Source organism: Talpa occidentalis, unplaced genomic scaffold, assembly GCF_014898055.3.
Source record: "Talpa occidentalis isolate TD23 unplaced genomic scaffold, MPIMG_talOcc4v2.1 talOcc4.4, whole genome shotgun sequence".
Lineage (NCBI taxonomy): Eukaryota > Metazoa > Chordata > Mammalia > Eulipotyphla > Talpidae > Talpa > Talpa occidentalis.
Window position 1 is genome coordinate 88,085,680 of NW_023604295.1, and position 251,680 is coordinate 88,337,359.

The 251,680-nt window shown below is 37.9% G+C and overlaps 4 protein-coding genes and 1 long non-coding RNA gene across 11 annotated transcripts; 3 read left to right on the forward strand and 2 right to left on the reverse strand.

The window, feature by feature from the left end:
- The first annotated feature begins 7,643 nt into the window (after positions 1–7,643).
- On the forward strand, positions 7,644–38,357 carry TM4SF18 (transmembrane 4 L six family member 18). Its single transcript, XM_037524650.2, has 6 exons — positions 7,644–7,964; positions 8,066–8,259; positions 10,901–10,990; positions 29,872–30,014; positions 34,934–35,114; positions 35,848–38,357. The coding sequence occupies exons 2-6, from the start codon at positions 8,083–8,085 to the stop codon at positions 35,860–35,862; spliced, it is 606 nt and encodes a 201-aa protein (XP_037380547.1). The 5' UTR covers positions 7,644–7,964; positions 8,066–8,082; the 3' UTR covers positions 35,863–38,357.
- Positions 38,358–51,761: 13,404 nt separating this feature from the next.
- LOC119256906 (ceruloplasmin-like) lies at positions 51,762–82,259 on the forward strand. The gene is made up of 18 exons (XM_037524651.1): positions 51,762–51,916; positions 52,722–52,972; positions 54,072–54,284; positions 54,784–54,954; positions 55,624–55,866; positions 57,895–58,060; positions 59,740–59,870; positions 60,391–60,531; positions 60,812–61,023; positions 62,600–62,750; positions 65,580–65,792; positions 68,065–68,272; positions 69,062–69,201; positions 71,299–71,427; positions 74,247–74,353; positions 75,761–75,962; positions 79,397–79,536; positions 82,101–82,259. The coding sequence occupies exons 1-18, from the start codon at positions 51,762–51,764 to the stop codon at positions 82,257–82,259; spliced, it is 3,132 nt and encodes a 1,043-aa protein (XP_037380548.1).
- A 13,045-nt stretch (positions 82,260–95,304) lies between these two features.
- Positions 95,305–167,585, forward strand: LOC119257685 (ceruloplasmin). 4 transcript variants are annotated; one of them, XM_037525817.2, is made up of 20 exons: positions 95,305–95,718; positions 107,795–108,042; positions 111,612–111,824; positions 112,497–112,670; positions 115,331–115,585; positions 116,570–116,741; positions 123,200–123,339; positions 126,389–126,541; positions 128,317–128,528; positions 137,798–137,948; positions 139,250–139,462; positions 140,458–140,665; positions 142,234–142,373; positions 143,353–143,481; positions 145,738–145,844; positions 147,243–147,459; positions 147,941–148,080; positions 149,206–149,368; positions 160,568–160,672; positions 166,883–167,585. In XM_037525817.2, exons 1-19 carry the CDS (start codon positions 95,573–95,575, stop codon positions 160,657–160,659), a joined length of 3,273 nt encoding a protein of 1,090 aa, XP_037381714.1. In that variant the 5' UTR covers positions 95,305–95,572; the 3' UTR covers positions 160,660–160,672; positions 166,883–167,585. The 4 variants fall into 4 exon arrangements, with proteins under 4 accessions (XP_037381714.1, XP_037381715.1, XP_054556714.1 ...); XM_037525818.2 differs by lacking the exon at positions 166,883–167,585 and adding an exon at positions 161,426–162,426; XM_054700739.1 differs by lacking the exon at positions 166,883–167,585 and having other exon boundaries at positions 160,568–162,429.
- Positions 153,067–208,353, reverse strand: HPS3 (HPS3 biogenesis of lysosomal organelles complex 2 subunit 1). Of its 4 annotated transcripts, none has more exons than XM_054700740.1 (18): positions 208,095–208,353; positions 199,070–199,561; positions 198,126–198,297; positions 197,933–198,018; positions 194,236–194,428; positions 182,019–182,100; positions 179,381–179,535; positions 172,978–173,086; positions 170,750–170,931; positions 169,717–169,897; positions 168,625–168,858; positions 167,424–167,609; positions 166,880–167,068; positions 165,805–165,912; positions 158,701–158,907; positions 157,988–158,078; positions 155,060–155,132; positions 153,067–154,184 (listed from the first exon to the last, which is right to left on the reverse strand). In XM_054700740.1, exons 1-18 carry the CDS (start codon positions 208,309–208,311, stop codon positions 154,004–154,006), a joined length of 3,138 nt encoding a protein of 1,045 aa, XP_054556715.1. In that variant the 5' UTR covers positions 208,312–208,353; the 3' UTR covers positions 153,067–154,003. The 4 variants fall into 4 exon arrangements, with proteins under 4 accessions (XP_054556715.1, XP_037381717.1, XP_054556717.1 ...); XM_054700741.1 differs by lacking the exon at positions 153,067–154,184 and adding an exon at positions 154,373–154,415; XM_037525820.1 differs by lacking the exon at positions 155,060–155,132 and having other exon boundaries at positions 154,018–154,184.
- Positions 208,354–230,280: 21,927 nt separating this feature from the next.
- Positions 230,281–236,347, reverse strand: LOC129146760 (uncharacterized). The gene is made up of 3 exons (XR_008553935.1): positions 236,314–236,347; positions 233,312–233,458; positions 230,281–230,318 (listed from the first exon to the last, which is right to left on the reverse strand). It is a non-coding gene; the product is annotated as an uncharacterized LOC129146760 (long non-coding RNA).
- Positions 236,348–251,680: the final 15,333 nt, after the last annotated feature.

Here is a 251,680-nt window from a genome sequence, read left to right on the forward strand (position 1 = left end):
TGAGTATTTTGCTGAAATTCTTTCTTCTGCTTTTTGATTTTACTTAAAGCACTCTTTACATTTGTCTGCATTTCATCAGAATATCTTTGTGATCTTTTTATATGTTCAGTCTCTTTAGTGAAGAACTCTCTTTGTTCCTAGATCTCTTTCTGAGATCCTATGTCTGCCTATCTGTCTTTGACCTTCCAGTATCTAATTTAACATTTTTAATCTGGTTTTGAAGTCATTATCAGATAGTTTCTCTATTTTGGTTCCTTTATATTTGTCCTGGGATGTCTGTCCTTCTCATTTTGTGTTTCCATCTTGTGCTGAGATGTTCCCTGCTTTATTTAGTGTGTGTGTTATTATATACATAGTTGGGGGGGGGGACAAGGGGGATTTATCTTTGTTCTCTTAACTTTCCTTGGTGTGTAATGGATGTAGCAAAAGCTAGAGTTTGGAGGGCTCTAATTCTCAATCTTGGTTTCAGAAGTGATGTTAGTCACCTCTACCTCTTCTATTGTTCCACTAAGCTGTATTCTGTGTTTTGGTTGTCTTTACTTCCCTCCCTACCTCCTGTTGTTCCTGTCTTCTGGGATCATGATCTGTGAAGCTTAGGCCTCCCAGTAGAAAGGGCAATATCCAGATCTCCAGACTCATGGTCTGCTAGTAATTTGCACTTGTTTCAAAGATGGCACTGTGTGTGTAGCTGGCACATGTGTGCCTACTTAACATGGGTGTCCACAATGGCTATCACCCCTCCACCCTAGCCTCAGTTACCACTTCTGCAGGGCTGGGAAGTATATGGACTGTTGGTTTGCCTTCCTGGAGGATTTGTAAGTTCACTCTAAAGTCCTTTTTTATGCTATAGGACTTTTTATCTTTGTAGTTCAGTCTGGCTGCACTGGGCTTTTCTTTGATCTCTTCTGCAGCGGGGAGGGAATTGAGCTTTCACTGGGCTTGCCGCCTCAATTGTAGGATTCTCACTTTCCCAGATTGGAGTATGCTGACCTCTCATTGCCCCAGTTTGGGTCCAGATCCACCCAGGCATCAGGAAAATTCCTCCACGGAATTTCATAATGTCCTGGGTTTCCCTCAGCATGGCTTGGGAAATCAACCCCCAGGTATATTGATAATATGGTGAAGTTTGAATTTTATAGGTATACAGACATGCTCTTCCTTGCCCCCTATTTTTTCCCCTCAGCAACCACCAACCTTAGTTCTTGAACTCCCTGGAGAATTGCTGGAGTGGTATAACTGGTTCAAGGCTTCTGGATTAATGGTAAGAGCTCATATCACTCTTACGTGTGTAGTTGTTTTCAGAAGAGAGTGTCATTTCAGTCTCTCTATTCTGCCATGTTCTCCTAGATGTAGCTTGATTCAGCATTTCATTATTGCAGCAGTTAATGGCTGTATTGAGTGGTATCCTGACATCTCCACTTTTTTTTTTTATTAATGTGTCAGATCAGAAAATCAGGATTCATTCACTCTGAATTTTCAAGATGAAATTTCTCACTGAATATTAGCCATTTCTGAAGTAAAATTTTTGTTTCTGTGGCAAACTTTTTTTTTGGTAACTTATCTCAAGATACTTCCTTTTTTCCTCTTCCCATCACTTACAGGATCAATTTCAGGATCATACATTAACTCTTATTTCAAAGTGACTCAGAGACTATTTTAGATGGAGTGTTTCCTCCTGAGTCACCTTGTCCCCTGGTAACAGGCATCCTGCGGATTTCCTCAGTTCTGCTATTGACAACAGGAAGCTGAGTCCAGAAGCATCCAATGAGCAAAGCAATCCAGTGACTCTTCCCAGTTCCTGGAGCCCAGCAAAAAATCCTGAGACAGTTAAAAGTCCTTGGCAAGAAAATCAGGAGTTTAGTGAAGACAAATGTTTTCAGGAATATTTTTTATGAGTACACATTTTTTTCCAGCAGATATGTTAAAAATAATATTTTTTGAGGAATTAAATTAAATTAATTATTTAATTGTCTGGGAGACTTCTTTAGGTGTTTTCATTAATGGGATAAGCAAAGAAAAGAAAATTGCTTAACTCCTCCCCTTTTCCCAATTTTGTTCAATTTTTCAGGTAACCATATCCTCTTTGTTCACTCTGTCACCCTCACTACACAATCTTCCAAATAACAAATCATCACCCAAGTCTGCATAACTCCTGGTGACATGGAATCATCCCTAGAGATGTCTCTTTGGACTTGTCCAGAACTGGGAATTACTAACCATGCATAGCAGCCTTCCCTGATCCCACAATATTCTTCAATGATCTAGCTAGCTAATCTGGCTGGTTGGTTTATCTCTTCCACTAAAACCAGTGTGTCTTCAAAATAGCACTATAGGGAACCACTGCCAAGAAATCAGATTGTCCAAATTTGACACCTATTTGTAATGAAGAGAGGTTTAAAGCATAGAAGTGTATCTGAAAATTGTATCTGAAAAGTGTATCTGAACAGAACTAAAAAACATTTTAAAGACTATGAAAATCTTGAACCTATTTTTCTAGTTCTTGGGCAAGTAAAACATTTTTTTCTTAAAAAAATTAATAAAGTAAAAATCAAAATCAACAGGCAACCAAAGACCAGAGACATTCTGTATGGGAAGAGGAAGGAGAGGGATCAGGACAGGGAAGGGAAGAGCACAGGGACTATGGTGATGATGCGTGGGTGAATTGGTGGTAGGAATTTCATGGGAAATCATACCTTTTACAAAAATGTAGGATGATGTAATAAATACATAAAAATCTTTTTTCTTAAGACCTAGTTATTTTTCACGTATAAAATGAGGTTAATAATGACTTTATTTAGTGTCATTTTCAGAATTCATTTTTTGTTTGTTTTTAATATACGTAAAAACTTCTAGCACAATGGCTGGCATTAAGAAGACAATAGATGCCAAAATATGAATATTTTGAGAGAGGATCCAATTGGAAGTGATTGTTTACCTCACTGACACTGAAAATTCTTGGAAACTAGAGTGTTGATATAAAGTGGAAAATCCTCAATGACTCTACTCTCCAGAAACTTTAACAAAAGGTATACATAGTTATTTCCCACAAAGTACAAAATATCATAAAATCTTTCATAAAAATCTCTTAGAACACTTTTACCAGATAATTTCTTGTCACCAGTTATCTTTGTAGCCAATTATCCTGTTCTCTCCTTTCTCCTCATTTTAGCACCTGTTAGGATTTCTATGACAGGAGGTTTTTAGTATGAGAAAAACTACAAGCTTGATCAAACATTTTTTGATTTTTTTAAAACATCTCCATTTAAAAGTTAGTGGGAAAAGTGGTAGATAAATATTGAGTGAAGAGATTATAAATTTCATTTTTGGGTAATATTGTATCTTCTCCTACCTTCAATTCACTCCATCTCCAGATTACCTTGCTAAAGAAGTTTAGCAACTGGTTTCTAAGTGAATCATTTTCTTCAAAACTATCTTGTCATAATTGTTGATTTTAATATTCATTGCAAGTGATCATTCCAATATTTAGGTTTCTCAATTCCTTTCTTCTAATTTTCTTACCTTTCACTTTGCCTTGGTTACTTATTCCCATGGCCACACCATGTGTTAGTCTGTGAGGGCTGACATTAAAAAGATACTGCAGAGTAGATAGCTTAAATAACAGAAAATTGTTTTCTCAGAGTAATAGGAGCTTAAATTCCAAGATCAAGATATTTCCAGGTATGGTTTCTTCTGAGACCTCTCCTGGGTTTGCATCCACTTTCTTGCTGTATACTATTAATGGACTTTCCTCTGTGTCCAGGAACCCATTACATCTCTTTGTGTTCTGAAAATTCCTCTTCTTGTAAGGATAACAGATAGGCTGGATTAAGGTCCAAACTACCAGCTTCATTTTAACTAATTCATCTCTGTAAAGGTTCTATTTTAAATATGGTTACATTCTGAGTTTCTAAGGATTAAGGGCTCATCATATGAGGTGACACAATTCAGCCATAGCACAGCTCTGGACTATATCTTACGTCAATTCCTGTAATAGCTGAATCTCAAATTCTTGCATATCATTTCACAATCACTACCTCCCTTCCTAACTCTTTTTCTGCTACCCCAAAGCAATATTTTTTTATAATTAAAAAAAATATTTATGCATACAAGAACTGGGTTACAGGCCAGAGGTATTGGGGGTGAGAAGATTCACCAGAGATAGTGGGGAACAGAACTGGGAGACTGGCTGAAATACACTGGTGAGGGGAGCAGCGCGTGAGTCAGAGAGGTCTGCTGTGCTATGTGGGTAGCACCCTGGCCAGGGTTGAACTTGTGCTTCAGTGGCTGTGGATAGCTTCATAGATTACATCTGAACCCCTCGCGCCACCAGGGAAGCCCCAATATTTTTTTTAAAAATTCATTTATTTATTTTAGGTAACATTGATTCACATCAGTTTATGTAACTCAGAAGAATAGATTCATACCTCCTGAGATGAGCATTAGCACACCGCACCCATGCCAGAGCACTCATAGCCCTTTATGATATACCATTGGGCCCCTCACCTGTTAGTTCCCATACTCCTCCTGCCCTCTAAAGGCCTTGATTTTGCAGTCATTTGTAGACTTTGTTTGGGTTTAGTCCCTTGCATTGTTTCTCTATATTCCATATGAGTGAATTCATTTGGTATTTGTCTTTCTCGGTCTGACTTATTTCACGTAGCAAAATTTCCTCCAATTCCATCCATGGTGTCACAAATGGCAAGAGTTCATCTTGTATGTATGTATACTACATGTATGTATGTATGTATACTACAACTTCTTAATCTACTCATGTATTTGGGCACTTTGGTTGTTCCCATGACTTGGCTATTGTATATAGCGCTATAGTGAACATAAGAGTGCATAAATTAAAAAAAAAAAAAAAGAGTGCATAAATTGGGCCTCCCCTGTTGGCGCCACACGGTGAAGCTGTCCACAGCCTCTGCAACGTGGGTTTGATCCCGGCCAGCTGGTGAGGGTCCCATATGGCGCAGTGGACCTCTCCTGTTGCACCCGCTGCTCCCCTTGGCAGTGTATTTCGTCCATCTGCCTGTTCTGCTCCCCGCTCTGTCTCTGGTGAATCCTCTCACCCTCCCGCACATCTGGCCTGTACCCCAGTTCTTGTATAAATAAATAAATAAATAAATGATTAAATAAATAAATCTTTTTAAAAAAGACTACCTAAATCCCTTTCAATTAGTGTTTGCAATTTTTGGATAAAGGCCAAGGAGAACTACTGAGTCATATGGTATATCTATTTTTAATATTGTGAGAAATCTTCATACTGTTTTCCAAAGAGCTAGAAAAGTCTGCATTCCAACCAACAATGTATGAGGATTACTTTTTCTCCACACCCTTGACAACTTTAATTCTTTTGGGTTTTGTAGGGTTTTTTTGTTTTTGTTTTTGTTTTGTTTGGTTTGGTTTTGTTTTAATATATGGACCATTCTCACTGGAATGAGGTGGCATCTTATTGTGGTTTTGATTTTTATTTCCCTAATGATAAATGATGTTGAATTATTTTTCATTTGCCTGTAGGTCATTTGTATATCTTCTTTAGACAGTGTCTATTTAGCTCTTGTGCCCCTTTTTTTATTGTGTTCTTTGTTCTCTTTTTATTAAGTTGTTCGAGCTCTTTGTAGATTTTGGATATTAGCCCATTGCTAGATATATTATATACAATTATATTCTCTCTCTCTCCCTCTCCCTCCACTCTTGTTTTTTCTTAAAATTATATAGAACCCAGCCCCTACTCACCATCTCTACTACTACTATTATGGTCTGAATCACTGTCTTACCTGAATTGTTGAAATGACTTCAGGATTCCTCTAATTTCCTCCACCGTTACCCTTTACAACATATTTTCAACACAGTAGCTAGGATGAGCTTTTTAACATAGTAAGTCATTTTTCTATTCAAAACTGTGCTGAGATATCATTACTCTTCTCTCTCCCTTGGCTCCAGCCACAGTGGTCTCACCATCACTGTTCACATCTGTCTTAAAGCTTCTGCACACTTGCTGTTCTCTGTGTCTATAATGCTTTCTCCAAGTTCTCTCCATGACTTACATCCTCCACTCCCTTCAGATCTTTGCTCAACTGTCACCTTCTCAGTAAGGTCTTCTCTGATCACCCTGTTTAAAATGGCATCCCACCCTCATTCTCCAGCAGTCCTAGTTGTCCCTTTTCTTAACTTATATCCACAGTCAACACTACCTCATCAGCTGTATGTTTAATAGTCGGTCTCTCTTATTACCTCCATGAGGGCAGGGATTTTGGACTATCTTGTTCATTCATCTCCCCCTACCTCTTAGAATGACACCTGGCACATAGAAGTTGCTCAATAAAGAGTAAACAAAAATGTTATTGCTCTTATTTTTCATCCATAACCACAAGATCATTAATAAATGTGAATTTATCTTACTTCTACATTCCTGAAAAAAAATATAATGCCCAAATTTTGTTGGTCCACTTTGATCAAAATGCAAGAGAAAAAACATCCTCTAGAAGATGCCAAGAAATCTCTTTGAAACCCATCATAGTACATTAGACTGCTAGTTTCTAAGTTTTTGTTTGATCCAAAAATGATTCCAAGCATCTCAATTTTTTAAACAGTATACGTTGCAGCATATAAATGTGGGAAAGTAACATGATATTCACCTTAAACTTACAGATTAATATAGGTCAGATTTCTTCTAAAAAGATACAAAAAAGAATGCAAGCCCCGTAACAGCAAAAAAAGCATAACATAATTAAAATTATTTATATAAAATTTTTTTTTATTCTCTTGAATTAAAAGTATACGTTATAGAGTATTAACACTTCTTGAAAGGAAATAAATATAAATACATTGGGATTTTAAGATTTTAAGAGTGTGATACAGAACTCTTTGGATACTGAGAGTGTAAATAAGTTAAGTATAAATAACTTAACCTCCATTATCTGTATTATTTTGACAATTGTGTTCCTGTAACTCCTGTTCCTGTAACTCCTGTAGCCCCTGTTTACTACCTACTTCTATTTGCACTGGATTCATCATTGCACATGTAATCTCATTATCCTTCTGAGTAAGGTATTATTTTTATGTTTTCATTTCACAGCTGAAGAAATTGAAATTTAAAAAAGTTAAGCAAGTTCTGAGATAACCAGACCAAGCATTCCATGAATTATTTCCACCATTGCCTACACTCTTTTTAACATATTAATTCTTTCCCATAATCCTCTTCTCATGTCATCAAAATTAGTGGGAATCTGTCTGTGGCTCTTTAAATTTAGGGCAATAATCTGGAAGGGAGAATGCTTAAATCCTTCTTTGAAACTTTTTACTTATTAAACCATAATCAAATTACCAATCTCTCTTACCAGTTTTTCTTAGCAGTAAGAAAGGTACAAATTTATTCCTGTTACTGTTTTTCAAAAGAAGAGGTAATAGTTATGAACTCTTGGAACAAAGTTGTACTGCTCTTGTAACAATAAACTCACCCATGTCTTGTTTTCTGACCATTAGTCTGACTCTGTTTTTGTCCTTTCCATGTTTCCTGCGACTTGAACAATGCTTGGAGAATAGTGAGCAAACAATAAAAAAAAAAATTCACAAAAGACAGAGACATAAGTCAGGGTATTTGAAAAAACACACCATCACCTATTATCAACTCCCTTGGTAGTTTCTTTTTGAACCCCCTATTCACCATTAGAAGAAATTTGCCAGTCATATTTCCAATACCCTGCACCAGTTTTCTTCTTAAAACAGGTTCAGGGTTAAGTGTCCAGGGCTCTATTCCAGAGGAAAATGACTTATTTTAAAAACAGTGAAAACACCACATTCCTCTGGCACAGGATGAAGACCAGCTCAGCTCTTCAGTCGTCGAATCATTGTCTATTGTTCTCCAAACAGTAAGCTTCTCTTTCACAGATTGTGGACTGCTGTTATATCCAAGTCCTAGGCTCCTCATGAATATGAAGTAAAAGGCTCTGAAATAAAAAGAGGTAGGTAATCTCAAAAAAGAAGAGAGAAATAAAAAAAAAAAAAAACAGGTAATAAGATAAACAGACCTCATGTAATTCTACGCTCTTGAAATTTCCTGCAGTTGCCGAACAGGGTGAAATGGGGGCTCGACAATGCGAAGGCTGCCTAAGTGGTCTACTGATTCCTCTGGCACTTTGGAGTATAATTGTGAATATATTATTATATTTCCCAAATGGACAAACTTCCTATGCATCCAGCAATAAACTCACCAACTACGTGTGGTATTTCGAAGGAATCTGTTTCTCAGGTGTCATGGTAAGTGTGACTTTGGAGATGTTTTACTAAGAATTTCCTTGCTCTAGTAAAATAATGAATAATGGAAAAATTATTCTACTAATCCTGGGCTTGGGACTTTGAATATCGGTGGGGGTTGAAGGGCCACTAGGCCCTTAGGCCTTGGGAAGTATCTTTGTTTGCAGGAAGCTGTTTGTTTATGTAGGCTCGCAATGCAGGAAATCAGTCCTAATGAAAGTAAGAGATTCACTGACATGTAGAAATATATGTTCTCATGAAACTTGTGTACCAATTGAAGCTATTTTATCCCCAGTGGCATCTCTCTTTTCCAAAAAGATTTTCTGTCTCTATAATTTCTCTAGCTTGGAGGGTTATTAAGACAGAATATGAAAAACAGAGACTAAGCTCTATCATTTGTTCCATGAGATATTGAGCAAGTTGCTGAAGGTCTTTGGTCCTCAGTGTCCTCATTTGTAAAATGCAAATAATTACAACTACTTTTCAGGGTAATTGTGGGGATTAAATCAAATGTCATGTATGAAGTATCCAAGCCTGACATGTAGTAGGTAGCCAGTGACCATTGTTAAAGGGCGGGTCATGGCATCGTTAAATCCTTTGATGTTATACTCCCAATAATAGAGCTTTGAAAAACTAAATCAAATGATTCACAGTATGAATCTATGAATGTTTTTCTGATGACTTTGTGCCTTTAAAAATAAACTGAGAGTTTGTTTTTATGATGGCAACTCAGAGGAAAACACACTTTTCCTGATTCTATTATTTCTAAAACAATACCTTGTGCACTGTCTGCTCACTATACCACGTATAATATACAATAATATAAAAGAAGATAAATCTGTTTCTCCATTTTGTGGATATTTAGCTGTATTTGAATAGGTATGTTGGAAAAAGTTTTCATTTTACTCTTTGCACATTGGTAAATTTTAAGACATTAAAATTATCACTATGTGATAGGTACATAGTGAATGTGGTGGTGGTACTACGCATACATGCAAATCCTGTGAAGATTTTGTTATGATGTTTAAGATCCATGAAACCGCTTTTGTCTTTTGACTTGGCAGTCTTAAATCTGAGAATTCATTCTGAGAATATAATGCAAAATATGGACAGAGATGTATACACAAATGTTTATGGCAGCATTATTCATAATAATAAATTAGAAGTATCCAAACATAGAAGAGACCAAGTGATTTACTTCATATGGCAATAAAAAATTTAATTATGAAGATGTAACAACATGGAAAATACAAGTCATTTTGTATTAAGTGGAAAAAAAGAAAAATTGTGAATAAATTATGATTGCAACTATAGAAAATGTGCATGTGTGGGAAAACACTGGGAGTAAATATGGAAAAAAAATATGACAGTGGTGGAATTTTGGTCAATTTTCCTCCATTCTTGAGCACTCTGTACATTTACATTTTACAACAGCAACATTACACTGTTTTCTCTTTTTAGATGGGACTCTAGGGTCTCAGTCAAATTATTTCTACCAATATTGTAATAAAGTTGACTACTCTATTTGGTTTACAATACTTTATCTTGTCATTGTTTCCCTCAACATGCAATAAATGGAAGGGTTGCAAGGAATTGATACAGTTAAACCAGAAATTACTAAAGTCTGTGATTATGAGTGGTGTTAAAAAAAAGAGGAATATTGGACTCTTGCTTATATTCCATTAATGAAATTTAAATCTGGAAAAAGAAACTGTTCTCTGTATTTCATTGTCTAGGAATTCTTTAAAAATAGTATTATATTGAATCCTTTAGGAGACAGGAGAGAAATATTTATAAATAAATAAATGAATAGATAAGTAAATGAAGTCTGGAAGAATTTGGAAATTGGAAATAGTGACCAAAAACTCTAAAATAAACATGAACTCAGTTTAAGATTCAGTAGCAATAATGGGAGTAAAGGCAAGGTGGAGAATTTCCCAGGTGCAATTCACAGTGTACATATGCCCAAACCAGAAACTATACTAGTAAAAAGAAATTACATTTGTTCCGCAATTTGAAAACTTTCTCTGGAAAAGGGAAGTTAGATACATTGTATTCTCCCAGTTTGTTGGCTTGGTATAGACAAAATACACTGGAAAATTTGAGCCTGGCATGGCTTGAATGCAGAGGGAGATTGAGCTTGCTTTAATTTGAATTAAAAGATGTAGTTTTAGATTAACCAAGCTTCCCACCTACATTCCTAGAAAGCAGTAAAAGGAGAGACGTAGGCTAGGGACTAAGTCTGACAAATGATTTTCCTTTGTCCTCCATAGATGAGCCAGTAAAAAACGCAGGTTTGCTACCCTGGGTGGTATTTCTATGTTTGTATTATTTACTCTTTAATTGTTAGCTTTCAATGATTCATGACCATGATTATAATAGTTGACCTTTATCAGGCACCCACTATGACTAAACTCTATGTTTCAAATTTTAAGCACATTACCTCACAACAACCCAGAGAGGTTAAGTATCAACATTTTATGAGAAGGACTAAGGTTCACACAGCTAAAGCGTGGCGAAACTGGGGTTCGAACCAGATTTACCAGACCCCAGAATCTTTGATGTGAATCACTGTGCTCTTATTTCAAATATGAATGTAACCCAACATTCTGTTTCTCATTTTGTTTTCTCCTCCCTACTATAGATGCTCATAGTAGCAACAGTCCTTCTTGTACTGGACAGTGGAAACAACTATAAATGTTGCCAGAGTGAAAACTGCAGCAAAAAGTATATGGTAAGAATAATGGTATTTTGAGGATGGTTGAGTGGGGTCTAGCTTTCTTTCCCTCAGAAACCCCCAGATATTGCCACTTTTATACCCTCTCCATGATCCTTTCAGCTCAGAGCCCAGAGATTTATTACAAGAATTATCTCCCATTTTATTTATTTATTCCACCTTTGTTCTGCTGAGTTTTTTTCTAAAATTCAGGATTCAAAAATATATAAAAGTAAAAAATAATACTACTGAACTGGATTTCTGTTGGTTTGATTTTTTCTTTATCAAATTTATTAAGGACTAATTCGCGTGCAATAAATGGCATCCATTAAAACTATAAAATTCCATGAGTTTTGACAGTTGAATATACTCATGAAACTACCATCAAAACAAGATACAGAACAAGAGATCATTTACATCACCTCTCAAAAGATTAGTTGTTGATCTACTTTTTGTCAGTATAGATTAGTTTGTAATCCACACAAATAGAATTGTATAGTATTTGTTTTTGGTATCTGGCTTCAACATAATGATTAGACTTATCCAAGTGTTGGGTGAATGAAATGTACATTTTTTAAATTATAACTTTAAAAACAATTAAAATGGAATCAAGAGAGAATAATACAACCAAATTTTCTTTTTTAATTGATTTATTTATATGTTTTTAATGGAAGTGAAATTGGGATAACTCTATGAGATTTTACCATCCATCATAGTCGTAGAGCACCCGCACCAGTTCACCCATATTCCACCATCATAAACCATTGTGCTTCCTTCCCTCTTTTTCTCACCCCTCCCCCATTCCCACCTCTCACCTCAAATCCAGTGCTTCAGTTCTGTATTCAGCTATTAACCGTTAGCTTTTAAGTTTGTTTTTTTTTTTTAATATTAAATTTTATTTTTATATTCCCCCATACAATTGCAAACGCCCCATTCTGACACAATCCTTCCCCTCCCGCCCCCCACCCCCCAAAAAGTGTCTCTGGTTCATAGTTTTTTGTTGATTTTGATTTTCACTTTCTTATATTCATTTTCTTGGTCCCTTATTTAAGTTTTCTAGATTCCTGCTATGAGTGAGACCATCCGGTATTTTTCTTTTTCTTTTTGGCTTATTTCGCTGAGCATGATCCCTTCCAGTGCCATCCATGTTGCTGCAAATTGCATGTGTTTATCTTTTTTGAATGCTGAGTAATATTCCATGGAATATATGTACCACATCTTCTTGATCCAGTCATCTATTTTTGGGCGTTTGGGTTGTTTCCAAAGCTTAGCTATTGTAAACAGTGCTGCTATAAACATAGGAGTGCAGGTGTTCTTTGGAATTGATGTTTCTGTGTCCTTTGGGTAAATACCTAGGAGTGGAATTGCTGGATCATATGGAAGCTCTATGTTTAGTAGGTCCAGAAATCTCCACACAGCTCTCCATAGTGGTTGGACCAGTTTGCACTCCCACCAACAGTGCAGGAGAGTTCCTTTTTCTCCACACCCTCGCCAACATTTGTTGTTGCTAGTTTTTTTAATATGTGCCATTCTCACTGGTGTGAGATGGTATCTCATGGTAGTTTTGATTTGCATTTCCCTGATTACAAGTGATGTTGAACATTTTTTCATATGTCTGTTGGCCATTTGCATTTCCTCTTCAGAGAAGTTTCTTTTTAGCTCTTCTGCCCATTTTTTGACTGGATTATTTTCTTTGTTGTTGCTGAGTCTCATCAGCTCTTTGCAGATTTTTGTGATCAGTCCTTTATCATTAGTGTTGGGTGCAAAAATGTTCTCCCAGTTGGTGGGGTTTCTCTTTGTTTTTGTTATTGTCTCTTTTGCTGTGCAGAAGCTCTTTAATTTGATGTAGTCCCAGCTGTTTATCTTTGTCTTCACTATCACTGCTTTGGGTGATGTGTCTGTAAAGATGTCTTTGATGTGCAAATCCCGTAGTGTTTCGCCTATATTTCCTTCTATGTATTTTATGGTTTCAGGTCTTATGTCTAGTTATTTAATCCATTTTGAGTTGATTTTTGTGTATGGTGTGAGGTAGTGGTCAAGCTTCATTCTTTTGCATGTAGCGACCCAGTTTTCCCAGCACCATTTATTGAACAAACTTTCTTTGCTCAATGCATATTCTTTGCTCCTTTGTCAAAGATTAGTTGACCATAAATCTGTGGGTTTATTCTGGATTTTCTATTCGATTCCATTGGTCTGTATGTCTGTTCTTGTGCAATACCATGCAGTTTTGATGATTATGGCTTTGTAGTATAGTTTGAAGTCTGGGAGTTTGATGCCTCCATTTCCTTCTTTTTTTTCAGGAGAGCTTTGGCTATTCGGGGTTTTTGGTGATTCCATATGAATTTCATCAATAATTGTTCTATTTCTTTGAAGAATGCCATTGAGATTTTGATTGGAATAGCATTGAATCTGTATATTGCTTTTGGTAGGATGGCCATTTTAATAATGTTTATTCTTCCAATCCATGAGCAGGGGATGTCTTTCCATTTCTTTGTGTCTTCTTCTATTTCTTTTAACAGTGTTTTATAGTTTTCTTTGTATAGGTCCTTTACCTCTTTTGTTAGATTTATTCCCAAATATTTGATTTTTTTTGTTTCGATAATAAAAGGGGTGGTTTTTTTTATTTCTTCTTCTTCAGATTTATTGTTTGTGTATAGGAAGCTACTGACTTTTGCGTGTTGATTTTGTATCCTGCCACTTTACTGAATTGATTGATGAGTTGAATTAGTTTTTTCTGTGGAGATTTTGGGGTTCTCTATGTATATTATCATATCATCTGCAAATAGTGATAGTTTGACTTCTTCTTTTCCTATTTGGATTCCTTGGATGTCTTTCTCTTGTCTTATTGCTCTGGCTAGGACTTCCAGTATTATATTGAAAAGCAGTGGTGAGAGTGGACATCCTTGTCTTGTTCCAGATCTTAATGGAATTGCTTTCAGCTTTTCACCATTGAGAATAATACTGGCTGTTGGCTTGTCATAGATGGCCTTTATGATGTTGAGGTATGTTCCTTGTATCCCAAGAATTTCAAGGACTTTTATCTTGAATGGGTGTTGCACTTTGTCGAAAGCTTTCTCAGCATCTATTGATATTATCATATGGTTTTTATATTTCTTTTTGTTGATGTGTTGGATAACGTTGATTGATTTTCGGATGTTAAACCATCCTTGTGCCCCTGGAATGAATCCAACTTGGTTGTGGTGAATTATCTTATGGATACATTGTTGGATTCTGATAGCTAAAATTTTACTGAGGATTTTTGCATCAGTGTTCATTAGGGAGATTGGCCTATAGTTTTCCTTTTTTGTGTTGTCCTTATTCGGTTTTGGTATTAGTGTAATATTGGCTTCATAGAACGTGTTTGGTATTGTCCCTTCCTTCTCAATTTTTTGGAAGAGTTTGTGAAGGATAGGCACTAATTCGTCTCTGAATGTTTGGTAGAATTCATTTGTAAATCCATCAGGTCCTGGGCTTTTTGTTTTTGGGAGGTTTTTAATTACCATTTCAATTTCGCTGCTTGTAATTGGTCTGTTTAGGTGTTCTATTTCTTCTTTATCTAGCTTTGGGTGATTGTAGAGTTGTAGGAATTTGTCCATCTCCTCTAGATTGTTGAACTCGTTTCCATATAACTGTTCATAGTAGTTACTGATTATTCTTTTGATTTCTGCTGTGTCCGTTGTGATTTCTCCTCTTTCATTTATGATCCTGTGTATTTGTGCTTTCTCCCTTTTTTCCTTTGTGAGCCTGGCTAGGGGTTTGTCTATTTTATTTATTTTTTCAAAGAACCAGCTCTTGGTTTCATTGATCTTTGGATTGTTTTTTTAGTTTCAATTTCATTTATTTCTGCTTTGGTTTTATTATTTCTTTTCTTCTACTGGTTTTGGGGTTTTTTGTTGTTATTTTTCTAGATCTTTGAGCTTCGAGATTAGGTTGTTTCTTTGAGTTCTTTCTTGTTTTTTGATGTGAGCTTCTATTGCTATATATTTTCCTCTTATTACTGCTTTTGCTGCATCCCATACATTTAGGATATTGGTGTCCTCCTTGTCATTCAATTCAAAGAATTTTTTAATTTCTTCTTTGATCTCCTCGTTAGTCCAGTGGTCTTCCAGTAGTGTGGCTTTTAATCTCCATGAGGTAGGATAGTTCCTTGCCTTCTTTTTATGATTTATTTCTAGTTTGATGCCTTCGTGGTCAGAAAAGATGGTTGGTATGATTTCAATCTTGGTGTATCTGTTGATGTTTGTCTTGTGCCCCAGTATGTGATCGATCCTGGAGAATGATCCGTGTGCGCTTGAGAAAAATGTGTACTCCGTTTTTTTGGGTTTAGTGTTCTATAGATGTCTGTTAAGCCAAATGCTCTAGGTCCTTATTTAGAGCTTTAGTTTCTTTACTTATTTTTTGTCTTGTTGATCTATCCATTGTTGATAGTGGTGTGTTGAAGTCTCCCACTACGTATGTGTTTTCTCTGATGTCTGTTTTCAGAGAGGATAACAGTTGTCTGATATATTTTGGTGCTCTTTCGTTGGGTGAGTATATGTTAATGAGTGTTATTTCTTCTTGAAGTATTGTCCCCTTAATCATAATGTAGTGACCATTGGGGTCTCTTTTTATTTTTTTGAGTTTGAAGTCTGTTTTATCTGATATAAGTATAGTTGTTCCTGCTTTCTTTTTTGGCCCATTTGCTTGTAGGATTGTTTTTCATCCTTTGACTTTGAGCCTATTTTATTTTTGTAGCTAAATGTGTTTCCTGGAGACAGCAAAAGGTTGGGTTTTGTTTCTTAATCCAGGCTGCAACTCTGTGTCTTTTTATTGAAGAGTTTATCCATTTACATTTAGAGTTAATATTGATATGTTAGCATCTGTATTTGCCATTATGTTTTCTTTCTTTGATTTTATTTATTTATTCTTTTAATAACTTTTTTTTTTTTTTGGTCTTCTTTCGTTGTTATTCGTCCCTCTGAGGTTCTGGCTTTAGGATTCCTTGTAGTATTTTTTGGAGTGGGGGTTTAGTCGCAATGAAATTCCGGAGTTTCTCTTTGTCTGGGAAGGTCCATATTCTTTCTTCATGGAGGAAAGAGAGCTTTGCGGGATAGAGTATTCTTGGTTGGCATCTGTTTTCTTGGAGTCTGTTGACTATGTCCCTCCACTCTCTCCTTGCCCGTAGTGTTTCTTCAGAGAAGTCTGATGTCAGCCTGATTGGTTTCCTTTGAATGTTATCTGTTTCTTCCCTTTGTCAGCTTCATTATTTTTCCTTGTCCTGGATTCTTGGGAGCTTTACTATTATGTGTCTTGCTGTGTTTTTCCTTTCGTCGTGGAAGTTTGGTGTTCTTCTTGCTTCTTGTATATCAATTTTCAGCTCCTTCTTCTCATTTGGGAAGTTCTCTTCAATTATATCCATGAATATTTTCTCTGTTCCTACATCTCTCTCCTCTCCTTCTGGAATTCCTATAACTCTTATATTTCCTTTCCTCATGGAGTCAGATAGTTCCCGAAGTCTTTCTTCATTCTTTTTCCTTCGTACTTCTCTTTCCTTTTCTGTTTTGGTTCTTTTTATTTCTGTGTCTTCAAGAGTACTTATTCGTTCTTCCATTTCATCTATTCTGCTTTCATTGCTTTTCCCAGAGTTCTTTAGTTCCTCCATTAATTCTTTGATCTCCTGCATTTCTCTTACTTCCCTCTTTAGGGACTCAATTTCCTTCTTCTGATCTATCACTTTTTTAATCATGGCAATTTTTAAATTCTCTTTCTGGAAGGCTCAGAAGTTCTTCCAAGTTGCTGTCGTTGCAATCTGGGGAGTGGTTTTCTTTTTGTGGTGTGCTTCTTTCCTGAGGAGTTGTTAGGTGCGTGTGGTTCTTCTACTCCCTACTGTCTGTTTTCTAATTTGTCGTATGCGTTGGGACACTGTGTTGCTCGGACTGACTGACATCTTGGGTGAACTTCTCCGCTCCCCTCTGGCTCTTCCAGGAGCCATCTCTGTCTTCTGGGGGAGCTTTCTGCTGGTTTTAGGCAGTTTTTACTGAAGAAATGTCCCTGTTCTCAAATGGCGAAGCGGGATGCAGTCCCTGCGCCTCCGGTTTCAGGCACACTCTCTGCGCACCCGGTCTCCCCGGACGTGGGTGCCTGCTCCCTCTGTGGGCTCAGACTGCTGGTCGGAAGGGCCTGGCGTGGAATAACTTCCCGGTGGCCACTGGTCCTCCAGAAGCCTTCTGCCCTTTTCAAGCAGTCTTAAGAAATTTCCTGTTTTATGGGGTGTTAGTGACTTTTTTTTTCCTGGTCGCTAGGTGGCGCCAGAGTTGGGGGGCTGTTTTTCGCCTCCCCCCACCCGTGGGACAGGGAACAGAGCGGGAATGGTAGGGTACACCTCAACAGCTTTGGGGTGCTGTGTCTGCCTTGTGCCCCACCGTCGTGGAGAACCCACGCCCCGAATTTTCGTGCCCCGGGTCTCAGTTCAAAGCCCTCAGGTCCAGGACGCGGGCTGTAGCCAGTTCAGTGGCGCGGGAATGGCGCCTTTTGCACAGCTCCCGTGCCTGGGCGCCTGGTTCCTGCTTACTCAGGGAGGGACCTTCACCTCAGTGAGGACCTCCGCGCGTCTCCCCACAAGCCTAGGTCGTCTCCCCGCAAGCCTAGGTCGCAGGCACGGGGACCTGGGCAGCCGCGATCCAGGTCTGCACTTGCTTTTCAAGCGCGCCGAGCGCACCGCTTTCCGCGCGAGCTTACTGGCAGCCAGGGCTGTGTGCGCGTCTCCCGGGGTCTTTGTTCTTCTCTAATGGCGCCCAGAGCTGTTCGCTCACCGCAGCGGCGAATCCTGCAGGGTTCGCCTCAGCTCCCGTTCACGGGGTGTGGTGGCTTCAATAGTTCCTTTCCACTCACAGTCCCGCTTCCTGCGTCGTTTGTTCTTGTTGGCCGTTTTGGTTTGTTGTTTCCCTCCTCTCTGCCGGTGGGAGAGTGCCGCCTCTGTAGGCGGGGGAGGGGAGCAGGGTTCTGCGCTTTCCTCCCTTCTAGTCCTCTTTTATGGCCAGTTTCTTCTTCGGGTAGTTTGCTGGAGTCACCCGTTTATCTTCCGTGTCCCAGTTCTCACTGGGACCTGCCGCTTTTCCTCCCTATTAACTTTTTTTAATGGGAGATCTTACTCGCAGCTTCTCCTCGCCGCCATGTTGCTCCGCCCCCCCCAAGTTTGTTTTTATTTGACTCTTAGTTTAGTTACTTTATATCCCACACAACCAGTATTTCTCCTTCTGCTTTATTTCATCTAGGATTATCCCTTCAAGCTTCATCCATGTTGCTGCAAATGGCATGAATTTACCTTTTTAAATCTCTGAGTAGTATTCCACTGTGTATGTGTGTGTGTGTGTGCGCGTGTGCCATATCTTCTTGATCCATTCATCTGTTCTGGGGCACTAGGTTGTTTCCCTAGTTCAGCTGTAGTAAATAATGCTGCAGTAAACATGGGAGTGCAAGTTTCCTTTTGAATTAGTGTTTTGTTTTTGTACTTTTGAGGTAGATGCCTAGGAGTGGAATTACTAAAAGGAATGGGAAATCCATATTTAATGTTTTGAGACCCCTCCATACTGCTTTCCATAAGGGTTGGAAGAATTTGCATTCCCACCAGCAGTGTAGGAGAGTTCCCTTTTCTCCACATCTTCACCAGCACTTGTTGTTTCTTGTCTTTTCAATAGTGAGCATTCTCACAGGTGTGAGATGGTATCTCATTGTGGTCTTGATTTGCATTTCTCTAATAATAAATGATTGTAAACTTTTTTTTATTTTACTGCTTGCTGTTTTAAGGTATTCTTTGGAGAAGTATCTGTTAAGTTATTTTGCCCATTTTTTGATTGGGTTGCTTGTTTTGGTTTTGTAGAGTACTGTGCGTTCTTTGTATACCTTTGTATCAGTCCTTTGTCAGATGTGTAGTGTGCAAATATTTTCTCCCATTCCGTGGGGTTCCTTTTCATTTTAGTTCTGGTTTATTTCACTGTACAGAAGCTTTTTGGTTTGATGTTGTCCCAGTTGTTTATGTTCTCTTTTGTTTCCTGGTTGTTGGGGATGAATCCCTAAAGGCATCACTAAAACTTAATTATGAAATGTTTTGCCTGTGTTTTCTTTTGTGTATTTTATGGTTTCATGTTTTACATCCAAGTCTTTGATCCATTTTGAATTGACTTTTGTATATTGTGTGAAATAATGATGTAGTTTTAGCTTTCCCAACACAATGTGTTGAAGAGGCTATCCTTCTTCCAGTGTATGTTCATGTCTCTTTTGTCATAGATTAACTGTCCATTTTTATGTGGGTTTATTTCTGGGCTCTCAATTCTAATCCATTGGTCTGTGTGACTATTTTTATTCCAGCACCAGCTCTTTTAATTATTGTGGCTTTATTATATAGCTTGAGGTATAGAAGGGCAGTGCCTCCATTCTCTTTCTTCTTTGTCAAGATTACTTTTGCTATTCAGGTCTTTTGGATTCCACGTGAATTTCAGTAGTGTTTGCTCCATTTCTTTGAAATATCCCATTGATATTTTTATTGGGTTTGCATTAAATCTTTACATTGCCTTGGGTAGAATGGCCATTTTGACAATGTTGATTCTTCCAATCCATGAGCAGAAAATATTTTTCCATATCTTTGTATCTTCTTCTAGTTCCTTCAGCAATGTTTTATTGTTTTCTTTGTATAGATCTTTTACCTCCTGTTAGGCTTACCCCTAAGCATTAAGCTTTTTATGGTACAATTGTAAATGGGATCACCTTGATTTCTTCCTTTTCTCTCTCATTGTTTGTATGTAGGAAATCGAATGATTTATGTGTGTTAATTGCTAAACTGATTGCTTCAATTGTTTTTCCAAAGAATGAAGGTTCTCTATGTACATTTTCATGACATCTGCAAATAATGATAGCTTTACTTCTCTATCCCAATTTATATTTTTCTCTTGTCTAATCGCGCTACCTACAATTTCCATTATTATGTGGAATTGCAATGGTAAGAATGGACATCTTTGTCTTGCACCAGATCTCAGAAAGCTTTCAGTTTTTCAACATGGAGAATGAGGGCCTCCCCGGTGGTGCAGTGGTTGAGTGCTGGGCTGCGAAGCTGCATGCGGCCTCTGCAGCACCGGTTCGATCCCCGGCTGCTCCCTGACCACTGGAAGCGGGTCCCACATGGCGCGCAGACCTCTCCTGCCGCCTGCTGATCCCCTCAGCAGTATACTTCGGTCCTTCTGCCTGCTCTGCTCCCCGCTCTGGCTCTAGTGAATTCTCTCACCCCCCTGCGCTTCTGACTGTGCCCAGTGCTTGTATAAATAAATAAATAAATCTTTAAAAAAAAATTTTTACTTAAAAAAAAAAAACATGGAGAATGAACAAACCTATGAGTTTCTTGTAAATGGCTTTACAATGTTAAGGTATGTTCCCTTAATCCCTAGTTCGAGGGTTTTCATCTAATTTATTTTGAATCTTATCAAATGTTTTCTCAGCATCTATTGATGTATGGGTTTTATCTTTCTTTTTGTTGATGTGATGAATTACATTGATTTTCAGATGTTGAACTATCATCCTGTGTTCCTGGTATGAGTCCCACTTGGTCTTGATGTATGATACTATAATGCATTGTTGGATTCAGTTTGCTAGTATATCATTAAAGAAAGATATATGCATTTTGTTCAATGGAGAGATTGGTCTGAATTTTCTTTTTCTCTTTGTATGGTTTTGGTATTATAGTAATATTACTCTCATGGAAAGTGTTGGATATAGTCCTTTTTTCAATTTTTTAATTTTCTTTGTCATTGCAATTCTTAACTGTGTATCTGATAGTAGAAAATAGCTTCCTTGTTTATGAATTTGAGTTCTGAGGATTTTTTCTCTCTCTGTGTTTTACTATTCCCTTGAGGACGCATGTTGCCATTGGTGGGTTTTTCTTTCTAACCCAGCTGCAGTGTGTGTGGCTTCCTCTGAGTGTGGAACCCCTCACTGGTCAGGCATCTTATCCATCTGGGCAAGCAGCTGGCTAGGGTCTCATGCATGGTCATGAGGTCTCAGCCCCAGTCTGGCTCACTCCCCAGTGTGGGCCTGGGGTCTAACCAGTCTGTGAAAGTGCTTTTAGGATCTTGCAGGAGGTCTGAGACCTTTGCAAATCTAAGTAGGGACTGGTGGGGTCTTGCAAGCAATTGCAAGGCCTCTGGCCACTTTAGTGCCCTCCTCGATGCAGGTCTGGTGTCTCACAAGTCTGGGTGGTAGGGTAAGGTGGAATCTAATGAAAGGTTGCAAGACATCTGGCTCTTCTGGCACCAGGGTCTTACCAGTATGTTCAGGTGCTGGTGGCATCTAATGGAAGATTGTGAGACTTCTAGCCATTCTGGCACCTTCCATGATACGGATCTGGGATCTTACTGGTTTGGACAGTCACTGGTGGTGTCTCACAGTAGGTTATATAGCCTCTGCCTGTCTGGGCAGGGACTAGCATGGTCTTCCTAGAGGTCATAAGGCCTCTGATTACCCTGGGACCTTTTCTGACTCGGGTCTAGAGTCTCACTGGTCTTACAACTAAATTTTCTAGCCTATGCTCAACAGGCAACTACTGGGCTCCTGCATTTACACTACTGCCCATCTCCCTCCTCGTGATCATTTATTCATATATGGATAGCACTTTACAGTTTTTTCACATTTATCCAGGAAATTAAGCCATAGTTTATTCATTTTATAGATGAGTCACCTGTGACCCAATGAAAACATTTGATTTATTAAGTTGGAGAAACTTTGCTAGGGGTCTGATTGGCATTCTTTGTACCCATGCAATCTTTCACTGCAGTGTGCAATTATCTGGGCTGTTGGAGTTGAGATGCCACCTTTAGTTACCCTGAATTAGTTGGTCTGAGTTCAACTAGATTTTAATGTGCAACCAAGATAGTATAGTCAGGTTTCTTCAATGCCTTTGGAATATTAAATTACTTGTTTAATTAGCACTGTGCCCCTAGTGGAGAATTGAAAAATTAAAACTGATTCCTTGGGTATATGAATATTTTCTGAAACAATTGAGTCAGACATCCCTAGATAACTGCTGGTATTGTACTTACAGAAAAAGTTTTCAAATTTGCCTAGGTGAAGCAATGGATTTAGGTACATTTTAACCTATGACACTCATGAAATTTCTAGAAAGCAAATGTGCCAGTAAATAATAAAAATCAATGTGTTCAGTTTACCTTAGCTCACTATTGTCATCTCCAGGACAAATGGATGCTAGAAATACATGGGATTATTGTCAACACCAAATGAAATGACTGACATCACAAAGGGACAATTAGGGAAAAAGGAGGAAAGATTTCCTGGATTCTCTGCTTCACTCTTTTAAAGTAGGTTCTAGAATAGAGTTCTCAACTTTTATTCCCCAGGAGCCAAATACCTGATGAAAATGAAAAAAGTGATCCTGGTAGACATTAGAACATATTTCTATTTAAGAAAGACAAAGAGCTGCTTCACAAGTACATGCAATTAATTGTTACCACAGCAAATCTAAGCATTAGTTCTTAGTTGTAAATAGAAAGTAGAAGTATGGAGGTTTATGTAAATCTTCTCAATTATAAAACTTTAGCAATTAATTTTCTTTTAAACTAAATAAAACACATCTTACAGGCCTACTGTTAGTGTGTACCAGTTTATAACTTCTCTGAATTTCCAGAAGAGGTCACCCAAGATTCACTTTATAAAAGAGAAAGTTTTTCTTTACCCTGTTAGGGTTCCTATGTTGACCTAAATATTAAGATGACAAAGACAAATTAACAAGAAGAAAACATGCCAATGTAATTGAATTTGTACATATGGGAACCTTCCACATGAGAATGAAGACCCAAAGAAGTGACCAAAGGGAAAAACTTCTCTATCTTTTAGACAAAGAAGGAGCAATAAGTTTGTAAAGGATTGACAAGACTGAAAGTTTTGTGTTAGGGGCAGTCAATAGTGAAGAAAGTAGAAAAATAAGGTTTTATTTATTTAGATTAAACTATTTTATTTTCTACATTGTTGTTCATTTTTGTACAATATTTAATTTCTCCACTTAGGTACAGTCCCCATAAGTCTTCCACCACCCTATCACCTGTGAACCATCACCATAGTCCCTGGTGCTCTTCCCTCCCCCATTTTGACCCGTCTCCTTCCCACTCCCTGGAAGATCTATAGTTTGCCTGCTAGTTTTGTCTTTTTTATTTTCCCTGGCCCCTTGTTCAGTTTCCCTATATTCCTCCTAGAAATGAAACCATCCAATATTTTTCTTTTTCCTTTTGACTTATTTCACTGAGCATAATCCCTTACAGCTCCATCCATGTTGCTACAAATGGCATGAATTTATCTTTTTTGATTGCTGAGTAGTATTTCATTATATATATATATATATATATATATACACACACACACACACACACACACACACACACACACAACATCTTCTTGATCCAGTCATCTGTTTTTGGGCATTTAATTTGTTTCCATATCTTAGCTATTGTAAATAGTGCTGCAATAAACATAGGCATGCAAGTTTCCTTTCCAAGTAATGTTTTCATGTCCTTTGGATAGATTCCTAGGAGTGGAATTGCTGGATCATAGGGTAGATCCATTTTTAGTAATTTTTTAGGAACCTCCACAAAGCTTTTCATAGTGGCTGGACCAATTTGTATTCCCACCAGCAGTGTAAGAAGGTTCCTTTTTCTCCACATCCTCACCAGCATTTGTTGTTGCCAGGTTTTTTTTTTTTTTTTTTAAATATGGGTCATTCTCATAGGTGTGACTTGGTATGTCATTGTGTTTTTGATTTGCATTTCCCTGATTATAAGTGTTGTTGAGCACTTTTGGCCATTTGCATTTCCTCTTTGGAGAAATGTCTTTTTGATTCTGCACATTTTTTGACTTGGTCCTTTGCTTTCTTTTTGTAAGTTGTGTATACTCTTTGTAAATCTTTGATATCAGTCCCTTGTGTGGAGTACAAATGTTTTCTCCCAATTTGTAGTTTATCTCTTTATTTGGGTTATTGTCTCTTTTGCTGTACAGAAGTTTTTTTTAGTTTGCTGTAGTCCCAGCTGTTTATCTTTTCCTTCATGGAACATAAGGTTTAATTTTAAAGGGCAATTTAACAAATAGATATTTTGATTATACTATACACTTTTCAAATGGTTTTTGTGTCCACTGTGCTCTTTAATTTTTGAAACCACCCTTTTTATAGGCGTTGTAATCACCTACATCATTTATGTCTCACCAAAAAGTGAATCCCCCAAAGAGATTTATATTTCCACTTTATTTTGAGGCTTATCTTGATTGTGTAATAGTATTTTCATATATATTATGTATAGTTCCCAATTTCCCCACTTACCTTCCCAGTGAACTGCTTTAAGGCAACATTGGTAAACAAGGAACTAATCTTTTCAAACATCCTTCTTCCTTTTTCAAAGATGGCATTGCTAAATAGGTAATTTTCCTTATAAAATGAAATAAGTAAACTACGTTAAACAAGTAGCTCTGTTTATCTTACCCTGTAATAGAACAAAACTATTAAATATCAATATGACAAATATAATTTGAAAAAGATTTTAAGCATATGCAAATATGTCAATGAAATGGTTAGTATCAAATAAGAAAAAAGCAGTTATTTGTATTTTTGATGTTGTTATTAAAGGATATGCTTTTTATTGAGGTAACATTGATTTACAGCACTATACAAGTTTCAGGAGTACAATTTTACACCTTGTAGATACCACACTATAACTACCACTAAAAGTCTGGTTACCATTAACCTCTGGTAACCATTATTCTATTGTCAGTCTATTGTTTGATTTGTTTTGCTTTTTCATTTTTTTTTTCTTCGTTAGAGTCCACACTAATGAAATCAAGTGGTATTTGTCTTTCTCATTCTGACTTATGTCATTCTCCTTAATCCATCCTTTCAAAGTCAATACATGTTGTTACAAGTGACAAGATGTCGTATTTCTTTCATGGAGAATTAGTATTCTATGGGACTTGGGTAGTTTCCATATCCTGGCTAATTATATAGTGCTGCAATGAACATAATGTTGCATATAGCTTTCAAATTACTGTTTTTATTTTCTTCAGATAGATACCTGTAAGTGAAATTACTGGATCATGGTATTTAAATTTTCAAAGAACCCCCATACTGCTTTCCATGGTAGTTGCACCAATTTACATATCTACCTACAGTGTACAAAGTTTCCTTTATCTTCACATCCTCACAACACTTCCTTGTATTTTTGATGTGAGGCATTCCCACAGTATGAGATAATATCTCATTGTTAGTTTTGATTTGAATTTTTTTTAATAATAAATGATGATGAGCATTTTTCATTGGCTTCTAGATCATCTGTGGTCCTCTGCTTTTTTTTTTTTTTAAAAAAAAAGGTTATTTGTTTTCTTATTGTTGAATTTATGAAATTTTAACGTGATCTAGTAAAATGGTCTGGTTTTATTCTTTCACATAAGACTATCTAGTTTTCCCCAGCATCATTCCTCATTTACCTATACAGATTCTGTCATTTTCTTCCTCATCTTTAATGCATTTTGTTGTCTCATGTTATTCCTTTTTATCCTGTCAAATTAGAGCAGCTGTAGCTGTTTTAAATGTTTATTTCCCTTTAATTTTTCTGCTGTACTTAAATATTTTGCACCTTATTCCAGATATAGTTACAAACTTCTGATTCTATTTAGCAACTTACTAAAGGTTTTGTGTACTTCTTTTCTTTGCATATAGAAAAACTCCTTTCAACATTTCTTGTGACACACATCTGGTGTGATGAACTCTATCAGATTTGGTTTGTCTGGCAATGTCTGTATCTCTATCATGTTTGAGTAATAATGATGATTAGAGTGTTCTTAGTTGGTAGTTTTTATCTTTTGGTATTTTGAATATATTGTTCCACTCTTTCTTGGCCTATACAGTTTTTGCTGAGAAATCTAATGATAGCCTGGTGGCGGTGACTGTATAGCACATAATTTTTTTCCTATGGCAGCCTTTAATATTTTTCCTTATTAACTTTTGATAATTTTACAATGATAAGCCTTGTGTAGGTATTTTGTAGTCAGATAGATAGATGTTCTCTTGACCTAATGGACTTATATAATTAGTTCTTTCCTTAGGCTTGGGATATTCTTGGCTACTTTCTCTTTAAATAAGTTTTTGTTCCCTTCTCCCTCACTTTAATTTCTGGGATACCCATTATCCTTATATTTCCATTCCTAATATAGTCTATTATTTCTGAGAGTTTCTTCATTTTTCCTAAAACATATTTATCTCATCTTTTCCACTTGAGTCATTTCTCTATTTCTATCTTAAATTCCACGAGTTATTTTCTCTATAAAAAAACTATATTGCTTTCTATGCTTTTCATTGTAGTCTTCATTTGTTGAATTCTTCATATCCAGAATATTTTTTAATGCATTCAATCTCTTCGATGAAGAAATCCTTGTGATAATTAATTTCCTTTCTAAGTTGTTTGTTTTTTGTGTTTCATGTAGTTTTTTTAATTTCTTCATGGTAACTAATTTGAATTCTTTGCCCATTAGATCACAAAATTCACTGTCTTAAATTTGTTTTCTGACTTTTTTTGTTCTCTTTCTGCCATATAGTGTTGCTGTAATTTCTAATCCTGTTGGATGTGGGCTTTTCTATCTGGGCAGTCAACATTGCTGGATCTTTGAGTATATCCTTTTTTCTTTGCTTTTGAGTTCACTGAGGGGCGAGACATAGGCTTTCACATTGTCTCTGTGCTATACCTTCTTGTCTTCAGACAGAGTTAGTGATTCTCCTATCATTCTTGTCCCAGCTCTAACACCTTGACAAGCCCCAATCTACTAACCTTCAGATATATAAACATGTATGGGTCACTGAAATGATGAACATGATGAGTAGAATTACATTTGCATTTTAAGGATTCTCTGGTTGTGGTTTAAAGAGGAAGTTTGATGGTGATTGCTTATTTTGCCATGTTAATAGCATTGCTTTCCTCTTCTTTGTGCTTTTAAAATATTTTTTTCTGGGGCCTCCCCGGTGGCGCAGCGGTTGAGCACTGGGTTGCAAAACTGCCCGCAGCCTCTGCAGCTCTGGTTTGATCCCCGGCTGCCAGGCAAGTGTCCCACATGCAACGTAGACCTCTCCTGCCGCCCGCAGCTCCCCTCAGCAGTGTACTCCTTCAGTCTGCCTATTCTGCTCCCCACTCTGGCTCTGGTGAATTCTCTCACCCTCCCGCGCTTCTGGCTGTACCCAGTGCTTGTATAAACAAACAAACAAACAAACAAACAAACAAATAAATAAATAAATCTAAAAAAAAATTTTCTGATTTTTCATAATGAGTATGTAGTAATATTATACCCAGTAAAATAATTTTAAGCAAAGTATAATTTGAAATAAATTTTGCCCTTAAATCACAAATTTGTTTTGCTTTTTTCAGTTCAGCCTCTGAAATTCTCAGTAGGCTACATGTTTCTGTTTGGCTGTTCTACTCTCACTTAAAATCAACAATTATAAAACTAAAATAAAATTTTTCCCAAACCAAACTACATATTCCTGTTTCTTTTTATTCCAAATCTCTAAATCCAGATTTTTTTTTCAGTCCATCTCCAGGTATTCATTTCCTCACTGTCTTTTCCTCCAACGAATAGCTTTGTCATGTCAACTTGAAGTAGACTCCACATGGTATTCTTATTTGGGGGTTTCTCTTTTGCCAGAGCAATCTTCCAAAACATCATATATTGCTTCACATTTTGTACTTTTTCAAAAACCAATTCATGGTTTCTTGGAAAAAAGAACAACTCCAGATCTATGGCAGCATATATACAAATGAGTTTAAGATATCTTATGCCAGGAAGCAAATAAGTATTCAAATGATAACAGAAATATGTCAAAAAAAGCTCATGAACTGACCTGGAGGAAGATTATTACTGGCCATATTTGAACCAGCTGAGCTTCTAAATAATAGTAACTGTTATGAATTTTAACACATTGAGTTCGAAAAATCTGTGAGTCTACAATAATACAGAGAGAAGCGGAGGAGACATGCATTAGAAATGGAGGTTCTGTGCAGAAAAATGATAACATCAATGTTACTAAAATCATAGCACTTTAAAACTAGCACATGGCAAGCAACTATTGACAATAGCTCTTGAAAAGACATGAGAATCATGAGTGGGCGCCAAATCCCTCGGTTGAAATGTCTTCACATAATAGGGTATGTCCATTTTAAAATATCACCCTTCAAAAAATTTGCAAATTGTAAAATGGAGAATGTATGTTATGAAGGATACCACCTTAACCAAGAGAGCAAGTGTAGCATCACATATACCAATGAGAGCCCTATGATGTATCCCCACCAATCAAATGTTCATGCCAAAATGTTTAACCCAAGTCCCGTAGTGAGGAAACAATTAGGGAAACCCCAAATGTGGAATATTCTACAGACAAGTGGCTGAGAGTCTTCAAAAATAATTCAATATTCTGAAAATAGAAAAGCAACAAGACAAGTATAGATTAGAGGAGACTAAAGATATATATATACCTGTGTCTAAACTTTCACTGGATTCTGTATGAAAAATTAAAAAATAGTTGGATAATAATAGAATGTGTTTATTCTAAGACAGTAAGTATTGTTTTTAGGGATGAAATATCACAATATCTGCAAACTACTTTTAAGTGGTTTGGCTACAAAAGTGTGTAAATGAAGACATATGCATATATACATCTGCATATAGAGTGAAAGGGAAAAAGAAAGAGCAAGCAAAAATTGTAAAATATCAGAAGACATGTCTAGGTAAAGGGTGTACAGTAGTTCATTGTGCTATACTTTCAACTTTTTTGACATTTGAAATTTTCTTAATAAAAGAGTGTAGGTGGTAGAGCCTTTCCCTGAAGGTTAAAAACTGTTCCCCTTATGCAGCTTTAAAGGCCATCAAGAGGTAGATTGTATGCTATCAACCCTACCAACCCTGTTTCCCCCATACCATATTAATTTGGCCTTCAGAAACTTTCCCCTCTACTCCTCAGCAGGAATCTCCTCTTAAATCAGACCAATCTACATACTTTCACAATTCTGCTTATACTGATGTGCTAATGAGCATTGCTCACTGTCTCTATTCAAATGCAAACATCCCCTTCCGATCAATCCCATCCTTCTTTGACTATACATGACACCTGATACTTGCCCTCATATGCCTGTATGTGACAATATTCAAATATCATCTTCATAAGAGAAAAACAGAACTCACAGCTTGTGATTCTTTAAAAAAAAAAAACAACTCATAGTTTGTGAAAAATACCATGTCTTCAATAAATAAGTTAATTGATCATAGCCCTTCACTGTGTTTATGAAGTGACCTATATTTTAATATAAAAATTACTGAAAACAAGGAAAGAAATTTAGTAAATTAAGTATTTTCTCATGGAAAGACAAATAAAACCATCATTTAAAACTCACTTTTAGGGCCCCCCCTGGTGGCGCAGGCAATTGAGCGCCGTGCTATGCAGCCGTCCACAGTCTCTGGAGTGCTGTTTCTATGCCCACCGGCTTCGGAGCAACCCACATGGTCGCCAGACCTCTCCTGTCTCACCCGCTGCTCCCCTCAGCAGTGTATTTCATCAGTCTGCCTGTTCTATTCCCTGCTCTGGCTCTCGTGAATCCTCTCACCCTCCTGCGCATCTGGCCTGTACCCTGGCTCTTGTATAAAATAAATAACTTTAAAAAAATAAAATTCACTTTTAATATCAAGTAAATATGGATTAAGTATTTGTTTTTATGTGAACATTTTGTAATACATAGATTGCAATAAACTTGGATGAGTAGGGGAAAGTACCTATCAGATCATTTACCTGCGATATCTATTTATCTCATCCTATGGTACTAACCTTTCTTCTATGTTTAATTTAGACACTACTGTCAATTATTTTTTCTGCCCTTGGAATCGCCTTCTCTGGATATTGCTTGGTCATATCTGTGCTGGGCCTTGTTCAGGGGCCATATTGCCGTACCCTCAATGGCTGGGAGTATGCCTTTGAAGACACTGCAGGACGGTAAGGAATAATTTCCCAAATCAAGGTTTGAAAGTCAGAAACACCTGGTCTCAGGCTGATACTCATTTTCCATGATCACTTTTGGATTTTGTGTGGGTACTTTAGTAAAGAATATCCCTATTAGTTTACTAAAATCCAAACCAATTTGTCCTTATGCAGATCCTCCACATCTAAACAATTCAGATGTTTTCCTCCATTCTTTTAATGCAATGTACATTTACTATTTTGAAACTGCCATGAAGATATCCAAATGAAAGAAAATTTTCTTTGCACTTCAAAATAGGAATTTGTGGTTATTGTGTTCTGACAACTTTGGACCTGGGTCTTGATTCTAGCAATTCAGTCTTGCTTTATGGCTAAGTTAGAGCTGTGATCTGTTAAAGATACAAAAAGGCTTGGCTGAGAGAGAATCACAGGTATGAAAAGGCTTTGTTGAGAGAGAATCACAGATATATATCACATCAGTGGCTACATATTGATAGAAGCAGGTGAAGGGAGCAGCCCAGTACAGCCTGAGATCCAGGGACATGGCAAGGAACAATAGTTTGTAGAAGTTACCATAACCTTATCTAGCATGTACTGAAGAATATTGTAAGAAGGTAGCCTTCTTCAATAGAAGGGTGGTTCAGAAATGTTGGGGGACCCAATTCTAGAAATCAGAATGCTTCACACTGGCATTGTGCTGGGCATATTGACTACCAGCACCTGCAGAAGCAGCTCAGGAGATGGCAGGGTCCAGTAGATATAGTGGAAAGGTTCACTGAATCTTTCTTGCACTGTGATAAGAAATCTAATGGAATAAAATGGGAGAGTATCTGTACATTCCCTAGGAAAGTTACAATTTCTTTGTTTTTTATAGCCTAAAAATTTATTTTTAAGTTCATCTCTTTTTTTTTTCTGATATACCATGAATGAGTGAAATACTATGGTATTTGTCTTTATCCATTGACTCATTTCACTAGCATAATCATTCTAGGTCCATCCACATTGCAAATAACAAGATTTAATCTTTTTTATGCCTGAATAGTATTCTATTATGTAAATATACATCTTTTTGGGCCTCCCCGGTGGCACAGGCAGTTGAGCACAGCACTGTGAAGCTATCCACAGCCTCTGCAGTGCCAGTTCGATCCCCGGAAGGCCATGGAGAGTCCCACATGGCAAGCAGATCCCCTCAGCAGTGCTTTTGGTCCATCTGCCTGTTCTGTTCCCGGCTCTGTTTCTGGTGAATCCTCTCACCCTCCTGCACATCTGGCCTGTATAAATAAATAAACTTTGTATAAATAAATACATCTTTTAAAAAATATATACATCTTTTTAAAATCCATGTATCAGTTCTTGGTATATTTTGGAGATCAACACCTAGTCGGTTGAATATTATACAAATAATCTTCAGTAAGCTATCTGTTTTAATATATGTTTCTTTTGTATTACAAAAGCATCCTAGTTTCATATAATCCTATTTGTTTATTTTTGCTTTTGTTTCCCTTGCTGTTGGAGTTGAGCCCCCAAACACACCTGTAAAGCTGATGTCAAAAAGCATACTGTCTATAATTTTTATATATATTTTGGTTTCAGGTCTTACATTCAAATATTTAATTCATATCTAACTACTTTTTGTGGATGGTGTTAGTTGTTTTATACTATTTGTCTTGGTGTAGGCCTCTTTTCATTTTGATATTCAAGTGTTAGCTCTTAACTATATATATTATATAGTTCTTATAGATTTTATGTATAGATCTTATAGATCTTCTTATATAGAGATCTTTTAATAGATCTTATATATTCACTTCTTTTCCCAGGTTTGGAAAGTTTTCCATTGTTATTTCTCTGGATATGTTCTCTGTTCCCCACTTCAGGGATATCCTTTATCCTTATGTTGCCTTTCCTAATGGAACTGAATTGTTTTCATAATGTTTCTATTTATAGCTTTTTTATTCTTATTTTTATTTTTTAAATTTTTTATATATTTTACATCATTGTTCTTTTTTTAATATTTTTTTTATTTTTTACATCATTGTTCATTTTTAAACAATATTTGTTCCCCCCTCACCTTTCAGGTATTGTCCCCATAGAATTTCCTTTTACAGCTTATTTCTCTCTCTTCTTTGAACTGTATCATTTGTATGTCACTATCTTTGACCTGATTTATTCCTCCATTTGGTCTATTCTGCTATCATAAATTTCTCTGGCATTCTTGATCTCATTTATTAAATTCTTCACATCCTGAGTCTCTGTTCTTTTCTTATTAAAGCTTCATTTTTTTTTACCTTCTGTTAATTAATTTCATTTTTGTGTTCAAAGTTTTTCTAAGTTTTGTCATATTTCTTTCATTACTGAGGTATCTTGTATTCACTTTGACATGCTTTTCTGAGTTTTCTTCCATCTCTTTGAGTTTATTTGTTATAGCCATTTTGAACTCTCTACCTGATAGGGAGATAAAGTCTTCCATATCTTTGAGGTTGGATTCTGGAGAATTGTTCTCTCCTTGTAATATGATAATCCCTTGTGGTCTCAAGTTGCCAAGTGCTACATTTGTTTTGGTATACATATTTTGCTATTTTAAATTTCTCTGTTTTGGGTTCTTTTAAATATATGGGTCACTATCTAGAGAGTTGAACCTCTTTTGCTTTTCCAGTTTGCAGAACTGTGGATTTATTTTACTATTTTATTATTTTATTTGGACTCCGCTGGCTTCCATAGGTCCTGGTGCCTACATTTTCTGTTGCTGTGTCAATGGGGTGGGGTGATAAGAAAGGAGGGGTCCAGCTGCTATTTTAAATGTGTATTTTAAATGATGGGAGGGTGGCTGGTTTTTGTTTGTGACACTACTGTTATCCCTCCTCTCTAATTTCCCAGATCGCTGGGCATTTCGTAGTGAGGAACTCTGTGTTCCTACCTCTCCTTTTAATATTTTGCACCTGCCTATCTGTCTCTGACTGACCTTCCAGTACCCAATTTAGCATTTATAATATCATTGTTTTATATAGTCTTTGTCTGATATGTCCTCTATTTCTGTGCCCTTTATATATTTCCCAAAATTTCTGTTCTTCTCTCTTTTCTTTTCAATCTTATGTTCAAATGTCCCTTGCTTCTGAGGCAAGTGTATTGCCTTATTTGCTTTTTGTTTGGGACTGCAAATTAGTTCTGTTTCTCTTCTTTGTTTACCTTGGTGTGAGGTGAGGGCAGAAGAGGAGGCTTGGGCTTAAATATTTAGCCTCAATCTTTCTGAGGCGTGAGGGTGGTCACCTCTGCCTTCTCTCTTCACCTCTCCAGGGCGAGCTCTATTCAGTGCTACAGTTGTCTTCACTTCCCTCCCTGGCTCCCTGCTGCACCATCCTGCCACTTGTCATGTTCCACCAAACTTTTGTCTCCTGGCAAGGGGGCGGGGGCTAGGAATGATCCACAGGGCTGAAGTGCTGGGACTCAGTTTGGGGACACACGAGAAAGCTGTTTCTTCTTGCCCAGCAATGGCTGGAGGCAATGGCTGCCACTATGACACCACTGCCATTCTTCCACCTGAGGGACATGGGCTACGAGTACTGAGTGCCCACTTTATTCTTTTCAAGGGAATGAGATTTCTCACTAGTCCTTCCCTCAGCTATTGGGCTCATAATCCGTCCAAGTAAGGCTCCATTTGAAGACTCTGTTTTCTTACCTCCAGACAGGGGTTGGGGAGGTTTCCTTGATGACACTGGCATGGAACCCCCATGACCTAGGCTGGACCCGTGCCCATGTATAACTGCATTGCCTTTCTGAAGTCTCTCCAGTGAAATTAAAAGTGTCCAAGCTGGCCCTGTTTGTCTAGGACCAGTTCTACCACCCAGGGTACTTATTTTCTTGCCCATACTCCCCTTTGCCTTGTCTCTCTCCTCCCCTGTAGTAAGTCACCAACCTTAGTTTAAGTCCCTCATGGAAAAGTCCTGGGATGCTGTCAGAGAACTTGAGTAATTATTTTTTATAGTTGTTTGTTAGGGAAGAAGGTGATCCCAACCTCTCTATTCCTCCATGATGTGAGTAGCTCTGTTTGGGGACATTTTAGGGGAGACCAATTTACCATTTTGATTTAGTTGAACAGAGCAACTGTTTAATTGAACAGCCTAGTGTGCAAGTAATGGCATGGATGTGAACACAAATCGGTTAGGTAAATTCAGTATAGTTTTTAAGATTATCTTGGGAATGGTTTAAATTTCATAATCCTATGCCAAATTAAACAGCTCAAATCTTTCAATTTGTTTGCATTCCCACCTCATAATCTAAATCTTCTTAAATAGCTACAGAACAGCAATGTTCCCAAGCAGATTTTCTTACACTGTGGACCTTAGCCCAGCAGCAGCAACATCACCTGGGAATTTTGAAATGCAGTCTTGAGGAACATTCAGAACTTCAGGGTCAGCTATCCTGGGAAGGTCCCAGTCAACTGCAGTTTCACAAACCTCCCAGATAACTCTGAATTATGCTCAACTTTGAGAACTGTTGTTCTAAAGGAATTTGGGACAGAGTCTAGGAATTTATAGTATCATTTGTCTTTACTATTTTGCCAAGTATGTGATTTTATATAAACTCAACCCTTAACTTCTGGATTCTTAGATTAAGAGGTAATCTTTACCTCTTGGTATTGCCATGTGCTATCTTTCATTGCTATTGAGTCTTCATTATATACCTTACCTCCTATAATTAAATAATTGCTCTGAGGCAGTCACCATGTTTATAATAAATATAGCTTAGTTCTATACACACTATGTACTCAACATATGTATCCGAATGAATTTTTAAAAATACTAATTCATATTTAATAATGGTATGTATTTTAATCATATGTTAATTTCCCAAACATATAAATACCTGTAACCTTGTTCCTTGAGCCAAATACCTAGGCTTGGCCATGGGTTTTGTTGACCATTTCCTTTCTTTTCTAGTTTCCTTACAGATTCCAGCACATGGGCTCAGTGTCTGGAACCTGCACATGTAGTAGAATGGAACATCATTTTATTTTCCATCCTCATAACTCTCAGTGGGCTTCAAGTGATTGTTTGCCTCATCAGATTAATTATTCAGTTAATCAAGATACTGTGTGGAACCTATTCAGTCATCATTCAGGTAACAGTCCCCCACTAGTGCCTGTACTTCCTCACTGCTCAAGATTCAGTGAGTCTTTTAAAAAGATTTCCATCATGTTCTTTCCATCCCTATTGCCTTCATCTTTTCTGAAGCTCTAATATCTCAATTTTTTTCTGATATTCCAATGTGTCTGTTGGCTTGTCCATATGGATTAAATCAATGAAATAATTGTAAAATCTGCCTTCCATGTTAAATGGTGAAAACAGCACATGTGTTTTGAATAAACACCGTTTCAGTATTCTAAGGAAAAAAAAACCAAAACACAAAAAAATCTTAACATTTATTGAGAATTACCCTTTCATAAGATAAATGTAGACTCACAGCCTTCCATTGACATATTCTCTCTTTTGAATGCTGCCGCATTCAAGTAATAATCTTTCTTTATACTGAGTCATTAGTGAATGGTTTTGAGAAGAAATATGTCTTTATTTTGTCATAACTGTGTTTGCTTCACTTGCTAAAATACTAATGTTAATTTGGTTATGTTTGAAACTGCTATCCTATCCAGCAAATACAGAATGAAGAGAAATCATGAATGTAGTAGCTTGTATCTATCTAAAAACATATAATATATGCCTTTCCTAGTAGTTTTAAATAGATATTTTTCTATTCCAGCATGTTTTAAATATGAACTCTAAATTAAGGTTGTTACCTGGATTATGGATTAAATGAAAAAAAAATCACTACTTTACTGTTTTTCCTTTTCTTATAGCCTGGAGTCATTTGAATAAGATCAAGAAAGTTTTTCATGATGAAGAAATGACTATCATATCTACTTGAGGACAATATTCAAATGATGATGTTTTCTCCATGTGGTATTTATTTTGCTGTTTGTGAAGTTTGCAGTCTTCATTGCAGATGCCACTCTTCAATTTAGAATTTTTTCTAAGCAATGTGTGTCAATATCTTTAGAAATGTTTGTACCCTTTGATCAAACAAATCCATTTCTAATAAAATATATTATGAAAAATAAGAATATAAGATAAAACTTTATGCAAATGTACATATGGCAGCATTATGTAATATTCTGGCAAATTAGAAATACCCAAAAAGCCTAATGTTAGGAGAAGGATTAAATGAAGTATGGTATATTAGTCATACTACGCAGTTGTTACAAATGATGTTATGTAGTCATTACAAATGATAGTTTAAAAATTATGAATACTGCTATGTGAAACTGCATATTTAAAATTATGTTTAATGAGTAACTACCTAAAACAAACAAAACATCGAATACTCTAAACTTAACATAAAACTAAATCTGGAAGAGATTTAGTCATCTGTGGTTGATTTTGGTTATAGGTGACACTTCTTGCCTTTTGATATTTTCCAAGTTTTCTTTATTATGTTTCATAATTAAAAGACTTATAAAAACCTCATTTTTGCTATTTTTTATTTTTCCAATATTTATAATACATTTTTCCAACCTTGAGTCACAGAATCACATTTCAAGCAATGTACAATGAAGAACAAAGCTAGACAAGCCAAAAAACGTTCAATATAAATTTATAAAATATGAGCTGTTGTCCTTAATTTCTCATTCCTAGTAATGAGGGTAGTGAGATACAAGTAGTAACCTTGAAATAAGTGAGCACATGAGGGCATGCTCAATGGGTTAGAAAAAGTGACCACCTGCCAGTTGATAACTATGATATGGGGAATTACCATAAGTCATATTTATTTTTTTAATTTAAGTAAAACTATCTACTATACTTACCATGTCCTGAGGACAGCAGTCATGTCTTATATTTTCACATCATCCAGAAGATGTAGCACAAGTGGGCATAGTAGACACTCAATGTTGGATATTCATGCCAGGTCCTTCTGTTTTCTGCTGAACACATGTCTCCATCACAAGTCTACAGGACTGTGATACTTCTGACACTTCCCCATCTCTCTCCTTCATGGACATTGTCCACAGATTCTGTGATACCCACTCTATTCCAAAGCTGAGAAGTTGTCTAGGAAGGATAATGTCTTTCCTTGGTCCTGCTCTGCCTACAGTCTCCTTTAAGAGACAATGCCCTGTCTGTCCACTGACTTTGCTGAAGTAAACATCTTGGAAAATAAGCTATACTGTTACCATTCCACCCCTATGCCTGGAACCACTGAAAGTACTGGGATTGGTGCCAAAACACAGACAGCCTATTCTCACCCTACTGGCTCTAATGTATTCTAAAGTGAAACTCCGCTTAAGAATCTGAACTAGGAATCCAAGAATGCAGCAACACAGGCCTTGCAGTTAGGAAAATAATGGACAAGGAAGGACACTAACATAATGAATATCTGTTTGAGCTATCAAGTTCATAGGCTTGTCATATCTAGCACCCTCAATTTTTCAACTCCCTCAAATACCCCTCAATCCTCTTGTAAACAAATTTCTGGCACTGACCAGTTTGTCAGACACAATCAGACAATTTTTGTCTTGTTAAATTCATTATGGAACCACACATTGAATGGACCACAAATAGATGTCAGCTGAGTGATTTCACCGCAGAATTGGGAACATGGCTAACAATGAGCACAATCAGATGCAGTACAATCTACCTATCAGTAAATTAAATATTAACACAGTCACCTGAATTTTGTTTTGCTCGTTGGTAGCATATAGAGAAATAAATCAGGGACAGACAAAACTAAACTAAAACAAACCCTAGAAACCTAACTTCAGAGGTAAGACTATAAGAGGAGAAAGGTAGAGATGGGAACAAAGTGGAGAAGTCCCAGTGGACTATCCTCAAGGAGAATGGTGGTGGATGTGGTGCTGATTCACATCTGAAGAGGCATGAACCAGTGCCTCTGAATCACACATGCTGTAAGTCAACATTATGTCAATAAAAAAATACAATGAAAATAAATAAATCTCTTCTAAAGAGCAAGTATCAAATTCTTTCTGTAAAATCTGTTTAAGGAGCTTACCTGCACTAGGAAAGAACTAGACACGAAAGTAATGGATGAGGACCCTTTCTTCTTACTCTTTTTAAAAGGTAAATCTTTCCATTTGCTAATTCTCAGGGAGTCTGGGTATTGTCAGCTAATCCTCATTGAGAATTTATTCTATTTTATGCATTTATATGTGTTTACTTATTATTGCTCTTGTTATTTTCATAGATTCTACCTCATTGTACTTTGCTTCTTAGATTAAATTAATTTTCAATCTTTCCTCTTTTCTTAAACATTTAGGATGATGTATTTTTTTCTTTACCACTTTGGCTACATGTCATGAACTTTGAAATGTTGTATTTTCCTTAATATTCAGTTTTGTGTTTTTTATGTGCTTTATTTTTCTATCTATGAGTTCTAAATCTGCTCTAAAACTCCCAAATATATGAGTTTGAGTTTTGTGGTTGATTTCCAATTTAATTATACTGTGATCATAGAATGTGGTCTTGATGATTCTGATACTTTCAACATTTTAAGACTTATTTATCGTTAATATTTGTAACTATACTATGTACTTAAAATGTATATGTTTTCTCTAAATACTTTGTGTAAGATTCTATATATGTCCATTAACTCAAGTTGTCAACTTTGTTGTTCAGAACTTCAATGTCCTTTTTGATCATTTGCTTGATCTAGTGTTTTTATGAGGATTAAATGGATGAGTACATGTATACTAATTGTTCCAACTATATATATATATAATATACATAAATGTATAATATATATGTGTATGAGTGTGTGTGTGTATGCCAATAATGGCTTGCACACCAGGATACAATTTATAAATCACATAAAACAAGGTGGCTTAAAGATGCACCTGGGGTCAGATTGCTTAGACTCAGATACAGACACCGAATAATTAGTAAACTAATTAATTTACTTAATCTCTCTGTGCATCATTCTCTGAATCTGTAAGATAAGTTAAATAAGAGTGTTGTGAAGATGAAGTGGGTTAGTATTTTTAATTTTTTTGTGTGTGTGTGTATTTTTTTGTTTGTTTGTTTTGTTTTTATTTATTTATTTGTTTGTTTTGTTTATACAAGCACTGGGTACAGTCAGAAGCGCGGGAGGGTGAGAGAATTCACCAGAGCCAGAGTGGAGAGCAGAGCAGGCAGAAGGACTGAAGCACACTGCTGAGGGGAGCAGCGGGCGGCAGGAGAGGTCTGCGCACCTTGTGGGACCCTCCTCCAGTGGCCGGGGAGCAGCCGGGGATCGAACCGGCGCCGCAGAGGCCGCGGGCAGCTTCGCAACCCAGCGCTCAACCGCTGCGCCACTGGGGAGGCCCTGGGTTAGTATTTTTAAAGCTCTTAAATGATGGTGACTTAAATCAGAAGCCAGGTGCAATTGATGCAGATTTGGATACCTAAGGCCTGCAAATGCCATAAAATAAAGGGGGGAGAAATAGAGGAAGCTCATAGACTCATAGGAATATAAGGTCAGATGTTTGGGGAAAGGAAGATGGCAAAGGTAAGAGGCAGGCATTGCAAGGCTAAACAAAGTGCAAGAGAGCCCAGTATTTCCTTCTGTCACATATTCAGAGATGGAATATTATAGGCATTATTCTGAAGTTCTTAAAACTTCCTAATAGTTCTTCCTGAAGTTCCAAATAACTTCAGTAGCCTCTGGCCTAAATACACTACTATCTACTGAAAAGCCACATGGATAGCTCAGACTGCAGCTTTGTAAGGACAATACTAGAGGAAAGGCTAACTAACTGTGGTAGGCTGAATAATAACCCCATCACCACAACCAAATGCCATGTACTAATCCCTGGAGCCTATGAATATGTTGTGTTGAAATGGGCTTGGCAAGTGGGATCAAATTAAGAACCTTAGAGTGGGAGATTATCCTGGATTATCCAGGCGAGTCCAACATAATCACATGAGCAATTATAGGAGGGAGGTAAGAGTACCAGATTCAGAGAAAAAATATGTAAGTGCACAAGAATCAGGAGAGAAATTTCCATATTCCTGGCCTTAAAGATGGAGGGAGATCTGCCATCAAAGTGAACTACAGGCACCAGGAGAGAACGCAGGCCCTGCACAATTGTTGGAAAACCAGGACATCATGATCTCCCTATGGAACTGAGAGAGAATGGGCTCCACAAACAAAGGTGAGCAAGGAAGCATGCACGTAGCAAGGCTGCTGCAGGCCCTGCACCTGCTCATGTTTTGGAACTGAGAGCTGGGGCAGGATCCGCCATCAAAGTGAACGGCAGGAACTGGGAGAGTGCAGTTGCTGAGCCATTGTTGGAAGTCAAGGACCTCATGATCCCCTTTGGGAATTGAGAGAGGGAAAGCTCCATAAACAATGCCAGGGACCCATGATCCCCTTCTGGAACTGAGTAAATACAGAGGGAGGGGATCTTCAGGGACAGTGATCACAAACATCCATAGCATCACTGCACTTGTGGAGTTTTGGCATATCAGTGCTGAGTTGGTCTGGACACCAGTTCCTGACAAACCAGAAGAAGCACCCCAAAGAGATGCCTGCCAGTACCAACAGCACAGTGTCCCAATGCACAGAACAAATTAGGAAACAAACAACAGGGGGAAGGAAAAATACAACTAATCAAAAAGCCCACAGGACACTACACAAAAAGAAAATCAGCCACCAGAACTCAACAACAATGACATGAAAGAACTTCTCTGCTTTCCAGATAGAGAATTTAAAATCACCGTGATGAAAAAACAAAGACAAAAGGAAAAGATGATATGAGAAAAATAATTAATGAACTAAAGAATGAAATTGAGTCCCTAACAAAGGAAATGAAAGAAACGCAGGAGGTTAAAAGATTGACAGAGGAGCTAAAGAACTAAGGGAAAAGCAACAAAAACAGAACTGATAAAATGGAAGAACAAATCAGTACTCTCAAAGATACAGCAATAAAAAGAACCAAAAAAGAAAAGGAAAGAGAAGCACGAAGGAAAAAGAATGAAGAAAGACTTCAAGAACTATCTGACACCATGAAGAAAGGAAATGTAAGAGCTATAGGAATTCCAGAAAATGAGGAGAGAGACTGAGAAACTATTCAAGGAGATAATCAAAGAGAACTTCCCAAGCATGAAGAAGGAGATGAAAATAGATGCACAAGAAGTGCGAAGAACATCAAATTACCACAATGAAAGAAAAACTAGCAAGACACATAATAGTAAAGTTTGAAGGAGTCCAAGACAAGGAAAAAATAATGAAGCTGACAAGGGGGAAGAAACAGATAACTTATAAAGGAAAACCAATCAGGCTGACATCAGACTTCTCCGAAGAAACACTATGGGCAAGAAGAGAATGGAGTGACATATTCAACAAACTCCAAGACAACAAATAACAACCAAGAATACTTTACCCTCTATGAAGAAAAAATAAGGACCTTCTCAGACAAACAGAATCTATACAGAAATTCATTAAGGCTAAACCTCCACTCCAAAAAATGCTATAAGAAGTCCCAAAGTCAAAACCAACAGAGGATTGAATAACAGTATAAGGCAAGGAAATAAATCACAAAAAGACATACAAAATGGCAAATACACATGCCAACATATCAATATTAACTCTAAATGTAAATGAACTAAACTCATCAATAAAAAGACACAGAGTAGCAACCTGGATTAAAAAAACAAATTCTAACCTTCTGCCTTCTCCAGGAAACACATTTAACTACAAAAGATAAATGTAGACTGAAAGTAAAAGGATAGAAAAGTATCCTATAGGCAAATGGACCAAAAAAGAAGGCAGGAACAGCTATATTTATATCCAATGAAATAAACTTTGAACTAAAAAAGGTGAAAAGAGACATAGATGGACACTACATTATGATTAAGGGGACAATATATCAGGAAGATATAACAATCATTAACATATACTCACCAGATGAAGGACCAGCAAAATATGTAAGACAATTATAATCAGCTCTGAAAACAGAAAATAGAGAAAATAAATTTATAGTAGGAGACTACAACATCCCACTTTCACCAATGGACAGATCAATGAGACAAAAAATAAACAAAGACACTAGAGGCCTAAATAAAGACCTAGACCTCATGGGCTTAGCAGACACTGTATAGGACACTGTACCCCAAAAAATCTGAGTACACATTTTTCTCAAGAGTGCATGAATCATTCTCCAGAATAAATCACATATTGAGCCCCAAGACAAACATCAACAGATACATTAAGATCATAATCATTCCAACTATCTTTTCTGATCATAAAGGCATCAAACCAGAAATAAATCATGGAAAGAAAGCAAGGAACCCTCCCACTTCATGGAGATTGAAATCAACACTACTGGAAGACCATTGTATTAAAGAGAAGACCAAAGAAGAAATTAAAAAAATGCTTTGAGGAAGCCACTTTCCAGAATGTACGGGACACAGCAAAACAGTAATAACAGGAAAGTATATAGCAATGCAGGCTCACATCAAGAAACAAGAAAGAACTCAAAGAAAAACCTACTCTCAACTCAAAGAACCAGAAAAAGAAAAATAACAACAACAACAACAACAACAACAACAAAAACAAAACCAGTAGAAGAAAGGAAAGTATAAAAATCAAAGCAGAAATAAATGAAATAGTAATTTTTAAAAATCCAAAATAGCAACAAAACCAAAAGTTGATACTTTAAAAAATAAACAAAGTAGACAAACCACTACCAAGATCACAAAGAAAATACTGGAGAAAACATAAATAAATAAATATGATCATAAACAAAAGAGGAAATCATAAACACAGCAGAAATCAAAAGAATGATCAAAGATTACTATGAACAGTTATATGCAAACAAATTGAACAATCTAGAATAGATGGACAAATTCCTAGAATGACATAATAATCCAAAGCTAAAGAAAAAATAAAACACCTGAACAGACCAATTACCAAACAATGAAATTGAAACAGTAATCAAAACTCTCCCCAGAAACAAAAGCCCAGGACCAGATGGCTACACAAATAAATTCTACCAAACATTCAGAAATGAATTAGCACCTATCCTACACAAACTTTAAAAATTTGAGAAAGAATGCTACCAAATATGTACTATGAAGCTAACATTACACTAATACCAAAAGCAAACAAAGACAACACAAGAAAAGAAAACTACAGGCCAATCTCCCTAATGAAAACTGATGCAAAAATCCTCAATAAAATCCTAGCCAACAGATTCCAACAATGCATCTAAAGGAAAATATACCACGATTAAGTGTGATTTATTCCAAGGGCACTAGGATAGTTCAACATCTGAAAATCAATTAATGTAACCCAACATATCAACAAAAAGAGAAATAAAAACCATATGATCATATCAATAGATGTGGAGAAATCATTCAACAAAGGCCAATATTCATTTATGATGAAGGCCCTTGAAATTTTCAGGATAGAAGGAACATACCTTCACATGATGAAACCATATATGACAAACCCAAAGCCAATATTATTCTCAATAGTGAAAAACTAAAAGCCTTTCCTTTAAGATCAGGAACAAGACAAGGATGTCCACTCTTGCCACTGCTTTTCAATATAATACTGGAGGTCCTAGCCAGAGCAGTAAGACAAGTGAAAGACATACAAGGAATCCAAATAGGGAAAGAAGAAGTAAAACTATCACTATTTTCAACAATATGATAATACACATAGAGAACCCTAAAAATTCCACAGAAAAACTAAATAATCAACCAGTTTAGTAAAGTAGCAGGATAAAAAATCAGTATCCTTTCTATATACAATCAAGCTGAAGAAGAAATAAAAAAAAACCATAACTTTTATAATTGAAACAAACAAACAAAAAAAAAAACCAAATGCTTGGGAATAAGCCTAAGAAAAGAGGTGAAGGACCTCTACAAATGGACCAAAAAAGAAGGCAGGAACAGCTATATTTATATCCAATGAAATAAACTTTGAACTAAAAAAGGTGAAAAGAGACATAGATGGACACTATGACACTACGAAAAGAGACATAGATGGACACTTTGTGAAGACACAAAGAAATGGAAAGATATCCCCTACTCATGGATTGGAAGAATTCACAATATCAAAATGGCCATTCTACCAAAAGCAATTCACAGATTCACTGCTATTCGAATAAAAATCTCAATGACATTCATCAAAGAAATAGAACAAATATTGATGAAAATCATATGGAGCCACAAAAAACCTTGACTAACCAAAACTCCCCTGATAAAACAAAGGAGAATGGAGGTATCACACTCCCAGACTTCAAACTATACTACAAAGCCATAATTATTAAAACTGCATGGTACTGGAACAAAAACAGACACAGAGACCAATGGAACTAAATAGAAAGCCCAGAAATAATCCACACATATATGGACAATTAATCTTTGATGAAGGAGCAAAGAATATGCAATGGAACAAAGACAGTTTGTTCAATAAATGGTCCTGGGAAAACTGGACCACCATAAGCAAAAGAATGAAACTAGACCATAAGACCTGAAAAACATAAAATATATAGAAGAAAATATAGGTACAACACTATATGACATCTCAGTTACATCTTTAAAGCCTCATCCCCCAAAGCAAAGACAGGAAGGAAAAACTGAAAACCTTCTGTACAGCAAAAGAAACATTAACCAAAACAAAATGACACCTTACTGATTGGGAGAAAATTTTTGCACACCATACAACTAATAAAGGACTGATCACAAAGATCTACAAAAATCTCACACGATTCAACAAAAAAAAAGTAAACAACCCAGTCAAATAATGGGCAGAAGAACGTAAGAGACACTTCTCCAAAGAGGAAATGAAAATGGACAACAGGCATGTGAAAATATGTTTAACTTCCCTCATGATCAGAGAAATGCAAATCAAAACCACAGTGAGATATTACCTTACACCAGTAAGATTGGCACATATCAAAAAACTAGAAACAACGAATACTGGTGAGAATGTGGTGAAAAAGTAACTCTCCAACACTGCTGGTTGGAATGCAAATTGGTCCAACCACTATGGAAAGCTGTGTGGTGGTTCCTCAGACTACTAAAAATGGAGCTACCATATGACCCAGCAATTCTACTCCTAAGGATCTACCCAAAGGATACAAAAACATTAATTCAAAAGAATACCTGTACCCCTATGTTTATTGCAGAGTATTTATAATACGTAAGACTTGGAAACAACCCAAATGTCCAAAAATAGATGACTTGTTATCAAGATATGGTCTATATACACAATGGAATACTACTTAGCAATCAAAAAAGATAAACTAATGCCATTTGCAGCAACATGCATGGAGCTAGAAGGACTTATGCTCAGTGAAATAAATCAGGAGGAAAAAGAAAAATATCAGATGGTTTCACGTGTAGGAAGAATATAGGGGAACGAAACAAAGGATCCAGGGAAAAAATAATAACAATAGACAACACAACAAAACCAAACAAAAATAAACAGGCAACCATAAATCAGACATTCTGCAGGGGATGGGGAGGGAGAGGGATCAAAATGAGGGTGGGAAGAGCACCAGGGAGTATGGTGATGGTGCATGCGTGAACTGATGGTGGAAATTCTATGAGGATTACACCTGAGAAAAGAAAGCAAACATTGTACAAAAATGAACAATGGTGTGAAATATATAGAAATAAATAAACACAAAGAAGAAAATTTTAAAAAATAATAAAGATGGAGGGAAGGAATCAATGAAAGAATTCAGGCTTCCTCTAGAAACTGAAGAAATATTCTTACCTAGAATGCCTAGGAAGAACTCAGTCCTGCCATTTGATTTTAGTCCAGAGAAATGATTGTAGGATTCCACTCTCCAGAACTGTAAGACAATAAATTTGCATTGTTTTATGTCACTAAGTTTGTGATTATTTGTCATCATAGCAATAGGAAACTAATATAGTGACATACAGGATTCCGCAATAAGCACTTCCCATTGTTTACCCAACAGCAAAATTCAGAGTCAGTAAGCCCTGCACACTGTCAGTTTCCATTAGCACTCCCACTGTTCTTAATTATGAGCAGATGAGGATATTAAGCATATGAGAAAAGTTTCTTACAGAAATTATAGAAACCAAAATAAATTTAAATAAAAACTACTTTGGGCCTCCCCTGTGGCACAGCGGGTTGAGTATAGTGCTGTGAAGCCTTCCACAGCCTCTGCAGTGTGGGTTCGATTCCCGGCTGGCCAGGGAGATACCCACATGGCGCAGCAGACCTCTTCTGTTTTGCCTGCTGCTCCCCTCAGCAGTGTATCTTAGTCAATCTCAGTCAATCTGCTTGTTCTGTTACCCCTTTGTCTCTGGTGAATCCTCTCACCCTCCAGAGCCTCTGGCCTGTACCCCAGTTCTTGTATAAATAAATAAATCTTAATAAATATATATATATATATACACACACACACACATACACACACACACAAACTACTTTGGAGAAAACAAAACAAAAGGGAGGCCAGAACAATTTTAAACAACCAGAGTAACCAAAACTAGCACACCCCAATTCCTGCTGTTCGGAGTAGACTGGCACTCTTGTGGGAGAGAGATTGAGGGGGTTTTGTACAGCTTAGACATACTCAATTGCCAGAAATACTGGAATATTAAATGGTAGGATCCATAACATTCAGGAGGAGCACGGGTTTTGCCATCTTCTCCCCTTCCATGTATGAACTATTTCTACTTCACTGTGCATGTAAATGAGACAAAGATTTATGTCTTTATTCATGTATTCAACATTCAGCAAATGCTTTATGAGAATTTTTATGTGCCTAGTCTTATGCCAACTGTCAAGGTGATAATGACATAAAACTGAATAAAGAAGGCTGTGGGCAATGGTATAGCTACAAATAAAATCTTACAAGAACATAAACCTCATTTTTGTCATCAAAAGTCTCTTTTAAACTTTGAACACACTTCACAGTGGTGATTATTTCAGTTGACCAATTTTTTTTAAAAAATCTTATTTTAACTTATAATAGTTTAAATCTTACTCTTTTCTACTTATAAAAACTGAGTTCAACATGGTTCAGCCTATTATTTAGCACAATTTTTATTAGGCTCATTAGTCTGTTAAATTTCTTAGAATAAAACAAAAACAAATCATGTCATTTGAATTTGAATATTATTTTTGTTGATAAATCTTTGAGAGTAGAATATGGAATCCTTCATTTCACTTTGGTATTTAGAGCACCTTCATAAACAGGGTCATTTTTCATAAATATTAGAGGTCATCCTAAGGCTATTTCTTAATTTATAATATATGCATAATTCTTTTTAGACACATAACCTGTTATCATCTTGTTGACTTTGTTTTCTTCAAATATTTACTAACCTAACTCTCTCAGATCCTTGTTTGTCAAACTTTGTGCATAATTTAAGTAGTTCCCCATTATTTTCAAGGACTTTACAATCCTGCAATATTTACATTTCATTGGCTTTGAGAAGTGAGACTAGGAAGGAGAAAAATAAAAAGTGATTTAGTTAATGCTGGGGGTAACTGAAGAGTCTTTTAAAATGTGAATAATACCTCTCTGAGAATTATCCTACTGAGGGACAAGGAAGTTATGAAATTTATATACTAACTCACTGATTGAAGGTCACTATTGATGTCATAATTCCCAGGTATTTCTTCCTTGCCTCGTGCATTATGTGGGCACACTCCTCTACACTAAGAGGACATCTTCAGGCAGAGAAATAAGACAGTCATCTCCTTGTATGGGAACTATCTGCAGAAACCCTACAGGCTGAACCAAGGGAAAATGCAGGAGGCACTGACATTTCTACTGCACTCAATTTGGAGAAAATAGTATCTGCCAGTTCTCTCCATTATAAAGATATTTTACCTTTTGTAATTAAGTTAACTCAAAAGTGATGCTTTGAGATGAAGAAATCAAACCCTATTTCTGATTACTGAAACTTATAATTAATGAAGGTTAATCTCACCTGGGCTCTTGAGTTCTGAGTCAGCCTCATACATTCCCTCTGGCTATCATCTTAGAGCTTCCAGAACAAAGGAACTCACCTGTGGGATTTGTATGGTATTATAAAAACTGACCCAAGACACCAGGAACTGCCCACAGGATTCTTGCAATCTCCCTTCGGCTGGGTACTACTGCCTCTGTTAGAGTGGGTGTGGATGAGGCTTAGGGCTCAGAGACAGAGACACTTGCTCTATCTCATCCAAGAACACAATAGTTTTGGTTACTCTGGCAGCTTGAAATTGTTCTATTTCATTTGATGAATACTTATTTACAAAACACAGTTTGCTCAAACTTAAAAATAGGGAGACCGGGCCTCCCCTGGTGGCACAGTTGTTGAGCACTGGCCTGCGAAGCTGCCCGCAGCCTCTGCAGCTCCGGTTTGATCCCCGGCTGCCGGTGAGGGTCCCAAATGGCGCATATACCTCTCGTGCTGCACCCGCTGCTCCCCTCAGCAGTGTATTTCCTCGGTCTGCCTGTTCTGTTCCCCGCTCTGGCTCTGGTGAATTCTCTCACCCTCCCACGCTTCTGACTGTACCCAGTGCTTGTTTAAATAAATAAAATAAATCTTTAAAAAAAAAAAAAAAAAAGCCTGAGAGCTTACTATTAAAAAAAAAAAAAAAAGTAGGGAGACCCTGGGTTGACTGTAATAGCTAACATCATAATATTATGGCAAAATAATATTTTTCCCTCCTCCACAATTGTGCCATATTTGCATCTGAAGGTGAGATATGGGAATATTATGAAGGCTCTGCTATGTGATATCCACAGTCACTAAATCCCAGTTTTTGATCAAGTACTTAACCTGAAAGCCACAAAAAATGGTGAAGTGGAGTAACATATAATATTGTGAACATGGAAGGACCTTAAAAAATCATCTAGTACAACATTTGAAAAAAAAAGAAAATGCCAGAGCAACACATTGCTTAACAGCTTGGATTCTGGAGCCCAAATGCCTTGGGTGTTTGGGTGTCGAATACTGTTTCTGCCTCTAACTAGCTGTGCAACCTGGTGCAAGTCTTGCCTTCCTTCTATGTTAGTTGCCTAACTCTTGAGGCAACTAGAGAGTAAATGAGTTGAACCATAAAGCACATAACACAAAGAAAACACCTCCAAAATGATTGCTGTTGTCATCATTGTTGCTGCTGTTGTTTTCTCAAGTCACATAGCCAGTTTCAGGGTATTCTACAATGTTCATTCAACAAATATTTATTAATCACATGCTATATGCTAACCACTATTCTAGTGTCTGGGGTTACAGCAACAAAATTTCTGCCTTTTTGAATCTTATATTTTGGTGAGAAAAGATAGGCAATAAATTATAAACCTGATAAATGAGATTTTCTAGTAAATTAGAAGGTGCTAAGGGCTATGGACAAAAAAACAAACAAACAAACAAACAAACAAACAAAAAGCACCTAGGAGGAATTCTGAGTGTTAGGAAGCCAGGTGGAATTGGTGGCAATATTAAATCAGGTCATCAGTGTTGAACTCATTGAGAGTATGACATTTAAGACTTGAAGATAGCAAAGAAGGGAGCATGTCGATAACTGAGGAAAGTACATTTAGGCAGAAGGAACAGTTAGTACAAGATCTTGTGTTCTAAGTGTGGCTGATGTGTTCAACAGCGAGGAGACAAGCCTAACTCAGAGTGAATAAATGAGGAAAGAGTAGAGATGAGAGAAAAAAGATAAAAAGATCATTAAGGAGTTTTTAAAGCCACAGAAAAGACAATTGCTTCAGTCTGCAAGAAATAGGAAGCCATTACAAAACTTTAATAGAAGAATAACCTGATGGGAATTATATTTTTGAAGGGTAACCCAGGCCGCTCTATTAAGAATAGACTGAAGAATACACCCTAAGAAAAATTCAGTATTTGTTGATAATATGCAAGAATTCACACAAACTACTGAAGAAAACTTCAGTACTTTCACACAAACTACTGAAGTAAAACTTTCAGTACTTTCAATACTGAAATTTATGCAGTCACATGGAAAGAACATTTGAATTGGAATGCAATCACTTATATCTGATTTCTGGCACTATGACATGGAATTGTGTGCCTTGCAGCAAATGACTTAATGTTCTGAGCTTCAGAGGCTTCATCTATTAGACATCAAGGGTGGGGTCAGGAAAGGGTGTTTGGGAGATGACATTTTGAAGAAAAACTTTCAGGAGGTAATAATATTGTATAGCTTTTCACAAACAAGGTGCTATTATCATCCTTACGCATATTTTCATGTTTGTATTCCTTAAACTTATTTTCAGTTGTGAAATGGAAGAAATCAGGAAAGAAAGCAAATTTTCCTCCAAGGCAATTTTTTATGCTCTTAACTTTGGGCCAAATTCAACATAGCTTAGCTAAATAATTTGCCTGTTTTCTTGGCATATTCCTGAGACTATAGACTATAACAAATAATGGTGAACAAATTCAAATATTGCAGTACCAAAAGATTGACCCACTGAAGGCAATGTAGGAAGGGGAGGAGAGGATTGCAAAAAATTTTTTCATCTTGACAAGTACTTTACCTAAGAAAAAGTGCTTCCCCACTCCATCATCATGCACATAGAAGCCAATCTTCCCAGTCATTTGCTGAAAGGAAAACAAGTAATCTTTACCAACATTATTGCCAATGTCTGGGTGGAGGGTATTTCCTTTTTTGAGTCCCTACTGTGCATCACACTGGAAGCTGGGTTGCTCTGAGCTTTAAGTATTATTATCCTTGTGTTAAAGCTCAGAGTACTTGAATTCAGAATGATTACGTTACTTGTCTCAAATCACACCACTAGATAATGATAGAGTGGGAACTAGGACTAGACCTGTTTGGTCTAAATATAACAAACTTCTTTGTACTTTCTGAGGGTGAAAAATGCCAGCTCAATGGATCTCCAATCACCCACATTCCAGAGAAAATTTAATGTTTCTGGGAAGGCAGGGAAGGAAGTCATAATATCTCAAAATAAAGTGACATCTGAAGGCCCACTTAAGGCTATTCCTCCCTCCCCCATGTTTGAGGGGTGAATATTTTCTACAGCAGCTGATCTACACCATAGTGATAGAGAAGGTTATAAGGTTTCCCCAAGTGACCAAGATACTCTGTGTTAAAAAACAAATAACAACCAAAAAAAAAAAAAACAAAACAAAAAACACAAAACTCCACTATCAATTCTTTCTTGATATCTCTGGAAGATATACATAATAAAAATGAGTAATCCCTAATCTATCTGAGTTATTATCTTTTAGGGTAGGTAATATCACATGATAGATATCACATAAAAATTTGGACAGGAATATGTAGCAGTGTATAGTTAAATGCAGGCCTGGTATCAAAGTGATAAGAAATTAAATTATTATGTAGGGGAACAATTTACTAAAAGTAATATGTAAAAAAGAATCTGGGAATGGTACACAGGATGGACTGGGATAGTGAGAAAATGGAGACTGTGAGTAGGCTGGAGATAACTCCTCTAAATTAGATATAGATTAGTAATTGTCAGTGGCTGATAGATGATCTGGCCGTCTACCCAATAATTCAAGCAAGCTTTAGATTGGCAGTGTACACTGGGTCAAAACCAATGTACTTTATGGGTTTCACAATGTTTCACTTGGCCCAACAAATGAAAATTAAACGCATTTGAAATGGAAATGACATCTATATAGATGTAGCACGTAACGCATGGATACAAACAAAGGAAGAAAGCCTCCATTATAAAAAGGAGTAAACATCACTCAGGCTATCCAGGCTCAGGTTTTGAAAATGAAAACCTTTCTACCACTAACTTTTCTGGTTTTTATTCATTCTCTAGGTGAGGCAAGAGATAGACACTACAATATAGGCATTAGAGAAACTGCTTGGAACTATGCTCCTACTGGCAAAAACGTGCTCAATGGGAAGCCTTTTTCAGATGATCAGTAAGTAACTCCTTTGCTTGGAAATAGTTATTTATTTACAGAAGCAAAAATTGGTAATTGTTACTCATGAATAAAATGTTTACAAACGATGCTTATTATTGACCTTATAAGGGCACATTTTCTTTGTTTTTGTTTTGTTTTGTATGAGCATAGTATGGAAGACAAACATTAATACAAATCAGAAATTATTCCTACCTGGGATTATCACCTCTTTTGTCCTGGTGATACAGATCCTCTCTAATTCTCTATCATCCATTTTCTTGGAGTGGTGCTCAAGATGTAAAACAGTACTTTTCCCTCTGATATGGATATAGCAGAGATAATAAAATTTTAGTTATTTTCAAGATTTCTCTCTTCTGGTAATTGGGAGGGGGAAATCTAGAGTTTATGTTTGGGGTTCTGATTTACCATGTTGTCCAAAATGTTCCCAATTCTACCAACAAATTCACAAATTCATTTAAATATGTAAACTATCTTAAATCACAGGAATTGATCTAATATTTGAGATCTAAAATAACCTCAGAGTGTAGTTAGAAGTATTTTTGTAGTTCAGTACAAAGAATCTAGTATATTCTTAAAAGTAAAAAATGCTACATTTGTATTTGATCTCTTCAACGGACACTCCAGTGTTCTCCTTGCCTATGCCCCCTTTTTTTGACTCCCCTCACATTTTCTCCAGTGTCTGAGTTTTATGTATCAAAATTAGGCTATAAAGATTCTTACTTCTTTTCAGCTGATGTAACATTTTTATCCTTTCTAGTCAAAATTTGTTAAAGTTCCTTCTTTTTTTGTTTATTTTTTACAGAGAATTTCAGTCCCAAAAGTATCTCCAACAAGGCCAAGAAAGGATAGGATCTGTTTATAAAAAGGCTTTGTATTTCCAGTATGCTGATGATACATTTCAAACAATTATTGAAAAACCAACTTGGTTGGGATTTTTAGGTCCAATAATTAAGGCAGAGACTGGAGACTTCATTTATGTGCATGCAAAAAATTTTGCTTCAAGAACCTATAGTTTACACCCTCATGGACTCACTTACAAAAAGGAAGATGAAGGTATGCAATTGTCTTTCCTTGTATTGCAGAACCAAATACCTCAGAGAAGGAAAGGTAGTCATTATGAACCCGAAGTTGCCTAAGGTGAATACAGATGCTTACTTCTGATGTCTATAATGTTTGAATCCAAGATGGGCCTTTATAAGTTTCTCATCTTGAATGAATAACTACCTTTGTGCAACTCCTGAAAGACTTTTCACATGAAATTAATCTTAAACTAATACATAAATATAAACATTCTGTAGGAGACACTCATGAGCTAAATGTTTCATTGGTAGAAATATTGTTCTGCCCTCACCTCACTTCATTTCCTGGTGGATGGGATTAGCTTCTTGGAAAACTTGAGTGTTAACAGAAATCATTACTGCTTTCCAGAGAATATTTTCTCTCCTACACAGCTACATTCGCAGCTTCCTAAAAGTGTTGCACAGGGAGGAAGGAGGAAGAGAAAAACAAGTAGGGTTTTGTGTTCAAACACAAAGCAAGGGTAAAGGAAGAAAAGTCAGACTAGAGGTCTTCTTTTGAATTTAGTATTTTTCCATAGTAATCCATGTTTTAGCCTCAAATGATAGAAATTGGAGGTGAAATTCCTACAGAAGAAGGAATGTAGGAGAAGTAGGACCCAGATTCAAAACTGGGTAATAGTTTTGGGTATGGTCAGCTATTCAGAGGGCCACTTTCCAGCTCCTGTGGATTGTGGAGATAAAATGGAAACCCCTTGAAGCCATGTTATCTTGACTTGAATCAAAGAAGATATGCAGGAAAATGAAAGAATCTAGATCTCTGTATATGAAATCTAGGCACATAGAAATTGCACAATAAATACTTGTAAAATTCACCATAAAGGTGATGACAGTCTGTTAATATACTGCCTGCCTCCTTCCAATTTTGGAAACTGACCAAAGTTTAGATGGAACCAACTATGGGGTTTACAAGGAGACAAAAGGCTGGAGAGAAGTGGGAAGACATGAAAATACTTTATTCTAAAACAGAATTTAACATACAACTATGGCTTAATGGAGGAAGCTGTATCACATTTAAAATAGTGTTATCTAATTGTCGTTGTCATTATGAACACAGTGAAGATTGCATTTTCTAGGTGCTCTCTATCCTGATAATACTACGGGCTTGCAAAAAAAAGCAGACTATCTGGAGCCAGGAACACAGTATACTTACAAGTGGTATGTAGAAGAAAAGCAGGGGCCAGGTCCAGATGACAGTGATTGTGTGATAAGGATTTACCACTCTCACATAGAATCTACAAGAGATTTGGCTTCAGGACTTATTGGACCAATTCTGACTTGTAAAAGAGGTAATATATCTAAAAATATTCATCATAGCAATAGAAGCAGCACATGTGGGCTCTCCTTTTTCCTAGTTGAATTTTGCTGTCAAATGAGCTCCCTTTTCCTGTCTTGACCTTGATTGTCTCATCAGGAAAGTAAAATTGTTGTCTTGGGCTCTGAGTACTAGATGGTAAACTTGAGTTCAACTACTCAGCTCAAGTGGAATAATGCAGGTGGTTCACTGGGTGTTGGTCAAACCCAGGAAAGTTCACTTTAGATGCTTTGACACGAAATTGCTGCCACAGCTCTATCTCCTACACAGAAGTGTTAAATCAATGGGTGGGAGTTAATAGGAAGATAAGAGGCTGTCTGCCTACTTCCTGCAGACTTGGTTCCATAGAGTTCTGACTATTGGAGGTGCAAGATTTTACTTCTATATTTTAAGTTGAATCAATTAAAATCTCAAGTTTATAGCAAAAATAATTAATGCAGAGAGGACCATTTACTGTTCCTTTTTTTTTTCAGGCACATTAAATGGAGACATCGAAAAATATATCAACAAGTCTTATATTATGATATTTACTAAAGTTGATGAAAACAAGAGCTGGTATATTGATGACAATATTAATACATATACTGAAAATGGCCAAGTTAATACTAGTGATTCTAGCTTCCAGGAGAGCAACATCATGCCCTGTAAGACTAAAAAGAACTTTCTCATTCATAATAGCCTATCATTCTAACTTCTGTGATTCTATTTAGGGATTTCCCTTTATTCACATTTGTTTGAGTTGGGTTTATTTATTTCAGTTTTTCACTTAGGGTATGCTGATTGATATGCAAGGCATCTAGTAAATCTTGCTGGCTTCCTAAGTTCATAACAAATAAAGTTAGGTTGTTGTATTTACTCTCTAAAATCTGATATTGAGCAAAACTAGATGGTAAATCATTGGAAAGAACTAATTTTAAGGTAATGAAATATTATGGAAGAGCAAAGATATAACTGACTGGATATTTTATAAAAATGTATACCTATGCAGAATTTTTGAAAAAAATGGTCTCCTTTTCTCACTCACCATTATTATTATATTCTCCGTTCACATCCTTTTTTCTTTCTGTTCTTTCCCTTTACAATTGTGTCCTGCTTTTTTTGCTTTTTTTCCCCTCTGCTTATCTCTAAATCTTTGTGCTCCTATCACTTCCAAACATATATAGTGTCTTTGGCCTCCTTTTATGTGAAACAAATCAAATCCTGTCACATATTATGCCTGAGAACAATGGTCACAAGCAAGGAGTATGTACTGAGGAAATGTCATGTGGCCCGGATCTACCAAGCATGACAGATTCATACACATTTGTTTTCAGCAATAAATGGATATATGTATGGAAATCTACCCCCTCTCATCATGTGTGCAGAAGACAGGATTAACTGGTACTTTGTTGGTCTGGGTGGTGTGTCCGACACACACAGTGTCTATCTCCATGGACAAACTCTGATCTCTCGACGTCATAGAAAAGACACCATTACCATTTTCCCTTCCTCACTGGAAAGTGCCTCTATGGTAGCCAAGAGCCCTGGAGAGTGGATGCTGGGCTGTCAGATACATGGTAAGAATTTATTACTTGTGCATAACACAGTCAGAGAACTTCCAGGATTATAACCCATTATATATGCCTTTTCTTCCATTAGAATTGGACTTTCAGTAATGAACTTAATGTAGTATATACAGACACTGATTTATAATGATGTACACCTGAAGCTTACATCATATTATAATGCAATGTTTCTTTAATAAAAAATAATTTAAAATTTGAAAACAACAGACCACTACAACTACCTTCATGATCTTATATGCTAAAAATTATTAAATAATTAATACCTATAACATATCAAGTGGGTGTCAGGGTGAGACAGACTTCCCTACTAACAGAATACTATTTTACTTGAGAAAACAGTGTATCCACATTGTGAAAGAATCTTAAATGAACAAGAAAGAATATCAGGTGAACTCTCTAGCATTCCTTTAGTGTCTTCTCCATCTTTCATCGTCTTTGAACTATTTTACCATTTTGTGATCACGTATCTTCTCTGCCAGGTACTTTACCATTTTGTAAAATGAAGAAAATGGAAAGTAATGCAGTTGGTTCTTGTCCATAGAAATGCAAATGAATTGTGTTTGGTGGAGCTACAATTGAGTATTACTCTATTGATTACTTTTCCATCTGTTTGTGAAGTCATTTCTTTTTTTTTAAGATTTATTTATTTATGCATGCAAGAACCAGGGTACAGGCCAGAGGTGTGAAGGTGAGAGGATTCACTAGAGACAGAGTGGGGAACAGAACAGGCAGATTGAAACACAGTGCTGAGGGGAGCAGCAGGCAAATCAGGACAGGACTGCTGTGCCATGCAGGCAGCTCCCTGGCTGGGGATTGAACCCACACTACGGAGGCTGTGGATATCTTCATAGGTTGCATCTTAACCCCTTGCACCACCAGGGAGGCCCCTGTGAATTCATTTCTGATTGTGTGTGTATGTATATATCATTGCCTATTTGTGTGCGTGTTTTAAATTCTCCTTTGAGTTGGTTTTAACTTCTTTTTTTAAAAGATTTATTTTATTTATTTTTGCATACAAGAACTGTGGCGTCAGCCAGAGGAGGTGGGGATAAGAGGATTCATAAGAGAGAGAGTGGGGAGCAGAACAGGCGGATCTACTGAAATACACTTCTGAGGGGGGGCAGCAGGTGAGACAGGAGAGGTCTGCTGTGCCATGTGGGTCAGCTCCCTGGCCGGGGATCGAACTTGTGCTGCAGTGGCTGGTGATAGATTGATAGTGCTGAGACTTAACCCCTTGAACCACGAGGGAGGCCCTGGTTTTAATTTTTGAACGATTAACAAAAAAAAGAAAAACTTTGGCACATGTTTATTTAAAATAAAAATACAAATAACACACAGACAAAAATAAAAGCCTTACCTTCCAGATGGAGACACTGACATTTAGTGAGGTGACAGGTTTGCTTTTCAGGAAGCTAGTGACAAAGTCAGGTCTAGAATCGAGGTCTCTGACACTTTCAACTCTATGATAGTAACACTTTCAGGAGAACTACACACACCAGTCGTAATTCAAGTCCAAATTTAACGATAGAAAGGCTCTCATTTAGAAAGGAATATCAGATTGAAAAATAAACTCAATCCCAACCCTCTTAGTCGTCTCCTTTGCAGATGCTGCCCTCAAGCACATCTGGCTTTCCTCCCTACTCTGAGGAAATAATAGGACCAGTCCTAGGTCACAACCTAGAAAGTTTCTGAAAGTTCCTTGACTAATAGAACCACAGCTCTCTCCTCTTTGTGTGTCCCTCTTATGTGTCCATTTACAGTTTTTTGATTACTTGATTTTAATAATAACAAGAATACATGAATGGACTTTTGCTAGAAAGAAAAGGAGGAAGAAGAGAGAAAGAGTGAAGGAAGGGAGGGAGGAACAAAGAATGGAGGGAAGGAGGAGGATGTACTGACAAATTAATAACAATTGAAGAAAAAAAATGGTACGACATTGTTGGCTAAAATTAAAAATATATATTGACAAATAAAAATGTTTTAATATTTTAAAGGTATTCTTTCATTGCTGTTTTTCAGAGAGCATGAAAGCCTTTTTCAATGTAAAGAATTGTGAAAAACCTTCAACAGGTAACACTGGGACAAATGTTATACATTACTATATTGCTGCTGAAGAAATTTTCTGGAACTATGCACCATCTGGCATAGATTTCTTCACTAAAAAAAATTTAACAGCAGCTGGAAGGTAATGATTTTGTGATTAAAATATTTATGGTTAAATAAAGATAATTTAACTTTTTCATAACCCAGATATGCGTAAAAAGATTTATACATCTCATAATAAAAAGATACTGATAAAATAAAGATAGGGAAATAATTATATAAATAATTGGAAAGTACTGAGCCTGAGGTTATCTACTATGCAAAATTCTTTGTCAGCCAACGGAAATGAAAATATACTGCTCATCTTTTCCCAATCACTAAACTTTTAAATGTATTTATTTTATAAGTAAGAAAAATGATGTCACATCATAGTACACAATGTTAACAATAGCAAGTTTACAGAAATTCAAAACCATTTCTCATGTATAATTTTTCCCTTCCAACTAAAATCTGAAAATATAATCAATTTCTTACAAAATCCTTAAATTGTATAAATACTTTTATCAATAACAACTAACACCACATTACCAATTGTTACTTTAATGACCAATAACTAGGGCTACAATATATTATCATATCATCAGCATTTAGAAGTGCACAAAAACTTTTTCTGATAGTTTGACTACAATATATGTTAACACTTTGAAGATTAAAGGAGTTTTGGCCCCTTTGATCAATTGAATAAAAGTTATATTTCAGAAAATACCACGTTTTATTTTTATTTTTTTTAAACATTTTTTAAAGAATTATTTATTTATTTATACAAGCACTGGGTACAGTCAGAAGCGTGGGAGGGTGAGAGAATTCACCAGAGCCAGAGCGGGGAGCACAGCAGGCAGAAGGACCGAAGTACACTGCTGAGGGGAGCAGCGGGCGGCAGGAGAGGTCTGTGCGCTATGTGGGACCCTCGCCGGCAGCCGGGGATTGAACCAGCGCTGCAGCCCAGCGTTCAACCACTGTGCCATCAGGGGAGGCTCCAGAAAATATCAAGTTTTAAACCACCAAAAACTAATGTTTCCTTCAGAATTTTTTTTTCTGATTCCTTCGCAGGAAATTTCAGAAAATTAGCAATGCTATAGCAAGTAAATATTTCTATTCTTACATTTTAAACTCATCAACAAATTATTCAATCTGCATGATATAAACTATGTGTTAAATATAAAAAGAGTATCTAGGCTTAGAAAAATTAGATTCAGTTAGGTCCAACTTTGATTTTATATTGATGAAAATAAGAACAAATTAAAAGATTTTTTTTTCAGCTTGCTTTATTCTCCTGGCAATGAAGTTAATGTCTTAGTACCACTTTGCTGTAGGGAACACTTTTTCTCAGGATATTCTAATTTATTATAATAGAATAAAAAACAAGTATGACATCTTAGTATTATATCATTTTTGCACACAATTGTTTTAAAATCAATGTTTGTTGCTACCTGTCTGAAAAAAAATCAGACATATCTTTTTAATGTTTATTACAAAAGATAATTTGTAAATAGAATACTAAGTGGAAAGACATAGTTCCTTGTATACCCAATCATAGACAAAAGAAAGAAAATGCTGACAGTAGCTATATACAGAGGGTGGGATTGTGATCATTTTAGTTTTCTTTGTTATATTTCCCAACCTTAATAGAACAATGAGAATGCATTGTTTTATAATCAAATATATGACAAGCACTTTAAAATACATTTGTAGATTCTTGCTTTCTTTTCATATGACAATAGTAAACTAAAGTTCTTTGTGTTATCTGCTTTCTTTGCAAAGTGAATCCCAACGATATTTTGAACAAAGCCCAACCAGAATTGGAGGAACTTACAAAAAACTAGTTTACCGGGAATACACAGATGCTTCCTTCCAAATACAGAAGGGAAGAGAAGAGCATCTTGGAATCCTTGGTAAAATTCTATTCATAACTCATGGGGTTATAAAAACCATTTAAATGTAATCTGTGCAATCAAAATAGTATTCACCAACTCAGTTTTAGAGACTTTATCTGTCAACTCATAGTCTTATAAAAGTAATGCTTTCTGATTCACCCATTTATTTATTTTTAGTGAGGTAAATTGGTTTATAACACTGTATATTATTCAGAAGCATAGGATGAAATCTCTACAGTTATATGTTACCACACTACACCCACCACCAAGGCATCCATAGTCTTTCACCATAGGCCATTGTGAGTCACCCAATATTTAACTCCCTTATTTGTCCCTCGCAATGCAATGAGTAACTCATTCATGTGATCCAAAGAAACTTTCCAAGACCCCAAATTACTGAAGCTTTCTGGAGCTGTTCGAGTTTCCTATTCATAGACTAATCCCTTTAATTTGTTTTTAGAAGAATTTTACCCAAATAGCACAGCCTGATAATTATGCTTATGAAAACAGAGGACAACTACTGTCTGTTTGTTTCTAGGCCCTGTTCTTAAGGCAGAAGTGGGACAGACCATCCAGGTTACTTTCTATAACAATGCTCCAGTGCCACTCAGCATTCAGCCTCATGGACTGCGTTATGACAAGAGCAATGAAGGCTCATTCTACAAAACACCTAGAGGAAGTAAGTATAATTCAAAGGAGGAGGAAGGCCCAAGTAAGACATACAGACATACTGCTATATACTATCAGTAAGAAAATAAAACTCCTAAAGGCAGTCTACAGCCCACTTTTCACAGCCCATAACTTCTCAGTGTACCTATGGTAGAATGATTATTTCAGTTCCTTTCAACTGTCACCCACGGTGAGCAGGATATAATGATTGCTCTCAGATCTCAATAGACTAGTGTACTTTTGGCCCTAGGCCTTTTTATTTCTTTAAACAAATGTTTACTTCTTACTAGGCACTCCTCCATGCTCCTCACATGTAAATCCTGGAACAACATTTGTTTATACATGGGAAGTTCCAAGAGATGTGGGCCCTACCCCCACAGATCCCCACTGCCTAACTTGGTTCTACTACTCCTCAGTAAATGAGGCAAGAGACATTAACAGTGGCCTTATAGGGCCTCTCCTTGTGTGCAGAAATGGAAGTCTTGGAGAGGATGGCAAACAGGTGAGTCGTGGGGTCCAGGTTCAAGTATGTTTGGTGAATGTTTGTCTGAGACAGACCTACAAAGGAAAGACAACGTGGAAGTAATCAGCTTCAGGTTCCGTGTGTCCTTATCTCTCAATTCTGTTCTTTCCTGATCTCCAGATCCGTGTAATCTTAGCATGTTCCACAGATACCCAACACCTCTGATTACTTCAACTCTTCATCTTGTTCTGGACAGTTACTACTCATCCCTTCCTCCTTCCTCTATTCTATCTCCTAGTTAATGACAACCCAAAGCCTGGGACTTCCATCAACAACCCTTTTCTCACTGCTTAGTCATCAAATATCCAATATGACCATTATCACTTTCTGAATTTCTGTAACCTCTTATCGCCTGTTGCACTCATCATACCTCCACATACATACTTTTCAAATCTGACAATAGCACATCTACACCCAAAGCCACCCCCCCAATTTGTTGGCTCACAAACCAATACATCAGAGCTTGTTGTCCCATCAAATTTTTTAAACTTTCCCTGCCACTCTGCACACATGGATTCTACCTTACTAGCAGAATTAACTTGTTAATCTTTAAATAGGGAAGCCTAATTCATGTTGCTTTGATTTTTGTCCTTCTCTCTGTCTCGAATGACCTTTCCTCATTGTTTGATCTGTTAACAAAGGAGACATTTTCTCATACTGAATATTTTACCTTCCCTTCAGACAGTATTCCCTACCTAAAGTTGGTTGTTCCTGCAGATTACCATAGTTCCTCATGTATGTTCCATTAATGTCTTTATCCATACAATTATTTTTAGTTGCCTGTCACTCCAACTATGCTGTTACTTTCTTGAAAGCATACACGAGGTTTTATTAATTTTTTTTGTAACAATCACAGCTTCCTCTCTGGCATGAAAAATGTGCTCAATAAATGTTTGATAAGTGACTTTTCCTTATTCCTCACTGACAAGTAAACTAGTAGCCAAGTTCTTTTCTACTTTTAAAATTCATATATAATAAAACCTTATAAATCCTCAAATATAATGTGTATAATTGAATGCATATTTTCTCAAAAATATGGCTATATATCTATAATAATATATATGATGAAAATCACAAAATATTCTTGTAATTCCTATAGTACATATATTTTTATATTTTATCCAAAAATAGTAATATGAATATAGATTTAATTTCTTCATAAACCCTCAAAATGCAGACTTTTGTAGAATTGGAAACATAGTATTTAACTTCTTTTCCACAATAAGTTATATCTAAAAAGTTAATATAAACATCTATAACTACGCAATTGAGTTTTATGGAGTTCAGATATAGGGGTTCCTGGAGAAAGAGCTTTTAATGAAATGATCTGTAGAGATTTCTTCCAGCTTCTTTTTTTTCTGTGATGAACATATTCACTGGGACTTATGTCTTTGTATATAAAGTCCATGAGGACAAATCAATTGATCAGACTTCCCCATAGTGTACAAATCCTCCTGTATGGGAAATTCTATAAATGGATCAACCATTTAACTAAATTTTAAATATGAAACATGTATACTTCAAGTATAATTCCATTTTTTATTCTTATCCACAGAAAGGAATAGACAAAGAGTTTTACATGCTTGTTACAATATTTGATGAAAATGAAAGTTATCTCTTGGATGAAAATATCAGAACATTTACCACACAGCCTGAAAATGTGGATAAGCAGGATCCAGATTTCCAAATCTCTAACAAGATGTACTGTAAGGGAATATTTATTTTATAAGAAATTCATTAAGCAGTTGTTTAATTTTGTTATGTCTAAATAACTACATATTGTCTTAAAGGATACATATTTTTTCAGCAATGGTTGAGTAATATGTTTTAGATTTCCTTTAAAAATAATTTCCTAATGAAAATATTATCTACTCACTTGGTTGATGCATTGTGTTAGCTATTGCCAAATGTTAGACAGAAAAATCAGGTGTTTCTCTGTGACTAGATTAGTAGATGAGTGGAGTGTTTGTTAATTTGCTTTGATTGGTTGGTCAGTTTTCAAATCTGTGAGGTATAACAGTAAAAGAATTGGTCTATATTCTGGAGACTCAGATCTGGTCTTAAGAGTTCCATTCATTAGCTTAATGACACTGTACAAGATACTGTCTCTCTGGCATTAGTTTTTTTCAAATCTAAAAGGAAAGGGTTGATGTGGGTAATCTTGTACTTATTCTTGTATAAATGAACTGCTTTATGATTAATCCTCTGTTGAGTTTCAAGAGATGTGTTAACAGTAAATTAAATTTTTTATTCTATTTTTCCCCTCCATGAAGCCACCTTTGTCCATACCCCATCTGCCCTCCTCTGGTAACTATTACCTTCTTTTGGCCAAGTTCAAATTTTTATTTTTCTATTGTTTGCATGGAATTATGTTGGGGGTGTTTATATTCTATGGATAAGTGAGACCATCCAAAATCTCTTTCACTTTTTGGTTGATTTCACTCAATATAATCACCTCAAGCTCTATCCATTTTGTCCCAAATGCCACAGTTTCATCTTTTTTTCACAGCTGTGTAATATTCCATTGACTATATGCTCCACAGTTTCTCTATCCATTCATCTGTTGAAGGGCACTGTATTGGTTCCATGATTTGATAATTGGAAACAGTGCTGCTATGTACATAGTTATAGACAGACATTTTTGTATTAGGTTTTTCACATTATTTAGATAAATAACAAATAACAATATTATGGTATCAAACTGAATTAATATTTTTATTTTCTTAAGAAATCTCCATACCATTTTCCACAGGGCTATGTTAGCTTGCATTCCTACCAACAGTGAGAGTTCCTTTTTCCCCACAAACTTGCCAATGTTTCTTAATTCCATTCATTTTTTTATATGGGCCATTCACACAGGGGTAGGTGGTATCTTAGTGTGGTTTTTATTTGCATTTCTCTTATAAATGATATTGAACATATTTTTCATATGTCAATAGACCATCTGAGTGTCCTCTTTAGAGAAAGGTTTATTTAAGACCTTTGCCAATTTTTTAATTGGGTCATTTGTTTCTTTGTTTTTGGATTGTGTAAGTACTTTATAAATTTCGAAGATTAACCCCTTATCAGATGTATGGTATGCAAATATTTTTCCCACTCTATAGGGGTCTTTTTGGTTTGTTTTTACAATGGTTTCTTTTGATACAGTCCCACTTGTTTATTTTTGCTTTTGTTCCCCTCGCTGTTGGGATTGTATTCCAAATATAACTCTGTGTTAGTTAGATGTGCTCTAATATGTCCACTGTGTTTTCTTTCAGATACTTTATAGTTTGGTTCTTATGTCCAAATCTTTAATATATTTTGAATGATTTTTTGTATATGGTGTTAAATATGTATCTAGCTTTTTTTTTTTTTTTTTTTTTTTTTTGGCATGTGGCTATCCATATTCCCCATTGCCATTTATTTCAAAGACTGTCTTTTCTCCAGTGCATGGATCATGCATGGGTCATAATTTCTTTGTCAAAAATTAGCTGTCTGTATTTGTATGAATTTATCTCAGGGCTTTTCTGTTCTATTGGTCTGAGTTTCTAATTTTGTTCTAATATCATAATGTTTTGATTACTGTTGTGTATAATATTGTTTAAGTCAGGAAATGTGATGCCTCCATTTTTTCTTCTTTTCTCTAAAGATAGCTTGGCTACTTGGGGCTTTTTGTGGTTCCATATAAATTTGATAATTGTTTGTTCTATTTCCCTAAAAAAAATTGGTATTTTAATAGATATTGTATTAAATCTGTAAACTGGTTTGGATAATAATGGCCATTTTAATGATATTAATTCTTCCTATCCATGATAAGTATCTTTTTATTTTCTTTAACAGAGTTTTATATTTGTGCAGTTTTCATTGTGCAGGTCTTTCACCTCCTTTATTAAGTTTATTCCAAGTATTTCAATTTTTTGGCATGATTGTAATTAAAACTGTATTCCTTATTTCCCTTTCTTCAGATACATTTTTTGCAGATAGAAATGCCACTGATTTTTGTGTATTGATTTTGTATCCTGCCATCTTACTGTATCCATTTATTATTTCTAGAAGTTTTGTAGAATCTTTTGGTATCTGAGTATATCTGCATGTCATCTGTGAATAGTGACAATTTCACTTCTTTTCCAATTTGGATTCCTTTTATGTCTTTTTCTTGTCTGACTGCTTCAGCTAGGACTTCAAAGATTATGTTCAATAATAGTAGTAATAGTAGACATCCCTGTCCTGTTCCTGATCTTAGTGGAAATGTTTTCAGCTTTTCACCATTAAATATGATGTTGAATGTGGATTTGTCATATATAGCTTTTATAATATTTAGGTAGGTTCCATTTATTCCCATTTTTAAGGATTTTAATCATAAATAGATATTGAAATTTATCAAGTGATTTTTTGCCATCTATTGAGATCATCATGTGATTTTTATCTTCTTTTTGTTGATATTATGAATGATATTGATTTACATATGTCGAGCCAGACTTGAATCCCTCATATGAACCCCACATGATGGCTATAATAAATTAAATTCTTTTGTATTTTTCACAACTGTTTCACAGCAATAAATGGATACATGTATGGAAATCTGCCTGGACTGGATATGTGCTTAGGAGATGATGTTTTATGGCACATCCTTAGTGTGGGATCAGAGAAAGACTTACATGGGATATATTTTTCAGGAAACACTTTCATCTCCTTAGGATCAAGGAAAGACACTGTAGCTATGTTTCCCCACAACTCCCAGACACTTTCTATGACAGTTGATTCCACAGGTAAGTAGTGAATCTCCTCCTTCATCTGACAAATGCCCAAAATATGAAAAATTAGTGTCATTATATGCATTTTTCCTGTTCATACAGAAAAATAATGGAACTTATATAAGCAGTGCTTGGAAAACTGTTGTCCTAATCTATTTAATTATAGGAGCATTAATAGAGTATGGTATACATAGTATGGTATAGCATAGTGTAGTGTAATGTAATATAATATAATAGTATATATTAGTACACAGAATTCACCTCATTCTCTCCTGGTTTCCTCTCCCTGGCCTCCAAACTCTAAATCAACCCTCAGTCCTCAAAAGCAGGAAAGATGCTTTGAAATATTTTAATTTTTTTCATTCTATTTTTGCCTGAGTTTCTTACTCTTCTGTCCATTTGTTTCCTAGGTCTTCCTATTGCTGTTATTTTGCCTTACTCCTTTCTGTTTTCCTTTCTCTAGTCTTTGCTCCCCAGGTCAATGTCTTAACTTCAATGAGGTTGATTTCTGCTGGCAAATTTTTTTTTCGAAAGCATCCCATAGCAGAGAATTGTTGTGAGGGTCAGAAGTTTCCTCTCCCCTCTGAACCTAATTACTTCATTTTTCAAATGGGGAGTGTAATAATTTATAATCCACAAAAAGGAATAGACAATGATGAGATGAGGTAAATGTTAGTTTTTTTTTCTTGTCCTGAAGATTCACCTTCACCAAAAAAGAAAAAGTCCACCCTATCTTGACAAAAAACTACTGATGTTGATCAAATGCTGACCACACAATAAACTAGCTAATCTATAAATATCGTAGATTGGTATCTTAACTCTTTGTGATAACACAGAATCACTTGATTATGTTATCTATATTTCAAAATTTTTAATCTTACTTTTCAAACAAAATTTGTGATGAAGAGAAATTGGAGGAAAGAAGACAGAGCTTTTCTGTCACTTTTTCTTCTTTTCCATATGTACCCACTCAGTGGCAAGTTATTCCTTGTCCCTGCTACCTTCTTTCTTTTCTGATGTTTCCTTGGACTTTAAAAACTTTTGCCTGTTTTGTATGCTTTTTCCTAAACAATGTCAGCTCTAATAAACATGTGAAGGTACCTACTATGTGTCCAGCACTGTGCTACACAGATAGTTCATTTTATACAGATTCTGTTTTCCAAATCCTCTAAGTCTGAAGACTTTGCTTCCTCGTCAGCCTTTTTGGATCTTACCTCCACAGAAAGTAAAGGCAGATACAGAAATATGTACAGAGCTAAAAGAATACTAGTGTTGATGAAGGTAATGTTAGGAGCAGTGTCAGAACGTCATGGGCATAAAATCACCAAATTAAAGATAGAACCAGAATTTAGGAGGAATTCAGATGGTCTGAACCAGGCAGGAGTTGGCTCTTTTTTTTTTTTTTTTTTTTTTTTTTTTGCAGGGTGGGGTTGTATGTTTTGTTATTGTTATGGTGATTTGGTGATTTGTTTTTGTTGTGGACATTGTTTGGGTTAGTAACATATTAATCCGATTTCCTTCAATTTCTTTCACTACCCATGTTGCTACCACTCTAACCCAGGCCAGCCTCATCTCTCATGTATTACTTTAATAGTGTCCTGACAGGTCCCCTTCTTTCCACCTTTGCCCACTACAGTGTATTCTCAGCATAGTTGCTGGGTTTCCTGACAGCACTCATTGACTCAAAATCTCACAATGGATCTCCATGTCACTGATAAGAGCTACAGACTTTTCACTGGTCTACAGGAGTCCATAGGATCAGCCCTTTATCTCCCACATTTCTTGTGTCCCAGTCCTCTTGTCCATGCTCACTCTATAGCAAATCTAACATCTAGATCCATATCCACCTCTTGTGAGTTTTTGCCCAAATGTCACCATCCCATCAAGGCCTAACCCTGATCATCCTATAAAGTATTGCTCGTTGTTGCCTTAAGTGCCCCCCATACCCCTCCCCAAGAATTCTTAATCCTTCTTACACTGTTCTAACTTTTTTTCTTAATCCATAGCATTTTTCATCTATATAAAAGTTACCTACTATATTTGTTGTCTGTCTCTATAACACTCTGCAAATTTGAAGGGTGAAGATTTATAACAGTTTTGTTCTTTGATGTTTCCTAAAAATATGCTGGACATAAAGAAGATACCTAATAAATAACTGTCAAATTAATTAAAGAATTAATGGACTACCCTACCCTGTTTCCTTTGGGTAATTACATCATGTAGATACTTCACAGAGAAATAAAATCTGAAAGCAAAGCTTTAAACATTGTTTTCCTATTATTTCTAGGTGTTTTTGATGTGGTTTGTGTGACAACAGAGCATTATCAAAGAGGCATGAAGCATAAATACCAAGTAAGGCAGTGTATGGAGCCAAACCTTGATCAAACACAGTACCATGAAGAGAAAATTATTTATATTGCAGCTGAAGAAATTATGTGGGATTATTCTCCTAGTAGAAAGTGGGAAAAAGAACTGAAACATTTGCAAGGAAAGAAGTATGGCAATAACTTCCATCTCTAATTGGGAAGGGTTAATTCTGTAGTCTTCCACCCTTTCCTTTCAGTCTATAGTGTGTAGGGGCAAGAGGGAGTTATTCATTTGTGTTTGGTATGATACAGGTGTATGGTGTGCACGTGTGTGATGTATTTATGTGTGTGGTATGGATGTATACGTATGTGTATGGTGTATATTTATCTATGATAGGTGTATGTTATGCATGTGTGTGATGGGTGTGTGTATGGTGTGTATTTTGAACACATTCAATTAAAAATAACTTCAAAATGTGTGTGATATTTTAAATCACTCACAACTTCAAATTATTCAAGTATCAACATAAGTTCTGTTTCTTCCTGTAGCCTAACTTTTTGGATCCTATCTTCTTTATGTGTGGCAGCATATAATCTTAGCACTTGTACATATAATAAATATAACTCAACCACATTTGACATGTGCTATCAGTCAGATTTTCCTGTTGTCTTTGTTTCTGTCTATTCTTGTGGGAATCTCAAACTGAGGACACTGCTTTTTTCATTTTTTGTAGTCTCAAGTTTCCCTAAGCTATTTTAATTAATCATCATAGCTAAAATTTCACTCTAAAAACATGTTTCAAAGTACAAGTGAATATCAAATAATCTTACCAAAATTAATAGTACTTGCCAAGAAACTATTTTACAAGGTAATAGCCTCTAGATAAAATAAATTGTATTAATTCATTAAGTTTTTCATATGAGAAGTTTTCTAATGATTAAATGAATGTGTGTGTTTTTGTTTTTGTTTTCTTAAAGTGAAACAAACATATATGTGGATAGAATTGGAACATATCTTGGGTCCAAATACAAGAAAGTTGTATATCGCCAGTATGATGATATCACATTCACGAATCAAACAAAAAGAAAGGAAGATGAAAAACATCTGGATATATTAGGTATTGATATTTTATCTGACTGGTTTTGAGGGTTTTCTTGTCCTTAATCACAGAAATTTCTACATATATAGGGATATTGTCAACCTCCACCTTGACAGAGCAAAGTGCCTATGATTCTAAATCTAATTTGTTTGCTGATAGATGCCTTTTTTTTTAAGATTTATTTATTTATTTATAAAAGCACTGGGTACAGTCAGAAACGCGGGAGGGTGAGAGAATTCACCAGAGCCACAGTGGGGAACAGAACAGGGAAACTGACAAAATACACTGCTAAGGGGAGCAGCGGGCACGGCATGAGAGGTCTGCATGCCATGTGAGACCCTCGCCGGCCCGCTGGGAATCAAACCGGCATTGCAGAGGCTGCGGGCAGCCTCTCAGCCCAGCGCTGAACCACTGTGCCACCAGGGAGGCCATGATAGATGCTTTTAGTAGGAAAAAAATTAATTCAAGTGTTTTCTCATGAACAGTAAAGGAACCACTGAAGATTAATGTGGTCAGTTTCATATTGCCTCATTTCTTACCCTCAGAATCCAGGAATTATAGAAGGGCCTTAGATGTAGCACTTAGAGATGATTTCACTGAAGTTAAAAAGATGCTCAGAAACCATACTATAGTGAGGAGGGAGAATTCTTTGCTTAAGTGTAAGTAGTTAATTCAAAACAGTGTTAAGATTTAATTTCATCTTCTAAGCAAAAGTGAGGATAATTAAAGTCCTTTCTTCCACCCTTGATAGATCAGTTAGGAAACCCAGAATTACCCAAACACCAACATGTATTACTCCATAAGTCACAAAGCATTTTGCCAGTCACATAACATTTTTATAGGCTCAGTTTTTCTTTGGGTCCTCCTATCTGTTTGTCTGTTGGAGGTCATTTTCTGATGGGGAACACTGGCCAGATGGATGTACATGGTAATGAGAAAGAAGTTTTACTTTTCATGGCTCTTCTAAGCTTGTCCCTTTGTGATCTCCACAGGGAAGACTGTGCTTTCCAAATCTCACTGTCACTGGGAGGCCCCTTGTCTTTAGTAACAGCAGGCTGTTTGTTTTCTCTGGGATTCTGCCCAAATATACTAAAATAAATAAGCTAAGATAACAGTCTAGATTCTATTATTATTCCTATCTAAACAAAAAACACTTTATGCTAAAGAACAGATTTTGAGAAGGTAGATAGCCAAGGGAGCAGGAGGTGCTGTTCTTTAGCTAGTACATAGCGTCTGCCAGGTATCTTCAAGGCCCTGATTTTAGTAATTACCCAGCACAACTTGGAGGAAAATATTTGCTTAATTTGAGAATTTTTAGAGCCACTGGCAGAATTTTTAGAGCCACTGAACCAATAGGGCATTTAAGGGCCTCCCCTGGTGGCGAAGGCGGTTGAGCGCCTCACTGTGAAGCTGTCCGCAGCCTCTGCAGTGCCGGTTCAATCCCAGCCGGCCAGCGAGGGTACCACATGGCGCAGCACACCTCTCCCGTCTCGCCCGCTGCTCCCCTCAGCAGTGTATTTCGTCAGTCTGTCTGTTCTGTTCCCCTCTCTGTCTCTGGTGAATCCTCTCACCCTCCTGCACATCTGGCCTGTACCCCGGCTCTTGTATAAATAAATAAATAAATCTTTAAAAAAAAATAGGGCATTTAAAATAAAATTTATCCCAATTTTTGGTCTGGGACAGAAAGAGAGAGAGAATAACATAAAAGAGTCGTCATTTTGTGAGAGAGAAAATCACTCTGGGGCAATAAAAAGGGTCTGCAGCTCTATTACTCCTCCACTAAGGTGGAGGGGTAAGATAAAAGGCAGAAATGATGACATTGGTCAAGAAAGAAAATGAAGCTTTCAATTTCTAGGGTGTGTTTTCATAGACATTCACTGATGCTCATCACTGTGCACTAAATATGGAGCTTATAAACACTCTAGATTGCTGAAAATTTCCAAGCAAAACCATGTTTCATAAATTATCAATGGCCCACTTGTTAAACTGCTTGTGTTTCTTTTGGCTGCGTGCTCAGGAAAAGGGTAAGTCAGTGAATAAATATTTAAGAAGACAGATGACTCAGAATTTAAAATAAATAACAATTATTCACACATTTTCCTTTTTTTCCCCTAGGTCCTTTAATATTTCTCAGCCCTGGTCAAAAACTTCAAATTATCTTTAAAAATAAAGCCTCACGGCCATATTCTATTCATGCTCATGGAGTGAAAACGAACTATTCAACTGTTACTCCAACACAACCAGGTAACTGCATTTGGAAGGGGAAAAAAAATCCAAAGATTTTATGCAGGATTATAGGGTTAATGTTCTTTTTTAAGTACAGGAGTAATTCCACATGAGCAAGATAAGTGCACTATAGTTAAGAACCACCTGGGGCCTCCCCTATAGTTAAGAACCACCTGGGGCCTCCCCGGTGGCGCAGCTGTTGAACTGCAAAGCTGCCCGCAGCCTCTGCAGTGCCAGATCAATCCCCGGCCACCCGGAGAGGGTCCCACATGGCGCGCAGGCCTCTCCTGTTGAGCTCGCTGCTCCCCCTCAGCAGTCTGTTTCCTCAGCTGCCTGTTCTGCTTTCCGCTCTGGCTCTGGTGAATTTTTTCACTCACCCACGCTTCTAACTGTACCCAGTCCTTGTATAAGTAAATAAATAAATCTTAAAAAAAAAAAAAAAAAGAACCACCTGCAAGAATAGTTCGGCAGAGGAGTTCCTTTTGCAAGTACGTGTTTGCTTCCAAGTGGGACACCATGGGCAAAACTCCCCCATATGCACAATTTCTCTTCTAGGGTAACCACGCTGTCTCTTCGACTGCCAGATATTTTTATGCTATAGCTAATCTCTCCAATTCAAGTGCTAAAGTAGGAATTGAGTACAAGATGCAGTGTATGAGGGAGAGGGCAGGGAGCGAGTTGAGCCACTAAGTAGTAGTGATAAATCTCAAAAATTGACATTTCTATGTCATTGCCTCTATATACATGCCATTCAGCATATCAACCCAGAAAAAATAAGTACATTTTAATATAAATTTATAAATCCACAGGAAGCAGAATTTGAGATGAAGATTTGTGTGCAGATACTGCTCTTGGCCTCTCAACTATGGAAAGGGAGAAAGAAGAAGAATTCGGTAGAGGGGAAAGTTTAACAAAGATGCAGTCTCAATAGACAGCACAGCCAACTCTAGAAGTATTTCTGAAGATATAGTGACCCTTAGCTGTCCTGAGTTAGGGTTAGAAAGCTGAACATTTATGTCCCTGCATTGGTCATTGGATGCAGGCATGGGTAATGTGACTCTAAAGGGAGTTGAATCCCAGGAAATTGAATAACTATAAGAAAGTGAAAATCAACAAAAATTATGAACCAGAGACACTTTTTGTGGGGTGGGGGGAGGGAGGGGAGGGATTGGGGTCAGAATGGAGGGGTTGAAATTGTATGGGGAATATAAAAATAAAATTTATTATTAAAAAAAAATCAGAAAAAAAAATAAATAAAGGGAGTTGAAGCCTAGCAGAGAAACATATTTTTCATTTTTAAAGGGGTTTTGAGAGGACTTCCAGAATGTTCATCATAGATCTCACCAAACAAGTTGTTCTTGTTAAAGCTACCAAAGAAAGCCAAATTAAAGCTACCAAAGAAAGCCAAATTCAGGTCTGTGGGGCAGAGATAGTAAAGATAGACCTTGCAGGTGGATGAAATACTACTTCTTTTTGATTCTAAAAATAGGTAGTCCTAAGGTGGTACCAACATGAAACTCCAGTCAAGAAAATTAGTTTGCAAGTGAGCACCCTTGTTCTGATTAGTCAAGAAAGGAGCACTTACAATCATTTCTCATACACTTGTGAGTACAGTAAGTCTACACTAATATCTTTGATAGGTTCTTGAAACTGACTTTAAGTAAACTGATATATATTGAAATTTATTTTACCAGAAGCTAACTGATATCAACAAGAATTATGTACCCATAGCATATGTCAGGTCACAAAAATAGCACCAAACTTCTAATTAGAAACCCAAACACTTGTAATATTAAACAATAATTTGTATTCATTCTTGTATTCAAACATGTTCTGGCAGCTTAGGGCAAGGTGGAATCCATCCTGGATGCCCTTCCATGGCACGGGGTGCCACACACACCTACACTCACTGGGACAGTTGAGATACACAGTGGACTTCACGTGCATGTCTTTGGGGTATAGTGGGAAAATCCAGAGAAAATCCACACGTGGGGAGAAAACATAACTCCATATGTACAGTGGCCCTGGCTTGGAATCTTCCTTTTTCCTCATCAGTGTTGTAAGGAAAGGATGTTATTTGAAGATTGCTGGATCTGTTGTGCCTTAGGCACTGTATGATATGCTGAGGAAGGTTTTCACTAAGTAGATTGTTAAAGATTTGGAAGCAAGGAGATTGGGGATGGAGTTGGTTAGTCAGGTTCTTAGAAAAATTAAATGAAGCCTGTGGAAGTGGGCAATATATGGATATGCAGCAGTCATGTAGGGTAGGAGGGGTCATATGCCAAAAGAATTTTCCTACAACAAGAAAACATAGGATTCAGATTCAGTAAGGATAATACAAACAACTTTGGGGACAGGGAGGAGTCATATGTGGCTTACAATTCGGAAGGTTCGGAACTGGAATTAAAAACATATGTCACTTTTCGAAGTCAATAAATATTTGTTGAACAAAAGAATTAAATAGCTAATGGTTGACATTTTTTCTATGGCAGATTCACTATCAGGTTTTGATCCAGTAACCCTAAGAACATAATAGCCAGTGTTGATAGTGACATCATCCTTGCTTTGTGGCTTGGGTGATGCAACAGGAAGACCTTCATTCACACCATCTCATCTAATCCCTAACTCCTCATTTTATGTGCATGAAAATAAAATTTCAGAAAATGTAAACACATTGACTAAGATGACAATGTTATGAGTAGTAGAGCCAGAAGTGAAAGTTATGATATACTGTCTAGTATTTGTATAGACTTAGGATTTGCTCAATATCTGTTTCTCCATAAACATGTTTGGTTTTAAACTTTCTATTTTAAATATACTGTAATTTCCAATTTTAGGAGAGATACAAACATACATTTGGCAGATTCCTGAAAGAACTGGTCCTACCTCAAAAGACTTTGAGTGTATCCCTTGGTTTTACTATTCAACTGTGGATGTGGTTAAGGTAAACTTTCAAACAAATCAATTCTTCTCTTAATGCCTACTAGAAATTATAATAGAAAAATTTATTTTTTAAGTAATCTTAGTACTCAGTGCTATGATTTTTATTAATAACCTAAATTGTGGCGCAGCGGTTGAGCGCTGGTATGGGAGGTGCCCGCAGCCTCTGCAGCACTAGTTCGATCCCCGGCCACCGGAGAAGGTCCCACCAAAAAAAAAAAAAAACTAAATTGTGCTTAGTTTTTATTCCTTCACTTGTTTGCATTTTTTGTGAGCAAAATAAATTACTACATTATGATACTAAGATTTATGATATTTTCCAATATGCCACTGTGAATTCGAAAACATACAGAATTATATGATGACAGCCTTATCTTTATTGCATTGAATAGGATTTGAATTGCAGAAAACCAAATGAAGACATGTATTGCTTAATGACATTTCCATCAATAATGGTGTCCCCAATAGGTATTACCCAATAGGTATTACCATATAACCAAGATGTATAGAAGGCTATACCCTCTTAGTTTCTGTTATTATAGTCTAAGATGTTCACATGATGATGAAAACACCTAGCAGCACACTTCTCAGAGTTGTTATTGACCAGCACATGATTAACCAATACACATCCTCCCATATAACTTAAATCACTTCTAGATTACTTACAATACCTAATATTATGCAAATATTTGTCCTATTGGACAAGGACAAGTCTGTAAAAGTTCAGTATAGAGATAAACATCTTAACCTCACTACAAAGTACATATTTTCAGGCAGAACCTTCAAATATGTACAACTGACTGCACAGAGTTTAAAAATTCCATGATAAACAACAAATTTATGCTAACATATTTCATATTACACATATTTTTTTAACTGTTAACTCTAAGGTTCCAACATTCAACAACATCAACAAAAAGTTCCCTCTTTGAACTTTTAGTTATTTTGGCCCACTCTGCCTGGAACAAGAATCTATACAGACGTTCAATTCCCAAGCAAATTGAGTGTAAACAAATCAAGGTTCCCAGCTAAAAGTGGCTGTGAGGGCAGAGGTATCTCAGGGGAAATGATCTGAGGCCTTTAGAGTTCTCTGCCAACAACTCCAAGGAATTCTAATTATAAGCAAAGTTATGTTTTTTTATTTAAAAAACAGAACTTCCTTCACTGAGGAAAGTATATAAAATCCATTTCAAGAGTTTATTGTTCTCTTTAGACTTCATCTCAAAAGAATGAGATGACATTTTTTCCTCAGTCAAGGATGTAGCATGTAAAGCAATTTGTGGCTTACTCTCAGACTTCGAATCCTAATAACTAAAACCTCAGGATTTGACAAGACTTGATTCCACCCATTTTATTGATTCGGAAAAATGTTCAGTAGTGGCACAGGTAGTAACCTGCTTTGCTTCCTCAGGACCTTAACAGTGGACTGGTAGGCACCTTGGTTGTGTGTCACAAAAACACCAAAGCCAGCATAGTTCACCGTGTTCTTCTGTTCATGATTTTTAATGAGAATGAATCCTGGTACTTGGAGGAAAACATCAAAACGTATTCTCTAGAACCAGAACAAGTGGACAAGAATGATGATAATTTTGAGCAGAGCAACCAAATGCACGGTAATATCCACTAACTAATTCACCAACTGTAATCTGTGGGACGTTTCACACAAAGGGAGCAGATGAAGGTTCATGTTTGTTAAGTTCAGTACAAGATACAGAGCACTCTCACGAAGAGCTGTGGTGTAGATAGCGTGTGCCAGGGGTTAGCATGTGCCAGGCCTGATAATGAAGAATTTAGTGTTGTAAATCATATGATCTCTGCCATAAGCTATAATTGATTATCCCACGGTGGTACAAAAGAACACAGTGATAAAATATAAACAAATGGAAGTGAGTGTGAGATAATAAAACTTCATTTATGGACCCTGAAATGTTTATTTCATATATATACATATATATGTATGTGAAATATACTTCTCTGGTGTCAACTTTGGGTTGGTCTGCTATAGTTGGAAGTGTTGTTATATGTGAGTCCTTCCCACTGCTCTGGGTATTTACTTGATGGTGACACAACTACTGAGGTTTTGAAGGATTTGAGATAGTAGTAGTACCTCCCCTGAAACACTTTCAGGCCTGGTTCTGGTGGCTGGAAGTTTACTGAAGATCCCTGATATAGCATGAGGCCCTATGGGGCAAGGGCTGGGAACATGTCTGCTCCCAAAGCACTGTTGGCTGAACTTTGAATGGGATGTACTTCCCAGGTGTAGTTGTGGGTGCTCAGTGAATGGTAGGTACTGAACAGCCAGGATTGTGTTGTATGTCTGTGGTTTGTATATATTGATGATGATGTCTTTCTTATTTATCGATTCCTCAATCATTGATAGAATCCATCTCTATATCCTCTTAACCTTTTTTAGCTGGAAGTCCAGTTTATCAGATATAAGCGTGGTTTTCCCTGCTTTTTGTTGGGTCCTATTTTTTGTAGGAATTTTTTCCCCCAACCTTTTACTTTGAGTCTATGTTTATTTTTAGAGTTCATGTGGGTACCTGGAGACAAACTCAGTGAAAATTGGGTTTTGGTTTTTGATCCAACAGCCACTCTGTGCCATTTGATTGATAAACTTTACCACTTCCACTTGGGGTGTCTATTGCTATATAAGAATTTGTTTTGCCGTTTTTTCTTTAGTTTTCTGGTTCAACCTATTTCCTTGTTCAGTTTTTGTGGATTTTCTTCTCTTTGATTTATATAGGAGAACCCCTTTCTATGTTTCTTTTGCCCAGCTTTCATTCGTCCTTTATTTCTCTCTCATATCTGAAGGACACTCTTACAGGATATGTATTTTTGGCTGACAATTTTCATCCCTAATTTTTTTGAATATGTCTTTCCATTCTTCCTTTACCTATAGTATTTCCTCTAAGCCTAATGTCAACCTAAAAGGATTCTTTTATAGGCTACCTGTTTCTTTTCCCTAGATACTTTCATTTTCTTTCTTTGTCTTGAACTACTGATTGTTTCCTGACTATGTGTCTTGGTATAGGTCTCTACATTTAGATCACCAGGTATTCTTTTAACTCCATGCTCTTGTGTATTTATTTTGTTCCCCAGGTTTGGAAACTTTCCTCTATTATTTTTTTGAGTAAGTTCTCTGTTTCCATCTCTCACTTTCCCCTTCTGGAATACTCATTATCCTTATGCTGCCTTCCATAATGAAGTCAGGTAGGACAGAGTGTTTTGCTTCAGATTTCGTTTTCTTTTACCACCTGTGTCTCTTTGCATTATGATCCTCAAGGTCACTAATTTGGTCCTCTATTTGGTCCAATCTGCTCCCTTAGCTTTCTGCAGAATTTTTCATCTCCTCTATTTGTCTTCCTACATCCCACAACTCCTTTATTTTCTTGTTTAAATTGTCACTTTCTAATTTTGTTTCATTAAATATATTTCAGTGTCATTTGTTTTTCCTGAATTTTTTCTATTTTCTTCCATTTATTTGTTTTTCTATATTAAGGCAATTTTGAACTCTAACAGGAAGATAAGATCTTCCATATCTTTGTGGTTGAACTCTGGAGAATTGATGACATACTCCTTTAAGGTCTCAAGTTAGTGTGTGTTTGGCGGTTTTGTACTCCCATTTTGCTGTATTCTATTTTTTCCACAGGAGTTCAATTTCTCCTGCAGTAGCAAATTGGAAGCTTCAGGGTAAATCCAATTCTGATTCCACACACTGACCACCAGCAATCATGATTCCCTTTGTTCTCAAACTCCATGCACTGTACTTTCTCATAGTCTCCAACTATATACTTTGGGTGTGTACCTAAGCATTATAAAGCCCTTATTTATCAGGAATTTCCTGATAAAAAGGTTATACATGATAAGCCCAGAATCACTGTACTCTTCCACTATTCAGCAAAAAAGACACCAGTTCCAGGCATGTATTTTATTGCCTTCCCAAGGTAGGCACATAAAAACTATACTGAGTAAGTTGAGTGTACTGTGGCCATTTTCTGTTTCTTTCTATTCATTTTAGGTGTGGACTGGAGGTCACATGTTATAGAGGTTGGGGAAAAGCAGTTGTTTACTCAGTTTTTCCAAAGCCCTTGGTCTAGAAGTCTCCTGGCAAAAATGCTACTCTCAATATGTCAGAAGAAGCTTCACTCTCCCTCCGCTGTCTAGCAAAGCAGGTGCCAGAAATAGCATCAGTTCCAGATCTGTGCATTTTTTGACACCCCAAGGTGAACATAAAAAAAAAATGCTGGGCAGACTAACTTCACTGTGGACATTCGCAGTTTCTTTCTATACACTCTCACTGAGAAGTTTGCACTTTCCTTTTCAGGCCAGGGCCAAGACAGAGCCTGGGGGAAGTGGTAGGGAAAGGGTAGGTTTCCCTGGTGAACTGGCACCATTCTTGACTTAAATTGTTTCTGGCTCTCCTTGCTAAAATTCTAGTCCTCAAATCTCCAGCTCCATTCCTCTAATCTCCATGCTCTCTCCAGATTCTTATTCTCAATATCCTTGAAGGAAGTGATGACTCAAGGATACCGTTTTCATCCACCATCTTCCTGAATTTTTTCTTCCAATTGGCTTTTGGAAACTACACCTTTAGAGGATTTGTGGAAAGGAGAGATAAGAGATCTGGGCCACAGGCAAATGGCCATCCCATTCATACCAGTGATAGATCATGAAAGAATGACTTAGGCAGTTCATTGGAAACACATACTCTTAATATTTTAAGCATCTTGTGGTAATATCAAATATATACATATTATGTATCCACCAAAGTAAGTGTCCTGAATTGTAAAATTGTGTAGTGCAATTCAATTATGTTAAAGCAAAATCATTGCCTTACTTCCTTAGGCAAGAAAAACTCTAGAATTAGACACCTCCATGAATGATGGCTTGGTCTATTTTAACAGCTTCCTTAGACTGGCTTTTAAATCCTTATGAGATCTGAAAACATCCATGGTACTTTCTATAAGGTGCTTTAAAAAAAAAAACACATTATTTCAAACTATTGTTGAATTTAATAAACGGTTCCCTCCACCTTACCCCACAGCAATTAATGGAAGAATGTTTGGAAATAACCAAGGTCTGATGGTGCATGTTGGCGATGAAGTGAATTGGTATCTTATGAGCATGGGGAGTGAAATTGACTTGCATACAGTTCATTTTCATGGCCACAGCTTTGAATACATGGTAAGACCCCTGAGAATCTCTGTTTAATGTGGTAGACTGTAAACAAGTTACTGGAGCAATACAGTAAGATAACAGGACTGTAAAAGAAATGACCAAGCCAGACCTGAAGTTCAATACATACTATCTATAATCTATCAGGTACTAGTAAGTAATTATACTTTTAATCTCTTGTATCCTATGGGCATTCAACAAATGTTTGTGAGTGCATGAAATACATTTCTTACTCTAACCTGATGTTACTAAATAAATAATTAAGACTTCTTTAGTTTCACACTTTCTTTTTAAGGTAAAAATTTGTTTTATTTTGTAGTGTTTATTGAGGTAATATTGAATTACAACATTATATGTATTTTAGGATCTGGGTTCATACCTCTACAAAAATAAATTATATCACCTTGCCCACCACCACATCAATAACCATATCTTCTTTATCCACTCATCTGTCTCTGGGTGCTTAGGTTGTTTCCACAGTTTTGTTATTAAAAAAGGTACTGCCTAGGATTCATATATATCCCTTTGAATTTGTATTTTTGTATTCTTCGGGGAGACACCTAGGAAAAGGACTGCTTGATCATACAGTAGATCTATTTTTATGTTTTAAAAAATCTTCATACTACTTCCTATAGAAACTATACCAGTATATTGATACATTCCCACCAACTATGCACAAGGGTTTCTTTTTCTCCAAACCCTTGGCAGCATATGTTGTTTCTGATCTTATTGATAATCGGCTATTCTCACAGGTGTGTGAGGTGGTATCTCATGTGGTTTTGATTTGCATTTTGCAGATAATAAGTGATGATGAGTATTTTTTTCATGTGCCTGTTGACCAGCTGTATGTCTTTTTTGGAGAAATGTCAATATTGCTATTCTACCCATTATATCCATAGCTTCCTTAATGCTCAGAGCCCATCTCAGAAATAAGTTAGTGTGCACAATTTGATTAATACTAGAAGAATGCCTCCTCTGTAAACCACTTTGATTTTGAAAGATGAAACCCTAGGGTCTGGCTGGAACAAATTAGAAAGAGTAAAGAGAGATAAATTGTTCTACCTAATAAAAGAGGAGTTGTTTGGAGGGGTAGGATTGGAGAGTACAGCTCAAGATGGGTCCAGAAATATTTGAAGAGAGAAGAGATGTCAAGAAAATCTGGAGAGAATTCTTTCTTATGCTTTAATGAACCATTATATTCCTCCTAAATCTTCCTATATAAAAGACTATTTCATTTTACAGAATCTTACATAATAAAGTTGACAAAATTGTATCATGAACTTCACCAACCAGTCCCATTTGCTGTTCAGCCTCCTGTCTTCAATTATCTCTCTACCAGGAATCACTGAGAACCTCTAACTCTCCTGCCTTTTACTCTCACCCTCAGGAAGGCTTTCTTTTCATTCTTCCTCTCCAGATTTTGACAGGTCTTCTCTCCTCAAATATTTCTGGACCCCACTTGAGCTATACTTTTCAATCCTACCCCTCCAAACACCTCTCATTCTATTAGGTAGAGCAATTTATCTCCCTTTACTCTTCCTAATTCATCCCAGCCAGATCCTAGGGTTTCATCTTCAAAATCAATACTGAAGAGGTATTTTAGACCGTAGGTTCTCTGCTAAAGAGAGAACTGAGCCACTGAGGGATTCAGTTCTAAGCCCCCACCCCCAAAAAAGCAGATAGATGTAGCTCATGAGCCAATAATCCTTCTCCTTCCTGTAACCAGCAGTCTTCTTGATTAGTTACATCACAAGAAGTCACAACACCAGGAACTCTAGTGAGAAATATTTTAGTTAAAGCCTTTGGGATTTTTGAAAACTGAAATTAGTGCTCTAACCCTCAGGTTCTTCTACATGAGATTCTGATAGGGTATCCAACACCAATCTTGACACAAGTACCCCCTTTTAAAGTGAAATGTTTCAAACATGGATGGAGCTGGAAGGGGTCGTTATGCTCTGTGAAATAAGTCAGAAGGAAAAAGGAAAATATCAGATGGTTTCACTTATACGAGGAATATAGGGGAACCAAACAAGAGATCGGGGGAAAAAAAGACAGAACTAGCAGGCAAACTAGAAAGTGTAGACATTCAACAGGAGAGGGGGAGGGAGAGGGATTAAAACAGGGGCGGGAAGAGCACAAGAGACTATGGTGATATTTCACAGGTGACTCGGTGGTGGGAATTTTATGGGGACTATACCTCAGAGGAGAAATCAAACATAGTATAAAAAAAATGATGTAATATATATACTATGTATATACTATATATACTATATATATACTATATATAGTATATACTATACTATATATATACTGTATATACTATATATACATTATATTTAAAAAATTTAAAAATAAAGTGAAATGTTTCCCTGTGGCCTATCATTGTGAAGGTCTGGGACTTGCTTCTCTATGAAACTCAATTCTGTTCACATAAAGGCTCAAGGGCACCTAAATTTTTCTAATTGTCATCCAGCAAAGCATATTAGAATTGCAGAGTTATAACAAATGGTAAGATGTGTAAGTGACTGATGCCCTTTATAAGCCAATTAATGGTGTTTTGTCTCCTTTTTAAGGCTTCAGGACTGTATCGCTCTGATGTTTATGACCTTCCTCCTGGGGTCTATCAAACTGTAAAAATGTATCCAAGAGATGTTGGAACCTGGTTATTTCATTGTCATGTTGATGATCACATTGATGCTGGAATGGAAAGCACATACTGTGTAACTGAATGAAAGGGTAAGAGCCATTAAACCAACTAATTTTTTAATAGATCAATGTTTATGTAAGGTTATATTGACCCCTGAACACTTACATGACATCACACACTACTCATTCATTCCAAGATGATTGTTTTGAGTTGAAGAAACTCTAGTTTTACTTTTATTATCAAATTTAGGCAATAGTTTCTGCTCTGATAAATGATACTCTAGAATTTCCAGATTCATATAATATATGCAAAGGATACTTGAACAACAATTCATTGAAAGTGAAATACAAATGACAGTTGAACCTAAAAAGATGCATAACATTGTTAATCATCAAATCACATAAATTTATGCCTTAAAAACAGTAAGATAACTTTTTAGTGAAGAAGTTATCAAGTTATCAAAAAATAGCTTTTTTTTTGAAGAGTTTAAATAACAAATGTGGTGAGATAGGTACTTGCATATGCTTTGGTAGAAGCATAAACTGATTCTGTAGCTCTTGATAGAAATTAAATAATAAACCTTATATTTTAGCACCATAAGTCTACCTGATAGTTGATCTTAGAAAATTATCAACAATGCCTGACAATATTTATCACTATATAATTTTAATTTTATGCTAGTGGAAAACTGAAAAAAAGCAAATTATCTACTATAAGTTTTGCTACAATTATTATCTAAGTATTATCCTACTTTAAATATAATACCTTAAAATTTTAATGAGAAATAGTTACATAATATAATAGTAAATGGTAAAAATAAGTCTATAGTTGACCATTGAATAAGAGGTGTTTTAAATGTGAGGATCTACCTTTATAGGTATTTTCTCATAAACAGTCAACATAAACTTATGGTTTGGATATAGTACAGAACTATAAATAATATGGAACTGTAAATGTATTTTTTTCTTATAATTTTCTTAATAAAATTTTCCATTTTCTATCTTATTTTTTATAAGGAGACAAAAATCCTCTCTGAATATAAAAAATGTATTTCTTACAAAATTAAAAATGTATTAGTCTAAATATAATTTTACCTACAACATCCCATTGATATGAATAATGATCTATTTTATTGCTAATACAATTTTAATGATTATTACTTTTATTATTATAATTGAGAGTTGTTCATTTTCATTTCTAAATGAAATTCATGCTGTCCATGAAATAAATCTCCTATGTTTCTCTGAGAAACTATTGATAGATTTTGTATTGTAAATAATATAAAATCAAACTTGGTTGAGTCCACAAACTTCTGTCCACATGGTAGGAGTGACAGCAAAGCTGCTATCCAATTAATAAGTAAGCTTTTTTTTTTTTTCAAACAGCAATGATCATTAAAGGTGCGCTTAAGGCTTGTATAGATTTTGTATTTTTACTTACAGATATATAAATTCAGTTTAACTTTCAATTTAAAACTTTATGAAACTTTCTTTTCTACAGCATAAATGTCTCTCTGACATGAATGTTTGCAAACCCATGGGTAGAACTAATGCCACTGAAGAACAAAAACTCCAAGGATGAAGGAGCCTAGAAGGTGCTTGTTAAAGACTATGTACTGGGAAGACTAACTTGACTATATACTAGGAAGTCAAACTTGTACTATGTACTTGGAAGACTAGCTTGAAATAAAGTTTTTTGGTAAATTGTGTGCGAGAGATGTTTCCTTTTCCCATAAACTGTCACCTGGAATAGAGTCTGTAAGAGTGGAATAATACTTTTAACAAGTGACCGTGGCGCTAGGTAAAAGGAACAAAGAAAAGGTACCAACTGAAGTCTAGCTAATACACAATTCAAGACTTTATTTTAAACTGTAACATTTGCAAATATTTTTAAAAAGAAATGCCCATAGTTTAGGTGGCATTTGTATTACTCTTTAAAGTACAAATACATACACTGTAATGTGCCTTAGTCTTGAAAGACTACAGGTCACAAAATGGGTAAATGCCAGTTTTCCATAACCAAAATAAAGAATGCTATGATCTCATATCTAATAAAGTGTATTTTCCCTAGTATGGTGTAGAAGCAAGAGGGAATAAGATTAGGGCTGGCATGGAAGGAAAACGTTTCCAGAAAGTCACAAATTGAAGTTCTATGGAATCAAACCTTATGAATAAGTCATTCTAATTTTTTATGAAAATAATTCTAGTGTTGTAGTTCTCATTCATCACTAGTAAATTGTATGTTTTGATATTTATTTGTTTGTTTGTTTGTTTGTTTATACAAGCACTGGGTACAGTCAGAAGCGCGGGAGGGTGAGAGAATTCACCAGAGCCAGAGCAGGGAGCAGAGCAGGCAGAAGGACCGAAGTACACTGCTGAGGGGAGCAGCAGACTGCAGGAGAGGTCTGCGCACCATGTGGGATCCTCGCCTGGCGGCCTGGGATCGAACTGGTACTGCAGAGGCTGTGGGCAGCTTCGCAACCCAGCGCTCAACCGCTGCGCCACCGGGGAGACACCTGCTTTGATTTATATATCATTCAAGGAAGTAAAGGAACAAGCATGAAGGGATAATTTAAATTCTATGCCATTAAAAATAGCTCTTTTCCCATAATACTGTAGACATCAACACCATCAAGGATTTTTCTCGATTAGAGTCTTGGCTTTCTCTCTTCCCCTGCCTGTGATCCCTCTACATGCTCGGAAATGATGCACAGGACCTTGCCCAACACAAGGGCAGCCAAAGTAGATGAAGCAATCAAAGACTCACCTGGGTGACTGTTCCCTAAACAGTCATGAACTGATCAATAGAGGATAAGAGGATCATCCATGATCACCTGTGTTAGGTTAAATAAGTGGACTCATTATCCAATTTCAGTTCCTGACCACATTCATGGGAAAATCCCAGAGTTACACAATTTCCTATAAAAATGATAGCATCATGGTGGTGATAGAATGACGTACTTTACAGCTCCTGCTGCCACAAAAAGCAGTTATTTGTTTCTTACTAATGGATACAGATTAAGAGTTTATCAAAACTTCTTATGCATCAATGAAACAGAATAAAGGGCATAAACAGGAGTAGTAGAAAATAAAATAAAAGGCTACTTCCTCAATGTTAGCCATTATAAACCCACAAATCTCAATTGCTAAATGCATTTAAGACACAGACAGATATCTCTCACAAAAAGCAAGAAAGAGCATGGGAAATGATGAAAATGTGTGCTGTGTAACTCAACTGAGGTTATTAAACAGTTAAGTAGGTACATAGTAATTCTTTATTACAAAGGCACTCCCTGTGGTTCTATGGTAAAAGATATTTCGACAGATACAACTAAGAGGATAGGCAATTTAGTTGAGTCTATAATTTCCTTCTTTCTCTTACTATGTTCTAATTTGCAAAGCCTCTCCTGGTCTCTGTCTTCTCACTCCAGTTTATACTGTTTTTATTCATTTCTTGAGTATAGAAATTCGCTATTAAAACTTTATTCAAGGTTCACTTTTAAGTATCAGCTTTGGAGGAGGTTTGCATTGATCCTGTTGATGGATGATGCTTATTAACCCCCAGTGGTGCCTCCTAATCTAGTTTTCTTCTTCTAAGCCACAGAGCATTGTCCCTACTTCCTGCCACACCATCTTCTAATGAGAAGGGTTGTTGTGGCAGAATTCCATGGGAAGCAGGCATCACTCAGAGAGGAAGAGGAAGGTTATTTACACCAGCAGACTTCACACCAGTGGGCCCAGAGGAGAGTGCTCTCCAAAGTCTGAGTCTTGAGCAACTAGGTTACAGAGTATTTATTGTCTAAAGCAAGGGGGTACAGTCATCTGGGAATGCATGAATAAGGGTGTGTGCAGCCTTAAGGGCGCTTATCAGTCATTCCGTAAAACTTTCAGTCTACAGGCTATGTCCCAACTTCAGCTCATCAACAGGTCAGCCTGACATTTCCACTTCATTTCCTCCTTTTAATTTTTATCCCACCATATCTATGGTGGCACAGATCTCAGAGTGCAGCCTTCGAAGACAGTTTTTTGGGGTGGGGGGTTTTCAGTATGTGCAAGAGAAATGAGTCAGTCACCAGGAATCGTCCAGTGTACTGTTCTTGTTCAGTCCTCCCAAACTTTTTGACCTGTCTCTGGAGTATGTTTTGGTTAGTGCTTCTTAGAATTTACTGCCCTTATCTCAGAAGCCTGCAAAGCCCCTGCCTGTACAGTCCTTGAAGCTGCCTAGTTAACCCCAACTTGCCCTAGGACTCATTACCCTCCCTTCAGATGGAGCCCCTAAAATGTTGTTAGGACAAAGGGTGTTGATCTGATCAGTAACTGTTTTCTGTTGAAAATGGGTGACATGGGAAAGCAGTCAGGGCTCCTCAGCAGGGTGGCGATCTAAGGGACCTTGGAAGAAGGATGATGGAAGCATCATATTCAGCTTTATCTGAAGAACCACTTGAAGTCTGCTGGCCTTCAGGCGAGAGATGATTTTGATGAGGGTATTGAGGATGTAAGGCCTGAACAAGAGAACAATAAAGAAAATTAGTGAGTTAACAAGGAAGGAGAGCAACCAGGACAAAAGTTGGTTTTTTATAAAGGCAAAGATTGATTGTGGCCAACTAGGCCCTTGTCCAGTCTGTCTTTTAAGGCCATCTACAATAAAGATTTTTTTTTAATGCCTTTAGGGTTTTTTTTTCCTATCTCACTAGAAGTGTTAATCAAAAAAACAACTGTTTTATTTAAGAGGGCACAAACTTCCCCAGCCTTGGCTGTGAACAAGGTAGCAGTGTTGTAAAGTGTCCTGGCTCAGTCTAGTCATTAGTACTAGTGAGGAGATAGTTGACTAATAGGCCAGTCTAATTGGAGCAAGGTGGAGTACGTGGCCCTTTATTCATCAAGAAGATGATTTTTTTTTTTTTTTGTCTGCTACTTCTAGGGTCACCCGAGACTTGTCTCACCTCTGGGCTGCTTCAGAAAACATCTTCTTTTCTGTACCTGGTTTATTATAGTCAGAGGCAACTGATGATCAAGTCTGTTCTCCCATCCTAGCCTGTGGTTTGGGCTAACCCCCCCCACAGCCCCCCAGAGAGTGGAACAGTCCCTTTTCCAGTGCCCTGTGCAATGGCACTGAGGGTATGGCCCTGGAGGTGTCTCCTTCAGACACTCATGGCAGAGGTGTCCCGGTTGCTGGCAGTGAAAGCAGGCTGGCTGCCCAGGAACAGGTTGAGGTCCTGAATGCCTGGGATGCACAAGGCCTTGGATGAGTCTGAGTTGGCACAGTACTGGCCATGGCAACAGCCATATACTGGGGTCTTCTCTTGTCCTTTTCCCTTTCTTTTTTTTAGCCTGACTGTTCTCCTCCCTGTCAGTGGAGTCCTTCAAGGCCATAACTCTGGAGCTAATGAAATAAACTGCTAGAATGGCTTGTCGTTTTACAGTTTGTAATAAGTCATTGAAGCAACAAGCACATAAATTTTTTTCTTTTTTTTTTAAGGTCCCTCTTTCAGACTTTTAACCCTATTTTTGCTTTTTAATTTTTCTCCTTTTTTTTTTTTTACTCTTTTTTTCTTTTTAAGACATTTAACACTTGTTTTTACCTTTTTTAAAAGATTTATTTATTTGTGCATACAAGAACTGGGGTCTTACTATTTTTATGATCTCTCAGACCTTGAAAATATCCATATTTAATCCTTTTTTTTAAACACACATTTCACTTTACTTTTATTTAGGATTATTACCTTTTTTTGCTGTTAGTAAGACTGTGTAATAGCTTTTATTATTTTTTTGGACTAGATGACTTAGATGTAAACAGATGTTTTAAAAAGTAAATTCTTATTTTTACAATAAGAAGCAAAAAGTAAGCCTGAAAATTTCAGATGTAGCTTCAGTTTTTTTTAAGACTGGAATTTTAAACTGTAGGGTTGTTAATGGAACAATTTTACACAACCAAGGTTTTTTTTAGGCAGGCAAATAATCAAACAAGCATTAGACAGATTGTTAAAAGCAAGAAAAATCAGAGAAACATCTTAATACCATGTACATATTCTGTATACATGTGATTCAGAATGACTGAGTAACTTGTCCACTTGGCTTTAGATAACATTTTGAATTTTTTTAGGACCGGGGGAAGAAATCTAGAAATTTATTAGGAAAGACAAAATTTCTTTTTAAAGAGACGCATGATTTTATGTTTTTGGAAGAAAAGTCAATTACAAAGCAAATTTATCTTTGTTGACATAGACCAGGTAAATTATCTTTTTTTTAATACCATGAGCTGTTTTTTTTAAGTAAAAACATTTAAACAGAGTACTAGTATTAGTACCCAACATTGTAACTTTAAGGCATGTATGCTTTGAATTATATCATTAGATTTGAACTAGTTTTTGTTTACCAAAAATCCTGAATTGTGATTTCAAAATTTGTTTTGTTAGAATTTCTGGAGGTAAAAGGCAAGGACAGACACAGAGACCTCTTGATTTTCATTTAAAATTTTGGCCATGTGTACTAATTTTGAGACAGCTATTTTACCAATATTTGTGAAGACACTGAGCAACCTGTTAATTGATTTAAGTTTAGTTCTTTAGCAATTCCTTTAGATGAAACACACCTTAAATTGGAATTTTTTAATTACTCTTTGGCTTTAAAGAAATTATGCACAGGGCCTCCCTGGTGTCACAAGGGGTTAAGACGCAACCTGTGAAGCTGTCCAAAGCCTCTGCAGCAGGAGTTAGATCCCCTGACAACCCCCACCCCCTCTGCTGGCCAGGGAGCAACCCACATGGCACAGCAGATTCACATGTTGCTTCCCTCAGCAGTGTACTTCAGTCAATCTGCTTTTTCTGTTCCCCACTCTGTCTCTGGTGAATCCTCTCACCACCCACACCTCTGGCCTGTGCCCCAGCTCTTGTATGCATAAATAAATAAATGTTTTGTTTTGTTTTGTTTTTAAAAAAAAAGAAGAAATTATGCACAGAGAATTTATATTCAAGGAGGTTTCTGACCAGATAAAAGTCAAAATTTATGTATATAGAATAAGTGTCCAATTTTAGCCATCACCAAAAATCTAGGGCCCAAGACCAAAACAATTTTAAGGACAAGCAGTTTTACTGAAATTTTTAGATAAGAAAACATTTTTTAGTTTGTATTTCTAAAAATAGATCACTTGGCTTTTCATTGCTTTTGTACTATCTTACTGAGGCCCAGCACATTTTAAGACAAAGACACTTTTTCCCCCTCAGGGAATAAGAAACTAAACTTTTACAAGTCCAATAAGCAATTTAGAAGTTTTTACTTCACCAATAAGCATCTTGTGTAGCTGGTTAGCAAATCCAAAGTAATTCAGCAGTTTTTACTTTTTTTTTTTTTTTTTGCCAAATAAATTATGGTTTATTTGTTCAAAAGACTTTTAGTCACACATTTTTATGTTTTAAATTAATAGATAACTGACATAAAAAATCTTCTAGATACAGTGATATTTTGATAGTTTGCAATCTCAGCAGTTTTTATCTGAAACAGTATAGACTTTTATGGAATGGATCAGAATGGTATCCCAAGGTGGACAAAAGGAGAGTACAGTTTTCCCACAGCTGGAAGGCAGCAGAGACATTCCAGTAATCTTAGCAATGGCTCAAAGGTCCAGGGAGTTGCTTGTTGATACCAGAGGCAGGCCCCCCCCCCCCCGCCGCTCCCTGACCCTGCACACACACACACACACACACCAGCCAGCTGGTGCAGTGGGTCCCTCACTTTAGTTCCCAGCATTTTAACCTTTGCCTTGGCAGTGGGAAAAGAGGTTTAGCTGGAGAAGGGTGTTATAGCTGAGGATGCCATTTATGGGGCATTTTTTGTGGTCAAGGGCTGTCGGTTTACTCTGAATTCCTCCCATTTTGTTCAGTGTCACAAAAAGGGAAAGGGAGGCACAAAGGGGTTTGTCTGGCCACATCACTCGTGAGACTTTAGGTGCGTCTTAGCTTAAGGTGAGCCAGTATAAACCTTAGGCCAGGCTGTCCCACAGTGGGCCAGTCATTGTTATGCTGTATGATGTTCGCCATGGAACTGCAGTTTCAAGCCCACTCAGTCACCGTAGCCACAACTGTGGAGATTTTGCACACACACCAATCAAAACAGTCATTCCGAGGTTATTACATTTCCCTCCCACAGGAGTTTCTAACTGGTCCCAAAACTGGGCTCTGGTCCTAATTGGTCCCAAAAACTGGGCTCTGGGAGGTGATCAGCCTCCCCTTCTGTCTGTTGGGACAGGACTGTCTCAGGTTGGCCCCCAAAGATCTTATGGTATCCCAAAGTCTTTTGCACTTCCGTCCAACTTTCCCCGGAGTCTAGTAGGGGTGCGTCAGCAGTGGCCAGCTGACTCCTACCATAAGAAGGAGGACCAGTCAAACAAAGATGGGAGAAGCCACCTCAATCTCTTCAAGGAGAGTCACCAATCACTGCACTGACTCCAGGCCTGTGGCACAATGGGCCAGCACAGCCAGTTTCCCAGTCTGAGAACCAAAATGTTATGGCAGAATTCCATCAGGGAAGCAGGCATCACTCAGAGAGGAGGGAAGTTCTTTATTTACACCATGGGCTTCACACTGGCGGGCCCAGAGGAGAGCTCTCTCCAAAGCCTGAGTCCCGAGCAACTAGGTTACAGAGTATTTATTGACTAAAGCAAGGGGTGCAGCCATCAAAATGCATGAATCAGGGTGTGTGTGGCCTTGAGGGTGCTTATCAGTTGTTCCCTAAAACTTTCAGTCTACAGGTTATGTTCCAGCTTCAGCTCATCAACAGGTCAGCCTGAAATTTTCCACTTCAGGGTAACTATCCACAAAACGGAACAGAAATGGACTTCATACCTATAAAGAAAATGGAGTTACTCAGGCTCTTTCTCATCGCCCACTAGCCTCTATGGCTGAAACCTGTGGTGCTGTTTTCCTCCTAGGTTTCCACCTAGGTTTCATTGAATTAACATGTGATAATGTATTAATGCAAAAAGCACTTGGGAGTGTGAGCATGGGCATGCACACCTATCAAGGCCAAGAAGTCAGAAAGCATGGGATGAGCATATTTTTAAAAGCAGACACCAGGTCAAAGTGGGAAATTTAGGGAGGAGAAATTGAAAGGATATTGAGCAAGAGACTGAGAGAGACCGAGAGTGAGAGAAGAGAAGCCAGAGAGAAAGCACAGAGATTGCAGGGGCTGGGATGTTCGATGCTGCCTGCCTCCTGGACACCCCTGCCTTCCTGCCTGACTGCCTCCCAACCTGCTGGTCTGCCTGTATACCTGGTCCCCTCTTTCAGCATTAAAGACCTGTCAAATTTATCAAGGACTCCAAGACTCTTTTCTGTTTACCCCAATCAACAATGAACCTGCCCAGCCTGGGATGGTTGCACAAGTGGCATAGTCAGCAGGACTGGAGACAGACAGAGGACACACAAAGTGATGTAAGTCAGCAAAAAATTGACACAGATGGGTATGGAGCTCTCCGAAGTCTTCAGGAAGGACTGAGGGATAGTAGACGGTGAGCATGTAGTACTCAGTGGCCAGCCTCCTCTCTTTGTGGCAAGAGGTAGACATGGATCCCCAGTGCAAGTGAAGAGGACTCAGTAAACAGTAGGGGAAACATTAAATAGACTTGGTGCCTGCTTGGAAACAGGGACTGGAAGATGAGTTTTCCCTCACAGCTCTGCAAATAGTCAAAGGAAACAGTGGGTGCACCATGGGAGCATAGATTATGGCCAAAGTCCAGGAGTTGTGGGAAGAGCTAAAGATGCTGTGGGAGCGCAGGAGGTGCCATGGTTTGGGAGCTGCAGGACAAGGTGACAGGAACCCCTGAGAGCTTGTGTGGAGGAGGAGATGGCCTGGGAGGACCAGCCCACTATCCTGAGGCAGCAGACTCATCAGGGAAAAAAGGCCTGCTCTCCATCATTTGGAGCTAACCCAGTGGTAACAAAAAGATAAAACTGAGATTTGAACAGTTCTGCCAGAAGGCAGAGAACTTTGATAGATTTTTATGTCTATGTGATCAGGGGGAGGATGGTGTCATTTGCCTACTCCAGGAAACAAAAATAAAGGGGTGGCCAGTGAGCCTCAGTGGCCTAAAGCAGCCTTGTATGCTTCCTGGCATACCCAGGGTCACAGCGGATGGCTCAGCCAACCAGTGAGCTCCAGTGGACAAAGCGCAGGTTGCGAAGGCCCCTGTGGACAGGTGAGAGTAGGGGCAGGGAAATGTTTGAGAGAAGCCCAAGACTGGTTGAGGGAGGAAGCCCTTACCAGGGCCCCTGCAGCCATGCAGAGAATGTATCAAAAGGCCAAAAGCTGGTGTCAAGGTCAGGAAGTCCTGAGCAGTTGTTAAGCAACTGAAAAGGATGCCAAAGAAGGCAAGCAAGCCTCTTAAAGGAACATGTGCCCAAATGTGGGTGGGTCTACTGAGAGCAGATGTAGATTGTGCCAAATTAGATGCATGTCCCAATGCATACTTGCTAGAGTTACAGAGACAATTGCTAGAGGACTAGCAGTTCACTCCCATGAGAGGAGGGGCTACTGCAAAGGGTTTTGATCTTAGTAGAGGGACCAGAGGCCACATGTAGAGCTTGGTCCCCAAGCCATGTAGAAAAGGTTGGCCTTAGTTCAGGGGTCTGCTTGTTACATTGACAGCTACGGAGCCTGGAGTATCAGAGTTACAGCAGTGAGACTGCTCCTGGGGATTGGGTGAGTAGCCCCAATGGAGTATGAAATGTGTGTTTTGCCAATCTCAGAGTACATCCTGGGGTGGGTGTACTACATAGCTTGTGGCTGCAAACCACAGCTGGAGTGGGAATCAGAAGCCACATGTGGAGTTTGCTATCCACAGATCCCCAACCCATGTGCAAAGGGTTCAACCTTAAGTTTTAGTTGCATTCTGTTATAGTTTGTATTGCTTTTCTGGGTTATTGATAGTGCTCCACAATCCTTGCCAAGGGAAACTTGCGGAAGAATGATGCATAGATTATACTGCAAAAAAGGACCCGGAGGGGGTGGAGTATAAGGAAAATGGAGTCATACAGGCTATTTTTTGCCTCCCACTGCTAGTCTATATGGCTGCCACCTGCATCCTTGTTTTCCTCCTAGGTTTGTTGCCTACACCTGATAATGTGTTAATACAAAAAGTGCTTAGGAGCACAAGTACAGGGCATGCACACCTACCAGGGCTGAGAAACCAGAGATCATGCGGTATGCGCCTACATAAATGTAGAACACCTGGCCGAAGTGGGCGCTTGAGTGAGGAGAAAATAGTAAGGGTACTGAGAGACTGAAAGACTGACAGAGAAAAGAGAAGCCAGAAAAAAAGCATGGAGATCACAGCAGCCAGGAGGCTTGGTTACTGCCTGCCTCCTGAACCCCATGACTGTCTGCCTTCCTACCTGATTGCCTCCCTATCTACCTGGTGCCCTGTTTCAGCATTTACGGCCTCTCAAATGTACCAAGGGCTCCACGACTCTTTCCCGCTTGCCCGAATAATGAACCTGCCTGATCTGGATGGTTGCACAACAATACCCTTCCCTCATTACACCATAAACGTTCACAATTGGGAATTTTACTTTTTAACCATTTCAGTTACCATGAGAGGTAGTATGAGGGCTGTATATTCTGGAGCCCTCAATAACTAAGCAGTTTTGTGGGGTAAAATTTGCTCGAAGAAGTGACTTCAGAAATTGTTGTGCTCTGGTTACAATCTTTCCATCCCCAGGGCAGAGCTGGAGTATGGAATAGAAATGAGAAAAAAAAGGAAATGTCTGGAAAGTTGCTTAACTCACAGTGACTTTGTGCCCATTAAATCAAAGGTGCCCCCTCCGAAGATGACTGTCTAAAAGAGGCATCTTCTTGTGTGGACCATTTGGATAAAGGAATCCCTCTAGGCACTCATTTTTAAAAAGAAACAGCATCTCATAAGGCACAGGGCTTGATCAGTGGGGTCTGGGCAAGAGTTTAGCCTCACTCACGTCCCCTCAACGGAAATGAGGACACAGTTTTCTAAGGTGGTTCTAGAAGGAAGTTTGGAATGCCCCAGGCTCTGTGATTCACTTTTCTCTGTAGGGACAGTTAGTTAAGATTATTGGCAGCTGATGAGAGGTGCTTCTCCTCTTTGTGCCTTAATTTTAATTACTCTGGACAATAACCCTCTGAGACTGAGACTTTATAGATGAAGAAACTGAGGCTGGAGATTAGTGCCTTGTCTGAGATCATATGGTACCACCAGATTTTGATTTTCATTGTGCTATATTCCCCAGCATTCATTATTATCCTTCTCAGTTTTATTTATCTGCATAGGGCACTGTTAGTGTTCTGTATTTCACTCTTCATTTGCCTATTGTTGGTCTCTCCCAAGTAGTTGCTGAGGGCAGGATTCGCATCTGCTTTATTCACTGTGGTCTCCTTGCTGCTTAGAACAGTACAGGCACACAGTGCACCCTCTCAAGTAATGTCTATTAAATGAATGAATTGCTCAAACATCAGGGTGCCTTGTCCTAGACCAAACTGTTTGTATAAACAACTTTTGGCAAAGACTTACATAACTCTTTGAGATATTTTAGAAAAAACTTATGTTAGCATAAAATGTGCACCATTATGATTAGGATTTTCTTCAACTTATAAAAGATACATCATGACTAAAGATAATGCTTAAATAAAAATCTTTTACCCTGAAATTCATGTCCACATCAAAGAGAGAAATCCTAGGTTAATAAACTTTCTATTTACTGAGATCAACCTTTGCCTTTGAAGTCAGGTTTATGGATGATTTGGAGGATTAAAAGCAATATTAGCATTCCTGGTATGCTTTACTGGTTATTTACAGATAGTGATACAGAATAAATTGCTAAACTTTCTATGCAAAAGTGTTCAGTGCTTTCAAAAGATAAATCCTTCAAAATAAAGTTATTTGTGAGTACTTAAATTGGTCATAGTAAATATGATGATTTGTATCTTAAACTTGCAGTGACATGTTGAAAGATATTGCAAGTGCCACATAATTTCATTCATTTTGCAAAGTTTTCATACTGATTTATTAAAATTATACTGTGTGTAGGGCGCTGTCCCTCACAGGCTCAAAGGAATATTTAGAGATGATCCTTGCCCTCCTGGAAATTACACAATGAATGGAAGAAAGTACAGAGTTATGCAGACTCTAGGGCCTCCAATAACAACTGCTGACGTTTTATCTGTAATCAGAGAAGCCTGGCGACATAAAACTTTTTTTTCTGGATTTACGAGAACTGAACTGAAGTGGAAAATGTTATTTACTTTAACGAAACAATTTGTTCTTGTGCAATATTAAATTGTGTCAATCAAGCAAATAAAGGAAGAAAGCCTTATTTATAAATTTGCCTGCTTCTGATTTCATTTCAGTGCTTCTCAAGCTCCAAGAAGATAAAAAATGAAGATTTTGCTGTTTGGCACTTTTCTACTTCTATATAATAATTTAGCCTGGGCAAAAGAGAAGCATTATTACATTGGAATTATTGAAACAAATTGGAACTATGCTTCTGACAGTGGGGAAAAGAAACTTATTTCAGTTGACAGGTAAGTCCCTATTTTCACTGTTTTTCTTTGTTATGTAAGTCCCTTTTTTCACTGTTTTTCTTTGTTATGGATGCGTAAACTCAGTTTTTTAAAAAAAAGTCAATAAGATGAAATATTTCTTTAACTTGTTATATACACAAACTGCAAAATCTGGACTTGAAACCCAAGACATTTTAATAAACGTCCTCTAAATTACCGGTTTTTGTTTTTGTTTTTGTTTTTCTTTTAAGTGGTTATCCTGCTGCCTTTTGCTGGCCACTGGAACTGTGGAGGCTTCTTATCCTCTCCAGAGTTTCTGCCTCTACCACCAAAGCTCAGTCTTTTTGTCTGTTTACAGAATTCCTTTAATTTAACGAATGTATAAAATGTGAAAAAGCTATAACATTTCCTGACTTTTTTAGTGGTAATGATAAAATGTTTTTTAATCTTTCAAAACATCATTTTTGAAATCAATTACAATTTTAACAAATAAGACTTTGCCTAATACTTGTTGGATAACTCTGAACAGGATTCATTTCTTGCAGCTGCAGCAGCCTAATCTCTAAAATGGAGTAATAGAAATATCAGTAGGATTGTTTGAAGAGCAGGGATATGAAGCTTTTAGTACACTGCATGGAATATCATTTGCTGTTTGTAATCTCCCGCTCAATTTTGACTCTAGTTTAACATGAAGTTCTTACAAACTTTGTTACTTAGTTTTCCAGCCCATTTTCAACTTAAGAAATAAGTCAGAAATGGCATAGTAAAATGTCATTAGAAGTCAAAACAATAACCAAGAAGAAATAACTCAAATTCTGATTAAAGAAATAGAAAACAAACTAACAATGTCCACCCTACATATATATATAATCATAAGTATTTTAACTATGATAATGAGTGATCAGAATACCATAAGTATCAATAAATGTTAGTATTTACTATTATTATTCAAAAATGTTGAACATGTTTGCATTACCTCCTGTTTAAGAAAGTAGAGAAGCAAACAAAACATTTTTTTTAAAGATTTATTTATTCATACAAGAATTGGGGTAAAGGCCAGCGGCGTAGGGGGTGAGAAGATACACCAGAGACAGAGTGGAGAGCAGAACAGGCAGATTGACCAAAATACACTGCTGAGGGGAGCAGCGGGCGAGGCAGGAGAGGTCTACTGCGTCATATGGGGAGCTCCCTGGCTGGCCAGGGATCGAACTTGTGCTGCAGAGGCTGCGGATAGCTTCATAGGTTGCGTCTCAACCCCTTGCGCCACCAGGGAGGCCCGCAAGCAATACATTTCAAAAGAAAATACTTGCACTAAAGTTTTTCATTTTGTCCCTCAAAAAAAGTTTTAAAAATTTTTAATGATTTTTAAGTAAATATAATTATTAGCTAAAATCACTTGGGAGAGTCACTTATAATGATTCATACTTGCAATTGACAAATAAAATGTGGCAAGTAGTAGCTAGTGTGGCACAAACATTTCATAAAGAAAGGCCTGTATGAAGGAATTAACTATCACATTTCACATTTTTCAAGTTCTATAATTTATTATCACAGTTTCTGTTTTCCCTGAGAATTTAGACAATTAGGTAGTGTTTTCATGCAGTGCTAGTGTAGCAAGGCTGCTATTAGAAACTATCATTCCCTTGTTTATACTATGTAGACCCAGGATGAATCTTTGCTGCCAGTTAATATTTTATTGTTCTCCTTGTGATTCCTATATATAGTAGACAGAATTTTTTTAGTGGTTCCCCAAAGCTGTCCTACCCTAAATCACCAGAACCCATGAATATGATGCAATGTCACTCCTGTGATTTATTTTATACTTAGTGGCATGGTTGGCTTTAAAATAGGTTGATTATCTGGATGGGCATAATTTAAAGCAGAGATTCCCCAGTGAAAAAAAAGAAAATCGGATATTCAAAGAGAGTTGAGAGAGATTCAACGAGCTGTTCCTGACTTGAAGATACAAGGGACTACCGTAGAAGGCATATGCAATAGGACAGACCCTCGACTAACAGCAAGGAAACAGGATGACAGTATATTTTGTTGCAATGAATGAATTCTGCCAATGGCATGAATGAGCTTAGAGGTGGATTTCTTCACAGACCTTCCAGACACTTATTGATCCCGGCTTTTATTTCAGCCTATAATAACCTGAGCAGAAAGCCAGCCATACTGTTGTAGACTCTGACCAAGGGAACTGTGGAATAATAAGTAGAAGCAGTTTTAAGCTTCTATGTGATAATTCTTTATGCAGCAATAGAAAACTAATTTAATGTCTCAATTAATGAAGCCAAGAATCCAGAAACTTTTCACATAATACTCACATTTTAGCAACCATGTCTAAACCTAAAACAAGATCATTTGAATGTTCTGAGTTCTTGGAAGGGAGTAGCTTTATTATCTAAAGCAGTATAAAAAGTTTTAATCTCCTACCATCCAAAATTCACTTCTGGGTCTGAATCTAGAAGAAATTTTAGTAGTCGACTCTAAAATTATGGGAATTGTGGGGGTGGGAGAGGTGAAAAAGAAATTGTGATAATTGAGAAGGGGGAGGTGTAGCTACTAGAATGAGTACAAAAGAGCATTTTATAATTGGCAACAAGAAAAACAGAAATTAATGTGAATTATTTTTTGGTTCAAAGAACAACTATAAAAAATCATTAGACTGGATGTAAGACTGGCAAACATCCTTCAAGCTTCCAGGAACTGACATTTTGTCCCCAGGCTAAGCTCTTGAAATTGAATAGACATCCCCTAATGGCCCTTTGATATTCCTTTGGAGACAGAACAAATAGACCTCCCAAATTATCACATAATGTGAAATGCTTCCCAATTTAATTGAGACAATTTTGTTTCATACTCAAAAAAATATAAGACAAAAAACGTATTTTGCAGATTGGTATGTATATAAAAGGAATACCCAAAGTTAAAAACTCTGAATATACTCTAACTTTAGATTAAAAAAAAAAAATTAAAATTTTTTTTTTTAATTTATGCAAGTGCTGGGGTACGGGCCAGATGCACGGGAGGGTGAGAAGATTCACCAGAGACAGAGTGGGGAACAGAACAGCAGTGTGTGACAAAACACACTGCTGAGGGGAGCAGCGGGAGCAACAGGAGAGCTCTGCAGCGCCATGTGCGACCCTCCCCGGCCGACATGAATCAAACCCACGCTGCAGAGGCTGTGGACAGCTTCACCGTGTGGCGCTCAAACGCCTGAGCCACCAAAGAGGCCTGATAAATTTTTTTTTAAAGATTTATTTTTTATTTGTACAATAGCTGGGGTACAATATACAATAGCTGGGGTATAATATACAGTAGCCAGAGGCACTGGAAGATGAGAAGATTCACCAGAGATAGAGTAGGAAGCAGAACAGGCAGACAACCGAAAGTACTGCTGAAGGGAGCAACGGGCATGACAGGAGAGATCACCACCCATGTGGGAATCTCCCTGGCTGGCTAAGAATTGAACCTGCGCTGCAGAGGCTGCGGACAGCTTCACAGAGCTGCGCTCTACCTGCTGTTCCACCGGGGAGGCCTTAATTTTTTTATCAATTATTTTAAAAGTAATTTTCACCTCTCAAAAATCTTGTGTACAAAAAAATGAATTCCAAAGCTCAGGTGTACAAAAAGTAAATTCCAAAAGCTCCTTTTAGTTCAGGTGATTCAGGAGAATTTCAATGCAACAAAGGGATGTGACATGTTCCTAAAGTCTTCAGAGTCACCTTTTGAAGACACATAGCCTTAAGAATTTGACGATTAATTTTAAACTTTGGTCTTACGTAGAGTGTGAATCTACAGAGCATGGTAGAGCACAGATTAAAATCTCTATCTAAATATCATCAGGACCAATCTCCCAACAATAGAAATGCTTCTGGACACCTAGACAAATATTACCCTCAGGTTTAGTTGACCTGTGTGAGATTGAGTAGCTGAGGTTCTGCTGGGGCCAGATCACAATGCTATCCTTATAACATAAGCTTTGCAACTGCAGCTGTGTGCTTCAGTAACACTGAATTATAGCAGACCTCCTCTCAGCTTTTAATCTTACGGTTTTTAGTACCTCAGAATTTTGCTGTCGTTACGACTATGTTACAGCTGTATATAGGAAAAGCTACGTTTTGGAGGAAGAATTCATACCCGTGTCCTGCTATATTTCCATGCATTTTGATGTCCTTGAAGTCTCTCTGAGACTTCCTGAACTTTTTCTTTCTGTTTTGTTGTAGCAAAATGGAAGCTGCAGCAGTTAGGAAATGAAAATAAATGAGAAAAGGGAGGGCCCTGGTGGCCTAGGGGTTAATAAGTCTCAGTGCTATCACCAGTGCAACCTAGTTCGATATCCGGCCAGGGCGCTGACCCACAAGGCACAGCAGACTTCTCCTGTCTCACCCGCTGCTCCCCCCAGCAATGTATTTCAGTAGATCTGCCTATTCTGCTCCCCATTCTATCTCTGGTGAATCCTTTCACCCCCACCCCTGCACTCATAGCCTACACCCCAGTTCTATGTAATAATAAATAAAATATTTTAAAAGATGAGAGAAGGGAAGGCATAAGTATGGATTTAATACTCTATACCGGGTATAAAAGTTGTCACTTCTTTATATTTTAATTCCAGTTCGGCCCTTCTTCCATCAGGAGGGGTAGGGAGACCCATCACTTTTATATTTCAGTAAATAATTTAAAAATTGTGGGGTTTATTCAATCCAGGAAAATTGGGGTCCTTGGTATATGGTTGTAACTATGAGATGCTCGTTGTTGAAGGTCCTTGCTCGTTGTTGAAGGTTCCAGAGGACAGTAGCTCTGTTGTTTTCAATACCTGCTCTTAATGCCCAAGTTTCACCTCCAGGACCACTGCAAGTGACCATGCCCTCCTGTCCCAGCACCAAGACTTAACCTGAGGCCCCCATCAACCATGTTGACAGAGGTCTGGCCACACCAAGGTCGGAAAACAGAATCTGCCATCTTCTGTTTGACATTCTTTTTTTTTTTTATATAATAAATTTTATTTTTATATTCCCCATACAATTGCAACCCCCTTATTTTGACCCCAATACCTTCCCTCCCACCCTTTACCCCCCATAGAGTGTCTCTGGTTCATAGTTTTTTGTTGATTTTAATTTTCACTTTCTTATAGTTATTCATTTTCCTAGTCCCTTATTTAAGTTTTCTAGATTCCTGCTATGAGTGAGACCATCCGGTATTTTTCTTTTTCTTTCTGGCTTATTTTGCTTTCTTGAGGAATTTCACCCCCTCTGGGGCTGGGCAGCTCTCTTCCCCTTTCCCTCAGAGCCTCCCCCTCTCAGGTTACATGAGCCCAGAGAGCATCAGAACACAGTTTGAATTATAAATGCAAATGGATAAATCAGAATCAATGGGGCCGGAGCCCAGGACTTGCATTTTATCAAGTTCTACAATAGATTCCATGCTCATTCAAACTTAACAAATATTAGCATAGAACCCAAGATTTTTTTTAAAAAAGCTAGACCTTTAAACTCTGCCACAACGAAAGTCCAGAGCTCCCAGACAAACCTTACTCTTGTCTGAGAGACAGGAAAGAAAAAATCTCTCACTCTTTCCTATGAGCAAACAGCTGAGGAAACAAAACAAAGGTTTATTTCTTACTCTGCCCACAGGGGTTGAGTGAAAAATAGCAAAGAAGCATCAAAGGTCACACACACAAATATGCGGGCAAACACAAGACCAAGATCCTCAGCCTGAAAGCTAGCTATTGTTTTTGTTTTTTTCCCCTAGTGGAAGAGGCCTCAATTGCAGTAGTCTCCCCAAAGTCCAGGTTTTAAGTTATTCCTCCTAAGCCTACATGACATTACCCACACTAGATCCTGCTGAGCTTTACAGAGCCTCTGTTAAGGACAAAACATAAAAATCAATTCAAAAATTTGAATACCGAGCTAGCTTTTTTTTTTCTTTCTTTTTTTTTTTTTCTTTCAATCTCTGGCTGCAATGAACTTTGCTGATATTTTTAGAAAAGTTTTAAAAAACTTGAGCTGCTAACCAGAATATAAACATTCAAAGTTCTTTTAGCAAGAACACAGAAGAAATTTGATTCCAAAAGAAATTTTGAAAAACCTACACACAGGATGCATCAGTTTTTGTTCATGGGGCTAAAAAATATAAAATAAGTTTTAGCATCATTAATTTTACTCTCAGGAAAAAAAGGCATACACATCTCAAATATTCATATTGATTATTGCTTATAAACTCCATTTTTTCTCAGCAGCTAAAAGAGGTACATCACAAGTGAGAAATATCTTAATTCATTGCTTAATTTTAATATGTCATTTTATGACCCTGTGTTGTTTTTTTTTTTTGATTCAGCATTCATTCATTTTATTTATTTATTTTTATTTGTTTAAAATAAATTTTATTTTTATATTCCCCATACAATTGCAGCCCCCCCATTCTGACCCCAATCCCTCCCCTACCCGCCCCCACCCCCCATAGAGTGTCTCTGGTTCATAGTTTTTTGTTGATTTTGATTTTCACTTTCTTATAGTTATTCATTTTCCTGGTCCCTTATTTAAGTTTTCTAGATTCCTGCTATGAGTGAGACCATTCGGTATTTTTCTTTTTCTTTCTGGCTTATTTCGCTGAGCATGATCCCTTCCAGCGCCATCCATGTTCCTGCAAATTGCATGTGTTCATCTTTTTTGAATGCTGAGTAATATTCCATGGTGTATATGTACCACATCTTCTTGATCCAGTCATCTATTTTTGGGCATTTGGGTTGTTTCCAAAGCTTAGCTATTGTAAACAGTGCTGCTATAAATATAGGGGTGCAGGTGCTCTTTGGATTTGATGTTTCTGTGTCCTTTGGGTAAACACCTAGGAGTGGAATAGCTGGATCATATGGAAGCTCTGTCTTTAGTAGGTCCAGAAATCTCCACACAGCTCTCCATAGTGGTTGGACCAGTTTGCACTCCCACCAGCAGTGCAGGAGAGTTCCTTTTTCTCCACATCCTCACCAACATTTGTTGTTGCTAGTTTTTTTAATATGTGCTATTCTCACTGGTGTAGGATGGTATCTCATGGAAGTTTTGATTTGTATTTCCCTGATTACAAGTGATGTTGAACATTTTTTCATATGCCTGTTGGCCATTTGCATTTCCTCTTCAGAAAAGTTTCTTTTTAGCTCTTCTGCCCATTTTTTGACAGGATTATTTTCTTTGTTGTTGTTGAATCTCATCAGCTCTTTGCAGATTTTTGTGATCAGTCCTTTATCATTAGTGTTGTGTGCAAAAATGTTCTCCCAGTCGATGGGGTTTCTCTTTGTTTTGGTTATTGTTTCTTTTGCTGTGCAGAAGCTCTTTAATTTGATGTAGTCCCAGCTGTTGATCTTTGCCTTCACTATCACTGCTTTGGGTGATGTTTCTGTAAAGATGTCTTTGCGGTGCATATCGCGTAGTGTTTCGCCTGTATTTCCTTCTATGTATTTTATGGTTTCAGGTCTTATGTCTAGTTCTTTAATCCATTTTGAGTTGATTTTTGTGTATGGTGTGAGGTAGTGGACAAGCTTCATTCTTTTGCATGTAGTGACCCAGTTTTCCCAGCACCATTTATTGAACAAACTTTCTTTGCTCAATGCATAGTCTTTGCTCCTTTGTCAAAGATTAGTTGACCATAAATCGGTGGGTTTATTTCTGGGTTTTCTATTTGATTCCATTGGTCTGTGTGTCTGTTCTTGTTCCAATACCGTGCAGTTTTGATGATTATGGCTTTGTAGTATAGTTTGAAGTCTGGGGTTGTGATGCCTCCATTCCCTTCTTTTTTTTCAGGAGAGCTTTGGCTATTTGGGGTTTCTGGTGATTCCATATGAATCTCATCAATAATTGTTCCATTTCTTTGAAGAATGACATTGAAATTTTGAATGGAATAGCATTGAATCTGTATATTGCTTTTGGAAGGATGGCCATTTTAATAATGTTTATTCTTCCAATCCATGAGCAGGGGATGTCTTTCCATTTCTTTGTGACTTCTTTTAGTTCTTTTAACAGTGTTTTCTAGTTTTCTTTGTATAGGTCCTTTACCTCTTTTGTTAGATTTATTCCCAAGTATTTGATTATTTTTGTTTTGATAATAAAAGGGATGGTTTTTTTGATTTCTTCTTCTTCAGATTTATTGATTGTGTATAGGAAGGCTACTGACTTTTGCATGTTGATTTTGTATCCTGCCACTTTACTGAACTGATTGATGAGTTGAATTAGTTTTTCTGTGGAGTTTTTGGGGTTCTCTATGTATATTATCATATCATCTGCAAATAGTGATAGTTTGACTTCTTCTTTTCCTATTTGGATTCCTTATATATCTTTCTCTGGTCTCATTGCTCTGGCTAGGACTTCCAGTATTATATTGAAAAGCAGTGGTGAGAGTGGACATCCTTGTCTTGTTCCAGATCTTAATGGAAATGCTTTCAGCTTTTCACCATTGAGAATGATACTGGCTGTTGGCTTGTCATATATGGCCTTTATGATGTTGAGGTATGTTCCTTGTATCCCAAGAATTTCAAGGGCTTTTATCATGAATGGGTGTTGCACTTTGTTGAAAGCTTTCTCAGCATCTATTGATATTATCATATGGTTTTTATATCTCTTTTTGTTGATGTGTTGGATAACGTTGATTGATTTTCGGATGTTAAACCATCCTTGTGTCCCTGGAATGAATCCTACTTGGTCGTGGTGAATTATCTTATGGATACATTGTTGGATTCTGGAAGCTAAAAATTTTATTGAGGATTTTTTCATCAGTGTTCATTAGGGAGATTGGCCTATAGTTTTCCTTTTTTGTGTTGTCCTTGTTCGGTTTTGGTATTAGTGTAATGTTGGCTTCATAGAACGTATTTGGTATTGTCCCTTCCTTCTCAATTTTTTGGAAGAGTTTGTGATGGATAGGCACTAATTCTTCTCTGAATGTTTGGTAGAATTCATTTGTAAATCCATTAGGTCCTGGGCTTTTGTTTTCGGAGAGGTTTTTGATTACCATTTCAATTTCGCTGCCTGTCATTGGTCTGTTTAGGTGCTCTATTTCTTCTTTATCTAGCTTTGGGTGATTGTAGAGTTGTAGGAATTTGTCCATCTCCTCTAGATTGTTGAACTTGTTTCCATATAACTGTTCATATTAGTTACTGATAATTCTTTTGATTTCTGCTGTGTCCGTTGTGATTTCTCCTCTTTCATTTATGATCCTGTTTATTTGTGCTTTCTCCCTTTTTTCCTTTGTGAGCCTGGCTAGGGGTTTGTCTATTTTATTTATTTTTTCAAAGAACCAGCTCTTGATTTCATTAATCTTTTGGATTGTTTTTTTAGTTTCAATTTCATTTATTTCTGCTTTGGTTTTTTATTATTTCTTTTCTTCTACTGGTTTTGGGTTTTTTTTATTGTTCCTTTTCTAGTTCTTTGAGCTTCGAGATTAGGTTGTTTCTTTGAGTTCTTTCTTGTTTCTTGATGTGAGCCACTATTGCTATATATTTTCTTCTTATTACTGCTTTTGCTGCATCCCATACATTTAGGAAATTGGTGTCCTCCTTGTCATTCAATTCAAAGAATTTTTTAATTTCTTCTTTGATCTCCTCATGGTCTTCCAGTAGTGTGGTTTTCAATCTCCATGAGGTAGGAGAGTTCCTTGCCTTCTTTTTATGGTTTATTTCTAGTTTGATGCCTTCATGGTCAGAAAAGATGGTTGGTATGATTCGATCTTGGTTTATCTGTTGATATTTGTCTTGTGTCCCATATGTGATCGATCCTGGAGAATGATCCGTGTGCACTTGAGAAAAATGTGTGCTCCGTTTTTTTGGGTTTAGTGTTCTATAGATGTCTGTTAAGCCCAAGCACTCTAGATCCTTATTTAGAGCTTTAGTGTCTTTACTTATTTTTTGTTTCATTGATCTATCCATTGTTAATAGTGGTGTGTTGAAGTCTCCCACTACATATGTGTGTTCTCTGATGTCTGTTTTCAGAGATGACAACAGTTGTCTGATATATTTTGGTGCTCCTTCATTTGGTGAATATATGTTAATGAGTGTTATTTCTTCTTGAAGTATTGTCCCCTTGATCATAATGTAGTGACCATTGAGGTCTCTTTTTATCTTTTTGAGTTTGAAATCTGTTTTATCTGATATAAGTATAGCTGTTCCTGCCTTCTTTTTTGGTCCATTTGCTTGTAGGATTGTTTTCCATCCTTTAACTTTGAGTCTATTTTTATCTTTTGTAGCTAAATGTGTTTCCTGGAGACAGCAAAAGGTTTGGTTTTGTTTCTTAATCCAGCCTGCGACTCTGTCTTTTTATTGAAGAGTTTAGTCCATTTACATTTAGAGTTAATATTGATATGTTAGCATCTGTATTTGCCATTGTGTTTGTCTTTCCTTTGATTTTATTTATTTATTCTTTTAATAACTTTTTTTTTTGGCCTTCTTTCATTGTTATTCGTCCCTCTGAGGTTCTGGCTTTAGGACTCCTTGTAGTATTTTTTGGAGTTGGGGTTTAGTCGTAATGAAATTCCAGAGTTTCTGTTTGTCTGGGAAGGTCCTTATTCTTTCTTCATAGAGGAAGGAGAGCTTTGTGGGATAGAGTATTCTTGGTTGTCATCTGTTTTTTGGAGTCTGTTGACAATGTCCCTCCACTCTCTCCTTGCCCGTAGTGTTTCTTCGGAGAAGTCTGATGTCAGTCTGATTGGTTTTCCTTTGAATGTTATCTGTTTCTTCCCTCTTGTCAGCTTCATTATTTTTTTCCTTGTCCTGGATTCTTGGGAGCTTTATTATTATGTGTCTTGCTGTATTTTTCTTTTTGTCGTGGAAGTTTGGTTTTCTTCTTGTTTCTTGTATATCGATTTTCAGCTCCTTCTTCATGTTTGGGAAGTTCTCTTCAATTATCTCCTTGAATATTTTCTCTTTTCCTATATCTCTCTCCTCTCCTTCTGGGATTCCTATAACTCTTATATTTCCTTTCCTCATGGAGTCAGATAGTTCCCGAAGTCTTTCTTTGGTCTTTTTCCTTCTTACTTCTCTTTCCTTTTCTGTTTTGGTTCTTTTTATTTCTGTGTCTTCAAGAGTACTTATTCATTCTTCTATTTCATCTATTCTGCTTTGATAGCTTTTCCCAGAGTTTTAGTGCCTCCATTAATTCTTTGATCTCCTTCATTTCTTTTACTTCCCTCTTTAGGGACTCAGTTTCATTCTTCTGATCGTTGATTATTTTTCCCTTTCATTGTTTTCCTTTATGACTTCTGTCAGTTTTTTAATCATGGCAATTTTAAATTCTCTTTCTGGAAGGCTCAGAAGTTCTTCCAAGTTACTGTCGTTGCAATCTGGGGGGTGGTTTTCTTTTTATGGGGTGCTTTTTTCCCGAGGAGTTGCTAGGTTGTGTGTGGTTCTTCTACTCCCTACTGTCTGTTTTCTAATTTGCCATATGCATTGGGACACTGTGTTGCTGGGACTGGCCGGCATCTTGGGTGAACTTCTCTGCTCCCCTCTGGCTCCTCCAGGAGCCATCTGTCAGTTTCAAGCAGTCTTTACTGAATAAAGGTCCCTGTTCTAAAATGGTGATGGAGACGCACTCCCTGCGTGCCTGGTCTGCCCCAGTGGTGGGTTCCCGCTCCCCCTCTGGGCTGGGACTGCAGGCCATAAGGGGCCTGGCATGGGCGAACTTCCCAGCTCACCTCTGGCTCCTCCAGGAGCCTTCTGCTGGTCTGAGGCAGTCTTTACTGAAGAAATGTCCCTGTTCTAAAATGGCGATGCAGGACGCACTCCCTGTGCACCCGGTCTGCCCCGGCGGTGGGTTCCCACTTCCCCTCTGGGCTCTGACTGCAGGCCATTGCCCCTGTGTTTTAATATAAAAATCTTACAAGCAATGCTCTGGTAAGATGAACTGAATTTTTATGGCAACTTTGACCATAAGCCTAGTGTGGGGTACCACACTTAACTAAAACAGCAGAGCTAATTGACATTATCCAGGCCATTGTTTGGAGGCATTCCCACAGTAATTGACAAATGTTTCATGTAATGTGGTCATTAATTTCTCTTTAATTATAATGTTATTCCCAGAAATGGTAGCTTCTGATAGAGTTGTCCTCTTTTCCTTTACAGAGAACATTCCGACACCTACCTCCAAAGTGGACCAGATAGAATTGGACGAGTATACAAGAAAGCCATTTATCTTCAGTACACAGATGGGTCCTTCGGGACAACCATAGAAAAACCTGACTGGCTGGGGTTTTTAGGTCCTATTATCAAAGCTGAAATTGGAGATAAACTTTATGTACATTTTAAAAACTTTGCTTCTAGGCCCTATACTTTTCATCCACATGGAATAACTTACTATAAGGAACATGAGGGTAAGTTCAAATGATATATTAATTGGAATCTCCTTTCAATTTTACACTGGACTAGTTCTTAACTTGTAAAATTATGGACCTCCCTTTTGAATAGGATTTGTAACTAAGTTGTTTAGCTATAAACTATTTTATTAATAAGTATTTTGCTTCATCACAATAATGCCCTGTTTTCATTGCATATGTTTGTAGTGTAACATGTGACTGTGATAGGATTTCAGGATGGATTCATATAACAAGAGTCACTGAGAGCTGGGATTACCATTCCAGTGCCCAATTTCTTTCCAATATAATATGCTATGAAAAGTAGTCAGGATGCATTAAAATCTAGAAGCAGCAAAAATGTAGAGGGAAAAAAAAACATGATTCCAGACAATGATCGTCTTATCTCTAATATTCCTAAATCTGCATATGCTGTGGTCATCATCACCTCCCATCTTAGCTTTGGATAAACTTTGTCCCAGCTAAAACTGAGCATGGGTAGTTACATACTCAGTCAAATGGCCACATTTGTGACACAATTGACCAAAAGTCATTTGATTGTAGAACTTGGACCACTTAAATGTGGTACCCAATGATCTTGAAAAGAGATAGTGTTTTCTTGTGATTAAGAACAGGGGCTTTGAAATTAATGGACCAAGATGTGAGTGCAGCCTTGGCTTTTACTGACTGTATCAGCTTGGTCAAGTCTTTGGAATTCTCGTGCTTCAGTTTCTTCATATATACAATAAGGACAAGAGTATATAGTAATCGCTCAATATATGTCAGTTATTAACATAAAATATGCTGAGACCATGCTACACTTTATTGACGTTATACGGAACAAGTCTAGAAATTAATATAAAATTAAATTTGATAAATATTAGTATTCTTTAAAGAGGTATTGCTTTAGAAGGTGATTGTTTTCACCATATAATTTTTGGGCTCCTTTTCTGACCCAAACAATGGCATTCATAGTATACAGACTGAAAGCTATCTTATTTCTTTTTCATAATTTTATTGCATACTAAGGTTTTAATCATTTTTGAGATATTATAATTGTGGTCTTCTCAAAAGAAAAAAAAAGAGTTTACCTTTTAAAGGGACATAGCCAAGTATGTATGAATGAAACTAATGTTCTAAGTTCATTTGTTATGGATGGATGTAAGAGTGGGTGGAAGTATGTATAAAGCAAAATTGATGTGAATTTGCTCATTATTAAAGCCATTTTGATGGCTACATAGAAATTCATCATATTAGTTTCTCAATTTTTGCATATGTTTGGAAATTTCCCAAATTAAAAATTAAAAAATCTAAAATTTCTTTTTTTTTAAAGATTTATTTATTTTTATATAAGAACCGGGGTACAGGCCAGATGCGCGGGAGGGTGAGAGGATTCGCCAGAGATGGAGCAGGGAACAGAACAGGCAGACTGACAAAATATACCCCTGAAGGGAGCAACAGGCAAGACAGGAGAGGTCTGCTTCGCCATGTGGGATTCTCGCTGGCCAGCTGGGATCGAACCCGCACTGCAGAGGCTATGGACAGCTTGACAGTGCAGCGCTTAACCACCTGTGCCACCAGGGAGGCCCAAAAAATCTTAAATTTCATAGTTATTTAATGGGCCAGCAAATTCTGATATTACTTAAGTAAGTTTTAAATTATAATTAATCCTTGAACAACACAAGTATTAAGGGTACTGACTCCCTTGAGCACCAAAAGTCTGTATGTAAATTATATGTATGTAGCATGACATGGCATTTTAAACAGATACTTGCTGATATTGCATGCTGCGATAGCAATAGGAGGTGGCTACCAAGTTATTATGTACTGCAGTATGCACTACAGTTCATTTCATGCAGTTATGATTTTATATGGCACCTTTATATTTCAAATTTCTCTCAACTGCAAATAGAGCAATGAACATTCTGTGTTCTAACCTTTTCACAGTAGATTTGTGTATATTTTATGGCTGTAAATGATAAAATATCCTAACATGTACTATATTTTATGCATCCGTGACATACCTACCTTTAATAACTTGCTTTCCTATTCTGGGCTATGAGGTTTATCTGTGAGTTTTTCAAATTGTCACAATCTCAAAAAAAATTTTAATATATTTACTGAAAAAATCCTCATGTAAGTGAATACATCCAGTTCAAACTTGTGTTGTTCAAGGAGCAACTGTACAGAAGAGGGGAGCCAAGACCCAGGGGCAAAAGTGAATTTTTTTATTTTATTTTATATAATTCTTATATCATTTTTCATTTTTGCACAATGTATGCATTTTCATTTTGGTTATATTTCCCATATAATTGCACCCTCCCCCTTATTTTGACCCTAGTCCTTCCTCTCCCTGCCCCTCCCCCAGCCCCCATAGTGTGTCTCTGGTTTATAGTTGCTTGTTGATTTTGATTTTTACTTTGTATTAATTAGTCTTTTTCCTGGTCCCTTATTTAGGTTTTCTAGATTCCTGCTATGAGTGAGACTATCCAGTATTTTTCTTTTTCTTTCTGACTTATTTCGCTGAGTATGATCCCTTCCAGCTCCATCCATGTTGCTGCAAATTGCATGAGTTTATCTTTTTTGATTGCTGAGTAATATTCTATTGTGTATATGTACCACATCTTCTTGATCCAGTCATCTATTTTTGGGCTTTTGGGTTGTTTCCATAGCTTATTGTAAATAGTGCTGCTATGAACATAGGGATGCAGGTGCCCTTTGGAATTAATGTTTCTGTGTCCTTTGGGTAAATACCTAGGAGTGGAATTGCTGGATCATATGGAAGCTCTATCTTTAGTAGGTCCAGAAATCTCCACACAGCTCTCCATAGTGGTTGGACCAGTTTGCACTCCCACCAACAGTGCAGGAGAGTTCCTTTTTCTCCACAACCTCACCAACATTTGTTGTTGCTAGTTTTTTTAATGTGCCATTCTCACTGGTGTAAGATGGTATCTCATTGTAGTTTTGATTTGCATTTCCCTGATTACAAGTGATGTTGAACATTTTTTCATATGCCTGTTGGCCATTTGCATTTCAAGGACATCACAAAAAAAGAAAACTACAGGCCAATCTCTCTAATGAACACTGATGCAAAAATCCTCAATAAAATTTTAGCTATCAGAATCCAACAATGTATCCATAAGATAATTCATCACAACCAAGTAGGATTTATTCCAGAGACACAAGGATGGTTCAACATCCAAAAACCAATCAATGTTATCCAACACATCAACAAAAAGAAATATAAAAACCATATGATAATATCAATAGATGCTGAGAAAGCTTTTGACAAAGTACAACACCCATTCATGAGAAAAGTGAATATTTAAATTGCAAACCAAAACTCACTCTGTTCCTCATATATATTTCTACTCTCTGAAAGCTCAGTCAAGTATAAAAAAATAATTACAAATTTTTCTGTGAGACTTCCAGACTCCCTAGCTGTCAGCCCCTCATTCCTTTAGGACATCACTGCACCCCAAGGTTTATATATCAGCTGCTGAGTAAATGTTTATTGAATGAATTATTGAACCGTCTAGTCTCTCACTTAACACATTCAATTTGTGATTTCATTATGTGTTGCTTCCTAGGCGCCCTCTACCCTGATAATACTACAGATTTTCAAAAATCAGATGACAAAGTAAATCCAGGTGAGCAGTATACATACATACTGCATGCCAATCAGGAACAAAGTCCAGGTGAGGAAGACGGCAATTGTGTGACCAGGATTTACCATTCCCACATTGATGCTCCAAGAGATATTGCCTCAGGACTCATTGGACCTTTAATAATTTGTAAAAAAGGTATATTTTCTCATTGTTGCTTATAATGTATGGCCAAAAGACAAGAGACAAGGCAGTTTGTTCATTAAATGTAAGTTAAGTTTTCCTTGTTATGTTGGTAAGTTGGTAAGTAGAGAGATGGTATTTCTAGAAAAAGGGAAGGGAAGAGCAGGGAAGGATAAATAGAGGAAGGATAAATGGACAAGCAATCATACACCTTGCTAAGCCATGAGAACTATTGTCTCTTTGGGACCAGGTTATATAATTCCTAACAGTAGTGCTGAGGAAATGTATCATACATGTGACTCCCTTAGTGGCACTCCATGGCAATAGAGCTGCAGTTAATCTGTATTGCATTGGTAAAACAATGCAATTCATGTTGTCATTATAAATTATAAGACTTGTTTTCTCACCTTATGGCGATGTGCAGCAGAGGCTGTAGACATAACTTTGAGTTCCAACCTTCATATTTTCCAGAAAGTATGTTAACATCTATTTGGTCAGTGAACAGTCAGATAGATATATGAGGGTCTCCCAAGCCCAGCATAAAATTTCCCAAGTATTTCCAGGTCTGTAACACAGAGTGTTTGTGGTTCTTAGGAAAATAAGCACTAAAATTTTCAGAAACCACAAATCACAAGCTAAACTATATGCGAAAAATTAATTTCTACTAAAGTAGTAATTTTCATTCAGATTTCCTAGATAAAGAAAAAGAAAAAAATATTGACCAAGAATTCGTGGTGATGTTTTCTGTGGTGGATGAAAATCTCAGCTGGTACCTAGAAGACAACATTAAAACCTTCTGCACTGAACCAGAGAAAGTTGACAAAGACAATGAAGATTTCCAGGAGAGTAACAGAATGTATTGTAAGGTTACAGAAGACTTATTTTTTTCTTTTTTTAGCATTTAGTTTTTTTGCTTTGTTTTGTTTTTGCATGGAAGAGCTGGAGTGTAGGCCAGAGGTCAGGGGGGTGGAGTAAGAGGATTCACCAGAGACAGAGTGGGGAGCAGAGCAGCCAGATTTACTGATGTAGACTGCTAAGGGGAGCAGCAGTGGGCAAGAAAGGGGAGGTCTGCTGTGCTATATGTGGGTAGCTCCCTGGCTGGGAATCGAACTCAGTCTGTAGCAGTGATAGCACTGAGATTTAACTCCTAGGCCACCAGGAAGAACCTAAAAAAGATTTATTCATTTATCTTCTTTTTTTTTTTTTTAAGATTTATTTATTTATTTATACAAGCAATGGGTACAGTCAGAAGCGTGGGTGGGTAAGAGAATTCACCAGAGCCAGAGGGGAGAGCAGAGCAGGCAGACTGACGAAGTACACTGCTGAGGGGAGCAGCGGGCGGCAGGAGAGGTCTTTGTGCCATGTGGGACCCTCGCCCAGCGGCCAGGGATCAAACCGGCCCGCAGAGGCTGCGGGCAGTTTTGAAACCTAGCACTCAACTGCTGCACCACCGGGGAGGCCCTATCTTCTTCTTCTTGATCCATTAATTCTAGCTTAATTCTCTCACCTGAATAAGTGGTATATTTATGGTCTATGACCTTGATGTTTAAATCATATTGGATAAGCAACTTGATAGTTAGCTAAACAGGTCAAATCAAAACTCAAAGTCACATACACTAAATTCTCCCCAAAATGTCATCAGTTACGGCTTTATGGATATATATTCTTTTGTATTTATTTATCCTTCAAACTCATTGTAAAATTATGTGAGGCAGCCTGAAGTTATTAAACTAAATGCTTGAAATTTTTAAAGTATCAAATTACTCATGAAAATAATTTAAGTCACTACTTCAAAAAGGAACTTATTTTATATATACATTGTTCTTTGTTGCCCCATTTCTGGAATCATTTTTTTCTATATTTGAGTTCAAATTATTCTAGAAATTCTTTCTTTACTGCCCAGGTTACTCCTTAATTCTCATATGCAAGATAGTGAGCCTAGTGTGATAGTTAATTATCCCTAAGAACTTACATAAAAAACCAAATCCCTTCATATCAAGTAAACCAGTAAGCACAGATTTTTATTTGTGTTTCGCTTCCTCAAAATAAGGTTTACACAGAAAATAATACGAAATAATTGTCCTACCAAAGTAGAATAATGACCTAATTAGCAAAATACATTTTTTTCCCTCAATGCTTGCTTATCTCTGGTTGGAAGGTCCTCTGTCAATATATCAATCCTGCCTCTGTTACATACTAACAAAAACAGATGTCAGGGGAAAAACACTCAAACTTCTAGTCCTAACAGTTCTGATTTGGTAGCTCTGTTGCATCTGGTGTTTTCATGATGCTTCCTAGAATTTATCTCCACCTTGTCTCTAGGAACATTCAATTTAAAAGTGACCCTAAGTTTTTTTTTTTTAAGATTTATTTTTTTTACTTTTATTTATTTATGCATAAAAGAGCTGGGGTGTAGGGCAGAGGTGTAGGGGGTTGAGCAGATTCACCAGAGACAGAGTGGAGAACAGAACAAGTGGATCTAGAAATACACTGCTGAGGGGAGCAGCAGGTGAGTCAGGAGAGGTCTGCTGCACCATATGGGTTATCTCCCAGGCCAGGTATCGAACTGTGCTGCAGATAAGTTCATAGGGCTGAGACTTAACCCCTTGCACCACCAGGGAGGCCTCCAATGTTGTCTTCTAATCTTTAAAAAAAAAATCTTTTGACAAAAGCAATTCATTTTCACTACAAAAATTTTCAAAAGTTCTTTATGCTCAGTGAAATAAGCCAGAAGGAAAGAGAAAAATATCAGATGGTTTCACTTACAGAAGGAATATAGGAAAATCAAATAAAGGATCAGGAAAAAAAATAGAAATAATAATTTTAAAAAACCCACAAAATTAGTAGGCAACTATAAATTAGAGACATTCCACAAGGGTGGGGGGAAGGAGAGGGATCAAGACAGGGGAGGGAAGAGGACAAGGGACTATGGTAATGGTTCACAGGTGAATTGGTGGTGGGAATTTTATGGAGACTATACCTAAGAGAAGGAAGTATACATTGTACAAAAATGAACAATGATGTAATATATTTATAAATAATAAAAAAGAAATTTTTAAGTTCTGACGAAAGAAAACACTGAAATCATACTATCTCCACCAACATGATTAATAACTGATTATAAATAACCCTCAGTGTTTTTCCTATTCATTATATATCTGTATCTTTTGTACATGTATGCACACAAATGAACACACACACACACACACACACATATATATATATATATATCAGTGAGTATAATTTATAACAAAGAGGACAAATAGGCTCTATATTCAGTAGAACGTTCATCAGCTAATATTGTGTTGACAAGACACTGAGGCTGAGGTCAGGTCCAAAATTAAAGAGCCCTGTGGTGGATAAGCTGTGTCTGATTTGAGTAGAGGAGAGAAGACTTAATAGACTTAATAGCTTGTGTGCCACGTATTTTCCATCCCAGGTTGATTCTATTTCTGTAGAAACAACAATCATCATCCCAGGCACCAATGTCTTTAGTCACAATCTATGCTCTTGATTTGCAGCTGTGAATGGATACGCTTTTGGCAGTCTCCCGGGACTCTCCATGTGCGCAGGGGACAGAGTGAAGTGGTATCTTTTTGGTATGGGTAATGAAATAGACATACACGCAGCTTTCTTCCACGGACAAACGCTGACTAACAAGAACTACCGCGTTGAAACACTCAATCTCTTTCCTGCCACTCTTGTTGATGCTGTCATGGTGGCTCAGAATCCCGGAGAATGGATGCTTAGCTGTCAGAATCTAAACCATCTGAAAGGTAGGAAATTAACTGTCAGATAAAAAAGTCATGTCTCAGTTATACTACTAGTGGGTGATTATTGGGAATCAAAATTTAAAAGCTAAATATCTTTGGAATGATTTGAGTTTTGAACTGGCAACTTAATGTTATTCCTATGATATTTTGCATTATACTATAATAAAAACTAAAATATTGAAGCATTTATAAAGTAATAAAATCTGAAAGTATTTTAATTTGTGGAAATGAATAATTGACCCTGAAATTTTACTACTGTCCTAAGAATTTGGTACTGTATAAGGTTTCTCATCCTTACAAAATCTGCAACATGATAAACTCCAGTAGGGGTTATTAATATATTGTTCTGAAAGTAACCTATTCTCTGACTTGATTCTACCAAATATAACCAACATTTTCTTTATTCGAGTCCAACTGTTCCTTAGTTTAACATGATAAATTCCTTCATCTCTGTAATATAAAATGGTAAAACATTCCTAGTTCCTGAAAAATATTAGTTTGCAACACTGGTCATCTGAAAAAATGGGTTTAATCTGGATCTCTAGGTATGTTACTGGGACCTTCAAATAAATATTGCTTATTAAATGTGACCTTGACAACAGAAGGCCCAGTGAGGTAGGTGTGTAGTTATTTTGTGTGAGAACAATGATAATACATGTTCATTCTATTCCCTTCTTCCATCCTGTCTGAGACCTTAAAATAAGGCCAAACTTCTCTTTTGTTGCTCATCAAAAGACATCCAAAGTGAAACCCAAAGAAACTGGTACAATATTTTGTGTTCTTCTCCAAACCATATAAAGAAGTTTGAAAAACAAAACTGTTTGAATGTCCATCAGTAATTTAATTACAGCTATTTCATTTATAAAATTGTTTCCAGCTACCTATTTGTTCAAATTCTAGCTGTCAATTCACCTGCAGTGTTTAAAAGGCAATAGGAGAGAAAATTTTGGCTCCATTAGTCAATGTTTCCTTTTGTGTGGTTTGCAGCTGGCTTGCAGGCCTTTTTCAAGGTCCAAGACTGTAACAAACCTTCTTCAGAGGACAATATCCAAAGGAAACATATTAGACATTACTACATTGCTGCCGAAGAAATCATCTGGAACTATGCACCTTCTGGCTTAGATGGCTACACCCAAGAGAATTTAACAGCACCTGGAAGGTAATTCAGAAAAAGATAATTTTTTTAAAGATTTATTTATTTATTTATACAAGCACTGGGTACAGTCAGAAGCGTGGGAGGGTGAGAGAATTCACCAGAGCCAGAGCAGAGAGCAGAACAGACAGACTGACGAAGTACACCGCTGAGGGGAGCAACTGGCACAGCAGGAGAGGTCTGCACGCCATGTGGGACTCTCGCCCGGCAGCCGGGGATAGAACTGACGCTGCAGAGGCTGTGGGCAGCTCCGCAACCCAGCACTCAACCACTGCGCCACCGTGGAGGCCCAGAAAAAGATAATTTTTTCACAGTATGGGTCCACCTAAAAAATCATAAAAAGTTGATTCAGATTTTAAAATTTTAATTGGTCCCTGAAATTTAGTAATTAGACTGATAAATATTTTTAAATATGAATCCAAGTTTGAGAAATAAGAAACGAGTCTATTGAAAAGTATTTCCCACCAACTCCTAAAAAAATAAATCACTAAATATAATTAGGTCAATTCATTTGCTTTCCACTTACTTAGAAATAAACGAACACCTACATGGACCATTAAGTAATGACAAAGGAGCCAAGAATGTACACTGGAACAAGGAAACCCCCTTTGATAACTGATGCTGGGAAAACGGGACCAACAGCCTACTCTTAAAAGAATGAAACTAGACCACTTCACACACCATATACAAAAATCAACTCCAAATGGACATGGATATAAGAACTGAAACTAAAATATGAAGGTGAAAACACAGGCAAACATTTTCTGACATAGCATTTCATTATTTGGCTACTGTAGATAGGACCACAGTGAACAAGCATTTATCTCTTCAAATTTTTTCATTCATTAATTAAATACCGAGGTGAGGAATTGTTGCATTATGTGTTAGATCTATTTTTAATATTACAAGAAAGCTCCATACTGTTTTTCATAAGGATTGAACCAGTCTGTGTTCCCTATATGAGTTCCTTTTTCTCCACATCCTTGCCAACAATTGTTTCTGGTCTTTTTGATATGAGCCATTCTCACAGCTGTGAGGTGGTTTCTCATTGTGGTTTTGATTTGCATTTCCATGATGATGAGTGATGATGAGTATTTTTCCATGTGTCTATTGGCCATCTGTAAGTCTTTTTTGGAGAAGTGTCAATATGCATCTTCTGTCCACATTTTGGTTGGGTCAGTTATTTCCATTTGAGTTGCATGAGTTGCATGTTGAGTTGCATGAGTTCTTTATAGATTTTGTACAGCAGCCCTTTATAAGATGTAGCATACGTAGTATTTTCTCTGATTCAGTAGGATATGTTTTTGTTTGCTGAGAGTTTCCTGAATTGTGCAAAAGCTTTGTAGTTTGAAAAAAAACATCATTTGTCATATTAACCTTTGTTTCACTTACTGTTTGAGATGAATCACAAAGAAGTCACTAAAGCCAATGTTGTGGAGTGTTTTGCCTGTTTCCTTCAATGTCTTGTATGGTTTGATCTTACATCCATGTTTTTAATCCATTTTGAGTTAATTTTGTATAATATTTGCATGTTGATGTCCAGTTTCCCAACATCATTTGTTAAAGAGGCTCTCCTTCAGTATATACCCTTGACTCTTTTGTCATAGATTAACTGTCTATATGGGTATGGGTTTATTTCTGGGCTTTCAGTTCTGTTCCATTGTCTATGTATCTGTTTATGTCCCAATACCATTCTCTTTAAATACTTACATATTTATAGTATAGTTTGCAGCCTGAGAATGTAATACAACAACTCTTCCTCTTTTTTTCATGATTATTTGGGTATTCAGGCTCTTTTGTGGTTGCATATGAATATCAGTAATGTTTATTCTATTTCTTTGAAGATTGCTATTGGAGCCTGGATAGGGATTGCATTGAATCTGTGTATGGCTTTGGGTAAGACGGCCATTTCAGGCCATCCTACCAAAAGCAATATACAGATTCAATGCTATTCCAATCAAAATTTCAATGTCATTCTTCAAAGAAATAGAACAATTATTGATGAAATTCATATGGAATCACAAAAAACCCCGAATTGCCAAAGCTCTCCTGAAAAAGAAAGAAGGGAATGGAGGCATCACACTCCCAGACTTCAAACTATACTACAAAGCCATAATCATCAAAACTGCATGGTATTGGAACAAGAACAGACATACAGACCAATGGAATCGAATAGAAAATCCAGAAATAAACCCACAGATTTATGGTCAACTAATCTTTGACAAAGGAGCAAAGAATATGCATTGGAGCAAAGAAAGTTTGTTCAATAAATGGTGCTGGGAAAACTGGGTTGCTACATGCAAAAGAATGAAGCTTGACCACTACCTCACACCATACACAAAAATCAACTCAAAATGGATTAAAGAACTAGACATAAGACCTGAAACCATAAAATACATAGAAGGAAATATAGGCGAAACACTACGTGATTTGCACATCAAAGACATCTTTACAGATTCATCACCCAAAGCAGTGATAGTGAAGGCAAAGATAAACAGCTGGGACTACATCAAATTAAAGAGCTTCTGCACAGCAAAAGAGACAATAACAAAAACTAAGAGAAACCCCACTGACTGGGAGAACATTTTTGCACCCAACACTAATGATAAAGGACTGATCACAAAAATCTGCAAAGAGCTGATGAGACTCAACAACAACAAAGAAAGTAACCCAGTCAAAAAATGGGCAGAAGAGCTAAAAAGAAACTTTTCTGAAGAGGAAATGCAAATGGCCAACAGGCATATGAAAAAATGTTCAACATCACTTGTAATCAGGGAAATGCAAATCAAAACTACCATGAGATACCATCTTACACCAGTGAGAATGGCACATATTAAAAAAACTAGCCACAACAAATGTTGGTGAGGTTGTGGAGAAAAAGGAACTCTTCTGCACTGTTGGTGGGAGTGCAAACTGGTCCAACCACTATGGAGAGCTGTGTGGAGATTTCTTGACCTACTAAAGATAGAGCTTCCATATGATCCAGCAATTCCACTCCTAGGTATTTACCCAAAGGACACAGAAACATCAATTCCAAAGAGCACCTGCACACCTATGTTTATAGCAGCAATGTTTATAATAGCTAAGCTTTGGAAACAGCCCAAATGCCCAAAAATAGATGACTGGATCAAGAAGATGTGGTACATATACACCATGGAATATTACTCAGCATTCAAAAAAGATAAACACATGCAATTTGCAGGAACATGGATGGCGCTGGAAGGGATCATGCTCAGTGAAATAAGCCAAAAAGAAAAAGAAAAATACCGGATGTTCTCACTCATAGCAGGAATCTAGAAAACTTAAATAAGGGACCAGGAAAATGAATAACTATAAGAAAGTGAAAATCAAAATCAACAAAAAACTATGAACCAGAGACACTTTTGGGGGGTGGGGGGCGGGAGGGGAGGGATTGGGGTCAGAATGGGGGGGTTGCAATTGTATGGGGAATATAAAAATCAAATTTATTATTAAAAAAAAAAAAGACGGCCATTTCATAAATAACAATTCTTCCAATCCATGAGTATGGGAGATATTTCCTTTTTTTAATCTTCCTTTGTTTCTTCAAAAGTGTCTTACAGTGTTTTCATTGTATAGGTCCTTTAACTCCTTTGTTAAGTGTATACCTATATATTAAATTCTTTTTGATGTGAATGTAAATGGGATTGCTTTTTCTTTTATTTCTTCCTCTTGTAATTCATTGGTTGCACATATACACAACCTGAATTGATTTAAGCCCTGCCAACTTTATTGTATTGAATTAGTTTTAGTGCCATCTTTAGGGTTTTTTTTGTATATTATAAGTCACTGCAAATGGTGATACATTTACTTCTTTGCCATTTGCAGTCTTCTTATATTTTTCTCCTGCCTGATTGCTTTAACTAGGATTTCCAATACTATGTTGAATGGTAGTAGTGAGGAAGTAGACATCCTTGTCTTGTACTAGATTTTGGAGGAAAATCTTCCAGTTTTTCATCATTAAGTATGATTTTAGTTGTGTCTTTATCATATATTCCTTTTTTATGTTGAGTTATGCTGTATCTGTCCTCAGTTATGATTTTTTAAATTATAATAGCCATTGAATCTTATCCTTTGCTTTCTCTGCATCTATTAATATGATCATATGATTTTTATCATTCCTTTTGATAAAGTGGTGAATTACATTGGTTGATAATCAGATGCTGAATGATTCTTATATCCTTGTAATAAACCCCACTTATTCATGATATATGATCCTTTTGATGCATGTTGAATTTGACATGTTCAGGTTTCGTTGAGAACATTGCCACCTTTGCTCATCAAGGATATTGGTCTGTAATTTTCTTTTTTGTGTGATGTTTATGTCAGGGTTTGGTATCAGAGTGATGTTGACCTCATAGAATATGTGCAGAAGTATTCCCTATTTCTCTATATTTTGGAAAATTTTACAAGGATAGTTATTACTAGTTCTTCTTTGAGGGTTTGGTAAAACTCTTTGGTCCCAGTCATCTGCAAATAATAATAGCTTTATGTCTTCTTCCAACTTGGATTCACTTTATATTCTCCTTTTGTCTAATTATTCTTGCTAGGACATCTAATACTATATTGAACAGTAGTGTTGAGAGTGGACATCCCTGTCTTGTTCCATGTATTAGTGGGAAATCTTTTAGTTTATCACCATTGAGAATGATCTTAGCTGTTCATTTGTCATATACGGCTTACGTCATGTAAGATATAATCCACTTATCCCCAGTTCTGAGAGTATTTTTTGTCATGAATGGATATTGAATCTTATAAACTGTTTTCTCAGCTCTGTCGAACTGCCATATGGATTTCATCTTTTTTTTTTTTCATGTGGTGGATTACATTGATTGATTTTTGGATGTTGAAGCATCCTTACATCCCTGGTATAAATCTCACTTAGTTGTGGTATATAATTCTTTTAATGTATTATTGAATTTGATTTGCTATTGAGGACTTTGCATCCATATGCATTAGAGACATTCATCTGTAGTTTTCTTTTTTCATGTTGTCTTTGTTTGGTTTTGATTTTGACATAACGTTGGCTTCATAAAATATGTTCCTTCTTTCTCATTTGTGAAGGCTTCTGGTCCTCAACTTTGGTTTTTGTGGGTGGTTTTTATTGCTGTTTAGATTTTATATTCTTCTTCTGCATCAATCAGCCTCAAACCTGAGCACTATCTTTGATTGCCTCTCCATCATCAATCCTTCCTTCTCAGTTCATGAACTAGTGCCTTATTATTACCCTAAACATTCTGAAAGCTATGTACTTATCTTAGCCCTCTTTACCAATAATATTGAAATCATCACTACTTCTCATCAAGATTTTAAAAGCAACCTCCTGACTGGTATTCCTATTATCATCTTGCTATCCCAGTACATTCTCTAGGTAGTCACTCATGGGATCCTCCTAAAACATTAATCCTGAAGTGTTGAATATTTCAAAGTTTTCCATTCCTAGGATGGAGTTCTGAAACCTAATAGGTCCTCCTACCCATTACCCATCATTCCATGCCTTATTTTCTGGTCCTCTGCCCTGCTCTACACTTTATGCTCCTGTCTTATTTTGCAGAAATTACCAGGCTTATTTTGTCCTCTGGGCCTTCCCATAAATTGATTCATCTTTGCAAGCATCTGCCCTATTCTACACATGATTTAATCTTCATCTTTTTAACTCTAATTCTCTTCTAGGTCATTTTTAAAAATAACTTCCTCTGTAGAGTTGTTTGGGTCTCTTCCCATTAAATCTCCCAATCCTATATAAAATGCTCCACAAAATTCTGTGTTATGACATGCTATTACATTACATACTACTATTACATACTACTATACATAGTTCACAGTCTGACTTCTCTGACATGTGAACAAGAACAGGTCCAGCTTGATTATAGTTGTATCATACATACATAATAGAGTTCCTGGCAAAGGGTAGATTGTTCAATACATTTGTCAAATGGAAAAAGTGATGAATGGGATGGCCTTGTGGTAGTCAATTGCCTTTCTGAGATTTAATTTCCTCATTAAAGTAGGGACAATAATATCAACTTTGTTGCATTGCCATATGAGTTTCAGATAATAAAAGAAAACTGAAGGGCTCCTAGCCCTATAATAAATAGTACCTCTACATTTTTTAATGTTGTATTTCATAACTTTTAAGAAGATTCTACTATGAAAAAATGTGTTAACTATCAGGAGTTGATGTGTGCCCTCTTGAAATATGTGCCCTCTTGAAATTTTCACTTCACTTGAAAAAGTGAATCTCCATGATACTCTACTCCTTAACTGAGCATCCTTCCATGAAGTGGCCAGGCCCTGTCTGCCTCTGTTGCAGTATTAGGCAAATCATGGGAAACAATTATTTCTAAATACTAGTCAAAATATTTCTCTTCAAATGATACCCTATGTGGGTGTCCAATTTTCTGTTCTGCTTTTAACTTCTGCATTCAACTGTTTTCATTCGACAGTGCTTCAGAGGTATTTTTTGAACAAGGTCCAGCAAGAATTGGAGGTTCTTATAAAAAGCTGGTTTATCGTGAGTACACAGACGCCACCTTCACAAATCGAAAAGAAAGAGGCCCTGAGGAGGAACATCTTGGCATCCTGGGTGAGTATGTGTGAAATATATGTGACTATTATGCTCTTTCCTGGGCCACACCAATCTTAGAAATTTCAGGACCTGCAACACGATTTCCATGTATAAATAAAGGCATGGAAGATTACTCATGAGTAAAATGCAGTAGCTAATTACTTTTCCAAATGTAAATTATATTTACAATTCTTCATCATAAAAAAATGCTTCAAATATGATTTTTTTTCTTTAATATGTGTTTATGTGATTTGGTTTAAGTAGACAATGAAACTGTTAATCTCTGCCCTTAGCTAAGTATACATTCACTTAGAAATGAAATCCAGGCTACTATGTAGACAGACTGGGTGTGTCTGAGAACCTTCCGCAAGTTGCCCTCAGGCACAGCCCAGAGCTATTTTTGTTCAGACGCTTGGGTAAAACAGCATTGTAGGAGACAAAAGTGTCTGGATTCATATGCCCTCACTCTCCACCTATTAGTTATGTGAACCTTGAAAGTACTCAACTATCTATGCCTGTTCCCTTTCTGTAAAATAGAAACTGATAACAATAAAGTCCCTTGTGAAGTTGGTGTGAGGATTAAATGAATTGATACACATAAAAACTCAGAACAGAGGACTCTGTAAATATCATTCTATGTTCAACATAAAATATATAAGTACTATATATCTATGTTCTATTTTGTACTTGTTTAATTAATTTTAATAATGGGAAAATACACAGCCGCAGCATTATTCATCACATTCAAGACAATTTATCTTATCAATTTTCTGTGGTCAAGTTTTATCATACACCTCTGACTACCTGGACAAATAACATTCATTTAGCCATCAGAAGACTAGGATAAAGAAAATATAGACACTGAATAGTTTTTTTGCAGATGTATGAAGCTGTGAACTGATTTGGACAAAAATGATAGCAAATTATAAATAGGTAACAGATTTTTTTCCTTTTAAATTGTTACCTTCTTGTTCTTTGCTCAACTGATAAACTAGACATTATCCAAAAAGGATGTTATCAGTAAATGATGAGAAATAAATTAAGGAAGTATAAGAAAATCAACATGAGACTCATATTTTTGCTCTTGTAGTGTCAGATGTGACTTCTTAGTGAAGCTTATTCTACTTCTTGGGAAAAATCAGTTTCTCCATGAGTGGGGATATCGTAGTCTGATTCTGCTTTCACTTTTTATCATAAACATTGTTTGAAAACACAAAAAGTGAGTCCCTTATTGGACAAAGAGGCTAAATTTTTTTCCCACCACCAACATTTGTGTCCCTTTATCCTTTTCACTCCCCTTTCCACTTAACCTCATAATCTTCAGGTTGTTTGTCCACTCATTTTTAAAAGTGTTTTACATTGTAAATTTGTCTGTTATGTGAATGTCCCACATTTGTTCTTATTATTCTGACTTACTTTATCACACATAATATTCTCAAATTTCTTCCATTTTGTTGAAAATGGCTGCATTTCTTCCTTTTTATGGTTATATAGTACTCCACTGTGTGCATGTACCACATCTTCTTGAGACATTCATTTATGGAAGGAAATTTAGGCTGTATCTGTGTTCTACCTATTGTAAATAATGTTATTGTTAGTGTTCTGGAATATATAGGGTATTTTTTGTAGATGGTTTCATATTCTGTGGATATATGCCTAAGTGTGGGATTATTGGGTCATATGGTATATCTATTTTTAAGTTATATAAATCTAGATTATTTTCCACATTCTCACCAGGAGTGTCATTGGGCTCTTTTTCTCCATACCTCTCCAGCTCTTGTTGTTGGAGTCATTTTAATATGTGCTATTCCCACACTGTGGGGTAGTATCTCATTGTGGTTTTAACACGCATTCCTCATTAAAATGTGCATATATTTTCTCTTATTCAATAGGGTATCTATTTAATTATCTTATATATTTTTTCACTATATATATATATAAGTATATATATATAAAAAGTATATATATATATACTTTTTAAATTGAGCTAATTTCAGTTGGCTATTTTTAACTCCCTAGACAACAGAGTTATGAAAAATATCTTTATTGTTGATATCATGGAAGATATTAGCAATGTATTTAATTCTTTTTGAAGCAATTGTAAATGGAGTTATTTTCTTAATTTCTTTAGTTTCTTTCTCATTGTATATAAGAAGGCTGTGGACTTTTGTATGTTGACGTAGCTTGCTACTTTGCTGTATTCATTTGTAGTTTCTAATAACTTTTTGATGGAGTCTTTAGGACCTTCTATAGCAATATTATCATGTCATCTGTGAATGATGATAATTTCACCTTCTTTTCCTACTTGGATTCCCTTTCTTTCCTGTGTGTTTGATAGCTCTGGCCAAAACCTCTAGTACTATGTGAACATAAGTGGTGACAATAGTAGTTTTTATGGGGAAAGCTTACAATTTTTCACTACTGAGAACTATTTTGGACCATTGGCTTGTGATACATGGCCTTTTAATAAAGATTTTTTAATAATACAATATTCAAGTATTCCCATCTTGGTTAACACTTTTGTCATAAATTGGCCCTGAGTCTTATCAAATGCTTTCTCTGCATCTAAGGATATTATCATATGATTTTTATCTTTACTTTTGTTTACATGGTGTATGATACTAGTTGATTTATGAATATTAAACCATCTTTGAATCCCTGGGATCAATTCCAATTGATGGTGGTGTTTAATCCTTATGATATACCATTGAATTCAATTTGCTTATATTTTACTGAAAAAAATCACATTGGTATTTATCAAGGATATTGCTCTATTCATTGTTTTATGCAGTCTTTGTCTCTTTGTCCTGTTTTAGTGTTAAGGCAGTGCTACACTGTACAAAGTATTAGGGAAAGTTTTTTCTTGTATTTTTAAAAATAATTTGGGCAAGGTGGACAACAGTTCTTCAAAAGTTTGATAAAATTCATCCTTAAAGCCATCTGGGATTTTGTTTTACAAAATATTTTTCAGTGCCATTTTAAATCCCAGACTTATGAATAGTTTGTTCAGTTCCTCTCTTCCTGAATGTTATATATCATTGATTGTTAATACTTTTTTTGTCCCTAGGTCCTGTCATTTGGGCAGAAGTGGGAGACACCATCAGAGTCACCTTTCATAACAAAGGAGGACATCCCCTCAGTATTGAGCCTGTTGGAGTGAGAGTAAATAAGGCCAATGAGGGCACATACTATGCTCCACATTCCAGCTCCACAAGCAGAAGTGAGTATAACACTGTGTAATCAATCAACAATGTTTATTAACCTACTGTGCTGGCCACCCAGAAAATCCATCCTGCAAAAACAAAAGGCAAGAACGTCCAAGGAAACTGCTCATATATCATTTCAGGCATCATGCGAAGAAGCAAGTAAACCTCTTCCTATTTTCAATTGATTCATGGAACATTGTCCTGCCTTAATTGGGTGATAATTGACAAAGCTAGTAGTCACTTATTTGGATTGTATCAATTACCTTTCTAGAGGAATATTTGGGTTATTTTTAATTTTTAAAAATGTCCTTACTATTATAAGAAGATTAGAAGAGTATTTTATTTTTTTAAAGATTTATTTATTTATTTATGCAAGCACTGGATACAGTCAGAAGCGCAGGAGGGTGAGAGAATTCACCAAAGCCAGAGTGGGGAACGGAACAGGCAGAGTGATGAAATACACTGCTGAGGGGAGCAGCGGGCACAGCAGGAGAGGTCTGTTGCACCATGTGGGACCCTCGCCAGGGGCCGGGGATCGAACCGGTGCTACAGAGGCTCCTGGCAGCTTCGCAGCCCAGTGCTCAACCACTGCGCCACTGGGGAGGCCCAGAAGAGTATTTTAGAACATTTGAAAAGTATAAAATGGTATAGCCAAAAATATAATCCTGTTCTGTGGATGAGCACTATCACATTTTATATAATTCCTCCATTTGTTCATCTGTGTATATATAATATTTATTTTAAATGTGCTTGAGATAATAGTATTTAAATACAATTCGAGTAATTTTTACCCAGCTTGTTTCTTTAGCACTATAAGGTTTTATAATACAATTTAATACAATATAATACAATAGTTCATTTTGTATCATTTGGTACTTTTATACATCAAGGGTGATCAATGAAGACTAGTGTTTTTGCCACAACTAGCAGTGTAACCATGTGCAAGTTATTTAGTCTCTCTGACCTCAGTTTGCTTCAATTAAGATGTTAGAATAGAATCACCTGCAGTTCTAATGTTATTTTCTGTTCACTTTTGTTCAAGAGAAAATGTGTTGATTAACGCCTATTTCCAGATTTTCTTCTAATTGATGGAAATATAGAAACCAGTAGTTGCCTTCAAAAAGGTTAAGTTCTATTTGGTGGTGGAGTGAGGAGATACTCACAACATAACAAGAAAGGTGTTAGGGACTTTCACAGAAACTGACAGTACAAAGAGGGGCCCCATCTTAATCTGTTTGGTCTGCTATAACCAGATACTACCAATACAAACTGGTTGGCTTATAGATAACAAAAATTTATTTGTCAGTGTTTTGGGGGGCTAAAATTCCAAGACTACAGTGCCAGCATGGTGGTATGTGGTCCTCTTCCAGGGCTTAGACTTCTTGTGTCCTCGGATGGCAGAAGGGACTTGTGGGCACTGTGAGAACTCCTTTATAAGAGCACTAAACTGAATCATGAATGCTCCACTCTCATAACATAATCGTCTCTCAAAGGCCCTCAACTACTAACACCACCATGTTAGGCATTAAAATTCCAATATGTGAATTTTGAATAGATAACAAGCATTCAAACTGCAGCAAATACTAATTTCAGACAGAGGTCAGAGGAAGTTTCTTGGAGGAAATCACACCAATCCTTTGCCTGACGCAGAAGCACAAATAGGATTCCCCACTAGTGTATAACAGGGAAATCAAAAGTAGTTTACCATAAACTAAACTCAGTCTACTTTGTGGCTCAAGTGGCCACAGTATAAAGTATACTTAACTGCCAAATATAACCTTTCTTACAGGTGTGCCTCCTTCAGCTTCCCATGTGGGACCAAAAGAAACATTCACCTATGAATGGACTGTCCCTGAAGAAGTGGGACCCACTTACAAAGACCCTCCCTGTTTATCTAAGATGTATTATTCTGCTGTGGATCCCACCAAAGATATATTCACAGGGCTTATTGGGCCAATGAAAATATGTAAGGAGGGAAGTTTAATTGAAAATGGGACACAGGTAAGTCCAAGCAGAAAAAATGAAAATGATTTCCAAATCATTATTATAAGGAAAATTTTATATTTGGAGATAGTCAGGATTCTATACATAACGTTTATTATAAATTTTTCTCTGGCTTATAAGATCTGCATTGTACAGAGATGTTCTATCTAGCCTGATGGTTCCAAGATGAATTGGAAACAAGATTTTCCTTGGAATTCAATGTTTTTATGATACAATTAGACTTTAATACGCATCCAGAAGTAAAAAAAAACTATGTTAAGTCACTCGACATTCACTGAGGAAAATATTAGTTAAATTATTTTTTAGAAATGAGAAAATGACCTTTAACCTAAAAATAGAATATGTTATGCCATCATTGCTTCTTTTTTTAAAAAAGAATTATTTATTGGGCCTCCCTGGTGGCGCAGCGGTTGAGCGCTGGGTTGCAAAGCTGCCCGCAGCCTCTGCAGCACCGGTTCAATCCCCGGCTGCTCCCGGCCACTGGATGAGGGTCCCGCATGGCACACAGACCTCTCCTGCCGCCCGCTGCTCCCCTCAGCAGTGTACTTCGGTCCTTCTGCCTGCTCTGCTCCCCGCTCTGGCTCTGGTGAATTCTCTCACCCTCCCGCACTTCTGACTGTACCCAGTGCTTGTATAAATAAATAAATAAATAAACAAATAAATAAATAAATAAATAAATAAATCTTAAAAAAAAGAATTATTTATTTATGTATACAAGAACTGAGGTGCAGGCCAGAGGTGTGGAGGGTGAGAGGATTCACCAGAGACAGAGTGGGGATCAAAACAGGCAGATTGACAGAAGTACACTGCTGAGGGGAGCAGTGGGCGAGCCAGGAGAGGTCTGCTGTGCCATGTGGGTTATTCGCTGGCCAGCTGGGTGTCAAACCATGCTGCAGTGATTGCGGAGAGCTTCATAGGTTGCATCTCAACCCTTGTGCCACCAGGGAGGCCGCATCATTGCTTCTTAACCTTAAAAAAAAAATTAACATGAACCCTTGAAAGATAAGGACTCCCTTTTAAATATCTTCAGTATAACTATCATGTCTTAAAATATTCATAATAATGCCTTAACATCATCAATTATCCAATCACTGTTCACATCCCCCCAATTATCTTTTGTTTCATTTGTAGCTTGAATACTTAAGTAATACACACATTACAATCAGTTGATATGTTATTCAGGATTATTTTCTTGTGTTTTTTCTGTGGGAAGAGTTTTGTTTTCTTATTTTTATTGTTGTTCAATAAAGATTTATTTTTTAATGTTTTTATTTTATTTTTATATTCCCCATACAATTGCAATCCCCTTATTTAGAACCCATTCCCCTTTCCCCGCCACCCACCCCCCCATAGTGTGTCTCTGGTTTATAGTTGTTTGTTGATTTTGATTTTTTCTTTCTTATAGTTATTCTTTTTCCTGGTCCCTTATTTAGGTTTTCTAGATTCCTGCTATGAATAAGACCATCCGGTATTTTTTTTTTTCTTTCTGGCTTATTTCGCTGAGCTCCATCCATGTTGCTGCAAATTGCATGTGTTTATCTTTTTTGATTGCTGAGTAATATTCCATGGTATATATGTACCACATCTTGATTCAGTCATCTATTTTTGGGCATTTGGGTTGTTTCCAAAGCTTAGCTATTGTAAATAGTGCTGCTATAAACGTAGGGGTGCAGGTGCACTTTGGAATTAATGTTTCTGTGTCCTTTGGGTAAATACCTAGGAGTGGAATTGCTGGATTATATGGAAGCTCTATCTTTAGTAGGTTGAGGAATCTCCACACAGCTTTTCATAGTAGTTGGACCAGTTTGCACTCCCAACAGCAGTGCAGGAGAGTTCCTTTTTCTCCACATCCTCGCCAACATTTGTTGTTGCTAGTTTTTTAATATGTGCCATTCTCACTGGTGTGAGATGGTTTCTCGTTGTAGATTTGCATTTCCCTGATTGCAAGTGATGTTATTATGTAGAATTTCCCATATCTAGATTTTTATGACTGCGTTTTTCAGGCCATTTAAGATGTTTCTCTCTTTTCATCTAATACCAATAAGCCAAAAGCCTAATCAATAGGTATGATCAGATTCAGGTTAGACTTTTTTTTCATTTTGCAAGATTACTTCATATGTGGTACTGGGTACTTTTATCAGGAAATATGTAAAATATAATTTGTTTCTCTATTGGAAATGTTGTCAACCTACAATGACTATCTTAGATGCACAAACTAATCAGGGATTGCATGATGATACTCTAACTCCATCAATCCTTATTTGTTTATTAGCCAGTATACTTCTATACATGTATAAGATATTGGATTATTTGATGACTAAGAGGTATGTATTACATAAGAAGGAAAAGACATCTGCCTGATTAGTTTCCTTTATAAGTTTTCTTTTTTTACTAATTTATTTATTTTTAATTTATTTATATATTTTTACATCATTGTTCATTTTCTATAGTGTTTGCTTTCTTTTCTCAACTGTAGCCCCATATTTATAAGTTTTCAAATTAGTATTTCTCTTTTAGAATACTTCAAAGATTCTTAGTAGCATCTTTGTTTTTAAGTACTTTTGTGAAATCATAATTTAAGCATATTTGGCATGTTTCAATTCATTGTCATTATCCTTACTGATGTTTAAAGTATCATAATTTTGCCACTGGGGCAAAAGGGACTTCATCCAATTGATTCCTTGAGGTTTTTTTCAAAAAGGATATTAAATCATTTATTGATTACACATGAAAACAGAGATATACATAGTTTATTTGCATCTATAATTTTATCTGGTACATAATTCAATTTAGATATATTGCATAGGATGTGCCAACAATCATTAATAAAACATGACTCTGCTTGAGTGACCCTTTAATGGTGAATTCCAAATCACAACATGGTAACTTTCAGTTCAACTACACCAAAATTTCTGAAAACAATGACTTTTCTACCCAATCAGGTTGTAAAAAAATTTCAAATGGGGCCTGGAGTCACCCTGAAAGAATTCTAACTTTACATTGTTGAGGTAGTTTACCAAGAAGGCTTCAGAGTAGACTAACTTTATAAAGCAAACTTTTTACAAGGACATCTATTCAGTGTCAAAATTGGACTGTAACATTTAACAATTAATAACATGGGTACAAAAAATACATTAAAATACTTTGTTGGAATGCTTTACACTTTCCATGGAGCAAAAATAACCTGTTAGACAGTTAGCCACAAACACAGCCCTTTGTCATCAACGGTCCCAAAAGCAAAGCTTCTTTTCTTGCCACTGCTTTCATCAATCATGATTTCAATCACTTCAGTTTTTCCACACAGCTCAAGACAATCTCTTAAATATGCTCTTCAATGCCTTCTTTGATAATACCAACAAAAATCAACACCAACAAGTGACACCAGATCTTTGAGAATCTTCTCTTTCCACAGACCTGTTTCCACAACTTTCAACACCTTGTATGTCCTTACATTCGTGGCTGTGCCCACCATATATGACAAGCCCAAAGCCTCTGAGCACTTGGTGTTTGAATTATTATCATTGTGAGCATTTACCATTGTTTAAAATGTCTTCCCAGACTCTCATTAGTTGTTTCAAAGCTCAAACTTCTGATGAAAACTTCCACACCTCTTGGGAGACTCCAACTTACACATGATGGCTGTGGAAGAAGAGACTTTTATAATGCTTAATTTTACACGGTCTTAGTCTTTGAAATTTATTTATTTTTTTAGTATGACAAGCTATTTCACATCCATGTTGCACATTTTCTAAGCCAGACCTAGAATCAGAATTTCTCCCAAAAAGTCTTCTTTTCAGTAAGATATTAATGTTAGAACCACAATCCAGGCACTAGGGAAGCTCATTACTGTTAATTATTGTTTCTAGGCCTTTGGGCCTGGAAAAAAATTAAGGGAAAATTCATCATTAGTTTGTATTGATACTTTCTATTCAAATTCAGGTCAATGAATTTTTCTTTTGTTTTTATTTTCACTTAACCTAATTGATCTTACATCTTATTTCCCTTCAACTGCACTGAAAAACTTCTCAATGATAACAATATAAATATTCATTCAGTTCATCCCACCATATAAAAACAATAGTATCAGAATTAAAATTTTAACATTACAGTCAACAATAAGGTTACTGAAAACAGTTTAAGATTTCTTTGCAGCCCTTTTTATTCTTAGAATAGATATCACTGAAGATACTCTGTCCAATTACATAATTAAAATCACTTAGAATAGTTCCTCTCTATGTAATTTTGCTACCCACTGAATACATAGGTTTATTTTATTCATTTTATGTGATTGTTTTAAAAATTGTAATATTATAATTACATAAAATATTACCTAGCTCCAACATCAAATCCACAAAAAGAAATATATTCAAAGAAGTCTAGCTTCTATCCTTTCTTCCCTTTCACCTATCCCCTGCCTCCTCACTACAGGTACTTTTCTTAAACTTTGTAATTCATTCTTCCTCTTTTGCTTATTATTATTATTGATTTTATTTTTTAGAGCACTTTAGGGCTCAACCAAAATATTGAGGATAAGATATAGAGATTTCCCACATACCCCTTAGTCCAACACATATGCACAACCTCCCCCCAAATCAACATCCCTAAAAAAGTGGTGCATTTGTTTCAATTGATGAACCTACATTGTCACATCAACATCATTCAAAGCCCATAGCACATTAAAGCTCACTCTTACTATTTATTTTCTATGGTTTTGGACAAGTGTATAATGACATGTGTCCATCATTTTGGTATCATACAGAGAATTGTTATTGCCCTAAAAATCCCAGGCAGCAATCCTGCCCACCTGTGTCTGTGCAGGTGTTTCTTTTCATAAACCTCTCTCTCTCTCTCTCTCTTTTAAAGATTTATTTATTTTTTATACAAAAACCGGGGAGGATCCCACATGGCACGGCAAACCTGTCTCTTTTAGGGGCAGCTCTTTCTGCCATCTTGTGTCTGTGTAACTGCCCTTTACTTTCCTTCCTTTTTTAATAATAAACCCTCTCTTTTAGATATAAAAATAAAATCCTGTAGGTCTTATTAGTGTCACTATAGTTTTGTCTTTTCCACATGTCATCTGGTTAGAATCATGTAGTGTATAGTCTTTTCACATTGACTTTCACATATTAGTACATATTGAATGTCCTCCAAGTTTTTCATGGCTTAATAGCTTATTTCTTCTTAGCACTAAATAATATCACACTGTCTGGATGTACCACAGTTTATTTAACCATTTACCTACTGAAGGACACTTTTTATGTGGACATAGTATTTTAATTCCTTTAGGTAAATACCAAGGTACATCTTCTGGACTGTATGATAGGAATATGTTTAGTTTTATAAGATATCACCAATTGCATTCCGAAATGGCTACACTATTTTGCCTTCCTATCAGGAATTAATGAGAGCTCCTGTTGCTCCACATCCTTGCCAGCATTTGGCATTGTCAGTGTTCCAGATTTTGGTTGTTCTAACAGGAGTCTAAATGTATCTCATTGTTGCTTAAATTTGCATTTCCTTTAATGATATATGATGTAGACCATCTTTTCATATGCCTACTTGTCATCTGTGTATCTTCTTTGGTGAAATGTTTGTTAAGGTCTTTTGCTCATTTGTTGTTTCACCTCTTTGTTTTCTTATTGTTGAATTTTAAATGTTTTTATTTTGGATAACAATTCTTTATACAATGTCGCTTTTATAAATATTTCTCCCTCTCTGTGGCTTGTCTTCTCATTCTCATGAGATCTTTATTTAGTAAAGCGTAATTTTTGAATGAATGAAGTTAAGTTTATTAATTCTTTCTTTCATGGGTTGTGCCTTTGGCGTCATATCTTAAAAGTTATATCACCAAGGTCATCTAGATTTTTTTCCCTATGTTTTCTTCTAGGAGATTTTTTTATTTTGTTTTTCTCATTTATATCCATGATTCATTTTGACTTTATTTGGTGAGAAGTGTGAGATCTATACTAGATTCTTTTTTTTTTTTTTTGAAGGGGTGTGTTGTGGATATGCTATTGATATAGCATCATTTGTTGAAAAGACTGTATTTGCTTCTTTGTCAGACATCAGTTTTCTCTGACTTATGTGGGTCTCCTCTGGGTTTTCTGATACTGTATCTCCAAATAAATTTCAGAATCAGTATGTCAACATCCACTAGCAATTTGCTGGGATTTTGATTGGATTGCATTGAATCTATAGGTCCAGTTGCAAAAGATTGAAAACTTGCCAATATTGAATCTTCCCATCTACAAACCTGCAAAATATTTTTTTACATAGTATTTTGATTTCATTTATCAGTTTTGTAGTTTTCCTCACATAGATCTTGTACATGTTTTTTCAGATTTGTGTCTAAATATTTCATTTTGGGGGATGTTAATATAAGTGTTTTTAATGTCAATTTTTACTCATTCATTACTGGCATATAAGAAAGTGACTCACTTTTGTATATTGATTTTGTATCCTGAAAATTTGTTTTCATACCTTATTAGTTATAGGGGTTCCAGATTTTAGGGTTTCAGATTTTCTAAATAGATTGTGTCATATGTGAACAAAGATTATTTATTTTATCTTGATACATATTCCCGTTACTTTCCTTTTTGTCTTATTGCATTAACCACAACTTCCAGTATGAAGCTGAATAGAAGTGGTAAAAGAGTATATCCTTGTTTGTACCTGATCTTAGTGATAAAGATTTGAATTTTTTTCATTTCATCATTAAGTAAAATGTTAGCTATAGGTTTTTTTGTGGGAAATTTTTATCAAATTGAGAAAACTTCTCTCTAGTCCTAGTATACTGAGTGTTTTTGTCATTAGTGAATGCTGGTTTTGTTAAATGCTTTTTCCACATCTGTTGTTAAAAGGTAATGTGATGTGATGGAATTCATTAACTCATTTAATGATGTGATGGATTCTTTAACCTATTGATGTGATAGATTTCATTAACTCATTTTCTAATTTTTTTAACTTTTGGGAATGTTATTTTTTTTGAATTTTTTTAAAATATTTACTTATTTGCAATAAATATATTTATTTACATCACTGTAAACTTTTCAGTGGAACAGGTTCACATCTCAAGTATGCATCACCACACCCCACACATCCCAGAATTTATTGTATACAATTGGGCCCCTTCCCCACTCTACAGGCCTCAATTGGGCAGTAATTTATAGAAATTTTTTGGTTTTGTTCTCCAAGTTCCTTTGTTTTGTTCTCTATATTTCACATGTGACTGAAATCATTTAGTGCTTGTCTTTCTCTGGTTTATTTCACTTACTGTTATCCCTTCATATTGTTGCAAATGGCAGTAATTCATCTTTTTTATAAATAGTATTCTATTGTATATATCACATTTTTTTTTAATTGGCAACATCTTTGTTTACTTGTTTAATTTTTTTAAATTTTATGTATTTTTACATCATTTTTCATTTTTTGTACAATGTATGCACTTTCATCTTGGTTATAGTCCCTGTAAAATTCCCACCACCCTTGTTTTGATCCTACTCCCTTCTCCCCCCACCCACCACCGTAGTATGTCTCTGGTTTATAGTTGCCAGTTGATTTTGATTTTTACCTTATTATAATTAGTTTTTTTCCTGTGTATCACATCTTCTTAATCCAGTCTTCTGTCATTGGGCATTTATGTTGTTTCTATAACTTGCTACTGTAAATAGTGCTGCAATGAACATAGTTCATGTACGTCTTCAAAATAGTGTTTTTGCATTCTTTGGATAAATGCCAAGGAGTGGAATTACTGGATTAAATTGTATATATATTTCAAATATTTTAAGAAAAGTTCACACTGTTTTTTATAAGGGCTAGACCAGTCTTCATTCCTGACAACAGGGTAGGAGAGTTCCTTTTTCTCCATACCCTTGCCAACATTTATTGTTTCTATTATTTTTTGTTTGTTTGTTTGTTTAAATATAGGCCATTATCACTGGAATGAGGCTATATCTCATTGTGGTTTGGATTTACTCTCTGTGATGATAAGTTGATATTGAACACTTCTTCACGTGCCCAGAAGCCATTTGTATGTACTCTTTGGAGAAGAGTTTATTTACCTCCTCTGCCCATTTCTTGATTATGTTCTTTGTTCTCTATTGAATTGTATGAGTTCTTTGTAGATCTTGGACAATAGCTCCTTGTTGGATGTATGTTGTGCAAATGTTTCCTCCCATTCAGTAGAGTGTCTTTGTGTCTATTGTCTTACTGATAGTTTCTTTCACTATGCAGAGGTTTTTAGTTTGAAGTAGGCCCATTTGTTTATTTTTGTTTCTTTTTTTCCATGCTGCTGGAATTCAGTGCCCCTGAAGCAAATGTTGTGGAATGTTTTGATTATGTTTTCCTCTGTGGATTTAGTGGATTATAGTCTTATGTCCAAGTCTTTAATCCATTCTCAGTTCATGGTGGGTATGGTGTGAAAATTCTCTGCATGTGACTGTCTCTAGTTTGAATTCTCTGCATGTGACTGCCCAGTTTTCCAGCACCATTTATTGAAGAGACTCTCTTATCTCCATTGCATACTCTTTATTTCTTTATCATAGATTAACTAACTATATAAATGTGGGTTTACTTCTGGGCTATCAACATTTCTTGTAGGGGAGCTACAGGGTTTACAAACTCCTTCAGTTTCTGTTTGTCTGAGAAGGATCCTACTTTTCCCTCATATCTGAAGAAGAATCTGTCAGGATATAATATTCTTAGCTGGCAGAACAGTATTTCTGGTTCCTTATTTATTTATTTTACCGGGGGCAGAGGGACAAGGAGTGAGAATGTTTGTTCAGATGGTGAGAAATTGTGTGAATTCCTGTTCCAATTCACTTGACTGGTTATTTTTTTATTTGAGATGATTCTTCCCTCTACTTCCATCTGCTCTGCTTTACAGAAATTCTTCAAGTTTTTATGAATGTAAATGATAACTTCCCTGGTTTCTAGCACAGACACTTATTCCCTTCTATTTTAATTTTAATCTTTTTTTTTTTTTTGGATGGGCTAAATTTGTCTTGGAATGAAGGCAGGCAGAGCAAATTCAAAACTTTTAGGTGCAACATGAGGCTTAGATTATCATGTTGAATGAAAGTGCACTACACAGATAGTAATGAAAACTCTGGTTGTCCACTGGAGTATTTCATGAGTCCATTTTACAAGGAGGAATGGAAACCTCTGTTCTTATCTTTCCTTTGGTGCACAAATAGCATTGTCTACATGGAAGTCTTTCTGCTTTACTTATTCTCTCTTCACCTTATTGTCCTTGTTTTGATTTACAGAAAGGTGTAGACAGGGAGTTCTATTTATTCCCTGCAGTCATTGATGAAAATGAGAGTTTACTGCTGGATGATAATATTAGAATGTTTACAACTGAACCTGATCAGGTGAATAAGGACGATGAAGACTTTCAGGAATCTAATAAGATGCACTGTAAGTACTGCATCATCCATCAATTGTGTTATTTCAGTACTAAGCATGTAATGTTTTTAATTAAACCAAAATTTTAATAGCTTTGCCCATTCATTAATGTTTTATAAATGGTTAAACATGATAGTGGTCTCAGTAATATCATTGATTATTTAATGTATCCAATTACTCTTCATCTCTCTTAATTCAGAATTAAAAAATACAAGGTATGTCAATTAGATGCATGGTTCTTAAAATGTTCAGCAGCCTCAGCATCATTTAGAATGTGTTAGAATTGTAAGTTCGTAAGCCCCATCCCTGACAAACTGAATCAGAAACTTGGGGGTGGTGGCATCAATCTGCATTTAACAGCCCTCAAGTTCATTTTGATATATGTTAAAGTTTGAGAACCACTGGGTGAGAAACTTTTCTCAACTGTGTTTTACTAATGACAGACTCATTTTATTTTCAATACGAAGCAAGCTATGGTGTTAGAATCAATCCCCATGCAGTTTTTAAAAAACTGTTAATATATTAAAATTGTATTCTAAATGCTCAACTGCAGAGCATTTAAGCTATATCCTAAATGTTCAACTTCAGAGCATTTAAAGTATATTTTAAACACTGAACTCTGGAGATTTTTATTTAATTGAAACCTAGCATGAGATTTACTTCAGTTCCCTTTGTAATTATAAAATGCAGTTATGGTTCAGAGATAGTGAACTAATTGTACACAATGCCCCCACACTACTAACAGACATGTGAAAGTCATCTAGAAGAAAAAAACATAAATTTGCGTTATATGAAGATGTGATTTTTTTTAAGTTGGAATGATACTAGACATATTACCCACAATCTATAAAATATCCTTTTAAAACTCCTTTTGTACTTCAAAGGATCAAGAATATTTTCTGTTGAAAAAAGCAGTGAGAGATACTGTGTATACTCATCCTTGTTATTTAAGATGCAATTTCTACCTAGAGCAACAATGCATTTCCAATCTACAGGCCCAGGAAAAGTCATTATTACTCAGATATTTGGGTGCTCACAAATGTGTCTCCTGAGAAAACTGAGAAGTGACCAGCTGGGGAGAGTAGTGAGATTCCCAGGGCATTCAACTTTGAGAACATTGCATTTGTCTCTACTCCTTTCAGTTGGGGGTTGCTCTGAAAGTGCTGCCAACACCCCTAACAATAAAGCAATTGGAAGGCCTGAGTAGGTTCTTCTAAAAATTAAGTAAACAAAATTTGCTCCAGAAAGTCTGGGAGATTGCCATGTAGAAGGATATATACCACTTTGAAAACGTATTTTCCCAACTGTTACAGCCATGAATGGATTCATGTATGGAAATCAACCTGGTCTCAATATGTGCCGAGGAGATTCTGTCGTGTGGTACCTATTCAGCGCTGGAAATGAGGCCGATATACATGGGATTTACTTTTCAGGACACACATATTTGTCAAGAGGAGAAAGGAGAGACACAGCAAACCTCTTCCCTCAAACAAGCTTTACACTCTTCATGCAGCCAGATACTGAAGGTATATTTCTTTAAAGTCAAGTCTGTTTAATCCATTTGTGCAGTATTGGTTTAATCTTGTGTTGTTTGATAAACTTATGCCTTCCCTAACCTCTCGTCTCCCTAAGTCTGTCAGTTAAGTAATGCAGACAGGCTTGTTGGAGGGATGGCAGAGGGTGAGAAGAAAAGAAGGGACTGTGATTTCTCCTGTTTCAACGCAGTAAAATCCTCAAGACATTCTCCTTTTAAATGAAAGGTAGCTGGCAAATCAGACCAGAAAGGGAATGACTCACATAAAGACTGTGTATCTAAATGTTACTTCATTTATCTATATCCTAGATGTAGTGTCCACTTATTGGCCGTTAGGAATTGAATGTCCTATACTAGAACCCATGCAAATTCAGAGAGACGTACAGATACGTGAATGAATAAAACAATAAAAAAAAAAATTTTAACCAAAACAAGAAAATATACTAACTTGCTTCAGGCTTTATTTAGTTGGTTATTACACACCACGAAAGTCAGATCCAGTGTCACCATTCCCTTTATTCATCAGACAAATAGAAATACAACTGTGAACAAAAGAGAAAAGGTGTCTGCTGTCATGGAGCTGAAATTTTAATTCAGGGAGACAGACAACAAGCAAGAATACTAATAAATACAATAAATAATTTATGAAGTGACTATAAGTATTCTGAAGAAAAATAGGGCAGGGGACTGATGGGAGGAAGAGGGTAAAAATTCTCTGAGGAAGAGACAAAGAGACACTGAAATGATGATAGGACCCACATGGATGTTGTGGGGAAAACTGTTCCAGGAACAGGAAACAGCAAGTGCAAAGGCATCCAGGTAGGCACGCAGTTGACCTGTTCCAAAATGGCAAAGAGGCCTACCCAGTCAGAGGTAAGGAAAGTCATATCATAAGATGATGGTAAGAATTTTGGTGCTGATTCCGAGTAGGGGAGGGGTCACAGAAGGTGCTGAGCAAAGGGGTGACATGCTTATTTCCCATTCCAGGGACTTATAACCTTGAGTGCCTCACAACTGACCACTACACAGGTGGTATGAAGCAAAAATATACTGTGAATGTGTGCGGGTATCCTTCTGAGGAGTCAAACTTCTACTACGAAGAGAGGACCTACTACATTGCCTCGGTAGAGGTGGAATGGGATTATTCTCCAAGCAGGGAATGGGAAAAGGAGCTACATCATTTGCAAGAGCAAAAGTAATTATCCAAACTCTGATTCACGTTTTTTTTTAGGTTTCTCTATCAGATAAGTAAGAATTATGCAAAGGTTTAGAAAAACAGTTGCTTTAAACAGTAACGAAACAACAAAATATTTACTAGTTACCCTTCCTCATTAATTTCTGCTTCTCCTAAGTTTCTTAGAGGAAAATTTCTCTTTATCTCATTTGATTCTTTGTTGTCATCCATTTTACTTTTTTATTGGATTGTCTACTCACATTTGCATGTCCTTCTCTTGGTATATTCAAATTAAAACCAAACTGAATGCCTGGATTTCAGAGATAACATTATTTTCCTTTACCAACTATCTTCCCTCCCAAGATTATTAGTCTAGTAATCAGTTCACATTCTTTTTTTTTTTAAGATTTATTTATGTATGCATATAAGAGCTGGGGTACAGGCCAGAGATGAGAATCTGAGAGAATTCACCAGAGACAGAGTGGGGAACAGAACAGACAGATTGACCAAAATACACTGCTGAGGGGAGCAGTGGGCAAGTCAGGGGAGGTCTGCTGCACCATGTGGGTTGCTCCCTGGCCAGCAGGGAGATGGAACTCGTGCTGCAGAGGCTGCAGATAGCATCATAGGTTGCATCTTAAGCCCTTGCGCCACCAGGGAGGCCCACAGTTCACATTCTTAAAGGTGTTAGGAATGGAATAATATTTTAACTTCTTGAGAGTGTTAGAGCAGATATACTCTCCCCTCCAAGAACTTAGAGGAAAATGTGGTACAATCATCAATAACATGTACATTATGGAAATGTAAAAAATAGAGTATGGATAAATGTAAATAAAGGAACCTGTTATTGGAGCGTCAGAAATACTGCCTTCAGAGCACTAACTCGAACACCTCTACTTAGATCTTTTTTACTATTCAAATAACTGTCCCCTCCTCAGCTCACATGTCACGCACTGACCTTCATAGGTGTAATTTAAGAACAGCATGGATAGGTATTCAAATAGGGGGTGCACAATGTGGCTGGTAACCCGTAATTAAGCAGAAGTTAGTTAGTAACTTTGACCACAGTGGCATGATTTTCGGTGTAAAGGAGTAAGAGGTTTTTTCAGTGACTGGGACAAATACGTCAGAAAGTTACAGGAGCCTCTAGGAGTCAATGGAAATGTTAGATTAAGGGAGTGGCTGGGTAAACATGGTTATTTCAGTGCCTATAGATCATTTGCAATAACCAGAAAATGCTTCATTGGTGATATCTGGACTCATAAAATTTTAGAGCTGTAAGGAAATTTTAGATTATCTCATCAATATTTCACTTTAGCTATGAAGAAACAGATAAGCAATGAGTCATTTTAGCCAGTGGCAGAGTCAAGGCCAGAACTTAGATGTCTCCATCGTTAACTAGGTGCCCTTTCTATAACATATATCTATTTTTACGGCTTATTCTTATGGGATGGGAGAGTGATATTAAAAACGACCATAGTCACTTTAATAAATACTATTTTTATTCAAATTTAAAACTCAACTTCCACTTTCACTAAGACAAATACTAACCTTAGTTGTGTGTGTGTGTGTGTCTGTGTGTGTGTAAGTGTTTCAAATGCATTTTTAGATAAGGAAGAATTTTACATCGGTTCAAAGTACAAGAAGGTTGTATATCGGCAATACACTGATAGCACATTCAGAGTTCCAGTGGAGAGAAAAGCTGAAGAAGAACATCTGGGAATTCTAGGTACTCTAACAGCTTCAGTTCTTCAAGTGTGGGCTAGTGATGTGCTATGTACAGTGACAGTTCATCACTATCAGTTTAATTTTTTCTGTTCATGTATCAACATCATTTAAAAAATTAAAAATCAAACTTATTCACTAAAAACAAATATCCTGTATTTACTAAAAAAATTGCTACCTGTAGTTTTGATAAAATTCCTAGAAATTTTCTTATTAAACTGTTAATCAAATTCTGCTATCTCCCCCCTAAAAGAGTAGATACTTGCTTTTAAAATAAAGATGTTAATGATTATTCCCTGGCCACGCTATTAAGAGTTCCCTGGCCTGGGGCTTGGTTATCCTCTATACCTGGTATAAAACACCCAAGGGACAATGTCATTGTTGCTAGGTCACAGAAAAGTCCCAGTCAGGAAACAATGTAAGAGTGGCTAGAGGGGAAAAAGGAAGTGGTAGCTCCACACTTTCAAAAGTGCTATACATATACACAATGGAATACTATTCCAATTTAAAAAGCTGAAATCATATACCTTTAAATTATACAATGTTGTAAACCAGTGTTACTTCAATGAACAAACTAAAAATAAATGCCAACAACAAAAAAAAAATAAGTGCACACTCAGAAGGCCTGGAATTACAAATGCAGAGAAGAGAGAGCAAGTGCTCCTGATTCCTGACCAGGGGAGATCACAGCTGACTCCCATGATTAGGGCAATACCCTACAGGACACTTTCAGGCCAAAACCTTAGGACTCTTAATGTGAACCCATGGTCTCCATCTTTAGAAGCAGCGATTAATAAAGCTTTTATCCCAAATCCCTTAGGACTAGGTATAAATCTGTGAGTGCTACAGCATGCAGTTTTGGGAAGCAGGGGACGAGGAGGGGAGAAACAGACTTTGCCTTTAATGCTAAGAAAGCTATCTGGTATTTGTGTTAGAATTTCCAATTTGACAGGTACCTAAGTTCCTCTTCTTACTCTTGCCAGGTCCACAACTTCATGCAGCTGTTAGAGACAAAGTTAAAATTATCTTTAAAAACATGGCCACAAGACCCTACTCAATTCATGCCCACGGGGTGAAAACGGACAGTTCCACAGTCACTCCAACTTTACCAGGTACTTAAGGGAGCAAGAGGGAGTACACAATTTAATAGACTTTTCATAGCAAAATTCATCAGAGAGATGTTCATTCCAAATGAATGTGTCTTGAGGATATAAAGGAGGTGGTTAAGAGGGGCTGCAGGCAGTGTGTCTACACCTACATGCGCGTGCGTGCACATACACACACACACACACACACACACACACACACACTCTCTCTCTAGGAAAATTGTAAAACAATCTGAGAGTACTAGCTGTCTACAAATGCTCAGCGTTGAGAAGAGGGCTATGATCTCACCACACTCAGGTAATGATTTACCCTGCTGCATGAGGCTGGATGTTTCCATGTCTGTGTCCCAAAACAGGGTCCTGAAGGGCAGAGGCTGACACTTAGAATTTCAAATCCTACGCTGGTATATCTGGCGTGCACCGAGCTCAATGTTTTTCATTAAGGCAGAGTAGAGCAAACAGGGGACAGAAAGTGACATGAGTTCCAGGGAGGCCAGGGCACCTTAGATTTAATTCTAAAAGTACATGTAAGGAATGATGATCTGATGAACACTTGTTAACTATTCTGGCTGGTGTGTGGATGTGATTATAGGGGCATAAGGACAGAATCAAGGATAGTTAATGGACTACTAAATAATCTGAGTAAAGCATTAGCAATATTTGGATAAGGGTGAAAGAGCTGATGTTTCGCTGCTATTTTAAAAGTTTGCTAAAAGAACCTGCTGAAAGATTGGGCCCTAGGGAATGTTAAGGAAGAGAGTGTCAAGATGGACTCCAAGGTTTGGAGCTTCAACCAGTCGAAGCATGGCAAGTCAGGGTGGGGGAAAACGGAGAAGGAAATGTTTATTTTGTGGTTATCAGAATGATGAGTATAGAAGATGAGAGAATACATTCAGGTGGTGAATCAGCATGTCATAAACTCTAGCTCTTCCTTTGAGAGCATCCCTCATGTCCTTTTGATTGCTAGTAAAAGTTTGTCTGACAGCACAAATAGTAGCAGGGAATGCAGGTAGAGTCAGGATTGGTGAGTGGCTGTAGCTGAAAGTCAAGGTCTTCTTAGAAGCTGTAAAGGAATTGTAGGGGTGACCAGCAGTGGAAATAAAACTAGAGCAGACCCGGAACATATGAAAGAGGAAAGGCCTGCCACCTTCAAAGTGTCACAGTTCACATCAATCTGGTCCTGTGTGTGAGAGAGTTGTGACAGAACAGAGTATGGTGACAGAATGCAATGGACTAGAAATAAGGTCATCATGACAGGTCAGCAGCCATGAGATCAAGAGAGCAAACTGCTCCAGGAATCAGGAAATCCCTGAGGATAATAGTGAAAAAAGGAGAAAAGGAAAGTCATGTTGAAGCTGAGGAAATCACACATGATAGTCCAGATACGCAAGCACAGTGAAGATTGTGGGGAAGGTGTTAGCCATTACAAGAAAAAAAAACACTTGATTTTTCAAGTGTAGAGAAAAAATTATATTGGAGATATACACTTCAAGCTAAGAACTTACCTGTTGCAAAGTTTGTTCAGACTGTGATATTGGAATTGCCACCTCCTGGTTTGTGAAATGGTATGTGTGTCATGTCTAATTAATTTACAATTAACACAGAAGTTAAAAAAGTGCGTCTTACAGTTTGTCTTAAAGCTAAATCCCAAGGGCCTCCCTGGTGGCGCAAGGGGTTAAGCACCACACAATGAAGCAATCCACAGCCTCTGCAGCACAAGTTCAATCCCCAGCCAACCAGAGAGAAACCCACATGGCACAGCAGACCTCTCCTGTCTTGCCCGCTGCTCCCCTCAGCAGTGTATTTCAGTCCATCTGCCTGTTCTGCTCCCCGCTTTATCTCTGGTGAATCCTCTCACACCCCCGCCCCCACATCTCTGACCTGTACCCCAGCTCTTGTATGCATGTAATATTAAATTAAAAAAAAAAAACTGAATCCCAAAACAATTTTAACATTAGTTTATAGCATTATAGTTTTCAGATGTACAGATGTGTATCAACATCTATATATGCTCTATTATGCTCATCCCTCTATCACAAAGTCTAGCTTCCCTCTATCACATAAAAATTTACAACTTTTACCCAATTTTCCCATTTCTCTTCTCCCTTCCCTTTCTGGTGACCACTGTTTTTCTTTGTAGTCTAAGAATTTAACTAATTACCTTGACATTCCCAGTTCTGGGGTCACTGTTTATCAAGGTTTAGTATATATATCAAATATAGTCCAAATGTAACTAGATACATTAATGTTTGATGAACTTAGGTGAGACTCGCACTTATGTATGGAAAATCCCAGAAAGATCTGGAGCTGGAATAGAGGACTCTGCTTGCATACCATGGGCTTACTATTCAACTGTGGATCAAGTAAAGGTAAACTTTAAATCACTTGTGTTTTGTAAAAATTCCCCCAAATAGACAAACAATTAAAGGAAGATGGGTTAGTCTTCCTGCAGTCCAATTCTGTGTTAAAACCCCAGAAAAGTATGTTGCTCTACAATTCACTTTGGTTTCAATTTTTTATTTGTCTGTAAGGATACAATTTTTTTTTGTCTGTATTAATTCTGTGACTGCTGATTATGTGTAATACACTAAGTGATTAACACAGTGTTTTATATTTCCCTTCACATAAAAAAACACATTAAACTAAAAAAACTGAGGTACATTATTGAAGAGCTCTATTATTACATAATAAATGCTGATCTCAACGGCCAATTACAGTACAACTAAAGCTATTTGATTAAATAATTCAGTCAACACTCAGCTGCAAACCAGAATATGTGCCAAGATTCTTTTCCAAATCTCCCTCCTGAGTTCCAGAACTGTCTATTCATTACTTATGGAACATCTCCACCAATAACAGCCCAGACACTGGCAAACTGGGATTTCCCTCAATTTCATACTGCATCTCCTATTGTAAGAAACAGTATCAAAAGCACAAAATCTACTCATTTCTTCATGCTAGAACCCTGGACATGATGTATATCACTTCCCAGGCAATTTTCCCACCTACATATAGCTCAATACATTCCATCTCTGCATCTCCATAGGTCTCCAATCTCTTCCCTCTCCTTCCTTCCTTGACTTCACCACCAAATGCAAATATTCCTTCCTTGACTTTACCACCAAATGCAAATATGCTGCCATTCCTCACTCACTTTTCAATGACTTGACCATGACACTTTCTCAATGACTACCTATAAAACAAAATCTAAAATTTCTGAACAAGATACATTGCAAAAGCCCTTCAAAACCAAAGCAGTTATTACTGACACAGCCAAACCAAATTTCCCATGAACCTGAGTCACTTATACTATTCTTCCTTTGTGCCCACTAGCACCTTACATACCACAGTGATGGCAGGTGGTTCATTTCCTCTATTTTTCCTACTGGACTGAGTACTTGGAGAACAGGGACCTTGTTTGACTCATTTGTGGGTTTCTGGTAACTAGCATAGTGATTGGGTAAGCAAACCAATAATATTCACTTGGAGTTCTTTAAGATTGCTGCTTTTTAACTGAACCATCTGGCCTCTGCACATATTTATTTCTGTTACTTCAAAATCAACCACCCACAGGACCCATCTATACTCACCAGTGTTCAAATTTAACTACTTTGGTGGCAAAGTTACTGACCTGGCAGCACAATGGGCAATGTCTACTGCTTAAATCAATCTCTCCAAAATTCCTATAGTTATAGATAATGAAGTCCTCATTCTCTGAAATTCTGACCTGTATCACAAAGATGACTGAAATTTTTGTTTGTTTCCAGGATCTCTATAGCGGATTAATTGGCTCACTGATTGTTTGTCGGAGACATTTCATTCAAACTTTCAATCCCATAAAGAAACTGGAATTTTCCCTTCTGTTTTTAGTTTTTGATGAGAATGAATCTTGGTACTTGGATGACAACATCAAAACATACTCTGATCACCCTGAGAAAGTAAACAAAGATGATGAAGCATTCATAGAAAGCAATAAAATGCATGGTATGACCCATTTGTCTAAAATCTAGTTTTCACTTTCTTTAAAATTATTTTGGAGACCATTTGCTTCATTTTATAATAAACTACATATGCCTCACTTTGTATGAGGTAGATTTTTGTTCAAAGCAAAAAGGGGACTATGTTCAAAATTATCTGTTAAGTTCTCCCCCAATTTTCCTAAACCTTATTTACTCTGTCTAATCCAAAACTCAATCTGAAATGTTTCTGGTGTGACTTTTCAGCTGACCTCCTCTGTCACTCCCTTCCTTGCCCTCTAAATTAGGATTAAGGCTTTTGATGCTGAAAGCAGACTAGAAAAGCAGAGAGATATTATTGACCTTAAAGAATCCATTTCTCCCAACTGCAGTAAAGTAATTCAGTTACCTCAAAAGGATCTCATTCATTTACATGGTAATCATTTTCTGTGAAAGTTGTTGGTTGAAAATATTTTGAAAGGTAATATAAAAATCATGTGTGTCCACAGCTATTAATGGAAGAATGTTTGGGAATCTACAAGGCCTCACAATGCATGTGGGGGATGAAGTCAACTGGTATCTGATGGGAATGGGCAATGAAATAGACTTGCACACTGTACATTTCCACGGCCATACATTCAGATACAAGGTAAGCACCAACTATGGTGGTTATTATTAATATATGTGAAAAATTTTCAATACAAATGAAAAAATATACTTCCTCAGGGAGACTTATGAAAAGTTGAAAGTTTGAATATACAACTAAGTTACTTTCAAAGAGATGACACCCACTAATTTCAACTGACATTACTGACCTTTGTTACACCTTGGGCTCTTCCATGGATTTGCAGTTTTTACTGGATTTTCATGAGTTCTGCTCACATATTCCTGGATATAGTATTTGAATGGGATTGTTAGTTGAAATAGAATGTTCACACAGTGATGATTCAAAGAGTGGAGACATTATTAGAACCTTTGCATGTTCTAAGATTTGGATACTAAATGAACAAGCTTATCCAATTGTCTCCAAGACACTAGTGCCTAGATCTTAATCATACTTCTACTTCTCAATCCACGCTAATTTCAGCAGGAATTAATATGAATCATTCCCTTTGGAAATGTTTTTCTGCCTTTCAGTACAAAATTCAGAAGCTACTTAAAAAAGCACATTGCTGGAGACCATTTTTGATTATCCATATTTTGTTTTACATAGATGTGCTTTTCCTAGTGGACTTTCAATTCTGTCCCTGTAGAAATCTCCTAATACTCTGTGTCTAGTCAAAATGTGTCTAGTCAAAATGCTTCAGCTTTCAGTTTCTCAACTGACCACTTTTGTAGCTCTCTTCCTTTCCCTCAAGTTTCACTGCCAAGCTAATCTAGGATAAGTACAGCAAGTGAGGCTAGAAATGAAATGGGGCCGTGGGTCAGTTCCCCTGTGTAACTCAAGTGCTCTGAAAAAGAAGCAAACCAAAGTGATAGAGTGAAAGTCAAAGTGTAAGGGTAACAGATAATCTTGTGTTGATAAATTCACTCTTATCACATCTTTCCTCCATGCCCACTTGATGGCTCATAGGGCCAAAGTTTAGCAGGAAAACAAGGAACACATAAGCCACGGTTTGTATTAAATATGGAAATAGCAGGGTATCTTTTTTTTTATACAGATGTATCAATTTTTCTAATATCCATGAACTCGCCAGTGCAAAATTATTTGAATGAACTCTCACATATTTAACATTATATAATAAACACTCTATTTGTTGTTTTTCTAATTAAGCACCTGGGCATTTATAGTTCTGATGTCTTTGACATTTTCCCTGGGACATTCCAAACCATACAAATGTTTCCAAGAGAACCTGGAATCTGGTTACTCCACTGCCATGTGACTGACCACATTCATGCTGGAATGGAAACTACATACAGTGTTCTACCAAATAAAGGTAAGACTCAGTGAACAATTCTAAAAATCATCACAAATATAATTAAGATGCACTACTTTACCTAAATATAAATGTGCACTACCTCCTCAATATGAGGCATTTGTTGCTTTGGTGTAGACTTCTTCCTTCCCTCTTTCCAAACAAGATTTTTTTAATTAATACTGCTCATTTTCGACAGCTAGTACTAATAATAGCACCAACAGTTTTTGCAAGCTGATACAAGTTAGCACTAATTTGATGTTGTTATACCTAGCACAGATAAAAAGCACTAGTTGTACTAAAAAGGAACAGACATGGCTCACAAGACACATTGAGAATATCATGTCTTTCTTAAATAGAAAACGTTATATTCTAGGTAGTTACCTAATATACAAGAAAGCTCCCAGACCCCCAAACAAAATCCCAGTAATCAATATAATTTAAAATAGGCAATCAGGCAAAACAGGGTCTTTTCTGGGGGGAGAGGAGGCATTATTGATAATTGTCTTAGTCCATTTCAGATGCTGTAACAAAATACCAGACTGTAGTATTTTCAGACTATGAAAGAACCAAATTTTATTTTCAGTTCTAGAAGCTAGTAGTCTGAGATAGCTGTACTAGTATGGTCAAGTGAGAGCCCTTTTCTGGGTTGCAGACTTTTCACTGTATCCTCAGAGAGTAGAAGGGGCAGGCTAGCTCCCTGGAGTCTCTTTTAGAAGTGCTCCACTATTCTCATGACCTAATCACTTAACAAAAGTTCCACCTCCTAATCCTAATACCATTACCTTGTGCTTTCAACATATGAATGGGGGATAGGCATATTTACACCATAGCAAAGATCCAGAAACAAAAAAACGGAATATAAAATTCATTGCTCCTCATAACCCAGTAACAACACTTCTTCCCATAAGGACATGTGTGTCCATGAGTGTGTGTGCGTGTACACGCACACACACACACACACACACACACACACACTCTCTAAAAACACAGGATAATGAACCCTCTTATAGATAAATACTAATGAAATGTGTTGTAAAAACAGTGAAATGCCTGCTTTGCGGTTGCAGGCTTTGCTCTTTCCTAGGTCTTCTGCATTCAGATTCACTGGACTTGGCAATAGCAAATCCAACAGGGGGAATTAATGTAAAGAAAGCAATTCTTGTGTTTCCTCCTCAAAATAGGCATTAAAAAGTAACATGAATGGAATATAAGCAAATATATTTCAAAATTTTAAATCATTGGAAAAAACAACCATCATTGAAAATTAAAAGTCTTAAATTCTGCCCCTGGGTCTCACACAAATACTTCACTAATGTGAAAAACCTCTTATTAAGTCTCTTTATGACTAAAGAATGGTACTGAGAGCACCCAACTCTACAGACTCAAACAGCTACATAAACCACTGACTGACCTGGCTTAATGCCAATAACTGCTAAACAAGGTGAAGAGTCAAAGACAAAAAAGAAGACGTTAGTCTTTATGAACATTAGCACATAAATAAATTACACAAAAGGATGGTCCTGTTCAGAAAAATAACCACAAGTGAAGGCCTAGTGAGGTAGGAAACCTGCAAACACCTGAAGTGCAAAGCATGCCATACAGGCTAATCCCACACACGATGACAAGATTCCTCCTCTATAGGAAGCCTGAGAGAGGAGAGGGAGATGATAGCTTGAAACAGAAAAGAGAGACTGTTTCAAAAAGATAGAGAAAATTATAGAACAAATATAAATGTGAAGGGAAAACAGATGATGGGAAAAAAAAATTAAAGTGTGGAAACAGAAAAGGTCTCAATTGAGCAAAGCAGCAAGGAACGAAAAGGATGGCTTTAACTGTACATAGAAAAATGAGGAGTAACATTTACTAGTATGAATCATCTTTAAGTAAAGGTTTGATACAACTTTGGGCAAGTCTACATTAATTCTGAATTTTGTAAAACTGTCTGCCTACCATGACACAGACAAAAGAACATATGAGGTTAAAATGAAATGTTCGAATATCATGCACCAGGAGATAATTTTTTACACAAAGAAAAATAAATCATTAGAAAAGAATGGTGGATATCCTGGCATACTTAATGTTCTACTTCATTTCCCCTATCAGAGGAAGCATGATAGACCTCCTATGACAAATATAAAAAGTATTTTTTGTAGACTGCAACATTTCTGACAGGCAACATTTTAGAACAATTTGTAGGGAAAAAGTTTGCTTTAGGTTCCTTATAGGCAGAGCCTGTATCTTCTCTATTTCTACTAAATACCCAAACTCAATATAAAAATGCTCTGCTGGAAAGTATCTGAAGATTTAGGTGTGCCAGCACAGTCACATGAGAGTCCTTTTTTGGGCTGTAGACTTTTCATTATATCCTCAGAAGGTAAAAGGAGCAAGTTAACTATCTACTGCCTCTTTTTATAAGGGCATTAATCTCACCAATAAGGGCTCCACTCTTGTGACCTCATTACTTTCCAAAGACTCCACCTCCTTAATACCATCACTTTGGGCATTAGATTTTCAACATATGAACCAGGACACTGGGGGGATGGAGTGGGAGTGGGAACAAAACAAATATTCAGACCATAGCAAATCCTTGGGTATTTTTTTAAATAGGATTCTCATGAAGGTGATGTTTTATTTTGCTTAGTACACCATATTGGGGGCACAAGATATTTAATTTGTTCTTTACTGGTTATGTTAAAATTAAGCATTTGATTGGGGAGGTATCTCCCAGCTTTTTCTACTGTAAAGTTACTATACTTCCTTTATAATTAATAATGATCTTGTGGGGAATAAAGCAATTTTTCTTTAGGTAAAGCAGTACTGGAATGAGAGATATGTTTCTAAAAGCAGAAATATAATGAATCAAGATTAAAATAACTACCATTTTTTAAAAATTAGAATACAGTTAAAGCATCACATACTAATTTTTTAACCACACGCTGTCTATATACACACACACACACACACATATGCCTATATATATATATATATATATATATATACACACACACATATATACTATATACTATTTTTAATAATGGTCTTAAAATTTCTTCTTCTATAGAGACCAAGTCTGGCTGAAAGAAATAAATTGGTGATAAGTGGAAATAAAGAAAAAACTGACTCATAACAATGTATGTGAAATTATTGAATAGAATGTTTACTTTGGAATGGCCATAAGCATTAAAAAAGACTGAAAACAAACATTTGTGACTCTGTGGGGAAGCCATTACTTTGTTACACATGGAAATACACTTAACTATGAGACATGACTGACTCTAATAAACTAGGTAATGAAATTGATTCATTAAAGCCATTCATACACTCAGCATACAAAACTGTATTAAAAAATTTAAAAACAACAAAATGTTGTCCTGGATGGTCCTTAAAGGACCACTACTGAGGTTCATTTCCTTTCCATCAGTCTTCTAATATTCTGCTGACATCGTTCTTTGAACCAGTGGGCATAGGGCACAGATGCAAGGGAAGTAAAAAATTAAATTTTAAAATAATTAATAAAAGTTAAATTTAAACAAAAACTACTTTAATTAAAAAAATGAAAGTATTAAAAATTAATAAAAACCAAAATGAATTAACAGAAATTGCATGAAAAAAAATTAATAAAACCAAAATGAATTAACTGAAAGAAATTGCATGAAATAAAAAATTAATAAAAACGAAAATGAATTAATTCAAAGAAATTGCATGAAGTAATAAAAATTAATAAAAACTGAAATGAATTAATTGAAAGAAATTGCATGAGGTAAAGTGGTGCCAATCCTAGTTTTGAGTAACGATTAAGAGATGGCCAAAGGATATTATGCTGGAACTGGAGAAATTCTATAGATGACATCTGGTAAAGATGAATAGTACCATCAGGAGAAAAGTTTCAAAATACAGTTGAAGCAGACATCGGGTGAGTAGAATTTTTGCCCAGCCTTAAGTATCAAAGCACACTATGAGTGAGCTGGACTTGAACTAAAAATTCTTTTAGTAAGAGGTTAAAAAAGAAGACACAGTAGTGAATACAATGATATATTCCTTATTTTCACACATTCTCTGAAAGAGCAGAGATACTTGGAAATAAGGCTTTGGCTGAAAAGCATGCATTCAACAAATCACGTTAACTAGACAAGAAGATGACTTTGTAGCCTTCTACTTTATTTGATTCAGAGAGAAATACACCATGAGTTTTAAAAATAACAAGAAAATAAAGTTTAAAATCTTTTAATGTGGCAAAACATGAACATCTTATCAAAGAAACATAAATACAGAAATCTGGAAATCTTTCTGAAAAGACAGTTCTGGAACACCTGGAGTGGCATTCTTTCAAGCATATTTGCAAAATATTTGTGTTCCTGGGATGAAGAAGACTGTGCAATCTCCAACAACAGTGAACTGATGTTCCCTGGAATAAACATTAGGTCTCCACCTTGGAGACATGGAATAACAGTAGGTCTCCACCTTGAAAAATATATGGCTTCTTTGAAGAAAGTATTAATGACTTGGAGATTTTTTACATTCTGGACAATTAAATAATTCAGGTCATAATTAAGAAATGATAATACCTCTACATGGTAGGGAAGCAGCCTGAAAGCACTGGCAATATAGATACATACTCAATATGAAAATCCTGTTTATATTTTTACCTGGCATTCAATTTTTAAATTCACTCTCATATACCACTGTGGTATTTTCAAATGACATCTTCAAGTCAATGATTTCTTTCGACTGCAGTAAAGAAGATACGGCAAGAAAAATGCTGCAGTGCCATCTTCTGGGAGGACACTCAAGAAATCCCTCAGTTCTAATTCCACAGCAACAACTGACAACGTTTCTGTTTGTAGGGAAGAATACCTGGGTCAGTCAGAACTGAAAGTTTTGTCTTTCAATCAACTAATTAGAAGCTAGTTCAACTAACAAAATGTTATTACAAAAAAAAAAACACAACAGTCTCCTAAAACCCATAGACAGTGGTTTTAACAACTTAATTCTTTCTAGACGTCTTTGAAGTTGTGATAGACTTGCTGCCTTAGTGCACTGTTCTTCAGTGGATTTCTGTTACCCTCTAAAGAAAAACAGAATGCTATTTTTAATGTTAGGATTATACTGCAACTAGTTTATAAAGACTGCTTGCTAGGATAGGAAACACTATTAATTACTGAACATTTTTTTAAGTCACTTCCTCTCTGAAATTTCATAAACCTCAGCATTAAAATAGCAAAAATATGCTTTCATGACCTTTACCTTTTTTCCCAAGCTGCAAATAATGGGCTCTAGTGAACATTTTCAATATTCAGGAATTTAATAAACACTTTTGTAAAGATATTGCAATTTTATAATTCTATTGCTTCTTAACACATGCATGCTGCCCTCTGCTGGAAGAGAGGGGTGATACTTTAGAACAATGTTCCCAAACAAGCATACTTCGGTGCCATTCCCTGTGATCCGAATATGCCCATCATTTACTCTACTTGCACGATGACTAGAATAATAAAAAATCTCCCAGGTATGTACATCCATCTAAAATCATCTGCCCAATAGTCAGAAACCTAGATCATCCTTTACACAAAAGAATGACATACCTTCGTCGCCAAAAAGTTAATGAAATAGCCGTGATCTATGGGGAAAGATTCCTAGCTCTGAAATGATCTAGACCTGGAGGGGGACAGGGCTCTTCTGTGTACCCTCTGGTGACTTTAAGAAACTCACTTAAACTCCTGAATCCTAGTTTCTTCTTCTAATGTAGTGGAACCATCTGCTAGCTTCCAGAGTCCTTTGAGAACTGAATTAAAATAAAATGATGCACATCTGACATATTTCAGAACCTTAATGAAATTAGGTTCATTTGCAAACCCCACATAAAAAATAAGAACCAAGAATGCTTTCCTAGCAAACCAGTTTATCTGGCTTAAATTTGAAGGCTATAGATTCTATCTGAGATATAAAATATAAAATTGTGGGGCCTCCCTGGTGGCTCAGGCGGTTGAGAGTGGTGCTGTGAAGCTGTCCGCAGCCTCTGCAGCGCAGGTTTGATCCCGGCCAGCCGGCGAGAATCCCACATGGTGAAGCAGACCTTTCCTGTCTCACCTGCTGTTCCGCTCAGCAGTGTATCTCATCAGCCTGCCTGTTCTGTTCCCCGCTCTGTCTCTGGTGAATCCTCTCACCCTCCCGCACATCTGGCCTGTACCCCAGTTCTTTATAAATAAATAAATCTTAAAATAAATAAATAAATAAATAAATAAAAAGGTAGAGTAGTTATAGAGCCACATAAATCTTGCCACTGCCCAATTCTTCTCTTCTGCCAACCAATGACTGGCTATTGCAGGTTATAACTCCAAGAACATGGCTAATATCTTAAATCCATAGAGTATTTTAAATCTTTCAGCATGTCTATAAAATATTTGCCAACTATTGAAAAGTTATTTCTGCTGGTAGGATTTTAAATGTTTGTTTTTTTTTTTTTTTTTTTAAAGATTTACTTATTTGTGCATACAAGAGCTGGGGTACAGGCCAGAGATGTGGGGAGTGAGAGGACTCACCAGAGACAGAGTGAGGAACAGAACAGGCAGATGGACTGAAATACACTGCTGAGGGGAGCAGCGGGAAAGAGAGGAGAAGTCTGCTGTGCCATGTGGGTAGCTCCCTGGCCAGGGATCGAACTCGTGCTGCAGTGAATGTGGATAACTTTATAGTGCGCTGCTTAACGCCTTGCACTACCAGGGAGGCCCCTTAAATGGTGTTTTAAATATTCATTTTTTAACAATATAGTACTTAAAGTTTTAGTAATAAGCAGTTATTACAAAATAGTAACAAAGATATCCTTGAAACAAGTCAAACATGAACTCCAGTTTGAATGCATTAGTGTGATGGCTCTCAATCTGTACATTTCTGCCCTCCCGCCCAGGGGACATCAGGTAATGTCTTGAGATATTTTTGTTGGAACTGGGGGTGGCACTACTGGTATTCAGCAGGAAAAGCTGCTGAACATTCTACAATGCACCTGCACACACACAGAATTATCTGGTCCAAAATGTCACTAGTGTCATGGTTGGAAAATGCTACAAGATAAGAAAGCAAGCTCTAAGCATCTTATATAATAAGTCTCTGGCCTCCATCTTCAATCTTATTCTCTTGCAACTTTGCCTAACATTTTACTTTAGAACCAATCCTGAAGTTTTCATTAATCCCAGGATACTGAAAATTTCACTTGCTTCAGGTCATTAAATAGCACACATGAAACTCAGTTCCAGTTCTCCAGACTCCAATCAACTCTTCTCGGTATATTATAGCCACTAACAGAAATACATTCCTTGAAAAGAGACCTGAACTATTAGGTGTCTCATCTTCAAATAAACAGTTATAGAATGCTTCCATGGACAGACATATTGCTGGTGAGAAAGATGCAAAGTGAAAAATGCATAAAACACAATACCAGCTCTTGAGGTATTACAGTCTAATAAAGGTAAATCATACACAGCGCTTAGTTCCACGAGCCACACACATATATGTGCACACATCTATGTGCAAACATATTTTGAAGATATAGAAAAACAGAACATTTGGAGGAATAATTATGGGTAAATTAGGGGTAGAAAGTGGATCAGAAAAGGATGAAGAATGAATCTTTTGACCAAAATAACATCAATGAAATGTGAAGATAGGATATCTGCATTGGAAAGAAAATTATCCACTCAGGCTAGAATTAGTGATCAATCTGATGCAAGTGGGACAGGCAATCAAACATCTGACACATCTATTTTCTGAAAACAAACAAGGAAAAACACTCAGGGAGGTAGGTAGGCCAAAAAATTAGTATAAAGTCACCTCCTTGTCTTCCCAATCGCAAACATACAACTTAACTTAATGGTTATCTTCGGAGAAACATCTTCCAATGGACACTGTTCTGCCTAACACATCAAAAACCCATTACCTAAACTGGAATTCCAACACTGTCAATTTCTAATATCAATAAAATCATACACTTTGTCATCAGGCTAACAATTAACTAGTGATATTACCATATAAAAGTAGAGAAAATGGTAAGCACATATCAGGATTTATAAATGACTATGAAGTCTATAAATTCCAACAGTAAGAACCTACGCTGTAAAATACAGCCTAATATAGCGAAGTTAAATTTTTAAGTTTGAGAACCTTGTCATTTCTCAATACTTGTTTATAATTATAATCAATAGTAATAAACCTAATTTTCTACATGAAGTAAATAAACTCCCAGATTATTAATAATGCACTTGTCTTAATAGTTATTCAATTTTTTTGAATACTAAGGTCATGAATTTCTATGACTATGATAATTGTGTTTGCAAGATTAACCTAAAAAGCATTAGTCCCATGCATATTCACAAACGAATATCAAATGTAATGAGGGGAATATATGAATGCTGAAAACAAGCTCTACAGCTGATTATGCCAAGACCCTCTTTACCAAACCTGAAAATCACATGAAAAAATAAAGAAATCAAGTCTTCAATAAATTATAAAAACTAAAACTGACACTCTTAAATTTATAATCAATTCAAAAACAAACAAAAAACTGGAAAGGGATGAGTCCACTAAACAAAATAAAAGTCTAGGAAAAAAAATAAATAGTATATAACCAAGAGAAGGTCACTTTACCTTTTAATGATGACAGGTAAAGTTGATATTTCTCTCCACCACATTTGATTCGCTGACAAAGTTCAGGCAACAGTTTTTTCCACCACAAAGTCTATCTTACGAAAAAATGAATAAATCTTAAGTTTGATGCATTTCACATAAAGATTTCCAATGACAACAGCAAGCACAGGGTAAAAACATACCATATTGGTTAAGGGGCCAACCTTTCTTATAAAAGAAGTTATAGCAGCAGCTAGAATTCTGCTTAAACTGTATCATAAAAATCAGGTCTTTAACTTTAAAATCTAATAATGTGCACATACATGAACATACACATGTATGTACATGGCTATTTTCTAGAAAAAATAAAGGCATGTCAATGTCCTCACCTCTTAGGTGGAAAGAAGCAAGAAAAGTATTACATTTTAAAACTTTTTTTTTTATTTTCTAAAGACCATATAGCACAGAAATACTTTTCCACCATACATTACATTTCCAAAATCTTCAGGTAATAACCTTTCCAAACAGGAGATTTTAATGAAGATAACATAACATCACTATACATTTTAATAGAATTTAACAATACTCAACACTACATTATATCTGCCAATTTGACCCATATACTCCTGTGAGATTGGGCCATCATAATTTGTCCCCATTTTGCTGATAAAGCAACAAGATTATCAATCTGTTATTACTGATCCAGCTTAAAAGACATAATTTGAAAAGCATACCCGATTCTCGTCTTTCAGTTCATGATTAGCATATGGGATGAGTGCCTCCGGGCACCTTTCTAACAGCATATCTATGCACTGTTCATACTTTTTCAAGCGTGTATGACACAAAACATGAATGCTAAGGCCAGCAATAGTGTGGTCTGAAAATGACTCCAAGAACAGAATCATGGAAGCTATGTCAAATGAAGGACTGCAGAGAAGAGACTAGGAAGAGAAAAATGGTACGTGAAGGAATGAGTCAAGCAAAAAAGCACAACAGATAGAATACAACTTTTTAAAAAAGACTAATCATAACCTGCCAAAATAGCAATTTTTGAGCAGATAATCTGATATTTAATTAATTAATCTAGGCAGACTAAAGTATTAAGTAATCTTGAAACAGCTCTAAAAGAATAAAGATCTGTTTAACAGAAAGCAATCATTCTTTAAGCTCTGAATATACTGCAACATAAAATTAATGGAAATGTTTTAGAACTCTATCCTAACGAAATAATCAACATTGTAGTCAAAGATTTATATCCAGTGATATTCCAAAAGCAATCTAAATTTTAAAGAAGATATAAGTAAATTATAGTACATTCACATAATGGAATATTATATATTCACTAAAATAAATTTAAGGCTAGTCAATGAGAAACTGCACATGATAAAATGACAAGTTAAAAAATACCTCAATACAAAGTTATGTTCAAATATGCTCAGTTTTGTAAAATCTACACAGGTACATGCACATGTGGAAATACCTTTGGAAGAGCTTGGTCAAAATAAGGGGGTGCAACTGTATGGGGAATATAACCAAGATGAAAATGCATACATTGCGCAAAAATGAAAAATGATGTAAGAAATATATTTAAAAAATAAATAAAAATTATTTAAAAGAAAAAAATTTTGAGGCAGAAATTAGTCACTGGATAGGAAGACAAAGTTATATATTTTTTTCACACTTCCCTATAGTTTTCTATAACGAGCATACACTACATGTATAATGAAAAATAAAATTTAACACTTAAGAAAATTAAAGCAATTGTTAATAACCTAATACTTTGTATCAAAACCATTTGCCACAAATTGAAAGCATACAGCAGGTACTATTTCAATATTTAGAATTTTACCAATGTTGCTTTTTTTTTTAAAGATTTATTTATTTATTTGTTTGCTTGTTTATTTATTTATTTATTTATTTATACAAGCACTGGGTACAGTCAAAAGTGCGGGAGTCTGAGAGAATTCACCAGAGCGGAGAGCAGAACAGGCAGAGTGATGAAGTACACTGCTGAGGGGAATAGTGGGCACGGCAGGAGAGGTCTACGCGCCATGTGGGACCCTCGCTGGTGGCTGGGGATTGAACCGGCGCTGCAGAGGCTGCGGGCAACTTTGCAACCCAGTGCTCAGCCACTGCGCCACCAGGGAGGCCCACCAATGTTGCTTTTAAGCATTTATATAAATACCACTTTCAATTCTACTACCAAAATAATATCCACCCACCCCCACTCCGCCTTCCCAACCCTCCACTCCACCCCCCCCTTCCTCCCAGGTGGCACAGCTGGTTGAGCGCAGCACTATGAAGCTATCCGCAGCCTCTGCAGCGCTGGTTCGATTCCCAGCTGCCAGGGAGATTGCCACATGGCGCAGCAGACCTCTCCTGTCTCACCTGCTGCTCCCCTCAGCAGTGTATTTCTGTTGTTCTGCTTCCTCCTCTGTCTCCGGTAAATTCTCTCACCCTCCCACGCCTCTGGCCTGTACCCCAGTACTTGTATAAATAAATAAATTTACAAAAAAAAACCCAACAAAATAATATCCCCTTTCCTTTTCTCCTAGATAAAGAGATGGCCATATTCTGATTGTCTTTTTCTTTTTGCAACAGCATCATCTCAGACTCATGGGAGGATATGGAACATGAACTATCCATTTACAATTAGCGTGATTATTTTTTTCCAATTATGTACCAAGGAGTGACTAGGTGAATAAGGTTGGTTCCTTTCCTTCCTGTAAGTTCAATTATTGTATTCATCTGAATAATTTTCTAACAATAAGATGGCAAACATGAAATAGGATGATGAACTCCATGCACTGGTTCCCCCAACATGAAAGAAAACACAGATCAGCTCTCTATGCAAGTCTTGTAACTGGGCAAGGCATGGGTAACTCAAACCAGGGTTAAAATGAACCAGTCAGAACTCGGTGCAAAGCGGATTACCCATAAACTTTTACTTAATTTTATCTGTCAAGAAGTTTAAAAATAAGAAACACCAAACAATATATATATTTGGATAAAAAGTTCCAAGCAGAGTATTTCCCTTTATTTTTCAATATTGGAAAGTAACTTCTCTCCACCACCAACACATGTATTACTTATTCCCTTCTCTGGTATATATCATTCACCCTGAGTTGACTTTGCAGTGTTGGAATTTAGACTTGTCTTCTCTACGTACACAATCACAATAGTGACTGTCAAAGGAGGTGACAAGCAAAGTGGGGAGAGGAGTACACGACAGTTTTGGCCAAGGAAAGGGCATTTATTTATTGTAATTACCTAAAAAACCAATCTTTTTTCATGTAATTTGTAGATTTTAATTTTTATACATAAATACTAGTATAGTGATTGAAGACAAGAGACAGAGTCGATCAAATCTCTGTGGTAGGGGTGAGGTAGGGAATGCAGGGGCATCATACAATGTTGAAAACATTCTCCAGGTGATTCTGAACCTCCCCATTCCTCTAGGTGAGAACAAATGAGATCTGTTTCTTGAAGACATTTTTTTCTTAATGACTAAGATCAGTCAATCCAAGATAATCTAGAAAGAGCCATGAAAGTTTAGACAGACTGATGTATGCTTTTTTCAATTCTCTGAAATGGATTTTTTTTTAAAGAGTTATTTATTTATTTATACAAGAACCAGGGTACAGGCCAGATGAGCGGGAGGGTGAGAGGATTTACCAGAGACAAAGCAGGGAACAGAACAGGCAGGCTGAGGAAATACACTGCTGAAGAGAGCAGCGGGTGCAACAGGAGAGGTCTGCCATGCCATGTGGGACCCTCGCCGGCCGGCCGGGATCGAACAGGAGCTGCAGAGGCTGCGGACAGCTTCACAAAGCAACCACCTGCGCCACCAGGGGAGGTCCTGGATTTTATTTTTTTAACATAAAGTGCTTTACTTTTTTTTAAGAAATAGAACTTTGTGCTTTTACTTTTTACTGTTGATACATTTTTACTAAAGTAACACTGCATTGTAACATTGTATAGGCTTTGAATGTGCATAATTAAAAATCAGTATCTGCATATACCAACTTTTAAAATTCCACTAAATTTCCAATTTTATCCTTCAGTATACATTGTACCTATGTCCCAATTTAGCAACTATCTTCCCCCTTCCCTCTGGTAATCATTAATTGGTTTCACAGTATGAAAGCTTATTTTTTGTGTTTAGTTCATGTTTGTTTTTTTCTCTATAGGTAACATACAAATAAAATCATATGGTGTTAGTCTTTCTCCTTCTGGCGTATTTCACTAAACATTAATACCTTCCATGCCCATCCATGTTGTTACAAATGGCAGGATTTCAGCTTTTTTTTAATGGGTGAATATTATTCTGTTGTATGTATGTACATCTTCATCCAATCGTTAGTCAGTAGACAGTTTTGTGTTTCCAGTTTTGGCTATTGTAAATAATTTTGCAATAAAAATGGGGTGTGTGTCTCTTCAAATTTATGCACTTTTCAGGTGAATGCTAAGAAATGAGATAACTGGATCTTATGGAACTTATATTTTTAATTTTTTGAGGTATCTCCATCCTCATTTCCATAATGATTGCACAAATTTAGTCCCACCAATAGTGTATAAGGACTTCCTTTTCTCCATATCCTTTCCAACACTTGCTCTTGTCTTTTGGGTAACAGCCATTCTCTAAGCCATGAGGTGATAGTTCATTGTTGCTTTAATTTGCATTTTTCTCATAGCAGGTTTTCTTTGTATTGTTCCAATTCTTTGGTTTCTTATTTATGGCAGTTTTGAGTTCTGTATCTGTGACTTGGTTCTGGAGATTTGTTTACTCTTTGTGGTTCTCTCTCTGTTCCCTTGGGGACTTGCTTAGTCATTTGTAATTTTCTTTCTCCCCATGGTTTTCTTTTGGCTTATTCTGCTGTAGCCGGGTTTTTTTTGTTAAGGGTCCTCACTCTCACTGTACTGGGCATTTACCAGTTGGTAGGCCCAGCAGCTGGGGCCTCATGGGGTTTGGTATGGTGCTGGAGTTTACCCTAACGCTGACTGGGACTAGGACCCAGGAGTTTTGGTGTCCAGAGCTGGGCAGGGTTTGGAACCAGGCTGGGAGGTGGGGAGAAGTCTTTCAGCTTACTTCAAGGCTGGATAAGGCCAGATCGCCCTCTGATAGGAAATGATGAACATTATTTCATGTGCCTACTGGCCACCTGTATGCCTTCTGCGAAGAAGTATCTATTCAGATCCTCTAGCCATTTCTAAACTGTTCATTTCTTTATTATTAAATTTCAGGGCTTCTTTGTATATTTTGGATATTAGCCCCTTGCCAGAATATTCTGTAACAAATACATTCTCCCATTCAGTTGGACATCTTTTCATTTTGGTGCACATTACTTTCACCATGGCAGAAATTTTTTTGGTATGATGTAAAACCATTTAGGTTTGCTTTGCTTCCATTGCTTTTGGAGTTAAGTCCCCAAATATAACTCTAAGGTCAATGTCAAAGAAGATATTCCTATGTTTTCTTCCATTTGTTTTATGGTTTCAAGTTTTATATACTAGTTTAATCCATTTAAATTAACTTTTGTGTATGGTGTTATATAGCTGTGTAGTTTCACTCTTTTTCATGTGGTGGTTCAATTTTCCCAGCACCATTTATTGGAGAGATTTTCCTTGTTGGTAAGCACTTAGTTCCTTGCAGTAAACTAGTCCATATGTGTTGGGTTCTTCATTTTGTTTCATTGACCTGGGGATCTATTTTTTTTTTAAAGATTTATTTATTTATGCATACAAGAACTGGGGTACAGGCCAGAGGTGTGGGGATTCACCAGAGACAGAGTGGGGAACAGAACAGGCAGACTGACTGAAATACACTGCTGAGGGGAGCAGCGGGTAAGTCAGGAGAGGTCTGCTGCACCATGTGGGTAGCTCCCTGGCCAGGGTTGGAACTTGTGCCGCAATGGCTGCAGTCAGCTTCAGAGGTTGTATCTTAACCGTTCGCACCACCAGGAAGGTCCCTGGAGATCTATTTTTATCCCAATGCTTTCCATTACCTTCTCTTTGTAGTATAGTTTAAAGGTGAGGCGCATCATACCTCCATTTTTGTTCTTTATTTTCTCTTTGTTCTTTATTTTTGTTCTTTGTTCTTTATTTTCTCTTTTTGTTACTTATTTTGTTCTTTATTTTTATAGTTCCAAATAAAAATTCATGGTTTTTTTTTTATTCCTGTTAATAATGTCATTGAGATTTTGACAGGGATTGCACTGAATCTGTACACTGCTTTAGTAATACAGCCATTTTGATGATATTACTACATCCAATCCATGCACACAGATTATCTTTCATGTGATTCTTCTATTTCTTTTAACAACATCCTATAGTTGACTGTGTATAGGTTTTTAATTTCTTTGATTAAATTTAATTCAAGGTATTTCTTTTTCATGTGATTAGAGATAGGATTGTCTTTCTGATTTCTCTTTTTGCTAGTTCATTATTTTTGTCTAGGAATGCAAATATTGCAGCCCCACAGAAGAAGCAGCAGAGGCAGGGGTGGACCAGTAAAGGCCATTATTGGTGGCCACAGCCACATGCTGGCATATGCCCACTCGCCACCTCCCAGACAAGTGCAAATTGATCCCAGGTATGAGTGTAGCAGTGCAGAACTAGCACCACCACCCCAATTCCCTAGCTCCCCACCACCCCAATTCCCTAGCTCCCCACCACCCCACCCCCCAGCCACCAGATTATGACCTACAACAGAAAGGAGAAGCAGGGCAGCAGAGTGGGGAGTTAAGATGACCTAAGCATAGAATGCAGCCTGCTATGGAACAAAAAAAGAGGTAGGTAAGCAGTGATCAAGTATTAAAAGCCCCAGATACCACTCTTGCCCCTACCTCATACCATTAAAATGAGAACTAAACAAAACTAAATTCTCAGTGCTCCAACCTCACTCACAAAAGCAAATAAAGCAACATACATGCCTAGGAAGCAAGGGAAGCAAAGTGAGAAGAATAAAAGTCCTAGAACAAATATAAAGGATATAAAAATAGAGAACCTATTGATGACTTCAAAACAACAATACTAAAAATGGTAAATGAGCTACCACAAGGTCAATCAAATGCAGATAGGCAGGTGCAAGATCTTAGACATAACATCCTGGAATAAAGAGAGCTCTTCAACAAAGAAATTGAATATATAAAAAGATGATAAAAAGAGATTCTAAATAAAATGCAGACAAATTTAGGAAGTGACTTAAATAAAATTAAACTGGCAGAAAAAAAGAATTACAGATGTAGAAGACTCAAGGAAACAAATCACCCATTTAGAAAAAGTCAAATAATCAAGACAAAGAAAAATGAGGAAACTCTACAAGAAATATCAGCCAAGTAAGAGAGGGCAATTAAGGATAACTGTGATCCCAGAAGGTGAAGAGAGAGAAATGGCAACAGAAACCCTCTTCAAATAAGTAACTGATAATTTCCCAAAAGTAATTAAATATATATGGGTGTCAAGCAAGGAGAGAATACCTAAATTTTTAAATGCAAAAGGACCTAATTGAGACACTAACTGTCAAACTATCTAAAATCAAAGATAAAGAAAAAATTTGACAGGGATATAAATAACCAAAAACACACAAGCAAATACAACATGAAGAAATCTTGGACTTAGTGAAATAATGGGCAGATGGGGATAGAGAGGGGGGCAGATGGGGTACTGACAAGGGTGGTTTGGTGGTGGGTGAGTGGAACATGTATATCTGAAAAGCAAATATATAACCCCCAAAATGAAAATGAATATAAATAACACACTACATTACCAGGAAACCTGAGGTCTTACCAAATTTAAATCTTATATTATATAATGATATGCATGTGTATATTACTGACCTGCAATTTTGAAAGGTCTTCTGCATAATCTTTATCCGGTAAAGTTTCAGATGATATTAAGACATTAACCCATGGATAGATTAAGCCATAATGACTACATGCATTTATCTGAAACAAAAAAATTTTGCATAAACAAAAATGCAATAAAATAAGACTTTCTTCATCCATTTTACAAAGACTAAGCAATTGCTAATCCTCTGCCATGGTGCAGAATTAAGCTTATACTCTCTCTGGATGGGAGGAAAAGCCTTTTACAATGTACTTCCCTGGAAAAAATTTCAGACTTGCTGCTTCTTCCTGAATAAATCTGCACTAAATACTTCCTTATATTTAAAATTTCAAAGTATTACAAAGCAGCACTTTTTATTATAAAGTGCCACACTGCTTTTAAGCTAATTTTTTTTTAAGTTAACAGTAATACTGAAAATAATTTGCATTTTTATTACTTTTCTTAGGAGACAAAAATCTCTTCCATGAGTTTTCAAGGCAATTCTCAGAAAGTCTCCCTTACTCAAGAAATGAGTGATTTTTCCGGTGAACCCCCAAAAGGCAAAGGAGTCAGCAAGGAGAAAGGAGGCGGAAAAGTTTAAAAAAAAAAAAAAAAAAAGACTTTTTAGGGCTGCCATTGCCATGAGGGCTGTAGACCTGCTCTTGTGTGTGCAAACAACAGGAAATGGGGGCTCTGTAGGAAGTGTTTCCCAAGTCTCTGCCATCCCTTTGCCATCAGGGAGATCTGCAGGTGTCTCTTTTCTCATGAAGGTGACTTCAGGACCATTCCCTCAGGGAGAACAGATGTCACCTTTTGAGGAAAGTTCTTTCCCCCTTTCTTTGGTTGGTGAGGCACAATTGCAAGCAGATAATATAGGAGCAGATGAGGGTGTTCCTTAGAATATAAAATTACTAAAAATGTGGGCAACTTCACTTACAGATTTAGTTTTAAGTGAATTTTTGACTCCTGCTTCAATGAGATGTCTGGTAATATATAAATCAGGTTTGATTCTAAGTCATAAAAAGGAAGGTTTATTACAATGTATAAGGTGAGGGTTTAATTTAACATATTCTCTCATTATCTTACCAGATCTTCTGATGTTTGCAATGGTGTGGTATCAGGGGGCTGCCTCTTAGATAATCTCCAGATGTACTGTGATATGAGTTTGTGGAAGAGTTCCTGAAGTACCACATGTGGGAGACATGCTACCAGCTGAGCTTCCCAGAAGTCTACCAAGAGCTGAGGAACTGTACCTTCATCCTTACCACAAAGCACCTTGAAAACAGTGAAACAAGTCCCCAAGGCCCAGTTAAATATATCATTGATCCAGTTACAGTTGATTTGAATATCACACCATCATTTGGGTCAAGCATTTAATAATTTACCATTAGCATAAGGGCCACAGCAAAAACTCACTTAGACATTTTAACAGGAAACAGTTTTTAGGCTGCATGAATGGAATTTCTCCAGATACCCTTATTTAATTTTTACTTGTATTTTATAAACTGGTTGTGCGAGTCTGTTTTTTCTTTCAAAAAAGAAATAAAAAGCTCACTTCTCTTATCCTGCTCTCCACACCCACCACTTTTACAAGGCCAAGCAGAATAACTACATTTTCAAAGTGCCAAACCTTGAAGAAGGAATCTGCTTCTTCAATTCCAATATGGCTGCTCTTCTGCAAGCCTAGGACTGAAGCCACCAGCAATCCAGGCTGAGTTTCCTTCAAGTAAACAGCAAGCTCAGTTGGATGAATCTGTCCCCTCCTCTGTTGAATTAATAGCCGAGGTTCCAGAATGAAGCCACGTACAAAGTTCATCTTCAGATAAAAAAGAAATTTAGGAACAGAATGTATTCAGATTGTCCATCTTAGGAATATATGCAAGCACATTCAAGTTTCATGGTTTAACTATTAATAATTTACATTAATGTCGATTTTTTCGTTAATTACAAAGACTAGGTATCACTCTAAGAAGGATATCATTGTTAATTATCTTTATAAGGGTTACTATAGTAAACATCAAAATGTCCTATTTTTGTAGAGTTTTAAATTTAAGTCTACTTGATTTAAAAACAATATACCTTTAGGTCTTCTCAAAATTATGGAAAGAAATTTTATCTAAAATTTACTTTTCAAAGTGCAGGACATCTCAATGTTGACTTGCAATCTCATCATAACAAAACATTCATTTGTACAGTAATAAAGCACTTCTTCCCCTCTTTTTTTAGAAACCAAAGCCATACTGTGGGCATCTGTCCACATTCAGGCAACAAAAACAACACAGGACCCAGATTGCCAATTTCAAATCCAGATTCTACCACTCATTTACCAGCTGTATGACTCCGGACAAATTATTTAATCTTTTTTAATATTAGTTCCTCCTATGTATAATAGGTATAATAACCACTTCCTCAAAGCATAGTTGCAAAAATTAAGTAAGATAATCCCTATTCGAGGGGCTTAGATTATGCATGGGACATAATAAGTTCTCAGTACACATCACTCTGTTATGTGGACAAACACACCCTTCATGACAGATCAGAAAGTCAGCTCAGGGCAGTGCCCATATTCTTCAGTACCAAGCACAGTGCTCTGAATGTAACTGACAGTAAGTGGAAAGAAATCTGAATATCTATTGTTGCCATTTCTCATACTTGTTTTTTTCATTTGTCAGATACAAAGCCCCAACTTACCCCATTTTGGGTCACTTACTTTCTAATTATTACTTTCCAACTAAGAAAAAATGAGCTAGACAGAAACCAGAAGAAAGGTAAACACCTCAGATTACAGATCCTATCTGCAGCCTCCATTAATAACAGGCAGAGTACCATACCTCTGAATGGTTTTTAATTTCATTCTTATACAGGTCAAGATCTCCCATTTTCAGAGCTATTGATGCTTTGGCCAATGTCACTAATACTGATGAACAATCAGAAGTATCCAATTTCCTTAGATAGCTCAAGGCAGTTGAAGGGTTAATGTTCTTCATAGAAGGAGTACAGAGAATATGGGGCAGTTGTTTTGGCTCTGCCACATGAAACATCTGAACCACTTTTGCTGCTAATTCCTTTGGTAAGCATGAACAAGAAGTGAAAGATCAGAAAGCAACAAAGTCAAAACATAAAAAAGATACAAAGTCAAGATATAAACATGCAACTGAGAAAAAAATTAAGACAAAATTATTAGAATTATGTTTTGATTAAAAAAACAGTTGATAGTGACATGGGGAATCTAACATGACTTAAAGTGACTCTTTGCTGAATTATAATGAAGAAAAAGCAGTGAAAATATGTACTATGCTGTGGCTAGCATTTCTAATTTTAACAACAGCTCAGAAGTAGAACACAAATATTTTATTAAATTCACTCAAAATTTCATTATAAAAATTACTATTTAGTACAAAATATACTTAATGACTTATGAGGAAATTTCATTTCTCTCATTTAGTATCACAATATCCAATTTTGCATACTTGCATTCAACTCTTTAAAAATACATGAGCGCCTAAAAAAATCCTTAATAATGTCTTAAGTTCACTGGACCAAGATTTCAAAAGTGAAGTTTTGAACACTTGGAGAATGGGGGCAACTAGGTTTGTGGTAAGGGTTACATGCAATAGAAGGCAGGCGAGACTCCTGTGTATTTCTTTCAAGACATGCCACTGACATGCTGGGCAGGTCACTCAACCACAATGGTCCACATTCTCTCAGCTGCATTGTAAGAAAGGATGAGATTATATCTTTTCTAAGCTGTAATTCTATGATTATTAATGAAGAAGGTGGCACATTAGTTACTTTTTAGGAAAAGACTATCATACCCAAGAAAAATATTTGGGATTTGACTTCTAAATTGTACTACATGAAGTAAATTGCTCAGATAAAACATTACAAATATTAGATATAATTAAATAGAAAACTATATTCACTTCACTTAATTCTTCATCCAGGTTTTCATAAAGTGAATGATTTATGTAAAAGATTAATCCCTTCTCATATTTCTGCAATCCATCCTCTACTGCCCAATCCACTCGGGCTAAAACTTCAGCCATAGACAAGCCAGACATCTTATAGTATGGCAAGGCGAGGTGGGAATACTGAGTATCAAGCCTAAAGGAAAAGAAGTAAAATATCCTCAATTTGTCATTTTTAAGCTTGATATCTAACACAGTTGATAATGAAACAGATCATGTTGCCAGGAGATATAAATCTCAAAATGTTTAATGGTTAGAACAAACTCCTAAGTTTTTGTTCTGCAAAGTCATTCTAACAATTAAGAAAAGACTAGGTTTCTTTCTGCCTTCTCATATTAAAAATAGATAAACAATTCATTCAGTGAATTTTAATACTCATAATGTAGTTCTTAAATAATGGAGCTTATGGGTAGAAAAATTCTGATTCATTAATTTACAATTATTCCCATGGGTCAAGTAAGCTTTTGAAATAACATATATCAATAATGTATAAATACCATTCTTAAAAATAAAAATCATTATTCATCCTTAGGTCCTTTCTCTGCTATCATAAAAACACTGACCACTATGATTAAAATCACAGATTGTCAAAATGGTATCTCTCCCTTAAGTTAACAGACAATAAACTAGTACTATGGCTAGCTCAGGATTTTTCACTGGTTATGCACCCTTTCTCAAGCTCTGAAAAAAAAACTTCAAATTCCCAAATTAAGTGATGGGAGAGACATACATTTGAGGTGGACTGTTCACCTAAGAAACTAACTCCCTGAAGATAGACAATGTACTGGGTCATGTTCATCTTGGTATCTCTACGCCTAGCAAAATACCTGACACACAATAGTGCTCAACAAATGCCTGTGGAAGAAATGAAGAAACAAACTACTTCCTTCATGCATTTCCCCATTTATCAGGTAATTACCAGAGATTGAAAAGTTAGTAAATATACCCAAAGCTCAAGATGGCTTCTCTAATAAGAAGCATCACCAACCTGCTAAAGCAGTCTCCAAGGTGGCCACAGCTTTCTTTAAATGCTTCTAAAAGCTCTGCTTGTTCTTCAGGTTCCAGCTGACTGGCATCCATAAGGGCAGCTCTCACTATCAGATGAGCCTCACTGAGAAGGTGGATGCAGCTCTGGGTTTTAGCAGTCTTATAGGTATTACTGTAGTCTATCTACAATAAGAAAGACAAATAGCTGAAACTGCTGTAGAAAGATTCCCCCAAAAGTTTCCCAGTTCTTAAAAATATCTATGTATTTTGCCAGTAAAGTTAATATTTAGACACATTAAATCCTAAAAAATAAATTAAAAAGTGGTTAATTATCATTCTGATAGGATTTAGCTCAAGTGTTTCATTTCTCCCATAGTTTAATACATACATTATTATAAACAGTCCTTTGTTAGTGTAATCATGACAGAAAGTAAAATAATACTGTAATATTAAGAATAGTTAATAATTTTATCAGAATTTGATAAAGCTAATAAATACCTATCACTTAGGTATTAGGTTTTTTTAAAACTCTGTCATTTAAATCTTCTTCAAATGCAGATTAAATATCCTTTCCTAATTTTAGTTTCAATCTGTAAAGTTAGGAACTACCACATCCATCTCAAAGTCACAGTGGGCTTACAAAAATTATCACTTGCAAATCTAAGTCAATCCGTATTTTCAGACTACAGTAGGCAAAACATCTAGGTGAAATTTAAGACTTTCAATTAAACAAGACTGAAAGGACAACAAAGCTGATGTAATGATCAACATCAGACTGCCAGGGAGAAATCAGGCAAAACCTTGACCTGATGATCATAATTAACACCACCAATGACAGGCAAATGGACATCATGTACCTTCCAATGTAATACCCTAAAAAGAAACAACACCTATGAAATTTTCTAGAAAATATTTTGAAGAAAGATACATAAACTGAATATAATTACAAAAATAAATTCAAACAATTCAAAATGAGAAAACCCTCTCGACAAAAAAAGGTGGAAGGGGAAAAATACATTTTTCAAAAATGGTTCTATCGTCAGAAAAATAAAGAAAGGCTGTGGACATATACCAGATTAAAGAAAGCTAAAGACACACAATAATTACGAACTACATACACTAGTTTATGTGTGACAGGATACTGGAATGGGGGCGTGGGGATATGATTATTAGACCATTATTGTGCCAACTGACAAAATTAGAATATGACCTGTACATCAGATAAATAAAGTACTATGTTGGATGTTAAATTTACTACTGTATATGGTTGTCCTATGATTATGTAAGCAAATCACCCAACTCTTAGGAAACAGACACTGAAGCATTTAGGGGCAAAGGCCATGATCATGCAATTTACCTTCCAATGAATCAGAAAAAAAGTGTGTGCATGTGTGTGTGTTTTTTGTAGTAGAACTAGGGTGTAGGCCAGAGGTATGGGGTTAAGAAGATTCACCAGAGACAAAGCAAGGAGCAGAACAAGCTGATTTACTGAAATACACTGCTGAGGGGAGCAGCGGGCTAGACAGAAGTCTGCTGTGCCATTATGTGGGTTAGCTTCCTGGCCTGGGATCCAACTCAGGCCATAGAAGTGATAGTGCTGAGACTTAATCCCTAGGCCACCAGGGAAGCACAGTGTGTGTTTTTAGATAGTGTAAAGTACAACAAAAATAAACAAAGACAGATGCAAAAGAGATAAAATACTGATTACAGATGAATCTGTATGGGGAATATATAGGCTTTATTTGTACTACTGATTCTTGCGACTTTTAAGTTTGACATAATTTCAAAATAGTTTAAAAAATTGTCAGGGATGAGTAGGCAGCTGTTACTCTTAGAAAGGAGCAAGGATGCACACAGTAGCTACAGTGCCCTGGGGCAATCTACTAATATTTTCAAAGAGTGAGAGAGATAAATGATCTGAAATTTCTTCTAGTTCCATTTCCTGGTTCTTTAGGCTGGGGTGAAAAGCTATTTACGTATAGACTGGCCAATCAATCCTCACTGTAGAGAAGAGTATAAATAAGGAAATCATCTTTTACTAAACATTTCTACTGGTCACACAAATGCCAGGAACTGTAAAAACAGAAGGTGGAGAAAGATAATTTACTGTGAAGGACTGGAAGCTGGTTTGCTATGACAACCTGAATGCATGATAATTAGAACTAATTTGTGGTCATCAACACCATTTTAAATTCTACAAATAAGAAATCAGAAGTCTGAAAGCAGTACCATTTCCTTGTATAGTTGCACCGGTGAGACTGTATTCACAATATATAAATTCCAACCAGCCTCAGCTACAGGAGATGTTTTGAGCTTAGCACTGGTATCTTTTCTAGAACTAAAAGCAAAACAAAAGACAATAATTATAAAATAAGATATATTTTAAAATGACAATTTTAATGATAAATACTGGACATATAAAATAACTACGCAATTTTCATTTAATAATTTCTTCAATTTTTATAGAACACTAGTTCACAATGCCTTACAAGCCTACAATATTTAAAATTCTACAGCTCTCATTGGCTTGTCTTTGAATTCATTCCACAAGTATTCTAAATGGGCAATAAGGGCAAAAAAACAGGTAAGGCCCCTCAAAAGGAAGAAAGACTTGGCTGTGGAAAGTCCCTATGCCCAGGTATTCTCCTGCATGTAGTCTTCATGAGGCCAGCATGTCCTGCACCACAAATCTCAGCAGAAGTTCCAACAGAGTAACAGGCCAAACACTCACAGCTGCTGGGAAAACACAGAAGATGCATACAACCATGAATTTGCTTAAAACACTATCTAACCTCTTTTTTTGACTATGTGATACATTTTCTTTAGTGTCAGATTTTTTTAAATGTAAACCTTTGACTAAATAAATTTTCAAATAAATTATAACTTTATGACATTTTAGAAAATAAAATGTTTTTAAAACATCAAGTGTGCAAGATCACAAACTGCTTTTCCTCTTGTCAGAAAGCTTTTAGGATGAGTCTCAGACTTACTGCCCATACTAAGTCATCAATTGCCCAAGTTAAGCTTGAATTATTTCTATTACTAGAAGAAAGCACAGACATAAACACTTCTAAAATGCAAAAATTCATGTTAAAAATAAAAAAGCAACTTTTCCTTAAATATGTTTTATGCTTATCTTCCCCCAAAAAGTGCTTTCCTAAGTAAATCTTCCATTTAAAAACAATCAGATTTCATTGCATTTAAAAATATTGAATAGAAGCATAGTTAGTTTGAAGTTAAGCATTCTATTCTAAACAGTGTGAAAACAGAAAACCCAGTAGTGAACCAGAACCTACTGTTATCAAAATGCAATTTTAGAGAGGAAACTCCTCACGTCACTCTCCAGCGGATCATCTAAGTTAACTAGTGGAATATTGCACCAGAAAGCCTGCTGACTTGGGGCAAACTGGAATACCTCCTGATATCAGAGAATAGGCAGACTGTGCCAGAAAAGACATGGAGAAGATTCAAGCTTCAGTGAATGAGAGGTGGGTGGAGAAAGATGTGTGCAAACTGTGTTTGGGCATGATGTTGCCTTAAAACCACCACTGCCACTTAGCTATAAGCCACAGGGTGGTGGAAGCTGAATGGTGTGGGCCTACAAACCTCTGACTAAGGGGAAATACACACACAGGAGTCAGGATGTCCCAGAGTGCCTGGTCCTTGTGGAATGAACCAGGACAGTACACTGGGCTCCACTCCCCCTTCCCAAATCTCCCAATGGTATTGACAATGTAAGATTCACTGAGAATGCAGAGAGAGAACAGGATTTTTTATTTGGAACACCAGGAAAGAAGAGCTATCAGCAGTGCCACAAACACAAGCCTGTACTTCTCCACAGCATTCACAAGAGAACCCTGATGCTTCCAAGCTTCACTCTATCCCAACTTAGCATCTAGAAGATCAGATCTCAGACCTACTGAAACCTCAGTAGACCAAACACCAAAATCATATAAACATCACAGCACCACCTACTGGACAAGTAGTAGTTGTTCAATTCTAGGATCAAAAACAGCAAAATGAGAGAAAAACAAAACACAACACATGACAACTTCAGACCTCAAAGGAATATGACACCACAAGGAGAGACGACAATACAGAATCCAACCAGCCATGGAAGATTTTATCTTCCTATCAGATAAAAAATTTAATATTGTCCTGGTAACTGACAGAAACACAAAGAAATAGAAGAAATACAGAAAAGCAAGTCTAAGTGATTCAAGAGAATGTAGAAAAAACTAATCCAAAGATACAGCAAAATTCAGAGAAACTAATGAATGTCATGAGAAGTGCAATTAATGAACAAAAAATAGAAGACAGAACAGATTAGATTAGAATTAAAATAGATAAGAATTTAAAATATTAGAAAGAAAAATTAGAATAGAAGATTTAAATGACAAAAATAAGATAGTTGCAGGGTATAAAAAGATCAAAAGAAGAAATAAAATTCCTGTAGAAAACTATGGCAGTCACTCAACAAATGGAGCACCAATCAGTGATCTTGAAGATAATAATGCAGAAAGAACACAGATGGCAGAAGAAAGAAAAATATGAAGAAATTATTTTTAAAATTTCAAGAACTGGGCCTCCCCTGGTGGCACAGGCGGTTGAGCGCAGCACTGTGAAGCTGTCCGCAGCCACTACAGTGCCAGTTCGATCCCAGCCAGCTGGCGAGGGTCCCACATGGCGTGGCAGAGCTCTCCTGTCTTGCCTGCTGCTCCTCTAAGCAGTGTATTTCATCAGTCTGCCTGTTCTGTTCCCTGCTCTGTCTCTGGTGAATCCTCTCACCCTCCCACACATCAGGCCTGTACCTGATTTCTTGTATAAATAAATATTTAAAAAAAAAATTCAAGAACTATCTAATTCTATTAGAAAAAGTAACATACAGCTCATGGGTATCCCAGAAAGGGAAGAGAGTAAGAAGGGAACAGAGAACTTATTCAAAGAAATAATAGAGAAAAACTTCCCAAACCTACAGGAAGAACTAAATATAAAAGTCCATGAAGCTAAAAGAATACCGAGTTATCTAAATGCAATTACCTACACTGAGACACACAGTTGTGAAGCTACTAACAGTTCAAAACAAAGAAGGAATAGCAAAGGTGGCCAGGGGGAAATATCAGGTAAGCTAAAAAGGTATACCCAACAAGCTTACCTCAGACTTCTCTGAGGAAACCCTATGGGGAAGGAGAGAATGGAATGAGCACCAAAATATATAAGGCAACCATTATCCAATCTAAAAACAGACACTGGCAACAACTCAATAGTCCACTTTCACCAATGGACATACCAACCAGACAGAAAATAACAAGGAAACAATGGCCACTTAAGTTTAATATATACAAGGCACTATGCCACAAAAAAGCTGTGCACATATTCTCAGGTGTGCATGGAACATTATCCAAGACAGATCACATGTTGGATCACAAAACAAATGTCAATAAATTAATGAGGATTGAAATTATATCAATTATATCTTTTAATGAAATTATATCTTCTGTGATCACAATCATATAAAGTTAGAAATATCAGAAAAAGAAAGCTGGAAACACTTCTAAAATTGGAGATTGAATAACATACTACTGTACTGAGTGAGTAAAAATCAGTTGCATTTCTCTATGCAAACAATGACCTAGAAGAGAAAGAAATCAAGAAAACAATACCATTTACAATTACATCAAAAAGAATTAAATACCTAGGTATAAACTTAACAAAAGAGGTGAAGGAATTATACAATGAAAACTATAAAGACATGGATAAAAGAAATGGGACACCAAAAAATGGAAAGATATTGCCTTGGATTAGAATAATCAACATTGTTAAAATGGCATCTTACTCAAAGCAAAATACAGACTCAGTGAGATCCCTATATCAAAGTTTCATGACATTCTTTAATGAAATTGAACAAACATTACTGAAATTCACCTAGAACCTAAAATGATCCCAAATAGCCAAAGCAAATAGCCAAACAAATACAGCAATATCTGTTCTCCCTAATTTCAAACTACATAACAAAGATATTAAGCAAAATAGCCAATGGTACTGGAATAAAACAGATATAAAGATGGACAGAAAAGAATGGAAAGCCTGCACTTAAATCTACAGTTAATCTACAACAAAGGAATCAAGAGTATACGATGGAGTAAGAAAAGTCTCTTCAAAAATTGGTACTGGGAAAACTGCAGTCACATGGCAAAAGAATGAAACTGTATCACTATATCATATCACATAACAAAATTAACTCAAAATGGATTAAAGACTTGGAAGTAAAACCTGAAACCATAAAATACATATAAAGAAAACATAGGAAAAACACTGCATGACACTAGATTCAGTAATGTCTTTGGGGATTTGTACCCAATGGCAAGAGAAACAAAAAAGAATATAAGCAAATAAGACTACATCAAACTAAAAAGTTTCTGTACAGTGGAAAACCTATCATTTATTTCTGTACAGTGGAAAACCTATCATTTATTGCATCTGAAAAGGGGCTGATATCCAAGATTTACAAAGAACTAATATAACTCAAAAAATAGAAAAAAAAAAAAAACACAGTCAAAAAATTGGCCGAAGTGCTGGGTAGGCACATCTCTAAGGAAGACATACAGATGGCCAAAAGGCACATTAAAAAAAAATGTTAACACCACTTTTTTTTTTCAAGATTTTATTTATTTATTTATACAAGCACTGGGTACAGTCAGAAGCGTGGGAGGGTGGGAGAATTCACCAGAGCCAGAGCGGGGAACAGAACAGGCAGACCGACCAAGTACACTGCTGAGGGGAGCAGTGGGCAGCAGGAGAGGTATGCGTGCCATATGGGACCCTTGCCCGGCAGCCAGGGATCGAACCGGCGCTGCAGAGGCTGCGGGGCAGCTTCGCAGCCCAGCGCTCAACCGCTGTGCCACAGGGGAGGCCCACTTAACATCACTTATTATTAGAGAAATGCAAATTAAAACCGCAATGAAATACCACATCACTCCCTTGAGAACAGTCCCTACCAAAAAGACCAGAAAAAATTAAGTGTTGGTGACGATGCGGAGAAAAAAGAAATGCTATAAATTTTTGGCAGAAACCTAAATTGGTGTAGCCCTTATGAAAAATAGCATGGAGCTTTTCCAAAATATTAAAAATACATCTACTATAAGACTTAGCATTTCTACTCTTATGTATCTACCAGAAGAATGCATAAACACTAATTCAAGAGGAGATAATGCTAAGCAAAATAAGTCAGGGGGACAAACACAAATACTAGATGATTTCACCTCTAGGTAGAATATAGAGAAATTAAAAAAAAAAGGTCAGACAGAACCAAACTGTAACAAACCTTGGAAGTCTGACTATAAAAGAAGGGAGGATGGAGAAAATGGTGTAGATGGGGTCCGATTAACTATGGTGGTAGACTGTGGGTGCCTTTGTGGTATGCATGAACCTGAACCTCTGAATCATATGCAATGATATAAATCAATGCTATTGCAACAAAAATAAATAAAAATTAAAAGTGAAGACTGGCAATCAAAACAATCCTAAATGTTTATGTGTTGAAAATGAGTGATCCTTTAATTCCTCAACACACATTAAACTGACTTCACAAAAAAAAAAAAAAAAGGAATTTTATTTTAAGGTATATCAGCACATATCTAACATTATGTATGAGCTTAAGGTAAGAAATACATTACTGGGCCTCCGCGGTGGTGCAGCAGGTTGAGTGTAGTGCTGTGAAACTGTCCGCAGCCTCTGCAGTACAGGTTCGATTCCCAGCCGGCCAGGGAGATTCCCACATGGTGTGACAGACCTCTCCTGTCTCACCCCTTGCTCCCTTCAGCGGTGTACTTCCGTCTGTCTGCCTGTTCTGCTCCCTGTTCTGTCTCTGGTGAATTCTCTCACCCTCCCGTCCTCTGGCCTATACCCCAGTATAAATAAATAAATAAATCTTTAAAATAAATATAAATAAATATTTACCTTTATAAATAAATAAATCTTTTTAAAAAAAGAAATATATTGACTTCTTTTGAAATTATTGTAGCAATCATTTCACTTTAGTTACAAATGTGTAAGTGAAGTCCATATGCTGTACACCTTAAAGTTCTACAGTGCTTTATGTCAATGAAATCCTGATAAAAATAAAAAAATAAATGAATTTTAAAAAATTATTCCTGCATGTAATAACAAAAAAGCATTTCTTTTGAAATAAAATACCAGAAAATAATCTTTGGGTAAACATTTAATGACTTAAAGGTGAAAGAAAAAAATGTCAGCAAAGCTCCTTGTAGTTTAGATTAGCATTAGAGGTTCTGCTTTCTCCCATTACTTACAGACAAAAGGACAGAAAAGTAGGTTCTTCAACTTCTTACCTAAAAATACCACAAATACTTACGGAAACTATTTTATTATTTTTATCTCGTGAAAACCATATTCTTCCAAAAGTTCCAAAGTCAATTATAAAGGATAATACAGAGATTTTTAGTACCTTCTTTCCATTCTCTGAACAAAGAACATCACAGAAAACTCATATGATCATTCAAAGTTTTGATTTAAAAAATGATAAACTAAGACAATATAAAATATACCAGTAGATATAACAATAGATTCCAAAAACTCTGGCAGAAGTGTTTGGGGGCAAGGGGATGCTTACAGAAGCCTCTTGGGTGATTCTCTTCTCTCTGGAGTAGACTCAGAGTCTGCCTTAGTCAAAAGTATGACATGGTTTTTAAAGTGACAAATGGCTTTCAAGCCTATGAAGAGCTGTATTCTCAAAGCACAAATATCCATACTGACAGGCGGGCAAGCCTAGTAAGGAAAAATCATAAATTTAACCAAGAAATAGAGGTATATGAAATTTAATCCTCAAAAAACATTGCTTATTTGATAAAATCTCTTCTGTCCTTCCCCATAGAAAAATAATTCAAATTCCAATTCTTATCAGAGTAAGGAGGCTATCCTATGTAAACACATGCAACCAACTATCTATTTCATGTGTTTTTGACTAGATGAATGCAGAAAGCAGTATACTTTAGCCCCTCACTGCTATAGGACTCCTGGAAGAGCAGTTATGGTCTGGTATCTGCCACCCAGGGAAGACTCTACTCAGAGAAGGCTGGCTCAGGGGTGTGCCAAATGGGATAAACCAGACAGCATAAAAGGACATTCTACTGCACAGAGAATACGTGAAATAGTTCTTAATGAATGGTATATAGTAGGAAAAAGCTTGCACATTCTGAAAGCCTTTAACTCTTTATGTGTGACTATTGCATGGAATGGCTGACAGGCTAGATGGTGTCAAGTAAATTCAAGGAAACCCTGGGCCAGCAGCTCCATTCAAACAGAATGGAGAAGAAAGATAATGAAAGAGTTCTTTCTGAGAGCTCAAGAAATGAAGCTGCCAGGTTCCTGTCCTTTCCTCCATTAATGGGATTTTGATTCTGAGGTCATCTTCCTGTTTCTTTCCCTTCATAAAAAGTACCTGGGGAAATACTTCCATCTACTTTCCTTATTCCTCTGAATAGTTAAGGTGACCGTGGCTACTGCTGAGGAGCCAGAATCTTAGGATTCTCAGAAGAAAGGGAAATGAAGATCCCATATACTCTCAACCAGATTCTAAGGTGGTGAAACCTCTCAGACAGCACAGCAGCAAAGCCTGAATTAGCACACAGGCTACCCAACCACGTGCTCGCTCATGAGGCAGCTAGGACTTCAGAATGGTGAAGGTTTGGGGAAGGCATCAGCATCACTGTCCCTCTCACTGTCACCTCCATGCACACAGGGCTCAAGAGCAGCACCCGTCAGTTGCCACACTCTGCTCTTTTCTCCCTTCCTCTTTTCCATTTTCCTTTCCATCATTTTTATGAGACCCTGAGAAGACCTAAAATTATGATATATTTTTTTCAAATGTAGTTTGATTCAACAACGGCCTATTATATCTCTCCTCACTCCACCATAACCATCTATGTAAGCCTATGTCTTTCAGAGCTATATGTATTTAAAAAAAAAAACAAACAAACAGGGAAAGCTGGGAGAACCGAGAACAAAGAATCTGTCAGCTTTCCAGTTTCATTAGGGAAATAGACTAATTTCTTGAAAAGGTTATATGTTCTGGTTTCCCAAGAGGCTAAAGGTAGGCAGGAAGCCTGGTCAGCAATATAAAGCTCCATAACAAAAAGGAGTTAATGAGAACTCAGGTACAATATCCATAAAACACTACCATACATCACACTAAGGGCAACAGTGACAGCACCTCAGACACATTAAGCATCACATAGGAGCTATTTTGTTAACATAAACATGGAATGGCTGACAGGCTAGATGGTGTCAAGTAAATTCAAGGAAACCCTGGGCCAGCAGCTCCATTCAAACAGAATGGAGAAGAAAGATAATGAAAGAGTTCTTTCTGAGAGCTCAAGAAATGTATTTTTACATTAAATGTATTTAATGTAAATATTTAACATGTATTTTTCCAGGAAAAGGCCTTCCAGGTGCTAGATAGATATAAACTTGTGAAATACAGGTCATTATCATTTTAGGGTTTCCTACAGCATATTTAGTCATAATAAACATTCATCAAGTAGTTTAAATTTCAGAGATGAAATAGCATATTTGAGAAATATTATGCAAATGATATATTTCTAAGAGCAGAAATTCAAGGTCAGAAACATAAAATTTCATGATAAAATTGCCTACTTTTATTTTGTGGCTAAGAGCTTTTTAGAGACTAAGCATATTGCTTCTCACACCAAAAAATGAGGTTATTGATCAAGCAAATCATTAACTCTTAGACTAAGACTGTGCAAATACAAAAGGCTATCAAAGGTTTGTAAAATAACAAAAGAATTATTAGCATATCTGATAATAGCAGAAATAAATCATTTTAATGCACTCTCCTCAATTCCATATTTGTGAATATACTGATTTTTGCACTTTGTTAATAGCTCTATACCACTGCCACCAATATTTCTGCTAACAAAAAATAAAATCATAGTATACTACAATTTTAAGTGCCCTCACTAGTTAACTATATATATTCTTTAGCAAACTATAAAAACTATGCACTATATCAATTTTGAGTGCATAGTTTTCAAAGAATCTTAAAAACTGTCATCTAAACCACAAATCACAAAATGCTTACTATTTTACATCTAAAAGTTCTAATTCAATAAACAAAACCATAAGACATTTAATATTAACCAGCTTAGATCCAAGAGTAAGAGTAAGTTTGCAAGCATTCATATGTTCCTCTTGGATCCTATGATTTCACGTCATCATAAGCCAGTTCTAACCTTCAGGGTGGTGTCCCCATATGGGTCCTCCTCGCGAGCTGCCGCCGCACTACACCGCACTGTGAAGCACTGCAGGTTGTTACTAAGGAAGAAAAGAAAGGCCACTTAGCAAAGCAAAGAGCAATAACTAATCTGCCCAGAGTGGAAGGATTTTCTAGGAAAAACAACAATGGCAGGTCTGGGTATTTAAGTATTTGACAAATGATAACAGGTCAGACTTTTTTTTTTTTTTAAGATTTATTTATTTATTTATTTATTTATTTATGCAAGTACTGGGTACAGTCAGAAGCTTGGGAGGGTGAGAGAATTCACCAGAGCCAGAGTAGGGAGCAGAACAGACAGACTGACAAAATACACTGCAGAGGGGAGCAGCGGGCGGCAGGAGAGGTCTGCGTACAATGTGGGACACTCACCTGATGGTCGGGGATCGAACCAGTGCTACAGAGGCTGCGGGCAGCTTCGCAACCCAGAGCTCAACTGCTGTGCCACCTGGAAGGCCCTAGACTTTATTTTTAACAAGAGTGCCTCAGAATCCCTGTGGAGTGACTTTAAAATATTTAATTTGTCCCCACCTAACTCCTACTGACTCATAACCTCTAGGAACTGAATCTAAACATGTATATTCTACAAAAATCTATGTGTGACTCTGATATACATCCTAATTAAGAAGCATGGTTCTGGGTCATGCTTTTACAAACTCATACCTCCAGGATCTGCCCAGAGAGGTAACTTTCAAAGCCAAGATTAGAATCCAAGTTTCTTGACTATTTACCTCTATCCCACTCGTTTCAGGATGAAACTCAGCCAGGATTACGCTGGGTAACACATTGGGATTACAAAAATAGGATTTCAATGGTAATGAAATTTAGAAATTATTGGGAAAATCCTCAGAAATACCTGTCCTGCAGCCAGTTTTAAAGAGTAGGGCATGGAAGATGCATGAATAGTTCATGTCTCTGAAGAACACAACCAAATTAGATTCCAGGTGACCTCATTCCTAAGACTCCTCTAGCTCTTTCCACAACCCCAGGCTGCATAGGAAAATGAAACGGGGAACTCACAGTAAGTGCACAGTAGATGCCTGGTGACTTGTGGATAAGTTAACATTCGAACACTGATGTTAAAAATATTAATAGTTGGGCCTCCCTGGTGGCGCAGCGGTTGAGCGCTGGGTTGCGAGGCTGCCCACAGCCTCTGCAGCGCTGGTTCGATCCCCGGCTGCTCCCAGCCACTGGAGGAGGGTCTCGCATGGAGCGCAGACCTCTCCTGCCGCCCCCTGCTCCCCTCAGCAGTGTATTTCGGTCTTTCTGCCTGCTCTGCTCCCTGCTCTGGCTCTGGTAAGTTCTCTCGCCCTCCCGCGCTTCTGACTGTACCCAGTGCTTGTATAAATAAATAAATAAATCTTAAAAAAAAAAAGAAAGAAAATCAAACCTATTATCTAAAAAAATATATATTAATAGTTAACTTAAAAACTGCAACAAAGCCTATCTTGTAGTAGGTTCACAGGAATGATTTTTTACAACAAATTTGAAACTAGGACAAGTGAAAATGAGCTCTGCTTAAATAAAAAATAAAGGACTAAAGCAAACCTAACAATGATCTTAAAATAGAAGAAATACTTCAAAGAAGAAATGAAGAAAAATGGAGAGAAAAGCAAAAGACCGTATTAGATGCTCTAAAAGCAGTATTACCTATATACCATGTAGGAAGTTCAAAGAAATGTAGGTCCAAATTAAAAATAAAGAAACAAATAAACTCAAACAAGCTAACCAATGTTACATCAATTCACCCCTGTAAGAATGACCTGTATCAAAAAAACAAACAAACAAACAAACAAAAAAAACACAACAACAATAAATGTTGCAAGGATGTGGATAAAAAGGAACACTCCTCCATTATTGATGGGAACGCAATTTGATGCAGTCTCTATGGAAAATGGTATAGAGATAAGCTTAAAAAAATAAAAATGGAAATCCCATATGATACAGCCATACCTCTGCTAGGTATGTACCCAAAGAATATAAAAACATTAATACAAAGACTTACATTTATAGGACTTCCCTGGTGGCCATACCTCTGCTAGATATGTACCCAAAGAATATGAAAACATTAATACAAAGTCTTACATTTATAGAGCCTCCCTGGTGGGGCAGGCGGTTGAGCGCAGCGCTGTGAAGCTGTCCGCAGCCTCCGCAGCGCGGGTTCGATTCCCAGCCAGCCAGAGAAATACCCACATGGTGCGGCAGACCTCTCCTGTCTTGCCCGCTGCTCCCCTCAGCAGTGTACTTCGGTCTATCTGCCTGTTCTGTTCCCTGCTGTCTCTGGTAAATCCTCTCAACCTCCTGTGCCTCTGACCTGTACACTATTGTACAAATAAAATAACTCTTAAAAAAAACAAAAACAAAATAAAGACATACATTTATAGCAGCACTGTCCACAACTGCCATGTCATGCAACTAATCTAAGTACCTATCAACAGATGATTGGATGATTGGATAAAGTAATTGTGGAATATATACTTGATTCAATATTACTCAGCTATTAAAAAGGATGAAATACTGCATTTTCGGACAAAATGATGGACCTTGGAGTAATTACACCAACCAAGCAAAATAAAGTCAGAAAGTGAACTATCAGATGGTTTCACATTTACCTAAAGAATATAAACAGCAAAAAAAAATATATACTGGCAAAGTACACCAAAAACAATTCTTAGATTTAGTGAAAAATATACTGATTACCAGAGGGAACTGGGGGGAAGGAGGAATAGACAGGAAAAGCAAAGGGATAAGGGAGGGGCATAGGAGGTTTGGTGGAGGGTGAGTGAAACATATGCACACATGGAGAAGTACGAAAGTAACCCCAAAGTTACACAGACATATAAATGACTGAAAATTAAGTTTTTAAAAAGGAGAATAAAAAATACTTATTTTAACAAGAAAAGTATTCTGAAATTGTCACACTTGGGACACTTTGCACTAAGAGATATCAGAACTCTCTTCATCTGTTTGTTGAGGCTGTCACTTCAGCCTCAGATGACTGCCATCTCTGTCCATTTCCACAAAATTCTGGAAGAGGACCTCTGAAGTCACTGACAATAGCTAGGACAGTAGCACCAACACCAATAAATCTGGTATAGAGAGCTAGCACACCAAGAAAGTAAACTGAATGGGAGACTGGAACAAAAAAGCATCTGCAGAAGGGTCAGAGGGTAGGGTAGAGTAGTCACATACGAGCCAAGGTGACCACAAGGATAAATGATCTTTAGGGTCTGGAGAGGAAACGACTGGGCCCCCTGACTTTCTACCACCCATGTAACACAGCTGTTGGCTACTGCTGGAATATTAAGCTGCAGTATAAGAGAAGATATAAAGTATGTAAATTGAAATATTTTAGCATATAAAGATGTCCAAGATATGCTTCAAGTGAAGCAAGTTGCCAAGCAACAAGTCTCATATGATCCATTTCCATGAAAAATAAATCACAGTAGTATATGAATTGTTAAAAAAAAAAAAGTTGGATGACTTTTCACTAATTGTTGATGTGGCTGACTCTGAGAAGTAGGATCACAGGGTATTTTCCAATTATATATTTCTATGAGGAGATCACTTTACATTATTTTGAGTCTTAAAACTTTTTTATTACGAGAGGGGGCGGAGCAACATGGCAGCGAGGAGACGCTGCGAGTAAGATCTCCCATTAAAAAAAGTTAATAGGGAGGAAAAGCGGCAGGTCCCAGTGAGAAGTGGGACACTGAAGATAAACGGGTGACGCCAGCGAACTGCCCGAAGAAGAAAGTGGCCATAAAAGAGGACTAGAAGGGAGGGAAGCGCAGAACCCTGCTCCCCTCCCCCGCCCACAGAGGCGGCACTCTCCGACTGGCAGAGAGGAGGAAACAACAAACCAAAACGGCCCACAAGAACAAACGACGCAGCAAGCGGGACTGGGAGTGGAAAGGAACTATTGCAGTCACCACACCCCGTGAACGGGAGCTGAGGCGAACCCTGCAGGATCCGCCGCGGCGGTGAGCGAACGGCTCCGGGCGCCATTAGAGAAGAACAAAGACCCCGGGAGACCCGCACACAGCCCGGGCTGCCGGTAAGCCTGCGCGGAAACTCGGCGCGCTCGGGGAGCTTGAAAAGCAAGTGCAGACCTGGATCGTGGCTGCCCAGGTCCCCGCGCCTGCGACCTAGGCTTGCGGGGAGACGACCTAGGCTTGCGGGGAGACGCACGGAGGTCCTCACTGAGGTGAAGGTCCCTCCCTGAGTGAGCAGGAACCAGGCGCCCAGGCACGGGAGCTGTGCAAAAGGCGCCATTCCCGCGCCACTGAACTGGGCTACAGCCCATGTCCTGGAACTGAGGGCTTTGAACTGAGACCCGGGGCACGAAAATTCGGGGCGTGGTTTCTCCACGACGGTGGGGCACAAGGCAGACACAGCACCCCAAAGCTGTTGAGGTGTACCCTACCATTCCCGCTCTGTTCTCTGTCCCACAGGGTGGGGGGAGGCGAAAAACAGCCCCCCAAGGACAATAGGAGAGATCTCTGGCGCCACCTAGCGACCAGGAAAAAAAAAGTCACTAACACCCTATAAAACAGGACATTTCTTAAGACTGCTTGAAAAGGGCAGAAGGTTTCTGGAGGACCCAGTGGCCAGCCGGGAAGTTATTCCACGCCAGGCCCCTTCCGACCAGCAGTCTGAGCCCACAGAGGGAGCAGGCACCCACGTCCGGGGCAGACCGGGTGCGCAGAAGAGTGTGCCTGAAACCAGAGGCGCAGGGACTGCATCCCGCTTCGCCATTTGAGAACAGGGACATTTCTTCAGTAAAAACTGCCTAAAACCAGCAGAAAGCTCCCCCAGAAGACAGAGATGGCTCCTGGAAGAGCCAGAGGGGAGCGGAGAAGTTCACCCAAGATGTCAGTCAGTCCGAGCAACACAGTGTCCCAACGCATACGACAAATTAGAAAACAGACAGTAGGGAGTAGAAGAACCACACGCAACCTAAAAACTCCTCAGGAAAGAAGCACACCACAAAAAGAAAACCACTCCCCAGATTGCAACGACAGCAACTTGGAAGAACTTCTGAGCCTTCCAGAAAGAGAATTTAAAATTGCCATGATTAAAAAAGTGATAGATCAGAAGAAGGAAATTGAGTCCCTAAAGAGGGAAGTAAGAGAAATGCAGGAGATCAAAGAATTAATGGAGGAACTAAAGAACTCTGGGAAAAGCAATGAAAGCAGAATAGATGAAATGGAAGAACGAATAAGTAATCTTGAAGACACAGAAATAAAGAAGAACAAAACAGAAAAGGAAAGAGAAGTACGAAGGAAAAAGAATGAAGAAAGACTTCGGGAACTATCTGACTCCACGAGGAAAGGAAATATAAGAGTTATAGGAATTCCAGAAGGAGAGGAGAGAGATGTAGGAACAGAGAAAATATTCATGGATATAATTGAAGAGAACTTCCCAAATGAGAAGAAGGAGCTGAAAATTGATATACAAGAAGCAAGAAGAACACCAAACTTCCACGACGAAAGGAAAAACACAGCAAGACACATAATAGTAAAGCTCCCAAGAATCCAGGACAAGGAAAAAATAATGAAGCTGACAAGAGGGAAGAAACAGATAACATTCAAAGGAAAACCAATCAGGCTGACATCAGACTTCTCTGAAGAAACACTACGGGCAAGGAGAGAGTGGAGGGACATAGTCAACAGACTCCAAGAAAACAGATGCCAACCAAGAATACTCTATCCCGCAAAGCTCTCTTTCCTCCATGAAGAAAGAATATGGACCTTCCCAGACAAAGAGAAACTCCGGAATTTCATTGCGACTAAACCCCCACTCCAAAAAATACTACAAGGAATCCTAAAGCCAGAACCTCAGAGGGACGAATAACAACGAAAGAAGACCAAAAAAAAAAAAAAAAAAAAAGTTATTAAAAGAATAAATAAAAAAATCAAAGGAAAGACAAACATAATGGCAAATACAGATGCTAACATATCAATATTAACTCTAAATGTAAATGGACTAAACTCTTCAATAAAAAGACACAGAGTTGCAGCCTGGATTAAGAAACAAAACCCAACCTTTTGCTGTCTCCAGGAAACACATTTAGCTACAAAAGATAAAAATAGGCTCAAAGTCAAAGGATGGAAAACAATCCTACAAGCAAATGGACCAAAAAAAAGCAGGAACAGCTATACTTATATCAGATAAAACAGACTTCAAACTCAAAAAAATAAAAAGAGACCCCAATGGTCACTACATCATGATCAAGGGGACAATACTTCAAGAAGAAATAACACTCATTAACATATACTCACCAAACGAAGGAGCACCAAAATATATCAGACAACTGTTGTCCTCTCTGAAAACAGACATCAGAGAAAACACATATGTAGTGGGAGACTTCAACACACCACTATCAACAATGGATAGATCAACAAGACAAAAAATAAGTAAAGAAACTAAAGCTCTAAATAAGGACCTAGAGCATTTGGGCTTAACAGACATCTATAGAACACTAAACCCAAAAAAAACGGAGTACACATTTTTCTCAAGCGCACACGGATCATTCTCCAGGATCGATCACATACTGGGGCACAAGACAAACATCAACAGATACACCAAGATTGAAATCATACCAACCATCTTTTCTGACCACGAAGGCATCAACTAGAAATAAATCATAAAAAGAAGGCAAGGAACTATCCTACCTCATGGAGATTAAAAGCCACACTACTGGAAGACCACTGGACTAACGAGGAGATCAAAGAAGAAATTAAAAAATTCTTTGAATTGAATGACAAGGAGGACACCAATATCCTAAATGTATGGGATGCAGCAAAAGCAGTAATAAGAGGAAAATATATAGCAATAGAAGCTCACATCAAAAAACAAGAAAGAACTCAAAGAAACAACCTAATCTCGAAGCTCAAAGATCTAGAAAAAGAACAACAAAAAAACCCCAGAACCAGTAGAAGAAAAGAAATAATAAAAACCAAAGCAGAAATAAATGAAATTGAAACTAAAAAAACAATCCAAAAGATCAATGAAACCAAGAGCTGGTTCTTTGAAAAAATAAATAAAATAGACAAACCCCTAGCCAGGCTCACAAAGGAAAAAGGGAGAAAGCACAAATACACAGAATCATAAATGAAAGAGGAGAAATCACAACGGACACAGCAGAAATCAAAAGAATAATCAGTAACTACTATGAACAGTTATATGGAAACAAGTTCAACAATCTAGAGGAGATGGACAAATTCCTACAACTCTACAATCACCCAAAGCTAGATAAAGAAGAAATAGAACACCTAAACAGACCAATTACAAGCAGCGAAATTGAAATGGTAATTAAAAACCTCCCCAAAAACAAAAGCCCAGGACCTGATGGATTTACAAATGAATTCTACCAAACATTCAGAGACGAATTAGTGCCTATCCTTCACAAACTCTTCCAAAAAATTGAGAAGGAAGGGACAATACCAAACACGTTCTATGAAGCCAATATTACACTAATACCAAAACCGAATAAGGACAACACAAAAAAGGAAAACTATAGGCCAATCTCCCTAATGAACACTGATGCAAAAATCCTCAATAAAATTTTAGCTATCAGAATCCAACAATGTATCCATAAGATAATTCACCACGACCAAGTTGGATTCATTCCAGGGGCACAAGGATGGTTTAACATCCGAAAATCAATCAACGTTATCCAACACATCAACAAAAAGAAATATAAAAACCATATGATAATATCAATAGATGCTGAGAAAGCTTTCGACAAAGTGCAACACCCATTCATGATAAAAGCCCTTGAAATTCTTGGGATACAAGGAACATACCTCAACATCATAAAGGCCATCTATGACAAGCCAACAGCCAGTATCATTCTCAATGGTGAAAAGCTGAAAGCAATTCCATTAAGATCTGGAACAAGACAAGGATGTCCACTCTCACCACTGCTTTTCAATATAATACTGGAAGTCCTAGCCAGAGCAATAAGACAAGAGAAAGACATCCAAGGAATCCAAATAGGAAAAGAAGAAGTCAAACTATCACTATTTGCAGATGATATGACAATATACATAGAGAACCCCAAAATCTCCACAGAAAAACTAATTCAACTCATCAATCAATTCAGTAAAGTGGCAGGATACAAAATCAACACGCAAAAGTCAGTAGCCTTCCTATACACAAACAATAAATCTGAAGAAGAAGAAATCAAAAAAACCACCCCTTTTATTATCGAAACAAAAAAAATCAAATATTTGGGAATAAATCTAACAAAAGAGGTAAAGGACCTATACAAAGAAAACTATAAAACACTGTTAAAAGAAATAGAAGAAGACACAAAGAAATGGAAAGACATCCCCTGCTCATGGATTGGAAGAATAAACATTATTAAAATGGCCATCCTACCAAAAGCAATATACAGATTCAATGCTATTCCAATCAAAATCTCAATGGCATTCTTCAAAGAAATAGAACAATTATTGATGAAATTCATATGGAATCACCAAAAACCCCGAATAGCCAAAGCTCTACTGAAAAAAAAAGAAGGAAATGGAGGCATCACACTCCCAGACTTCAAACTATACTACAAAGCCATAATCATCAAAACTGCATGGTATTGGAACAAGAACAGACATACAGACCAATGGAATCGAATAGAAAATCCAGAAATAAACCCACAGATTTATGGTCAACTAATCTTTGACAAAGGAGCAAAGAATATGCATTGGAGCAAAGAAAGTTTGTTCAATAAATGGTGCTGGGAAAACTGGGTCGCTACATGCAAAAGAATGAAGCTTGACCACTACCTCACACCATACACAAAAATCAACTCAAAATGGATTAAAGAACTAGACATAAGACCTGAAACCATAAAATACATAGAAGGAAATATAGGCGAAACACTACGGGATTTGCACAGCAAAGACATCTTTACAGACACATCACCCAAAGCAGTGATAGTGAAGAGAAAGATAAACAGCTGGGACTACATCAAATTAAAGAGCTTCTGCACAGCAAAAGAGACAATAACAAAAACAAAGAGAAACCCCACCAACTGGGAGAACATTTTTGCACACAACACTAATGATAAAGGACTGATCACAAAAATCTGCAAAGAGCTGATGAGACTCAGCAACAACAAAGAAAATAATCCAGTCAAAAAATGGGCAGAAGAGCTAAAAAGAAACTTCTCTGAAGAGGAAATGCAAATGGCCAACAGACATATGAAAAAATGTTCAACATCACTTGTAATCAGGGAAATGCAAATCAAAACTACCATGAGATACCATCTCACACCAGTGAGAATGGCACATATTAAAAAAACTAGCAACAACAAATGTTGGCGAGGATGTGGAGAAAAAGGAACTCTTGTGCACTGTTGGTGGGAGTGCAAACTGGTCCAACCACTATGGAGAGCTGTGTGGAGATTTCTGGACCTACTAAACATAGAGCTTCCATATGATCCAGCAATTCCACTCCTAGGTATTTACCCAAAGGACACAGAAACATCAATTCCAAAGAGCACCTGCAGTCCTATGTTTATAGCAGCACTGTTTACAATAGCTAAGCTTTGGAAACAACCCAAATGCCCAAAAATAGATGACTGGATCAAGAAGATGTGGTACATATATACCATGGAATATTACTCAGCATTCAAAAAAGATAAACACATGCAATTTGCAGCAACATGGATGGCACTGGAAGGGATCATGCTCAGCGAAATAAGCCAAAAAGAAAAAGAAAAATACCGGATGGTCTCACTCATAGCAGGAATCTAGAAAACTTAAATAAGGGACCAGGAAAATGAATATAAGAAAGTGAAAATCAAAATCAACAAAAAACTATGAACCAGAGACACTTTTTGGGGGGTGGGGGGCGGGAGGGGAAGGATTGGGGTCAGAATGGGGCGTTTGCAATTGTATGGGGGAATATAAAAATAAAATTTAATATTTAAAAAAAAAAAAAATAAAGTGAATAACAAAAAAAAAAAAAAAAAAAACTTTTTTATTACCTTTTTTAAGGTCTATAAATATACGACTCTAAGAAACTTTTCAAACTTTAAGAAACTTCTATGTCAAGCCATTTCTAAAATATATCTATTGGATAAAATAAAAAATATGTAAAAATGAGTTCAACCATACAGGATTTCAAAAATAGGTATGGAGATCCTTATCAAGAATCTGAGTTTACATACAACTGCTATTCTAATGTTTAATGCCTCCACAGTAAAATTAATAATTTCAGCATATCCTTTGGTGTGGTATTAGGAAAACCTTCAGTAATATCCCACACCTGGAGGGAGGTAAAACCCACACATATGAGTCCTTCAAATCCATGTAATAATATTTTCAAGACACTGCACTCCAAACCAGTTCATGACATATCCTTCACCGTGTGTGGGGACAGGAAAGGAGAAGTTTAGAGGGTCCAATCACTTATTTCAGTGTTGTGCACATCTATGCAATCAGATGAAGAAAAGATGGACAGTCTTTTGTATCAATAGTTTAGACAGAAATTATTATTTTACAGGCCTCCCTGGTGGCACTGGGGGTTAAGTCTCAGCCTGAGTTCTATCCCCAGCCAGGGAGCTGACCCACATATGGCGCAGCAGACCTCTCCTGTCTCACCCGCTGCTCCCCTTATCAGCATGTTTCAGTAGATCTGCCTGTTCTGTTCCCCACTCTCTCTCTGGTGAATCCCCTCACCCCACACATCTCTGGCCTACACCCCAGTTCTTCTACACAAAATAAATAAAATCTTGCTGCAGTTTCCTAAGTTCTTCTGTACTACTAAAAATCTCTTCCTTCTCTTGCTTCCAAAGATGACCTTTGCCAGAGTTTAGTTTTCCAATTACTTTTCTGTCTACACACTCTTAAAGCCATGCTCATTACTTTGATAATCAGCTCTTTTTTGATAGTAATAAATGTCTAAGCTTTCCTCTCTTCTCCAATCTTCAGTCCTATGTGTCTAAAGTCTCCTTTAGATTACCTCTTGAAATTCCCTAAGCACCTAAAACTCAAATGTTTAAACCAAACTTCTCTATCACCTTATGCTACATCAGACTCCATTCTTCCATAAAAGCAGGCTCAAAACTTTGGTAGGGTTTTTCTTACCTCCTCCTTTCCATTACTCCCTCAAAACTAAGTCTTATAATTCTCTAACCAAAGCCTCTTCTTTCTATTCTTCCTTCTCCTCTCAGTGCTACTGCCCTGCCTGAATACAGCCCAGCATTACCCTCACCTGAACCACTCCAATAACTACTTAGAGATTCAGTCCATCTTCCAGTGACCACCATTAATTTACCTAAAGCAATGTTCTAATAACATCCCTTTCATTGATCAAAACCTTTAAAAATTCCTTAGTTTATGTTTCTAAGGCCCAAGCTACCTCTTAGCATTATTTTACCACTTCTCTATGTTTCAACTCCTTCATATTTAAAGAATATAAGTACACAATAATTGGAAACTGAGAAGACTAGTTACTGCTACTCTGTACACATAAGAAACATTCCAATAGCATTTCCACTCAAAACAGAAGTGGGGAGTAAAGGGAAACACCCATTCTGGAAGCAGGTATCAGAATCTCCAAGTGTGTCCTGTGCTGACTGAAATATACTCCAGCACCTGCTGGAGATTTGATACTGCCACTCAGCTAAAGGGAAGGGAAAAAAAACTGTTTTATACAATAAAATTTTAGATGCTTCTACAGAATTGGATATAGCATTTCTTTATAGTCATTCCTTATATCTATAATGTCCTTTTCTTACAATCTCCAAATCCAACTATCAAATTCTAACTAACTTTCAGGCCTCACTTAAAACACAAAAAACTGAGACATGACTCAGTCAAGAAGTATTTTCCCCCTCTCAGAGCCTATCCTACTTTCAAGAATCTCAAGACATTCTTCATAAATCTCCTAGCATTTGTGCTCCTTATATCATGTCTCTGACTATGTTTTTACTTTGGAAAGTAGTTTGTAAGCTTAAGAAGACTGAAAAAGGACTGGTGATGGTTCACAGCCGAATGGGTGGTGGGAATTTCACAGGCACTATAACTGAGATAAAAATGCATACATTGTACAAAAATGAAAAATGATATAAAATTATATAAAATAAAAAAATTATTTAAAAAAGACCATAAGAATTTACAGAAAAATAAATGACTCAAACACCACCAGGTGATACTGCTACATACCTTGTAATAACATGCAAAAACTGTGGCGTAAGCACTGCCTGCTGAGATTTCTCAGGATACTGGTAGACTGACATTAATTCAACAGACTTGACAACCATGTAGAGATAGCCCACGTGAGGTAATGAAAAGAAACAAAAAAGACTCAGCAACTTTTCTTCCTGAGATGAATTTTTTCTATCAGAAGTAAAAGAACCTGTGTGGAAAAGAAAACACCACAAAATCACTAAATAAAGCAATCAATACCTTGACTTTTCTATGTAAAAATTCTGTGTGGTTAACCAGAGTTGCTAGGAGGGATTTGTTCTTAATAGAAGAATGACAATAAGAGATGAAAAAGGAACATAACATTGGTTATCTCAGTTAAAAAAAGGAGTAATACAATTAGAATATCATTTTGCAACTGCTAATAAACAGATTAGATAATAATCACCAGTGCCTATTAGCATCACAAAGGAATCAATCAGATAATAATACCTACCTCCTAAGAGAACTGAATGCTACTTGTGTTAATGAAATATAAACATTCAACACAATCAAGAGAAATACAGTGTGAGCTATATATGTAATTTAGGGTTTTCTATTAATCGCTTTTAAAAACGTTTAACAAGAAAAATACAAAATGTAGTAATAGATTTTAACTCAAGCATATGCAAAGATTTCAATAAGAAATAAAAAAAATAGTTATTTTATATTTGTTTTTGTTATACTAAGTGTTCAAGATCTACTGTTTGATTTACATTTATAGGACATCTCAATTCAGACTAATCACATTTTAAGCACTCAATTGCTACATGCTGCTACTTGCAACCATGCTGAACAGTGCAACTTCAGGTCTAACTACCAAATCACAGGCCAATACAGAAGATATAGGAACATGGTAAATGATATTGTGAGTATTCAATTAGTACAAACTAGTACAGTTTCTTGCTAACTAAACCATAATTAAAAGTGAAACAGGGGCCTCCCCTAGTGGCACAGCGGTTGAGCGCTGTGCTGCGAAGCTGCCCACAGCCTCTGCAGTGCCCGTTCAATCCCCGGCCACCGTGAGGGTCCCACATGGCGCGACAGACCTCTCCTGCCGCGTGCGCTGCTCCCCTCAGTAATGTATTTCATCGGTCTGCTTGTTCTGTTTCCCGCTCTGGCTCTAGTGAATTCTTTCACCCTCCCATGCTTCTGACTGTACCCAGTGCTTGTATAAATAAATAAATAAATAAATCTTAAAAAAAAAGCGAAACAGGCAGAACCTATACAGAACCTGTATTTCAAAAAAGATGTAAAAGACATAGCAATCAATCACAATGTATAAACCTTATTTGGAATCTTAAGAAAAAATTTTAGACAATCAGGGAAATTAACATGGCATTTGAAGACATCTATGTATTTTTTATTAATATGAACTGGCATTTGAGGTTCCTTTTAAAAATCCTTTTCTCTAGGGGCCTCCCCGGCGGCACAGCAGGTTGAGCACAGCGCTGTGAAGCTGTCCGCAGCATCTGCAGCATGGGTTCGATTCCCGGCCGGCCAGGGAGATTCCCACATGGCGTGGCAGACCTCTCCTGTCACGCCTGCTGCTCCCCTCAGCAGTGCTTTCGGTCTGTCTGCCTGTTCTGCTCCCCACTCTGTCTCTGGTGAATCCTCTCACCCTCCCGTGCCTCTGCTATTGTATAAATAAAAAATAAATCTTTTTAAAAAAATCCTTTTCTCTTAAAAACATACTGAAATATTTATGGATGAAATGGTATAAATTTTGAGATCAAAAGTTTGCATCAAGACAATCTGACATGGGGCAGAGTGTGATCAGAGGAGACAATGTTGAAGCTATATTATAAGTATATCAGGTTCACTGTACTACTTTCTCTAAATCGATGTGCTTGGAATTTCTCAGAGTCAAAAATTTTTAAAGTAACCCTTTATGGACACCGATTAAGAACAAAAGAAAGTCCAATCCTGGACTGGCCCAAAGCAACCTGTTCAGTTTTTTCTAACTCTTATTCCCTACATACGGTGCTCTAGTTCAACAGAACTGCTGGTTAATTTCCAAACACACATGAAGATAGTGCACCTTGCACATGTTGGTTCCCCTTATTTGTTATCATACTAATTTCACCTAAAAATTCTACTCATCCATTAGGGCACAGGTCAAATACGAACTACCCATTCACTCATTTGTCTATATGCACCACTGTTCTAGGTTCTAAGAATCTAAGAGTGCACAGGACAAGGTAACTGCATTCATTCTAATGATGCGGATTTGGGGGGGGAGGGGGTAAGAATAAATTGGTACTCTGTAGTCTATGGAGAGGGGATAGTTTAAGAGGTCAGGGAAGTCCTTGGTGGGGTGACATTTGAGCTTTGAGTTGAATGACTCAAAGATATCACTAAAGATCTGAGGAAAGTACTCTTTAAACACAGGAAGAATAAACAATAGGTCTTGACAAGCATGCACTTGGCATATCTAAAGAACAGGGAAAAATCACCAGGTTAGATTTCAGTAAGCGGGGGTAAGAGCAGGAGATGAGTTCAGAATTAGGGTCATCTAGGCCCTGCAAAGGATTTAGGATTTTATTCTAAGTTCCATGGCAAGCCATTAGATAAAATGACCCTGTAATATGACCATGTGTCCTGTCTGGTCTCCAGTCTCATCTTATGCACCTTCTTTGCTTGACTCTCCCATTTTGCTTCTCTCAGTTCCTCAAACATAAGATTTTCCCTCCACCACAGGGCCCTGCCACTTGCTTCCTCTGTCTGGTTTTTGTTTCTTTGTTTTTTTTTTGTTTTTTTTTTTTGGGGGGGTTGTCTTCCCTGCACCAAACCTCTCTACAAATCAGCCCCAATTTACTCTAGCTCTCCTTCTCAGAAAGCATTCCACGCTTGACTTCCCTTCCCCCTAGATGAGGTTGGGATCTTTTATTATAGGCTCTCCAAGTAGGGTCTTATCCCATAGAACACTCATTTCAGTGTGTAATTATTTACTCTTTTTTGTGATTACTTGATTAACATCTACCACCCCCAATAGACAATGAGCTCTATGAATGCAAGTACTTCACAAATTTTTGCTTATCATTGGCACCCTAGTATTCAGCACAATACTTAGCACAGTACATAGGTACTCAATAAATGTTTACTGAAAGAAAGAAAAAGAAGGTTATAAAGACATTTCATTAGAATATTTCAATCTTTCTCTATGCCAGGACCAAGAACAGTCCCCAATGGTGATTCTCAATCTTGGCTAGCCACTAAATTCCTAGGAATACTGTTGCCCAGGACCTGTAGTTGGTCCATTAAGTCAGAATCCCCAATATGTAGAGCCTGGGCATCAGTATTTTGAAAAGCATCTATGTATGTTCAGTGTGCAGCAAAGTTAAAAACCACTGTTCTAAATAAATTCCATTTGGTCTTCATTTTCCCAGCTTGCTCATATTACAAGAAGTTTTAACAAATACCCAGCAGAAATCTAGAAAAACCTCAGCTATGACAGGGCTCCACTTCCAAATTGGAACTGGTTTTGGTCTGCCACAGCCTCACCATGGCTTCTCCTAGCACGCAGGGTTTCCTTTGTAGGGCTCACAGGTAGTTGTTAAGGAACTCGTTCCAGGTCACAGGGTGATTCAGTAGAACCTTACCCATTAGCCACATCGGTCTCCTCTTTTAATCCAGAGCCTTTCACCTCACTGCACTGCAGCACTGTCATACTTACCTGTTTGGTAAATGGGTAGCAGCTGAAGTGAATGCAACTTGGCATCATCGGGCAAAATATAGGATGAAATATCAGGAGCAAAACGTCTGTGGGTTTAAAAAGAAAAAAAGAAAAGAGGGTGAGATCTTATTTCCATGTTCTGTAAGCAGGTAAATATATATTAAATGCTGGTGAACAACAAGCTTTCTAATACCTATAGAGCAGGTGCTGAACATGAAAATATTTTATTTTTTCATCAGATAATCCTATTGTCTCCAGTGTAACAGATACTCCACACTGTTCACTTTTTTCACCAAGAAGTTCCATAGGCTTTTGGCAGATTACAAAATCATCTGATTCAAGTTGCAAAGTTTCATTACTGGTGCCTTAAAAAGTAAGATTTAAGAAGAGTTTAATAATTCCAAATACTACTCGAATAAAAATTATATTTCAAAGCATTTCCCCCACCAATTTAGACATAAGATTTTATTTATTTAAAGACATAAACATCTCCTATATTCACAAGACCCTATGGTTTTGAAAAGTCATAATCTAGTTCATTTATTACTCACAATTGATAAAGTACAGCATGTTATTATAATCAATCCTTTATACATGAGGAAACTGAAAATCAGATATATATATCTATAAACTGGAACTAAAAACTCAAGTAACACTTCTTTTATTGATAAATATGTTTGTTTGTTTTAAGATTTATTTATTTATACAAGCACTGGGTACAGTCAGAAGCACGGGAGGGTGAGAGAACACACCAGAGCCAGAGTGGGGAACAGAACAGGCAGACTGAAGAAATACACTGCTGAGGGGAGCAGCGGGAGAGACAGGAGAGGTCTGCTGTGCCATGCGGGACCCTCGCCAGAGGCCAGGGATCAAACCGGCGCTGTAGAGGCTGCGGGCAGCTTCGCAGCCCAGCGCTCAATCACTGTGCCACCAGGGGAGGCCCGATAAATATATGTTAAAATGCAATTACATACTACAGAATCAGATGTGGGCAGCCGGATCATAAACCTTAATCCCATGTATAAGGAATAACTAAATATACATATTATTGGAATGACAATTTATGTGACATCAGAGATTGCCAGAAGTAAGGATTTTCTCTACACCTGAAACAAGAAAACTAAATTCAAAACTTACCTTGTGTCTGTTTCACTGAATTGTTGGTCTTATGTGGACGGTGGGTAACATTCTCTCCATCTTTGGGATCTGACTCCAGTTTTAGGATTAAGACTTCTAAGTCTGACATAACAGCGGCATATCCAACACAAAAAGATATTTCAACAGGAGTGATATTATCTATGTGTATTATTAAAGAATGTTCAAAGTCCAATATTGAGAATTCTTCATTAATGATCTGATACTTTAGAGTAAATAAGACTAACTTATTTGTGCAGCCAACAAGAAGGTCTCCTTTCACAGGGCAGCAAGAAATGCTCAAAGGGTTCTCAGAGAGCGGCATTTCAACAATAGACAGCTGGTCTCTGAAGCTTTCACTGAAGGGTGCCTCCACATTATGTCCAACCATTCGGATACACACTCGAGAGTTCTCAGTCCTTTTACTTCTGCAGTTCACATAAGCACGGAGAAACCTAGCTTTGTTTTTCTCTTCAATTGCTACTAAATAGTCTCCTGAAAAGAAAGATTATACTTAGAATTTGTAATTGGAAACAACTACTTACCTATGTTATTAAATGATTAGTGAATCCTAAGGAATGATTAAGTTAAATATTGTTACACTGTGTTCCCCAGGAAAGGGGGAGGTTCCAGGTTCCCTGTCCCATCCAATGGAGGGCAGAGGTGAGCAGGAAGGAAAAGAAGCTGGAGAGAAGCCTGGGAAAAGGAAGGAAGCAGGATACAGAGCAAAAAGACTTGAAGGAGGCACATGGAGCAGAAAGACATGTGAAGCTGTGCTGGCTTCTTGGTCCTGGACTGGTTGAAACAGATGTGGTGAAAGAACGGTGGGGAGGTTAACAATGGCCGCTTTTATCTTGATTTTGATTTTGCTCTTTTCCTTCCAGACCTGTCTGACTGTTTCCTACCCTTTTCTGTGGGTTCCCATTGGAAGGTACTGTAGACTTGTACTGTAGACTTGTACTGTAGACTTGCTTGTACAGCTTTCAGGCCGTACTTGGCACCAACCCTGTTTGGCTGGACATTTACCAACGAGGGGATAGGTAACTTTGGGTGATTGATTTGGAAACTATATTCTTTGTCTTTTCTGTATTGAACACTAATTGTATTAAAGTTCCTTTCCATTAAAGGTCTTACATGTTTTGTCTTGACGCAGAAGGTGACAGAACCTATTTAAAGCGGGCAGGTTTGGGTGACATGGGGTGCCCTTTTCCCTGTCCTAAACAGACTGACTAAATAAAACCCTAAATAATGTAATCTAAGGTACATTTTTAACTGACATTAGATGTTTAGGTTCTGAAACACATTTTTCCCAATTTAAGTGTCTTAATATAATGCATTAATTATTTGTGTAGAAATTCTACGTTTTATTCCTTATATTAGCTCTAAATGTTTTCAATAGCTCTAAATTCAAGTTTCAATAAAGCTCTCCTGACATAAGAGTTCAATAGTATTAGTGTGACTCTAAAATTAGGTCTAAATTAAGGAACTCTAAAAAGTTTGGCAAAATGTACATCGAAATACCTCCCAAAACTCACATCTTCAAGTCAATTTTGACAAATAACACAAAACAGTACATATTTTTTAAAAATGTAAACCTATGGTAAATTCCTTTTAATTGTTGATTATATTAGCTTTTTCAAATTACAAAAATAATTTGGCATTTACTTTTTGTTGTGAGAAGTCAAAGTGGTAAAGAAATGCAAAATGAAAAGCATAATGATCTCCCTGCTGCAGCCCCTTCCCTGCGAAGCCAATGTTCACACACCCAGTATCTGTGAGTCCTTTTATATCTTTATCCAATACAAAAATCAGAGGGATATTTTCTTTTACTAAAAAGAAATCAACATAAATATATTTAACTATCTGCAACTTTTAAAAATCACCAATAAATCTTTCCCTCCAGGTCAACAGAATAACAATATCTGAATAATATCCTGTATTTGTATGTGCCATTCTTTATTCAACAATTCCTCTGGGCCTCCTTGGTGGCCCAAGGGGTTAAGCAACGCACTATGAAGCAATCCGCAACCTCTACAGCACAAGTTCGATCCCCGGCCCACCAGGGAGCAAACCACATGGCAAAGCAGACTTCTCCTGTCTTGCCAGCTGCTCCCCTCAGCAATGTATTTCAGTCAGTCTGCCTGTTCTGTGCCCCACTCTGTCTCTGGTAAATCCTCTCATCCCCCCATCTCTGGCCTGTGCCCCAGCTCTTGTATGTATAAAAAAATAAATCTTAAAAAAAATAATTCTTCTATTTCTATTAATAGACATGCAAGTATTTCCAGGGTGTTTTTGATTGTTTGGCTGGGTTTTTCCTGTTTGTTTGTTTGTTTGTTTTTATCACTGAATGCTTAAACAATTAGGATTATATCTACATATTTATGGTAGTAAATCTTAAATTCATCTGCAGGGGATATATTCCAAGACCCCCAAGGTAAGCCTGAAATCAGGAATAGCACTGAATCCTAATATACTATGTTTTCTCCTATACATACATATGACAAAGTTTATAAAATTAGAGATTTACAATAACTAACAGTAAATAGATGAATTATAATATACTGTAATAAAAGTTATGTGATGGGCCTCCCCGATGGTGCAGCAGTTGAGCACTGGGTTGCGAAGCTGCCCGCGGCCTCTGCGGCGCCAGTTAGATCCCTGGCTGCTCCCCGGCCACCGGAGGAGGGTCCCGCATGGCGCGCAGACCTCTCCTGCCGCCTGCTGCTCCCCTCAGCAGTGTACTTCTGTCCTTCTGCCTGTTCTGCTCCCGGCTCTGGCTCTGGTGAATTCTCTCACCCTCCTGCGCTTCTGACTGTACCCAGTGCTTGTATAAACAAACAAACAAATAATAAATAAATAGATAAATAAATAAATGAATAAATAAGTAAATCTTTAAAAAAAAGTTATGTGAATGTGGTCTCACATTATCTTATTGTACATAATATTTTCAGACAGTGGTTGATTGTAACTGAAACCACAGAAAGCAAAACCTCATGTAACTGTAATTACTCTATTTAGTGGGAGTTTGTTTCAACAGCACAGACTGCAAATTAGAATGCTGGGCCAAAGGGCAAGTGTGCTTTAAATTTTAATAGCTATTGCCAGATTACTACAGCAGTTACTTATCAGAAATTCATGTTGCCAGAAGCACGGTTTGAACATTCCTATTTCCCGACATCCTCAATGGCACTGACGCCATGTGATGGGAAAATACAGACTTTCATGGTTATTATCATTTACTTTTCCCAGATCACTTATAGAGCTGGTCATCTCTCTCTTATGTTTATCGATCACATAGTTTCTCTTCTGAAAATTATCCATTAGGTTGTTTGATGTGATCTTTTTATCAAGGAATAACAGTTCTCTGAGTAAAAGTGACATGACTCCTTTGTTGACTATGAATAGCAAATCAATTTTAGTAGTCTACTGTTTGGCTTTGGGCTTTGCTTATGTAGTTAAATCTGTATCTTTTTCCATATGGCTTCAGAGTTTCCTATCTTTTTTAAACAGTCACAGATGTCCTCTAAATTACATAAATATACTCATATATATTCTATTTTAGTGGTTTTTATTTCACTTTTAATCTTTAGAACTTTGGGAGTGTGGAGTGGACTAAATCAGGGTTTTTACACATGCAAAGCATATTACATATTAACATTATTAAGTAAACCAGCCCTTCTCCAATGAGCTGACATTGAAACACTGCTGCAAGCATACTAATAGCAGACATGTACCACATACATGTGCAGCAAGTAAGCAGCCACAGGTCATTTCCACAGATACCCACTGTGTTGGCCCAGTTCACTTCTCCAAATTGAGCCAGTTTGGAGGGACAGGGCTTCTTCCTATACTGCTTCTATTGGTGCAAGAGATGGGATCTGCACTTGCTCTCTCCTGAGCTCTGGTAGAATGCCTGAACATACCTTGCAGGCCCTTAAGTTTGCCCACTCTGTTCTAGAGAATCAGTCTGGATGGAAAAAAGTCAAAAGACACTTTTGAAGTCTCCCTCTTCCTAGAACTATCCCAGAACATTTTGTGGTTAATGTTGTTAATTTCTTATTTTGGTAAAAAATATATAACAATAAAACCTACATATTAAGTATATAATTCAGTGACATCATGTACCATTCACATTGTTGTGCAATTATCATCATCCTTCTCCAGAACTCCCTAATTTTCCCAAAACTCTGCACTCATTAAACAGTAACTCCCAACCCTCCTTAGCCCCAGAATGGAAACTGCCATTCTACTTTCTGATTGACTATTTGACTATTCTGCGTACCCTATATTAACCAAATCATGCAATATCAGCCCATGTCAAGGTTCACTCGTATTGCATGTGTCAGAATTTTATCCTTTTCTAAGGCTGAATGATAATCTGTTGTACGCATATATCACACTTTGTTTACCTATTCATTTGTCAATAAACGATTGAGTTGCTTTCACATTTTGGCTCTCATGAAAAAAAACGCTGCTATGAACACTGATGCGCAAATATCTGCACAAGTCCTTGTTATCAATTATTTTGTATCTATACCTAGAAGTGAAATGCTATATCATATAGTAATCCCATATTTAATATTTTGAAGAACCATACTGTTTCCCAAAACAACGCTAGCATTTTACATTTCCACCAGCAACATAGAATGTTTCCAATTAATCCTTATCCTCACCAACACTGGTTATTTTCTGTATTTTTGACATATCCATTTTTTTTTTGTAAGTTTATGATTTTTTTTTTAAAAGACTTATTTATTTATACAAGCACTGGGTATAGTCAGAAGTGCAGGAGGGTAAGAGAATTCACCAGAGCCAGAGGGGAGAGCAGAGCAGGCAGACTGACAAAGTACACTGCTGAGGGGAGCAGCGGGTGCCAGGAGAGGTCTGCGTGCCATGTGGGACCCTCACCAGTGGCCAGGGATCAAACAGGTGCTGCAGAGGCTGCAGGCAGCTTGGGAACCCAGTGCTCAATCACTGCGCCACCAGGGAGGTCCTGGAATGGTTCTTTATATATTTTGGATATTTTCATATCCGTGATTTCCAATTTCTCCCACTATGTGCATTGCCCTTTCAATCTGTTTACAATTAATGTTCTTTGATGCACAAGTTTCATTTTGATATCCATTTTATTTTTTCTTTTGTTGCCCATGCTTTGGTGTCATATTCAAAAGTGAATGAATTTTAAATCTAAGAGTATTGAGCCTCCCCTGGTGGCGCAGGTGGTAGAGATCAGGGCTGTGAAGCTGTCCGCAGCCTCTGCAGCGCGGGCTCGATCCCCGCCTGCTTGCGAGAATCCTACATGGTACTGGCAGACCTCTCCTGTCTCACCGGCCTGCTGCTCCCCTCAGCAGTGTATTTCAGTCAGTCTGCCTGTTCTGTTCCCTACTCTCCACTCTGTCTCTGGTGAATCCTCTCACCCTCCCTTGCATCTGGCCTGTACCCCGGTTCTTGTATGTATGAATAAATGGATCTTTAAAAAAATAAATAAATAAATCTAAGAGTATTTGGTTACAACAAAAGCTTCTAAATTGTCACATCTATATGTCTAAATCATTGATAAATCTATATATCAACTGCTTATATATCTGCAAACTGTAGACAGTACCCATGTTGTGTTGTAAATTTTCAAATTAATAACTTGTTTTATAAATAATGAACTAGACTTGCAAAGTATGATCAGAGCTTAAGCATTCTCTCAATTAATGCTCCAACAGCCTTCCAATATACAGTAAGTTCTCATCTTGGTCCACAGGTTCTTAGAAACTTTGACTTTAAACAAAATAATATGTAACAAAACCAGGTCCCTAAATAAGTCCATTCAAGGAAATACATAATTTAGTCACCTGTTGTACAGATAATCCCCTCCATTTTTTAGATCAGGAATGCAAGACTCGTAAAAGCTAAGTAACTTACCTGAGACAACACAGCCAACGAATGATGGCACTAGAACTTAAACTCTCCTGGGTAGCACAAAACTGGTGTTCAATTCACCAATAATGCTGCCTTTCTCAAATGTTAAAAGGAAGATATAAGTCTAGGTGATTCTTTGGAGGTCATACAGCCCTCCACAAGAGAAAGGGATTGAACTTTTAAAGCATTATGTGGCCAATGCTTTATTTTCCTTATTTTACAATAGCTTCGATTTTCACTAATTAAATATCAGTCTCATATTTACTCTTAACCTGAGAGTCACTGATATTTAAAAATACGCAATCTTTTCCTTTTACTTAGCAGGATCACATCTGGTTAATGCTAACACCAGACAGAAAAGACTGCATTCCCATGACAAAATGGACATCAGAGGCAAAGTTATTTTTTTAAAGATTTATTTATTTATGCATACAAGAACTAGGGTACAGGTCAGATGTGTGGGAGGTGAGAGGATTCACCAGAGACAGAGTGGGGAACAGAACAGGCAGACTGACTGAAATACACTGCTGAAGGGAGCAGTGGGCGAGACAGGAGAGGTCTGCTGCGCCATGTGGGTCACCTCCCTGGCTGGCCTGGGATAGAACTCATGCTACAGAGGCTGTAGACAGCTTCACAATACTGTGCTTAATCCCTTGCGCCACAAGGGAGGCAGAGGCAAAATTAATATTCACTGCATCAAAATATGCTTCATTACTTTAGAAAAGCTGAAGGGGGGTAGGGTTTGGGGGTAACTGGGGGTGGGGATTATGGAATAGACTAGGGCTGTTTAATACACTTGTGCTGAGGACAGGTGATGAGGGCCATGTGGTCTTGCACACCCCATCCTGCCAGTTCTAGAGACCTAAACACAAGTGTCCAGCATCAGAGCTCCTCACAGAGCATTCAACCCTTGCCACCAGGCCTTTCTTCTAATGAGCACTGAGTGCTCTTATTTCCTCCTTCTACCATCATACACAAAACTTAAATTAAGTTTCCCTTACCGATGATGATCCCATCCTTCAGAATGTCTACCTGGCTTTTCTCCTAACATTCCCCAATTATATAAAAAGAGAATAGCAATCCCATTAATTAGAGATAAAACAAACAGAATTGTTTTCTGCTTGGGTACAACTGCAAAGCATTTATAGTAAATATGAAAGGCTGACAGAAGATTCATTCTGTTTTTGACAGTGGAAGATCTGCTACAGAGGAAGACACAGGGAGCTTAGAACAGAAATTCTCATGGCCAAATTAATGAGAGCAGGAGAAAGAAGACCAAAAGGAAAACTCTGAGAAGCAGAAAAGAGTTGTCTGGATATCAGTATAGCTAGGAAGTGTGGATTAATAGCACTCCCCAGGGTTAAGTTCAAGCGTTCAAGCCTAGGACTGAAAGCCACCCCTTGAGCTATTATGATCCAAGCTAATGTCATACCACATGATTCCTGAACATTCTTTAAGGCAGACAACTGGATTACAAAAACATCTTTGTTTTTAACGGCTTTACTAATGAGGTTACCATTCTACTCAATGTGTACAGCAGCCAGTATGGTTTTAGGTCAGCAGTCCTGTCCTGGCTAAATATTAGACACACCCCATGCCAGGTCACACCGCAAGAAACTGACATTATTTCTCTGAGTGTAGTTCAGATGTTTTTTAATGCTCCCTGGGTAACTCTTATGCACAAATAGTGGCACCCGGGGATCTAAAGAATCAACACTACTGACAGGCAAGAGATCTAGAGATTTACATAATGCCTGCCACTTCCAAGTCTAGAGTAAATGTCCATTTGGAAGAAAATCATGTAAACATGAGGTCTGTCTGTCTCTCCCATACACACAAACAAGTTTGCCACTCAGTAAGAACTTGATAGTTGGAACTCCTGGGCCTAAAAAAGGGGTGAATGGGAAAAACCAACAATATTGTGAAAAGATTAAAAATTTCCTAAGATATACCAAAATCATAATTTTCTGCTAAAAGAGAACTTACAGATCTTATAAATGGTTTTCAAGCAGGTTTATGGACCAATACAGGCCCCTGTTGCTGCCTTTACTAGTCAAAAGAAAAAAACAATGGCAACATAGTAAGTTGCTCAGAAGGCAAAGACACCAGTGTGTTTTCTCATATAAATAATGGTGATAGTAAACAGTAGGGCTTTTCATTGTTTTAAATACGTATCTCTACCTGATAAAAATGAACAGTCAGATAATACATATGGTGAATTTTACTGACCCACACAATTCCAATGTCTAATCAATGATCTAGCAACTCAACTTACTTTTTCTTTTATTGAAATTGAAACTGAAATCCATAGCTCTACACACTCACATCTAGCCAGCTACAGAATAGAAATTAGCCATAGCTCTTAATACTCCAAGTTAAATACTTCAGTCAAGGATTTTTTTCCACCATAAATAGATTCATTTACAGTTTTACCCCCCTCTTGGGGGAAAAAAAAAAATCAAACTAAGTGCATTACTAGGCTGTTAAAAGAATGCTTCGATGAAACCTTCTGTCTCATGAAAAGCACCTATTTTTAAATGCTGCATTTTTCTAAAATAGAAATCCACTAGAACTCCTTCATACTGTTTCACATTTCTGGTGAAAGAACAGAGAGTACTGCTACACCTGTTTGGGGCGTAGTAAAGGTCCAAAATCCAAGTTCCACCTTAATCAGATTTAAAAGTCAGCATAGATGTTAGGTTTCAAAAATGGACAGGAAGTAGACAGAAGCAGCATAAATGTAAAAGGACTGGCTATGAGTTGGGTAAATGTTGACGCTAGAGATTCGGGATAGTATTCTTCCTACTTTTCTATGTGTTTGAAATGTCCGGTACTAAAAGAGCTTTTTAAGTGGTTTAAGAGTCTGGGCTGAGTCACCTCACGCAGTCACCTAACCACGCCTGGCAAGCACAGCCTGCCGGCCCACGAGAGGCGGGCTCACGCCGCGGTTGCCAGGACAACCGCACGCCCCGCCGGGCTCCGAAACCAGCCGCGCCGCCCCGGGAGACCTCTCGGTAGTTCCGGGAGGCACGAATTCCCTACCCACCCAGAGCGGCCGCCCCCCAGGCCGAGGCCCCAAGCCAGGACCCCAGTGCCCCCTCGCCCGCCCGCTACTCACCCGCCGCGCAGTAGGCCAGGCGCAGCACGCGGCCCAGCGTGGAAAAAGTGCACTGGGACCGGCACAGCCCCTGGGCGTCGACAGCGAACACCTCCACCTTGCAGCCCGCCGCCACGAACAGCGCGTCGCGCCCTCCGCCGCAGAACGTCTCGGGCTCCTGCTTGCAGGGCACCACCTGCTGCGACCCGAACGGGTGCAGGTTGTACAGTTGCACCATCCCGGAGACGGGCTGCGGCCCGCCGGGCGGGCGCCTGGAGACCCCGCGCCGGCCGCGGAGGCAGGACCACTTCCGCGAGCAGCCGGGCCGGACCCAGTCACGTGACCGCCAGCCCCGCCCGCCGGCGGCTCCGCTTCTTAAAGAGGCGGGTGGCGAGGAGAGGTCACGCCACTTTCGGACCGACCCCCCTCCACCCCGGATCCGCCGGCCCCGGGGCCCCGCGGCGCTGTGCTGGCCGGGCTCAACGCTCAGCTGATCGCCCCCGCCGAGACTGCTACGTCCTTCCCCTGGTATTTTCACACTACCGCTTTGGTTCCTGCGGGATGCTTAGGCCTTTCAGTGCGTTTTAACACTTCATTATCAGCTCTCTGATACTATTTCGAGCTTGCTTTGGGGGACATTGCTAAGTCTCCCTTATTGCTCAGAAACTCCTGGAGGGTGGGGCTGTAAAAACAAGTGAGGTGCACAGGGCTCCACTAGGGGGTAAAGACGCCAGAGATGCTCAGAAATACTGAAAATGCTAGAATGGTTTAGTTGAAAAGAGTTACATCGAGAATGTATGGGGGGGGGGGAGCATGCTGTATGAGAGAATCCACTATCAGACCTAACACTTCTGTAATCTGTGCCCTGTATCTATTCTTGACGTCTCAAGGTGGAGTTCATGATAGCAAACCCAGTTTTTATGCAGATTTAGCTGAAGTGAGCATTGTGGCCACTCTTTCTAAATCATCCAGAAAATATGTAAGGCAAGTATAGATTATGGGATGCTGCCTTCCTTTTAGCGCACAGGTACAGAACTGAAAAAGAAAGATCAAAATGTCCTCCTGTCACTCTCATGAGGCATTCCTTCCAAGAAATTACAAAGTAGGTGCAACTAGATTGAAGTTAAACCATTCCCTGTATCCTCCACATGAATTAAGTACTCCTAAGAAATATACTTCATACCACTAGTAGGATCTTTGTGTACAAGGGTTTCATCAAACTCAGGCTAAGTAGAAGACATATGGGATGCTCTGCATAGCCAGATACAGCATATATAAGGCTTTGATAGAAAACAAACAACCTAATATTCCACAACCCATTTGCTTTATATATCCATTTGCTCATTCTACAATACCTCCACAAATATCTGTCATATCATCCTTTTTTGATCAATTTTCTCCTTCAAGAAAAATTTTGTACTACATTAAAATTTTAAGTCTAAAATTATTATTATATTTTCACCTGCTTAAAAAATGGTCTATTTTGGAGAAAGAGGTTACGATTTGCTCAAAGGACAATGATCAATTCTAGGTATAGCCACCTCTCTTACTACAAGTTTATCTTTATCCAGCTTATTTAAGATTCTTAGGGAATAGACATGTTAGCTAAGGGAAGGTAGGGGGTATGCCTGGTTTCCATGTCAGGAGCTACAAGTAAGAGTTTCCCACTTGCCAGCACAGCAGTGGACACAGCATGATTTCCTTATGGGAAGCTATGTTCATTTGCTAGGGCTGCCATGACAAATAGCACAGACGGGATTGCTTAACAGAAAATTTATCTCTCACCATTCTGGAGACTAGAATGTCCAAAATCAAGGTACCAGCATAATCGGCTTAGTGTACTCTTTGGAGTTGCAGACTGCTGACTTCTTGCTGGGCACTCACTCACTGGAAGGAGGTAAAGAACTCTGGGGGATCTCTTCAAAAGAACACTAATCCCATTTATGAGGGCTGCAGCTCTTGAACTAATCACCTCCCTTAGAGTACCCCTCCTAATACCATCAACTTGAACATTAGGATTTCAACATATGAATTTGGGGATGGGAGCTGGGTAACAAAACACTCAAACCATAACAGCCACCTTCTCCCTGTGTCCTCACACTGTCTTTCCTGTAGCATCCCAGGGATTTCTTCCTTTTCTTACAAGAATAATAACCATATGGATTTGTGCCCCCTCTCCCCCATGAACTCAACCTTAATACCTCTTTAAAAGTTGTATCTTCAAATTCAGTGACATTCTGAGGTACTGGGAATTAGGGCTTCGACATAAGGCTATAGGAAGGAGGGAATAGGGTATAATTCAGCCCATCACAGAGGCACTTAAGGTTGGCACTTTGGTTGAAAAGGGGTGTCTTAAGGACTTTTAAAAGCTTTATTTGCCTGGAAGGCTGAAGGAGATTATATGAGTATAAAACTTCTTCCACACAGAAGTTATATCACAGCTAGAGGTGGCTACAAAGATAGTTTTCCAAAAACATGGATAAGAAGCTATATTCAGCCAGTCTAGAAAACAGTTCTGGATCCCTGGGACAGTGGTTCTCGATCCTATTTATGAAGTACCCCAGGATATCTACATTGATCTTAAGAGAGTGAATTTTTTTATTACTATAGAAAGCACTTCATGAAAAAAGTCACAAAAATTAAATATATAGAGTGAAGCAATTCCTCAAAGATTTTTCAACCATTATACCTTGAGGATGAGAAAAGTGGGAATGGAAGGGCATTCCTATTATAGGAAACTGCACATACACGCTATATGACTAATGATCTGTCTTCTTTAAACTAAAACGCTGGCTTTGAACAGAGATTCCTGCCCCGATGACACCTGCATAAGTGCCAGATATTGACACCATCCGAAATTAACCAAGCAGACCAGGATGTACCAAATTCGAGATAACCAGGAGGCTGATAACTCTGGGGGCTGAACATGATGTATGCCAAGGACATCAACTCTGACAGGCTATTCTGATGAACTGTTTGCTTATGACTGTTTTTGTTTAACTCATTATAAAAAGCCCAGCTCGAGATGAGATGGCAGAACAGTCTGTTCTCACAGATCAATGGCCAGCGATCTGGGAAAGAAAAGTGCTTATAAGTTCATTTCCTGTCTCTGCTTACTGGCTTTTTGATAGTGAGATGCAGCAAAACCCAGGTGTAACACTATCAGCAAAAACAGTAACACTATCAGCTCTGCCTTTAGAATATATCCAGAATATATCCACTTTTCACAATGTCATTGCTACCATCCCAATCCATGTCACCATCATATCTTGACTAGGCTATTGCAAAAGCCTCCTAACATGTTTTCCTGCAGCATTGTTGCTCACACTCCCCACACGCCACCCCCCCCCCATGGTCTGTTGTCATAGTGCAGCCAGAGTAACTTTAACATATGTATAACACTTCCTCTTCCCTTCTTTCTCTTCCCTTTCCAGCTATCAACAACTCAATCCTAAAATTCACAGGTAGGACAGAGTAAGGTTAAGTCCACCATAATGGGGGAAGGTGACAGGGGGAAAGTCCAAATGGGGTGAGGGCATCCATGGTATGGGTAGCCTAGAGTGGGAGTCAGAATCCGAGAATCATGAAGAGGGCATCCCCACCAGGGGCACTAGCATGATGTGTCAACACCAGATTATAGTGAGGATTGTATCTATGCAGGATAGAGAGAGCTCCATACATAGAGTGGGCTGGTGTGAGGTGTCAGAGGCTGAGAAAGGTGAAGAGAATGTTAATCAGTGGGAGGGTGGCACAGCATGGGATATCTGAGTCAAAGGGGATGATGGGGAAGAGGGTTTTCATGTGACAGAGGCAGCCTGGCATGTGGCTTGATCAATTCAGTAAATATATTATGAATAATGGAAGGCAAGAGTATATATGATCACAGAAAGGGAGGGTGCTAGAATCTATCAGCTTTTTTTTCTTCTAAAGATTTATTTATTTATAAAAGAGCTGGGGTACAGGCCAGAGGCGCAGGAGGGTGAGAGAATTCACCAGAGACAGAGAGGGGAACCAAACAGGCACACGGACCAAGACACTTCTGAGAGGAGCAGCGGGCGAGGCAGGAGAGTTCTGCTGCGCCGTGTGGGAATCTCCCTGGCCAGACGGAATCAAACCCGCGCTGCAGAGGCTGTGAACAGCTTCACAGCGCAGTGCTCAACCCACTGTGCCACGTGGGAGGCCCCAATCTATCAGCTTTGAGAAAAATAGAAATTGTCTATAGTGATAGGATGCCATAAGAAGAGGGGCCTCCCTGGTGGGGCTGGCGGTTGAGCACAGCACTGTGAAGCCGTCTGCAACCTCTGCAGTGAGCAGTGCAAGTTTTATCCCGGCCAGCCACGGAGATACCAACATGGTGCAGCAGACCTCTCCTATCTCGCCCACTGCTCCCCTCAGCAGTGTATTTCAGTCAGTCTGCCTGTTCTGTTCCCCGCTCTGTCTCTGGTGAATCCTCTCACCCTCCTGCACATCTGGCCTGTACCCCAGTTCTTGTATGCATAAATAAATCAATCTTTAAAAAAAATAAAGCATTCATTTCTATGGTATTCTTACCAATATTGCATAAGTTGAATCAAATAATAAGGAAATATCAAACAAATTCAATTTGAAGAAGAGACTCAAAAAAACAGGCCTGATAGAATATCTTTAGGGCAGTGTATGCTACTATTCTGTGACAGATTCTGCATGCCACTATAAATTTGTCCAAACCCAAGGAGATGTACCACACCAAGAGTGAATCTTAACGTAAATTATGAAGTCTGGATGACATGTTGTGGCAAAAATACCACTCTGGTGGGGAGGATGTTGTGGGGCATGTGTGGGGGCAGGGAATGGGTAGTGTTAAAAAAAAAAAAAAAAAAGCAAACAACATGACAAGCCTCACGAAGATTTAATCCCTAGCCTAACTGCAGTTCCAGTCTCTCTCAAAAGTGGAATTTTAAACCAATTAATCTGGAATTTCCTGGTTAGCACTAGTGATAAAATTCATTATAAAATACCCCTGCTTTGAGGTTAGGGTCTCAGTGCTATCAAGCTATGGGCAGCCAGTGCAGCACGAATTAGATCCCTGGCCAGGATACTGGCCCACATGGCACAGCAGACCTCTCCTATTGCCCACTGCTATTTTCAGCAGTGTATTTTGGTGGATCCCCTGTTCTGCTCCCTACTCTCTGGTGAACCCTCTTACTCCCCCCACACTTCTGGCCTACACCCAAGTTCTTCTATGGATAAATAAATAAATCTTTAAAAAAAATAATCCCCCCTGCTTTCCCCTAAGGGAAATTGTCTTTGCCTGAAATAAGCTTTCAATTCTTAGCCCACCCTCTTGTCTTGACTATGAAAACCTCCTTCCTACTTGCTTGATGGAATGCTGCCTTATCCATGAATTGTTTAATAATGCCAATTATATGCCCAAATATATTCAGATGAGGTTTAAGTGTTAAATTTCATACCCTTCTCTCAATCTTGCTATGAATACAAAACTTGCTCTAAAAATAAGGCTTATCTGGGCCTCCCCGGTGGCACAGCATTTGAGCGCTGGGTTGTGAAGCTGCCCGCAGCCTCTGCTGCGCCCCGTTGATCCCCGGCCACTGCATGAGGGTCCCACATGGCGTGCAGTCCTCTCCTGCCACACCTGCTGCTTCCCTCTGCAGTGTATTTCAGTCATTCTGCCTGTTCTGCTCCCTGCTCTGGCTCTGGTGAATTCACTCACCCTCCTGCGCTTCTGACTGTACCCAGTGCTTGTATAAATAAATAAATAAATCTTTTTTAAAAATTTAAAATAAAATAAAAATAAGGTTTATATTGAAAGAAATTTGGCCTGTAACTGAATTGGGCTTGGAGTCGAGGAGCCAGATGGACCCGAAGGGCTCTTAGTTCTTGTCTTGACAAGGAAAAATTTCAACATCAACGGAATTAAGCACAAAAGCAAGAGATTTATTGTCAGATGAGGAGGACAGAAAAGCTCTCTGAGCAGAGAAGGGCCCCTAATGGGTTGCTGGTGAGGGGGCAAGAAACACGAATTTACATGAGTATGGAGAGCACGGATTGGGGTTTATACAGTGGGTGCCTCTGCACTGTGTCTCTTGTTGATCGGTTGAGTTCCACTTGGTCTCCCCGGTTACGCATAATGTTTTGTCCATACAAGCTTTAGTCCAGTTGTTAGTCAGTTGTTAGTGGGTTTGGGCATGCTGACCCTACCTGACTGCCTGTACTCAACCTAACTTTCTTATTCATAATTTTCACAAGTATTAGAGTCAAAAAATGTCCAGAAAAAATTTCCCTGGCATGAAGGTGTCTAAATTTAGAGACATGACAACTAAATACAGCATGTGATTCTTTTGTTATAAAGAACATTACTGATACAATTTGCTATTACATGCCCAAGGAGTACCCAGAGACTCCCAAACTAATGGGGTCCATCCACCACATAAAAGGAAACTCTTAATGTTAAAGAACTTTGATAGAATTAATGTGCATAGCACAGAGAAGAAAGGATAACAGATCTCCAATAAAACACCCCAAATTACCCATTCCTTACTGGGTGAATGCCCAGTGCAACAGGGTTGGCCTGAAGCAGGGCCCATTGAGACCTGAAAGACTGCCACAGGCCTAAGGCATTCTCTTGCAGGGGACCATAAGAAAGGGGTTCTAATCAGGTCCCAGATGGCTGGTACAAAAGGACATTGCCATTGTTATCCCCACCAACATATCTCTCACCCATGTGTCTGTTTCAAGCATTTTCACACATTGCTCCTCCTTGTCTTTCCTCCATGTCTCCTTCCCAGCAATACCAGGGTGTAGGAGGGTGTAGGTGCAGGAACAAAGTTTCTTCCCTTTTCTTTTTAGCCCACCTGCCTTCCATGTTATATAGCTCCACATGGCTGTTGAGCTTCACCCCCTAATTCCCAGTAGCTAGTCCAGGAACACCGCATACAAGTGTGTGGTAGGAAACATGGTACCTCCCCTAACAAATTTACCAAATTTGAAAGACTCTAAGGATTAGATGGTAGCAATGTATCACTGAAATATATGTGAAGCTTTTCTGTAATTTCATGATTATTTCAAAATTCAAAGATTAAAAATAAAAAACCATGGCCCTATCCCCAGCTACATTTACATCGCCAAGAGGAAGTAACAACTATTGAATTTACTCTTTCACCTGAAAACAACTCAAGAACCAGACATAATGGACAAAACAATGGTTTTCAAAGCACTGGACATCAGACAATGTAGGACAGTGTCCTTGAGAGATGGATAACAAATGAGGCAACAACTATGACTGCCCAGCTTCCTACTTTCAGAGAGCTTCTATGTCACAGAGCAGGGAGAAGAGCCAGAATGATTCCCTGGGTTGTGGAGACAGAACTGAATTCCAGGCAGAACACTGAGGCTAGGAATTTGGAATACCAGAACCATAGAAGAGAGAGCTGCCCAGAAAGTCCAGAGATCTGCAGAGGCTCCAGTAGAATATAATCAGCATCAGCATGTGAAGAAACTGCCAGAGCTGTGGAAACAGCCATCAAGAAAGTATTAGAATTGTGTGTTCACACAAGGCCTGAATAGTGAGTATTCTTACCAGTCAGACTAAAAAACCTCAAAATGTATGAGATATTGTTAGTCCGAAGGATCTTGCCTCAGTCATGAATAAGAAAATATCCATGATTTTGCTTTTTAAAGAAATGTTGCCTGCAAGAAACACACTAAGTAAAAGGCACAAATTGGTTAAATGGGCGGAAAATTATACGCCATGCTAATACTAACCAAAAGAGATATGGCGATGTTGTAAAACTATTAAGCAAAGTAGATTTCAGAGAAAGGAATATTATCAGGGCTAAAGAATGCTTCTTTCATAAAGAGATGAATTAGTCAAGAAGAAAAAAAGACCTAAGGTATTTTGTATCTATGGCTTAAAATATGAAGAAAAACAGAACTACAAGCAGAAACAGATGAATTCACAATTGTAGTCAATAATTAATTGAGGGCCTCCCAGGTGGCGCAGGCACTATAAAGCTGTCTGCAGCCTCTGCAGCATGGGTTCAATTCCCCACAGGCCAGGGAGATACCCACGTGGTGGAGCAGACTTCTCCTGTCTCGCCCGCTGCTCCCCTCAGCAGTGTTTTCAGTCCGTCTGCCTGTTCTGTTCTCCACTTTGTCTCTGGTGAATTCTCTCGCCCTCCCGTGCCTCTGACCTGTACCCCTGTTCTTGTATAAATAAATAAATGTTTTAAAAAATTATAATTAATTGAACAGGGCTTTCCTGGTGGCATAGGGGTTAAAGTCTCAGCACTCTCAAGCAATTGCCAACCACTGCATCATAAGTTCCATCCCTGGCCAGGGGGCTAACCTGCATGGTGCAGCAGACCTCTCCTATCTAGCCCACTGCTCCCCTCAGCAGTGTATTTCAGTAGATTCACCTGTTCTGTTCCCCACTCTGTCTCTGGTGAATCCTCTCACTTCCCCCCCACCTCTGGCCTACACCCCAGTTTTTGTATGCATAAATAAAAATAATAATAATAATTAATTGAACAACTAAACAAGAGTCAAGATACAGAAGATGTGAACATTATATATCAGCTTAATCTAATTCATAATAGATAACAAGAGTAAATAGCAAGAGTAGAACACATATTCCTTCAGGTACACACAGAAGATTTGCCAAATAGACCATGCTGTGGATCATTAAACAGGTGCCAGTACCTTTAAAAATATTTAAATGATGCAAAGTATATTCTCTGAACATGATGGAATTAAGTTAGAAATTAATAATGGAAATGTACACAAAATTTCCAAATATGTGGAAACTAAATAATACACTTCTAAATAATCCATGGGTCAAATAATTAAAGATGAAGAAAATATTTTGATATAACTGAAAATGAAAACAAAACACATCACACATTGCTAAAGCAGTCAATAGGGAATAACAGCTCTACTAAATATTTATTTTCTTTTACAAATTCATGAATTTCAGGTTTTCACCAATCCGCAAAAAATACCCACAGCAGTCTCTCTTTATTACTCTCCAATTCTCTACTCAATTCCTAGGCAACCATTAATCTACTTTCTTCTTTTTTTAATTGAATGAAATTATGTTTTATATCCAGGAAGTAATATTTTAATTTACAATGTTCTTTGCATTTGAGAAGTATAGGATCTCCCCCTTCAGACGTTGTTACCACACAACACCCACCACCAAAGCACACACAAGCTCTCCATCAAAGTCCTTTGTACTCCCTGTCTATTCTCACTTATCAACTCCGTAAGTAGTCTTAGTTCTACAGTCAACTCTCTAAGGTTTGTTGTTAGTTCTGCTTCATTTGACTCTGTTAGGTTACTCTACATTCCACATGTAAGTGACATCATCTGGTATTTGTCTTTCCCTGACTTTTTTCACTTAGTATTATCCCCTCCAGTTCCACTCATGTTGCTACAAATGGCAAGAGTTTATCTTTCTTAATAGGTGAGATACATATGCACACTACATCTCCTTAATTCACTTGCTCTGTCATCGGGATAGGTTATTTCCTAAGTTGGTGTTGTGAAACTGTAACCAAAGACCTGAGTTCAGGCCACCTGTCACCACGGAATGCCAATAAAGCAGAGACAGGAATTGGATCTTTAAAGTGTGCTTTAATGAGGCAGCCGGCAATCTGGAAGACAGAGGGCTAACATCCTAAAGAAACCGCCCTCCCGTTTCATTTCCAGCTGGCTTTTTATAGTGAGTTGAACAAAGAGACTTCAACAGTAAGCAGGCCTTCACTGCTGCCAGGAGACTGTGATGTCCAGGCCCCAGAGCTTCTTATCACCCTCCTGGACACCTGGCCTCAGGCTTGCCCCTGTGTGCTGAGGCTGGTCTGAAGATAGCACTGGTTGCCTGCACTCCTCCAGGCATGTCCTTGGATTGGAAAATTAACTCAGAGCAAAATTAACTCAGGCCATAAGCATACGTGTGTGCAGACTTCCTACTTTACCAGCTTAGCATCTCACCGGATCTACTCCCCCTCCCTAGGCCCTATCAAAACCATTCCAGGCTGGGTAGGTTCATTGGTAGTTCTTGCCAAAGAAAAGAGAATTTGGAGGCTTCAGTGGATGTTTCAGGCATTTAATGCTGAGACAGAGGACCAACAGAGGACAGACAGAGCAAGAGAGACTCCAACACTGAGAGAGGCAGAATAGCAACTGAAACCCCTTTACACTGCTAAGTGCCCACAGCCAACAACTGATGCATTGTTGCAAATGCAAGGCACATCTATTGCTTATTAGATAACCGAATATTGGAAAACATAGCATTTCAAGGTATGGGCTATCTGTTGTTTGGAAGGCAAAAAATAGCCTGATCTTGCAGTTGGCTATTGTAAATAGTGCTACAATAAACATAGAAGTACATGTTACCCTTCAAATTAGTGTTTTTGTATTCTTTGGGTAGATATCTAGGAGTGGAACTGCTGTTTATATGGCAGATCCATTTTGATCTTTTGAGAAACCACCATACTGTTTTCTCTAGGGGCTGGGACAATCTGCATTCCCATCAACAGTTTCTCTGTGCATGTATGTCAGAACTTACCAGATTGTATACTTTAAATATGTGGGACTTTTTTCAAGACCTCAAGACATATAATGGCTTAAGAACCTTGTCCCAAATGGTTTTACCACTCAGAGGTAAAGAAAACTCATTGATGAACCTAAATTACAAAGTAGTTAGTATTCAAAAATCTAAAATAGAGATAGTGTTTCCTATTCAAAACATTCCAATGACTTCCCATGATACCTAGGTTAAAACTGAAATTTTAGTTTGAACTGCAAGGGCATACATTATCTGGCCACCTTCATTATCTCTCCCCAACCTTATTTCCTACCAACCTCTTTCATTATACCAGACACGTAAGTCCTGCTATTGTTCCCTTAATATCCTTTGCTCATTTTCTTCTCCGGATCTTGGTATTAGTTGTCCCTGTGCCTAGAACACACATGGTAGATCTTCCCATGACTTACCGCCTCACTTCTTTTTAGGTTCTTTCTATTATTTTCCTGATACTCCATGTAACATATCCCCCACCCCAAACTCCTGGTATATGCTATTGTTACATAGGGCTGAAGCGAAAGATGGTTGCAGTTGGAAAGATGGTTGCTGAAAAAAACAATGCTATCAATGTAACAAATATGAAGATAGTTATGTCTAAAAGGAACCCTTTGTGGGTGGGGTGCTAGTGAAGATTGATAGCTCCAGGAAAAATGCCAACAAAGTATCAATGGGGGTAGAAACTGGTAACAAATATAAGGGACTGCAGAAGCAGCCCCGGGATTCAGCGTTGGGGATTTCAGTGTTCTCTGATCTTCAGGGGTTCCAGGGTAAGCCATTTCTGCTCCCACCATGCTGATCTTTGAGAAGGCTGTTGCTGGCCTCTAAAGGATGCGGAGAGGCTTTTAGCAGCCAACCTCAGAGAAGAAAAGTTTGAAGGCTTTGCCAGTAGCCAAGTGCCTGAAACTGTTCCCAGTTTTGCTGCTGTTACAGCCTTGCAAGGAAGGCAAAGACCCTGGGCCATATGAGTGTGGGCTATTTGTAGGATCACCGGGCTGCAGCTGCTGCAGTTTTAAGTATCGCTTATCTGGTGATGTGCTAGGGCATCTTGGTAGCTCTGGTAAGCATCTCCTGTTGTACTTCTGTTGTCTTCCTGAGTTGGATCCCAGCCTATATTCAGTGCAGTGACAGGAAGACACTCTTAGTTTTTTTTTGTTTAGGACTTCGAAACAATGGACACTGCTGCAGGTGAGAAAACAGCCATTTATGCCCTCAGTAACTGTTTTCCCTGGTTTGTTACATAAATCCCATTATTGTTGTTCTCTGAACCTGAGTAGTCTTCCAATTATGTGCACTGGGGAAGAACTCAGTTGGTGATGGGCAAACTATTTGGGCAGTGTGATTGGCCAGTTTTAGTGCCCCTTCCTGCCCTGTATCACTATCACCTAATCCAGTCTTATTTTTTCATTTATTTTTTATCATTATCTGACTTCACACCCTACATTGTGTTATAAATGTTTGCTTTTTGCCTTTTTTCCCCTACTAGAAAAGAGGCAAACAGAATACTTTGTCTTCTTCACAACTCTCTCCGGTATCTACAATGTTGTCTGACAGTGTATTGGTGCTTGCTAAATATTTGCTGAATGAATGAACTTGGACCCTGTTAAATGGGACCCTTACAGTCATATAACTTTCTTTTTAATCTTTCCTAGCTTCAGTTTCCTCATCTCCTACTGTAAGGAAAGTAAGTTAATCAGGCTATTTTTCACCCTCCAAGCAACAGACAGCCCATAACCTTGAAATGTTGTGTTTTCCACTTTTCACATCCAGGAAAAAAACAGATGGGCCTTGCATGTACAGCAATGTATCAGCTGTGTGGCTATGGGCACACATAACAGGGTAAATGGGGCTGGGAGGCTCAGTTGACATTCTAACTTTCTGTCTCTCAGTGCTTGCCTGCCTACCTACCTCTGTAGATGGCCCCGTTTCAGCATTAAAGGCATGTCATACACATTTAAGATTCCACGATTCTTTTTCTGTTTGCCCAAATCAACAGTGAGCCTGTTGGCCTAAGCGGTTCACAACTGTCTTAAAGAGTACCAAGAGGATTAAATGAACTAAAACATTTAAAACATTTAGCAATGATTGGCACATTGCAGGGTGGCTCATGTTGATATAATAATATATGTTTTAAAAGATTTTATTTATTTATGCATACAAGAACTGGGGTGTAGACCAGAGATGCTGGGAATAAGAGGATTCACCAGAGACAGAGTGGGGAACAGAGCAGGCAGATCTACTGAATACACTGCTAAGGGTGATAAGAAAATATATTATTGAACAAATGGATATAATAAAGATCCCAGCAGAACTTCCAGCCCAGGTGCAAAGAACACTCCAATGCAGACATAATTAACAAGTTTTCTTACTTACAGTTCTTTCCCTTTAAAGATTCATGGCCAGGGTCTCAGCACTCCTAGCTAAACAAAGTTGCATTTCAAAAGGGTAGGGTAGCCTGTCAAGCTGGTTGTCTCTCCAAGGCCATCTCTGGATGTCTGCATCTTTCCCCTTTTGCCTGTCTTCCCCGCCCCCACTTGTCTAGGGACTTTGCAGCAAAAGGTTGTGCCTGCTGAAAAAAACAATGCTATCAATGTAACAAATATGAAGATAGTTATGTCTAAAAGGAACCCTTTGTCTTTAAAATTGTGCTCAGACCTTATGGGGCTACCCAGGTTTGAGACCTCATGCATTAGGAATAAAGCTTTTCCTGACTTCACCATTTCCTGAAGTACAGCTTGCTCGTCCTCTGCCTGGGTAAAAGGCCAGAATTTCTACAAGGGAGCAGCGGGCAAGGCAGGAGAGGACTGCTGCGCCATGTGGGTTAGCTTCTTGGCCATGGATCTACCTCAGGCCCCAGCAGTGATAGCATGATAGTGCTGAGATTTAACCCCTACGCCACCAGGGAGGCCCTGAACCAATAAACTCTTAGCATTTGACTCCAAAACTGAGGCAAGCAAAGGAGAAACGTGATGGTGAATAAAAGAGGCCCTATGGAACATTGTTTTAAAATCAGGCTGTTTTTCACCTTCCACACAACAGACAGCCCATATCTTGACATGCTGTTTTTCACCATTTGCACACCCAGCAAATAACAGGTGGGCCTTGCATTTGCAACTATATATATATAGTTGTGTGACTATGGGAGTTTTAACAGTGTAAAGGGGGCTAGGCAGTGGAGTTGCTGTTTTGCTTGTCTCAATCTCTCTGCCTGACTGTGTATTAATAAGATGCTATCCCATCTCAGCATTAAATGTCTGCAAAATCCACCCAAGTCTCCAAATTATCTTTTTGTCTTCAAGAACTGATAATGAACCTACGTTGCCTAGGATGGTTGTGTAACAGGGTGGTCCCCAGGAAAAGGAGAAGTTCCAGGTTCCCTGCCCAACCCAAGGGAGGGTAGGGCTAAGAAGAGAAGAGAAGAAGCTGCAGAAGGGATGGAGGAAAAAAGGAAGCAGGATGGAGATCCAGAAGGAGACCTGGAGGAGGCACATGGAGCAGAGAGACATGTGAAGAAACTGCTCTTGCCTTTTGGTCGTGGACTGGGTGACACAGATGTGGGTGAGAGACCTGTGGGAAGGATAATAATGGCAACTTTTATCTTGATTTTGATTTTGCTCTTTTCCTTCCAGACTTATCTGGTTGCTTCTGATCCTTTTCTGTGGGTCCACACTGAAAGGTGCTTTAGACTTGTGGCAGGTTTACGGCCTTGCTCTGTGCCAATCCTGTTTGGGTAAAGAACTTTTACCCACGAGGGGATGGGTAACTTTGGGGGCTTGATTTAGAAATTATATTCTTTGCCTTTCCTGTGTTGTTTACTAATTGTATGAAAATTCCTTTTCATTAAAGTCTCATATGTTTTGTGTTGATGTGAAGGATGGCAGAACCTATTTAAAGCAGGCAGGTTTGGGGGCTCTGGGATACCCCTCTCCCTGCCCTGTAACAGATTCACAACAAACATGATGGAGGATTGTTGGGGTGCTGGTGTCCAGCAGGGTACGAAAATATACATTTGTAGAGGTTTGCCTCTATAACCACCACAGCAGATGCAAAGAAGTAACTCCACTTCAATGAACATAATTTGCAGGGGTGGGAGGAGAAAGTAAAGAATCCGATAGCTAAGAAACAGTAAACACAACACTAACAACAAAATAAAGAACCAAAGGCCCTGCAGAAATGTTCCTGAGGAAAGGTTTGAAAATTGGTCCTGAGCAGCCTCACGGGCACCTTGTGAAGCTCAGACCAGGGCAGAAACTATGATTCCCACATCTGAAAATATATCTCTGTGGTTTCTCACAGCTCTATATTGCTGGGGAAGAAAATTAAGAGGCAGAAAACTCTGAAAGAGGCCTGCAGTCACAAAGACAGCTGTATCTGTAAATGACAATGAAAAAATCAGTGGGGAATATAGAACATCTCAACAAATGCCAGCCTAGAGAGGCACTAGGTCATGCAGATTCACTTTTCTTTTTTATAGGTTTGTTGAAAGTAAGAGTAATAATCACAACTGAAACTCTAGAAGATATGCTATTTTAGTAGGACTTTTGTTACTAGTAGGAGTTTTAAAGGACTCAAACAAAAGGGAGTTTCAGCTGTGGAGATCTCAGAAGAACTTCCAGGGCCTCATCTGGCATCCCTATCTCTTGTGATGGACTGACGCAAGGGCATTCAAAGACTGGAACCCAATGTGACATAAGGATCTTAATTTCTTACACAAGTGAATCTTACTAATTTCAGTGTTTGGATAAGTTTGGTGGCTTCTACAGAATTAGGGAGCTGCTATGCCCCTCATCAATCCATACTAGTTCCATGAGTGCACTCCATATGCAAGTACCCCTCATTTGCTAAGGGAAGGGGCAGTGAAGTTGGATTGACTGCCCTTCAGCTCACAGAGTTACAGAGCAACCCAGATATTAAAAAGGTTGCCTGACTGTGGGTCCTCACCCACGTGCTTAAAGGGGACTTATTAACGCTAAACTGCAGGCACACGCAAAAGGTTAATAAAAGGTTTATTTACAAGGGAAGAGGAAACGAGGAAATAACTCAGGGAGAAAAAGAGGGAGATAAATTTGTAAATATGTCCTAACTGTTCCGCTGACCTGGAATCCCAATGGCCCTCCAAGAGCTGGCTAAAAGCCAAGCACCATGGGGCCAAGAGGGCGACCCCAGCTCATATGGCTGGTTATATACCCAAACAAAAACATGGCTGCTTAACTCTGCCCTCAGGTCCTCACAACCCTCCCTTCGGTGATCATGGGATTTGTAGTTCCCAGTGTTTTGATGGAGTGGGGGTGGAGTCCACAAAGCCCGTATGGAGTTTGCTAAGAATATCCTTTCCCCCTAACAATGGGGCACTTTGGGACTACTTTTGCAACATTAACTGGTAAATCTAAAAAGTGACTTCAATGCATCATTTAGAGATTTGCACTGCTTTTACTTTTTAGGCCCCTCCACATAATATGCAATCCTTTAAATTCTCTCCTGTAGTAGAAAGTTTGTCTCCATCTTTGTCCTCATGCCTTTCCCTTTCTGATATTATTCCAATGCTCACCAACCATGGGGTTGAATGTGTAACACAAATTGGTATACTATAGCAAATGTTCTTCTAATCTCCTCTATCTCCCAATTCCTCACTAAAAATATTTCCAGGGTCTTTCACAGTTTGTTTGAGATATATATATATATATATATAGCCTAAGTCTCAGTGCTATCACTGGTGAATTCTCTCACCCTCCTGCACCTCTGGCCTGTATCCCAGAGCTGGTATAAATAAATAAAATCTTTTTAAAAAATACAGAAATCAAAATATATTGTTTACGTTTAAAAACATGAATGTACAGAACATGCTGAGCATTTACAGCCAGGAAACACATGTCCAGTTCAGAATTTCTTAGTGTTTCATCACCCCATGTTTATTTGTTTTAGTTTTCTGATTAAAGAGATCAAGACATTAAGAAAAAAGGCAAGATAGGCAAGTAATTTTAGTTATGAAAATACCAAATGTTATTAAAGTAGATCTTGTGTATTACTATAGAAGCTAAGGTGTTCAGAACCTGTCCTGGGCTTTAAAGAATGGATGAATGACATTTAGATTAGAATGTTAAGTAGCAACTGTACTTATGTTCAAATTGTCACCAAAGTTGCTAACTCTTTCCTCCTAACATCATCCATAGCCACTAGAGGTGAACACGGAGGCCCTTTCTATTTCTGGGTCACAACTTCCACTGTGAAGGTTGTGTAGGCCAGTAACTTTTTTATTTTTCCTTCTTCAGCATCACCCATCATTACCCACTCTTGGGATTGGAATTCCACAGACTACTCCTAAAGCCAATCTTTAGCCACTCAGTTTTCATTATATTGCTTCTAGTTACTGTTAGGAAAAGAAAACAAACAGGCAGTAAATGTAAGCAACAAATATGGGAATATGGGTAAACTTCAACAGATATAGATTCTCACAAAGTTCTTAAAATTGTCCTCTGGGCTACCATTCTCTATTTCCTTTGAGAAAGTAAATTTCTCCATACTTCCAAATGAGACACACACATACACACACACACACACACACACACACACACACACTCTTCCATCCCTACATTTTGACCTAATAAAGCAAAACTGATAAAATAGCTGCCTTCTTTGCTAAAAGGAAAAATTTACATTCCTGGTAACCAACTAGAACCATACTTAGTTCACTCAGATTTCTGTCATATTCAAGAGTGGTCCCTTCTTGGGGCCTCCCTGGTAGCCTAAGTCTCAGTGCTATCACTGTTATAGCCTGAGTTCCATCCCTGGCCATGGAGCTAACCTACATATGGTGTAGTAGACCACTGTTTCTCCAGCTGCTCCCTTAATGAGTTTATTTCAGTCAGTCTGCTTGTTCTGCTTCCCGCTTTGTCTCTGGTGAACCCTCTCACCCCACACCTCTGGCCTACACCCCAGTATTTGTATGTAAAAAAATAAAGTGATCGCTTCTAGAATGGCATATATAGCATGAGTTTCACCATTAGAGCTGGTCGCATCCTCTAACTTGAAAAAGCTATGCTGAAATTGTATGAAAACTATTACCTAATGTGAAGTAAAGAAAAATTCTTGTTCTACAAAGAACTCAGGCAACTCAACAAAAAGAAAATAAAGAATCCAATCAAAAATGGATATGTCTCCAAAGAAAACATACAGATGGCCAACAGGCACATGAAAATATATTCAACATCACTTATCACTAGGGAAATGAACGTTAAACCCACAATGAGATAACCCATACCCATGAGAATTGCCCATATCAAAAAGACCAGAACAGGTGTTTGGGAGGATATGGAGAAAAAGGAATCCTCATACACTGTTGGTAGGAAAATTTACTGGTCCAGCCCCTGTGAGAATCATTATGAAGGTTCCTCAAAATTAAAAGTAGATCTACCATATGATCCTGAAGTTCCACACCTAGGTATATACCTGAAGAACATAAAAACACTAATTTACAGGGATATGTGCACTAAGTTTATTGCAGCACTATTTACAATAGCCAACTTATGGAGACAGCCTAAGTCCCAATGACAGAGCAGTAAATTAAGAAGATAAGGTATATATAAAAAATGGAATATTACTCAGCTATAAAAAGGATGAAATCTTACCATTTGTAGCAACATAGATGGAACTAGAAGGGATTATACTAAGTAAAATAAGTTAGAAGAATACAAGTACTAGATGGTTTCACTCATACATGCAATATAAAGAACCAAAACAAAGGGTTTGACAAAACTGGAAATAAGACTAGAAATATGACTGCAGAATTGAGACTACTAGAGGGTGAGGGCAGAGGGAGTGGGAACCAAATGGGGAGGAAGAAAAATGATCTCTGGTGAAGGACTATTAGGGTGCTTTTTGTTGGATGTGATGTGCTGACATAGGTCTCAGGAGGTGTGAACCTATTCCCCTAAAAAAAGGTGTTATAAACCTATATTACATAAAATTAAATTCCTACAGTAAATTCTAAGATTTACTCTAGAGAACAAGTATATAGTAAAAATTTTATTTCTGTCAAAACATTTTAAATGACTTTTCCTTGTTTAAGGATCAAACAAGTTCTAGTCAAGATAACATATAAATAGGATATTGGATTAAAAAAACTCCATTACAAAAAAAAAATCTTTCAAATGAGTCTTTATGATAGCTACATATTTAAGTCAAGCAAATAGACACTCCACACAAAACCAGTGGTTCACAAACCTAAGTATACATTATTATCTCCTGAAGCAAAATTCATTTTGCTGTGCCTTGCCGCCAGTTTTTAATTCAGTAAATCTGAGGTGGAATCAGAGAAATTTCATTAATAACAAATTGTTAAGTGATACCAAACTTTGAGAATCAGTTGGCTGGATGAATCTGAAATCTTATTAAAGTCAAAATTTATTTGCAATGTTAAACATCTCATGGAATAGTGTTATAAAATGCATTGTACCAACCATAATATGAGTCATTTTAACGACATAAAATAAATCACAGGGCCTCCCTGGTGGTGTAGGGGTTAAGTCTCAGTGCTATCACCACTAAGGCTTGAGTTCGATCCCTGACCAGGGAGCTAATCCACATGATGCAGCAGATCTCCCCTTAGCAGTATATTTCAGTAAATCTGCCTGTTTTGCTTCCCCCTCTCCATTCTGTCTCAGGTGACTCCTCTAAACACCCTCCCAACACCTCTGGCCTATACCCCAGTTCTTCTATGTAAAAATAAAAATATAAATCACATGCACAAAAAAAATTCATTGATTTTGAAGGAGTGCAAAGAACATTGACCTGATAGGATAACCTACTGTAGTATAACAACTAATGGTACTACAACTAACTGTGACCTTGGTACAAACACTCAGTCTCCTTAGAATTGAGTTTCCACAGCTGCAGCCTGAGGGGAGTGAAAAAGATGATCTCTAGGGTGTCATCCACCTCTAAAAACACCTAATGACTCTTTGATAATACTACATTCATACCAAAGTGCTGGGTGAACTGAAGATCGTAAAACATAAAGCTTGCTGCTTAGCTGAGGGTGCAAGACACTAAAACCAAGCCAAAGAGAAATTCCAAATAATAGGACTTCAGAAATCTGTTCTGGTGATATGCTATTAAAGAAATCATCTCTTCATTTGGTGTCATACTATAGAATTTGGGCCTGTTCTGTAGTATTAATGCTGGATTTTCCTGCTATTTGAAATTAGTGTTCCTAGAAAATTTCATAAGCTTAAATGGCATATGAAGCAAGGAAATAATTACCATAAATTTATATGGAAAAAAAGTGTTCTCAGATGCAAAAATGACCTAATATACCAAATAACACATAAAAGCTAAAGTAACATTAACATGTAATAAAAGCAGGAATTATAGGATACACACACAGAGTATATAAAATAGTTCTCAGTGGGACTGCTCTGGATCCTTGGTGTGTGCATTGCCTCTAAAATAGCTGTTCCAACACAGTAACTTCACCTTTTGCCTTTTGTTGTAACAACAAATCCTGTAATTTTTGGTTAGCAAAGAAAGGTATTAAAGTAGGTCCTTTACAAAAAGCAAAATGATGTAACATGAACTTTTCAAAGGGCAGGGGCCTCTAACATCTTAAACAAAAGGCATCTTCCATTTTCTTTCTTCCTTTCTTTTCTTATACCTTTCTACTTTTCTTCCCTTATTTTCCTTTCCTTTCCTTTTCTTTCTCTTTTAATAAATATTTACTGGAACCCTAGCAAGCCAGATAGGCCCTGAGTGAAGTCAGGGTGGAGGGCCTGAGATCAAACCATTATCAGCTGAACCAGGTGTATCACTTTAACCAAGCTTGCTTCTTCATCTGCAATACTGTAACTGTGAGCCTCATGTGAAATAAATAACACACTTAAGAGTTTTTAGGGGAAGACCTGACACAGTGAGCAAAATAAATGTTATATCTGTATCTCCCCAGAGTACATAGTGCTATGGGGTGCTAGAAATGCAATTAAAGAACGAACAACAGAAATGCAGGTTTCCTGAGAGTACAGAATGAAGGAGGGATCAAGGAAGAAGCGTAGATCAAGTGGGGAGAACAGGAGAAATTTCACTATTTGTGTATCTGGAAAGACAGTTGAATAGCTAAGTGATTAGGAGGTACACTAGCATAGTAATTAAGTTTGTGTTCTTGCAACAGACTGCTTGAAATTTGAATCCTGGCTCTGCAATTTACCAGCAATGTTATATGATTGGGGACAACTAAATTATGCTGTGCAACTAATTACATTTTCTTCATCTGTAAAATGGAAGCAATGATAGCATCTACTTGCTCATTTTGAAGATTAAATCAGATAAAATCTGTAAGGGAGAAACATGCCTCACACATTTTAAGAGCTTGTTATATGAAAACTGATGTTATTATAATCTTTCAGTTTGAGTCCCTGGTCACCTGAGTGAGGCTCTTGTTCTTGGGAATACTAAATGGCAGAGGGACCTTTAATGTCTACTCCAATTGGAGCTACGTCCAAGTCAGTTCCTAGAAATACTTCCCTGATGGCTGTTTTTCTCCTGTGAGGTTTATATTGATACATTTAAAATTTAAACAAGATATACAATAATTTCCTTTTTTAAAAAAAAGATTTATGTATTTATGCATACAAGAACTGGGGTGTAGACCAGAGGTGCCAGCGACAAACAGCGGTGAGCATGAAGACACCAACACAGCCGCTAGAACGGGTAATGAACCCACCCGGTATGGGATGGTTGTGCTACATTTCATGTGGACGGCAGGACAGTTCAAAGAAGGACGGCTTGATGCAGACGGGTATGGAACCCTTTGAAACCTGGGGAAGGATTGAGGGGTGGCCGGCCATGAGCAGATGGTACTTGGTGGCCAGCCTCCTCTCCCAGTGGGCACTTCCCCAGGAATGGCCAGAGGTAAATGGATCCCTGGTGCAGGTGGAACAGGCCCTATACGAAATAGAAGAGACCCTGGATGGATATAGTACCCTCGAGGTGGCAGGGGCTGTGGGATGGGTGTTTCTCACAGCTCTGCAAGAGTGTAGACATAAAGAGCAATCCAGAATCCAGCAAGTATGGTATGAGATGCGGGAAGAGGTGCGGAAACTACAACAACATTTGAGGATTCTGGAGGAAGAAGTTCGGAGAAACCAACCCACCCTTCTGAAGACACCAGACTCCTTCTCAGGAGGGGAGGAGAGGGAGGCTGGCCCTTTGCTGGAGTCTCAGCCGATAGTGGCAAACCAACCTGCCACTCCGGAGATGCTGGACTCCTCTGGAGAGGAGGAGGCTGGTCCCATGCTCCGGGCCTTCCCGGTGATGACTCAGAAAATGAAGCGGCAGCGACCCATGGCTCCAGGCGCTGAGGCTGCTGGACCACCACAAATGACAGAATTTACTACGTACCGACCATATACCCAGGTGGAACTGGTGGAGTTGGGCAAACAGTTCCACCAGAAACCAGGGGAACACTTGGCAGCCTGGCTGCTATGTTTGTGGGACCTGGGGGCGGATGGGATTATTTGTGTGGCACAAGAGATGGAGAGACTGGGAATGTGGCAGGACATGTTCAATGTGAATACTCACGGTCCTGACAATGAGCATTTCACAGCTGGGATGAGAGATTTGGTATTAAAGGCTGTCCCTTCATCCTCATTTGGATCCTTCCTGGCAGTTCTAGCACCCTATGTGGGACGTCAAATACATGATATCACAACACTGACAGCTAGCTTGGGTGAAGTCGAAAGCTAGCATGCTCACACTCAGAAAGGAATATGGGTAATTGTTGAACAATCAAAAGGAATGCCGAGGAGGCCAAGGAAGCCTCTTGGCATGACAGAACCTGTTAAAGTTACCCGTAACCAAATGTGGACAGATTTAGTGAGAGCAGGTGTAGATAGCACTAAAATACATGTGAAGCACAATACATATTTGTTAGAATTACAGCAGCAATTGCAAGAATCTCAGGTTCACACCCTGAGGCCTGCTGCTTAAGGGGAAGCCTGGAAGCTTCAGGCCTCAGGCACATGCCCTGCACCTGGATGGTTGGTTGCTGCCAACCGTCCTTGGGCAATGGCCTGATCACTTTCGAATAGGGCAAGGGCCAAGGAACCCATCCACAGGGGACAGGCGGGAACGGAGGCCACATGTGGAGCTTGCCATCCACTGGTCCCCAACTAACGTGAAAAGAGTTTTGGCCTTGGTAGACACAGGAGCAGAATGTACTCTGCTCTATGCAAATCCAGAAAAATTTCAAGGGTCTACCTGTAACTTTAGAGGTGTTCAGACTGTTTGTGAACAATGTGTAATATGTTCCAGGATTTACCCCCAGAAGCCTTTTGCATCCACAGGCCAGGTGTTGCGGGGGCAGGTAACCCTGACACACTGGCAGATTTACATCATTGGACCACTACCTCGCTCCGACAGACAACAGTATGCAGTCACCTGTGTGGACACTGCTACAGGGTTGTTGGCAGCTTACCCTGCTCCACATGCTGACCAAAAGGTAGTTTTGGCAGCACTGGCACACCTATGTGCTGCATATGGACATCCATTGGTAGTGGAGAGCGACCAAGGGCCTCATTTTACAGAGCCTGGGTGAAGCAGTGGGCAAAGGACATGGGTGTTGAATGGAAGTTTCACACTTCCTGTAATCCCAAAGCTGCAGGGATCATAGAACATTATAACCGATTGCTAAAGTAAGGGCTGAGAGCTACTGCCCCCACTTTGACGCTGGCCAGGTGGAGCCGACATCTGTGGGACGTGCTACGAACACTAAATGAGAGGAGCAGGAAAGGCGACCTGGCTCCAGTGAAGGCGTTGCTGCATTGTGCCGTTGCTCCCATTCAATTGCAGATACAAACTTCAGATATTTTGTTAAAGCCTGGATTTGGACAGCAGGTCAACATTTTATTGCCATCCCCAACTGAAGTAGACCCAGGGCAGACTGTGGACTGGGAATGGCCCTGGACTGTGAAGGCTCCCCCAAGCGCTGGGTGGCTCTGATAGCCCCTTGGGGTTGTGACATGGAGGCCAATTTACAAATAACACCATGGGTGAGTACACAGTGGCCACCATGGGTGCTTGTTACCCACCCTGGGTTGGCAGATCAGAAGGCAATTCTAAAGGGGACATTTGTGATGACTCTCTGGCCTGTTATGAGTTCTCCACTCTTGCTACATGTAGAGCCCTCTGATGTCTCTTCGCTGGCAAAGTGAGTGTGGTACTCAAGACCTGGAAGGCGACTGATGCCAGCTACAATATTATCTTCAGACACAAAATTGGCATGCATAGTGCCAGATGGGAGGGATTGCCCATTGCTGATGCCAGTGACTTCTTTATTTTTCCACCCCTAGGAGAACTGAACTTAGTTATATTGTGATGTATACAGTTTGCTTTTTGTGGGCCATGGCTGCAGTGTTTATGTTTGTTAAAGGAAACTTGTATGTACTCGTATATATAGACTGTATGGCGGAAACCCTGAGGGGGTGGATTGTGGGGTAAGTGGGGAAGGGGAAGCTTCAAGCTTAGCTGCCCTCCTACCATGCATGTACACTCAGCCAAGCAGTGTGGTGTGGCACGCGCAGCGTGGTGTGGTGCGGAGGATGGAGGAGTGCAGTGGAGTGGACGGAGGTGTGTGGCAGGGAGTGGCAGAGTGTCACGGAGTGGGACAAACAGTGGAGAGCATGAAGACACCAACACAACTACTAGAACCAGTAATGAACCTACCTGGTATGGGATGGTTGCACTATAGGGGGTGAGAGGAGTCACCAGAGACAGAGTGGGGAGCAGAACTGGCAGATCTACTGAAATGCATTGCTGGGTGGAACAGCGGGAGAGACAGCAGTAGTCTGTTGTGCCATGTGCGTTAGCTTCCTGGCCAGGGATCGAACTCATGTTGCAGTGGCTGGCGACAGCTTTATAGTGTTGTCTTTAACCCCTGTGCCACCAGGGAAGTCCCACAGTACTTTCTTAAAACTGAGAAGAGGGTTTAAAAACTTTGGTTCCCATATTTTGTTGCACATTAGAACCACTAGGGAGCTTTTTAAAGTGCCCATATTTTATCCCTTACCAGGAACATTAGAAAGCCTGGAAGCAGGGAGAAGACATCATTACTTTATAAAAAATTCTAATATGCTACAAAACTGTGAACCACTGTCTTAAAAGATTCCTTTTCCTTAAGAGTTTAGGGTGCTGAATACATCCAAGTTTTTACCGGGAAGTTGCTTTCTTTTTTCTAAAAAATGTGTATAAAACCATTTAATTGCTGCCCTTAAACTGTAAAATGACTAAAACATTCATTAGACCAATAGTCAATAGTGACCTCTAGTGGTGTAATGAGAACCTAAAATAATCTAATTTTCTTGGTGGAGGAATGTTTTCAACACAGGGAAAAGTTGTCAATAACCACTCTTGCTACCCCCCACTTCCTCCCACATTATGTAGAAAAAGAAACTGGGGTCCCAGATCATACAAGAATCACTGATAGACGTGGAACTGAAACTTTACCAGTCCTCCAACTTCCCCTTCCTCTCATTTACATCCTCCCCCACAGAGCGTCATTTCACAACTTCCCCCTGTAACCACCGCCAGTGTACATCAATAGCTGCTAGGTTCCATTTCTAGCTCTTAAGCATGACCTTGATTCCTGTATCTGCCAAATAGTCACATAACTGACCTGAATCATGAGTATCTGGAGAGAAGTTGGTGACATCTCCCCTATGCCTCGCTGTTGTGCAACCATCTCAGGCAAGGTGAGTTCACTGTCAGTTCTCACAGACAAAGAGAGAATTTTGGCACTCTCTGGATTTTCAGGCCTTTATTTCTGTAACAGGGAACAGTATATAACAGGCAGGCAGAGAGACTGAGAGACTAACACTGAGAGATGCAGACAGCATCTTAACTTCTAGCCCCTGTACACTGTGAAGTGCCCATAGCCATAGAAATGATACATTGTTGCAAATGGAAGGCCCAGCTGTTGTTTGAAGGGTGGAAAACAACATTTGAAGGTATGTCTGTTGTGTGGAAGGCAAAAAATAGCTTAATTCATTTTCCTTACACTAAATGTTTTTGATTTCCTCTCTGTGTGGAAGGCAAAGGTTGATGTGCTCATTAGGGAAGTCTGACCTACTGGGTCAAGAGGTTTGGACCCATTCTTCTGATTAAGAAGTGTCTCCATTTTACAAATGATGAGAAAAAGGCCCAGTGAACAGTACTGGCTAAATGTTGTGCAATCATCACAAGCCAGACTGGCCAGGGACACTGCCCAAATAGTTTATCAGTTACTGTCTGAGTTTTTCACCCACGAACACAATTTCAAAGACTGCTCAGGTTCAGAGAACAACAACAGTGGGATTTACATAACAAACCAGGGAAAAGAGAGTTACTGAGACAACAAATGGTCCTTTACCTCACCCGAAGCAAGTGTTCCCAAGATGGCATCTTCCCACTACTGTGGACCTGAAGCACTTGGCAGCCACATAACAGGCCAGGACCCAAGTCACGAAGATAACAGAAAACACAACGGGAGATGCTCACAGATATTCCAGGATGCCCCAGCACAGCACCAGACAATAGACTCTCAAAACAGTAGCTGAAGCAGCTGAAAGACCCAACAAACGGCCACACTCACGCAGCTCACCGAGGCACCCGGCACTGGGTCTTCCCCTTTTTCCTCCAGGATATAACAGCAGCAAAGCTGGGCACTTGGCCCAGCTTTTTCCTTCCAGGATATAACAGCAGCCAAGCTGGGTGCTTGGCTACCTGCAAAGCCTCTGAACACTCTCTCTCTGAGGTTGGCTTCTGGAAGCCTCCCCATGTTCCCCAGAGGCCCATAACAGCCCTCTGGAAGGTAGGAGCAATAAGGACAGAAATTGCTGGCCCCGGAGTCACTGAAGAGCCAAAAATACTAAAATCCAGAACGTGGAATCCCAAACTCTTAATTCTGGGGGCTGCTTCTTGAAGTCCCTTATATTTCTTATCAGAGTCTCACCCCTCCCCCCAATACTTTGTTATCATTTTTACTGGGGCTATTTATCCTCACCAGCAACCCCTCCAGGGGGCACCACCTGTAACAGTCTTTGGATTCAGCCATCTGTTACAGGTTCATTGTCAGCTCTCACAGACTAAAAGAGAATTTAGAGACTTTGGTGTATTCTGCAGTCCTATAATGCTGAGATGGGGCCAAACTGTATACGCAGGCAGGCAGGCAGGCAGGCAGGCAGGCAGGCAGGCAGGCAGGCAGGCAGGCAGGCAGGCAGGCAGGCAGGCAGGCAGGCAGGCAGGCAACACTGAGAGGAGAATAACAACTCCACTGCCTAGCCCTCTACACTAAGTGTCCATAGCCACACAACCGATACATTGTTATAAACGCAAGGCCCAGCTACTGTTTGCTAAATGTCCCAACGGTGTTTCAAAGTATGGGCTGTCTCTTGTGTAGAAAGCAAAAAATAACATGATTTACTCATTTTCCTTATACCATGAATTCAGGACCAAGAGAAAGGATGTGTTGAAATGGTCTAGTGTAAGGAAAATGAGTTAAAATCATGCTATTTTTCCCCTTCCACAGAACAGACACCCCATACCTTGAAACCCTGTTTTTCACCATTGGGATAGCTAACAAACAACAGCTGGGCCTTGCATTTGCAACAATGTATGGGTTATGAGGCTATGGGAGTGTTTGTGTAAAGGGGGCTGGGCAGTAGAGTTGCCTGCCAGTGTTGAAGTCTTTCAGTGTTTCTGTCCTTCCTGTGCAGAGGGGCTAGTAGTCCCCTTTCTCAGCATTAAAGGACTGCAAAGAGGGCCTCCCCGGTGGCGCAGCGGTTGAGCGCTGGGTTGCGAAGCTGCCCGCGGCCTCTGCAGCGCCGGTTCGATCCCCGGCTGCTCCCCGGCCACCAGAGGAGGGTCCCACATGGCGCGCAGCCCTCTCCTGCCGCCCGCTGCTCCCCTCAGCAGTGTACTTCGGTCCTTCTGCCTGCTCTGCTCCCCGCTCTGGCTCTGGTGAATTCTCTCACCCTCCCACGCTTCTGACTGTACCCAGTGCATGTACAAACAAAACAAATAAATAAATAAATAAATAAATAACATGCCTCTATAAAAAAAAAAAAATAAAGGACTGCAAAGATCCATCAAAGGCCCCAAATTCCTTTATGTCTGCGAGAATTGACAATATGCCTACGTGGCCTGGGATGGCTGCAAAAGTATTCATATAAATGGGGAAACTGAGGTGCAATTACAGAATTGTTCTCTCCAAGCAGGGTTCTGAAAGCCCCTGACTAAACTGTAGGTCCCCCAATCCTGGGACACCAGAGGTGTAACCTCAATATGAGTTAACAATGAAAGATGCCAGAGTGCAAGAAAAAGGTAGATTTCTGGGTCTGAAGGAAGAAACTAAGACATCTGAGCTGGTGGGTAAAGGCCAAAGGTTTAGGGCCTGGGGTGGATCCTTGCACCTACACTGGTAAGTTGCTTTCCAGAAGCGGAAACAGAATGGAATTTGAGGACTGGAGATCAGGAGCAAGGAAGAAGTGTCACGATGTCTTCCTTGGTGGCTGAAACTGAGAACAATGAGCAGCTACCTCTCCTGCCCCTACCCTGCCCCCCTCCCACTCACTCCCAAGTCTCTTCTTCTCCAAACTTCTAACAGCACCATGATCTGAATCTGTGATTAATCAAACTCACCTTTTGCACACACCATCCCTTGGAAGACGGGGATTATCTTGGTTTCTGAGGCAGAGGGAAAGCTTGAGGTTAATTTCGTCTTTTGCACTCCAAATGAAAGCAAATCTTCCAAACCATGTAAGCAGCTCTGCGGGTTTTCCGGAAACACGGCCCTCTGTGAGGCCAATGCCTTCGCAAAGGATTCTGGGAAAAAGTTTTGAGCACCGTCTGCGCATGCCCAGCCCTGTGCGCTTATGGCGGTCTGGATTTGGTCTCCTGCAAAGCAGGCGCCTGCCCCAAGGAAGTTTAGATTGGCTCAGCCTGAGTGCTGGCTGGTGCGACTGCAGTAATGCGGTAGAAGGGCTTGTGATTTTACTGCAGCTTTAGTCTGAAACCCGGGGTGGTGAAGGTTTCCTCTACTTAACACAGGTTCGAGCTGAAAGCTGAAGGACCTATAGGCAGATGCCCGGCGAGGGATACAGGCAGGACAAGATTCCCTATCAGCCATAGGTCCGGAAAACAGAGTGTAATTAATCAGTAGAACTTCACCTTTTGATGAGGGAAATGGTGAAGGTAAGGGGAAGGGCAATGCGGACGGGGTGAAGGGCCACCCAAAACAGGATTGAGCAACATGGATGTTATGTCTAGAGCAGTATGGGGACATTAGAGCTCCAGCCAGAGGCCACTGGCTCTGATTTAGAAAAATCCGGCTCCATTGTGGAGGGTAGATTGAAGGAGTTAAAGTTGGAGTTAGGATTTCATGGAAGAAATGGTTGTGGCCTCGCTAGCATAGGCACAGTGAGATATATTTAGGAGATAAATTAGAAAAAGAATGGTTATGGGTATGCTTGTGAATTCGTATTTACTGGGTATGCAGTGATGTTCATATTTACAAATTATGTCATTCCAAAAGTAAACTGAAGGATATTTCTACCCATTTATACAACATGTTCAAATTTGGACAGTTTGTAGTGCCCTGATGAGCAGAAGCTTTTCACACAAACATACCTGTGTTATACTGGGAAGGATAAAACTAGGTCCCTACCCTGGGATCTGAACTCCTTACCTTTACCTTATTTGTCATAGGATCTATTCCTTTTCACTGCATGCTTTTTTTTTTTTTTTTTTTTTTAAGATTTATTAATACAAGAGCCAGGGTACAGGACAGATGTGCGGGAGGGTGAGAGGATCCACCAGAGACACAGTGGGGAACAGAACAGGCAGACTGACGAAGCACACTGCTGAGGGGAGCAGCCGGCAAGACAGGAGAGGTCCGCTCGCCATATGGGTTGCTCTGAGGCCGGCAGGGATCGAACCGGTACTGCAGAGGCTGCATACAGCTTCACAACACCGCGCTAAACCGCCTGCGCCACAAGGGAGGCCCTTCACTGCATGCTCTTGAGCAAGTTATTTAACCTCACTTCGTTTAGTCTCTAAAGAGTTGAGACCTTGTAATGAGAATGTAACATGTTAAGCATGAGCCTTAGGTCCTAGGAGTTCTAGTGTGTAGTGTGTCTAGCCATGGATGATGACTCCTGAAGATAGAAGATGGTTCCTTAGAAGAGAAAAGCCCAGCATGATAGTTTAAAGAGAAATAGAAACATTAAAATAAAACCTGGAAGGTTTTGGAAATGCAAATATGGAATTGGAGGGAGGGGAACTATCAGGCACTTGTGTTAATTTAAGCATATAGATGGAGATCATGGTGGAGAAATGGACACAGCCACCGTCTAACCACAGAATCATCAGCATATATATTTGTGTTGAACAGCAGACTGGGAAGCAGCAAGGAAACCAAAAGGCTGTTTTATTCTGGGGCTCTCTGAGCGGCAAGATATTAAGAAGATATTGTTGGCCAGACTGAGGAGAAGTTCCACAGGACTTGTGGCACATGCCACTGGCAAAGGGAAGATAAAAGGGAACTAGTGTGCCCACAGGGAGAGAGAAGTGTAAACTAAGCTTTATTGTTTTATTCTAATCAAAAGTAGAGAAGAGTACAGAGGATACCTCTGGTTGAGCAGAGGAGACTTATGGCTCAGAAGACACCCTAAATTTCCAGTAACAGCTCTTTCTGGGCTGACTCCCAGGTGTAAGGTCAGTGAAGGGAGTCTTTTATAGGGCAAATCTTGGCCTCTTGATTTGGAGAAAGGGCTAGTATAGATCGAGGGTTGGTGTTATTTAAAAAAATTTTTAAACGAGTTATTTATTTTTATACAAGAGCTGGGGTACAAGCCAGAGGCACGGGAGGGTGAGAGGATTCACCAGAGACAGAGCAGGGAACAGAACAGGCAGATTGACTTAAATACACTACTGAGGGGAGTGGCGAGCGCAACAGGAGAGAGCAGCCCGGCCATGTGGGAATCTCCCTGGCCGGCCGGGAATTGAACTCTTGCTGCAGAGGCTGTGGACAGCTGCACAGCACTGTGCTCAACCCCGCTGCGCCACCAGGGAGGCCAGGGTTGGTTTTACCCAGGAATTTTTATGAGGTAGTAGATTCCTGAGGGAATCCCACACCTGGAAAGAAAATCTTCCCAAATAGGGAAGTTCTTTGTTGCTGAAGTAATTTCTCAGACCTAATCAGATAGGCCCATGCTGCCTCTTTACAAGTATCAGGCAATCAGGGAAAGGACAGATAGAAACTATACTGGGCACTGGAGGGAGAGGGAGCTCTGAAACCCCCATAAGATTGATTCTTCTAAAGTGTCTTTTCTCAGTGACTGACCAGTAGGGTAACACAGTCTTACTGTGATAAGCAGGTGGGAATTAAATCAGTCTGATTCACAGAGTACTGTGACCTACACAAAAATCCTATATTGTGTCAGCTGTTTGTCATGTTTATATCACCAGTGTCCATTAGAAGCCTCTGTCACATGGGAGGTAAACAATAAATATTTTAGAAATAACTAAATTAAAAATTGAGCACAAACAGTATTCAATGTTTTCTTAGCTAACACAAAATAAATAAATAGGCCTGAGAGGGAAATTAAAGTTGGTCTTGCCTGGAGAGAAGAGGACTCCCTAATCTTGATAACTCCTAGAAGGACCACATTAATTCTCCATTGTGTCTTTGACTTAATATTTTTTGAATAGGCCAACTGTAGGGTTCATATCTTGTTAGTTCTTCCTTTAACTTGTATTCTCAGTTTTTTCTGACTCCATCTTCAGAAAATAAAACTACCAACTACCGTAGTATTTAATGCCTATTTTAAGAGCCATTTTCGATCTAAATTCCAAAAGCTACCTCACAACTTCCTTTAACTGTAACCATGTGAAACTAAAGTCTGAAAACTTGCTAATTATACAGTGATCTTCTATTCAAGTTTCAGTATTAAATAAGCAGTTTAATTCCAACACTCTAAGGAGGACTTCAAATGTGCCTGAGATAATTAAAAGCACTAGTAATTGTAATAGGGTGGTCTCCAGGAAAAGGGGAGGTTCCAGGTTCCCTGCTCCATCCAAGGGAGGGTGGAGATGAGCAGAGAGGAGGAAAGCTGGAGAGGAGACTGTAAAAGGAAGAAGGATGGAGAGCAAGGAGACCTGGAGGAGGTACATCGAACAGAAGAGAGACACTGAACAAGGTGTGCTTGCTTCTTGGTCCTGGACTGACTGAAACATGTGAGTGAGAGACCCATGGGAGGTTAACAATGGCAGCATTTATCTTGATTTTGCTCATTTGTCCCTTCTGCTCCTTTCCTATGGGTTCCCATCAGAAGGTACCTTAGACTTGTAGCAGGCTAAGGGGCCTCAGTGGCCCTGCTTTGGGCCAACCCTGTTTGGTTGGGCATTTACCCATGAGTGAATGGGTAACTTCGAGTGCTTGATTTCGAACTATATACTTTCCCTTCTCTATTGCACACTAATTATATTGAAGTTCCTTGCCACTGAAGGTCTTACACACTAGAATATGTTTTGTCTTGATGTAGTGGATGGCAGAACCTACTTACAGCAGGCAGGTTTGGGGGTTCTGGGGAGCTCCTCACCCTGCCCTGTAACACTACCAGCCCCCATAAAATCTGCAAAAATAAGTAGAAAGCTGATTATAGTCATCTATGCAAGAAATGCACTAATTCTAATCTAATGTATAAATTCTAAGAAATGGCAGGCGGACAAAGAAAGGAGTTGGGAGATTAACTGGCAATGGAATAAGAAGAGGATGTGGTTTATCTCGAATGTGCTCTGGTGAGGGAGGCCTCCCTTGCTCTCTTTTAGAAATACTATAGTTTTGTTAAGGTTTGTCATTATTTGTATATTTTCCTTAAAAACAAAGGCATAGGGCCTCCCCGGTGGCGCAGCGGTTGAGCGCTGGGTTGTGAAGCTGCCCGCAGCCTCTGCAACGCCGGTTCGATTCCCGGCTGCTCCCCGGCCACCAGAGGAGGGTCCCACATGGCGCGCAGACCTCTCCTGCCGCCCGCTGCTCCCCTCAGCAGTGTACTTCGGTCCTTCTGCCTGCTCTGCTCCCGGCTCTGGCTCTGGTGAATTCTCTCACCCTCCCACGCTTCTGACTGTACCCAGTGCATGTATAAACGAAACAAACGAACAAACAAACAAATAAATAAATAAATAAATAAAAACATGCCTCTATAAAAAAAAAAAAAGTTTAAAAAAAAAAAAAGGCATAGATGTATTATGTATAAAATTATACCAAAAGATCTGATTGAAAACCATAATAATTTGGATAAATTTTCTGAAACATCTAAAAACAGTTTCAGTAAGTTTCTATGAAGTATTGATGGCTCTTATTAGTGATCTCTGTGCTTTCAACTCTAAAAATGTAAGAATCTATGAGAAAACATTTTATGATAAAATAGAAAAAGATGAGAATTTGATTGTTAAATGATTATTTTTATAAATTTTAAATTGCAAAGAAAGGTGATTTACTTAATTTATTCATTCAACAAATGTTTACTGGGCACCTAGACTTAATATTATAAGATACTTTGAGTGGTGAAGCTTATCTGGGGGAAGGAGACAGACAACAACCAAGAAAACAAACTAAGTAGTTCTAGGTAGCTGTGATTTCGATGAAGATGATGAAACAGGATAATGTGATAGAGGAGTAGGCAAACTATGACCTGTAGTCTTTTTTGTAAAAAAAGTTTTATTGGAACAGAACTACTCCCATTCATGAAAATATTGTCTATGGTTGATTTCCTATTACTGCAGTAGAATTATGTAGTTAAAGCTGAACATATTTACTATCTGGTCCTTTAAAAGAAAAGTTTGCTGATGTCCTGGGGTAGAGAAAAACCAAAGGATTATTAAATTACATCAGAAAATCAAGGAAGTCTTCTTGAGAGAGTGACTTCTGAATTGAGATATGAAGTATGAGAAGGAGCCAGGCTTAGAAACTTCTGAGGATCCACACAGGAAATAGGAATTTTAGAAACCTAGAGACCTAAACAAGCTTGTTGGTACCTGCTTATAAAACCAAAAAAAAAAAAAAAAAAAAAAAAAAAAGGGGTCAGAGTTGCTGGGAACATGGGAAACCCAGGGAAGTGTGATATGAAATAAGATTTTAAAATAAGATTTTAAACTCCTTTACTTTGCCTTCCCTTCTTCCCCAACCTCCCTGTCTTGGCTAAACTATTTAAGATGGCATCTGAAGTCATACAGGGTCTTTCCCATATATACAAGACACATATATGTTATTATTAAACTTCTTTTTCATGTTATCGCCTAAGAAGTAAAGATACACAGGCCTAGATAATGTGCTGCATACTGTGAGTCTGATAAATGTAGCATACCAGACCCTACAAGGCTCCTTTCAAGTTAACAAGAGCAGGACCATTGATCACCCTGGGGCAATAGGTATACATCACAAGGTATGACAAGGGATGGGATGCAAGGGGGAAGAGAGGAGAGGGGGAAGGGGACTGACTGATGATCAGTATCATCCCAGATAGTGATTTGTGGAAAGCCTTGTTAATAAGGATGGAATCAGGAGTATGATATACCTGATCATCGGAATTGCCCTCCCTAAAGCCCTAAATAACATAATCATATTTCAGTTTGACCCACTCTTTTCTCTTTGATCTGTCAATAAAAAGGCCAGGATCTTGCTCTTTAAGCAGCATCCTGCTTCCTACATCCTGCTCCATGACTCCTGTACATTGTTGCTGACCCAACATTGTACAAATTTGGATTGCAATCTAAGGTAAAGATCATTTATTGTAGTGTTTTTTTTTTTTTAAATTTTTTTTAAGATTTATTTATTTATTTATACAAGCACTGGATACAGTCAGAAGCGCGGAGGGTGAGAGAATTCACCAGAGCCAGAGCGGGGAGCAGAGCAGGCAGAAGGACCGAGGCACACTGCTGAGGGGAGCAGCGGGCGGCAGGAGAGGTCTGCGCGCCATGTGGGACCCTCCTCTGGTGGCCGGGGAGCTGCCGGGGATCGAACCTGCGCCGCAGAGGCTGCGGGCAGCTTCACAACCCAGCGCGCAACCGCTGCGCCACCGGGGAGGCCCTTATTGTAGTGTTTTAAGTGTGGTGGTAGGATGAGTGGAAAGCAGGGGTGGTGGCAATATGATATAATTTATATTATAAAGATTTATTTATTTTTTAAAGATTTATTTTTATTTATTGATCCATAGAACTGAGGTACAGGCCAGAAGTGTATGGGGGTGAGAAGATTCACCAGGCAGAGTGGGGAGCAGGAGAGGCAAATCTACTGAAATATACAGCTGAGGGGAGCAAAGGGTAAGACAAGAGAGGTCTGCTGTGCCATGTGGGTTAGCTCCCTGGCCTCAGTGACGGGCAATAGCTTGATAAGCTGAGACTTTAACCCCTGTGCCACCAGGAAGGCCCTCAGTTCAAAGATTTTTCACCTAGCTCAAATGAGGCAGGAAATGCAATTTCTCTGTAATGGCTTCCTGGCTCTATTTTCAAAATGGCTCCACAAATGCCTGTCTTTCACAATGTCAGTGGTGCTGAGGTAGGGAAACTTTATTATGGTGAGGGTGGTTTATGTTAAAGAAATATGTACCGTTGATGATGAAGTTGGAGTAGATTGTTTCCTCCTCCACCCCTCTTAAAGATCACTGAACAACTGAACTGATGTTACAGTAGAACTTGTTTTTACTGGATGTACTAAAAAAATACTAAAATAATGAAAAAAGTGACAAATCACATGAGTTTGTGGCTTTTTAAGCTGTTGCAAGTTGTATATTCTGCATCTGTACTGTCCAACATGGTAACCATTAGTTATGCATGGTTAATTTATCTAAACTTTAATTAAGTTAAATAAAAAAACTTTAAGTTTCTCAGTTGCATTAGTCACATTTCAGTTGTTCAATAGCCACATAAAGTTTGTGGCTACCCTACTAAGAGCATAGATATAGAATATGTCCATAATTTTAGAAAGTTCTGTTGGCTGGCACTATTCTAGATATTCAGACCTCAGTTGATGAATTATATTTCTTTTGATTTATTGTATTTGTACAATAATTAAATTTGCTTTATTAAGCATTAAATTTCTCAAGCATTTTCATGTCTGAAAATTCATATTTTATATGACAGCCCTTCTGCATTATAACACTGTTTTCTTTTTAGGAATGCATCTCTGTGAAAGACAGAATCATTGCAATGCAGTGAACAGGCACCAGTTTTCCCACCCCCATGGGCTGTCTTGGATTATAATTTGCAACATGTCATGAACTGGACTCCTTGAATGGGATACAGCTGGGGAGGAGGAAGGAGCAAGATGGATATATAAATCAAAGTGGAATGAAGAAGGAGGGAAGGACACTGTGCAGAAGAGACATGCAGATAAGAGCCATATGGAGAAGGCTGCTTTTTGTCTTTGGTCCTAGTAGCTTTGGCATTTTGGCAGCCATTATCTTGATTTCATGATGGACTATATGATACATTTTGTAATTTGGTCTTTCCTTCCGTACCAGCTCCCTGGGACCTGCCTAACCTCTTTTCTTACGGTTCCTGCCATTATGTGCCTTGGACTTAATTCTGGTGCTTTGGGGCCTCAGCCACCCGGCTCTGGACCAAGGCAGTTTGACTTGTCATTTGCCCACGAGGGATTGGGTAGTTTTTGGCATTTGATCGGACATCTATTATTCAAAACCCTTTCTTCTCTCTCATTATATCCTTTGAATTTTCATACCAATTAAAGATCTTAAGGGGTCTCCCTGGTGGCAGAAGGGGTTAAGCACAGCACTATGAAGCTATCCACAGCCTCTTCAGCACAAGTTCTATCCCTGGCCGTCCAGGGATCTACCCACATGGTGCAACAGAACTCTCTTGTTTCACCCGCTGCTCCCCTCAGCAGTGTATTTCAGTCAGTCTGCCTGTTCTGTTCCCCACCCTAACTCTGGTGAATCCTCTTATCCCCCACATGTCTGGCCTGTACCCCAGTTCTGGTATGCAATAATAAATAAATCTTAAAAAAAAATAAAAAATCTTAAGAGTATGCTTTCTTTTCCTTTGTTTGCAAAGATAGCCAGGCCCTTTCAGGGTGAGCAAAATAGGTTGTTTCACTTAACAGTTTTGGGGGTGTCTGGGTACCCTTCAGTTGTATGGTTTCATATCTAGCTTCTACTTCTACCTTTTTACTTGTAAAGATGCTTTTTAAAAATCCACAAGCGAAAAATGTCAAGTTTACATATTTTCACCATCCACAGGCAACCACTGTGAGTCTTTGGAAGTATTTCCTCCTAGTCTTTGTTGTTGTTGTTTTTACTTTTTTATTTATTTTTGCATAGAAGAGCTGGGGTATAGGCCAGAGGGGTAGAAGGTGAGAGGATTCACCAAAGGCAGAGTGGGGAGCAGAACAGGTGGATTTACTGAATTACACTGCTAAGAGGAGCAGCAGGTGAAACAACAGAAGTTTGCTGTGCCATATGTGGGTTAGCTCCCTCACCAGGGTCATAACTCAGGCCTTAGTGGTGAGACTTAACCCTGAGGCCACAGGGCCACCTGGTGGGAGGCTTCTTCCTAGTCTTTGTTATGCACACGTGCACACACATATACACACACTTTAAATTAATCCTGATTTTCTAAATTTGCACTTTTTTTGCTACCTTAACTCAGTAATGTAAACCTTTTATCATAACAAACTTCACAAAACCATTGTTTTAAATAATTAAATAGGGTTTCATCCTGTATACTTGTCATAATTTATGTTACTAAAGAGTGGGATTTGTAGTAGATCAATAGTTGTAACCCCACATCTGTTCTCTACTTCTTCCACAGTAATAAAACTTATATTAGGCATGCTACTATTAAATTAGAGACATTTCCCAATCTCTCTTAATGCAAGTGTGGCCACATTGAGTAAGCTTTATTTTTTCATTATAATGAAGTAACATTGTTTTACATCTTTATTAGTATTTTGGCAATATAGGATTTCTCCCCTTAGGTGTGGTCATTGTAGCTCTCCTACCACCAAAGCACCCATAGTCCTCCACCATAGTCTGATTAAACTTTTTGAATGGAATGTGAACATACTTGATGTGTAAAAGTTCTGGGTTGTTTGTTTAAGATCATGTTATTTGTCTTGGACTAATTTTTCCCCTCTGCTGAGAGTTAGAATATGGAAGTGGCAGATACTCAATATCAGCCATGAGATGAGAATGACATTTTAGGGAAAGTAGACCAAAAAAGTTGAAAGAATCTTTGACTTTTTATTGTCAAGCCACCTTATCAGACTGGATTTTCTGGATCATTACATAAGATAAATATCTTGCTTACATTATTACAGAAACCTGTACCGTAATACCTAATTTCTAATTTTTCAGCATTACAAATATTGTAGCAGTGAGTATATACATAAAGTATTTTCTTCTATTTCAAAGTATTTTATTAGGAGTATTTCTCAAAATTAGACTACTGAGTTAAAAGTATAAAAATATTGGAAGTTTATATATTTACTTAAAGTACATAGTGATTTTTTTCCTGGGAAGTTATTGGGGGCCCCATTCTCCCCACTGGGACCCCTAGACCAGGCTTTGCTTTTTCCAGCTATACTTGTGACCTTGAAGAGTTTTAACAGATACTTGGTGGATAAATAGAAATCATCTTTTGAGGTCAATTGTGTGTCTCTGGTAAGTCAGGACTATGAATTGCTCTTATGAGGAAGAAATTCAAACTGGTGTTGATAATGTTCCTAGAAATTCCTGCTGTATCCTACCCAAAAAAAAGGTGATGATTATATGTTGGGGAACTAAAGCAAGTTATCAAAGAGGATGTCTTGAAACTAGGAAATGAATTATAATGAAAAAGGTGTTCTCATCGATAAATATTTGACAAAATGAAGGTATTAGTAGCAGGTGCTAGACATCAATATGCAGCACAAAAAGCTTACATAATTCTACGAGAGTGTGTAGTGTGTTACAACAGACTGCTGCTAATATCCCTGCACCTTTGAAGCAAATATGAGGAGAAAAGCAAAATGTATCTACTTGAAAATTATATATGATTCAGTCTAAGAACACTTTCATAAGACATTATTCTTTTTTTTTAAATTTTTTAAAAGATTTATTTATTTATACAAGAACTGGGGTACAGTCAGGTGCGGGAGGGTGAGAGACTTCACCAGAGACAGAGTGGGGAGCAGAACATGCCTATTCTGCTGAAGACCGAAGACACTGCTGAGGGGAGCAGCGGGTGGGGCAGGAGAGATCCCCCACGCCATGAGGGTTTCTCCCTGGCCAGCTGGGAATCAAACCGGCACCGCAGAGGCCGTGGACAGCTTCACAGCACCGCACTCAAACTGCTGCGCCACGGGGGTGGCCGAAGACATTATTTTTGATGACATGGAATTTTGATTTTATTGATAGCTTTCTGCTCCCGTATAAGATGTGTACCCTACTTTTATAAATAAATTTTCAAGTATGTTCAGAAATGCCTGTAACTTTAGTGAAAAAATTAAATTCTGTCTTAGCTAAGTTTAGTCTGTTAATATGACACCAATTTTAGATTTTTTTTGGAATTTTTTTTTTACCTTTGATTGTTTGTCACTTTTATCTTTTTGTGTATATTTTCAATTGTTAGATTAAGTTGTATGAGGGGAGAACATCACACTAGTCTGGGAATCAGGAAATAAGGATTTGGATTGTAGGACTTTGGGATAATTAATTCTTAGTGTTTATAAAGAACATCAGGTACTCAGACTCTTTTTGCCTCCCTGCTGCTAGCCTCTACACCTGCCACCTGCGGTTTTGCTTTCCTCCTAGGTTTCATTACCTACACAGGATAATGTATTATTGCAGAAGGCTCTTGGGAGTGTGAGCAGGGGCATGCACACTTATGATTACAGACACCTAGGTTGAGAAGTGGAGGGATAAAGGGGAGATGTACAGGGACTAGGGGGGCTCAATTGCTGCTTGTCTACCACCCTGACTGCAGGAATGCCTGTGAATCCTGTCCCTTGATTCAGCATAAAGACATGATAGAGATACAGAAGACTCCAAATTTCTCTTTTTCTCTGCCTGAATCAACAGTGAACCTGCCTAGCCTAGGATGGTTGCACAACAGTGATGAAGAAAAATATGTAATTTTCGCTGTGTTTGTTTTGGGAGATCCAACTCAAGGATAGAAATATAAAGCAGCATTATTTGTAATGCTTCCCTGGCTCTCTGGGATGAGAATATTTCACAAATAAGTAGAAAGATAACATCTAGTTATGTAGTAGTATTATAGCAGAAATCTTAGATTTGTGTGGACTTTTACACTTCGTTTAGTCTTTAATATTGGGGGGAACTTCAAAAACTCCACAGAAAAGCTAATTCAACTCATCAATCAGTTCAGTAAAGTGGCAGGATACAAAATCAACACGCAAAAGTCAGTAGCCTTCCTATACACAGACAATAAATCTGAAGAAGAAGAAATCAAAAAAAAAATCCCTTTTATTATTGAAACAAAAAAAATCAAATATTTGGGAATAAATCTAACAAAAGAGGTAAAGGACCTATACAAAGAAAACTATAAAACACTGTTAAAAGAAATAGAAGAAGACACAAAGAAATGGAAAAACATCCTCTGCTCATGGATTGGGAGAATAAACATTATTAAAATGGCCATCCTACCAAAAGCAATATACAGATTCAATGCTATTCCAATCAAAATTTCAATGTCATTCTTCAAAGAAATAGAACAATTATTGATGAAATTCATATGGAATCACAAAAAACCCCAAATAGCCAAAGCTCTCCTGAAAAAAAAAAGAAGAGAATGGAGGCATCACACTCCCAGACTTCAAACTCTACTACAAAGCCATAATCATCAAAACTGCATGGTATTGGAACAAGAACAGACGTACAGACCAATGGAATTGAATAGAAAATCCAGAAATAGGGCCTCCCCGGTGGTGCAGTGGTTGAGCGCTGGGTTGCGAAGCTGCCCGCGGCCTCTGCAGCGCGGGTTCGATCCCCGGCTGCTCCCCGGCCACTGGAGGAGGGTCCCACATGGCGCGCAGAACTCTCCTGCCGCCCGCTGCTCCCCTCAGCAGTGTACTTCTGTCCTTCTGCCTGCTCTGCTCCCCGCTCTGGCTCTGGTGAATTCTCTCACCCTCCCGCGCTTCCGACTGTACCCAGTGCATGTATAAACAAAACAAACAAACAAACAAATAAATAAAACATGCCTCTATAAAAAAAAAAAAAAAAAAAAGAAAATCCAGAAATAAACCCACAGATTTATGGTCAACTAATCTTTGACAAAGGAGCAAAGACTATGCATTGGAGCAAAGAAAGTTTGTTCAATAAATGGTGCTGGGAACACTGGGTTGCTACATGCAAAAGAATGAAGCTTGACCACTACCTCACACCATACACAAAAATCAACTCAAAATGGATTAAAGAACTAGACATAAGACCTGAAACCATAAAATACATAGAAGGAAATATAGGCGAAACACTACGGGATTTGCACATCAAAGACATCTTTACAGACACATCACCCAAAGCAGTGATAGTGAAGGCAAAGATCAATAGCTGCGACTACATCAAATTAAAGAGCTTCTGTACAGCAAAAGAGACAATAACAAAAACAAAGAGAAACCCCACCAACTGGGAGAACATTTTTGCACACAACACTAATGATAAAGGACTGATCACAAAAATCTGCAAAGAGCTGATGAGACTCAACAACAACAAAGAAAATAATCCAGTCAAAAAATGGGCAGAAGAGCTAAAAAGAAACTTTTCTGAAGAGGAAATGCGAATGGCCAACAGGCATATGAAAAAATGTTCAACATCACATATTAAAAAAACGAGCAACAACAAATGTTGGCAAGGGTATGGAGAAAAAGGAACTCTTCTGCACTGTTGGTGGGAGTGCAAACTGGTCCAACCACTATGGAGAGCTGTGTGGAGATTTCTGGACCTACTAAACATAGAGCTTCCACAGGATCCAGCAATTCCACTCCTAGGTATTTACCCAAAGGACACAGAAACATCAATTCCAAAGAGCACCTGCACCCCTATGCTTATAGCAGCACTATTTACAATAGCTAAGCTTTGGAAACAGCCCAAATGCCCAAAAATAGATGACTGGATCAAGAAGATGTGGTACATATATACCATGGAATATTACTCAGCATTCAAAAAAGATAAACACATGCAATTTGCAGCAACATGGATGGCACTGGAAGGGATCATGCTCAGTGAAATAAGCCAAAAAGAAAAAGAAAAATACCGGATGGTCTCACTCATAGCAGGAATCTAGAAAACTTAAATAAGGGACCAGGAAAATGAATAACTATAAGAAAGTGAAAATCAAAATCAACAAAAAACTATGAACCAGAGACACTTTTTGGGGCGTCGATGGTGGGAGGGGAGGGATTGGGGTCAGAAGCAAAGGAAATACATTGGAGCATAAGTCCATTGTGAGGGGTTAACTCTTCTTGTAAAGCTTCTTGTGATGTTCTCTCTTAGCTTGTTTTGAATTTTGTTAGTTTTTGTATTATTTTAATTTTTGTTTGTTTTAGGCAGAGATAATATCCATAAAAAGATTCTTGGTAAATATGGCATTGATTGTCAAGAGTCTCCTGAGGTGGGTGATGGACAACAAAATAGCCCCTTAATTAATAAACCTCAATAAAAAGCTTGTCAATTCTTAGTGTTTAGGAAAACACTTTTTTTTTTTTTTTTTTTTGGTGGGCCACCTTAGATTCTATATTGAATTGCTATTGAGAAATATAGACTTGCATTCTTTCTGGCTTGTTTAGATGAGCTTCACATTTCTCTATTTTATATAATCTTTCTTTAGATATCCTTTTACCCAAAATAAACACTCTATCATCTTTTAAGGGGGCTTCTTTTCTGTGATTTGATGCCTTTTTCTCATCTTTTTGAAGACCCTTTGTGTAATAAATGTATTGGAATCCACTCATCATTCCCCATTCCCTTCAGATGCTAGTCCATGAGGCATTTCTGAACAACTTTTCTCTAGTTCCCAGAAAACCATATTTTTTTTAATCTCTTGTCTCATTTTGTTACTCTTTTTTTTTTCATTTTGTTACTCTTCTTGCAGTTTAGTTATTGATTTGTATTTCTTTTTGTGTATCTTCTTGCTTTGTAAATCCATGCAAGGCTTGCATTATTTCCTTTTGCATACTTACAAGGCTGTATGCGACTTATCATTTATACTTACTTACTAGCCGTACACTATTCCTTTTTGCTTTATGTGTACATATAGTATTTCACACATAAACCTCTGTAATTCCCAGGCTGAGACCAGGAACCCCTGGCAAAGGTTGTCTTACTTATTGACCTATTTTTGGTGTTAAAAAATTATACATATCCCCCTAGAGTAAAATGTGTAGGTTTAACAATGTTTTTACAAATTAATTTTACTCAAAATTATAATATGTCAAATTCCTTAAAACTAACTAGAGGTCTTGATTTAAAAGCCTGCATAAACTAATTAGGTTTTAGACAAACTTTCAATAATACAATAGTTTTTGGGGACAGGTTAAGAACTTTATTTCTTATATACAGTAAAAAAGAAAAAAATAAATACATATACCAGTTATTGCAATTTCTTTTTTTAAATTCAAATTTTCAAATAGATAGCAATCTTTAAACAAGATTATAATGATTTCTCTCTTAGTAGAATTATCTTAGAGTCATTCTTAGAACATCAGAGTAGTGTGTTTCTTAACCTTTTTAGAAAATCTGTTAATTTTATGGGTAAAAATGTGTCTTTGCCTTTTAAATTTATCTTTTACACAAAGTTATAAGGTAGCCAACTATTGATGTTCCCAATACATTGAATTTCCTGAATGTGTACTGTTAACTATGTAGATATTTAGTATACTAATTTATCTCATCAATGCTTAAATGGGAGCCTTCCTGGTGGCCTAGGGGTTGTCTCAGCACTATCACTAGTAAGGACTGAGTTCCATCCCTGGCCAGGAAGCTAATTCATGTATGGCACA

Coding starts and splice junctions, on each gene's coding strand:
- TM4SF18 (XM_037524650.2), top strand. CDS start 8,083: ATGGGGGCTCGACAATGCGAAGGCTGCCTAAGTGGTCTACTGATTCCT. Junction 8,260..10,900: donor TCTGTTTCTCAGGTGTCATG/GTAAGTGTGACT, acceptor TCCCTACTATAG/ATGCTCATAGTAGCAACAGT. Junction 30,015..34,933: donor TTTGAAGACACTGCAGGACG/GTAAGGAATAAT, acceptor TTTCTTTTCTAG/TTTCCTTACAGATTCCAGCA.
- LOC119256906 (XM_037524651.1), top strand. CDS start 51,762: ATGAAAACCTTTCTACCACTAACTTTTCTGGTTTTTATTCATTCTCTA. Junction 59,871..60,390: donor AGAGCATCTTGGAATCCTTG/GTAAAATTCTAT, acceptor GTTTGTTTCTAG/GCCCTGTTCTTAAGGCAGAA. Junction 71,428..74,246: donor TGTTACTCCAACACAACCAG/GTAACTGCATTT, acceptor TTCCAATTTTAG/GAGAGATACAAACATACATT.
- LOC119257685 (XM_037525817.2), top strand. CDS start 95,573: ATGAAGATTTTGCTGTTTGGCACTTTTCTACTTCTATATAATAATTTA. Junction 95,719..107,794: donor AAACTTATTTCAGTTGACAG/GTAAGTCCCTAT, acceptor TTTCCTTTACAG/AGAACATTCCGACACCTACC. Junction 149,369..160,567: donor CAGTGTTCTACCAAATAAAG/GTAAGACTCAGT, acceptor TTTTTGCAACAG/CATCATCTCAGACTCATGGG.
- HPS3 (XM_054700740.1), bottom strand. CDS start 208,311: ATGGTGCAACTGTACAACCTGCACCCGTTCGGGTCGCAGCAGGTGGTG. Junction 182,101..194,235: donor TTTTTGCATGTTATTACAAG/GTATGTAGCAGT, acceptor TTTCTTCCTTAG/TAACAACCTGCAGTGCTTCA. Junction 169,898..170,749: donor CTTGGAGACTGCTTTAGCAG/GTTGGTGATGCT, acceptor CTTTTCCTTTAG/GCTTGATACTCAGTATTCCC.